Source organism: Anomaloglossus baeobatrachus, chromosome 2 (assembly GCF_048569485.1).
Source record: "Anomaloglossus baeobatrachus isolate aAnoBae1 chromosome 2, aAnoBae1.hap1, whole genome shotgun sequence".
Classification (NCBI taxonomy): domain Eukaryota; kingdom Metazoa; phylum Chordata; class Amphibia; order Anura; family Aromobatidae; genus Anomaloglossus; species Anomaloglossus baeobatrachus.
This window is the reverse complement of record NC_134354.1, coordinates 333,955,537-334,243,894: the sequence shown is the minus strand read 5'-3', so window position 1 is coordinate 334,243,894 and position 288,358 is coordinate 333,955,537. Positions and strand designations below refer to the sequence as shown.

Genomic DNA, 288,358 nt, shown 5'->3' with positions numbered 1-288,358 from the left:
GCGCAATCACCTGAAAAAGCGTTCACATGCGCAAATCTTCGGGAGGACAGTTACATGAGGAAGGCGTTCTTGTGTATGTAAATGAGCAATGGGGGACTGCGTAAAGCGGCAGGAGGGGGAATAACGGACGCCAGACAGCCCGCCCCCGTGACCATAAAAACACATTTGCATACAAAAAGGTAAGACTTCATAAAGTATTTTTGTAGGTCTCAAAGGGGGCACAATAACAACAGGAACCTTTCTAGAAGCAGCCCAGGAGCTGCAGAGGGGAATCTATTACTTTTATTGTGAAATTTCTGCTGACATGTTCCCTTTAACTGGTAGGGCAGCCAGGATAAAGCAGAGCTGAAGTTGTTGGGAAGCTAGGACCCAGCAGCTCTGCTCCACAGGCAGGAGACCACTGATCGGTAAGCTAATAGAAGCCTGCAGATGTCACTCTGCATAGGTTATTACTGGCCAGTGCTATCTGCAGGAGAGAGAAGTGCTGATTGCACGGTCTCCTCAGCGTCCTGACTCCCCGCGTGTCTGCAGCAGTGAGAAGCCGCACAGGGGGAGTCAGAGAACAGCTGCAGAGAAACGCAGGCTCCAGGACTGGGGGGGTCGGCTCTGGGGGAGGGGGGATCGCTCTGCTGCAGGGAGGGGTCGCTCTGCTGCAGGGGGTGATTCATACCTCAGCAGCAGTCACAGGAGTAGGTGCGCGGTCGGCTCTGTAATGCATAGAAGGGAGAAACAGCGAGGCGGGGCTACAGTGGGTGGGTGGAGCCCGGGATAAACAGCCTCACGGGCGGGACCCGGGATCAAAGGCTCAGAAGAGGGACTGTCCCGCTGTATCCGGGACGGTTGGGAGGTATGCTGTTAGATAACAGGCAGACAACTGGGAAGAAGAGACCAGACCTGGGGGAGGAGAAAGTGACCTGGGGAGTGTGGCTAGTCAGTCGGAGAAAGGAAGTGAAAGAGGAATGTTGTCAGAAGTTGAGTTTAGGAGGAGTAGTAAGAAAGATGTCAAGACAGACCACAGACTCTTGAGACACATAGAAAGCAGTAAAGAATCCACAAAGACCTGAGTAGAAAGATTAGCCACTCAGAGCAGAAAAGTAGCTGGAGAGCGAGAGAGCAAGCTCCAAGGACAGAGGGATCCTGTTGGGTGGACATCCAGGGCTCACAGTACTTTGCATGCATGGGTTGCAGATCCCAGAACAGACCAGGACTTTAAGCCATTTGTTAACTCTGCCAGGCGGGTGGGTTTCCAGGACTCATCTGCCACCACTAACGTCCAAGGCATCAGCAGAAAAGAGGGGACCGGGACATATTCCCTTAAACAGTCCAAGCTGCCTGCGGCAGGACCCAGACACCAGGAGGACCTTCAAGTGCTCCACGCCAGGGAGGACCCACATACACCACATGAGGTAGAGTGGCACCAGGTTGGCTGGCACAGCTATAAGAACACTGGCGCACCTGGGATCCAGCACGTCCCCAGGGCGCGAATCCAGTAAGTAAAGACAATCAAACTGCACTCTCTGTCTGGACTGCTTCATTTCGCTGCGCCTCCACGTTAACCCTTCACTTACCCCTGGGGAAAAGCCCTGTTCATGGAGGACTCCACCATCCATGCTGCACCCATCCATCATCCCCAGTGGGAACTCGCAGCGGCAGCCCTACTATACCTGGCCGCGAACCGCAAGTAGTGTACTTAATTTTTTTTTTCTTTTTTTATTTTTCATTTAAAATTGTTTGACGGTGCCTCCGGGTCCGTGACCCCTCGAGCAACGGATCGCCCCGATCCGAGTAGCTCGGCTGCCCTTTACCGCCCAAATTTAAACTAGCAGCCATTTTCTGGACTGTAAAAATGTTGCGCCATCAGTAAAAGGGCGTGAAACCTGAACTCCCCACCCCTTGGGAGTGTCCAGGATGTAAGAGGAGGGCCCAAGGCAGAGACACCGGAACGCAGCAAAAAAAAGTTAATGTATGCCGGAGGGGAAGGAAGCCAAGCGACCTGGAGCCAGGCACAGCCGCCTGGCTGGACTGGGAGCTGGCCCAGGTCTGTGACCAGGTGCCGGCGCAGTCACTCCGGCAACTGATCAAGTGGCATGCATAGCTGCGGGACTTAGCTGAGGTGGTGCGGGCCCATGAAAGCCGGGCCGCGCGACCAGTGCCAATCCGGGAGGTGGTCACCCAGACTCCCTTGCTGATGCCACTTGGGGAGCATTGGATGAAACCGACCATCAGCAGTGACCTGATGCCTGCCTCAGCTGCGGACCAGGCTGCAACCCCAGTTCCAACGACCAGACCAGGCCGCAACGCCTCCACAACCAGCTGAGAAGGACCAGGCTGCACCGCTGTTGTCACCAGCAGAGGACGCAGTAGCAACGCCTGATGCCCTGCCTGCGACGACCCTGCCTGTCAACATAGAGGAGAAGGATGTCACTGACCCCGCCTTGCAGGCTCTACCAGCTGCCATTGCCGGGGCACCGGCAACGGAATTCCCGGAGGTGAGCCAAATTGCCCCGTCCGGGATCCCTACTCGCTCCCTGTCTCGGATTGTCCTGGCCACAGGCTTGGGTGCTGACCCGTCACAGGAAGTGGAGGAGGCGTGCCAGGCCATGGCCTTAAAACTGTCCTGGGAGCGGGAGGAAAGGGAGACCTGGAGGGTCCAGACAAAGGCTCGTGATCTGCAAGAGAAGCAGACCCTCCGGATGGCCACTTGGAGAGCCCATGGGACCTGCTACCTGGTAGTAGTGGACCAGTTCAACCAGAAGAAAGGTTGAAGATTTATCTTTGAACCGGGCCTCAGTATGGGCGTGTTCATGTCTTATTGGGACATGAGGGCCCACCAGCCCAGGGGTCACCCTGGTCGGGACCTGAAAGTGGGCGACATGGTGTCCTATACCAGGCACCAGGGGAAGTGGTGCTTGTACGATCTAGATGTAGAGCCGCAGCCAGTCAGGGTTGTTGAAGAAGCACCCAGCCCTGCACAACCTTCAGCAACCCCACAATAAGGTAACTGTGCCCAGTTATACAGTTACTGCCAACCTGTTCCAGTTACCCCAGTTATCCAGTTAATACCCAAAATGTTTAATGCCTTGAATGTTTTGAAATGTTGCAAAAAGTGATGCTTTGAAAAAGTTAAACATGGACCTAAGTCACAGGACTGGAAGTAACACAAACTTTCAATGTAAATAGTTGCACTATTGTGTGCTAAACCTGGTTAAACCTGCAGCCTGCTGTACAGGACTGTTCCCAGGAGGGTGGCAGGCACAGGAAGGGTCCGTGGCGAACCCCGTCACCACAGGAACCGATGACACTCTCCCAGGATTTTATCACTTTGTTGCACATCCAGGAACAAATGGACACCAGGGACTTTGGGTGGGAAACCACTAAGCGGTAGAGTTGAGCGCGGTTCGCGGTTCGAGGTTCTCCAGTTCGCGGCTCGAGTGATTTTGGGGGCTGTTCTGGATAGAACTAGAACTCGAGCTTTTTGCTAAAGCTCGATAGTTCTAGATACGTTCGAGAACGGCTCTAGCAGCAAAAAGCAGGGCTTTTTACAGCTACAGTGTGCAGGAGCCATCGCTGGCAGCCTGCCAGAAGCTGGTAACCAAGATAAACATCAGGTATCCAAGCAAAGCGCTTCGGTTAATAACCCGATGTTTATCCTACTTACGTGCAGGAAGCCCACACTTCCCCGCTCAGCTCACTCCGCCCCCTCCTGCACGCGGCATGTATACACACACACACACACACACACACTCACACTCACCTGTCCCCAGCCATGCAGTCCACGACACTGACGTCCTCAGCGCCACATGACCCCGCTAGGCTCCACCCACGTCGCACTCCGCCACCAGCACACATGGCTCCGCCCACCTGTCACTCTGCACACATGGTCCCGCTAGGCTCCGCCCACCTGTCACTCTGCACGCACGGTCCCGCTAGGCTCCGCCCGCCTGTCACTCTGCACGCACGGTCCTGCTAGGCTCCGCCCACCTGCCACTCTGCACGCATGGTCCTGCTAGGCTCCGCCCGCCTATCACTCTGCACGCACGGTCCCGCTAGGCTCCGCCCACCTGGCACTCTGCACGCACGGTCCCGCTAGGCTCTGCCCGCCTGGCACTCTGCACGCACGGTCCCGCTAGGCTCCGCCCACCTGGCACTCTGCACGCACGGTCCCGCTAGACTCCGCCCGCCTGGCACTCTGCACGCACGGTCCCGTTAGGCTCCGCCCACCTGGCACTCTGCACGCACGGTCCCGCTAGGCTCCGCCCACCTGGCACTCTGCATGCACGGTCCCGCTAGGCTCCGCCCGCCTGTCACTCTGCACGCACGGTCCCGCTAGGCTCCGCCCACCTGGCACTCTGCACACACGGTCGCCCGCCTGGCACTCTGCACGCACGGTCCCGCTAGGCTCCGCCCACCTGGCACTCTGCACGCACGGTCCCGCTAGGCTCCGCCCACCTGGCACTCTGCACACATTATCCCGGTAGGCTCCGCCCACCTGGCACTCTGCACACATGGTCCCGCTCAGCTTACCTGCGGTGATGAAGTCCCGACCTCAGCGCTGTCACTGTCCTCCATGGCCGCCGCTTGTCACATCACCTTCCCTCGCTTCCGACCCGAAACTGACTGGCGGTGACGTCACGGGCCTCTCGCGATACTTGGCTGTGAAGGCGGTGGTCATTGAACTCAGTGACAGGTGCTGTCAGCATTGCAGGAGATCAGCGCAGGTAATGTACCTCGCTGACAGCAGCACTTGTCATCCCCTACAGTGACCTGGGCTGACCCATTGATGTTAGCTCAGGTCACTGCACTGCTCTCCCAGCCAATGGGGAACATCCTGCTCTTCATTGACTGGGACAGTGTGGATCGTCATGGCAACCCCTTGGATTACACCAGACCTGGATTTGTTTTTCTTTCTAATAAATTGGTTAAAGAGGGAATGTATTGGGGAGTGTTTTTTCAAATAAAAATGTGTTTGTCTATTTTTTTTTATTACTGACTGGGTTGGTGATGTCGGGTATCTGATAGACGCCTGACCTCACCAACCCCAGGGCTTGATGCCAGGTGACATTACACATCTGGTATTAACCCCATATATTACCCCGTTTGCCACCACACCAGGGCACGGGATGAGCTGGGGCGAAGCACCAGGATTGGCACATCTAATGGATGCGCCACTTCTGGGGCGGCTGCGGCCTGCTATTTTTAGGCTGGGGAGAGTCCAATAACCATGGACCTCCCTAGTCTGAGAATATCAGACCCCAGCTGTCTGCTTTACCTTGCCTGGTGATCCAATTTTGGGGGGACCCCTACGTGTTTTTTTTTAAAATTATTTATTTAATTTAAAATAACAGCGTGGGGTGCCCTCAGTTTTGGATTACCAACCAAGGTGAGGCTGCCAGCTGTGGTCTGCTTTACCCTAGCTGGCTACAAAAATAGGGGGAACCCTACGTCATTTTTTTTTTCATTTTTTTGGCTAAATACAAAACTAAGCACCCCTTAGTGCCACATGAAAGGCACCAAAGGGTGCAAAATTACAAAATGCAGGAGAGTGGGACATTATGTGTCTTTCTGCCATTATAATGACAGAAAAGACTGATATGAAGTGCACAAGCACTGTAAAATCACCAGAGCGCTCTACGCTGTGAAAAACAGTAGAAAATGGCACTGAAGTGAACATGTGACCGCCTCATGTAGGATGAAGCTATGGATCCTGGGTAAATTTATGTATTTTCCCTCCTTCAGTTTTTTTGCAGTACACAAAAAAACGGAAGGCACACGGATGACAAACAGATGACATACGGACCGTCTACAGAACGGAAACGGATGCCACACGGATGCACCCGTGAAAAAAAACGGACTGTTTTTTGCAGACCGCAAAAATGGATCGGTCGTGTTAATGTAGCCTTATTCTGATCTGCCGTTTATAAACAGCAGGCAGAAATAAGTGAATAACGCCCCCCCAGCATCAGAAAATCTCCAGGGTTTCAGGGCTAGCTGAGACCCTGGAGATCATGATTCAGGACGGTTTTTCTGGTCCCCGCTCACGTGATCACAGGTATACACCGTACACCGATGATCACGTTACAGTAAATGACAGCGCCGGTAAAAAATTATTTATCTCCCATCTGGCATGAACAAACATGATAAATCTCCTCCCCGGTCCCCTCCGGTTCCCCGGTGTCGCCAAAGTGCCCCCCTGATGCCCTCCCAGAAATCCAAGATGGCCGCGCGCACAGCAGAGCGCCGGCCGCATTCACCCTACTCCTCTGATTTCTGTCGCATGTGCCATGACACATGCGACAGAAAACTCCTTCCCCAGGCCCTGCCAGGTCACCCCCTATAACCCCACCGGTGTTCCCCGGTGTCCCACGGTACCTGTGCAGCGTTGATCCCCCCACGGCCCTCTCCTTCACAATAGACGCTGCCACATGCACAGAGCGGCTGTCAGCTCAGCTTCCTGTGTTCAGACACAGTGAGTGGTGGTTATGCATCTGTAAGCTAAATGGGCGGCATGGTGGCTCAGTGGTTAGCACTGCAGTCTTGCAGCGCTGAGGTCCTGGGTTCAGTTCTCACCAAGAGACACCATCTGCAAGGAGTTTGTATGTTCTCCCCGTGTTTGCGTGGGTTTCCTCCCACACTCCAAAGACATACAGTGCTATGGAATTAATAACGCTATATAAATGAATAAATTATTATTATTACTGCAATGCCCTGCTCATGAGTTAAGGAACATAATTGATCAGGAGAGCTATATACTACATTTCCAAATGGAGGGATTTGCTTTTATAGTTTCCCTGCTGAACGACTACCAAACATGAGAGTCCGTTATACGCCACAAGAAAACACATCTAAATAGTGAGCTCTGTTGTTAAGTATTCATTCAGCTGGATAACTGGACTTAAAGGGGTATTCCATCTCCAAGATCCTATCCCCAATATAGTATATAGTATATAGTATATAGTAGGTGGAATAGCAATAATATCAGCAAATACCAATATTTGGAAATGTAGAATAGTTCTCCTGATTAGGCATGCCCTTACCTCATGAGCAGGGCATTGCAGCTTTGGTAGCAACCATTACGACATGGACTCTGCTGCTGTGGACCCGGGGAGAGTGAGTGCAGATTCATTGCACCCACACTCCTCACATGAAGGGTCCGCACTCCTAGAAAATGGGGGATACGTTCCCTGAGTGTCTCCCCCCCATATTCTAGACGGTCCAGAGTCGTCGTGGGACCCCTTTATTTTTTTTCTTACAATAAATTGGTGAAAGAGGAAATGTTTTGGGGACTGTTATTTCAAATAAATTTCTTTTGTCGATTTTTTTTTTTGTTAGTACTGACATTTTATGATGTTGGTTATCTAATAGACGCCATGACATTTATTGTACTTAGCTCTGCGGTGACAATAGTGATATTTTGCTATTGTATACTCTCACTTAAGGCTACTTTACACACTGCGATATCGGTCCCGATATCGCTAGTGTGGGTACCCGCCCCCATCTGTTGCGCGACACGGGCATATCGCTGCCCGTGCCGCACAACATCGCCCACAGCCATCACACATACTTACCTGTCCGGCGACGTCGCTGTGACGGGCGAACCGCCTCCTTTCTAAGGGGGCGGTCCGTGCGGCGTCACAGCGACGTCACTGAAACGCCGCCCAATAGCAGCGGAGGGGCGGAGATGAGCGGGACGTAACATCCCGCCCACCTCCTTCCTTCCGCATAGCGGCCGGGAGGCAGGTAGGGAGAGCTTCCTCGCTCCTGCGGCGTCACACGCAGCGATGTGTGCTGCCGCAGGAACGAGGAACAATCTCGTTACTGCTGCAGTAACGAGATTTGAGAATGGACCCCCGTGTCGCCGATTAGCGATTTTGCACGTTTTTGCAACGATGCAAAATCGCTTATCGATGTCACACGCAACGGCATCGCTAATGCGGCCGGATGTGCGTCACGAATTCCGTGACCCCAACGACTCCGCATTAGCGATGTCGTAGCGTGTAAAGCCCGCTTTAGACTGGTTATTTGATTTTGATTTGTGCATATGTGTTCTATGTTTTTTACCTTTGTGCTCTAGTTTTCTTTTTTTTTGTTTTTTTGTCTTTAATACATTTTAAAAATATTGTTTTTGTTTTATATAGTGTTTTAGTAAATTGTTTTTTTTTTAAAACATTACTTATATATAAAAAAATATTTAAAACATATATGAAAATGAGTCACAGAGTAGGCACTTATATTTTTTTTACTTTCATGTTACCTTATAGGGTCAACATGCTTTCACCTGTGGAGCAAGATATAATTTCTGTGGGTGTGATTGACAGTGTCCTTGTTGGAGGAGTTAAACCAACGCTGTCATAATCCACGCCAAAAACGTCTGTGGTCACGTCAGTGGCTAATGAGAAGGCCTGAGATAACACACATGAGGCTTGTCCGTGATCTGCAGGAAAGAAATCTACAGGACTACCGTAATTACTTACACATGTCTGAGGATTCTTTTTCTTTACTCCTGAACCTTGTACTGCCTTACATCATGAGGTCCAATACTACAATGCGGACTGCAGTAACTGTTGAAGAGCGGTTTGGTGTAACCTTGCGTTACCTACCTAGCAACAGGACGCTCCCTGACTGATCTTCAATATTCTTCAGCTGTCTCCCGTTCCCTGCTGAGTACGTTGATACCTGAGAAATGTCAGGCTATAATTCACGCACTAAGTGATTTCATGCCTTTCCCTAAAACAGCTGGCGAATGGTCTAAAATTGCTAATGGTTTTTCCTCCCGTTGGCAGTTTCCAAATTGTGGTGGTGCTGTGGATGGAAAGCACATCCGTATTTCTAAACCACCCAACAGTGGATCTTTTTTTTTCAATTATAAGGGTTTTTTTTAGTATTATTTTAATGGCCCTTGTGAATTCAAAATACAAATTTTTAACTGTGGATGTTGGTATTAATGGCCGGGTATCTGATGGTGGCGTATTGGAGCATACCGTGTTTGGACAACACCTGTTAAAATCTCAGTTGCCATTGCCTCCTAATTCTGAAAATTTTAACAACATGAACTTTGTTTTCCTAGGAGATGAGGCCTTCCCTCTACAAAACCATCTTTTACGCCCATATCTACAGACGTCTTTGAATCCGTCACGCCGAGTTTTTAACTATCGACTCTCCAGGGCACGGCTGGTTGGGGAGAATGCTTTTGGTATCATGGCAAGCAGGTTCTGAGTTTTCTCCACTACCATAAATCTTAAACTTTCATCTATAGACAATGTGGTACTTGCCTGCTGTGTGCTCCACAATTTTTTGAGGAAAAGGGATGCACCGGCCTATATGCCACCTGGCTATGTTGACACTGTTGTTAGTGGAGTTTCTGATGTTGTCCCTGGAGCATGGCGTGAGCAGGATCTCCAGCTGCCATCTTTGAACACCCCCCCTCCAATCTGGCCGTACCCGTCATGAAGCACTCATTAATCGTGATAGGTATTGTGCTTATTTTAATGGGCTGGGGGCTGTGAGTTGTCAACATAATATTTAATTTCTGGGATTTTTCTTTTTTTTTTATATAAATATAAATGAATAAGAATATTTGGCAAACAATATTTTTGTAATTTCTGGATTAATGTGTTAAACATTTATTTGTGAAATGTATTTAATGCACAATTTCAAAAGTTTTTTAAAATATTTTGTTTTATTTGTGTATTAAAGTGGTAAGCAAAACACTGTTGTGACATTGTTGTTATGCACAAACAACAAAAAATACACTGTTGAATATCATGTTTTTGTTATTTACAATGTATTAAAATAAATTTTTTCGCCTATTTGAAATTTCAAGTGTACAAGGATCACAATGTTATAACATTTCTTGTAGAAAATTAAATTTATTTGGTGTTTTTGTATTGAATATTGTTTATTACACTATTACTTTAATGTTAATTTGACAAAATATTTCTGATTTTGTTGCTTTAAATTTTTAATTAAAGTTAAAAGAATATATTTGCGCAACATAAAAACATACACTCAACTATGTTGCGGAACATACATAGACGTTGCGGCATGTGTGATTGAAACAAGACTGATTTGCGTCTTTACTAGCGCATTATTCCATGACTCACCACACATTGTGGAAATACGCAGATACGTACATTTGAAAACACATACCGTATATTGCTTACAGTATGCCTATTCTCCCTGACGCTCTGACGTCACTTCCTGGTTCTTCCTGAACACTGTACAGTACAACTTTTATTTACCAGAAACAACAAGCAATATGGCAGCCCGCCAGTGTGCTTCAGTCTGGGGCAATGGAGAGGTGACATTCCTGGTTACCCAGCTTGATTTATTAGATTATGGATGCTTGCAAGAACATGAGCATCCCATGCAGTATAAAAGAAAAGTTATAAAGAAATACGCCGCGGCCTAGCCAGACATTATGGTGTCAGACGCACTTCAACACAGATTCGTAAAAAATGGGCAGATCTTCTGTATAGATCTTCTGTACGGATTGAGCACATCCGCGAATCTTTGAGAACGCAGCAAGGTAAGTTTCTATTGTGTTTACCTGATAGGGCAAATTACAGTGCGTGTGGGATTTTTTTTCCAATTTAAATTTTTATTTATTTAAAAGAAGTAAGAAAATACATGACAGTCAAAAAACAAATCAATGAGGTATTATACAACGAGCCCTCGCACTACATCAAAGCTGCGGGCTCAATCACAGTGCAATTGCAAGTATATATAAACATAGTTAACATGTTAAACCAAGAATTGTAGAACAAAAGGATAAAAGAGAGAAAGAAGGCAGGGCGTGATTAGAGGGGTACAAGAAGAGGTGACCAAAGAAAGAGAAAAGAAGAGGGGGGGAGAGAAACTTGTTGGCCAGGTCTGGTAAGTCCTTCAGTGGGCTGAAACTAAAGAAAAAAGAAAAGTAGAGTATATGGCTACTGTAGATAACATAATATATGCCAGGGGGTCAATTGTCCAGAAGATTAGGTTAGCGCACGGAACCCTGGGCCCGAAAGAAATTATTCCTACTGAAACCACTTAGTGGCTAACTCCGCAGATCGTCCTCGCGACTGGGCCATCACCGTCTCCATACGGTGAATCACGTTCACCTCTAACACCCATTCCTCCAGGGTTGGTGGATCCACTACTTTCCATTTCCGCGGGATTACTGTCTTGGCGGTCTGAAGGAGATACCCCAACAGAGATTTTTTGTAAATATTTTCCGATACGTTAAACATAAATAGTAAGGCTGCCTCGGAGCGTCTAGGGACTGTAATCCCCGTGACCTCCCAAACAGGCTCCAACACCCTCTCCCAGAAGGCCGCCAAGCTCGGGCAATGCCACCAAATATGGGACATGGTGCCCCCTTGTGCAAAGCAGCGCCAACATGAGTCATCTATTTCCGGGCACCATGCGTGAAGCGATGCCGGGACCCTATACCACCTAGAAAGAATTTTATAACTGGTCTCCTGCATCCTTGTGGCCACTACGGATTGGTGGGTAAGGCGGAAGCAGTGCTCCCATTGGTTCCCAGGAAACACCTGATTAAGCTCTGTCTCCCAAGCTGCACAGAAACAGGGGTGGGACCTCTCTGCCTCGCATGTCATAATCCCATAGATCTTCGAAATAGCATGTCTAGTAGTGTGTGCTGTGCTGCAAAGGTTTTCAAAGGGAGTTAGAAGAAAAGAATAGGCCGAGGCAAAGTCTTGTGAGGATAGGAAATGTTTTAATTGGGCATATTCAAAGTGAAACCGAGTTTTGAAATTGTGGTTCCCTACAATCTCCGAGAGTGATAGAAGAACCCCACCCGGAGCCACCTGCCCCAATTTCAGAGGACTCTGTTTTGAGCTTCCAAGAAAATTGTTGGACGACGCACCCGGAAGAAAGTCGGGATTATCTGTCAGAGGCATTAAAGAACCCGAGGGTTGAAGCATACGATTACACAATTTTATGGAGTGGACTGTTTTTAGTGTTTGTTTAGTGCTATAAGATATCCCAATCTTGTGTCTCATGAGCAGCGGCCACGTCCACGGCAGGGTTGGCACCGAGAGGGGGCACAAGTCATGAGCTAGATGGACCCATGATTTCGACCCTAAATTGTGCAGAAGATCTAGAATCCTGGCATGGGCAGCCGCTAGGTAATATCGCCGACAATCAGGCAGCCCCACACCCCCGGCTCCTTTGGTCCTGCTCAGGACGCTATTCCCAAGACGGGATCGCCCCTTAGACCATACAAACTGGTTGAATAAATGCTGCATCTTTATCCAGAAGGACGCCGGGACATGTACCGGAACCGTCTGCAAAAGGTACAGCAGTCTGGGCAATGCCGTCATTCTGAGGGCGCTAATCCTTCCAAACCACGAGAGGGTGCCCCGATGCGAGGAAGCCAGATCTTTCTCAAGTTTAGACAAAAAACTTTGGAGGTTTAATTGGAAAAGCCTGGATATATCGGATGGCATGGTGATGCCCAGGTATCCAATACTGCCATGGGGAGGCCACTTAAAGGGGAATTTTGATTTTATGGCGTTAACTATTGTCTGAGGAAGAGAGATGTTCAGGGCTTCTGATTTATCAAAATTAATTTTAAAATTCGACCATTTACTGAATCGGTTCAGTTCCTTTATCAAAGACGGGAGAGAGGTAAGTGGGCTTTGTATATATATGAGGAGGTCATCGGCAAAAGCGGCACATTTATATTCCCGGTTAGCGATTTTAATTCCCTGAATATCGGGGTTAGCGCTAATGGCCGATAGAAGATGTTCCATAATCAAGATATAGAGCAATGGGGACAGGGGACACCCCTGTTTGGTCCCATTACGAATAGAGAAGGGCCTCGACAGGGTGCCAATAATTTTAAGGCGGGCAGTCGGGGAGCGATATAGGGCCATAATTTTTCAGGAAAAGATGGGACCAAAACCAATGTGGGATAATGTCTGTGAAAGTGATTGCCAGGAGATTCTATCGAAGGCCTTTTCGGCGTCTAATGATAATAACATACAGGGGAGTTTTTGAGTGCGTGCATGGTGGATTAGATCTAGGGTCTTAAGGGTATTGTCCCTTGCCTCCCTACCAGGAACGAAGCCAACCTGATCTAAATGTAACAGATCAGGTAGCAGGGGGTTAATTCTGTTAGCGAGGAGTTAAGCGTAGATTTTTAGATCGACATTAAGTAGCGAGATCGGTCTAAAACTACTACACGCAGTGGGGTCCTTTCCAGGCTTACGGAGTAGAGCGATATGTGCCAATGTGGAGTGAGGTGGGAACGGGGTATCGTTCGATATAGAATTAAATGATAGGAGCATTAAGGGACCTAACTGCTCCGCAAAAGCTTTGTAAAATTTGGCAGGGAATCCGTCTGGGCCAGGACTTTTATTACCGGGCGTATCACGAATTACTGCTAGAATATCTTCTAATGAAAAAGGGGTCTCCAGTTCCGCTACCATAGATCCATTGATAGGTTCAAAAGGGGAAGGCATTGTATGGGTTGAACCATCCCTCTCAGGAGAATCGGGGGTCAGGTTGTAGAGTTTAGAATAAAAGGCATGGAACTCACTAGAGATGTCAGGAGTGGCATAGAGCAGCTCATTGCGTGGGTTCTTGATGCAGGGAATTAAAGTGTGGTCCCTCCCCTCCCGCAGAGCATTAGCCAGCAACCTGCCTGGCTTGTCTCCAAATTCGTAAAACTTCCCCCTCCCCACCTGCAACAAACGCTGATATGAAGAGTCCATTAACTTCTTAACCTTCAGTCTAGCCTGCAGAAGAGCTTGTAAAGTTGTGGCTGATAAGGCCCGCTTGTGGATGAGCTCAAGTTCAGAGACTTTGTTGAGAGCTACTATCCTGGGCTTTTTCTTTTTTGATACGAGATCCATGTTTTATGAAAATACCTCGCACAACACATTTTAGTGCTTCCCACTGATAAGTGGGAGCTGTGTCGTCGGTAGAGTGATCCTCCAAAAACTGAGAAATGGAGGTCTGTCATTAAGCCTCCATGACCCTGTGGGGACTGGTAGGGAGGGGATTGTGACCGTGCAATAGACCGGAGCGTGGTCCGACCACAATATGTTTCCGATCCCAATGTGCTGAACCCATGGGAGAGCATTATGTTGTATGAAAATATGATCTAGGCGACTATATGAGTCTTGTGAGTGGGAATAGAAGCTATAGTCTCTATCAGATGGGTGTTTCAGTCTCCATGTATCAAATAATTGTAGGCGCAGAAGGGTTTTCTTAATACGTTTGATGGTGGAGTAAGGAACGCTTGATTTCCCTTTGGAATTATCCAGCGTAGGATCAAGGGTGGCATTAAGGTCGCCACAAAGGATTGCTGTACCCCGGATAAGGGGAATCGCAGTATTAATGAGGTTGACAAAAAAGTTGTCTTGCCTCTGATTTGGGGCATATACATTTATAATTGTTAGGGTTTGATTCCCAGCAATTAATGAGAGAATAATAGACCTGCCCATATTGTCCGATGTACAGTTTAAAATTTGATGGGGGAAGCACTTATGAATAGCGATTGCCACTCCTTTAGAGCGGGAATCAAGGTTGTCTGAAAAGAACCAGGTCAGGTAGTATTTGTTTTTCAGGGAGGGGGCATGACCTTTTTTAAAATGGGTTTCCTGAAAGCACACTACCTTTACGTTTATGAAAATGGTAGAGTATCTGTGACCGCTTCTCCGGGACATTGAGCCCCTGGCATTAAAGGAGGCAATAGTCAGGTTAGCCATCTATAAGAGAATAAGAAATTAGTGAAACCTGAGATATAAGATCTGACTAAGCCAGCCCGGTCATTGTGAACAGGAGAGAGGGGGACCATAAAGTATAAACAACAGGGAGAGTACAGAAGCAAAGACAACAAAAACAGCAGGAATAGTATCCCTGCACAAAACTCTAATTCGGAACAATCGTTCCTGGGGAACATATCCGCTACATGTAGGCAAGACAGAGGGTCCCAACCTATTTGGGAGAGAAAGAGGTCAGACATAACCAGGTTTAGCGCTAATATACACGATAACCCTTAAAATTAACCACAATCACTGGCAACAATATTTGGAAAAAGCTTTGAATGATATGGGCAATTAGCAAAAAAAAAAAAAAATAGACAGTATTACAACACGTAAACGTCAATTGGCTTATTTAACTGGGGTCAATACACAATGTGCAGTCCAGCGCATCCACCGCACCTGTCTAGGTCAGTCACTGGATATGTCCAGATTTACGGCCACGTTCTCCTCTCGGGGGCAGACCCCGGAAGGGAGGACACTCCAGAGGAGACGTCACGTCCCCTTGGGGCCCACGGTTGCAGGAGGATGGTGGGCCATTGAGAGATGGAGCTTGAAGGTAAACCCAAATTTGAAGTGAATGAAGGGATGTCCTCCGGGGATCTCAAGACCCACCACCGTGAGTCCTTTTGCACTGCCAGGGAGAAAGGAAAACCCCATTGGAACGGGAGGCCTCTTTCTTTTAGGACATCCAACAAAGGCTTGAGGGTGGCCCGCTGGGCAAGCGTGTGTCTTGAGAGGTCGGGCATGATACGAATGGTAGAACCATTATATGATAGATTCTGTCTCCTCCGTGCTGCCTGGAGGATTGCTTCTTTTGCGGCAAAGAAATGTACCCTGCACACAACATCCATTGGGCGAGGATCCCCCGGGTCCAACGGACGCAATGCCCTATGAGCTCTATCAAGTTCAAGGGGGGCACCGGGTGGTCGTTTCAGCAAATTATTAAAGATTGAGGTAAGAACCGAGGGAATATCAGGTGCAGCAATTGACTCAGGCAGGCCTCTAATGCGTAAATTGTTTCGGTTTCTATTCTCCATGTCATCTACATGTTGTTGGAGGGCAAATAATTGCTTAGATTGACCATGCACTGTAGTTTGGATAGATTGAATGGTGACCTGAGACGCTAATGGTTGGTTTGCCAAGCCATCCACCCTATGGGTGAGGGAAGGTCCATTCGTAGCTGGGCAAATTCTTGTTTACATTCCGCCACCACCTGATTAGCCAAGGCTGCATTTTTAGTGGGTATTGCTTGTAAGAGGGACCGCAGGTCTGCCAGAGATGCTGGGCGGTCCTCGCCCATTGAAATAACCGAAAAAGACACTGTGGGGTGCATACGCAGAGATTCCTGCAGGACTGGGCCATATATTATTTGTGGACCATGAGGGGTAGTTGCGCCACCTCTGACATGTGGCACAGCGGTGATTCGTAATGGTGGACTCCCAAGCACCATGGTCCCCCCGACCGGAAAAATCCTGAGGAGATCCTCTTTGGCTGCCGCCCGGTCCCGTCGGGCTGTCCGCCCAGGAGGAGCCCGTGGACCATTTTGCTGAGGGGTTAGGGGAAGATTCTTTCATGGGGATCTCCCAGGGCTGATCAATGCACTCCATTGGGACACGGGGTCACTCCCCACCACAAGCACCCGGAGATGAGGGTAGTGTCATTGGCAGCAGGGGATTGAGGTTGGCATAGGGGTCAGGGGCAGATTGATTACTAACAAGCTCTATGTCGATTCCCCCCCCCAGGTCCCCCCGCGGTACCTGCAGAGCATGAGGGCATGCACGAAGTGGTGAAGGGACGTCTGCCTCTGACACCACCCTGCCGCTCGTAGTACCCGTGGAGGTATCCGTTGCCCGCTGCGCACTTGAGATCTTCACTTGTGAGGAGTGAGCCTGCAGGGGTGCAGTGATGACAGCAGCCTGCACCTGTGTCACTCTCCGTGGAGGTGCAGGGCCCACGGTTGCGCCTAGGCTTGCTGCAGGTGAGGCCAGTTGTTGAGGTATGTGGAGGGTCTCAGATCCAGACCGGTGCCCAGGCTTCACATTAGCAGGGAGCATAGCGGTCTGGGAATTACCGCGGGCAGCGCTCCTTTCAGGACTGAGGCAGGCGGCGTGCGGCGGCCATCTTGGAATGGCGTCTGGGGCTCGCAGTCCCGTCCTGTCTTCCCCACAGCTGTGGGCACAGGCCCTCCCGAGCCCTGGGGAGTTCCCACCGCCGCACCGATCCCCAGTGTGTCCCCCTCACTCACGGTCCGGATGCAGAAACGTTGGAACCCATCTTCCTCTCTGGGTCTGGATGCAGAGTCAGGCCTGGATCTCGAGAACGGGTGAGATATGCCCCGATGTCTTGCTGGGAGGTGGAGAGTCATGTTGGGGCACGGGGCCCAGTCTTTTTACGGGAGTTTTTGCCCATTTTGTAGACAAATGCCAGTGTTGTGGAGAGTTATAGAGAGGAGCTCAGGGAAGCAGCTTCCTCATCCAAGCATGTCCGGCTCCGCCCCCCGGGATTTTTTTTTTCTTTTGTTAGACCCAGTTACATAACGCATCAACAATCTGATGTATTCAGTGTACTTTTTTGTTTTTTTTTAAATATTTTTTTTTTAAGTTAATAAAATATTTAAAAAGTTGTTAAAAAAAAATAAAAAAATTTGATTTAACAAAAAAAACCCCCTTCGTTATAAAAAAATATACCATTAATCCATAGAACAAGACGAATCACCCAGCAATGTGCAAGAACGGACGCCTTCACCACCGACCTCGCAAACACATTCTGAAATGACATATAATTCCCCAAGCCAATCCATGCCAGTAACACCACCACCTCCTGCTTCACCACCAGGCTCACTAGTAGATTCCACAAGTCAAAACAGCATCACATCTCAACAATCACCACCTGCCAACATGTCACCCCATTTTTCACCAGACCCAATATCATCTCCGGCCTCGATAGAGAATGTTGGTCTGGGGTCACAAAGAAGTCAGATCACAGCATTTAACTTTGGCACAGGCAAGCATACTTTGCAAAATTTACATATACATTTTTTACTCTATGGTGCCAATAACTTGGTTTTATTAATATATTAGGCATGAGTGCAGTTGATGATGGATGGAACCTCAGTTCTGCATCTGGTTCTGAAGATGATCATGCTGAACAAAGCAATCGTAAGTTTGTTTTGTTGTTTTAATGTTTTTTTAAAGTTTTGTAAAAATTGTTTGCATACAATATATTAAATAGTTTTGTTTACATCTACAGGATACCCAACCATTCATGAAGTCTGTGCTTCTGCCAGGAGACTGAGGGCTGCCGCAAGAGCACATGTCAAACTATTAGGTCGTTATTTGGAGGGGCTTCATAGTGATCAAAATGAGTGAATTTTTCGAAAATAGTTATTTCATATTTGTAGGTTATATTGTTATATTTAAAAACGGTCTCTTACGTATTTTTGTATTTTTACCTTACATTAAAGTTATAATATTTACACAGATTTTTTAATCATTTAAAATTTAAAAAAATAAATAAAATTAAAAAAATATTGTTTATGTTTGAAAAAAATAATAAAACACAATTTTGTTTAACAAAAAATGGTTTATTCACATAGCACAACAGCAATATTTTTTAAGTAATTTTCTTAACAATACAACTTTGTAGAATCATATTTTCAAATTTTTAAAATCAAAATTTTCAGTCAGATTGACATAACATAAATGTTTAAAAAAAACAAAAAAAACCCCAACATGACTATTATCGAGCTATTTCCTTCGTTTTGCCCTGCACTTCTGGGGTGGAGAATGAACAGGTGATTCTATTTGCACAGAATCATCCTGACTTAAATTTGATGGACCAGCCTCATCCACTACTGGAAAACTAGATGTTGCCGTCAGTTTTTTGTTCTGTGCTGCCTGGAGGAGCTGACCAAAAAATCTTTCAACATGGATTAACTGGTCTTCATCCAGTCTTTTACACACATCATCTATGTAATGTAATAATCCACTTATAGGCGGCCTATTATGTTTCTCAAGGATAGATCGGCAAAGGTCAGCCAGTTCATTTCCTCTGGTTTTCTTGGTCTCCTTGGCAGCAGTCTGATTGGAGCACAAGATGGGCCAGGTGCATCAACATCAGCCACACTTGTTGATGATTGGGATGGAGTCGCAATGGGCTCTGCCTGAGTCAATGATGTAGTGCTTGTTTCCTAAGATTTTTAAAATACATAATTAGATAAATAAGTTAAGTTATTCTTTACAATGGTCATTTTTAAACAAAACAAAATATTCTTTTTGTGGCACAATTATTTTATTTTTTAAACTAATTTTTAACAAAAATATAATTACTTTATAAATATGTTAAAATATTAAGGAAAATATAATCCAATAAAGACAACCTTTAATCAAAATAGTGATTATGAATAGACCAATATAAATCATTAGGTAAACAAAATATATATTATTATCAGCTCACCAAGCCTGCTGCAGACCTATAGTCGTCCTGTGGGAGATGATCAGCGCACGGATGGTCAGAAGTCACCAGGTAGAAATAAAATGTAAATCCAGCGCAATCACATGAATTTTTAAAAAAAAGTTATCTTCTTTATTATTGATTTCCATAAAATCCAAGCAGGTACATGCAGCATAAAAATATAGATATGCCCAGGTTAGAGCGACGCGTTTCAACAAAATGTCTTAATCATGGTCTGAACCAAGACTGACCAAATCCTTCTTTAAGAAGGCAATCCACCCAAAGTTAATTGTTCACCTGTGAGGTTAACTATAAGGGGGCTGATACAAAGAGGTATACATACATAGTTAAAAACACATATACAAATATATAGAATACCATATTTAAACATTGTGAATAATATTAGGAATCATGGTGATTATACCCCAGATGGAGGGAATGAAACCTTATCAGTTATATAAATATAGACATCATAATTCATATTTTATCTTCCAATTTTATAGATGTCAAATTTCATCATAAAAGATTCCATAATGAAGAGTAAACCAGAAATTAGTTTAATAAAATAGATCAATAATGCAAAATTAAATCCTGTCTATTGTTTAAGCCATGGGGATATCTACTTTCCAGGGTGAAGATCCAGAAGGTTTCTCGGTTGAGAAGTTTCCTTCTGTGATCTCCACCCCGCAGCGGTTTTGTTACCTTTTCAATCCCCATGACTTCCATGCTATTTAAATTGCCTCCATGTATATCGCTGAAATGCTTTGAAACCGCAGATGCGGCTAATGCATTAGGATTCCCAGCATCTAGAATATGTCTCCTGATCCTCACCTTTAAAGGGCCACTTGTACATCCTATATATTGAGTAACACACAAAGTACAAACTATTGAATACACTACATACTCTGTGTTACAGTTAATATAGTTTTTAATCCAATATTCTTTTTTATTGTGGCTTGAGGTGAAATTTTTATCATTTTTAACATATCTGCAAGTTTTGCATCGGTTCGCACCGCATTTATAAAAGCGATCCGCATTCAACCAAGTTTTCTTTAACCTATTAGTACCCTCTCCCAGGTACAGACTTGGTGAAAGCAGATTGGCCAATGTAGGCGCTTTTTTTGCAATGCAGTGTGCACCGTTACTTAAAATTCTTTTCAGTTTCAGGTCCTCATTTAGAACCGGTAAATATTTCTTTATTATTTCAGCGATTTTATTATATTGCAGGCTATAGTTGGTGGTAAAAACTAAATTTCTATTATTAATGTTCTTACTTTTATTTTTATTTTTATTTTCATTTTTATCAGCGAACAGAAGTCTATTACGATCAGTTTCCCCCATTATAGATTTCGCTCTATTTAAGGACCAAGCTGGATAACCTCTATATGACAATCGTTCACATGTCATTTTTTCATGTTTTTTATAATCCTCAATGTCCGTACAATTACGTTTAATGCGAGTAAGTTCACCTACTGGGATATTTTTTATGGTATGTGGCATATGGCAGGAGGAGGCTTTTAGAATGGAGTTTGTCGCAGTGGATTTCCTAAATGGTGTAATATTAACTTTATCATTTTTTATTTTCAAGGAAATATCCAAAAAATTAATATCCCTAGAATTTGAATATGATGTAAATTTGAGATTAAAATCGTTATTGTTAATATAACATATGAAATCTGCAATCTCAGCCTCTGAGCCTACCCAGACGATCAAAAGGTCGTCCAGGTATCTCCCATACCATAATGGATTTTTACAAAAAGGATTTTCTTCATTATAAAGCATATCCTCCTCCCACCTGGCCATTACCAAATTTGCTAAAGACGGGGAGAAGCGAGCCCCCATACTCACTCCGCGTCTTTGCAAAAAAAATCTTCCATTAAAGTAAAAATAGTTATATTTCAGCAGAAATTCTACTGCTGAAATTAAAAAAGTTTTTAGATTGTTATCATATTGGCTATATTTATTAAGGTGGTCCGTGAGACAACGTAATGCTATATGGTGGGGGATGGAGGGGTAAAGTGAAACCACATCACAGCTAAGCCATTGGTACGTAGACTTCCATGGGAAATTATCAAGTGCTTTTACCACTTCCTTGGTGTCTTTTAAGAAACCAGGAATATCATAAACTAAAGGTTGTAGATGGTGATCCACCCACCCCCCAAGATTCTCCCCCAATGACCCGATTCCCGAAACAATCGGTCTCATTGGGGGAGGAAAAACATTCTTATGTATCTTAGGGAGTGAGTGGTAAATAGGCAGAACAGGGGTGGACACGTATAAATAATCCCTCATTTTATCATCCATTACTCCCATAACCAAACCTTCTTCCAAAAGCTTACTCAAAAGGGAGTTGAAATTATCAGTTGGATTATGATTAATCTCCAAATAGGTATCAACATTTTCTAGATCTTGGAGATTAATTTTCTCATACAGTCCAGCATTTAAAAGAACAATTGCTCCCCCCTTATCTGCCTTTCTAATTATTAGATCTTTATTATCCTGTAGCTGTTTTAAGGCAAGACGTTCTGCTTTTTTTAAATTATCATTAGTTTTTTTCACATTATTCTTTAAATCTATAAGATCACCAACAACCAATTCCTGATATACATTCAATATTTTAGGACGTGATTTGATGGGATAAAAACAAGGATTACTGGTATGGAATAAAGCAACTATTTTGTTAGTATCCTCTATATTATTGGATTCACTTTTTAATTGTCTGAGGCACTGTAGTGATTTCTGCTCATAGAACAATGGATAGTTCGTATTATCATTATACTTAAAAGAATCACACAGTGTCTCAGAATCATCAAAAACAATACCATCATTTTCAAAATGACACTTTAACGTAATATTGCGTGAAAATTTGTTTACATCGAGAATTGTTTGGAAAATATCAAAATCCACAGTTGGGCAAAAACCAAGTCCTCTAGAAAGAAGAGAAATTTGTGCTTCAGATAATATATAGCTGGATAAGTTCCATATAGGGAGATTCAAGTCCTCAGAATCAGGATTATGTACCGCTAACGCTGCTTTCTTATGCTTCCTCCCACCGCGCCTTCCACGTTTTTTGAGGGGGGTCCATTTTTATTCCTGTTTTTATTTTTATTATAAGTTTTCGATCTTGTAGAGAAGTTATTATACTCCTGGGCTGGGATGGAATTATCTGAGGTTCCCTCTGATGCAGCAAAGGAAGAATTATACACTGAAGAGCTGGAATCATCAAAACTCACTCTATTGCCATTATTATATTGATTTTTCTTGAGGATTGGGCGAGGTCTTTTTCCCCAATTATATACCTCATCACTTGCATAATCGTTGGTATCTCTGGTAAATTTTCTTTTTTTGAGATCCATGATATTGGTTTCTAATTTAGCCAGCTTCACTTGAATCTTATCATGTGCACTTCTATACTCCTCCTGCAATGTGTAGCTTGTAAGAGAGTCCCGAATTTTCTTTATATTATCTTTCAATATTATCAATTCAGTCTCTTCTTGCTTCACAATGAGGTTCATTAGTTTTAGGGAACAGTCACTCAATATTCCATTCCAGTTTTTAATAAATTCGCTATTATAAGGGCATGTAGGTAGTTTTTTAATCCGAAGTCCCCTCGGTATCATATCCTTTTCTATATAGGTCTTCAGTGAGGTTGCATCCCACCAGATTTTCATTTCTTTAGTAAGATTAATTTCTAAGTCCCAAAGGAGTTTATGCATAGAGTCCATTTCCGCAGGGATCAAATTACTGGTGCTATTAAAGATCTGTGCAATTTTTAAAAGTCTATCATTATACTCTTCACCCTCCAAAACGTGATTCCTTTGATTGTCAGTCATAATGTGGGCTTAATATTATCAAAAAATCAATGATGATAATAGCTGGGAGCACGAAAAACTTCCAAAGGTAAACAAAATATATATTATTATCAGCTCACCAAGCCTGCTGCAGACCTATAGTCGTCCTGTGGGAGATGATCAGCGCACGGATGGTCAGAAGTCACCAGGTAGAAATAGAATGTAAATCCAGCGCAATCACATGAATTTTTTAAAAAAAGTTATCTTCTTTATTATTGATTTCCATAAAATCCAAGCAGGTACATGCAGCATAAAAAATATAGATATGCCCAGGTTAGAGCGACGCGTTTCAACAAACTGTCTTAATCATGGTCTGAACCAAGACTGACCAAATCCTTCTATCCATAGAACAAGACGAATCACCCAGCAATGTGCAAGAACGGACGCCTTCACCACCGACCTCGCAAACACATTCTGAAATGACATATAATTCCCCAAGCCAATCCATGCCAGTAACACCACCACCTCCTGCTTCACCACCAGGCTCACTAGTAGATTCCACAAGTCAAAACAGCATCACATCTCAACAATCACCACCTGCCAACATGTCACCCCATTTTTCACCAGACCCAATATCATCTCCGGCCTCGATAGAGAATGTTGGTCTGGGGTCACAAAGAAGTCAGATCACAGCATTTAACTTTGGCACAGGCAAGCATACTTTGCAAAATTTACATATACATTTTTTACTCTATGGTGCCAATAACTTGGTTTTATTAATATATTAGGCATGAGTGCAGTTGATGATGGATGGAACCTCAGTTCTGCATCTGGTTCTGAAGATGATCATGCTGAACAAAGCAATCGTAAGTTTGTTTTGTTGTTTTAATGTTTTTTTAAAGTTTTGTAAAAATTGTTTGCATACAATATATTAAATAGTTTTGTTTACATCTACAGGATACCCAACCATTCATGAAGTCTGTGCTTCTGCCAGGAGACTGAGGGCTGCCGCAAGAGCACATGTCAAACTATTAGGTCGTTATTTGGAGGGGCTTCATAGTGATCAAAATGAGTGAATTTTTCGAAAATAGTTATTTCATATTTGTAGGTTATATTGTTATATTTAAAAACGGTCTCTTACGTATTTTTGTATTTTTACCTTACATTAAAGTTATAATATTTACACAGATTTTTTAATCATTTAAAATTTAAAAAAATAAATAAAATTAAAAAAATATTGTTTATGTTTGAAAAAAATAATAAAACACAATTTTGTTTAACAAAAAATGGTTTATTCACATAGCACAACAGCAATATTTTTTAAGTAATTTTCTTAACAATACAACTTTGTAGAATCATATTTTCAAATTTTTAAAATCAAAATTTTCAGTCAGATTGACATAACATAAATGTTTAAAAAAAACAAAAAAAACCCCAACATGACTATTATCGAGCTATTTCCTTCGTTTTGCCCTGCACTTCTGGGGTGGAGAATGAACAGGTGATTCTATTTGCACAGAATCATCCTGACTTAAATTTGATGGACCAGCCTCATCCACTACTGGAAAACTAGATGTTGCCGTCAGTTTTTTGTTCCGTGCTGCCTGGAGGAGCTGACCAAAAAATCTTTCAACATGGATTAACTGGTCTTCATCCAGTCTTTTACACACATCATCTATGTAATGTAATAATCCACTTATAGGCGGCCTATTATGTTTCTCAAGGATAGATCGGCAAAGGTCAGCCAGTTCATTTCCTCTGGTTTTCTTGGTCTCCTTGGCAGCAGTCTCATTGGAGCACAAGATGGGCCAGGTGCATCAACATCAGCCACACTTGTTGATGATTGGGATGGAGTCGCAATGGGCTCTGCCTGAGTCAATGATGTAGTGCTTGTTTCCTAAGATTTTTAAAATACATAATTAGATAAATAAGTTAAGTTATTCTTTACAATGGTCATTTTTAAACAAAACAAAATATTCTTTTTGTGGCACAATTATTTTATTTTTTAAACTAATTTTTAACAAAAATATAATTACTTTATAAATATGTTAAAATATTAATGAAAATATAATCCAATAAAGACAACCTTTAATCAAAATAGTGATTATGAATAGACCAATATAAATCATTAATATCAAACAAAAATTGAAATTTTTATTTTATTTTAATATATATTTTTATTTTTAAATATTTAAAAAACCTACTTCTTGAGGCATCTGCTCAGGGCAACTCTCAACAACTTCCTCTTCCTGTATGGTCAACATACTCGTTGATTCCCGTGGCAGCTCCTGATCCCGAGTAAATTGCAGCAGATCATAATACCAGAGCATTGGTAAATATATTTCGGCTGTTGCTGCCCCTGATATTTTTGACTCTTCTTCTTTATTCAGTTCTTTTTTATATACAGTACGAATAGCTTGTATCTTTTTTTTAACCCCTTCAGCCCCCAGCCTGTTTTCACCTTAAAATTATACAAGGATAAGGCTGCACATCAAACTTAGATAATGGTATAATGCCTCAAGCATATGGAAAAATATTGGAAAATACAATGAAAAATGCTACTTGCTAACTTGAACATGTGAATAATGAATTGCATACCTGCCATGAATATTAGGAAAAAGGAGATATTTAGCAATCGCATTGATCAATGTAACTGAGCCCCAAAACCTCGTCAAGGTATATCTCTATATTGGGGTCCCTAGCTCTGTGACCCTAACTGTGTGTCATCTCATTGCAATTAAAAACTGCTGTAGCCTTATCCTTGTATAGTATGTATTTTTTTGGCTTGCACTCAGAATATATATATTAGTGCTCACTTCAGTTATCCTATTCAGTTATCTGTAGTTTTTTTTCTGAATGTGAACACAGCTCCGTCCCTTTCGGCCATGATGGGGTCACTTGAGGGGGGTTCCTGCTGTTTAGGTACCTTAGGGGATCTGTAAAAGCAACATGGTGCCCGCAATCTGTTTCAGCCAACTTTGCTTTCCAAAATTCAAATATTGCTCCTTTCATTCCGAGCCCTCCCATTTGTCCAAACAAAGGTTTCTGACCACATGTGGGGTATCGGCGCGCTCATAAGAAAGTGGGTAACAAAGTGTGAGGTCCAATTTTTGGTGTTACCTCTTGAAAAAGTAAGAAAATTAGTGCTAAAGTAACATTTTTAGGTAAAATGTTAATTTTTATTTTTTTTCATTCCATATTACTTTAGTTCCTGTGAAGCACCTGAAGGGTTAATAAACTTCTTGAATGTGGTTTTGAGTACCTTGAGGGGTGCAGGTTTTAGAATGGTGTCACTTTTGGGTATTTTCTGTCACCCAGGCCTCTCAAAGTCACATCAAATGTGATGTGGTCCCTAAAAAAATGGTTTTGTAAATTTTGTTGAAAAAATGGGAAATTGCTGATGAACTTTGAACCCTTCTAACTTCCTAACCCCAAAAAATTTTGTTTCAAAAATTGCGCTGATCTAAAGTAGACAAGTGGGAAATGTTATTTATTAACTATTTTGTGTGACATAACTCTCCGGTTTATGGGCATAAAAATTAAAAGTTTGAAACTTGGAAAATTTTTAATTTTTTTGTCAAATTTCAGATTTTTTCACAAATAAAATAAAAAAATATCATCCTAAATTTACCTCTAACATGAAGCCCAATATGTCACGAAAAAACAATCTCAGAATCACCGGGATCCATTGAAGCGTTTCAGAGTTATAACACTGGTCAAAATTGCAAAAAATGGCCTGGGCATTAAGTACAAATCTGGCTTCGTCCTTAAGGGGTTAAAGACCCAGTCATTTTTTGCAATTTTGACCAGTGTCACTTTGACAGGTTATAACTTTGGAACACTTCAACGGATCCTGGCGATTCTGAGATTGTTTTTTCATGACATATTGTACTTCATGTCAGTGGTAAATTTAGGCCGATATGTTTTGCGTTTATTTGTGAAAATTTCGGAAATTTGGCGAAAATTTTGAAAATTTTGCAATTTTCAAAATTTGAAATTTTATGCCCATAAATCTAAAAGATATGTCACACAAAATAGTTACTAAATAACATTTCCCACTTGTCTACTTTACACCAGCGCAATTTTTGAAAAAAAAAAATTCCGTTAGGAAGTTAGAAGGGTTCAAAGTTCATCAGCAATTTCTCATTTTTCCAACAAAGTTTACAAAAAAAAATTTTTTAGGTACCACATCACATTTGGAGTGATTTGAGAAACCTAAACGACAGAAAATACCCAAAAGTGACCCCATTCTAAAATCTGCACCCCTCACTCTGCTCAAAACCACATCCAAGAAGTTTATTAACCCTTTAGGAGCTTCACAGCAACCAAAGCAATGTAGACGAAAAAATGAAAATGTTACTTTTTTAACACAAAAATGTTACTTTAGCCATAAAAATTAGTATTTTCACAAGGGTATCAGGAAAAATGCATCATAAAATGTATTGTGCATTTTCTCCTGAGTACGCAGATACCCCATATGTGGTGGAAATCAAATGTTTGGGCACACGGCAGGACTCGGAAGGCAAGAAGCGCCATTTGAATTTTTGAGTGCAAAATTAGCTGCACTCATTAGCGGACGCCATGTCGGGTTTGAAGACTCCCTGAGGTGCCTAAACAATGGAGCTCCCCCATAAGTGACCCCATTTTGGAAACTAGAGCCCTCAAATATTTTTTCTAGATGTTTGATGTGCACTTTGAACCCCTGGGGGCTTCACAGAAGTTTATAACGTTGAGCCGTGAAAAGAAAGATTTTTTTTTTTACCACAAAACTGTTGCTTCAACCAGGTAGCTTTTTTTATCACAAGGGTATCAGGAAAAAATGCACCATAAAATGTATTGTGCATTTTCTCCTGAGTACGCAGATACCCCATATGTGGTGGAAATCAAATGTTTGGGCACACGGCAGGACTCGGAAGGCAAGGAGCGCCATTTGAATTTTTGAGTGCAAAATTAGCTGCACTCATTAGCGGACGCCATGTCGGGTTTGAAGACTCCCTGAGGTGCCTAAACAATGGAGCTCCCCCATAAGTGACCCCATTTTGGAAACTAGAGCCCTCAAATATTTTTTCTAGATGTTTGATGTGCACTTTGAACCCCTGGGGGCTTCACAGAAGTTTATAACGTTGAGCCGTGAAAAGAAAAAATTTTTTTTTACCACAAAACTGTTGCTTCAACCAGGTAGCTTTTTTTATCACAAGGGTATCAGGAAAAAATGCACCATAAAATGTATTGTGCATTTTCTCCTAAGTACGCAGATACCCCATATGTGGTGGAAATCAAATGTTTGGGCACACGGCAGGACTCGGAAGGCAAGGAGCGCCATTTCACAGCAAAATTGGTTGGAATTATTAGCGGACGCCATGTTGCGTTTAGAGACCCCCCTGAAGTGCCTAAACAATGGAGCTCCCCCACAATTGACCCCATTTAGGAAACTAGACCCCTCATGGAATTTATCTAGCTGTTTAGTGAGCACTTTGAACCCCTGGAGGCTTCACAAACGTTTGTAATGTTCAGCCGTGAAAATATTTTATTCTTTTTTTACCACAAAATTGTTTTTTCAAACAGGTAGCTTTTTTTTCCACAAGAGTATCAGGAAAAAATGCACCATAAAATGTATTGTGCAATTTCTCCTGAGTACACAGGTACCTCATATGTGGTGGAAATCAATTGTTTGGGCGTACGGCGGGGCTCAGAAGAGAAGGAGCGCCATTTCACAGTAAAATTGATTGGAATTATTAGCAGACGCCATGTTTCAGACCCCCTGAGGTGCCTAAACAATGGAGCTCCCCCACATGTGATCCCATTTTGGAAACTAGACCCCCCAATACAAAAAAATTAGTTTGGCAAAATAAAAAATACAGACATCAGTAAAAAAAAAAAATATGAATAAAAAAAAAAAAATGAGCGCCTGCCACTAAGACCAGTGCCAAACATGAGAGCAGTGCACGAGTCTCGCATCGCATCATCCACTGCAGTCTGGAAGCGAGCAACTGCGCTGGATAATGCGATGCGAGAGGGTGGGGCGGCAGATGAGAAAGGGCGCAGCGGATGGAAAATGGGAAAGGGTGCAGCGGGTGGAGGAGCGGCAGAGGATGGGAAAGGGCGCAGCGGATGGATGATGGGAAATGGCGCAGCGGGTGGAGGAGCGGCAGAGGATGGGAAAGGGCGCAGCGGATGGATGATGGGAAATGGCGCAGCGGGTGGAGGAGCGGCAGAGGATGGGAAAGGGCGCAGCGGATGGATGATGGGAAATGGCGCAGCGGATGGAGGAGCGGCAGAGGATGGGGGGGAGGGAGGTCAGATGGGGATACCTACCTTACAGGATGGATCTAGGCAGCAGGATCACAGCAGACAGAAGAGGCAGCAGATGAAGGAGGCAACAGATTGAGGAGGGTGAGAGGGGGCAGTAGATGAAGAGGATGGGAGAGAGCAGGCAGCAGATCGGGGAGGGGGGCAGAGTCTGGTGGGAGAGAGAGATGGCACATGGAGGAGGGGGGGCCCCAGGGGGAGGGTGGCTTGCAGCACATGTGGGGGGAGGGTGGCTTGCAGCACATGTGGGGGGAGGGTGGCTTGCAGCAGTACATTTGGGGGGAGGGTGGCTTGCAGCACATGTGCTGCAAGCCCCCCGCCCCCCACATGTGCTGCAAGCCACCCTCCCCCCACATGTGCTGCAAGCCACCTGTCCCCCACATGTGCTGCAAGCCACCCTCCCCCCACATGTGCTGCAAGCCACCCGCCCCCCACATGTGCTGCAAGCCACCCTCCCCCCACATGTGGGGGGAGGGTGGCTTGCAGCACATGATGGGATAGGAGGTGTAGTGGCGATGGAGAAGGGGCAGCCGATGAAGGAGGCGGCGGCCGCCGATCGGGAACAGTGGGGGCCAATTCGGGGGCAGCAGCGGCTCAAAAAGGTGGGTGCGACGGCGGCGGGGACAGTGGCGAGCGTGGCGGCGGGGACAGTGGCGAGCGTGGCGGCGGGGACAGCGGTGGATCGGGAGCGGCGGCGGGGACAGTGGCGGCAGGGACAGCGGTGGATCGGGAGCAGCGGCAGGGACAGTGGCGAGCGTGGCAGCGGGGACAGTGGCGAGTGTGGCGGCGGGGACAGCGGTGGATCGGGAGCGGCGGCGGGGACAGTGGCGGCAGGGACAGCGGTGGATCGGGAGCAGCGGCAGGGACAGTGGCGAGCGTGGCGGCGGGGACAGTGGCGAGCGTGGCGACGGGGACAGCGGTGGATCGGGAGCGGCGGCGGGGACAGTGGCAAGCGTGGCGGCGGGGACAGCGGTGGATCCGGAGCGGCGGCGGGGACAGTGGCGAGCGTGGCGGCGGGGACAGCGGTGGATCCGGAGCAGCGGCGGGGACAGTGGCGAGCGTGGCGGCGGGGACAGCGGTGGATCCGGAGCAGCGGCGGGGACAGTGGCGAGCGTGGCGGCGGGGACAGCGGTGGATCCGGAGCAGCGGCGGGGACAGTGGCGAGAGTGGCGGCGGGGACAGCGGTGGATCGGGAGCAGCGGCGGGGACAGTGGCGAGCGTGGCGGCGGGGACAGCGGTGGATCGGGAGCAGCGGCGGGGCGATCGGGGACAGCGGCGGGGCTGGCGGTGGCGATCGGAGCCACGGCGGGGCTGGCGGTGGCGGGCGGGGCGATCGGAGACAGCGGCGGGGCTGGCAGGGCGATCGGGGCAGGGGCGGGTGATCGGGGACAGGGGCGGGCGGCAACTTACCGATGGGCACCCGCAGAGACCACTCTCCTCGGCTTCCAGGGACGGTCACAGGCCGCAGATCCACATTGATTGGAGAGAGCGGTCACAAGACCGGTCTCTCCAATCAGAGCTGGGGGCGGGTGAAGCACCGATCACCCAGCTCCAGCCAATGGCCAGTGCTACAGCAGCACTGATCAGGGCTGGATTTAAATGTTCCAGCCATTTTCAATGGCTGGAACATTACAGTGACTGTAATTGGCTGAGCGGCGTTTGTCAGCCAATCACAGCCTCTGTAGGTTCGGGGAGGAGGCACCACCCCTCCTGAGGTCAGGCAGAGGTCCCCTCCTTCCCGAATCTACCATTTAATCGAAGAAATTGGACTCCCCGGGGCTCCGGGACCGCGATTTCGCCATGACGTACTGGGTACGTCATGGGTCGTTTAGCACCATGTCACCGTGACGTACCCAGTACGTCAAAGGTCGTTAAGGGGTTAATAACCACTGGCTCACTTGGGTAATGATTTTTGAAGACTGACATTAACTCATCATATGCCTGTTTTTTTTTTTACATTTTTATTACTTTAATCGGCAGATTTGATCTTCCATAAGCAAGGCAAAGATTGATATTTATCTATAAATTCTCTCATAAATGCCTCACTTTAGTGGCCGGACATCCGTGAAAAATATAAAAAAATAAAAAATAAAAATCAAGCTAACAAATATATCAATACCAAGCTAAACTAAAAATGAAAGGTCAGGAGATAACATGGTACATGGCATGGTTTAGCTATTTAATTAGTTAGAAAACCAAAGATTATTAATTAAAATAAAAAAAAACAAAACAAAACAATTAAATACTCAGGATAAATTCATGACATTAAAAAATAAAATCAAATTACCATGCAGAAGACAGAAAACCGATTAGATTGCCAGAAAAACAAGGATCAAACAAGGCTGCCGCAAATGCGTCCTTTAATATCACAGACAACCAATCAAGGAACGTATTACGTACACACTATTGACAAGTTTAAACCTTTGGGCGTGTAGAGGGAGAGGCCAAGACACGGCGGGGTGTATGCAAAGAACAAAGATATGACTATGTTGCTGCCGAAATCGTTTAAAGGAATGCTGTGTGACGGGGTTCGCATGATCGGCCGGATCAAACAATATATCGCCCATCGCTGTTGTGTCGTTGGTGAGATGTATACGTGTGACGCCTAGTAAACAACCTATGTGCGATCTTGGCAAATCGTATCAACGATATGGGCGTGTCGCATCGTTTTAAAGATTGCACAATAGATCGTCTCGTGTGACGCCCGCATAAGTCCTAGCTTAGTGATGGCAGGCGTCTATGAGATACCCCTTCATCAGTAAGCTGTAAGTGAAAGTAAATAAACACAAACACCTAAAAATCCTTTATTTGAAATAAAAGACAAGAAAACACCCTCTTTCACTACTTTATTAACCCCTAAAACACCCAGAAGCGATGTAATCCACACGACGTCCCACAACGTATCCAGCTCTGCTACATCTGACAATCACAGAGAGCAGCCATAGAACATGACCGCTCTCTGTGAGGGTCAGGCCGCAAGTGAAGTGAGCCGCTGGGATCAGTGGTGACTCCATCTGTCACTACACATCACCTGACTGAAGTCACCGCAGACCTCGCGGTCACTTCAGCCGCGGACGGATTTGCGGTAACAGCTGGAGAACTCCCGCTGTATACTCACCTTCCCTCACTCCACGCAGTATCGCTCGCTTCCTGTCTGTGTGCCAGCTGACTCGTGTGGAGCCGTGTGTACAGCGATGACGCCATCACTGTGCTCACCGTTCTCTACACAGATCAGCTGGCACACAGACAGGAGGACACTGCGATGCTGCAGGGAAACGGTGAGTATACCGTACTTATTCACTGACCCCCGCGCTGATGATGGTGCATGGGGGGCAGTAAATATACTGGGTGATCACGCGCACCGGTTCTTTAGTATGCGCACATCCCCCGCCCATCATCCCGCACACCTGTCAGCGCCGCCTTCAGGGCTGAGAGATGATGGGCTGGATGATGGGCGTGCATATCAAATGAGCGGGCCCACGTGGTCAGGGTACCGCTGCTACAGCCTGCTCCTGCCTCTGATGACCCGCTCCACCACCACCGCACCCGCCTTTACTCGTTCCACCATCACCGCACCGCAGCCATCGGACTATAAGACGCACCCCCGACTTTCCTCCAAAATTTGGGGGAAAAAAGTGCGTCTTAATAGTCCAAAAAATATGGTATATTCCTCAAATTGTTGATTTTGGTTTTATAATCTATGTCTTGTATATACCTATATATTTGTTATCTCACATTTTGGAGTCCATTTTTTCTAGGATATATCTACAGTTGTATCTTTTTGGATATGTTTATCCTTTTCTAATATTTTTATAGGGGGGGGTTTGACCATGTTCTTGCCTTGGATATGGTGATGGGTCTGCCTATAGCTTCCCTGTCCTATTATTGTTTTATTATGACATATATTCCTAATATGGTCCATTGGACTACCAGGATGTGATTTGACTTATGTTAAGGTTATTGGGATTATGTATTATATCTGGGGTTGTCTATTTCTGATTGTATGATTCCCCTATATTATAATTTGTACCTCAGTTTCTGTATTGTATGTTGTCATCGCCTTGGAAACGCCTCCATTTAAAAAGGACCTTTGGACTTGGCGTTACTTGCCAGTTGAGAACGGGACACCTGAATGACTCCACCATATACTCTCATCACTATGGGAATATGTTCATCTGCAAGGACCTTGGACCTGACGCTGGTTGACCTCTATGAACGAGACGCCGGCGCATGCACAGGAGCGCTTACATGTTCATTGGACTGTTGTATCACTTGCTTTCCCTGAGATTGCGCAACTGGATGGCGGTTACCATGGTTGCGTGGGCGCTGCTGACCGGGATACAACTCATGGAAGATCCCTCTGTATACGATATTTGTGCTACTAATTGTATTTGATGTATAGGATAGGATATAAATGGAACATGTTTGCTATTATTTTTTTATTTAGCCAAAGAAAAAGTGGTATGACTCCATTTTAATAAAAACAATAATTTTTATTTCACGTTTTAAAACAATAGCACAGAAATAACAAAATTACATAATTCACAGCAGTAAATCCTCAGTAGTAGGTGAGCTGGTACCGTACAGCAATATATATATAAGTTTAGTTCATACAGAAACAGGTCAGCAACAGTTGGCAGTAAAGTTCTATATAAATAATTTAGACCATATTAGTAAAGTACAAAACATGTATCAATTGGGGCTTTGACAATCAATCTGCCACCTCCCAAAGTGATATGGTCACTATATAGCATGTAAAAGCCTAGGTATTGAACCTATACTGACCAGTGATGTAGGTACCGCAACACCTGCCTGTCCCAACGCACGTTTCACCTTCTTCATGTACGTCCCCTGACGAAGGTGAAACGCGTGTTGGGACAGGCAGGTGTTGCGGTACCTACATCACTGGTCAGTATAGGTTCAGTACCTAGGCTTTTACATGCTATATAGTGACCATATCACTTTGGGAGGTGGAGGATTGATTGTCAAAGCCCCAATTGATACATGTTTTGTACTTTACTAATATGGTCTAAATTATTTATATAGAACATTACTGCCAACTGTTGCTGACCTGTTTCTGTATGAACTAAACTTATATATATATTGCTGTACGGTACCAGCTTACCTACTACTGAGGATTTACTGCTGTGAATTATGTAATTTTGTTATTTCTGTGCTATTGTTTTAAAACGTGAAATAAAAATTATTGTTTTTATTAAAATGGAGTCATACCACTTTTTCTTTGGCTAAATATTAAAATAGTGGTATTCCAGCATATGTTTTTGGATTTGATCTAAATATTATTTTTTTATGCTGCAGTACAATTGGATATGTCAGTGTGATCATGTAATGTTGAATTGTTTATATATCACATTGGGAAATACTATTGTGATTAGTTGTATATACAGGGGGTGGGAATTCCCCGGATTGGTGCTTTTTTTTATAGACATGGTGTATATAAACTGGGTTGTGGGAGAGTTTTGTACATGCTTGATAATGCCCAAATGTAGGGTGAAATTTTGCTTGACTTGATGGAATAAAGAAAGTAGAAAATACTACTGTGACGCTGTCTATGCTTCTTCTGTGATATGGTAACCAAGAGGATCCCTTGGGCTTGGACCTGCGTCCCTTATCTTTGTGAAGAATTTCACCTGAGATGCTGCCAACAATTTGTCTTGTGCTTAGATGGAGACATTTTGTCCTCCGCCTGGCCTCTGTTCTGGCAATGTCCATCTTTTTTGTGCACAAAAATGTGGTCCGCCAATGTCCAAAGTGTCTGCAGTTGCCTTGTTTAGTGAATGGTTCCAGAGGGGTGCTCGTTCTGTTCGAGCCCTACAGTGTACCAAAGCAGTAGTTTTTTATTACATATGGGTTAATGCAATGTTCGAGAAAAATTGCATAATACTTTGTGGGTTACAGCTCATATTACCCTTTGTGAAAATTAAAAATTTAAGGCAAAAACTATATTAGTGTCAAATATGTGATTTTTTTTTTTTTTATAAAATTCGAAGTGTTGTCAAAATGTTCACCACCAGCCAAGATAGATTTATTGAGGGGTATGGTATCCAAAGAGAGCTCATTTGTGGGGAATCTTGCCATCTCAGGGAATCTGTGTGTCCAAATATTAGTTTTTCACCACAAATGGGGTATTGCTGTGTTGAAGAGAAATTGCATACAAATTCTGAGGTCCATTTTCGCTTATTCATTGTCGCAATGAAAAATATGGGGCTAAAGAAAAATTTAGTGGGAAAAAATATATTTTTAATTCCATTCGTTCCACTCTGAAGCACTTGAAAGGTTGACAAGCTTCCTAACTACAGTTTGTATAGATCTGAAAATAAGGAGCGCTGATAGTGTAACACCAAAATGATCAGTGGGGTATACCTGGAAAATATACACTCACCTGGATCAGTTGTGACAGTCACAACCACTAGTGCGCATGAGATAATGGCGTCTGCTGCAGCCCCACGTGGATGAGCATACAAGATAGGACAGAGAAGGGGTTAATGCTGCGCATCAGCCAAATGAAGACGTATAATGTTGATGAAGATAAGTATTCTTTTATTTCATAGGTCTACGCGTTTCGAGGTGAAACCTCTTCCTCAGGACCAGTGCATCAACAAGACTGGTCCTGAGGAAGAGGTTTCACCTCGAAATGCGTAGACCTATGAAATAAAAGAATACTCATCTTCATCAACATTATACGTCTTCATTTGGCTGATGCGCAGCATTAACCCCTTCTCTGTCCTATCGTGTAACTACAGTTTGTAATACACTGAGTAGTTTAGTTTTTAAAACGACATTTGGAGGTTTTCTATAAATGCCTCTCAAAGTCCCTTTAAAACTGGATAGTTAGCAGCAATTATTCATTTTTTCAAGAAAAGTTGCAAAGTTTTTAAAGGGAAACTGATAGGTCCCCATGCTCTCCAACCCACCTACACTTGTATATTGCTTCCTAGATACCCTTCCTACTCAGCCTTTTGTTTGACACTTAAAAACATCTTTAGGACGGAGTCACACACATGTACTTCTATGCAGCTGCACGCTCCAGCCAGTGGATGTGATTCAATTCTTGTGTGAGTCACACGCAAGTGTGACTCTGGCCTTAAACGCTTTTTCATATGCAAATTAGGCTTTTGACTTGTCGATGCGGTATTAGGGTACCGTCTCACTAAACGACATACCAGCGATTCCGACCACGATATGACCTGGTCAGGATCGCTGGTGCGTCGCTACATGGTCGCTGGTGAGCTGTCAATCAGGCAGATCTCACCAGCGACCAGCCACCAGCGAGCAGCGACTCGTGGAAACGATGCTGCGCTTGGTAACCAAGGTAAATATCGGGTAACTAAGCAAAATGCTTTGCTTGATTACCCGATATTTACCCTGGTTACCAGCGTACACCACTTAGCGCTGGCTCCCTGCACTCGTAGCCAGGGTACACATTGGGTTACTAAGCAAAGCGCTTTTCTTAGTTACCCGATGTGTACTCTGGCTACGAGTGCAGGGAGCAAGGAGCCAGCACTGGCAGCCTGAGAGCGGCGTACGCTAGTAACCAAGGTAAATATCGGGTAACCAAGCAAAACGCTTAGCTTAGTTACCCGATGTGAGCTGGCTCCCAAGTAACAGACGACGGCCGTTTCGCCTAATCAGGCTTCCACGGGTCCAACCCGTGGAAGCCTGATTAGGCGAAACGGCCGTCGTCTGTTACTTGGGAGCCAGCTCACAGTGCGTCCCCGGCTTGTTACCCTGCACGTTTAAATAAATCCTATTCCTGCACAGTGGACGGAGTGCGGTCCTTCATTCGTTTCTTCAGTTCATCTATACTTGGACTTTGTTTCTCTGGACGAGCACCCCCACCCAGGATATGGTAATTTACAGCCCTCCATGAGCACACGTGCGTTACTGCAAGGTGATATGCGGTGGTGCTGGATCACATCTATTTAGTTACCCGATGTGTACCTTGGTTACCAGCGTCCGCAGCTTCCAGACGCCGGCTCCCTGCACATTCAGATCGTTGCTCTCTCGCTGTCAAACACAGCGATGTGTGCTTCACAGCGGGAGAGCAACGAGCAAAAAATGAACCAGCACTGTGTGTAACGATCAGCGATTTCACAGCAGGGGCCAAGTCGCTGCTTAGTGTCACACGCAGCGAGATCGCTGATGAGGTCACTGGTACGTCACAAAACCTGTGACTCAGCAGCGATCTCGCTAGCGATCCCGCTATGTGAGAAGTACCCCTTAGTTCCACAGACCTCAGCATGTTATCATGCCCCTGTGGGCATGATAGACAGCTCTCTGCAAATTGCGCGCTAGAGCATGGTTTTCTTTACCTAGGTCATTGCGCCTCTAAAGCCGGGTGTACACTTACTGGTTTCAGAGGTGAACCGCAAATGTCCAGAAGTGAAGAAAAATGCTCACATCCACGGAGTAGCCAAAGAACAGTCACGGTAACAGATTTTCTATATAGGGCTGGTTAGGCAGGATATTTGGCAAGTGATATACAAGTGCTGCTGCTTTGGACGGAATGAGGGACCTTTCAGGTTCCCTATAAGCCTTTTATCATCCTAACAAAATAAAAGTACAGTTGCAAAATGAAGCACATGTAAATTAAACAGTGTACAGGGTGGGCCATTTATATGAATACACCTAAATAAAATGGGAATGGTTGGTGATATCAACTTCCTGTTTGTGGCTCATTTGTATATGGGAGGAAGGAAACTTTTCAAGATGGGTGGTGACCATGGCGGACATTTTGAAGTCTGCCACTTTGGAGCCAACTTTATTTTTTCCAATGGGAAGAGGGTCATATAACACATCACACTTATTGAGAATTTCACAAGAAAAACAATGGTCTGCTTGGTTTTAACATAACTTTATTCGTTCATTAGTTATTTACAATTTTATGACCACTTATAAAATGTGTTCAAAGTGCTGCCCGTTGTGTTGGATTGTCAATGCAACCCTCTTCTCCCATTCTTGACACACTGATAGCAACATCGCAGAAGAAATGCTAGCACAGGCTTCCAGTATCCGTTGTTTCAGATGCTGCACATCTTGTATCTTCACAGCATAGACAATTGCCTTCGGATGACCCCAAAGATAAACTTTCCAGGACACTGTTCATGTAGGAATGCTCGGACCTGACACCCATAATGTAATGGTGCACCACCACATTATGGGTGTCTGATCCGAGCATTCCTACATGAACAGTATCCTGGAAAGAGGATTAGTCATCGTGGGCCAGTTGAATGGACACCAAGGTCTCCCGATCTGACCCCCTTAGACTTTTATCTTTGGGGTCATCTGAAGGCAATTGTCTATGCTGTGGAGATAAATGGCCCACCCTGTATAGTAAAGTAGTAAATGTAATGTATTTATCTTTTCTTTGTGGTATTATTATCTGTTTTAAGGATATAAAAATGTACAAATTTTTCAACAGTTTCCAAATTTTCATAAATAAATGTAAAACATATCAATCTAAATTTATCACTCCCAAAGTACAATGTGTCACACAAAAAAATATTCTCAGGATCAATGGGATATGTAGTAGTATACCAAACTTATTGCCACACAAATTGACAAGTAAGATATGAAAAATTGAGTATGGTCACAAGGTCAAAAATGGCTCCATTATTAAGGGGTTAATGCAGTAATCACAAGTATATTTTATTTTTTATTTTGTTCTATAATAATCAGCACAAAATAGAGGTTACATGACAGAACACATATGTATGAAATTAACTTGAAGAAACCTATCTTTAAATAAGAATGTAAAATGTATCTTCATAGAAGAAAACTTTTGTGGTTCAGTAACAAATGGAGAAGATATGACTGATCTTTCCTCACAGTCAACTTACACAGACGTTTAATGCACCAAGAAAACATACAAGAAACTGCAATTAACTTATTACACATAAAATCATAATATAAAATCATTAGCAAAGTGTCATAAAAGTGATCAACATAACATACTACTCTACACCCTAACTATTTCATTGGCATTTGCTTGCTTTTTTTATTTCCAGTCTTGCTTGTCTTAACATCACATTATGCATCTGAGACATCTTGCCAAAATAAAGGAGAAAATTGGATTTCTTTTCTTTTTCACAAAACATTCAGATTCCAGCAAAACTGCTCCAAGTCTGCAATGAGTTCATTATGTACTGGGGTGTCTCATGATGACTGCTGAAGTCTTAAATTATGCACAGGCAGGAATGAGTCATCTTTGTGTATATCTGAACGTATTGCAGAGCCCAATGTAAATAAATATATAGATAGATAGATAGACAGACAGATATATTGTCATGGCCAAAAGTGTTGTCACCCTTGAAATTGTTCCAAAAAATGAATTATTTCTCCCTGAAAATATTTGCAATTACATATATTTGTTATATATTTCGTTATACACATTTTTATTTCATTAGTGTGTATTGAAACAACACAAAAAAAACCTGAGAAAAAAGGCAAATTGAATATACTTTTACTCAAAGCTCCAAAATTGGTCTGCACAACACTTATGGCACCCTCATCTTAATATTTGGTTGCACACCCTTTGGAATATATAACCTCAATAAATCACTTCCTATAACCATCTTCTTACACCTTTTAACTGGAATTTTTGACCATTTTTCTTTTACAAACTGCTCCCGGTCTCTCATATTAGAAGGCGCCTTCTCCCAACAGCAATTTTAAGATCTCTCCCCAAGTTTCAATGGGATTTAGATCTGGATTCATTGCTGACCACTTCAGAACTCTCCAGCACTTTGTTGCCATCCATTTCTGGGGCTTCTTGAAGTTTGTTTGGAGGTCATTGACCTGCTCGAAGACCCATGATCTAGGACGCAAAACCAGCTTTTTGACTCTGGGCACTATATTGCAATGCAAAATCCTTTGGTAATCTTCAGATTTCATGATGCTTTCCACACAGTCAAAGTCACCCAGTGCCAGAAGCAGCAAAACAACCCCAATACATCTTTTCACCTCCACTATATTTGACTGTACATCAGGTGTGCTTTTCTTTGCAGGTCTCATTCTGTTTCTGGTAGGCAGTAGAATTATGTGTTTTATTAAAAAGTTATATCTTGGTCTCATCTGTCCACAAGACACTTTCCCACAAGGCTTACTTACATACATATTTGGCAAACTGCAGTCTAGCTTTTTTATGTCAATGTGTCAGCAGTGGGGACCGCTTGGGTCTAATGCCATAGCATTTCATTGCATTCCAATGTTGACGGATTGTTCACGCTGATACTTACGTACCCTGAGCCTGCAGGACTAGAGATGAGCAGACCCGTGGAAGTTCGGTTTGGCGGGTGCAGCCAGACTTTATCAACAGGTCGGTTTGGAACCTGGACTTGACCTGAATCCCAATATTAAAGAATGTTTTTCTCTGAAACACTGCAGCGTTACACAGTCAAACATACAGCCACTGTCTGATAAATGCTGCCTGTGGATTGAGCAGCCTGCATCAGCTGTCAAGTTCTCTTTTACTGTTCATGAAAAGGTTTTATTTGTTCTTATTGGAATGTGCACATTGTCAATTCAGATAAAAAGTAGTAAAATATTAATGGAACACGTGCAAAAAAAAAAAGAGTAAATAAACAAGTGTGAAACAAAACAAGATATATGTTAAAGGGAACCTGTCTGCTGATTCTCGCTGCCCAAACCATGTGCAACATGGCTGGCTGCAGAATTACAGACAGGTATATTTTTCTCTGAAATTGTCCAACGCTTCAAAGAGAACATTTTAAGGTTCTGACAAGGGACCACAGCCAGAGACGAGACTACTCCAGTGCCTCTCCCAGCTGGCTGTTACGATCGCCCTTCTATGTGATTGACAGGTCTCTCCCATGTGCATATGGAGAGACCTACAAACATTTGCACCAGCGTTGTGAGCAGTTGCCCAGAGGCTGGAGCATCACTAATCTTGATAGTTAAAGTATAATTTATTTGAAACACTGGATCATGTCAGAAAAAGATACACCTGGCTACAATAATTCAGCCAGGATCTGATTTATGTTGCCTGCTGTTAATGTGGCACCCCTGAGGCCTCAGCCGCCACAGAGTATTTAGAACGCTGTACTGATCCAGGTAAGAGGGAGTTAATCGCTGGTGTCTGGAGCTTTAGGCTATGTGCCCACGTTGCGTATTTACATGCAGTTACGCTGCGTATTGCACTGCAGCGTAACTGAATGCGTCCTGCATCCCCAGCACAATCTATGAAGATTGTGCATAATCCATGCGCACGTTGCGTTTTAGAATGCAGCGTTTAGGCTGCTGCCAAGACGCTGCGTTCTAAAAAGCAATATGTCACTTCTTTTGTGCGTTTTGGTTGCAATGTCGGTCTCTCTCTCTGTCTGTCTGTCGGTCTCTCTGTCTCCCTGTCGGTCTCTCTCTCTCTCTGTCTGCCTATCCCTCTTCCCCCTCTCTCATGCTCACCGATCCCTGACCGAACACCGGCGCGGCGCTGCACAGCTGTCACACTGCGGCAGCTTCTCCTGCTTTTCAAAATGCCGGCCGCTCATTATTCAATCTGGTATTCCCTGCTTTCCTCGCCCACTGGCGCCTATGATTGGTTGCAGTCAGACGCGCCCCCATGCTGAGTGACAGCTGTCTCACTGCAACCAATCATAGCCGCCGGTGGGCGGGTCTATGTAGTGCAGTAAATTAAAATAAATAATTTAAAAAAAACGACGTGCGGTCCCCACAATTTTGATACCAGCCATGATAAAGCCACACGGCTGAAGGCTGGTAATCTCAGGATGGGTAGCCCCACATTATGGGGAGCCCCCCAGCCTAAAAATATCAGCCAGCAGCCGCCCGGAATTGCCGCATCTATTAGATGCGACAGTCCCGGGACTCTACCCGGCTCATCCAGAATTGCCCTGGTGCGGTGGCAATCTGGGTAATAAGGAGTTAATGGCAGCCCATAGCTGCCACTAAGTCCTACGTTAATCATTGCAGGCGCCTATCAGACACCCCCAATGATTAACCTGTAAGTGAAAGTAAATAAACACATACACCCAAAAAAATCCTTTATTTGAAATAAAAGACAAAAAAACACCCTCTTTCACCACTTTATTAAAATCCCCAAACACCCCTCCAGGTCCGGCGTAATCCTCACGAGGTCCCACGACGCATCCAGCTTTGCTACATGAAGCTGACAGGAGCGGCAGTAGAACACCGCCGCTCCAGTCAGCTCCACGGAGCAACTGAAGAGAGTCGCGCTGTCAGCGGAGACGTCACTCAGGTTACCCGCGGCCACAGGTCTCGGGTGGAGGACTCGAGCTGGCCGCGGGTAACCTAAGTGACGGCACCGGTGATCGCGCGGCTCACTGCAGTCACTCAGGGGATTTGCGATCTCCGGTGAGTCCTTCACCTGTGATCGCAAATCAAGCCGTGACACACGCACAGAGCCGTGTGATCACAATGAAGTTGGGTGAAGTTCATCCGAGTTCATTCTGATCGCACGGCAGTGTCTCGCAGCCAACCATGCTCTTTTTGACAGTGCGGTTCCACTCGGTTCTGCTGCAAGTCTATGGGGATGCAGCAGAGCCGAGTGGGACCGTACTGTCAAAAATGTGCGTTCTGGAAGCATCCAGAACGCATGAATTCAACAGGAATTCTGCAGTTCTGAGACGCACATGCAGTGACTTACACGCTGCGTAATAGAACGCAACGAGGGCACATAGCCTTACACAACATCCTGTGTTCATATCAAGTTACACAAACAGGAAACCAGGTGTATTCTACTGATGGGCAGTCCGGCTCTTTTTGGTGATCCGGTTCCCATGGCTCCGCTCACCAAAAAGAGCCGGCTCATTCGGATCGTTCTCGGCTCCTTATTAAATATGTGTTCACCCCAGGTGAACACATATTTAAGATTATAATGACGCCGCTGAAACCACGCCCACCCGCAGCTAAACCCCGACCACTTACAAAGGACCAATTAGTTCGCAGAGTGGGCGGGGATTTAGCCACGGGTGGGCGGGGTTTCAGCAGCGAAAAGAGCCGTTTAGCAATTTTAGTGGCTCACTTTGGTGATCCGGCTCCTGTCGGTGACTGCAGGGAGCCGGATCTTTGCATCGGATCGTTCCCGACCGACACATCACTAGTGTATTCACACTGAAATCAGGGCAAAGGTGGTTACCATGGCAGTGGGGAACTTTCCGGGGAGAGTGAGTCATCTAGAGGGAGGGGGCACTAGAAACAAAGAGTAAAAGGAGACAGCAAATCAGGGCAGAAAGACACAGACTTCAGCCTGAGGCAGAGCTCTAACAACAGCTCCTGGGGGGTCTGTGACCCAGTGCTCCCAGGAGGGGGGGATCAACGAAGCAGAACAGCCAGCCAGAGACACTAAAGGAGAGAGAGAGAGTACCAGGACATCATGGACTCATAGAAGCTGGCAGACTGGAGGGAACCAGACCCAGGTGGCCCGAGAGTAGCTGCAGACGGTCGGGTGAGCCAGTGAGACTGAGGAGGACATGACTGCCAAGTGGAAGCTTACTGAACCGCTCCCTTGGTAGCCGGCGCAGACAGGTTGCAGATCCCTAGGATGGACTATACTTCATGTTGCTTCATCAATTCAGCAGGGCCACGGGTGGATTAGCTAGTCCCCGGGCTAACCCCAACTGAATGGGATACAAGGTGGAACTGAGTCCCCAAGTCGCTTCATGCCCAGGGGACCCACACTACACTACGAGCGCAGAGGAGAAAGGTTTTACATGGTCATGGACATTGGTGGTTGTTCCTTGCTTACCCGGGATCGGCTGGGGCCCAGCACGGCAGGTGATCGGTACCCTGAGATCAGCCTTCTAAAGAACTGTGAGTAAAAGACATGGACCCGCATCCGCTGCCTCAGCCTGTTATTACAGTCGCCATCGCCCGGCGCTTCGGCCCCAACGGCCCACTCCCCCGGTCGCCACCGACCTCCCCGGGGCTCGCTCCACTTGTGGGGAGATGGACTATCTGGGCTGCGTTAACAACAGCCCTGGAGAAAGGTAACATCTCGCAGCGGCGGCTAATCCCTGACCGCGAACCACGATTGGCGATGCATCCCCATCCAACAACGCTCCTGGGAGAGGAAAAGTCGCAAGAGGGGTCGGCGGCCGAGACCCCCAGTCACCACCGCCACTGGTGACACTTCCCAGGGACCCTTCACCCTCCTTCCATCTCCCTCTACACCGGACAACCTAGCACCCGCCTGTTTCTTATCATGTAGCCGATGGGGCCACGGAGTCGGGTCAGGCCAATCACAGCAGCAACCCCAAATACCACTGGCCCGGTGACGAGTAAACCCCCTAGGCCCCGTGGGGTGCTACATTTACACAACTTGTAATAGGGTACACTTAACGCGTTTTTGGTGCTGCATATTTTTGAGGCATCAAAAACGCAGCTTTTTACAGTACAAGGAAAAGAAATCTCATGTCCACTGTGCTTCTCTTTTAAGCTGTGTAAACTCACCTGCAGTGTGTTTTTCCAATCCGCAGCATGTCAATTTAACTTGCGACTATGCTGAGTTTTCTCTGCAGAATTTCCCGATGGACTTGCATTAGATATGGAAAATCCGCACTTAAAAAAAATGCACGTTTGTAGTGCATTTACATGGCAGAAAAGCACCAAAAATGCAAATAATACTCACCTAATGATGTCAATACCAAGAATTTCAAAAAGAATGACACACCAAAACAGAGAAAAAAAAGTGCAGTGTAAAAAATGCGATAAAAACGCAGTGTTAAAAATGCACCCAAAAACACAATTAAGAAGACACAAGTAAGCTGAGGTGCGGAGATGGTGCAGAAATTCTGCAGCATCAAACACTGAGCAGTTACTGATCGTGAGAATGTAGCCTAAATTTTAAATTCCTCTAAGTACTGCCCTTTTGCTCTGATGACAGCTTCACACAGCCTCAGAAACTGCAAACTGACAGCGGCACTCATAAATGATGACAGAAATCAAGTGGAAGACACATCCCAACATCAAGTGTCCAAAGGAGACTATGAGATGAGGGTCTTTATGTTCAAAATGCTGCAAAGAAGCCACTAAAGGGGATTACAAACAAGAAGATTTATTGGGCCAAATAACTAAGAACTGAACGTTAGATTGGTGGAAACCTGTACTGTGGACTGATGAGTGAAAATTATAGATATTTAGTACTAACTTCCATTCAAAGCACACTTGGCCAGGATGGCTACCAGAGCATTCTGCAACTATATGTATCCCATCTGATTTGCCTTAGATGGGATTATTAGGCTGCTTTCACACTACGTTTTTTTAACATGCGTCATGAACGTTTTTTTAACGCAAAAACGGATCCAGTGCAAATGCGTTTTCATTTCAATACATTTGCAATGGACTCGCGTCAACATGCGTTCACCTGCTTTTGTGTGTGTTATAGTAAGGATCCAGCGACTTGCAGTTTTTTTACTTTTTTCAAAAACGCTACTTGTAGCGTTTTTGAGCTGCGTCCAAATACTGCAAATTGCTGGATCCTGACTATACTGCACGCAAACGTATGTGAACGCTGGCATGCTGATAGACAGGATCCTGCATCCTCTACTGAGCATGCCCAGAAACCAGCCTCGCGTGATCAGTCTCTCTATCCCCCTCCCTCTCTCCCCCTCCCCCTCTCTCCTCTCTCCCCGCCTGAGAGCAGAAGACGCTCATAACCAAGGTAAATATCGGGTAACCGCGGGCTTAGTTACCCGATGTTTACCTTGGTTACATGGGCAGGGAGCAGGCAGCCCTGCTCCTAGAAGCTGCAGATGCTCGTAACCAAGGTAAATATCGGGTATCCAAGCAAGTTACCCGATGTTTACCTTGGTTACGAGCCTCCGCAGCTGTCGGCTCCCAGTCTTTTACGCTCAGTTCCCCTCACTCCCGATCACATGACTCCAATGCCCGCCCATAAACTTAAAGTGACAGGATCCTGCAAAATAACACATGCGTTTGCATGCGTTTTTCTTTGCAAAAACAGGATCCGCTTTTGCAGCAAAAAAATGTTCATGACGCATGCTAAAAAAACATAGTGTGAAAGCAGCCTTAGTTGTATTGCAACACAACAGTGACCAAAACACACTTCCAGGCTATATAAAGGCTATGTGACAAAGAAAAGACAGGTATGGAGTACTGGATCAGATAACATCGCCTCCACAACCACCAGACCTTAACTCAATCAAGATGGTTTTGGATGAGTTGCACCACAGACTGAATTCAAAACAGCCAACAAGTGCATTTGAAAGCTTTCCAGGAGACTACTTGATTAAGTTGTGAGAGATATTGGCAAGGATATGTAAAGCTGTGATCACTGTAAAAAGGAGGTATTTTGAGGAATCTATGAGTTATCACATAATCTGGGTGGTTTCTCATATGTTTGTTTCCATATACGTTTCTTTGTGGTTTTGCTGCTTTCAGTGTGAATCTACAATGCGCACATTCCAACCCATTCCAATAGCAACAAAGAAAACCATTTCATGAACAGGTGTATACAGTAAATACACTGAAAAAAATATCAACACAACACTTTGGTTTTTGCTCTCAATTTTCATGAGCTGAACTCTAAGATTTAAGACTTTTTCTATGTACACAAATTTGTCAATATCTATGTTAGTGAGCATTTTTCCTATGTAGAGATAATCCATCCACCTCACAGGTGTAGCATATCACAATGCTGATTAGACAGCATGATTATTGCACTGGTGTGCCTTAGGCTGGCCACTATTAGGCTATGTGCGCACGCTGCGTTTGTCGCGGCGTTTTTGGTCAGAAAACTGCATGACTTTGCTTCCCCAGCAAAGTCTATGACTTTTCATTTTTGCTGTCCGCACTGTGCTTTTTTTTTTAGCTGCGTTTTTGAGGTAAAAAAAAAAAAAGCAACATGTCAATTATTTTCTGCGTTTTTCCACCCATGCAATGCATTGGAAAAACGCAGCAAAACGCAGGGAACAAAAACTCAGCAAAACGAAGCCAAAAACACGGTACAAACTCATGCATTTTTACCGCTGCATTTTTGCCGCGGGTGCGTTTTTGTGCGTTTTTTGCGGTCACAAAAAAAGGCAACGTGCGTACATAGCCTAAAAGGTCACTGTAAAATGTGCAGTTTTACAGTACTGGTGGTGTCTGGGGGTCAGAAAATTAGAAGTATCTAGTATGACCACCATCTACTGCGCTTAGGGTTGATCAAGTTGCTGATTGCGGCCTGTGGAATGTTTGTCCACTATATATATTTATTTATTAGAAAGTATATCACAAAAATGAGTACACCCCTCACATTTTTGTAAATATTTTACTATATCTTTTCATTGAACAATACTGAAGGTATGATACTTTGATACAATGTAAAGTAGTCAGTGTACAGCTTGCATAACAGCGTCAATTTAGTGTGCCTCTCAATAACTCAACACAGAAATGAATGTCATAATCACTGGTAAAAAAGTGAGTACAACCTTAAGTAAAAATGGAACAAAAAAATTGTGCCCAAAGTGTCCATATTTTGTGTGGCCACCATTGTTTTCAAGCACTGCCTTAACTCTCTTGGGCAATGAGTTCACTAGCGCGTCACATGAGCTACTAGAATCCTCTTCCACTCCTCCATGATGACATCACAGCTGATAGATGTTAAAGACCTTGCTCTCCTCCACCTTCTGTTTGAGGATGCCCCACAGATGCTCAATAGGGTTTAGGTCTAGCTCCTTTATCCTTAGTTTCTTTAGCAAGGTGGTGGTCATCTTGGAGGTGTGTTTGGGGTCGTTATCAAGTTGGAATACTGCCCTGCGGGCCAGTTTCTGGTGGGAGGCAGTCATGCTCTGCTTCAGTATGTCAGGCATTCATGGTTTTCTCAATGAACTGTAGCTTCCCCCAGTTGGCAGCACTTATGCAGCCTCAATCCATGACACTCCCATCATCATGCTTGACTACAGGCAAGACACACTTGTCTTTATACTCCTCACCTGGATGCTGCCACACACTTGACACCATCTGAACCAAATCATTTTACCTTGATTTCATGTGACTACAGGACATGGTTCCAGTAATCCATGTCCTTAGTATGCCTGACTTCAACAAACTGTTAGCGGGCTTTCTTTTGCATCATTTTTATAAAAGGCTTCCTTCTGGGATGACAGCCATGCAGACAAATTTGATGCAGTATGTGGCGTATGGTCTGAGCACTGACAAGCTCACCCCCCGCCCCCTATAACCTCTGCAGCAACACTAGCAGTACAAATACATCTATTTTGGAAAGTCAATTTTGGGGTATGATGCTGAGCAAGTGCACTCAACTTTCTTGGTTAACCATGGCAAGGCCTGTTTTGAGTGGAACCTGTCTTGTTAAACCGCTTTATAGTCTTGGCCATCCTGCTGCAGCTCAGTTTCAGGGTGTTGGCAATCTTCTTATAGCCTAGGCCATCTTTATGTTGAGCAACAATTTTTTTTTTCAGATTTGAGAATTTTTGAGGGGCCATGTTGAACTTCCAGTGACCAGTAAGAGTTTGTGAGCGATAACAGCAAATTTAACACATCTGCTCCCCATTCACACCTGAGACCTTGTAATACTAATGAGTCACATATCACCGGGGAGGGAAAATTGCTAATTGGGCACAATTTGTCCATTTTCACTTAGGAGTGTACTCACTTTTGTTGCCAGTGATGTTAACATTAATGGATGTGTGTTGGGTTATTTAGAAGTCACACCAAATTTACACTCTTATTTATGCATGACACTGACTACTGTATATTTTATCAAAGTGTCATATCTTCAGTGTTGTCCCATGGAAAGATATAATAAAATATTTACAAAAATGTGAGGGGTGTACTCACTTTTGTGGTATACTGTGCATATATCTATAATGTGTGTGTGGATGTATGTCAGCTGGTACTTTAAATCCACAGTTGAGACAAAATGTGAAAATGCAAGAATAAAAATAGCTTGTATGCTATTTTGTAGGATTTCTAGTCTGTAGCAAACATATTGTATGGATTAGGAGTGCATATACTCTTTTTATCCATTTGAATGTCTTAAATTTTAATGCTTTTTTTTTACAAAGTCTCCCGTTTTCGTTTCTGAGAAATGTCTGCAGCATATAAATAAAGGATAATATTAATTTTCCCAAGGTATTCCTATCTTATTCTCCACTCGAGCATAGTGTCTCTGTGGGGAAGAATTCAGAGTGATGAATCTGTGATAAGCTACCGTATTTTTCGGACCATAAGACGCACTTTTTTCCCCCCAAATGTTGGGGGAAAGTGGGGGGTGCGTCTTATGGTCTGAATGTGGCTGCGGGGAATGAGGGTGCTGCGGTACAGCGGGTCATCGGGGACACGAGCAGGCTGTAGCAGCCTGCCGTGACCACGTGGACCCGCTCATTTAATATGCACGCCCATCCCCCGCCCATCATCCCTCAGCGCTGAAGCAGGCACTGACAGGTGGGCGGGATGATGGGCGGGGGATAAACAGCCGGCCCGCATGATCACCCCTGGCAACTACGGCCTGGAGTGATCATGTGCGGCTGTATTCACTGCCCCCCGCGCATCATCATCAGCGCGTGGAGCAGTGAATCAGTGTACAGTACTCACCTTTCCCCTGCAGCATCGCTCGTTCTCCCGTCTGTGTCAGCGGCAGCGCCGCTGAGTGGAGCCATCCCCGTTACCTTGCTGTATCGCGATCATCTCCTGTGCCGTCGGCTGGGTGGAGACTAGTGGCGCGCACAGCGATGACGTCATCGCTGTGCGCACGTGTCCACACGCAGCCGCCACCGGCACAGACACAGGAGATGATCGCGATGCAGCAGGGTAACGGGGACGGCTCTTCTCAGTGGCGCTGCCGCTGACACAGACGGGAGAACAAGTGATGCTGCAGGAGAACGGGGACGGCTCCTCTCAGCGGCGCTGCCGCTGACACAGATGGGAGGACAAGTGATGCTGCAGGAGAACGGGGACGGCACCACTCAGCGGCGCTGCCGCTGACACAGACCGGAGGACGAGCGATGCTGCAGGGAGTGAGGTGAGCTGAGGTGAGTATGAACTTTTATTTTTTTTTATGTGCCACAGGATGCGGCAATACACCAGGATGGGGGTATAATATGAGCAGGATGGGGTCATCTGAGCAGGATGGGGTCATCTGAGCAGGATGGGGTCATCTGAGCAGGATGGGGTCATCTGAGCAGGATGGGGTCATACAAGCAGGATGGGGTCATCTGAGGAGGATGGGGTCATATCAGCAGGATGGGCGCATATGCCATGATGGGTTATATAGTAGGATGCGGCCATATGGCAGGATGACGGTATATAGCAGGATGAGGGACATATACTGTATATACAAGGCAGGAGGATCATTACCAGGATGCGGCACCTTAGTAGAGAATTTGGGGACATTACCCCCATAACAGTGTAGGCAGCAGATCCTCGACCCATAACAGTGTGTCATGACCACATTTTTTGCTTAAAATTTTATTTTCCTATTTTCCTCCTCTAAAACCAGGGTGCGTCTTATAGTCCGGTGCGTCTTATAGTCCGAAAAATACGGTACTTTCATGATGAAGGCTATCCTAAGGGGCTACAACTGAACACATAAAAAATAATCATATAATGCAGCAAAAGCAACATACAGAAGATATAAAAAGAACTACAGAAAAAATGCACATAGATGCTTTCAGATACTTATAATCCCTTTAGCCAGACTTATATTTTATGGGTACCAAATAAGTACCACTTTTGTCCATATTCTACAATTGCATAAATGGAAAATTCATCTTGAAGGAAATAGCTTCCTGTCAGTTTCTATACCAAACAGATATAGAACTGCATAAAAGTGTTCCATGTAACCATATATTGCACATAATTGTGTCTATCAGGTCCATTTTACATCCCATTACCAACCCCATTTTTGCAATGTCCCAGATACTGGAAATTTAGTTTATAGTAATGGAGGTTTTGCTTGTGCAGAATTTTCCAAATTCTGAGAACATCTCACTCTTCGATAAGACTTGACTCCATCCATGCTCAAACTAGAAACAAAAAAAGTGTGAAACTGACGACCAATAAAATTATGCAATAACTATAACAAGAGTATGAGTCTTACCTATTGTGTGTTTGGTTATGAGAATGTTCAGCTGTGAAACGTGCAGGCTCAGAAGACCTACGTTGTAATCCAACTTCTGAAACTCCTTCCCAATCATCTCCCGTAGGAGAGCAAGAGGAAATGCTCAGAGGGCGATCCAAATCTACAGGTGTGTGCATAGAAAATTCATGAACTTCTGGACAGGGTAGAAAAAGACATGGCACACGTCATAATGAGAATGTAGAACTAGTAGGTAATAATTATGATATTAAATATGAATATGCAATTCATTAGGATTTTCATTCTAGGTAATAACATTCAGATAATGTTCACATCCTTGTCATGTCCCACAACTTGTCCCACAACTTTGGCAACTTTGTCTTGCCAAAATCTGACCTTTCTGTGTTCATTAAATGATCAATATTTCAGCTTTTCAGCAACTTTATTTTCATAACCTAAACCAAATTTGGGAGGGTTTCAGCTTTCAAAAAAGTAATTTAGAAAACCAATGGATGAATTTAAAGTCCGGTTATAAACTTATATTTACATAACATGGATAAGCGACAGAACGTTTGTCAGGGAGTGTATTGAATTATCAATGTATTGTATTGTTATATTGTTATGCAATCAGGTTTACCCTCTTATAAACTTTGTCCTGTCTCTCTACATGTAGTCCAGATCTGATATAGCCTTCACTTCTTCCCCAGTTAGCATTTGTCAGTCATCATTCATGGTTCAGAATTGTCTTTTCACCTATTGCAGCTGTTGGAGCTACTGTTGTTACTATTATGCATAATATAAGAATTCTGTCTGAGTATAAACCTCTTTTAGTATCTTCATGCATTTCTCTGTGTCACGATGTGACTATAGGAAAGCGAGGGACAGGGGCGACTATGCTGTCCCTCATGCTAGGGGTCTAGTGCCTGGCTAAGCCCCTGACCATAACTAATCTTGTTTCTGCCTCTTCCCAGGAAAGGAAGGGGCAGGAGACATGGAAACACAGATAAAGACAGACAAAGGAAAGCCAAAACTCTGACACCGTGCAAACAGGCAGGAACCAACAATGAGACACTCAGGAGAAAAGCAAGGTCAGGAAGGTAGAGACAAGAAGGCAACATGGGTTCACTCCACAACCACATCCAACAACAAGTACTACAACCACCAGTTAGTCTAGATCTCAACACTTCAGCAGCAAACCAGCAAAGGCTGCTTTCACACTACGTTTTTTTAACATCCGTCATGAACGTTTTTTTAATGCAAAAACGGATCCAGTGCAAATGAGTTTTCATTTCAATGCATTTGCAATGGACTCGCGTCAACATGCGTTCACCTGCGTTATAGTAAGGATCCAGCGACTTGCAGTTTTTTAACTTTTTTCAAAAACGCTACTTGTAGCGTTTTTGAGCTGCGTCCAAATACTGCAAATTGCTGGATCCTGACTAAACAGCATGCAAACGTATGTGAACGCTGGCATGCTGATAGACAGGATCCTGCCTGCTCTACTGAGCATGCACAGAAATCAGCCTTGCGTGATCAGTCTCTCTCTCAACCTCCCTCCCTCCCCCTCCCTCTCTCTCCACTCTCCCCGCCTGAGAGCGGAGGACGCTCGTAACCAAGGTAAACATCGGGTAACCGCGGTCTTAGTTACCCAATGTTTATCTTGGTTACGTGTGCAGGGAACCAGCTCCTAGCAGCTGCAGACGCTCGTAACCAATGTAAATATCAGGTATCCAAGCAAGTTACCCGATGTTTACCTTGGTTACAAGCCTCCACAGCTGTCAGATGTCGGCTCCCAGTCTTTCACGTTCAGTCTCCCTCACTCCCGATCACATGACTCCAATGCCCGCCCATAAACTTAGCGACAGGATCCTGCAAAATAACACATGTGTTTGTGTTACACGTCGTGGCTCTCTTGTTGCAAGGAATGAGGTGGTCCCCTATTCCTTGTCTGCCACGAGCACTCCTACTCAGCAGCGCCAAAGGTCTGGGAGACTGCGCAGTCTGCAGGAGTTGCCTCCTCAGAGACACAGCAGAAGGGTGACACCTAGTAGTTCTCCCCTTGCAAGGAATGGAGCGGTTTCCCATCCCTTGCCTGCCATGAGCTCTCCTGCTCAGCATCACAGCGGCTCTGGGAGGTTGTGCAGTGTGCAAAGAATAGATGCTCAGGGAAGCAGCAAGACTTCCCATGTCTCTGCACATTGTGAAACCGAGGATCCCGCCTTTATGACCCAGAGGCAGGAGGATGAGCATGTGCTCTACGTGACGTCTTCTGATTCGCTCACTGATATCACACAGCCCCATGACGAGGCTGGTGATGTGCTGAATCCTGACTGGCTGGGCCAGGGCGTCACGAACCCTGATTGGGTCACGCCCGTCTCGCGCCCGCCCTTGGGTGGAGCTACACCTCCTTAAAAGCTCCCCCTGCCATCATGGCGGTGTGCGACCGTCCTTCTATGTTTGGATGTCTGGCAGCGTGCTGCCACGCCACTGCTCAGGCACTATTGTCTTTTGTGGGCTTTGCCCTTGCTGCTCAGGCAGCACCTAGTTTGCAGGTCTTGCCCCTGCCTTGCTGCTCCGGCAGTATCCTGTTTAGCAGGCTGTGTTCCTGTCCCAGGTGAGCTCCTCGAGTCTCTGTCGGACTCCCTTGGTTTCTGAAGCACACGTGCGTAGGCACCTCTGTGCTACCCCCGTGCCATATTCCTGTGACTCCCGCTGGCACACGTGTGTAGGTACCTCTGTGCGTCCCCGTGCAACAGGTACACCGTACGAGAAGCCCCGAGCCATACAACCCTCACGGGTTAGGGCGGACCGGTGTACATAGATCGTCTGTGACGTTCCAGACGATCACTAGCAGCAACCCGCTCACTCTTTCCTGACCATAGCAGCGGTCCCTTACACCGCACAGTGGACCTTGACCGGCGGAAGCTGTCCATTTCCCATCTTGGCACACTTCCCCGGGTCCCCCTCGTAACATTACGGTCGCGCCAAAGGTCTGGCTATGGCGGAAGAGCAGCAGCAGTTGCTGCGTTATGTGCAGCAGTTGGAGTCACGATTGGCAGCAGTGGAGCGGTCTTCCCCCGATAAGGCTGCTCTAGCGACAGTCGCCACCCAGGCGGCTACTCAGGCTGTGGAATTGTGCGGAAGGTCGCCTCGCCTTGCGCTCCCAGAGCGTTTCAGCGGGGAGGGCTCCGAGTGCCGTGGTTTCATAAACCAGGTTACCACCTATTTGGAGTTGTCCGCGACTGATTACGCTACTGAGAAGGCGAAGGTAGCCTTCGTCCAGTCCCTGCTCACAGGGAAAGCGCTAAAATGGTCCATGCTGTTGTGGGAGCGCGGAGATCGGGTGGTGAATCACCTTCCAGTTTATCTTGAGGCCATGAGAAAGGTGTTCCTCGGGCCTCAAGTCACCCACGACTCCACGCTGCGGCTCCTACGCCTTCGGCAGAGGTCCACTTCAGTCGGGGACTTTGCGGTGCAATTCAGGACACTCGCCGCAGAGCTGGACTGGTCAGATAAAGTCCTGGTCCCTGTGTTCTGGGAGGGTCTGGCAGGGTTCGTCAAAGACGCGCTGGCCACGCGTGACGTGCCGACCACCTTAGAGTCCTTGATTCGGCTTGCCTCTCGCATCGACATCCGCCACGCGGAGCGGAGGCTCGAGGTCTCTTCAGCACCCACGTCTACCTGGTCTACAGAGTCTATGACTTCCCTTCCCCACCAGACAGGCCTCCCAGCCAGCTCTATTGACTATTCTGTGGAGCCAATGGAAATCTCCACAGTGGTCTCCTCTACCACAGGTTATCGGCCGTCGGTCGATTGCTTTACCTGTGGGCAGAGGGGACATGTAGACACCCGATGTTCGAAACCATCGGAAGAAACACAGTGTCTTGTTCCACCTCCAGTCAGCGTGAGGAGGGTCACTTCCGTTTCCCTAGACCAGGTGCCACCTGGTAAGACCCTCATTCCCCCTGACCCACGGAATGATGTGCTGTCATGGGATCGTGCCTCCAAAGGCAGGGGTCACTTCAGGGTCGACAGGACCAGAGACCCTGCGGTCAGGCATTATTGGGGGCCGGAGGTAGCCCAGGATGTACAGGAGAATAGGCAAGTCTGTACGTCGTATGCGTATAATAAACCGTTCAGGCAGAGACCTGCGGGTCTTCTTCACTCTGCGCCATCTTTCGCACCTGGAGACCTAGTGTGGCTGTCTTCTAAACATATCTACCTTCCGGTACAGACAGCCGAGTTCGCTCCTAGGTACCTGGGTCCGTTTACAGTAATAGAGCGGGTAACCCCGGCGGTATATCGACTCCAGCTCCCTCCATGCTGGGCTATTTCTAATACTTTTCATGTATCTCTTCTGAAACCCGTACGACCTAAAACCTCGGGGTCTCTGCTGTCCCAGGTTGGCTTCTCGTCCGACGACCCTGAAGTAGCGAAGCTAGTAAGAACAAAAATTGTACAGGGCAAGAGGTACTTCCTCGTGGAGTGGGTCGGTCGTGGCCCGGAGCATAGGTCCTGGGAATTGGAGGAGCATGTCCACGCCCCGGGTTTGGTGGCAGCCTTCGAGCGCAGGCGGGGGGGGGGGGGGGTCCATGTTACACGTCGTGGCTCTCTTGTTGCAAGCTATGAGGTGGTCCCCCATTCCTTGTCTGCCACGAGCCCTCCTACTCAGCAGTGCCAAAGGTCTGGGAGACTGCGCAGTCTGCAGGAGTTGCCTCCTCAGAGACACAGCAGAAGGGTGACACCTAGTGGTTCTCCCCTTGCAAGGAATGGAGCGGTCTCCCGTCCCTTGCCTGCCATGAGCTCTCCTGCTCAGCATCACAGAGGCTCTGGGAGGTTGCGCAGTGTGCAAAGAATAGATGCTCAGGGAAGCAGCAAGACTTCCCATGTCTCTGCACATTGTGAAACCGAGGATCCTGCCTTTATGACCCAGAGGCAGGAGGATGAGCATGTGCTCTACGTGACGTCTTCTGATTCGCTCACTGATATCACACGGCCCCATGACGAGGCTGGTGATGTGCTGAATCCTGACTGGCTGGGCCAGGGCGTCACGAACCCTGATTGGGTCACGCCCGTCTCGCGCCCGCCCTTGGGTGGAGCTACACCTCCTTAAAAGCTCCCCCTGCCATCATGGCGGTGCGCGACCGTCCTTCTATGTTTGGATGTCTGGCAGCGTGCTGCCACGCCACTGCTCAGGCACTATTGTCTTTTGTGGGCTTTGCCCTTGCTGCTCAGGCAGCACCTAGTTTGCAGGTCTTGCCCCTGCCTTGCTGCTCCGGCAGTATCCCGTTTAGCAGGCTGTGTTCCTGTCCCAGGTGAGCTCCTCGAGTCTCTGTCGGACTCACTTGGTTTCTGAAGCACACATGCGTGGGCACCTCTGTGCTACCCCCGTGCCATATTCCTGTGACTCCTGCTGGCACACGTGTGTAGGCACCTCTGTGCGTCCCCGTGCAACAGGTACACCGTACGAGAAGCCCCGAGCCATACAACCCTCACGGGTTAGGGCGGACCGGTGTACATAGATCGTCTGTGACGTTCCAGACGATCACTAGCAGCAACCCGCTCACTCTTTCCTGACCATAGCAGCGGTCCCTTACACCGCACAGTGGACCTTGACCGGCGGAAGCTGTCCATTTCCCATCTTGGCACGCTTCCCCGGGTCCCCCTCGTAACATGTTTGCATACGTTTTTTTGCTGTAAAAGCAGGGATCCGCTTTTGTAGCAAAAAAAGTTCGTTACGCATGTTAAAAAAATGTAGTGTGAAAGCAGCCTAAGGTAAACTATAGCTGGCACTATTGGAAGTGTTCAGGCAGTATATATCGGAGGGGAGCAGATGTGATTGGCTCCTCCACAACATGTGATCAAAGATGACTCACAAGCAGACCAGCAGAGATTAACTCTTGCTAGCCTGCTTATGAACTAACAATCTGTTTGTCAACCCCCGAGTCAGTCTGCGCTGATTATATACTTCAGAGAAGTTATTAGGCAGTGTCAGAATCAGTAGTCTGAACAGATCCTGATGCCGTCATGACAGTTGGAAAAGTTGGTAAAAATCTCCATGTAACATCAAAAAACAAAAGTATATGTAGGGCACCAAGTGACCAACTACAGATATAAATATATGCGGGAATGATGGAATACAATGAGGTGCAATATCTATCATTTATTGGAATAATTACACTAAATTGTGCAAACACAAATAAAAACATTTAAAACCAGTATAACACTGGACACACAAAAGACCCACTTGCTCATGAAAAAGCTACAAAGTGTACCTCAAAAAAAACCCTATATACAGTGCCTTGTGAAAGTATTCAGCCCCTTGATTTTTTTCAACCTTTTCCCCATTTCAGGCTTCAAACATAAAGATAAAATTTAAATTTTATGGTGAAGAATCGACAACAAGTGGGACACAATTGTGAAGCTGAACGAAATTTATTGCTTATTTTAAACTTTTTTAAAAAATAAAAACTGAAAATTGGGGCGTGCAAGTTTTTTAAAAAATAAATAACAGAAAAGTGGGGCGTGCAGTCCCCTTTAAGTTAATACCTTGTTGCGCCACCTTGTGCTACGATTACAGCTGCAAGTCGCTTGGGGTATGTGTCTATCACTTTTGCACATCGAGAGACTGAAATTCTTGCCCATTCTTCCTTTGCAAACAGCTCGAGCTGAGTGAGGTTGGATGGAGAGCATTTTTGAACACCAGTTTTCAGCTCTTTCCACAGACTCTCGATTGGATTCAGGTCTGGACTTTACGGTGCTTTACACGCTGCGACATCGCTAACGATATATCGTCGGAGTCAGGTCGTTAGTGAAGCACATCCAGCGCCATTAGCGACATTTCAGCGTGTGACACCAAGGAGCGACGATCGAGTACAAAAACGTGAAAAATCGTTGCTCATTGACACGTCGCTCCTTTCCCAAATATCGTTGCTGCTGCAGGTACGATATTGTTCGTCGTTCCTGCGGCAGCACACATCGCTATGTGTGACACCGCAGGAACGACGAACATCTCCTTACCTGTGTCCACCGGCAGTGAGGAAGCAAGGAGGTGGGCGGCATGTTCCGGCCGCTCATCTCCGCCCCTCCTCTGCTATTGGACGGCTGCCTTGTAAAGTCACTGTGACGCCGCACAAACCGCCCCCTTAGAAAGAAGGCGGATTGCCGGCCAGAGCGACGTCGCAGGGAAGGTAAGTCCGTGTGACGGGTGTAAGCGATGTTGTGCGCCATGGGCAGCGATTTGCCCGTGATGCACAACTGACGGGGGCGGGTATGCTCGCTAGCGATATCGGTATCGATATCATAGCGTGTAAAGTACCCTTTTGACTTGGCCATTCTAAAACCTGGATACGTTTATTTGTGAACCATTCTATTGTAAATTTTGCTTTGTTTTGTATCATTGTCTTGTTGGAAGACAAATCTCCGTCCCAGTCTCAGGTCTTTTTCAGACTCCAACAGGTTTTCTTCAAGAACGGTCCTGTATTTGGCTCCATCCACCTTTCCATCAATTTTAACCATCTTCCCTGTCCCTCCTTAAGAAAAGCAGGCCCAAACCATGATGCTGCTACCACCACGTTTGACAGTGGGGATGGTGTGTTCAGAGTGATGAGCTGTGTTGCTTTTACACCAAACATATCATTTGTCATTGTGCCTAAAAAGTTTGATTTTGGTTTCATCTGACCAAAGCACCTTCTTCCACATGTTTAGTGTGTCTCCCAGGTCGCTTGTGGAAAACTTTAAACAACACTTTTTATGGATATCTTTGAGAAATGGTTTTCTTCTTGCCACTCTTCCATAAAGGCCAGATTTGTGCAGTGTACGACTAATTGTTGTCCTATGGACAGACTCTCCCACCTCATCTGTAGATCTCTGCAGTTCATCCAGAGTGACCATGGGCCTCTTGGCTGCATCTCTGATCAGTATTCTCCTTGTTTGAGATGAAAGTTTTGAGGGACGTCTGGGTCTTGGTAGATTTGCAGTGGTATGATACTCCTTCCATTTCAATATGATCGCTTGCACAGTGCTTCTTGGTATGTTTAAAGTTTTGGAAATCTTTTTGTAACCAAATCCGGCTTTAAACTTCTCCACAACAGTATCACGGTCCTGCCTGTTGTGTTCCTTGGTTTTCATGATGCTCTATGTGCTTTAAACAGAACACTGAGACTGTCACAGAGCAGGTGCATTTATACGGAGACTTGATTACACACAGGTGGATTATATTTATCATCATCAGTCATTTAGGACAACATTGGATCATTCAGAGATCCTCAATGAACTTCTGGAGTGAGTTTGCTGCACAGAAAGTAAAGGAGACGAATAATATTGCACGCCCCAATTTTCAGTGTTTTATTTTTTAAAAAAGTTTAAATTAAGCAATAAATTTTGTTCAACTTCACAATTGTGTCCCACTTGTTGATTCTTCAGCATAAAATTTAAATTTTTATCTTTATGTTTGAAGCCTGAAATGTGGGAAAAGGTTGAAAAAATCAAGGGTCCCGAATACTATTGTAAAGCACTGTATGATAAGAGTTTTACAGAACCAAAACCAAGGATTTTACAAAGCCAAAGACACTGACATTATAAATGTATATTTGTAATACATAGTAATACCTATCCCAATATGGACGTAGTCCTAAATAGGGAGAACAAGAAATAAAGCTCAAGAATAAATATTTCTTCTTTTCATTCTATATAATTCTCACTTCTTTGTGCATTTGTTATACCCCTGAGGAAGCCACAACACGTGGCGCAACGCGTGGGGCCATGCAGGCTTACGCCTACTATCTACCTCATCCCTAATCCCTTTTTCCCTGCCATCATCAGCTTTATTTCTTGGATTATATGCCTTGTTCCCCTTATTTAGTACTACGTCCATATTGGGTCAGGTTTTACTGTGAATTACATGTATACATCTACAATGTTAGTGTCTTTGTAAAATCCTTGTTTTTAGCTCTGTAAAAGATTTATCATATATGGGGTTAATGAAATTATTTTTTTTAAGTATACTTTGTAGTTTTATTATGAGCAAGTATAGGAGTGGGTCTTTTGTATGTCCAGTGTTTTACTGGTACTAAATGTTTTTATGTGTGTTTGCACAATTTAGTGAAATTGTTCCAATAAAGTTATGTGCGCACGTTGCGTTTTTTCCTGCGTTTTGGTTGCGTTTAAAACTGCACTGTGCCATTGTCAAAATGCATGCGTTGTGCTTCCCCAGCAAAGTCTATGAGAAGTCAGAAAATTCCATGCACACGTTGCTTTTTTTTAGGCAGAATTTTGGATGCCAAATATTTGACAAAATCGATGCCTAAAAAAAAGCAGCATGTCACTTCTTCAGTGCGTTTTGGTTGCATTTTCCACCCACACTCTCTCTGTCTCTCTGTCGGTTGGTCGGTTTCTCTCTCTCTGTCGGTGTAGGTCTCTCTCTCTCTGTTGGTTTCTCTGCCGGTCGGTCTCTCTGCCGGTCGGTCGGTCTCTCTGCCGGGTCGGTCGGTCTCTCTGCCGGTCGGTCTTTCTGCCGGCCGGCCGGTCTCTCTGCCAGTCTCTCTCTCTGTAGGTCGGTTTCTCTCTCTCTGTAGGTCGGTATCTCTTTCTGCCTCTCTCCCCCTCTCTTATACTCACCGATCACCGGCGCGGCACTGCACAGCTGTGACAAAGCTCCAGCGGCTTGTCCTCTTTTGAAAGTGGTGGCAGCTCATTAGGCCATCTCATATTCACTGCTTCCCCCGCCCACCGGCATCTATGATTGGTTGTAATCAGAAGAGCCCCCATGCTGAGTGACAGCTGTCTCAGTGCAACCAATCACAGCCGCCAGTGAGTGGGTCTATATAATGTGCAGTAAAATAAATAATTTAAAAAAACAGCGAGCAGTCCCCCCCAAATGATACCCAGCCAAGATAAAGCCACACAGCTGAGGGCTGGTATTCTCAGACTGGGGAGGCCTATCATTTTTAGGTTGCCCCCCAGCCTAAAAATATAAGCCAGTGGCCGCCCGAAATTGCCGCATCCATTAGATGCAACAGTCCCGGGACCTTACCCGGCTCTTTCCGAATTGCCCTGGTGCATTGGCAATCAGGGTAATAAGGAGTTAATGGCAGCCCATAGCTGCCACTAAGTCCTAGGTTAATCATGGCAGGAGTCTATGAGACACCTTCCATGATTAATCTGTAAGCTAAAGAAAATAAACACATACAAATAAAGGATTTTTGGGGGGTAATAGACAAAAAAACACCCTCTTTCACCACTTTATTAATCCCCAAACACCCCTCCAGGTCCAAAGTAATCCACACGAGGTCCCATGACGCTTTCAGCTCTGCTACATCGGAAGCTGACAGCTAGCGGCCTTAGAGCCCGACCCCTCCCTGTGAGCTCCACGCAGCAACTGAAGGGAGTCTTGCTATCAGCGATGACGTCACTCAGGTTACCCGCGGGCGTCCACAGCTGGATCCTTCCGGATCCGCTGTGTGGCTCGAGGGATTTTCCAGACCCGGAGGTCACGTGGACACGCCAAATGGAAAGGGGGGCATAGTTGTACGGGCTTGGCCGTAATCAGTTCGTGACGCTACCCACGGTGTGTGGTGAAGTGTGACACCACCGCTGCTGTTGCGGGATACCCGGGGGAGGTGTGATGGCAGCTGGATGTTAACCGTGGGTAGGGATGGTTGCCCCAGGACCCGGTGCAAGGGATGGTGATGGCAGGGGCCTGCGCGCCCAGACATACCAGGGGATGTTTGGTTACTCACAGTTGAATAAATCATATGAGTCTTTTGGTAAACCAAGGTGCTGGTGGCCAGCCGCCGCAGCCGGTTGTACTCTGGTCCCCCACCCAGGCTGGTGGTCGCCGTCTTTTCCCTCTGCACTGTTTTGTTTGTGTAGACTTCCTGGTGTGAAACGCAAGAGTCCGCTCCCAGTGTATTGTGTACCTGAGGAGCCGTGCCCGCTGACGCTGTCCCGTGGGATCTACCGGGCCCTGGCGGATGCCCTATCCCTCTCTGTGGGTGGTTGTCTGCTTTTGGGACTTTGGTTGGGACAGGACCTAAAATCCTGCCCTCAGTTGGTTAATTAGCTAGGCCGTTAGTTCCGGTCCTGGCTTCAGGGTCCAAGTACCCCCTCTGTGCACGGGTTCCGAGTCGGTACCGACGGGCTGCAACCCTGTCCCGGTCCACCTCGGATCTCCGGCTGCCGTCTTCCCGTCTCCTGCTGATGGAGACCACCGTCTGCCACCTAGCCAATGCACCAAGGCTCCAACCCTGGCGCCAGTCAACTTGAACTTCACCTCCGCTGGAGCTACAACTAGCCCCAGCTTCCACTCCTCTCAACTTGACCTCTAGACTTCATCTGTCTTTTTTCCCACCCCGGACTGTCTAGACCCTTAGGTGGGTGTTCTTCATCAGCCTGATCCCGCCCACTGGGGTGCCTGTCTTGCCCTGAGGGGAGTGGCTAGGGTTTCAGGTCGGCTGTGTGTAACCCTGTGAGGGAAGGTGTTATGCAGGGGCCTTTTGTGTGACTACCTGGTTCTACCAGGGCGTCACACTTACAAAGGCTCCGTCGCAGATCTAAACTGCTCCTGTGGCCTCTCCTTCACTTCCTCATCATTGTTCATGCATATGCATTTCTTTCCTCGCCCACCAGCCGGCCTGGAATCTGTGATTGGTTGTAGTCAGATGCGCCCCCAGCCTGTCTCCCTGCAACCAATCTCAGGGGTCTGCACCTCCCTGATATATTCTATAGAGTGCATTCACACGAGCTGTATGATTTGCAGGAGTATCGGATCGCATCACCCGATACGGCCGCACACTTTCTGGACAGGAGCGTCTCAGCTGCATAGAAATACATGTAGCCAACCCGCTCCTGTAAGGAGAGTGTACAGCCGTGCCGGGTGATGCAATGCGAGACTCGTGTGAGTTACACGGCTCGTGTGAGCGCATTCATATACTGAGTGTATAACTGCAGGAACTGGCGCCATTGATCTCTGGTGTCTGTACCTGCCAGATATGTTCTATATACTGAGTGTATAACTGCAGGTGCTGGTGCCAATGATCTCAAGAGTCTATACCTCCCTGATATGTTCTATATACTGAGTGTATAACCCCAGTGCATGAGCTGGCGCCGCTGATCTTGTGGGTCTGTACCTCGCTGATATGTTTTACAGGTATATACTGAGTGTTGTAATGACCTGGGCCCCGAACGTATTGCGGCACACGTCTGGCAGCGAGATCAAGACACATGAGCACTTTGTCACTTAACCAATCCAGGTGATTTATTCACATCCTCAAACAACGCAGTCTAATGGGCCACAGCCACTCTCCCGCAGGGCAACAATGTCTCACTGTCAGTTTAAACCACCGAATGTCCATACAGTTCATTCTCTGGCATTAGCCAGTCCACGTCCCCTTTTCTCAGGGTGTTACCTGTCAGTCGCTTTGTAGGTTTCTACGTCTGCCTTCATCCAGGCTCTACCTCCAGGGAGACTCTCTCACTGGGCTCACTAACCAGGTCCTCGGACCAGCTCCGTTTGACGACACTTGCTGTCAGTCCAGAGCCCCAGTACACTTTGCAGCTCTCTAGACTCTCAGAACCCTTTGCTGTCTCAGCATGCACATGAACTCCTGAGCATGTGCTTTCAGCAAGATGGCTCCCACCTACTCATAGGGATCATGTGATAAACGACAGCTCCATAAAATCTCATTAGATACACCTACGTATGGGAGGTATGTGGATGGTCAGTCCCGCCCATCACTTCTGACCATCCCATGAACCTAGCCCTGAATGTGTACAATAATCCTCATGGAACTAGAAGTCCCAGAGAAAGATTTTGAGTTCAGATCGCAGAGGATTTCCGCCTCTGTGACACATGTGTCACGGCCGGGCGGTCGGGCAGACCCAGGAGGTGGATCCACTGGACCGAACTCTAAGATGGAGGTAGGGAGTCCGGCAGCTGAAGCACTGAAGGGCAGCAGGATAGTCCGTGCAAGTGAAGACAGCGGAGGAGTCCCTGGGACCACGGAGTCACAGAAGGTAGTCTTGGTGACGTAGCTCAGGTTCGGAGGCCGAGATGATATCAGGCGGAGTCCGGAACCTCTGGAGCAAGATGACGGGTCACCGCAGGGATCCGAGATGGCAGGTGCTGTCGGATGGCAGACGGACAGCGTGCGGGGTTCGGGATACGGCAGACTGGATGGCGAGGCAGGTACGGCTCTACAAAGAGAGATAGGTGAGTACAGGCACATAAACACCAGGAGACCTGACTCCTAGCTCAGGGAACACGAAGATCAGGCCCCGCCCCCTTGGACAAGAACCCCCTTTATACCCTGAACCTGACTAACCTCATTTCCTGTTACTGGACGCTGGCCCTTTAAGAAAGGGTCAGTGACCGCGCGCGTGCCCTAATGCGCATGCGCGCGGCCCGGGTGCCAGAAGCCAGGGAAGGAGGCTGCGAGGAGGACGCAGGAGAGCCGGCCAGGGCCTGGGAAGATGTCGGACGCCGGGATCGGCGACCAGAGGACCTATGGAGGACGGGCACCGGAGGCTGGGACGAGGGGAGCGTGGCAGGTGAGCCGGGGAGCGGGGCTGAGGACCCGGGGAGGGGAGCCGAGGACCCGGGGAGGGGAGCCGAGGACCCGGGGAGCGTGACAGTACCCCCCCCCCCCACGCCCCCCTCCCCGCAACCGGGACAAGAAGGCACGGATAAGAGGAGTGCCTACGTTCTCCCTGGGCTCCCAGGACCTATCCTCAGGACCATACCCTTCCCAGTCCACCAGGAAGAACTGCCGACCTCGTACGGTCTTCATGGCCACGATATCCCTTACCGCATAGATGTCATCATCGGCAATAGGTGGAGGAGCTGGACTGGCAGCAGCGGAGAAGGGACCAAGGACCACCGGCTTGAGCAGGGAGACGTGGAACGAGTTGGGTATCCTCATCGTGGCCGGGAGCTGCAGCTTGTAGGAAACCTCATTGATCCTGGTGAGGACTTTAAACGGCCCAATGTAGCGAGGACCCAGCTTGTATGAAGGTATCTTCAGGCGGACGTACTGGGAAGAAAGCCAGACGAGGTCTCCAGGAGAGAAACACGGAGGATCCAGGCGTTTCTTGTCTGCGTGTCTCTTCATCCGCAGGGAAGCACGTCCTAGAGACACCTTGACAGAGTCCCAAATGGTGGCAAAGTCACGGGCTACTGTATCTGCAGCAGGGACATCCGAAGAGGGGGATACAGGCAATGGGATGGAAGGCTGAAGTCCGTAAACAACATGGAAGGGAGAGCTGGAGGACGACTCACTGATGTGGTGGTTGTGGGAGAATTCAGCCCAAGGTAGAAGAGCGGACCAGTCGTCGTGATGGGCGTTAACATAGTGACGTAGAAATGAGGTCAAGATTTGATTGACCCTCTCTACTTGGCCATTAGACTGAGGATGGTATGCAGATGAAAAGTCCAGAGTCACTCCCAGATGGTTACAGAGAGCCCTCCAGAAGCGGGAGGTGAACTGAGTTCCTCTGTCTGATACGATGTGTAATGGAAAGCCATGCAAGCGGAAGATGTGTTGTATAAAAGCGTCCGCGAGTTCCTGAGCAGAGGGCAGTCCAGCCATAGGAACGAAATGAGCCATTTTTGAGAACCGGTCCACCACGACCCATATGACTGTGTGCCCGGATGACAATGGCAAGTCCGTAATAAAGTCCATTGCTATGTGTTGCCACGGAATCGAAGGTATCGGCAGAGGCAGAAGGCGGCCATGTGGGAGGTGTTTGGGCGTCTTGTTTCTGGCACAAGAGGAGCAGGCAGAGACAAAGGCGGCGACGTCCGTGCGAAGAGATGGCCACCAGTAATGGCGTACAATTGCACCCCATGTTCTCTTCTGGCCTGCATGGCCGGCTGTTTTTGAGGTATGACCCCAGTGTAAGACCGTTAGCCTGTCGGTCTCCGAGACATAGGTCTTCCCAGGTGGTATCTGGGCCAGAGTGACAGGAGCCACCGGAACAATCTTGCTAGGAGAGATGATAGGCTGGATAGTCTCTTCCTCCTGTTCCATGGGCATGAGCGACCTAGACAAGGCATCAGCGCGTACATTCTTGTCCGCTGGTCGGAAGTGGAGCTGGAAGTCAAACCTGGCAAAGAATAAGGACCACCTGGCTTGCCGTGGGTTCAGTCGCTGAGCGGACCGCAGGTATTCCAGGTTTTTGTGGTCCGTGTAGATAATCACGGGGTACACTGCTCCTTCCAGGAGGTAGCGCCACTCCTCCAGAGCCAGTTTGACCGCCAGTAGTTCTCGGTCACCGATGGTGTAATTACGTTCGGGTGCTGAGAAGCTCTTAGAGAAGAAACCGCAGGTCACCATCTTCCCGGAGGAGGATTTTTGCATGAGCACTGCTCCGGCTCCTGAGGAGGAGGCATCCACCTCCAAGGTGAACTGGCGGTTTAACTCCGGTCGGTGGAGTACAGGGGCGGAGGCGAATGCTCGCTTCAAAGAACAAAATGCGGCGTCTGCCGCAGGTGACCAGTCCTTAGGATTAGCCTCCTTTTTGGTCAAAGCGGAGAGAGGAGCGGTCAAGGCAGAGAAGTGCGGGATAAACTGTCGGTAGTAGTTGGCGAATCCCAGGAAGCGTTGGATTGCCTTCAGTCCAGAAGGCGGAGGCCAGTTGATGATGGCGGAGACCTTCTTGGGGTCCATCTGCAGTCCAGTATCAGAGATGATGTACCCCAGAAAGGGGAGGGAAGACTGCTCAAAGACACACTTCTCATACTTTGCGTACAGGCGATTCTCTCTCAGTCTTTGTAAGACCAGCTGTACGTTTTCTCTGTGGGTTTGGAGGTCCGGAGAGAAGACAAGGATGTCATCTAGATAAACAACCACACAGATGTAGAGAAGGTCCCGAAACACGTCATTCACCAGTTCTTGGAAGACGGCAGGAGCGTTACACAGACCGAAGGGCATCACGCAGTACTCATAATGTCCATCGCGCGTATTAAACGCGGTTTTCCATTCGTCACCAGAGCGGATGCGTACCAGATTGTAAGCACCCCGAAGATCCAGCTTGGTGAACACACGAGCTCCTCTAAGCCGGTCAAATAATTCGGGAATGAGCGGCAGGGGGTATTTGTTTTTCACGGTGATTTGGTTGAGACCCCGGTAGTCTATGCATGGGCGTAAGTCGCCCTCTTTCTTCTTGACAAAGAAGAAACCTGCTCCAGCAGGAGAGGAGGATCTCCGAATGAACCCTCTTGCTAGGCTCTCTGAGATGTAATCTGACATGGCCCTGGTTTCGGCTGGAGATAAAGGATATATCCGTCCTCTAGGTGGGGTTGTCCCTGGAAGCAGGTCAATGGCACAATCGTATGGACGATGTGGCGGCAGTACCTCGGATTCCTTTTTGTCAAAGACATCGGCAAAGGACCAATAGGCCGAAGGCAGCCCCGTTAGGGTCTCAGGAACCGGAGGTCGTCGGAGGGGTGGTATGGACTTTAGGCACCTCTCATGACACGAAGAGCCCCAACGGGTGACTTCGCCAGTACCCCAGCTAACCGATGGTTCATGTGTCCGCAACCATGGGAGTCCCAACAGGATCTGGTGGGACATGTGTGGGAGAACATAGAGAGCGATGTTCTCGGTGTGAAGGGCACCGATGCGTAGTTCGACAGGCCTGGTGATCAAGGAGATGGTATCAGAGAGAGGCCTCCCATCCACCGAGGCAATCACTAGGGGTTTGTCGAGTGGCATGACAGGCACCCGGTACTTGTCCACCGTGGCCTGCTGGATGAAATTGCCTGCTGCCCCGGAATCGAGGTAGGCATCAGCCGTGAACCGCGTCTCTCCCGTGGTCACTTGCACTGTCCATGTAACTGGGTCAGAGAGGGTCCCAGCACCTAGGGTGGCCTCTCCTACCAACCCTAGGCTTTGGAGTTTCCCGGCCTCTCTGGACAGGAGCGTAGCAGGTGGGTGTCCTCACCACAGTAAAAGCAGAGGCCCTGGGCGAGCCGCTCTGCTCGACGTCGTTCAGACTGCCGCACTCGGTCGATCTGCATGGGCTCGTGGACGGGAATCCCAGCTGTTGATGACTGAGGAACGGAGGACTTCTGCGGCGGAGGAGAATGCCGTACCGGGCGTCTCTCCCGAGATAGCTCTTTGGAGCGCTCCTGAAAACGTATGTCCACACGAGTTGCTAGGGCGATCAGTGCATCTAGGGTGGAGGGCACGTCCCGACCCGCCAACTCATCCTTGATGCGACTCGAGAGTCCTTCCCAGAAGGCGGCTGTTAGGGCCTCATTATTCCACCCGAGTTCTGAAGCCAAAGTGCGGAAACGGATGGCGTATTGACCCACCGTCAGTGTCCCTTGACGTAGGCGGAGGAGTGATGAAGCAGAGGCAGAGGCGCGTCCTGGCTCGTCAAAGGTACTGCGGAAGGCCTGTAGGAACTGTTGAAGATCCTTGGTCATGGGGTCCTCCTTCTCCCACACGGGGTTCATCCACGCCAGCGCCTCGCCCTCTAGGTGGGACATTATAAAGGCGACCTTGGCTTGGTCGGAGGCGAACAGATGTGGCAGCTGCGTGAAGTGAAGGGAACATTGGTTTATGAAGCCCCTGCAGGTCTTGGGATCTCCAGCATACCGAGGAGGTGACGCCAAACGGAGTCGGGAAGCATCTGAAGAGGCTGCCACTGGTACGGGAGCCATGGCTTGCCTGGCGGGGGACCTGGGTGCCGCAGGCGTCATTGATGCTTGTAATGTGTACAGGCGGGTGTCCACGGAGGTCATGAATTGCAGCATGCGGGTCTGGACTTCACGCTGGCGTTGGAGTTCCTCTTGCAGGGCCATTAGTGCAGCAGCGGGATCCATGGCCTGATCTTACTGTCACGGCCGGGCGGTCGGGCAGACCCAGGAGGTGGATCCACTGGACCGAACTCTAAGATGGAGGTAGGGAGTCCGGCAGCTGAAGCACTGAAGGGCAGCAGGATAGTCCGTGCAAGTGAAGACAGCGGAGGAGTCCCTGGGACCACGGAGTCACAGAAGGTAGTCTTGGTGACGTAGCTCAGGTTCGGAGGCCGAGATGATATCAGGCGGAGTCCGGAACCTCTGGAGCAAGATGACGGGTCACCGCAGGGATCCGAGATGGCAGGTGCTGTCGGATGGCAGACGGACAGCGTGCGGGGTTCGGGATACGGCAGACTGGATGGCGAGGCAGGTACGGCTCTACAAAGAGAGATAGGTGAGTACAGGCACATAAACACCAGGAGACCTGACTCCTAGCTCAGGGAACACGAAGATCAGGCCCCGCCCCCTTGGACAAGAACCCCCTTTATACCCTGAACCTGACTAACCTCATTTCCTGTTACTGGACGCTGGCCCTTTAAGAAAGGGTCAGTGACCGCGCGCGTGCCCTAATGCGCATGCGCGCGGCCCGGGTGCCAGAAGCCAGGGAAGGAGGCTGCGAGGAGGACGCAGGAGAGCCGGCCAGGGCCTGGGAAGATGTCGGACGCCGGGATCGGCGACCAGAGGACCTATGGAGGACGGGCACCGGAGGCTGGGACGAGGGGAGCGTGGCAGGTGAGCCGGGGAGCGGGGCTGAGGACCCGGGGAGGGGAGCCGAGGACCCGGGGAGGGGAGCCGAGGACCCGGGGAGCGTGACAACATGCCGGCCATTTACCACATTGCCAGTTGTATCCTTACAGTTTATAACCTCAGGGCCGGAGCTGGCGGCGCTGATCTCAGGTTTCTGTACCTCCCTCATATATTCTATATACTTAGTGTATAACTGCAGGAACTGGCGCCGCTGATCTCGGGTGTCTGCACCTCCCTGATATGTACTATATATGTTCTATATATTTGCCGTGGTTTTGTGCCAGGAGTTGCACATTTGGTGCTGAAATGGTCTGCACCAGATTTCAGCACCAAATTTGCACCTCCTGCAAGAAAACTTTTTTTGCATTTTTGGGCCAAGAGATGCAAATCTGAATTTTTGACACTATATTCATACACTCAATCTACATCTCTGGCAAAAAAAAAAAAAAACGCATCATAATCGCATGAGGGAAGATGAGGTAGTGATGCATTTGCCAGGAGATGTAGAAAGGATGCAGGAATATGGTGTTAAAATTTCAGCACCAAATCTGCATCTCTTGGCAAAAAAACGTGGTTTTCTGCCAGGAGATGCAGGTGAGTTCACTGAGTTTAATCAGGTCATCAAAGGTCCTCTAAGATCAGGCTAACTGCAGTCACATGTGGGAACCTCCAGCTGTGACCACAAATAACCAGAATTACATCATCACTGATTGCTGCGGCTCATTCATTATCTGGAGCTCACAGCGGGCAGTCATGCTCTATGGTGTTTGCTGTGAGGTTCAAATGTATACATAGTTACATAGTTACTTAGGTTTAAAAACAGACCTAGGTCCATCTAGTTCAACCTTCCTCCACCAGTTCTACATTTGGTCACTAAGTCATTTATAACCAACAATGTTTTGTGTACTGAGGAAATCATCCAGCCCTTTTTTAAAAGCTGTTATAGTATCTGCCATTACTATCTTTTGTGGTAGGGCATTCCACAGTCTGACTGCTCTAAATGTAAAGAACCCTTTCCTATTTAGCTGTCGGAATCGCTTTTCTTCCACTTGCAGTGAGTGCCCCCTGGTCCTTAGTATTTATTTTGGAAGAAATAAGTCATGTGCCAGTCCTTTATAATGACCACACATGTGTTTATACATATAAATGAGATCTCCTCTGAGACGTCTTTTATCTAAGCTAAACATATCTAACTTTTTCAACCTGTCATCATATGGGAGGCCTTCCATTCCTTGTAGTAGTCTAGTTGCCCGCCTTTGAACTGACTCTAACTTCTGAATGTCCTTTTTAAAATGGATCCCATATTCTAGATGTGGCCTTACAAGTGATTTATAGAAGGGTAACAATACGTTGGGATCAAGGGATCTAATCTCTCTTTTTATACACCCTAAAATCTTGTTTGCTTTAGCAGCTGCTGCTTGACATTGAGTACTGCTGCTCAGCTTATTTGTAATAAGAATACCCAAGTCCTTCTCCTGTTCTGTAGTCCCGAGTTTACTTCCATTTAATGTATACGCAGTTATAGAATTACTCCGTCCTAGGTGCATTACTTTACATTTATCAACATTAAATCTCATTTGCCAAGTATCTGCCCATTCTGACATCTTATCCAGATCTTTTTGTAATATTGTACTATCAAGGTCAGTTTTTAATATCCTTCATAGTTTGGTGTCATCAGCAAAGACTGACACTTTACTATCAATCCCATCCACAAGGTCATTAATAAAGAGATTAAAAAGAATCGGTCCTAGCACAGATCCCTGCGGCACCCCACTGCTGACTATAGCCCATTTAGAGAATGTACCATTTATGACTACTCTTTGTTTCCTATCTTTTAACCAATTCCTTACCCAGTTGCATATAGTTTCCCCTAGTCCTTGCTTCTGGAGCTTTAGTATAAAGCTATTATGTGGTACAGTATCAAATGCCTTTGCAAAGTCCAAATAAATCACATCAGCTGCATTACCAATATCCAGGTTTGCACTTACCTCCTCATAGAACCCCAACAGGTTGGTTAGACACGACTTATCTTTCATGAATCCATGCTGTTTGTCAGTTATTATATTATTTTCTGCAATATATTTTTGCATGTCATCCCTTAAAATGCCCTCAAAAACTTTGCACACTACTGATGTCAGGCTTACTGGACGGTAGTTGCATGGATCTACCCTCTTACCTTTCTTGAATATCGGTAACACATCAGCAATCCTCCAATCCTGAGGCACCAACCCTGTTACAAGCAAGTCTTAAAAGATGAGATACAGCGGTCTGTCCATTACGGAGCTCAATTCCCTCAATATTCGTGGTTGAATGCCATCTGGCCATGGGGATTTGTCAATGTTTAATTTACTCAGACGCAGGCATACTTCATCTAGTGTTATATTAATTATATCGGGTGGTGAACTTTGATTTTCACTTGTTGAATGATCCCTGGTACAGTCAGTTCCTTGGTGAACACAGATGAGAAATGCCTATTTAATATCTCAGTCTTATGTTTGTCCTCTATAACTAACTTGCTATTATATTTTAAGGGGCGGACACTATCCTTTGTTTTCCTTTTGGCAAGAATGTATTTATAAAAGATTTTGGTATTTATTTTAATGTCCTTGGCGATTTTTGTTTCAGTAGCTAGTTTTGCTTGTTTGATTTCATTTTTACATTTCCTATTAATATCTTTATATTTCTGAAATGCTATTTCTGTATTCTCAGCCTTTAAGATTTTAAACGCCCTTTGTTTTTATTTTATTATACTTTGTAGTGTCTTATTTATCCATAGTGGTTTCTTTTTATTCCTTGACATTTTATTACCAGGCGGTATAAGTTTTTTACAGGACTTTAGCAGTATATCCTTAAACTTACCCCATTTATGTTCATTATCCCCAGTTACCATGACTTTGTCCCAATCTACACATTTAAGCTCTTCCTAAAATTCCAGGTTTTAGCATTTCCTCTTTGAAATGTTCTATTGAATATTACTTTGAAGCTTACCATATTATGATCGCCCGTGCCCAAGTGCTCCCGGACCTGTAGATCTGAAATTGTATTTGGCCTATTTGACAGGACCAGATCTAGCAAATAATCTCCCCTGGTCGGTTCATCTACCATCTGAGAGAGGAAATTGTCTTGAATAATAGATAAGAACTTACAGCTTTTAGCAGAACCAGAAGTGTAACGCCTGGTCCCACCAGACCCCGTGGGGGGCGCGCTCCCTCACATTTGCCCAGTCCCAGCATGGCTCCCACTTGCACTCCCAGTCATAGCCCCAGGCAGCCTTCCTCTTATTGGTCCCATGGCTCTGCAGGCGCTGCCCCTGCTCCGGGTCCTGTTGTACGTCCGCTCCCAGGCATGCTGCAGCCTCTACCTGTCTCCCGTCCTTACACAGAACTGCAGTAAGTGACTCTAGGCTGCGTGCGAGGCCACGCCCCCTTTCTTAAAGCGGTATGCCCCGTTTTCTGGAAGTGACCTCAGAGGTCACCTGTTACCTAATGGGTATTTAGGTTCACCTCCCCCAGCAGCAGGCGCCCGAGCAACGCCTCTATTAGTGCATTGCCAGTGTCCAGACCCGTTTGTGCTATTATTTGATATCCGTGCATTTGATACCTGGTTCTAATCCTTTGTCTCACCGTAGTGCCATCTATACCATTCCGACTGTGGACGTCACCACTTATACCTACCGTGGACGTCACCGTGCCATACCTGCCGTGGACACTATCTATACATACCCGCAGTGGACGTCACCGGCCATACCCGCAGTGAACGTCTTCGGCGCACCTGCTGTGATCATCTCCGGTGCAACACCCGTGTCCTGCCTGCTGTGGACATTGTACCCGAGCTACGCCTGGCCGTACAGAGACTCCTACCACCGGTTCCTGGCTGTCGTGCATTTAGGCCTTCTGGGGAGGCGCCGCACAGTCCCTGTAAATAGGTTCGCTGCTGGTTGCCTTCTCAGGGGAGTCCGGTGCACGGTCCAGTGGGTCCACCTCCGGACGCTCGCCGCTCCTCGGTGAGCGTAACAAGAAGATTCTATGTCCCACTGAATGTCTGGATAGTTGAAATCCCCCATAATAAGAACCCGATTATTATTATTAGTTGCCTTTTCAATTTGTTCCAGCATTTCCCCCTCTATTTGTTCAGGTATGTTAGGAGGCTTATAGCAAACTCCAATTAGCATTTTTCCATTATTCCCCTCCCCATGTACATTTACCCATACTGACTCTACATTGTTGCAGTTCCCCCCAATGTCATCATTCAACATACTATAACCCTGTATGTTTGTCACCCAGTCATCGCTTTCATCCAGCCAGGTTTCTGTAATGCCCACCACATCATAATCCATGGTTGACATAAAAGTCTCCAATTCATTCATTTTGTTTGCAAGACTTCTTGCATTTGCCAGTACACATTTAATACTTTTAACACGTTTATTACTCATAGCCTCCCTATGTTCCTTGCATGTCCCATCCCCCCCTTATCCTTCATTGACCCCTACCGTCTCACTATCTCTATCTGCTCTATCTATCCCCTTTTTTGCTCCACTACCCTCCCTCCCCCCAGATCCTAGTTTAAAAGCTCCTCCATCCGTCTGACCATATTCTCCCCCAGCACAGCTGCACCCTCCCCATTGAGGTGCAGCCCGACCCTACCGTAGAGCCAGTAGCCGACTGAGAAGTCAGCCCAGTTCTCCATGAACCCGAACCCTTCCTTCACCAATTTGTAAGCCACGTATTTATCTCCCTAAGCTCCCGCTGTCTTTCTAGTGACGCTCGTGGCACCAGTAGTATTTCTGAAAACACCACCTTGGAGGTCCTGGACTTCAGCTTCTAGCTCCTAGTTCCCTGTAATCATTTTTAAAGACCTTCCACCTGCCCCTAACTTTGTCATTATTACCAATGTGCACCATGACCGCTGGGTTTTCCCCAGCCCCACCCAGCAATCTGTCTATCCGATCCGCAATATGCCGAACCCGAGCACCCGGCAGACAACACACTGTTCGGCATTCACGGTCTCGGCGACAGATGACCCTGTCTGTCCGCCTAATTATAGAGTCCCCTACCACCAACATCTGTCTGGGCTTTGATGCACTCCTATTTCCCTCCTTCCTACAGCAGTTATTTTCCTGGTTGCTAGGAGCAACGTCCTGCTGTAGTGACCCTAGTCCTGGCCCTTCATTCCTAATATCAGCAAAACATGCATATTTACTAGGTTGTGCCAGGTCAGGACTAGGCTCCCTGACACTTTTCCCCCTACCTCTTCTTCTAACTGTTACCCAGCTACCTACCTCTGGGTCCTGATCTTCCCCACCTCCACCCTCCTCCATATCACTGGCCCCAGCTAGAGAAAGCTCAGTGAGCTCTCCTCTCCAGGTTTGCAATGCCTCTGAGTGTTGCAAGCTGCTTATTTAGATCAGTTACCTTGGCTTCCAAATACGCAACATGCTTGCATCTAGAGCAGACATATTCACCCTCGAATGGCTGCTCAAGGCATGCATACATCTGACAAGATACTCACCTGGTAGCATTGTCCATGGAGCACCTATTAAATGGGGATAAACAGTAAAGTAGAAAAACAAATAGAAAAAAAACAAATAAAAAAAAACCAATGGGAAACGTATAAGGATAAATTCAAACTATGTTCTTGTGTCAAACTATGAGAGTGTGTTTAAACTATGCCGCACCATATGAACTCCCCACACTTTGCTGAAGCACCTCGCATGCTCAGAACCTCGCTTGTTCTGGCTGGTTTATATAGTTCCACAAGGACTACCAGAAGCTTCTAGAAACAGATGTGGCTAATACCACTAATTAAATCACAAGACACACTTTTTTTTTTTTGCTTTTTCACAGTAACACAGACAAACAGACACACAATTCCCTAAAGAAATTAAACAATTACAGTTATCACCACTATGAGATTGTGTTTAAACTATGCCGCACTTATCTGAAATCCCCGCACTTTGCTGAAGCACCTCGCACGCTCAGCAGTGGGACCTCGTGTGGATTACGTCAGACCTCATGGGTGTTTTGGGGTTAATAAAGTGGTGAAAGAGGGGTTTTTTGTATTTTATTCCAAATAAAGGATTTTTTTGGTGTTTGTGTTTTTTTACTTTCACTTACAGATTAGTGATGGGGTGTCATAGACATGCCATCACTAATCCAGGACTTAGTGGCTGCTGTGTGCTGCCATTAACTTCATATTACCCCAATTGCCACTGCAGCAGGGCAATCGGGAAGAGCGGCGTAAAGCTATCTATTGGATGTGACAATTCCGAGTGGCTAGAGGCTGATATTTTTAGGTTGGACCTCCCCAGCCTCAGAATACCAGCCCTAGCTATCGGGCTTTATCTTGCATGGGTATCAAAATTGGGGGGAACCGCACGTCGGGTGTTATTTATTTATTTATTTAAATAATTTAACAAAATATTCAAATGTAGTTTCTTTTAGGCCAAAGTCAAACTTGCGAGGGACTCTCCCGAGTCTTGAATCACATCACTCGGCACAGCCACTGACAGGAGCGAGTTGGCTGCATGTATTTCTGTGCAGCTGCATGCTCGTGTCCGCAGAGCGTCAGGCCGTGCCAGGTGATGTGATGCGAGACTCGTGAGAGTCCCTCTCAAGAGTGCCTTATTTTGATACACAGCCAAGATAAAGCCCAACAGCTGGCGGCTGTAGCCTGTATCCGTGGGCTTTATCTATGCTGGTATCAGAATATGGGGGAGCCTACGCTGATTGTTTTATTTTTTCATTTATTTTTACACCATGATACTGACCCACAGACATTTGCATTGCTTTACCTGCCCGGCCGTCCTGGCGTCTGTAATAAGTTGCAGTCAGCTGACACGCTGACATTCAGGGTGGGGGAACGTCTAACTGCAACCAATTACACACGATTGTGAGTGGGGAAAGCAGTGAATATTTAATGAGGGTTAACTGTCGCTCCGGAAGTTCAGTAAATACGTGACCTAGAAGCAGCTTGCTGCCATGACATATCTTTGGTGAGTACACCTTGCACGCTCTTACCCCCACTATCTCTTTTACCAACATTTTTAATCTCTGGATTCTGGTCCCCATAGACTTATATGGGTACCGGATTCCATACCGGATGCAGATTTTTTTTTAAATTTAGCAGGGAGTCCGCCCATCTCTGATTAGCAGATTCAGGTAGCAACCTAACATGTATTGGGGTGTCTGACTTGCCCAGAGAAATGATGTCATGAGAGAGAAGGATCAGGCAGTTCAAACTGATAGAGTTGTTTAGGTGATGCTTGGCACTTCTGGTGTTTTTTGGGTGCACTGATAGGATCCAAAACTATAGTATGATCAATATAATCAGTCGCTAGACAGTGGTGGATACCGCTCTGCACCTAACGCCTACACTCCTGGCAGTTGCTCACTAAAGACTGTTGAACTGAGGAAAGTCTTGTGTCAGACCTAAACTTCTTTAAACTGGTCCTTGCTGCTTTCTTATTGAAGCTTTACTTATCAACTTGTGGGGTGCCTCATTATATTGATTCAAACTGATACAGTGTCTGCATTATCTTTTTCCCCTCTCTCGATTGAAAACTATATGGAGCATTTGGGAAAGATAGCTGTCAGCTAAACAAGTGCATGGACCACAGCTATCTAAGGTATATGGGTATTTTTATGTACTTGTGTCTGCTATAAAACCTTGTAATAATAAAAGGTACTCACTACGATGTGTCTTGACAGGTAGTGGTGGTGGTGGCATCTCCTCACTCCAGGATCTATGAGGGGGTGGGGGTTTGGAGGGAATAAGAAAAGTCTCATAAGTTCTGTTACTGATGTCCACTCCCATTGAAGTTTGTCGCTGGTAGGATCTCACTGTTGAAGGCAGCACAGGATACTGGGATAATGGGATCAGCTACAAGAAAACAGCAGAGATAACATTACTCCACTCTTTGGACACCCCACACATTCATACATAAAAAACATGCAGGAAGTCCCCATTCTCAAATGACTAAACAGAATAATTTTAATTTAAATTCCACTTATTAATCCCACCACTGTCACAAAGATTGACCATACTACTATCACACGTACTGTATACCATTGTCACCGGAAGGACTCATATCAACGTATCCTAAAAAAAAAAAGGTGATCTTACACTGCCTTCTGGTGGCATGTCTCAGACTTGGCTTGTAAATGATAAACATTCTGGCAAAATACACACAAACAATTTTTTCAATACCATGAAAACATTCACCAAGGACAATGTTATTGTTTTCTTAGTGTTAGGAAAGCCTTGAACTATGCAGTCATTAGCAGCAAACAGCCAATTCCATTATTAAAACAATATAAAACCAGTAACCACATACAACGTGACATAGTTGTCATTCAAGGGAACAATTATCAAGATTCTAAGCATGTTAGGTTTATGGAAATCTTTTCATTATTTTCATTACTAATACAAGCCAGGATCAATAGATCATACAGATTTTTTATATGGTGTTCTCTACATTACAAAATAAAAATCACTTAACCATCTTCCATGTATCAAATGTGTGTGAGGCCTCCTTAGGCACCTTAAATAGAAAAACATGGTTTTACCAGGTCAGAAGTGACGCTTGATAAAAAAAAAACCCAAAAAAATCTGCACTAAATACGGAAACGCATCTGAAACCATAACACGGATTTAAAAATGAAAAAAAAAAATATTCCCAGAGGCACCGCTGGAAAAAATAAGAGCAGAAGCTGGTCACTTGACCTGGTGACAGGTCCGCTTTATAAGCCCAATCTTTTTTTCTTCCAAAAGAACGCTTACGTGAGCCAAGAGTGCATGTGTATGGGACAGTCTAGAGCAGTAGTTCCCAAACTCCAGTCCTCACAACCCCCAACAGGTCATATTTTCAGGATTTTCTTAATATAGCACAGGTGATACCTTGATAATGATTCCATCACCTGTTCAATAGTAAGGAAATCCTGAAAACATGACTTGTTGGGGGCCATGAGGACTGGAGTTTGGGAAACACTGGTCTAGAGAGACAGCTGTCGCCTGAATGGGTGATTGACAGATGGCTAATTAAAGTGTTTGGATACTTGGGAGACTAAATGTAACAAAGGCAACATGAAGCACGTGAAGGATAAAGGTAATGAAATAGAAAAGACTGCATGATAACATAACATCTCATTTATTAAAGTTTTTACATTACAAAAAAGGCTAGGATTGCCAATAGCAACCAATTAGTACAGAGATTACATTTAACTTTTGAACATGTAGGGCACCATGGAATCAATGATGTTTTAAAATAATAATTATATTAAAGTGAACCTGTCAGGTGCAATATGCCCCTAGGACCACGAGCAGTTCTAGGTGCATATTGCTAATCCCACTGTCTCTGTATACACTAGCATAAACAAAGGGATCTTTAGAAAAAGGATTTTGTAAAGATCTTATATCGTATGCTAATGAGCAAGGGGACTAGTTCCCTGGCATTAGTTCCCCTGGCTTGTCGGCTCCATTAGCATGTTAGTACACCCCTGTGGGAATGCTAACATGCTAATGAATACGCAGCGTCCGAGGGTGATCTCACTCACCTCTCTGCTGCCATCGCTGCCCGACGCTGGATTTCGGCTCAGTGCGCATGACTCCGGAGTTTGGGTCATGTGCACTATAAAGCCGGGTGTACACGTCACGGCTTCAAACTCATGTAGTGCGCATAACCAGAAGTCCAGGATCATGCGCACTGAGCTAAGGTCCAGGAGTCAGACACGATGGTGGCGGAGAGGTGAGTGAGATCATCCTGTGACACTGCATATACATTAGCATGCCCACAGGGGTGTACTAACATGCTAATAGGTCCAACTAGCAACGGGAACTAACGCCCAGGGGACTAGTCCCCTCGCTCATTAGCATACGATATACGATCTTTGGAACCACTTTTTCTAAAGATCTGTTTATCTATGCTAGTGTATACAGGGACGGGTAGGCAGGGATTAGCAATATGCATCCAGAACTGCTCGTGGTCCTGGGTGCATATTACACCTGACAGGTTCCCTCTAAGTATTAAAACCTAGATTTAAATAACCTGGAATCAACTGAAATCTATTTTTGGATACCTAGAAACCTTTTCATTTTTTAAGAAGAGGGAAAGGGTTAAAATATATGGTTTGAACTCATCACCAACCCTGGATTATGTAACAGAATGTCAGTTGCAAAACAACAAAACGCAGATGCCCACTAGGTATGGAGGTCTCCTTTAGGCTATGTGTCCACAGTAAAAGGTCCCTGCGGATTTTTTTGCCTGAAAATCCGCAACTTTCGCGGCAAATCCGCACCCGCGGATTTGCCGCGGATTTACCGCGGATTTACCGCGGATTTGCCGCGGATTTTGATGCGGATTTTATTTTTTTTTTTTTCCCCATTCAAAACAGAAAATCCGCACCAAATCCGCACCAAACAATTGACATGCTGCAGTTTGTTCCGCATCAAAATCCGCGGCAAAATCCGCAGCGGAAAAATCCGCAGCATGGGCACAGCATTTCCAAAATGCCATTGAAATGGCTGGGGAGTAGCTGTGCTGCAGATTTTCGGCAAATCCGCGCTAAATCCGCGTCAAAATCCGCGTCAAATCCGCGATAAATCCTGTAGCGTGGGCACATAGCCTTATGGTTCTTATATGCTATGTGAAAGCTTTGAGAGATGTTTGACAAATATACAACAAATCTGTGAAACGCCACAAAGATGATGTGAGCGATGATATGTAAGCGAATGCTTATATTTTTTGACACAAGGTTAGAGGAGGTTGGGTTTTTATAACGTGTGAAATGTATTTATTATCTGGCCTTTCCTAACGATGATAGTAAACAAACCATAACCCTAACAGGCTAATTAAGGTCTGAAAACTTGGCCAAAGATATCCGAGCACACAAATCTCCAAGGGTTTCCAAACCTTTGCTTCGGCCCATCTTCATTTTTGTAATTTTTTTTAAATTTAAAAGATGAAAATAAATAAATAAAATAATTATATATATATATATATATATATATATATATATATATATATATATACAGTACAGGTTAGCAAAAGGTGGCTATTTTGAAGAGTCTAGAATATACCGGTAAAACATATTTTCAGTTGTTTCACACTTTTTTATTAAGTATTTCATTCCACATGTGTTAATTCATAGTTTTGATGCCTTCAATGTGAATCTACAATTTTCAGAGTAATGAAAATAAAGAAAACTCTGAATGAGAAGGTGTGACCAAACTTTTGGTCTGTACTATATATATATATTTATTATTTTTTTTTTTAGGCCTAAAATACAAAGGAAATCTGTCATCTTTAACTTTATGCCATTTCATCTTCAGCTTACTTAATGGTTCACAATAACAGTAATTTTTACCATGGGTGTCCAAACTTTTGCATGCCACTGTAATGTACAAAACAACATACATAGATCGCTTCCAAGATTAAAATAAACTACCCTCTTTGGAGGTATCAGTATTATTGAGGTCCATAGTTCCACAAAGTCAACTATCACTGCAGCCCTCCACCTGCTGGGCCTTTATGGCAGAGTGGCCCAACGGAAGCCTCTCCTCAGTGTAAGATATATGAAAGCCCGCATAGAGTTTGCAAAAAACACAAGGAGGACTCCCAGACTATGAGAAATAAGATTCTCTAGTCTGATGAGACGAAGACAGAACTTTTTGGTGATAATTCTAAGTGGTATGTGTGGAGAAAACAAGGAACTGCTCATCACCTGCCCAATACAATCCCAACAGTGAAACATGGTAGTGGCAGCATCAAGCTGTGGGTGTGTTTTTCAGCTGCATGGACAGGTCGACTGGTTGCAACTGAGGAAAAGATGAATTCGGTCAAGTACAGCGATATCCTGGAAGAAAACCTCTTCCAGAGTGCTCTGGACCTCAGACTTGGCCGAAGGTTCACCTTCCAACAAGACAATGACCCTAAGCACACAGCTAAAATAACAAAGGAGTGGACCTAAACCCAATTGAGCATCTCTGGAGAGAGATGAAAATGGCTGTCCATCAACGTTCATCATCCAACCTGATGGAACTGGAGAGGAAGAATGGCAGAGGATACCAAAATCCAGGTGTGAAAAACTTGTTACTTCATTCCCAAGAAGACTCATGGCTGTACTAGCTCAAAAGGGTGCTTCTACTCAATACTGAGCAAAGGGTCTGAATACTTATGACCATGTGATATTTCAGTTTTTCTTGTTTAATAAATTTGCAAAACATTCTACATTTCTGTTTTTTTTTCTGTCAAGATGGGGGGCAGAGTGTACGTTAATGAGAAAAAAATGTAACTTTCTTGAATTTACTAAATGGCTGCAATGAAACAAAGAGTGAAAAATTTAAAGGGGTCTGAATACTTTCTGTAGCCACTGTATATTACCTCAAAGATCCAAACAGTTTCTGTGTGTGTGTGTCTCTCTTTCTGTGTTTGTTTATGTGTCTCTTTCTGTCTGTGTGTCTTTTTGTCTTTCTGTGTGTGTCTTTCTGTCTTTGTGTGTCTTTTTCTATCTGTGTGACTCTGTGTGTGTCTTAGTGCTTCTTTCTGTCTGTGTATGTGTCTTTCTGTGTGCATGTGTTGCTTTTTGTTTGTGTCTCTTTCTGTGTGTGTCTGTCTGTGTGTATGTGTGTTTCTGTGTGTCTGTGTGTGTGTCTCTTTCTGTGTGTCTCTGTTTCTCTATGTCTCTTTCTGCGTGTGTGTCTTTCTGTGTGTGTCTCTTTCTAGTGTGTGTGTGTGTGTGTGTGTGTGTGTGTGGGAGGGTCTCTCTATATGTCTTTTTCTCGGTCCATAATAGGATTGTATAATAACAGGTCCGTTCCCAGCTCCACTGACATTAACATAAGGAGGTTTTTTGACGAATAACTGTAAAATGCGGAGTTAAATTTTCCCCTCAAAACATAGTCTATGAAGTTCCCTGAGTCAAATGAGGTGGTTGTGCAAAATTTTGTGATTGAAAATGCAACGGTGCAGATTCCTTTAGGGACATGCATACATATACACACATGCATACATACACTTAGCTTAATACATTAGACTAGCTGTAGGACCCAGCATTGCTCGGGATAGTAACTGTCTGTTACGAACCGGCGCCGCCATAGCCGCAAGCAGCCTGCTGCGGTTCCTGTTGCGCCCAGGCGCCGGCTGCCGTTCTTGGCCGTGCCTCGGGTCGTCCAGTTGGCTGTTCCTTCCACCACGTCTAAGTGTGGAGAGGCGGCTAGTGCGCATGCGTGCGCCGATTTACCCCAGCCAGAGTTTAAGCCCGGTGTTTTGCCTAGTGTCAGGTTTCCGGGTTTTCCAGTTCTCTTTTGACAAAAGCTTGCCCTCGGTTAACATGGAGTTTACTGTTCTGTTGCCCTACTTCCTGTCCAGCTGCTTAAAAGGCCGCCTCTAAGCCTAGTCCAGTGCCTGAGTATACTGCTTGCTGTGTGCTCCTGCCTTGCTGCTTCTAATTCCTGATTGCCTTTGGATCCTCCTGAAAGAATACCGACCGACTCTGGACCATACCCGGTTTTCTTCAAGCTGTGCCTGGACTCCGTCTGCCGTCTGTGTTCAGCACTTCTGCCCGGTTCCTTCCGGTTTGTAACCACTCTGGACTATCATCCCGTACGGACACTCCTGGACTTTACCACTTGCCCCTTGTGTCCCGGCTGCTGCGCATTTAGGCCTTCCGGGGTGATTGCCGGACAGTCCCTGTATAGGGGTTCGCTCTGGTGGTCTCCCTGGGGGAGTCCGGTGCGTGGCCCCGGGAATTCCCTTCGCTCCGTTTCGGGAAAGTATTTCGTATGTTTGTTCTGCTGTGTTTGTTCCGTTCTGTACCTACCGTGGTTACATATTATAAACATCTTGTACCAAGAACTCGTCTCTGGTTGTCATTGCCCTAACGCTATCGAAATCCTCAGAACATACAATAGTATTACATTATACTCAGGCCATAAGAGGATTTCGCTGGGGCAATGACTGAGACACGAGTAGATCAGCTCTTTTCCATGATTAACTCCTTACAGCAGGAGATGGAGGCGGTACAAACTAAACTTAGAGATGTGGAGGCACAGCTGGGCCATGATCACCAGGTACTGGGTCCGGCTATTCAGGATTTGCAAGTCAGAGTGGAGGCTCAGGAAGCCGTCCCCACTACATCTGTATCAGCTGCCGGTATGCCTAGGTTACCCCCATTCCGTTTCAATGGTGATCGTAGTCAGTTTCGTGGATTTGTTAACCAATGTATACTGTTTTTTGATGTACATGCTGATTATTACCGTTCTGACCGGTCAAAAGTGTTATGTATAATCATGTTATTAACCTCACGAGCACTGGCTTGGGCTAATCCTATGTTAGAGAATCGGGACATTCGTTTAAATCACCTGGATGACTTTCTGACCGCAATGGCGCAAATGTTTGATGATCTGAATCGCCGTGCTACCGCTGAATCGGCTCTCCTTTCCTTACGTCAGGGAAAGCGTTCTGTCGTTGAATACGCCACTGAGTTCAAGAGGTTAGTGGTAGACACCGACTGGGGAAACAATGCATTATTGTCTGTTTTCAGAAAAGGTTTGTCCGGTACCATCAAGGACGAGTTAGCTCGTTCCGAATCTCCAGGGGATTTTGAACTGTTTCTCCAGCACTGTGTGCGTATTGATACCCGCTTGACGGAACGTAGACAGGAAAAATGGGCAGCTGTAAACCGTGTAAACAACTTTGCGTTTCCTTCCAGAGAACCCGCTCTCAGGACGCCACGGGAGGCCGAGGACGTTCCTATGCAAGTGGACTCTCTGCAAAAGCGAGAGACCAACGAACGTCGTGAACACCGGCTCCGTGAGCGTTTGTGTTTCTATTGCGGTCAATCGGACCATTTCTTGATCGACTGCCCGAAACGTCCAAATCGCCCAAATAAGGTATTGGCAGCCATGGCAGAGTGTGACAACACGGACGCAGAGTCCGATATCTCTGAGGCAAGTGGACACTTGGATGCGGTATTTCCCTTGACTGTAATGTCAACCTCACCGAAGGACTCAGAAGGGAAATATACCCATTGCTCGCTTCCCATTCAGATCCGGTGGGAGGGACAGCTAATACCTACCTCTGCAATGATAGACTCTGGGGCAGGGGGAAATTTCATGGACTCTTCTTTTGCCAGGAAACACGGTATCCGGACTCAGCAAAGATCCTCACCGGTTACCATGGAGACGGTAGACGGATCTCCGTTAATCTCTGGACCAGTTGATCGGGAAACAGTACCGCTAGAATGCGTGATGAAGCCAGGTCAGCAGGAGACCCTTGTTTTCATGGTAATTTCTTCTCCTCATTTTCCGATTATTTTAGGTATTCCGTGGCTACGGTCTACAAATCCTGTCATCGATTGGGAGACTAAGGAAATATCCTTTCCACCGCAGAGTGGTCCGACCATTAGTCCAACTGTTCCGGTTCCAGTAACACCGAATGCGGAGGGCACTGTACAGGTACCTGTTTTACCCCCGGTTTATCATGACTTCGCTGATATATGCGACAAAAGAAAAGCCGATCAGCTTCCCCCGCATAGACCGTATGATTGCCCCATAGACTTACTCCCAGGGGCGGAGATCCCGTTTGGTCATGTCTACCCGTTGGCGGCACCTGAGCTAGAAGCACTAAAAGAGTACATTGATGAAAGTCTAGCCAAGGGATTTATTCGCCCGTCTACCTCACCAGCAGGGGCACCCATCTTTTTCGTGAAAAAGAAAGAGGGGACTCTGAGACCCTGTATTGACTACCGGGAACTGAATAAAATAACCATCCGGAACCGGTATCCGTTACCGTTGATTCCTGAGCTATTGGAGAGGGTCCAACAGGCAAAAATATTCACTAAATTGGATCTCCGTGGGGCATATAATCTACTTCGCATACGTCCCGGAGACGAGTGGAAGACCGCGTTCCGATGTCGGTATGGACATTTTGAGTACCTAGTGATGCCTTTTGGACTTTGTAACGCTCCCGCGGCTTTCCAACATCTAGTTAACGATATTTTTAGGGATATAATGGACCAATTCATGGTGATTTATCTGGACGATATCTTAATCTTTTCTGATTCCCTACAGGAACACCGGGAGCACGTCAAGACCGTACTTACCCGGCTGAGGGAAAACCACCTGTACATTAAGCTGGAGAAATGCGAATTCCATTGCTCACAAATACAATTCTTAGGTTATGTCATCTCTCCTCAGGGACTGAACATGGAGTCTGGCAAGATACAAGCAATTCTAGACTGGCCGGAACCGGGAAACATCAAAGAGGTACAACGCTTTGTCGGTTTTGCCAACTTTTACCGACGCTTTATCCGTAACTTTTCAGAGATCGTTCGTCCCATCACTCTGTTAACCAAGAAAGGACAGAAGTTTGTGTGGTCCACCCAGGCCCAGGAAGCTTTCCATCGTCTCAAGGTTTGTTTTACCTCAGCGCCAATATTAGTACATCCGAATCCCGCACTTCCCTTTATCGTGGAAGTCGACGCTTCCGACTATGCATTAGGGGCCATCCTTTCTCAAAGGACTGGGGACAAGAGTCTCTTGCATCCGTGTGCTTTCTTTTCCCGCCGGTTGTCCCCTGCAGAAAGGAACTATGACATTGCAGACAAGGAATTGTTGGCGATTATTTCAGCTTTTAAGGAATGGAGACACCACTTACAGGGAGCCGCGCAGCAAGTGATAGTACTCACAGATCATCGTAATCTGGAATTTCTTAAGTCTGCCAGGTGCCTGTCTCCACGGCAAGCCCGTTGGAGCCTATTCCTTAACCAGTTCAATTTTATCGTTACCTACCGTCCAGGTTCACGTAATGGGAAAGCCGATGCCTTGTCCCGAATCCACGCCGTGGACTCCGTGCCTGGAACCCCGTCTCAGACCGTGTTATCGGATGCCAATTTCGTTGGAGTAATCCAGGACCAGGACTTGTGGAAGGACATCAAGCTGGCCTATGATGGTGACGTATTTCTTGCTGCCCCCCCGAATGATGTAACTCTTGTTCTTCGGAATGGTGTGTGGTTGAGAGAGCGACGCATTTATGTCCCGGAGGCCGTAAGACTTCGGGTTCTCAAGTTAGTCCATGACTCCGTGTTGGCTGGTCATAGGGGGGTACAGAAGACGCAGGAATTTTTGAGCCGTTTTTTCTGGTGGCCTACCTGTTTAAAGGATGTAAAGGACTATGTCCACTCATGTGTGGTTTGTGCCTGGTGCAAGGTCCCTCGTGTGGCTCCTACGGGACTCCTCCAACCGTTACCCGTGCCATCTCGCCCTTGGGGGTCTATCTCAATGGATTTTATTGTGGAGTTGCCGGTCTCAGGCGGTCACAATACCATTTTAGTGGTGGTGGATCGGTTGACAAAAGCTGCTCACTTTATTCCGTGTACCGGTCTTCCTTCAGCCGCAGAGACAGTGGATTTGGTTATCCAGAACGTATTCCGATTGCATGGGGTACCAGACGAGATCATCTCTGACCGGGGCGTGCAGTTCACGTCTAGGCTCTGGAAGGGGTTTTGTACGGCACTCCAGATTGATGTCTGTTTGTCTTCTGCATACCATCCTCAGACAAATGGGCAAACCGAACGGACTAATCAAACCCTGGAACAATACCTTCGATGTTATGTCAGCCATCTGCAGGACGATTGGTTGAAGATGCTTCCGTTGGCGGAGTTCTCGTATAACAACACTCAGAGCAGCTCCACTAAGGTAACGCCCTTTTTTGCTAACTTGGGTTACCATCCGAATGTTTTGCCTAGGTCACCCGTAGCGGTTTCAGTGCCAGCGGTGGAGGACCGAGTGACAGAGCTACGACAAAATCTGGAGATTCTAAAGGACACTGTGGCTACGGCTCAGGAGCGTTACAAGAGGTCGGCAGACACTCACCGGAAACCGGCACCCATGTATAAGGTAGGGGACTCTGTATGGTTATCCACCAAAAACCTGAGGTTGGGTGTTCCTTCGCAGAAGCTGGGACAAAAATTCATCGGTCCGTTTAAGATCACCGGGATCGTGAGCCCTGTGGCCTGTCGGCTGCGGTTACCGCACCATCTGAAGGTACACCCGGTCTTTCATGTTTCTCTCCTCAAACCCGTTTCTCCTAATACGTTTCATGGTCGTGTCGTGCCTCCTCCTCCGCCTGTGATGGTCGACGGCGAGGAGCAGTTCGTGGTTGAGGACATTATTGACTCCCGGATCCATCGTCGTCGGCTTCAATATCTGGTACGTTGGCAGGGGTACGCCCCCGAGTACGATTCCTGGGAACCGGTGGGTAACATTCGGGCACCCCGGAAGATTGCTCAGTTTCATCGACGGTACCCGGACAAACCTGGCCCTGATCCGTCCTGAGGCCGTTTCTGGGGGGGGGTGTAATGTCAGGTTTCCGGGTTTTCCAGTTCTCTTTTGACAAAAGCTTGCCCTCGGTTAACATGGAGTTTACTGTTCTGTTGCCCTACTTCCTGTCCAGCTGCTTAAAAGGCCGCCTCTAAGCCTAGTCCAGTGCCTGAGTATACTGCTTGCTGTGTGCTCCTGCCTTGCTGCTTCTAATTCCTGATTGCCTTTGGATCCTCCTGAAAGAATACCGACCGACTCTGGACCATACCCGGTTTTCTTCAAGCTGTGCCTGGACTCCGTCTGCCGTCTGTGTTCAGCACTTCTGCCCGGTTCCTTCCGGTTTGTAACCACTCTGGACTATCATCCCGTACGGACACTCCTGGACTTTACCACTTGCCCCTTGTGTCCCGGCTGCTGCGCATTTAGGCCTTCCGGGGTGATTGCCGGACAGTCCCTGTATAGGGGTTCGCTCTGGTGGTCTCCCTGGGGGAGTCCGGTGCGTGGCCCCGGGAATTCCCTTCGCTCCGTTTCGGGAAAGTATTTCGTATGTTTGTTCTGCTGTGTTTGTTCCGTTCTGTACCTACCGTGGTTACATATTATAAACATCTTGTACCAAGAACTCGTCTCTGGTTGTCATTGCCCTAACGCTATCGAAATCCTCAGAACATACAATAGTATTACACCTAGTGAGCATGCTCAGCCTGATTGTGTTGTGTCTGAGACTAAGTCCTCAGTTCAGGCTACTGAGCATGCTCCCACAATTAACCCTAACAGCCTCTTTGCACAGGTACTTGGACTTCGTGCTGTGTCTAAGTGCTGGGATGTGCCTACTGAGCATGCTCAAACTGATAGTCTGCTTTCTGAGCCTGTTGCTCAGGCTACTGGGCATGCTCAGGCACTTAGTGCACCAGAGGCTAGGTCCGGTAAGGACCTCACTGAGCATGTCCGTGAGGTGGCAGGCCCTGATAGGGCAGAGGGTGTCAGGTGTCCTGATGACGTGGCAACTCCGGACTGGCTCGCAGAGGCCCGCCCCTATGATCTGGCACCTCAGTATTGGTCGTCAGACGATGACTGGTGAAGTGTTTGGGGCGTGGCTGCCATGAGGTCATCAATGATGTGGCGGTTCCGGATAGGTCGCATGTGACGTCACTGATGACATGGCACTCTGCTATTGGACCTTGGTGGTTCCACCCTGGGTTTGGGGCGGACCCAGGTTATAAAAGGGGCTGGAGACAACATGGAGGTGCGCAGTCTTCACTTTTGCTCAGTCAGAGCACACCTCCATGTTAGAGCCTCATTGCGGCATAAGCCTATGTTGGGAAGCAGTAGGTAGGGTTAGGCGAACGGTGCCTGTCACGCCAAGATTCGTGGCTCGGCACATCAGGGTCAGGCGCCGTGCTTCCCTCCTGTCGTTCCAGTCTTGCTATATCAGCCCAGTGGCGTTAACTGGGCTGCGGCTGCTGTGCTACCTGTCCGATTGTGCCCCCTACGCACACGGACAACGCACCTGCTGCGCCACCTGTCCGATTGTGCCCCCTACGCACACGGACAACGCACCTGCTGCGCCACCTGTCCGATTGTGCCCCCTACGCACACGGACAACGCACCTGCTGCGCCACCTGTCCGGTTGTGCCCCCTACGTGCACGGACAGCGTACCCCAGGACCCCTGTGGAGTTAACAGGGTGTTCCTTATCCTCCTCGGCTTCCCGGTCAACGCTACTGGTGTACCCATCTGGCCTGACGTGTCCTACACACACGTGGCCAGTCGAGAGGTGGCCAGAAACGCTAATCGGAGGACCGCTCGGCCTGACGTGTCCTACACACGTGGCCGACAGGGCGCTTTCGTGGCGGTCTTCCGGTCAACGCTACCTGGTTACCACCCGGCCTGACGTGTTTCCTGCACACGTGGTTGGTGTAGCGCTAGGTGCACCAAAACGCTAATCGGGTTGTCGTCCGGTCTGACGTGTCCCAACACACGTGACCGGTTCCCAGAGTTCCTGGGTTATCTCAGAGCCATCCAGCTCTATAGTCTCCGCCTAACCCTCAGGTGCCAGCAGCTCCTTTGTCATCTGGAGCACAGTGGGCCCCGACTGGCGATTAGGACATATACCCCCTGGTCCTAATCTGCCGGTCCCCCCGTAACAGTAAGACTGCGCCAGGGTCTGGCTGGCATGGCGGAGATGGAGCAGCTACGTCAGTTCATGCTGCAGCTTGATGCCAGAGTGAGGTCTCTGGAGAAGTCTGCTCTTGCTGCTGATATGGATGATGTGGTGGCTCAAGCGGCTGCAATGGTGTCAGTCACCAAGCCTACTCCAACCCTCCCTCACCTCTCGCTGCCCAACAAGTTTACGGGGAACAGCAAGGCATGTAGGGGATTCGTGAACCAGTGCTCAGTCCATCTAGAGCTGTTGGCTGCACGGTTTCCTACAGAGAGGTCGAAGGTGGGGTTTATCATCTCCTTGCTCTCTGATAGAGCACTGGAGTGGGCTACACCATTGTGGGGGAGGAATGACCCCGTAGTACAGGACTCTAAGGAGTTTTTGGAGTCCTTGCGACAAGTGTTCCTGGGTCCTCAGGTCACTCACGACTCGGCCCTACAGCTACTGACTTTGGAGCAGGGGCGTACCTCCTCAAGTCAATATGCTGTGAGTTTCAGGACACTTGCTGCAGAACTGGGGTGGTCAGAGAGGACTCTCATTCCACTGTTCTGGAGGGGATTAGCCTCGCACGTGAAGGAAGCATTAGCGTCGCGTGAGGTACCAACTACCCTTGAGGGCCTCATGGCTCTGGCTACCCGCATTGAGCTGCGGACCTCCGAACGTCAGCTAGAGCGCAGGTCAGAGGGTCGTTCAGCCACTGTAGTGGTCTCTCCTACTGCACCTCCAATAGAGGACATCTCTGTCCCTATGGACATCTCTAGGGTTGGTGTTGCTAGGTCTTCGAGTCGCAAGGGCATTTCCTGTTTCGCTTGTGGGCAGTATGGTCATTATGCCAACCGTTGCCCAAAGCGTCAGGATAAGCGACCACGATTGGTGACCATAGCTGGAGGTAGACTGGACTCTGCGTCATCCATTAGGGTGACGTTTCCCGCGTCCATTTCCTTTAAGGGGTCAACATGGTCCACAAGGGCAAGTGTGGACACAGGTGCTGGGGATAGTTTCATCTCCTCCTCTTTTGCCCGGCGGCATGCCATCCCACTGGTGCAAATGCCAAGGCCAGTGAGAGTCCGTGTATTGGATGGGTCCTTGTTGGCCAAGGTAATTCACCAGCGGACAGTGCCCATTACCCTTGCCATGTCATCTGGGCATAGGGAGACCATTTCATTTCTGGTTCTCCCTAAGGGTGCAGATGATATTCTGCTGGGTATTCCTTGGTTGAAGCAACATTCCCCACATATCGACTGGTCGTCTGGGGTGATTACACGGTGGAGCGAGTCTTGTAGCTCCCACTGCATGTCTCCATCTTCCGCCCGTCGCTCAGTGGTATCTGTGGCGACTATAGGCCATTCGAGTGGGAGGGCCGCTAGAGGGGGGGGTACTGTTACGAACCGGCGCCGCCATAGCCGCAAGCAGCCTGCTGCGGTTCCTGTTGCGCCCAGGCGCCGGCTGCCGTTCTTGGCCGTGCCTCGGGTCGTCCAGTTGGCTGTTCCTTCCACCACGTCTAAGTGTGGAGAGGCGGCTAGTGCGCATGCGTGCGCCGATTTACCCCAGCCAGAGTTTAAGCCTGGTGTTTTGCCTAGTGAGCATGCTCAGCCTGATTGTGTTGTGTCTGAGACTAAGTCCTCAGTTCAGGCTACTGAGCATGCTCCCACAATTAACCCTAACAGCCTCTTTGCACAGGTACTTGGACTTCGTGCTGTGTCTAAGTGCTGGGATGTGCCTACTGAGCATGCTCAAACTGATAGTCTGCTTTCTGAGCCTGTTGCTCAGGCTACTGGGCATGCTCAGGCACTTAGTGCACCAGAGGCTAGGTCCAGTAAGGACCTCACTGAGCATGTCCGTGAGGTGGCAGGCCCTGATAGGGCAGAGGGTGTCAGGTGTCCTGATGACGTGGCAACTCCGGACTGGCTCGCAGAGGCCCGCCCCTATGATCTGGCACCTCAGTATTGGTCGTCAGACGATGACTGGTGAAGTGTTTGGGGCGTGGCTGCCATGAGGTCATCAATGACGTGGCGGTTCCGGATAGGTCGCATGTGACGTCACTGATGACATGGCACTCTGCTATTGGACCTTGGTGGTTCCACCCTGGGTTTGGGGCGGATCCAGGTTATAAAAGGGGCTGGAGACAACATGGAGGTGCGCAGTCTTCACTTTTGCTCAGTCAGAGCACACCTCCATGTTAGAGCCTCATTGCGGCATAAGCCTATGTTGGGAAGCAGTAGGTAGGGTTAGGTGAACGGTGCCTGTCACGCCAAGATTCGTGGCTCGGCACATCAGGGTCAGGCGCCGTGCTTCCCTCCTGCCGTTCCAGTCTTGCTATATCAGCCCAGTGGCGTTAACTGGGCTGCGGCTGCTGTGCTACCTGTCCGATTGTGCCCCCTACGCACACGGACAACGCACCTGCTGCGCCACCTGTCCGATTGTGCCCCCTACGCACACGGACAACGCACCTGCTGTGCCACCTGTCTGATTGTGCCCCCTACGCACACGGACAACGCACCTGCTGCGCCACCTGTCCGGTTGTGCCCCCTACGTGCACGGACAGCGTACCCCAGGACCCCTGTGGAGTTAACAGGGTGTTCCTTATCCTCCTCGGCTTCCCGGTCAATGCTACTGGTGTACCCATCTGGCCTGACGTGTCCTACACACACGTGGCCAGTCGAGAGGTGGCCAGAAACGCTAATCGGAGGACCGCTCGGCCTGACGTGTCCTACACACGTGGCCGACAGGGCGCTTTCGTGGCGGTCTTCCGGTCAACGCTACCTGGTTACCACCCGGCCTGACGTGTTTCCTGCACACATGGTTGGTGTAGCGCTAGGTGCACCAAAACGCTAATCGGGTTGTCGTCCGGTCTGACGTGTCCCAACACACGTGACCAGTTCCCAGAGTTCCTGGGTTATCTCAGAGCCATCCAGCTCTGTAGTCTCCGCCTAACCCTCAGGTGCCAGCAGCTCCTTTGTCATCTGGAGCACGGTGGGCCCCGACTGGCGATTAGGATATATACCCCCTGGTCCTAATCTGCCGGTCCCCCCGTAACAGTGTCTCTCTGTTTCTCTCCCACTCTTTCTCTCTCTCTCTCTCTCATTTCCTCTCTGTCTGTCTCCCTCTCTGTCTCTCTCTCCCACTCTCTGTCTCACCACTAAAATCATATTACCTTACACATAAGCTGCCTTATACTGAGAATGTATTGCTTTGCCTATAGCAACCAGAGCTCTTTGTTCTGTAACAAAATAGAAGCATACCTGAGATTGGTTGTTATTGGCCACCTGATAAAAATCCAGGGTAACTGTCAAAACAGCCAATATATTACCTCAAACATCCAAACAGTTTGTGTGTGTGTGTCTCTTTCTGTGTCTCTGTGTGTCTCTTTCTGTCTGTGTGTCTCTTTCTGTCTGTGTGTCTCTGTGTGTCTCTGTATATGTCGCTTTCTGTCTGTGTGTCTGTGTCTCTTTCTATCTATGTATCTGTTTATGTGTGTCTCTGTATGTGTCTCTTTCTGTCTGTGTGTATGTGTCGCTTTCTGTCTTTGTGTCTGTCTCTTTCTGTGTGTGTGTGTGTGTGTGTATCTCTGTCTGTGTGTGTCTGTCTGTGAATGTGTCTCTTTCTGTGTGTGTGTGTATGTCTTTCTGTGTGTGTCTTTCGGTGTGTGTTTGTTTCTGTGTGTGTGTGGGGGGGTCTCTTTCTGTATGTGTCTCTCTTTTTGTGTGTTTGTGTGGGTCTCTTGTTGTGTCTCTTTCTCTGTCCTTAATAGGAATGTATAATAACAGATCCGTTCCCAGCTCCATTGACTTTAATGTAAGGAGGTTTTTTGATGAATAACTGTAAAGAGCGGGGTTAAATTTTCCCCTCAAAACATAGTCTATGAAGTTCCTTGAGTCAAATGAGGTGGGTGAGCAAAATTTCATGATTGTAAATGCGACGGTGCGTATTGCTTTAGCGGACATACACACACATACATAAACTCAGCTTTGTATATTAGACTAGCTGTAGGACCCAGCATTGCCCAGGATAGTAACTGTCTCTGCTTTTCTTTCACTCTCCCATTCTTTCTCTCTCACTCTCTCCCTCATTCCATCTCTGTCCGTCTCCCTCTCTCTCTCCCTCTCTCTTCCTCTCTCTCTGGCTCTATCTTTCTCTCTGTATCTTTGTCTGTCTGCATCTGTCTGTCTGTCTCTCTGTCTGTCTCTCTGTGTCTCTATCTCGCTCTCTCTCCGTCTCGCTCACTCTCCGTCTTGCTCACTCTCCGTCTCGCTCAATCTCCGTCTAGCTCACTCTCCGTCTCTCATTCTCTGTCTCTCTCTAAAAGAGAAAGAATGACAGTGTCCCACCAGGTGAAACTCAATCCATGTTTATTCCATCAGATGAAAAAAAGACAGCAAAGTTTCGACCGGTTTGGTCTTTATCAAGCTTAGTAAAAAATATCTAATGACGTTTGTTTTATACAAAAGTCAGTTATCCAACCACCAATTAAAACAAAGCCGCCCCTCATTTACATAGTAAATATACATTATATGTATCTCAACAAAGATCAATACACATTAGCGTAAATCGCATCCCCCGAAGGGGTTACAATTACATCAGCAAATCAAAAAATACACATATCAGATCATAAAAAACTGTTTGACAGTACCTATATATGAAAAAAGCGCCATTCGTCTCCATGCCTGTGCTGTCATGGTGACATAAAGCTAAACGTTCATTGGGTAATCTGTCTTTCTCTGACTTTCTCTGTCTGTCTCTCTTTCTCTGTCTGTCGCTCTGTCAGTGTCTCTCTCTCTATCCTTCTCTCCACTAAAATCATATTAACTCACACATAAGCTGTCTTATACTAAGAATATCCTTCATTGCCTATAGCAACCAATCAGAACTCCTATTATTGACCTCTAGCAAAATAGAAGCAAAGCTGTGATTAGTTGTCTGTGTGTCTCTGTGAGTGTGTCTTTGTGTGTGTTTGTGTGTCTCTGTATCAGTCTCTGAGTGTCTCTGTATGAGTCTCTGTATGTCTCTGTCTGTGTGTGTCTCTGTATCAGTCTCTGTTTGTGTATCTGTGTGTGTCTCTTTGTGTCTCTATCAGTCTCTGTGTGTGTCTCTGTGTGTGAGTCTCTATGTGTCTCTGTATCAGTCTGTGTTTTTCTGTGTGTGTATCAGTCTCTGAGTGTCTCTGTATCAGTCTCTGTATGTCTCTGTCTGTGTGTGTATCTTTGTATCAGTCTTTGTGTGTCTCTGTCTCTGTGTGTGTTTCTGTGTGTGTCTCTGCCTCTGTGTGTCTTTGTGTGTGTCTGTGTGTGAGGCTCTGTGTGTATATCTCTGTACCGGTGTCTGTGTCTCTGTGTGTGTGTGTGTTCTTATACTAAGAATGTTCTTCGTTGTCTCTGCATATGTCTCTGTCTCTATCAGTCTGTGTGTCTCAATGTCTCTGTGTCTGTGCCTCTGTCAGTGTCTCTGTGTGTGAGTCTCTGTGTGTGAGTCTCTGTGTGTGAGTCTCTGTATCAGTCTCTGTCTCTGTGTGTCTATATGGGTGTGTGTGTGTGTGTCTGTGTGTGTGTCTCTGTCTATTTCTGTTTGCCTCTGTCTCTACTAAAATCATATTACCTCACACATAAGCTTCTTATACTAAGAATGTCCTTTGTTGCCTATAGTAACCAATCACAGCTCCTATTAGTAATCTGTAGCTCCCAGCTCCATTGACTTTAATGCAAGCAGGTTTTTTGGTGAATAACTGTAAAGCGCGAGTTAAATTTTCCCCTCAAAACATAGTCTATGACAGTCCCTGAGTCGAATTAGGTGTCTGTGCAAAATTTCGTGATTGTAAATGTGACGGTGCGGATTCCTTTAATGAACATACACACGTACACACATATACACTCAGCTTTATATATTAGATTTAGCTTAAGTAGAATATTGATTTGCACTCTAAAAGCAAATTAAAGAATTAATTTCTCGAACAGTATATCCAACAAATCAAAGTAGAAGCAAAAAAAATATCAAAAGTGTTTAAATACATTCAGGAGAGTGTAGAAAGTCCCTAATATTAATATATTTAATTTATTAAATAGTATTAAAAGTTCACATAGACAATTCGCTATCACAAAAAAAGAGGTGATGAGACTGATATTGAAAAAAGACCCCAAGCTGAACTTGGAAAGGCTATGTGCGCACGTACATGCTGTAAAATCTGCAGTGATTTGACAGTGCATGTGCGATTCAAATTGCTGCAGAAACACTGCGTAATGGATGCAGTGTGTCTGCAGAATAGATGCCGAATTCATGCGCTCTGGATGCTGCCTCTGCCATAGACAGAGTGGGAGCAGCATCCATAGCGCACGAAAGAAGTGACATGCTGCATTTTTAAACGCAGTGATTTTGTCAAATTTTTGACACTCAAATTGCTGCGTTCAAAAAAGCAACGTGCGCACGGATTATGCACAATCTTCATAGATTGTGCTGGGGACACAGGACGCATGCACTTACGCTGCAGTGCTAGACACAACGTAACTGCATGAAATTACGCAACATGCGCACATAGCCTAAGGCAGACAATGGGAAAGGAGCAGCCAGAACAAAAAGAAAGGGTCGCAAAAATGAAATTAGTACTGACCCTAGACCACCCTAGATGGGCTAGGCTGGCTAGTCTACGCTGCTCTATACCTACCAGTGGAGGTCGGTGCCCTAATATTGCGCTCTCACTCAACATAGGCTGACTATCTACGTAGCCCTAATTACAACCCCACATAAGGTGCAACAGTAAAATAAATAAATAAACAGTTCAAATGTACATATAGGGAAAGGAAACCGGGGCAGAGGAGTAATATAGCAGGGAAAATATATCCACCTGAAAGGTTACAATTTAATATCGCCCGTATATTAATGTTTTCAAGGGGAAAAGGGCAGGAACAGGAGCATTTAAACAGGTATATGGAACAATGTCCATAACCCTAAGAAATCTGCAGAATTTCCATTTGCCATATTTAAATGTGCCAACACTTCTTTTGTAGATAAAACTGAGTGCACGCACTTTTTCGAGATGCTAGTGTAGTAGGAGTGGTCTTCTCACGTACTGGAGAATGTATGTACCCATGTTCACTGTTCTGTGGTCAATGGTGTGAAGTTATATAGATGAGCTTCAGCTCTCGACAACGGGCACGTCCAGACTCAATTAATTGTTTACAACAGGTTGCCCCGGAATTAATAATAGGCGTGCTGGTCAGATATTAATGACCTATGCTATGGAACAGGCATTAATATCATTAGCCTTTGCAAATGATTGGATATTAATGGTAAAATAACAAATAAAGATAGCCCAGTAAAAAACAAATTCAGATAGTACACACCCACCCTGGACTAGCTCCCTGCCGCTAATCTTATCTCTGTGTTTTGGCTGCAGCAGGCAGTGGTTTCATCACATCGCCAGTGAACATCACTGCTGCGGCCCATCACTGATGGAATCACCTTGCCTTTCACCACACATAGGAAACCACGTATACGATGATGAGCGCTGCCCATCTACGCTCTGTAGTGCAGCCAACAGACACAGCTGTGGAGCAGAACCTCTGCAGTGACAAGGCTATATTGCAGGGACAGTAAAAAGTGTATTGTCAGTGGGGAATGGGAACGATTCTTTTCAGATCCCACTTAACACAAATTAGTAGTAGTTTCAAAAAGTAAAAAGTAAATAGGAACAAAATAAGTTATGATACAGATATTTTTTATGTTATAAACACTGCAATTTTCTTTAAAACAGCCTTTCAGGACTTTTCTTATGAAGGATATGATATTGAATATCTCAGGCTACTTTCACACATCCGGTTTGAGCAGTGCGGCTCAATCCGGCTGTGAAACCTATGCAACGGATGCGGCGAAAACACCGCATCCTTTGCATACGTTTTTACATGCGGCCCGTCCGCTTTTTTCCGGTTGCGGCACGCTACTGAGCATGCGCAGTGGAAGAAACCGCATGCGGCGGCCGGATGCGTTTTTTTTTCCGCATCGCGCCGCATCCGGCGTCCATAGGCATGCATTGAAAAATGTGCCGCAGCGGACGGATGTGGCGCGATGCGTTTTTTTTGCCGGAGCAAACAGCTGTTTCGGGGTATTTGCCTCTCATCAGTTAGTAGGAAACTGGCTAGTGGGAGCAATGCCTAGTAAAAGACTGCATAAGCAAGGATGATTGACCTTAGGGAGATCAACATCCAGCACCACGGAGACACCATCACGTGTTTCTCAATGCAGTGATTCTAGAACAAGGCCCCCTGGGAAAATATGCAAAACACTGATGAGGGGCAAATACCCCGAAACAGCTGTCTATGGATGGATACCATGTTTTGACATAGGCGGTTTCCTTGACTGGAGACTGCCCTTCCCGTGGTTGTTTCTTCCCGGTGAAAGACCTGGCTAGTTTCCTGCCAGTGTTGAGACATGTGATGGTGTTTCCGCGGCAGTCCTGTTTTGCATATTTTCCCAGGGGGCCTTGTTCTAGAATCACTGCGTTGAGAAACACGAGATGGTGTCTCCGTGGTGCTGGATGTTGATCTCCCTAAGGTCAATCATCCTTGCTTATGTACCAATTTCCTTATAGACTGTAAGTTTCCATGCAGGGCCCTCACTCCTCGTGTAATTATTTGAATATCTAATATTGTTTGAAACGTAATAAAAAAAAAAAACCTTGAATCAGCTCACCTATATAGTGCATGGAAAAGAATCCAGCAAATAGCAATAGAAAAAAAAAGTCATTGACTAAGGACCTCGAAGGTAAGAAACATGTTGCTTTGATGCTAGCCTATGCTCTGTACTTTGGAAGTTTTTGGCTGTATTTTATCCATCGAATAAAGGTTTTATGCATTTTATTTGGGTACAAGTGCTGGGTTTTTTTTTCAATTTCTATCCAATATTGTTTGTGCATTCATTTTCTGCAGAATATGCTGGGGCTACATAAATAAATTGCAGTAACATCATCGAGTAGCTTGAATTGAAGCTGGGTTTGAAATTTTCATCTAATAGAATAAAATATCTATGAATGCTATAGTTGTGTGTCATCAGCATAAAGATGGTACTTTATTTTTTATGCAAAAAACCTTTATTCAACGGGTAAAATACAGCCAAAAAATACTTCCAAGGTACAGAGCATAGGGTAGGATCAAAGCAACATGTTTCTGACCTTTGACCATTGACAAACACTATTTTTTTATAAATGCATGTCCCCAGAAAGATCTTACGGCTTATTGGCAGGTGTCATTGAATATATATGGTTTTCTGGCACAGAAAATAATCCATCTAACAGAAGAAAGGAAGTTTTCTAGAAATGTTATTTTGTAGCTTACTTGTCTTGTACAATTGTGTGATTCAAGAAAATCTTTTTATTTAGTATAGCTTGTGCTTCTTACCTTTTCTCCTTCTTCCTCATCACTATTGCTAACATCCTCTTCAATATGGAACCAGTCAAAATCCAATTCAACATTAAAGCTCCCATCTCCTGCTCTTTTCAGCTGTAACCAATGAAAACAGAATGTAATATAAGACATATTTCAGAGAGAAATAACAAAATTACCTCCTATGGCAACTTACCAGATCTTCACATTCTAAGTGTTTAAGACTCTGTGCCAACATCAAAGGAGTTAATCCTGCACGATTGACTGCCAAAAACAAGGAGCATCTGAGATAAGCTATTTAGTAAGCATGTCTTCAAGATAACAATTACTACTTGATATTTGTATTTTCCACAAATATAGTAATTTACTCTTCTTTAACTCTACTCTATACCGCATTCATATTATTATCTAAATTGGATCTAAATGTCATATAGATTTAATTTTACTTGTTTTTTTTCAAATACAGTGGAACCTTGCTTAACGAGAACAATCCGTTCTGGAAGTGTGCTTGTTAATCAAGCTACTCGTTCAGCAGAGCAAGATTTCCCATAGGAAATCATTGCAATGCAGATAATTCGTTCCACAACTTGTTAAATGTCCCATCCTGGTCCCCTATTCTATCATTCCACACATGCACAAACGCACACAAACACGTACAAACACACACAAACTCACACAAACACACAAGCACGCATGCACACGCACATATTATATGCTCACCTTACCTTCCGTTCCATCGCCGGTCTCCTGGGACTTGCTGTTCTCCGATGCAGGCTGTGTATCGGGTAACCATAACGACGAGGGCATAACTTCCTCTGCCAGAGCGCTGACGTCAAAGGCAGAGCCGCTTGCCTCTGATTGGCCAGCGTGCTGCCTTTGAGTAGCGGTGACAGGAACCAGGAAGTTCCTGCTTCGTTGCTATGGATGCCGATGCCTGGAGTGGAGCGGAGCGGAGCAGCTCACTACAGGTCCCAGGAGACCGGCGATGAAACGGAAGGTACACATATTATATGCTCACTTTACCTTCCGTTCCACCGCCGGCCTCATGGTACTTGTAGTTCGCCGTGAGGACGTCGCAATGTTCCCGGGAACTACAAGAACCATGAGGCCGGCGGTGGAACGGAAGGGAAGGTGAGCATAATATTGTATGTGTGTGCATGTGTTTGTGCGTACATGTGTGTGTTTGTGTGGACTGCAAGTGCGGGTTAGAGCCCGGTGGATGTACGAAACCGGAAGTGTGTGCGGTGAGGATTTTGCTCGTCCAGCAAAGCTTTCTCGTAAAGCGGGTTACAAATTTACAAAAAGCTTTGCTTGTTAAGAGAAATTCTCGTTAAGTGGGTTACTCGTTAAGCGAGGTTCCACTGTAAACTCATGGATGGTCTTGTGTCTCAGAGTTCTTTGGATCACTGAGATCATATAATGCAGCCACTGGTATGGTATATAAAGTGAAAAACCCAAATACAGCAAATACCTAAAATATAACTTTTAATAGTTCCTCTAAAAATAGGGAAGGGTCACCTTGCCTATGAATAAAATAATTAGTCAGCTTCAGAGTCTTACAAATTGCAAAGTCCTCCAATGACAGAGAGGGGACTAGCACACCCTGTTGCGTGAAAATACACCAAAAAACAAATGGTGCTAGCAGGTGTTAAACTTAACCGGGATGGCAAAAGTTGGTTCATTCAGATAACTGTTCACTCCATATGATATCCACACTGTGGCAGTAATACCAATAACATGTGACACCACCCTCAAGTTGGTAACGAGGGGGTTAAATGACCATGACACTGACAAGTGTTTAAACAAAATCCAACTGATGCTCCAACACCCGGAATACAATCAGCAATGTCCAGGTATTATAGTGAATAACATTACCCTAGCATTGTCTTGAAAAGTGGAACAATCTCACCCAATTACTGGTGTATCTTGTGTTCCAGAGGTCAGTTTGTCCTCATAATCGGCGTTTCCACAGACCCTCACAGAATAGGTCTGGGACCCCCTTAGAATGGACTCACTGTCCTCTCCCAGAATCTCCTTCTCCCTTCTCCCGACGCGTTTCCTATATTAATTCATCAGGGAAGCATTAAATGAGGAGAAACCGCTACAGGGTTAATCTGGAAAAAATGAGAACATGGGATGAATAAGAGGGGTTCACAAAAACAGCCCCTAATACACCTCTCCCTAGATGGAGAAACGAGCGACTTACCAGACGGTGACAGGGCGAGTCTCATCAGCTGTGCACCGCTGACTACAGCCACCACATTTAAATAATCGCCGGTCTCCCGCCGGCGTCTGACGTCACATCCGCGATTGCGCTCACCGCTTCCACATCACGCGGTGGAACGCATCAATGGAACACAAGTCCCCCAGGAAGTGACGTCAGAAAACATCCGGCGCACTCAAAGTACTTCATAATGAGATACATGAGTAGGACGCAACAGCGCCCAGCGGTCCACCCCCTCACAGATTCAGGACAGTGCATCGCATAACACCTCATTGCGCATGCGCTCAGCCCAAAAAGCGGACAGTCCATACTATGATTTAAAAAAAAGTGTTTCTTTTAACAAATACTGTAGAAACAGGGCAAAACCTGCTTGTACCAGATAATATGTACAGGTTTACAGAATACAGTTAAACATCAAATATATACTGAATCACAGAAAGAGTGTAACATGATAAGTGTAACCGATAATATGAGAGGCCACTGTATTTTAAGGAACTAGGACATGGTATAGAGGAAAAAAGGCCCTAAGAGAGAAGTGCTGGAGGGCTACTATAACAGTTTTAACAGAACCGGCAAGACCAATGGGAATGGAGGATGGAGGGGGTGAAAGACCAACAGAGTTAGATCGGATCATAGCCTCAGGAAAAGAATAGAAACAGTGAAAAATAGAGCTAAACAACTCCACCACCCACTACGCTAAACTGAGAAAACTAGCCCTGCCTAGCTGCGGAGGTTGGCACCCTAAAGAGCGGTGGTTGGCGTCAAATTTGTCCCTGAAAAACCCCAGATCACTTTCAGACGAGCTAGGTCACTGCAAGATAGGTTGACACATAGTCATTTTGTTGACAACAGGGGTACAGGCTGTGACTGGCTCAGGAGCAGTCCCAAGGGATGCTTTCGCTGCAGTGGGTGCGTGGCATGCAGTGCATTGAGGGTAGGAAAGAAGTTCTGGAGTAACAATGCAGGGAAGGAGTATGACATCCGTTGTTTTGTCAATTGTCGCACGAAAGGTGTAATATACAAGGTTACTTGCTCGTGTGGACAGGAATATATAGGCAGAACTAGAAGGGAGTTTAGAAGGAGGGTGGGAGAGCATTTGAGAGACATCAGAGTAGGAAATGATACCCCACTGGCAAAACATCTGAATACAATTCATGGGGGGGATATAAATCAAATCACCTTTCAGGGCATTGATGTGGTTCCACCACTCAAGCGGGGAGGCGACTGGGATAGGAAAATTCTCCAGAAGGAATGTAGGTGGATTTTTTGGCTAAAGACAGTCCACCCTCATGGTCTTAATGAATCTTTATCCTATGCACCCTTTTTGTAGGTGGAGGCTCTAGTGATAGCTAGGAGGGAAAGCCACCGGACGAGCGGGGGCGCCAACCACCGCTCTTTAGGGTGCCAACCTCCGCAGCTAGGCAGGGCTAGTTTTCTCAGTTTAGCGTAGTGGGTGGTGGAGTTGTTTAGCTCTATTTTTCACTGTTTCTATTCTTTTCCTGAGGCTATGATCCGATCTAACTCTGTTGGTCTTTCACCCCCCCATCCTCCATCCCCATTGGTCTTGCCGGTTCTGTTAAAACTGTTATAATAGCCCTCCAGCACTTCTCTCTTAGGGCCTTTTTACCTCTATACCATGTCCTAGTACCTTAAAATACAGTGGCCTCTCATATTATCGGTTACACTTATCATGTTACACTCTTTCTGTGATTCAGTATATATTTGATGTTTAACTGTATTCTGTAAACCTGTACATATTATCTGGTACAAGCAGGTTTCGCCCTGTTTCTACAGTATTTGTTAAAAGAAACACTTTTTTTAAATCACAGTACGGACTGTCCGCTTTTTGGGCTGAGCGCATGCGCAGTGAGGTGTTATGCGATGCACTGTCCTGAATCTGTGAGGGGGTGGACCGCTGGGCGCTGTTGCGTCCTACTCATGTATCTCATTATGAAGTATTTTGAGTGCGCCGGATGTTTTCTGACGTCACTTACTGGGGGACTTGCGTTCCATTGATGGGTTCCACCGAGTGATGCGGAAGCGGTGAGCGCGATCGCGGATGTGACGTCAGACGCCGACGGGAGAGCGGCGATTATTTAAATGTGGTGGCTGTAGTCAGCGGTGCACAGCTGATGAGACTCGCGCTGTCACCGTCTGGTAAGTCGCTCGTTTCTCCATGTTTCTCCATCTAGGGAGAGGTGTATTAGGGGCTGTTTTTGTGAACCCCTCTTATTCATCCCATGTTCTCATTTTTTCCAGATTAACCCAGTAGCGGTTTCTCCTCATTTAATGCTCCCCTGATGAATTAATATAGGAAACGCGTCAGGAGAAGGGAGAAGGAGATTCTGGGAGAGGACAGTGAGTCCATTCTAAGGGGGTCCCAGACCTATTCTGTGAGGGTCTGTGGAAATGCCGATTATGAGGACAAACTGACCTCTGGAACACAAGATACACCAGTAATTGGGTGAGATTGTTCCACTTTTCAAGACAATGCTAGGGTAATGTTATTCACTATAATCCCTGGACATTGCTGATTGTATTCCGGGTGTTGGAGCATCAGTTGGATTTTGTTTAAACACTTGTCAGTGTCATGGTCATTTAACCCCCTCGTTACCAACTTGAGGGTGGTGTCACATGTTATTGGTATTACTGCCACAGTGTGGATATCATATGGAGTGAACAGTTAACTGAATGAACCAACTTTTGCCATCCCGGTTAAGTTTAACACCTGCTAGCACCATCTGTTTTTTGGTGTATTTTCACGCAACAGGGTGTGCTAGTCCCCTCTTTGTCATTGGAGGACTTTGCAATTTGTAAGACTCTGAAGCTGACTAATTATTTTATTCATAGGCAAGGTGACCCTTCCCTATTTTTAGAGGAACTATTAAAAGTTATATTTTAGGTATTTGCTGTATTTGGATCACTGAGATCAATCTCAAACACCTTTGAAAATAAGCTGGCCATAGGTTTCAAGCAATATCAGAAAGAGTCAAATAGTCCAATGCCTTGAACAACGTATGAAATTTGGATTGTGAGCCCCAATTGGGACAGTGATGCTAATGTATGTAAAGGACTGTGGAATTAATAGTGTTATATAACTGAATAAATATATTATTATTATATATTTCACAAAAACTTTAGCGTAATAATCGTAAAGTGAAAACATTTGTGGCTGATACATATCAGAGACGGGTTTGTGCAAATAAAGGTATAATGAGTAAGGTTTCTGCAAGACAAATTCATAGGAATAAGAGAGCACTTGATAAAATACCATGATGAAGCAGCAAACAGGTATTTGAACCTCAAGGTGTAGGATTCTCCAGAGGCTTGCAGTTGTGCATAAACCTACTGTTTCGCCATCCCTAAACAGTGCTCACAAGCAGAAATGGTTGCAGTCGGCATATACATACATGAAGACGAATTTTAAAACACTTTTCTTTACTGATGAGAATTCGAAAGCAAAATGCACTCCACTGTAGCGGTGGTGCATGAGAAGGGTAAATAGTGCAAGATTAGAGAAGTCACGGAACATATAACTGGTTATATTTTCCGTGAGCGCAGGGACTTCTCTGATTTTGCATTCTTTGCTGATAAGTGCCGTGCAACCCTGAATAGTTAAGATAGATGGAGTTGGTGGATGGCCACCATGTCCCAACAAAACTGCAACGTCAGAAAGGAGGTGGCGAGGTCATGTTTTGGCCAAAATCATGAGCAGAGAGCTGTTAGGCCCCTTTAGGATCCCTCAAGGTGTGAAAGTGACCTTGGCAAAGCATATAGAACTTCTGACTGACAGTGGCATCTGTACCAAACTCATCTCTCTACGCTCCAGTCAATCGGCCTCAAGGACACTGTGCTCTCCTGGTTATCTTCCTATCTTTCTGGCCACTCATTCAGCACATAATTTTCTGGCTCCACATCATTTCCTTTTCCTTTCACTGTTGGGGTCCCTCAAGGCTCAGTCCTTGGCCCTCTTCTTTTCTCCCTCTACACTGCCCTAATTGGACAGACCATTAGTAGATTTGGCTTCCAGTACCATCTTTATGCTGATGACACACAACTATACACTTCATCCCGTGACCTCACCCCCGCTGTACTACAGAACACCAGTGACTGTCTGACTGCAGTTTGCAACATTGTCTGCTCTCTATCTGAAACTTAACCTTTCCAAAACTGAACTTCTTCTTCTCCCTCCATCTTCTAACCTTCCTAAACCCGACATTATCCTTTCTGTGTGCGGCACCACGAGAACTCCTAGGCCGCAGGCTCGCTGTCTGGGTGTTATACTTGACACTGATCTCTCCTTCACCTCCTATATACAATCTCTTGCCCGCTCCTGCCGTTTGCACCTCAAGTACATCTCTAGAATCCGCCCCTTTCTCATAATGGAAATGACAAAAACCCTCATCAAGGCCCTAATCCACTCCTGCCTTGACTACTGTAAAGGTGGTGTCACACACAGCGACGACGACAACGACGTCGCTGCTACGTCACCATTTTCTGTGATGTAGCAGCGACGTCCCGTCGCTGTCGCTGTGTGTGACATCCAGCAACGAGCTCGCCCCTGCTGTGAGGTCGCCGGTCGTTGCTGAATGTCCAGCTTCATTTTTAGGTCGTCGCTCTCCCGCTGTGATGCACACATCGCTGTGTGTGACAGCGAGAGAGCGACGAAATGAAGCGAGCAGGGAGCCGGCGTCTGGCAGCTGCGGTAAGCTGTAACCAGGGTAAACATCGGGTAACCAAGGGAAGACCATTCCCTGGTTACCCGATATTTACCTTCGTTACCAGCGTCCACCGCTCTCGCTGCCAGTGCCGGCTCCCTGCTCTCTGCACATGTAGCTGTAGTACACATCGGGTAATTAACCTGATGTGTACTGTAGCTAGGAGTGCAGGGAGCCAGCGGTAAGCAGTGTGCGCGGCTCCCTGCTCTCTGCACATGTAGCACAGCGACGCATGTCGTTATGATCGCTGCTGCGTCTGCTGTGTTTGACAGCTAAGCAGCGATCATAACAGCGACTTACAAGTTCACTGTTGCGTCACAGAAAATGGTGACGTAACAGCGACGTCGTTGTCGCTGTCGCTATGTGTGAACCCAGCTTAACTCTCTATTAATTGGTCTCCCCCTAACTAAACTCTCTCCTCAACAGTACATTATAAATGCAGCAGCCAGGGTCACTAATCTGGCTAAGCGTTACCAGGATGCTTCTGCTCTGTGCCAGTCATTGCACTGGCTGCCCAAATATTACAGGATCCAATTCAAATTGCTTGTTCTCACCCACAAAGCTCTCCACAGTGCGGCACCCCCCTACATCTCCACCCTCATCTCTGTTTATCACCCTACCTGTTCTCTATGCTCTGCAAACGGCTTTCGACTAACATCCACACTAATCCGAACCTCCCACTCCCATATCCAAGACTTCTCCAGAGCTGCACCAATCCTCTGGAACGCTTTACGCCAAGAAGCTAGGACGAATTACAACTTACTCAGCTTTAGACCCTCCCTAAAAAAACATCGTTTTAGGGTGGCCTATCACACTCCCTAGCTGAATTAAATTCACACAGTCCCTCCACGACCTCTCAGAACATAACTCTCCATCAAACTCCACCGCATCTAAATGCATCTCAAAGTTTTGGCTGACTGATAAAGGCAGCCTTGATCTATCCCACATTTCCTTGAGATGGCTGGATTGTCACTGTAAATAAGTACCTGTACCTTGCCCCCCACCTCATTGTAGATTGTAAGCTCTCATGAGCAGGGTTGTCTTTTTTGCTCTAATTATTGAATTTTCTATACCTGTTACTTGTTTGTACATTAACCTGCTGAATTGTAAAGCGCTGTGGAATATGTTGGCACTATAGAAATAAAGATGTATTATAATTATTGTTATTATTATTGTTATTATTATTACTATTATTATGACAGTGCACCATCTCATGCTGCAAAGAATACTTCTGAGCCACTGACTGCAATGGGCAAAGAATGAAAGAAAATCTTATGTTAACATGTAACTTGGTCTGTTAAGATTTTTTGAATGGAAAAGCTTTTGACTTCAGTAAATGTGACCTCTTAAAGAGCACCTCTGATCAAGATTATCCCTGTTAAGGTAAAGGTATTGCCATAATGGTGCTATTATACTGATTCAGTAGGTACCTTCAGTGAAGAAATTTGCAGCCTGGGTATTGTTTAATCATCATTAGACCTTTGGGTTTCCTAAACTTTCAGTGCATTGGGGTGTTACTGTAAAGTAGAGTGGAACTGTGGGTAGGGTCTTTAGCTCTGACCAAGCCCCTCCACTGCCTCTGGTATCTGGAAATTCTTTCTGTTTTAACTCTTGTGCCGCCGCTTGCACAGATTGAGCTCCTGGCAGTCTTTAGAAAAATGGCACTGATGCACGCTCAGATTTAGATCTTGGCTTATTGACAAGCAGAGATCTCAATTATCACATGCGCCGTCACTGGCGCTGTTTTACTGAAGTCCACCAGGAAGTCAATTTGCGCATGCACTGCCACTGGCACCTTTTTCCTGGAGACTGCAAGGACATCATTCTGTGTAAGCACAGCCTGTAGGTAGGACAGTGCCGGTGTAAAATTTAAAACATGAAAAAGGCACAGGCATCAGAAGCAGTGGAGGAGCTGGGTCAAAACCGAAGACCCTGAGCAAATGAGACAAATGTCAAAGAACTATTTAAAATAAAAAATAATGGGAGGGAAAAATACAAAAACCTAAAGCTGCTGTGACACTGGTATTGGCAGCTTTTAAGATTAAATTAGTATGGAAACACATTAACTCCTCTGTGGCAAATCACAAATGAGAATCACCTGCCCATGTGACATGAATTAGCAAATGAATTATGAATTAAGTGTTTTAAGAAACTCTATTGGAGACCCTGTTCCTTTATCGCAATGGTGAAGACAAAGGAGCTGTCTGAGGACATCAAAACTGCTATTATTAGCAAGCACAGGACTTCGAAAGGGTATAAGGCCATCTCCAGTTTCAACAGTGCGCAATGTTATTAAGATGTTTGCCAACAAGTACCATACGCCGCACACTAAACCAAGCAGAGATTTATGGGCAAAGGCCAAGGAAGAATCTATTGCTGAAGGGAAGACAAAAAGGAACGACTGATTTTTGCCAAAGAGTACCTTGACAAATCACAAGTCTTCAGGGAAAATATTCTGTGGACAATGAAACAAATTTAGACCTTTTTGGCAATGCAAAGCAACAGTGTGTTTAGAGACAGCGCAATCAGCTTATAAGGAAAAGAACACTCTACCATCAGTTAAGGATGGTGGAAGATCCATAACCCTGTGGGGTTGTTTTGCTGCGTCTGGTACTGGAGGCCTTGACCACATCACAGAAATTATGAAATCAGAGAATTATCAGGAGATTTTAGAGCAAAATGTCCTACCCTGTGTAAGAAAACTTGGTTTGAGTCTAAGATCATGGGTCCTCCAGCAAGACCATGACTCAAAGCACGCATCCAAAGATACGCAGGAATGGTTGAAAAAGAAAAAATGGACTGTTGTAAAATGGCCATCAATGAGTCCTCCTGACCTCAATCCCATTGAAAATTTTTGGGGTCATCTGATATCTGCCATTGGGAAAAAGAACCCTGCAGACATTCAAGAGCCTGAACAAACTGCAAAGGAAGTGTGGGAGAAAATATCAGCTGAGAAGTTCAAGAAGCTTATAGACGGCTACAAGAAACGTTTGGAGGCTTTCATCAATGCCAACGGATGTGCAACCAAGTATTAGGGGTGCCTTTATTATTAAACAATGTTTATTCTGATTCTTCTTTGAAATTGCAACATGTAATTTGATAAACAATGTGGCTATGTGCCCACGGTGCTTTTTTTTTCAGCACAAAAAAAAGCTGCTTTTTTCTGTGCTTCTTTTCATGCTTTCATGCTTTTTTTCATGCTTCTTTTCATGCTTTCATGCTTTTTTTCTTGCTTCTTTTCATGCTTTTTTTCTTTCTTTTTTTCATGCTTCTTTTAATGCTTTCATGCTTTTTTTCCTGCTTTTTTTCATGCTTCTTTTAATGCTTTTTTTGTTACTATTGGATGCTTGTTTCAGCTCATTAAAGTTGAATATAAAAAAAAGGTGTTCTGATATCATTTCCTTCTTCAACCCATTTTCTTCAATCTCCATTTTGGAATAAAAGTGACAGGAAAATGATGATCCATTAGATCGTTTACCAGCGCCGGTATTCACCGGCTCATGCAGGTGAATAGCGGCGCCGGGAATCAGGTACTCAGAGATCACTGTTGCTATAGTAACTCGCTCATTAGGTTACTATGGCAACGGTGGCAGCGGTGATGTCACCGCTTACCAACCCGCAGTCTCTGCTCACTCACTGAGTGATTAGACAGCACGAGGAGCAGAGCTAGATCGGTGACAGAAGACCAGGATCGAGGAGGGGTGAGAGAGAGCAATAAAGATGGAGTCCCTAAGTGTGTCTGTGTATTTATTTCTAATAAAGTAATTTTTCTGTGTAGTGTCTTTTTTTAACCCTTTATTGGAGATTCTTAATGGCCGGGTCAAACTTGGCCTGACATTAAGAATCTCGAACCTAATACCAGCTGGTAAAAGAAAGCTGATATTAACCCCTTATTACCCAGCGTGCAACCCGGCACCAGGTCCGCTGGAAGAGTTGGATACAGTGCCAAAAGATGGCGCTTCTATGAAAGCACCATTTTCTGGGGCAGTTGCAGACTGCAATATGCAGCGGGGGGCCCAGAAAGCTTGGGCCACTATGCGCAGCGTTTCCAGTCCCTAGCTGTCTGGTTGTACCTGGCTGGACACAAAAATTGGGCGAAGCCCACGTCATTTTTTTTATATTTTTTGCAAATAAACTCAAGAAAAAGGGCTTCCTTGGATTTTCCATTGCCAGTGAAGGTGACACCAAAGAGTAGGGGTTAGCAGCCAGTAGCTGTTTGGGTTACCCTTAGCTAGCAATAGAAAATGCAGCGAGAGCCTACGCATTTTTTTTCTTTGCCCCTAACCCTTTTGGGTTGTTTTTTTTGGGGGGTTTTTTAATGAATTTAAAAAAAAATAAAAAAATAATCGACATGGGCTTCGCCATATTTTTGTATGCCAGCCAAGTACAGCAGGCAGGTACGGGCTGCTCCCAACACCCAGCTGCCTATTTGTACCCAGCTGGGAACCAAAAATATAGGGAAGCCCTTTTTTTTAATTATTTCATGAATTTCATAAAATAATTTAAAAAAAAAAAAAACGACGTGGCCTTCGCCTAATTAATGTGTCCAGCCAGGTACAACTAGACAGCTGGGGACTGGAATCCGCAGCACAGGGTGGCCCAAGCTTTCTGGCCCCCCCACTGTGAATTGCAGTCCGCAGCCACCCCAGAAAATGGCGCGTTCATAGGAAGCGCCATCTTCTGGCGCTGTATCCAACTCTTGCAGTGGCCCTGGTATCGGGTGGCTCGCTGGGTAATAATGGGGTTAGGGCCAGATTTGTATTGTCAGCTGGCCCTAAGCCTAAAATTCATGGTGTCATGCCAATATTAGACATAGCCACCATGAATTTCTAGTAAAGTTAAAAAAAAACACAACAGAGAGAAAAATATTTTTTTTTAGAAATAAAACACAACACAATTAGTGACTCCATCTTTATTGAACTAAAGAACCTCCTTCCGCTGTAGCCCTGGGTCGAGAGTCCCACGATGTCCAATCCGGATCCAATATCATCTGATCGGAAGGCAAACTGATCAGATGATGACACATCATCTGATCGATTTGCCTTCTTTTCAGATGATATTGGATTCGGGTCTTTGAACCTGACACAGGTTCAAGGACCTGAATCAGATTACACATCAGCTGATTGTTTAAAAGTCCCATGGGCTTCAGGACCCGCCGGTAAGCAGCTGATGCTGTCACCTGATTGCATCATCCGATCGTTTACGTCCAGCGAAGATCAGCTGATTCATCATCTAATTGTTAAAAAGCCGGCAGGCTTTTCACCGCTGGGTATAAACGATCAGCTGCTTACCAGTGGGTCCTGGAGCCCATCGGACGTGACCCAGGAGACTGCAGAGAGGTGAGTAAGGTAAAGAGTTCATCCCAGTGGCGGATGTCCAGGAAACCCCGGTGATCCTCCTACATGAACTGTATTCACCTTGTGACATCCCCGGACCTCCCTGTAGAGTGGTGTCACGGTAAAACACGCAAGAATACTGAATATCTGGTGCACGGCACAAGGTAAACACAGTTTATGCAGGAGGATCACAGGGGGTTTTCGGGGTTCATCCTGACGTCAGCGGGGGTTGCCTGCATTTATGTGGCATAGGCTGTGCACCTGGCATTCAGTATTGCAGTGTTTTACCGCAACATCTCTTTGCAGGGAAGTCCGGGGATGTCAGGAGGTGAATACAATTCATGCAGGAGAAATACCGGGTAGGTTTCCTGGAGATCCCCCGCTGGGATGAACTATTCACCTTGTGACGTCAGCGGGGGTCCCTGCATTGCTTACCGCGACATGTCACTGCAGAGAAGTTTGGGGATGTCACAAGGTGAATACAATTCATGCAGGGGGGATTACCGAGGAATGCCCCCAGCATTGCTGGAGATCCCCGCTGGGATGAACTCTTTACCTTGTGACATCAGCGGGGGTCCCTGCATTGTTTACCAGGACACCTCACTGTATAAGTTCGGGGATGTCACAAGGTGAATACAATTCATGCAGGAGGATTTCCTGGAGATCCCCCGCTGTGATGAACTCTTTACCTTGTGAAGTCAGCAGGCAGCATGGTGGCTCAAGTGCTTAGCACTGTAGTCTTGCAGCGCTGGGGTCCTGGGTTCAATTCCCACCAAGGACACCATCTGCAAGGAGTTTGTATGTTCTCCCCGTGTTTGCGTGGGTTTCCTCTGGGTACTCCAGTTTCCTCCCACACTCCCAAAACATACAGTTAGGGACCTTAGATTGTGAGCCCCAATGGGGACAGTGTTGCCAATGTATGTAAAGTGCTATGGAATTAATAGCGCTATATAAATGAATAAATTATTATTATTATTGTCTCCACAGAGGTGTCGCGGTAAACATTGGGAGATAAGGAAATAGCTGCCGATGCTGGCTATGTTGCTTTCTTCTATGAAGGAATCTACATAGCCATAGTTTTCTGTTCTACCTAAAAACGCCCAAACTCATAAAATATAAAGCAACGTGGGCATTACATATGCGTTTTTTCCTGCTTTTTTTCCTGACTCCATTGAAGTCAATTGGCGAAAAAAGCAGGAAAAAACGCTAAAACAATTGACATGTTGCTTCTTTTTTCAGCAAGAAAAAAAGTAACTGAAAAAGAAGCAACGTGGGCACAGCAAGTCCCGATTCTCATAGACTTTGCTGGGATGCTTTTTCCTTGCTTTTATTGATTAAAAAAAGCAATGAAAAATGCTAGAAAAAACACTGTAAAAACGCCCTGTGGGCACAAGGCCTTATTGTTGTATTACTCCGGACAACTAAGTAAAAAATTGTGAGGACAAAACTTTGGTACATTTCCATTTATTTCTGAAGATATTGTACAGTCTATGAAAAAAATTAAGGGGTGCCAATAATGGTGAGCAGCACTGTATGCCATTACAACCATACCTTTATTTTAACAAGGTGACGCAGGTGACACTGAAACGTGTGCGTCGGGGTTGGCGTCACATGTACACGCAAGTCCTTTTCTGCTCAGGTAAAAACCCCTTTTATGTTTATATCTAGTAGGCTTTCTCTTACATCTGTTTCTCTGGATATATTGCAAACAGCACATGTTGCCATTACAACCCTTGATATTCTCTTTGAACTATATCCTTTTTCCATATCTATCACCATATATTCTACCATGTATAATTCTAAATCATATTTGCATTACTAGCTCCGTTCATCAGCACAATAGTAGCATGCACTAAACCCACAATTGCTATATAAATTTATCTATCTACATCAGTACATGCATTATTGGCCGGGTCCTTGTCTGGCCCCCAACAACACTAATAGCTTGTCTTCATTACTATAATAATAGCATATATTGAAGCTACAGTTGCTATATGACTCCCTATCAATATATACACTATTGGCTGCACTTTGGCTGGACCCCCCTTTCCCTTTTTTCTTTTGGAAAATATATGACAATACCTTAGTCCCCTACAATTTCCACATGTAGTTTTTGTTGGTTTCATTTGATCCACTACATCAGTCTAAACCTCCTCTCTGAGATATATCCTTTTTTCACTTATATTACTCCATTTGACTTTTTTCTATTTGTCTGCTGTATATTACATATTATATACAATCATACAACAGACGAGCACTAATAGTGATTCCCTATTACAGTGACATATACTGAGACTACTGTTGTCATATCAAATTTTCTATCAAAAACTCTTTTTGTCACAATAAGGCTATGTGCGCATGTTGCGTAAATTCATGCAGTTACGCTGCGCTTTGTAGCGCAGCGTAACTGCATGCGTCCTGCGTCCCCTGCACAATCTATGGAGATTGTGCAGGGGCTGTGCGCACGTGGCATATTACAACGCAGCGCTTCGGCTACTGCCGAAGCGCTGCGTAAAAAGAAGTGACATGTCACTTCTTCCGTGCGCTTTGCCGGCAGCTCCTGCTCTGTCTATGGCAGGAGCTGCAGGCAGAGCGTACGTTCTCGCCGGCACCATGCGCCTCAGAACGGAGCTTTTCAGCACCTTTTACGGTGCTGGGCTAGTACGCAACGTGCGCACATACCCTTAATCTTATAACTTTTTGTATAGCTAATGGATATAATACAGCCGAGTACATTGACACCCATATCATATCCATGATCCACTTGTCCCTTTTTGAACTTTGTAGTGTTCTTTTTCTTCTTCCTGCTGTTTTGAATTTGTACTGACATTGGTCTTCTTGGCTATTTGTTCTCCCTCCTATATATAGCATTTTCTGTGCCTTACACTTTTGCAGAATACCTGTGCCATGTTTTAATGTATTTTTACATTTGATGTCTTTGCATTTAGTTATACTGCCAGTTGGCGGTCATTATTTTTAACCAATAATACAATTTGTTATACTGTATTTGACCCAATTGGTTTCTCTTAGAATTTCTTGTTCTAAAAGTTTGGTGCCTCCCATCAATATTAGTGTGCCTAACCTTTTGTAGCAGTACCAACTTCAAATTGAAAGTTTTGTACAACGAAGTTGTTCAACAAGTTGTCAAATGGCCAGCTGGCAGATCATTCTTTTAAAGCACCACTAGAGCCTTTTTTTTTTTATTTCACCGCTGAATTGGTGCTTTCAATCCACGTCTGCTGCCTATACTTTTATACTCACCCTCCGGCGTCTTCTTCTTTTTTTCGCTCCCATCGGTCTTCTGCAATTTGGGATCTGCAGGCTGCTTGCAGAGCCAGCTTCCCTAGTGCGCAGGTGCTCCGACGCGTCCATTCACCATGTTTCTGCCCACTCCACTTTCCAGTATGACCATTTTCATGCTACATGGTCCGCTGCTTACCTCCATGGCTGCCCACATGCTGCATAGTCCTTTGTACTCCTGCATGGCCTTCCTTGTGTTGCGTGGCCCTCGGCTCGTCCCCCCCATGGCCACTGATATGTCACTTGGTCCTCTGTGTCCCTTTATTGCTGTCCACATGTAGTGTGGTTCCCAGCTCATTCCCCCGCAGATGCCCACATGTGTGTCGGTCCTCAGCTTCTGCTTAGACCCCAGGCCGTGAGCATGCTGGGTGGGGTTTCCTCGTGCCGTGCCTGGTGATCCATGCATGATGACTTTTGACCCTAATGACCGGAGTTTCGTGCCAGATGACCTGGACCCTGATGACTGGAATTCCTCCAGATGTCCTCTCCCGGCTGCATATGTGTCCAATGTCCTGTGCATGAGGTACCATGCCTAGTGACCTGAGCCTGATCACCCGTAGTTCCTTACCAGCCCCGCCTGTCCAGCCATTCCCTCTTCAGACTATGCCTCGGGTTCTGCTCTGTTTGTTCTGCCAGTGTCATCCTGTCTATGACTGTGCCCACCTGTCCTGCTGTTTCCCTGCACTTCTACTACAGTCCCGGTTACTGCCCGGGGAGTGACACTTGGCGTACTTCCTCGTGATGGGTGCTAAGTTAAGCCCCTCCCACTAAAGGGTAAGCCTGGGTTTCCCCTGTGGTCCAGGGTGTCCACTCCCGCTCGCCACCTTCCCCAGCGGTGAGCGTTACACTGCTCCAGTGTTTCAACAAGTCAGAAGTTACAGTCACAAGATGATGCCTTGGGACAGGAGTAGCGCTGAAAATAACAGGTGGTGATGCCGGAAGGGGGAGTATAAGATTGGGGGCAGATTAGTGTAGATTAAAAGCCTCTCTGAAATTTCCAAACATTTTGACCTGAAAACTCCAATTGAAGTTCAGCCCTGGACATTGTAATTTTTGGAGGTAACTGATATAGCTTATTAAATTGGTTCAGACATGAAAACAGTTGAACTAAACTAATTTTGGGGTGCTGAAAACGAAAATTATGCATACATTTTGAAATTAGCTCTAGTTTTTATGATACAGGGGTGCATCGATATTTCTCACAGCCTTTGATACAACGCTAGGCAAGGAATACATCATCAGCCTTGCATCATCAGTTTTGCACCATCCAACTGACTAATGGATTGCTTCATCAATATTGCATCATCTCCAAATGACTAATGAATTGAGTCATCAGTATTTCATCATCTCTAAATGACCAATGGTACATGCCAAAGAAAGAAAGATGATGCAATTAAACTTGCATCACACAACTCTATAAAAAGGTGCATGTTCTCCCTCTATCAGTCACACAGTATTTTCAGCGGTCAACTGATATCATCATTCAGCTATTCAGTGATGTCTCGGACTTGCATTAATAATGCAAATAATTTCTGCTATACCTCTTGTGTTTGGGGTGAGGTGACTTTCACAAAAGCAAAACTTGGCTCATGTGGTTAAGAAAGTCTACAACCTGTATATTGGTTGCAAAATAGGAGATCAGTGCAAGGATCAGGATCAGTGTCTCTGTAGTGACTTAAAGGTGGTTGCCCTCGTGCTTGGTCTCCAGGTTGGTTACACAAAGTAAAGTTGTTTCCTATGTGAATGGGACAGTCGAGCAAGACATGAAAACTACAAGAAAAGAGACTGGCCACTCAGAAATGCACTGCATCTGGGGACTAAAAATGTTCTTCATCCAGGACTTGTCGAACCACAAAAGATTCTGTTACCTCCATTGCATATCAAGTTGGGTCTCATGAAGAACTTCGTAAAGGCAATGGACAAAAATGCATAAGCATTCAAGTATCTCATTTGTAAATTTCCAAGGTTTAGTGAAGCAAAGATAAAGAAAGGAGTCTTCAATGGTCCTTAGATTCGTGTGCTTCTGCAAGGTGAGTAGTTTCACCGTTTACTGCATGGCAAGGAAAAGGCTGCATGGGTAGCATTCCAGTTAGTGGTAACAAATTTCCTTGGAAAGACGAAGTCAGACGACTATAAAGAGCTGGTGGAAAATCTTCTTCAGGCTTATCATAATCTTGGCTGCAACATGTCATTAAAGATTCATCTCTTGAATTCGCATGTAGACTTCCTTGCACCAAACTGCGGAGCAGTGAGTGACGAGCACGGTGAGCGATTTCACCAGGAAATTGTGACTATGGAAAAAAGATATCAGGGTAATGAGAACCCTTCGATGCTTGTAGACTACTGTTGGACGATCACCAGAGATAATCCAATACTTGAATACAAGAGACAAGTAAAAAGGAGCCGAGTATCCAGTGACTAAGGACATATTTTGTACTGTGCAATAACGTATATTAATAGTTAAAATTATAATTGTTCAAAGTGCTTAGGCATGTGAATTAATCAATTATATAGTGGATTTAAATACACTTGAGTTTCCACTGAATTCATCTAATAAAATTTGTTTGACAATACATGTGCAGTTTTATATTTGTAGAAATTATAACGACATGTTCTAATTATTTATTAATTTACGTAACAGTAAAACGCAAACTCTTCAATTCCATGGAAACTAGAGCGAAATAACAGTTTTCCTTGTCATATTTGAATTCAGCACATCAAAATCATTAAGACCCGTAACACACATCCGTTTAATTTGTACGTGTGCGGTACGTATTTGCACGTACCGGAGACACGTACACACGGAGACCCATGTTATTCAATGGTAGATGGCACACACACGTAAAATCACATGGAACGTGTGACCGTGTGGTAAGTACGTGTGTGCGCTTTTCTACACGGACGACATGTCCGTTTTTGGCCGGCAGCATGCAGGCACAGACCCGCTTTAGTCTATGGGCCCGTGCCTGCACGTACCGCACACGGAGTATGTCCGTGTTCAGCACGTTTCGTGCGTGTGCGTTTTTACACTAGCGATCTTATTTTTTGTTTTTTTTAAATTAAATTCAGTATACTTACTTTTTTTTCTGCTGTTCTCAGTCATACTTACATTGGCGCTCGTTTTTTTTCTTCCCCCGGCTCATACCGCTCCCCGATCACCAGCACGGCGAGGAACAGCTGTGCAGAGAATACGCGGCAACAATTACTTTGAATATGCCGGCCGCTCATTAATCAATCTCGTATTCCCTGCTTTCCTCACCAACAGACGCCTGTGATTGGTTGCAGTCAGACACGCCCCCCACGCTGAGTGACAGTTGTCTCTATGCACCCAATCACAGCAGCCGGTGGGCGTGTCTATACTGTGCAGTAAAATAAATAATTAAAAAAAACGGCGTACGGTCCCCCCGAATTTTAATACCAGCCAGATAAAGCCATACGGCTGAAGGCTGGTATTCTCAGGATGGGGAGCCCCACGTTATGGGGAGCCCCCCAGCCTAACAATATCAGTTAGCAGCCGCCCAGAATTGCCGCATACATTATATGTGACAGTTCTGGGACTGTACCCGGCTCTTCCCGATTTGCCCTGGTGCGTTGGCAAATCGGGGTAATAAGGAGTTATTGGCAGCCCATAGCTGCCAATAAGTCCTAGATTAATCATGTCAGGCGTCTCCCCGAGATACCTTCCATGATTAATCTGTAAATTACAGTAAATAAACACACACACCCCAACAATCCTTTAATACAAAAAAAAGCACTAACAAATTGCCTTGTTCTCCAATTTAATAAGCCCGAAAAAGCCCTCCATGTCCGGCGTACTCCAGGATGGTCCAGCGTCGCTTCCAGCTGTGCTGCATGAAGGTGACCGGAGCTACAGAAGACACCGCCGCTCCTGTCACCTCCACACAGCTAATGAAGGGAATAGCGCGATCAGCTGAGCTGTCACTGAGGTTACTCGCGGCCAACGCTGAATACAGCTGATCACGCTATTCCCTTCATTAGCTGCGTGGAGATGACAGGAGCGGCTGTGTCTTCTGCAGCTCCGGTCACCTTCATGCAGCACAGCTGGAAGCGACGCTGGACCATCCTGGAGTACGCCGGACATGGAGGGCTTTTTCGGGCTTATTAAATTGGTGAACAAGGCAATTTGTTAGTGGTTTTTTTTCTAATAAAGGATTGTTCGGGGGTGTGTGTTTATTTACAGTAATTTACAGATTAATCATGGAAGGTATCTCGGGGAGACGCCTGACATGATTAATCTAGGACTTATTGGCAGCTATGGGCTTCCAATAACTCCTTATTACCCCGATTTGCCAACGCACCAGGGCAAATTGGGAGGAGCCGGGTACAGTCCCAGAACTGTCGCATATAATGTATGCGGCAATTCTGGGCAGCTGCTGACTGATATTGTTAGGCTGGGGGGCTCCCCATAACGTGGGGCTCTCCATCCTGAGAATACCAGCCTTCAGTCGTATGGCTTTATCTGGCTGGTATTAAAATTGGGGGGGACCGCACGCCGTTTTTTTTAATTATTTATTTATTTTACTGCACAGTATAGACACGCCCACCGGCTGCTGTGATTGGATGCAGTGAGACAGCTGTCACTCAGTGTGGGGGGCGTGTCTGACTACAACCAATCACAGGCGTCTGTGGGTGGGGAAAGCAGGGAATACGAGATTGATTGAGCGGCCGGCATATTCAAAGTAATTGTTGCCGCGTATTCTCTGCACAGCTGTTCCTCGCCGCGCTGGTGATCGGGGAGCGGTAAGTATGAGAGAGGGCTGCTCACTTCAGTCACTCGGGGGATTAGCGGTCACTGGTGAATTCTTCACAGGTGACCGCTAATCAGTACGCGGCACACAGACAGAGCCGTGGCATGACAATGAAGTCGGGTGAAGTTCACCCGAGTTCATTCTCATCGCGCAACTCTGTCTGCTGTCAGCCGACATGTATCAACGACATTGTGCAACACACAAACGGACATTCCACACGGACATTCCACGTACACATACACAGGCATTTTACACACAAACACGGACATTTTACACGAACACACGGCTCGCATACGCCATCATACGGATGACATACGTACCGGAGAAACGCCCCCAAAAAAACGGAACACGGACCCGAAAAACGGACCGTGTCACACGGACGTTTTTTTGCGGAAGTGTGTTTTAGGCCTCAGACATGGCTAATTTGACTTCTGAACCAGAAAACCTTTGAAATTTTGTTGCCTAGTGTTATATAACATTTTTTTTATAGCTGTATATACTACCTTTAAACAAGAAAATGTAGTGAAAATCTTCAATACAGAATAACTAGATGTCATTTAACTTGTGTTTTTTAAAGCAATTCTGTCATACTGTATAAAAAAAATAGTATTAATAGTATGGGGTTAATAGTGTTCTGAAGTTGTGCTGCTGACACACTGAGAGCCCCACTGCCATAAGTAAATGAACTTCATACACACCCTGGCACTGACTGACAGCGAGCTCAGCATTGGAGCTCGCTGTGAGTCAGCGCCGGGGTCATGGTTAGAGCCACTGAATACCATTAAGTTGTGACTTAAGCTGTGTCGCCGCACCTTTATGACTGAAAGCCCAAGGCTGTTGGGGGGTTTTCTTTTAAAATGTAGGTTCATAAATGGTTTTATGGCATACAATATTTAATAGATGGGTATTAAAGCGCTGCTATGGCATCTCCTGTAAGTATAACGTAATATTCCCTTTAAAACATTGCTGCCAGGAAAAAAAATTGTTTTATTTTTTAAATTGACAGTAAATGTTAAAGAAATATTTATAACTCCCAGAAATAAAAAATTCACAATTTTTTGTTTCCAGCTTCCACCCTCTTAGTAGGGGAACATAAGCTCTCTCCTTTCTCAGTCTTGATATAAGAGAATACAAATGAAATGACTTCAGGATTCATTGTCAATACTTAGAATGAATGAGGTGCCAGGTATAGCCAAAGTGCATTGTGGTTATGTGATAAGAATTTGGGGAGAAGTTTAGACATTTATTTACAGTAGTATTTTCCAACCAGAGTACGAATCAGGGGTTTGACAGAACCCTACTACATCAAGACCTGGCACTATTAAAATATAGAAAGCAGACAGATTACAACATGCCCAAAGATGGACAGCAAAACCAAATTAAAGAATTTATTTCAGAGGGTGAGAAGGAGAATAAACAGTATTAAGGCATTAGTGATGATTGACTTACACCTTTGCAATGGTTGGACTGGCTAGAATTTAGGAAACCTAGATGTTCCAGAACATAATGGGATATTATTTACTTTCATGCCCTCTGCTTCTGAACTAAATATGGTTGGTTACTTGGCAAAGCTCACATCTGTGTCTATTTAACAGATTCCGTCACATTTGACATTAAGAATAGTGCAGCATTCAGGGCTTCTTTTCCCAGCAAAATTATGCAAACCAGGATGGAGCCCAACGGGCACCATTATAAGTCAAATAGGGTCTGTCAAGTGCTAGTATTCCATCATTTTTCTTTTTATGTTCCTATGATGGCACAAAATCATAGAAATTACAACGCACATGTGAAATCAGCCTAAGGAAGAGCATATCAACTAGACTGTTAAACTAGACAGCTTAAGTGCCCAGTATTAAGAGCTCAGGGCTGTATTCAGTGGCTGTCAACTATAGTAATGTAAGGCCATTGATGTGTTACCATCTTTTACATTTCTGACAGGATGTCTTTTCCATTGGTTTGACAGATCTTTATATGATTCATTATACACTAGGTCAAATGGTAAATTATAGCTAAAAACATAATTCTCAAAATTGTTACAATTTCTATTTTTTTTTCCTCTCTGTAGTCAGCTCCAAGGAAAGCTATTCATTGTCATCTTGCAGCTAGTGAATCAAAACAGTCTGGATTACAATCAAAGGCAGAAAACCCAACCCATCTAATACTTTTTACATCTAAGAATCTGCTTCCTGCCCTATCTACAAGGGTTCCTTGAAAAGTAATCCAAGATGGGTGCTGTTACTTATTTAAGGCCGCCTTAAGAATCGCTGCTGTAGAGGAATGTATCTGAGATGCTGTATATTAGAGCCAGTTCCTGTCAGGATGAGGAGCATCGTGAAGGAGTACAACTGATCTGCTCATGTATCTTTACAAGTTTTCCATGGGGCATGGACCAGAAGGAAAAAAGCCCTCTCTGCTCAGTGAGTGAGTCTCCATGCTCTGGTGTAGATTGCAGCATGTAGGTGCAGATTGTCATCCTGACAGGAACTTACAATACAGTCACGCAAAAACATCTGTCTCGAGCAGGGTTTCTACAAGCTGCAACCTGTCCTACTGTGTTTCATGGAAAATAAAACAGGGTCTTATATTATTTTTGGCTCCAAAAGATGCGCCAGGCCATTGATGGCAAATCTATGACCACATGCCAGATAGAGCCCATAGAACCCTCTCAGTTGGCACGCGCTGTCGTCTTATCCAGCTGCTTTGAACTGCTGGCACAATTGCACTAGCACTTCAAAGTTGTGTCAGAGCGGAGGAGACATTACTCCTCACTCTAACACTCATTCACTCCTAAGCCTGTGGCCTTAGAGGGACCAGGAGCGTCACTGCACTACGGCTTATTTTCAAGGTATCTCTTATATTTTGTATTGGTATCAGTGATTCGGTCGCCTGTTAATTGAAAATTAATATTCACTCACTTCCCCCCGCCCACCCCTTTGTGGCACTGTGTTCTGTCCGAGAGCGGCAGTTTGGTAAGAGTTACGGTGCCAGCTGCGCGAAACACTGTGAGCAGGACCGTGAGAGAGCAGTGATCACTGTCGAGCGAGCATTGGACCGAGACATTCTTGAGGTCCCTGAAACCGAGGAAGAAGAAGAGTTCCCCCTCTGCCCTGCAAGGAGAACCCAACACCAATGAGCATCACAGCATCAAGCTCCCGGGGGTGGACTTGTCACCTCTCAACTGGACAATGAGTCTTTACTGGTGTGCACACTTAACAGGGCGTAGCAAGAGCGAGTTATCCACAATGCCCAAGTTGTAAAGGCCAGCTAGGTTACTAGGGTCATGCAGTTTGTGATTAGCTTGTGTCTGCCAATTTTATTGTTGTGGTGATCTTTGTAATAGAGCAACATACTGTTGGTGTGCTCTGACTAGGATTTACAGTGTATTAAAACGCTATTGTTGCCAGAATAATTACCCTTGTTCACTTGCATAAAAGCTTATTTCCTGGTTGTTAAAACCTACCCTTCATTCTGGAATCTCACCTTGTGTACCGTAATTGCATCCTGCACTGTGGTGATTCCTAGGTCACCGCTACAGCTGGTTAAGAACCAGGAGGGCAGTAAAAGTACAAAATCAGAAAGCAAAAGAACAGGAAACAAGCTGTGATCAGAAAATAGAAATACAAACAAACAAATCAGGTATTGAAAACACTAGACTGAACCAAAGTATATAAACTTTTATATGGCAGTGGGAAACCAAGGTTCAGGAGTTTAAATAGAAGACAGCCCCGCCCAAGGATCACAGACGTCTACACAGCCAGGAATTAACACCATGGCTCCCTGACTGAGTAGCTCCAAAAGTACAAGGAAATAAAAAGGACTGCTCCATAGATGCCCAGCATCCCCCATAGCAAAGATATGACACCATCCAGCGACCAAAGTGGAACCAGAGTGGATAGGCCTGGATGTTAAAACATCTTGTCAAATAGTAAAAGGAAAACTTTATTATGAAGTTGGTGAACTTATTTTTATTTTACTGAAAGAAAAACTGTCAGTTTGATCCAACCCCTAAACTGTTTATATGGCCATGTGCCACGCTCCCCGGCTCCCCTGCCACGCTCCCCGGCTCCCCTACCACGCTCCCCGGCTCCCCTGCCACAATCCCCAGCTCCCCTGCCACACTCCCCGGCTCCCCTGCCACGCTCCCCGGCTCCCCGGCCACGCTCCCCGGCTCCCGTGCCACGCTTCCCCGCTCCCGTGCCACGCTTCCCGGTCCCCCGCTCCACAGCCTCCAGGCTCCCTCACCTGCGTCCTCCAGGCAACCCGGTCCCCGCTCACGGCGCCCGTCTGCGATGCTGAGCCAGCACGGCACTCCTGCCTCCTGTGCACCGCTTCCTGCTCTGGCTTCTGGCACCCGGGCCTCGCGCATGCGCATTAGGGCGCGCGCGAGTTCATTGACCCTCTCTTAAAGGGCCAGCGTCCTCCAACAGGATATTGAAGAATCAGGTACAGGGTATATAGAGGGATCCTTTCCAAGTGGGCGGGGCCTGTTCTTCGTGTTTGCTAAGCTAGGAGTCAGGTCTCCCTGTGCCTTGTCCCATACTCACCTATCTCTCTTGTAGAGCCGCTCCTGTCTCGCCAACCGGTCCTGACGGTTCCAGAACCCCGAACGGTGCCTGTCCGCCATCTCGTCAGTCCTTACCATCTCTGATCCCTGGATCCGTGTGGTGACCGACGTCCTCGCTCAGCTGGTTCCGGACTCTGCCTGACATCATCTCGGCCTCCGAACCAGAGCTCCGTCACCCGGATTACCGTCAGAGACTCCGTGGTCCCAGGGACTTCTTCACTCCACTCCTCTGAACGGACTGTCCTGCTACCCGTAGTGCTCCGGCTACTGGGCACCTTGCCCTCGGTGGGGTGCTCAGTCCAGTGGATCCACCTCCTGGGCCTACCGGTCCTCCAGGTCCTAACACCATGCTGCTCTCTAAAAGATAATGGCATGCATAGCTTTACCAATATGTTGCTCCCTATCTGAAAAAAGAGTGTTAATATTCATATACAAATGAAGCTTAGAGGAAATCTGTCAGCAGGATTTCACATACCAAGGTATTTACTGTATAGTGATTGTGCATCTAGCTCATTTAAGGATAAGTCCAGCAATACGTTTACATGGCCAGTTCATTCCTCTGTTACTGAGAAATCAGCTTTTGAATTGAGATGCAAATAAAGTTGTAGATCTGAAGACCCTGTCACTACAGGTTTATTCTCAGCCCAGTGCCGCCTCCTCCTGATTGACTGGCAGCTCCTTTTTCTGAAGTCGCAAAGACACAGGCTGTCAGTTAAGCAGGAGGAGGTGGCACTGTGCAGGGAATAGAGCTGGAGTGACAGAGGCTTCAGATCTACAGCCTCAGTTGCATATCAATTCAAACACTGATTTCTCAGTAACAGGTGCGGACTGGCCATGACCGCTTACGTTTTCACTGAACTGCAGACCAGAAACAATTATAGACAAGGAATACTTTATTGGTCCATAACCAATGCATGAAGCAGTTCTAGCTGGACAAAGATACGTGGATTGGGAAGGATAAAGCAAGATTTTATTATCGTAGTGGATGTCTTTAAAAGAGCTACATGTACATATAATTAGATTGGGGTGGGGGTGAAATAATGCTAGCCGAACCTCTTTAAGTAGTCTGGGCATGTCACTGCACTTCCCAAGCCTCTGCCTAATTGGCTCAATTCCCCACCTAGACCCACTTTTCTTCTGCTTAAAGGGAACCTGTCACCACTTTTTTGGCGTATAAGCTGCGGCCACCACCACCGGGCTCTTATATACAGCATTCTAACATGCTGTATATAAGAGCCCAGGCCGGGGGTATAACATAAAAAACACTTTATAATACTTACCTAACGGTCGCTCGGTGGGCCTAATGGACGTCTCCATTCTCCGGTGCCGGCACTGCCTCTATCGGCCATCTTCGGCCTTCTTCTGAAGCCTGGGTGCACGATGAAGCTATGTCATACACACTTGCCGATCCTGCGCAGGCGCACTATAATACCTTGATCTGCCCTGCTGAGGGCAGATTAAAGTGCGCTTGCTCAGGACCTGAGTGTCGGCGAGTGTGGATGATGTCGGAAGCTGGCTTGTCTATACAGGTAGTGAAAAAATCATGTAAAAATTGTAAATGTGTTACAAATATAACTTACTGAGTATGCACCATATCTATAATGTGTCATTCTAATTTGCAGGACAAATATTTTCCATGACTCAGACGTCTTTATTTGCTTACTGTTTTAACACACAACCCACCCAACATAATATACTCAGCTAACCATACAGACTACACTTATTTACATAGGATTAATGCCAACTGCTTTGTCTTTACTCCCAGGTAAAAATACACACTGGTTATAGCATATGGTGAATCTAAAAAGAAATTGATATTGTATGCCTCTATAAAACTTTCACTGTAACTGTCAATTTCAGTATTTAAAGGGGTTGTCCAACAGTAAAATATTTTGGCATGGATTAAAATTAACAGACAGGAGACTACTCACCTTCCCGCACCCTCAGGGAACTAGCACATGCTGTTACGGGGGCTGTCTGATTATAAAAACCAAAGGGATATCAGACAGTCAGGGTCCACCGTGCAAAGTCTCTGCTGCAGACTATGGCAGAGGATAAGGGGTATCTTGTACTACGGAAGCAGTACTGACACTGATACGTCTCAGTGACACTAGAGCCAATCACGGTGTCTACTGTTAAAGTCACAGCGACTACCATATTTAGCATTAACGTAAAAGGGATAGGTTAATGAGTGAGGAAGAGTATATAAGTGTGCCGCTGTAAATAGTAGTAGCAAAAGTGCAGAGTGCAATACCTCTGTTAAACTCACAGAGGCATATAGTTAGAAAATAAAGCAATTCCTCCCTTACTCGGAGGGTGTGTGGTATGGTCTCTGTTAATGATCACAGAGACAAAAGCAGTGAGTGTGAAATGGCACCTACCTAGGTCCGTTCCTCTAGTGGTGCCAGGAGACGGACAGCAGCGTAAGCCGTACAAAGCTCCTACCTGCGTTCGGTTACGGGGGCTGTCGGATAATAAGGAATGGAATGCTATCCGACAGTCAGGGTCCACCGTGCAGAGCTCTGCTGCAGAGTATGGCAGAGGATAGGGAAAACCTGTACCACCAAAGCGGTACTGACGCTGTTGCGTCACAGTGTCACCAAGACCAATAGCGGCGTATACTGTTTAAGTCACAGCGACTACCTTATTAGAATAACATAGGAGTGGAAATGCAAAAGAGTAAAGCATACAACATAAAAGTGCATAGAAGTCTCACAGTCTGTGAGCGTGAAAGCACCTGTCTCAGTTAAGAGTCACAGAGACTAGGTGTAGTGTGTGCAATATGGAACCTACCTATGTCCGTTCCACTTGTGGTGCAAGGATATGGACAGCAGCAAGGCTGCTAGCTTGAAACTCCTGCCTATGACCACTCCCCTAGTGTGCGAGGATACGGACTGCTGCAGGAGGCAGCGTAGTGGAGCGTTACCCTAGAAGGCAACGACCACCTAACCTACCTATGTCCGCTCCACTAAGGTGCGAGGACACGGACAACAGTACGGCTGAAAGGTACTGGAGCGCTACCCTACCGATAGCGCTCACCTCAGAGTAGAACCACAAGGCCCAGTCAGACCATGTGCAGCAAGCACCTGCCTATGTCCGCTCCACTAAGGTGCGGGAAACGGACCACAGCATAAGCTGCAAGGTACAAGAGCGTTACCCTACCGATAACGCTCACCTAGATAGAATAGGTGCCGCAAGGGACATGCACAGAGCGTCTACTCCTATGCAGGAACCAAGAGGACTGAGCGCCGAGCAGCGTGCATCAGGGTCTTATATAGACTCTGTGCCTCATCCAAGATGGAGGACACCAGAGCCAATCCGCTGCCAGAATGACAGCAATGACATCATGCTGGCCTATCACCGAGTAAGGCATCACAAGCACATGACCAGCGACCAATCAGCTTAGAAGGTGTCAGAGACATGTGACCTCGTGTCACAAGCACATGACCAGCGGCCAATCAGCTTAGAAGGTGTCAGAGACATGTGACCTCGTGTCAGTGATGATGTCACTCGCACATGTGCAATGGCTCCAAGATAGGACTTAGTCTCCAGCGCTCGCACATGTGCAGTAGCAAGAAATCCGAACATAGTCTCCAGTGCCACAGCAAAGGGAAAGGAGACACGCAGATACCCAGAACGGGAACCATAACACGTTCGCTCCACTCGTGTGCGAGGACACAAACCACTAGATATGGCACCTGCCTAGGTCCGCTCCACTAGTGGTGCAAAAGAGACGGACAGCAGCACAAGCCGCACAAAGCTCCTACCTATGTTCGCTCCCCTAGTGTGCGAGGATACGAACAACTGCCAGACGCAGTATAAGGAACGTTACCCTAGCGGCAACGTCCACTTACGAGTAGAATCACAAGGCCCAGCCGGACCATGTGCCTCAGGCACCTGCCTATGTCCGCTCCACTAAGATGTAAGGATACGGACCGCAGCCAAAGCTGTAAGGTACAAGAACGCTACCCTGCCGATAGCGCTCACCTAGCATAGACAGAGAGATGCCTAGAGGGACGTGCACAGAGCGTCTACTCTCATGCATGAACCAAGAGGACTGAGCGCCAGGCGGCGTGCGTCAGGGTCTTATATAGACTCTGTGCCTCATCCAAGATGGAGGACACCAGAGCCAATCCGCTGCCAGAACAACAGCAATGACGTCATGCTGGCCTATCACCGAGCAAAGCGTTACAAGCACATGACCAGCGACCAATCGGCATAGAAGGTGTCAGAGACATGTGACCATGTGTCACAAGCACATGACCAGCGGCCAATCAGCTTAGAAGGTGTCAGAGACATGTGACCTCGTGTCAGCGATGATGTCACCCGCACATGTGCAATGGCTCCAAGATAGGACTTAGGCGGGCTTTGCACGCTGCGACATCGGTAACAATGTGTTACCGATGCTGCAGCGATAGTCCCGCCCCCGTCGCACGTTCGATATATAGTGAAAGTTGCCGTAGCGATTATTATCGCTACGGCAGCTTTACACGCACATACCTGCCGTGCGACGTCCCTCTGGCCGGCGACCCGCCTCCTTCCTTAGGGGGCGGGTCGTGCGGCGTCACAGTGACGTCACACGGCAGGCGGCCAATTGAAGCGGAGGGGCGGAGATGAGCAGGATGTAAACATCCCGCCCACCTCCGTCCTTCTCATTGCAGCCGGCGGCAGGTAAGGTGAAGTTCCTCGCTCCTGCGGCTTCATACACAGCGATGTGTGCTGCCGCAGGAGCGAGGAACAACATCGCACCTGTCGCTGCACCGGCATTATGGAAATGTCGGAGGCTGCAGCGATGATACGATAACGACGCTTTTGCGCTCGTTCATCGTATCAAAAAGGATTTGCACGTTGCGATATCGACTGCGACGCCGGATGTGCGTCACTTTCGATTTGACCCCGCCGACATCGCACGTGCAATGTCGCAACGTGCAAAGCCCGCCTTAGTCTCCAGCGCTTGCACATGTGCAATAGCAAGAAATCTGAACATAGTCTCCAGTGCTTGCATATGTGCAGTAGCAAGAAATCCGAACATAGTCTCAAGTGCCACAGCAACCATAACACATGCCAGTCATGACTTTGAAAATGGTGTCTGCTCCAAACCACCAATTACAGGCTGTAGTGGTCAGGTAACTAGAGGAGCAGCGACTTCTGAATGGGCAGACAACGCTTCTAAAGCCAGTGTTGACGTCAGGAGCGACCTGCTCTGCATCTACAGAAGTACGGGTAAGCCTCTATTTATTATTTGTAATCAATTTATGCCTAATAAATGATTGTACTGTCAAAGAACCTGTTAAGTTTCCACTTAGCTGCACTCCAGGAACAATTATAGCTCAGGGAAAGTTGAGTGGACTATAACCAATACATGAAGTAGTCCTAACTGGCCAGAGATACACGGATTTGAGATGGATAAAGTGAATTTTCATCATCGGAAATCTTTTACTAAAATAATAATGAATGAATAATCTTCGAATTTCTCTAAATTGTAACAAAATTCACAACAATTAAAGCAATCGGTACATTAGAACATGCTGTTATGTTCTAGAGTAGATGAGTAGTGATAAAGTCTTGTGGGAAAAGACACAGTCTAAAGCAGAGGTCTCAAACATGCGGCCCCTGAGGCTACTTGTTGCGGCCTACAGACCGCATGACAACCGCAGCCCTATGCCCGGCGCCGGCAGGACTTTACTACAATTGAATCATTTGCGGTGCAGAGGAGCTGTCCGCGTTATGCCAATGGCCGCTGCTGCCCGCCAATCAGATGCAAGGAAGTGACTTTCGCTGCATGACGTCACCTCCTTGCATCTGATTGGCGGGCAGCAGCCATCTCCTCTGAACTCATTCAATTGTAGTAAAGTCTTGTCAGGGCCGACGCCAGGCATAGAGCTGTGATCGTCACGTGCCGCAATAAGCAGGTACATGCTCACAATCAGGACAATCAGGACCTGCTGCGTTCTGGACATGGCGGGTCCTGACCTGCGGAGCCGCAAGTCTCCTTCAAAGGACACTGCAGCGTTCTGTGCCTGCGATCAGGGTACGGAGTGCTGCGGTCTCCACGCTGTGTGTGTGTGTGTATATGTATGTGTGCCGCCCTCGTGCCAGCAGCCATTCTGCTCGGATCCGGATCCACGGTGACTCGAGGGATCTCCGGACCCGGGGATCGTCCGGCCACTCAATGAAAGGGGGACTATGTACAGGGGGATTACAAGTTCATGACGCCACCCACGGTGTGTGGTAAGATGGTGTACCACCGCTGCTGTTGGTGGGGGAGCCCGGTGGCGGTGGTATAGCAGCAAGGTGTTTAACCCCTCTGTAGCTAGGGGGTTGTGCCCCGGGACCCGGTGATGGTGGTGAAGGGGAGCCGTGGGCTGTAGGCCTGGGAGACAGGGAGCACAGAAACTTACAGTGGTTATCGTGGTGCTGGATGAGGCTGTGCTGATTTGTGAGGTCAATGAACACACAGGCAGTGATTCAACCAAACGTCCTTCAGTACCGCTGCCGCTGAGGGGGAGCACGTCCAGATGACTGTTCCCAGTGATGTTACTAATGTGCTTTGGTCTAGTCCGACCCTCCGGGAGCCTCCACTTCCACAGCCCCTCACACTCTGAGGTTACTCTCTCACGCTGTCTGGGAGCTACAACTCACCAGCCTGCTCTCCTCCCTGAGATCTACTTGAGAGCCCTCTGCTCTCTTTGCTCCCCTGCCGACGACTGCCCAGTCACCTCCCACCCAGTCTGCCTGACTCCAAGGTGGGCGGCCCCTTCTCTCCTGGACCTCCCCACTGGTGTGTGTGTGTGTGACTGAGATCTGCATGCTGGTCCTAGCACATCCCTGGGTGGCACCAAAGAGATGGATGCTACATGGAAAGGAAAATTGTGCAACACCCTGTGACGACCTGATAGGCCAGGGCGTCACATATGTGCACAATACTACTAGGCACAATACTACAAGGATGGGTACAATACTACAAGGATGGGCACAAAGGTACTGGGCACAATACTACAAGAATGAGCACTAAAGTACTGGGCACAATACTACAAGGATGGGCACAATACTACAAGGATGAGCACAGGCACAATACTACAAGGATGATCACAAAGGTACTGGACACAATACTACAAGAATGAGCAAAAAAGTACTAGCCACAATACTACAAGGATGGGCACAAAGGCACTGGGCGCAATACTACAAGGAAGGGCACAATACTACAGGGCACAAGTATGGGCACAATATTACTGGGCACAATATGACAGGGCACAAAGATGGGCACAATACTACAGGGCACAAGGATGGGCACAATACTACAGGGCACAGTACTACAGGGCACAAAGATGGGCACAATACTACAGGGCACAAGGATGTGCACAATACCACTGGTCACAATACTACAGGGCACAAGGATGGGCACAATACTACAGGGCACAATACTACAGGGCACAAAGATGGGCACAATACTACAGGGCACAAGGATGTGCACAATACCACTGGTCACAATACTACAGGGCACACAGATGGGCACAATACTACAGGGCACAATACCACAAGGATTAGCACAATACTACAGGGCACAAGGATGGGCACAATACTACTGGGCACAATTGCACAAGGATGGGCACAATACCACAAGGATGAGCACCTTACTACAGGGCACATGGACGGGGGACATTGATGCAGCATGGGGACATTACTACAAGATGTTGGCTGAGATTACTATATGATGCTGCGAATTGTAAAACAATATTACAAAAAGGTGATAAAATGTAAAACAAATTCAAACTAAAGCATGAAAATTATTTTTTTTTGCCATTAAAAATGCTTTTTTTATATATATGTAAACTTAACTAAACAAAAAAAATGCAGGTTTGTTATAATAAACAAGCAAATAATTTTCAAAAAAGTGTTCCAGAGATATATAGAAAAACCATGGAATTAACAAAAATGTCCCTTTGTCCTGCAAAGAATGCGGCCCCTCTCAACTTTTTTTCTATATGTGGTCCATACACTCAGCTGAGTTTGAGACCCCTGGGCTAAAGCCTCAATTCATCAAACAGTTTTCATCATAAAACTGTTTGAAATGTTGCAATATTTTACGCAACTCTCAGTTGCACAAAAATCTTGTGACTAGAGTTGAGCGAGTACCTAAATATTCATACTCGCTATACTCATAACGAGAGCTGTGTAATACTTGCATATTCGTTCCGAATAGCATGTGCAATGCAAGTCAATGGGGAAAAACTCGCAAAGTAATGCGTAACCTGAATGCCGTACTATCGGAATGAATACGGGAGTATTAGACAGTTCTCGTTATGAGTATAGCGAGTATGAATAGTTAGGTACTCGCTCAAGTCTACTTTTTTTTACGGTAAGTCTGGTCAATGGAATGGGGGCGAAGTCAAGCACAGCCAAACAAATTGATCATTATTTCACTTGGAAATGTACTCTTTGGCTGGACTGTAATTCTTACACTGCCATACGACAGCTGATAGATGCTTGAAATTCATGAAGAGGTGCATATGTCATTCAATTTGGCACACACTCCAATGGATCTTTCATCATAACCAAATCAAGCCCTTCGAATCGAAGAATTGTGCATGATCCATACCACATAGATCTGAACTGCATAAAATTCATAGAATTCTTTGAGAATTACAGTTATTCTTTATGGTGCCACGTTAACTCCATCTACCTAATTATAGCCGTAAGCATCTGTGCACTATGGCCCCACGTTTTCCTTTTTTTTCTTCCACAAAAAGAAAAAAAATTAGTCACAGTACAATGACCAAATAAAGACCTTGTTTACCATCCTAAGCTACACTACATAACCGCTGCAGCCAGTCACTAGCCTAATGTCTATTATTTCTTATGATTACTGCACTCATCGTTTCTGGTAAATAAGAAAGGACATATTGTGCTTTTCTGTGACATAGCCCTATGGCAGCAATATTTTTTTTCCTGATTTTTGGATTTTAATGCTGGATTATTTGATTTGACACCCTTTATGATGATGACAGTGGATTGGATGGGAGAAGTGACATGTGCTTACCAGTATTCACAGATGTCTTTGCTCTCAGGAGAAGCCGTATACAATCTGGTTTATTATATCTGACCGCATAATGCAGAGCTGTTTGTCCATCTACTGTAGCTTTATCCAGAGCTCCCCTGTAAAAGCAGAGTCATCAGTCAGTAGGAGAGGAGAGCTGAATATATACTCTACTTATCTACATTACTATGCTAATGAAACGATAGACTTTAGGTCTGTGCTTACCCGTTTTGGATGAGGAAATCTACAATCGGGAGGGAATTTCTCTCACTCATATAAACAGCAAAATGAAGGGGAAACTCCACAAGATCCTTTAAAATACAAAATAATATTAGGAGGGACATGCCACAAGCTACTAAGGATATACAGTCATATGAAAAAGTTTGGGCACCCCTATTAATGCTAGCCTTTTTTCTTTATAACAATTAGGGTTTTTGCAACAGCTATTTCAGTTTCATATATCTAATAACTGATGGACTGAGTAATATTTCTGGATTGAAATGAGGTTTATTGTACTAACAGAAAATGTGCAATCCGCATTTAAACAAAATTTGACCGGTGTAAAAGTATGGGCACCCTTATCAATTTCTTGATTTGAACACTCCTAACTACTTTTTACTGACTTACTAAAGCACTAAATTGGTTTGTAACCTCATTGAGCTTTGAACTTCATAGGCAGGTGTATCCAATCATGAGAAAAGGTATTTAAGGTGGCCACTTGCAAGTTGTTCTCCTATTTGAATCTCCTATGAAGAGTGGCATCATGGGCTCCTCAAAACAACTCTCAAATGATATGAAAACGATTATTCAACATAGTTGTTCAGGGGAAGGATACAAAAAGTTGTCTCAGAGATTTAAACTGTTAGTTTCCACTGTGAGGAACATAGTAAGGAAATGGAAGAACACAGGTACAGTTCTTGTTAAGCCCAGAAGTGGCAGGCCAAGAAAAATATCAGAAAGGCAGAGAAGAAGAATGGTGAGAACAGTCAAGGACAATCCACAGACACCCTCCAAAGACCTGCAGCATCATCTTGCTGCAGATGATGTCAATGTGCATCGGTCAACAATACAGCGCACATTGCACAAGCAAAAGCTGTATGGGAGAGTGATGCGAAAGAAGATGTTTCTGCAAGCACGCCACAAACAGAGTCGCCTGAGGTATGCAAAAGCACATTTGGACAAGCCAGTTACATTTTGGAAGAAGGTCCTGTGGACTGATGAAACAAAGATTGAGTTGTTTGGTTATACAAAAAAGGCGTTATGCATGGAGGCAAAAAAACACGGCATTCCAAGAAAAGCACTTGCAACCCACAGTAAAATTTGGTGGAGGTTCCATCATGTTTTGAGGATGTGTGGCCAATGCCGACACCGGAAATCTTGTTAAAGTTAAGGGTCGCATGGATTCAACTTAGTATCAGCAGATTCTTGACAATAATGTGCAAGAATCAGTGACGAAGTTGAAGTTACGCAGGGGATGGATATTTCAGCAAGACAATGATCCAAAACACCGCTCCAAATCTACTCAGGCATTCATGCAGAGGAACAATTACAATGTTCTGGAATTGCCATCCCAGTTCCCAGACCTGAATATCATTGAAAATCTGTGGGATGATTTGAAGCGTGCTGTCCATGCTCGGCGACCATCAAACTTAACTGAACTGGAATTGTTTTGTAAACAGGAATGGTCAAATATACCTTCATCCAGGAACTCATTAAAAGCTACAGGAAGCGACTAGAGGCTGTGATTGTTGCAAAAGGAGGATCTACAAAATATTAATGTCACTTTTATGTTGAGGTGCCCATACTTTTGCACCAGTCAAATTTTGTTTAAATGCAGATTGCACATTTTCTGTTAGTACAATAAACCTGATTTCAATCCAGAAATATTACTGAGTCCATGATTTATTAGATATATGAAACTGAAATAGCTGTTGCAAAAACCCAAATTGTTATAAAGAAAAAAGGTTAACATTAATAGGGGTGCCCAAACTTTTTCATATGACTGTATGGCCTTGTGCGCACTAGGCGTTTTTGCCGCGTTTTTAGCGGCGTTTTTTACCGCGTTTTTGTGCTGAAAACGCAGTGACATTGCTTCCCCAGCAATGTCAATGGGTTTTCATAAGTGCTGTCCGCACACAGCGTTTTTTTTTAGCTGCGTTTTTGTGGTGACCACAAAAACGCAGCATGTCAATTATTTCTGCGTTTTTCACTGCGTTTTTCACCCATTGAATTCAATGAGATGTTAAAAACGCAATGAAAAATGCATATAGCCGCGTTTCTATGACTAAAAACGCAGCTATAAACGCAAGGGGTGGGCAGTATAGTGACATGTACAGGAAGAGGATTCCTTCTGATGGTAAACACAGAAGCGTGAATCCTCCCGGTACCGTCACCGCTGCTTCCACCTCCCGTCCTGTGCATGTCAGCTCCGTGCGGCGCCATGTCTGGGCGGGAGGTGGAGGCAGCGGCGAAAATCAAAGTGAACAGTAGAAAAAAAAAAAATGTCATATATACTCACCTGTCCGCAGGGTCCCGGTGCCATGCCCGCTCCCAGCTCCTCCCGGTCCCGCCGCTCTGGCTGTGTGCAGTCTCCCCGGCCGGCAGGATCTTGCTTGCAGGACCTGGCGGTGGATCACCTGATGCAGTCACCTGACGCATCAGCTGAGCGCGGTGACGCGGGCGCCCGGCCGGCTATCAGCTGATCCTGCCGTCAGGAGACTTCATCAGCTGATTACCGGCAGCTCTTGCAGCGATCGGACGGGATCAGACTCCTGTCCAATCGATCGCTCCAGGAGCTGTCGGTAATCAGCACAGCACATAAGTGAGTATTATTTTTTTTTTTTTTTTCTACTGATGCATCAGCTGATTGTATAATCGGCTTTTATACAATCAGCTGATGTGTGATGTGATTCACATCCTTGAACCTGACAGATCATCTGATCGGTATGCCTTCCAGCAAACCGATCAGATGATATTGGATCCTGATTGGACGGCGCGGGACCCTAACCCAGGATTACTGCGGAGGGGGGTTTATTTCAATAAAGATGGAGTCACTAATTGTGTTGTGTTTTATTTCTAATAAAAATATTTTTCTGTGTGTTGTGGTTTTTTTTTATCTGTACTAGAAATTCATGGTGGCCATGTCTAATATTGGCGTGACACCATGAATTTCGGGCTTAGGGCCAGCTGATAATATACAGCTAGCCCTAACTCCATTATTACCCGGCTAGCCACCCGGCTTCAGGGCAGCTGGAAGAGTTGGATACAGCGCCAGAAGATGGCGCTTCTATGAAAGCGCCATTTTCTGGGGTGGCTGCGGACTGCAATTCGCAGTGGGGGTGCCCAGAAAGCATGGGCACCCTGCACTGTGGATTCCAATCCCCAGCTGCCTAGTTGTACCCGGCTGGACTCAAAAATTAGGCGAAGCCCACGCCATTTTTTTTTTTTTAATTATTTCATGAAATAATTAAAAAAAAAGGGCTTCTCTATATTTTTGGTTCCGAGCCGGGTACAAATAGGCAGCTGGGGGTTGGGGGCAGCCCGTACCTGCCTGCTGTACCCGGCTAGCATACAAAAATATGGCGAAGCCCATGTCATTTTTTTTTCTTTTTGGGCAAAAAACTGCATCCAGTCCTGGATGGAGGATGCTGAGACTTGTAGTTCTGCAGCTGCTGTCTGCTCTCCTGCATACACTAGTGAATGGAGGATGCTGAGACTTGTAGTTCTGCAGCTGCTGTCTGCTCTCCTGCATACACTAGTGAATGGAGGATGCTGAGACTTGTAGTTCTGCAGCTGCTGTCTGCTCTCCTGCATACACTAGTGAATGGAGGATGCTGAGACTTGTAGTTCTGCAGCTGCTGTCTGCTCTCCTGCATACACTAGTGAATGGAGGATGCTGAGCCTTGTAGTTCTGCAGCTGCTGTCTGCTCTCCTGCATACACTAGTTCTGCAGCTGTCTGCTCTCCTGCATACAATGAACATTTTGAAGAAGGAAATGACATCAGACCTTTTTTTTTTTTTTTTTTCATCAACAATCTTTAATGGCATTGTGCACTGATTAAAAACGCAGTGAGCAAAAACGCAGCAAAAAACGCACCAAATCGCGGCAAAAACGCGTGCGTTTTTGCCGCGTTTTTTTAGCCGCGGGTGCGTTTTTTAGACAAAAACGCACATAAAAACGCAGCGTGAAAAAAACGCCTAGTGCGCACATACCCTATTGCTATTTTCATCCTAGGAGGCTCTATTTGATTATGTACATAGATATATAGTAATGGATCCCGCCAAGTAAGTAACATAAGCACACACAGAGGGTCATTGGATAACAATACAAATGGAAATCGTCCAAGTTTCCCGAATTAATCTCAGATGTTTTTTCATCAATTAGTGTAATCAATACCGGATTGTCCAGGGGATGAAGGGGTTTACTCAGATCTGTTCCATTCGCCATGCTCTGCAGTAATGCCATTAGGTCACGCCCTTGAATAGCCTCTCTGATTCCAAGTAAAGCATTGCGTCTTTCTCTGTCCACAAAACTGTGTTCAACATATTTGGCAGTGATGTAATCTTTTCTAGAAACCCTGTGGAGACATAGTGATAAGAACACAAATGATCCATATATACAGTTCTAAGAGAGAGCCTTTCACTGCATTTATAGACGCAGTGGAATATCTTTCACATTAGACGGTTTTTATTATCCTCCCTTTGCAACAGTAATGAAAATAAAAGCCTCTATATGTTACGAGGGGCTGCTGATAAGTCTTTGGCTTTGTGATCTTTTTTTGTTTCTATGGTAACGAATGTTACATCACATGAAAGCTTTATGTGTCTAATAAACAGTACACACCAAAAGTTTGGACACACCTTCTCATCTCTAGAACAACTGTTAAGAGGAGCTTTGTGCAGCAGGCCTTCATGGTAAAATAGCTGCTAGGAAACCACTGCTAAGGACAGGCAACAAGCAGAAGAGACTTGTTTGGGCTAAAGAACACAAGGAATGGACATTAGACCAGTGGAAATCTGTGCTTTGGTCTGATGAGTCCAAATTTGAGATCTTTGGATCCAACCACTGTGTCTTTGTAGAAAAGGTGAACAGTTGGACTCTACATGCCTGGTTCCCACCGTGAAGCATGGAGGAGGAGGTGTGATGGTGTGGGGGTGCTTTGCTGGTGACACTGTTGGGGATTTATTCAAAATTGAAGGCATACAGAACCAGCATGCTTACCACAGCATCTTGCAGCGGCGTGCTATTCCGTCCGGTTTGCGTTTAGTTGGACCATCATTTATTTTTCAACAGGACAATGACCCCAAACACACCTCCAGGCTATGTAAGGGCTATTTGACTAAGAAGGAGAGTGATGGGGTGCTACGCCAGATGACCTCGTCTCCACAGTCACCAGACCTGAATCCAATCGAGATGGTTCGGGGTGAGCTGTACCGCAGAGTGAAGCCAAAAGGACCAACAAGTGCTAAGCATCTCTGGGAACTCCTTCAAGATTGTTGGAAGACCATTTCCGGTGACTACCTCTTGAAGTTCATCAAGAGAATGCCAAGAGGTTGCAAAGCAGTAATCAAAGGAAAACGTGGCTACTTTGAAGAACCTAGAATATAAGACATATTTTCAGTTGTTTCACACTTTTTTAAGTATTTCATTCCACATGTGTTAATTCATAGTTTTGATGCCTTCAATGTGAATCTACGATTTTCAGAGTCATTAAAATAAAGAAAACTCATTGAATGAGAAGGTGTGTCCAAACTTTTGGTCTGTACTGTATGTTTTAAAAATTTTGTGTTTGTTACTTATATCAACAGTTTTCTACGCACATGGGAAAACAAAATGGTGGAGTTTAATGTGATATTCACAGCAACTGAGAGCAGAAGAGTGAAAAAATTATTGTTTCTACAAGGAAAGTCCGCAAATAAAATTCATGGTAATATGTCGCAGACATTGGGGGATCAATTCCCTTCATATTCCACAGTTAAGAACTGAAGGAAGGATAAATCCAGCGAGCCAGGCTTGTAATGAATAAAAAATCTTTTTCTTTATTTTAAACGTAGATTAAAAGTCTTTTTCCATATCAGCATAGTACAAATACAGGTAGAGATGAGAAAATTACTGCTGTAAAGCGCACGGCAAGTAAGACCTTTATCATCGCCATGATACACATTGCTATTTTACTGGGATATAAGAAGGAAAAACTCCTAAGGTAGGTAGTGCTATAATTGATTAGTCCGTAATTGATCACACTTGTGAGCATCCACCTATCCACCTATAACATTGACTATTTAAAAACAAGTATTAACCCTAAAAAAGGCTGATACGCTAGCAGTAATTTTTCTATGTGATTTACAATACATGATGTACGGTAACAGATTATATATAGAGATTACTTTCACCATATTAATATGTGCAAAGTGAAAAAAACAAAACAAAACCTCAAAAAGACAATGCACCTTCAATATAATTTTAGCTCAGGAAAATATTTATAAACTTGGAACAGAGCAGGTTATGGTTATTAACATTAGTATCATAATTTTTGGATTTTTAATAAATTCTGACTAGATCTTGTCTATTATTTAAAGGGGTTTTTCACCCATTTTTTTTATTTTCCCAATGAGTGTCACTTATAATTGTATGCATCTTCTCCATTGGCTTGTATTTCCAGTTCTGGCACTGAGCGGCGCTATCCTGCACGCTCAGTGCCTGTCACATGACCCCCTGGAGCTGTGGCCGCCAGCATCCTCTGACGTCACGGCATTTCCGGGCTCTCAAACTTGACGCTTACGTCAGAGGATGCCGGCGCCACTCACACTGATTGACTGGGCTGTGGGCGGTGACTACCGCACGTCACAGCCCAGCATCGAGGGGAGGATCCGGAGGACGCCAGTGTGGAGCGGTGAAGGCAGAGCGCGCCGCTTACCATCGGTCAGCTGTGGGAGGTACGGGCTCCAGTGTGGAGTACAGGAGGGGTTTCCTCCACTGAAATCCCCCCTGTCATGCAAGTATGTGATCACACTGTCCACCCGCCCGCTGTGCTCATTTGTCAGGAGAGCGGGCGGTGTCGGCAGTGTGATCATGTGCTCCTACCAGCAGCACAGGTGACCGGACGCTGCATGGGACCAATCTGCTCCACTCTGTCACCTGCACAACAAGTCCCAGAGTGGAGACAGATAGTGACATATAGCACACTATGTGTCAGAGCAGAGCATGTCACTGTCTCCACTCTGGGACTTGTTGTGCAGGTGACCGGATGCTACATGTCACTAACTGTCTCCACTCTGGGACTTGTTGTGCAGGTGAGAGTATATACAGTTGTTACTATGCAGCAGAAGTCACAGAGTGGAGCAAGTTAGTGACATGTATCATCCGGTCACCTGCACAACAAGTCCCAGAGTGGAGACAGATAGTGACATATAGCACACTATGTGTCAGAGCAGAGCATGTCACTGTCTCCACTCTGGGACTTGTTGTGCAGGTGACTGGATGCTACATGTCACTAACTGTCACCACTCTGTGACTTCTGCTGCATTGTACCAACTGTATACACTCTCACCTGAACAAGTCTCAGAGTGGGGCAGTTAGTGACATGTAGCATCCGGTCACCTGCACAACAAGTCCCAGAGTGGAGACAGTGACATGCTCTGCTCTGACACATAGTGTGCTATACAGTGCCTACAAGTAGTATTCAACCCCCTGCAGATTTAGCAGGTTTGATAAGATGCAAATAAGTTAGAGCCTGCAAACTTCAAACAAGAGCAGGATTTATTAACAGATGCATAAATCTTACAAACCAACAAGTTAGGTTGCTCAGTTAAATTTTAATAAATTTTCAACATAAAAGTGTGGGTCAATTATTATTATTAAACCCCTAGGTTTAATATTTTGTGGAATAACCCTTGTTTGCAATTACAGCTAATAATCGTCTTTTAAAAGACCTGATCAGGCCGGCACAGGTCTCTGGAGTTATCTTGGCCCACTCCTCCATGCAGATCTTCTCCAAGTTATCTAGGTTCTTTGGGTGTCTCATGTGGACTTTAATCTTGAGCTCCTTCCACAAGTTTTCAATTGGGTTAAGGTCAGGAGACTGACTAGGCCACTGCAACACCTTGATTTTTTCCCTCTTGAACCAGTCCTTGGTTTTCTTGGCTGTGTGCTTTGGGTCGTTGTCTTGTTGGAAGATGAAATGACGACCCATCTTAAGATCCTTGATGGAGGAGCGGAGGTTCTTGGCCAAAATCTCCAGGTAGGCCGTGCTATCCATCTTCCCATGGATGCGGACCAGATGGCCAGGCCCCTTGGCTGAGAAACAGCCCCACAGCATGATGCTGCCACCACCATGCTTGACTGTAGGGATGATATTCTTGGGGTCGTATGCAGTGCCATCCAGTCTCCAAACGTCACGTGTGTGGTTGGAACCAAAGATCTCGATCTTGGTCTCATCAGACCAGAGAACCTTGAACCAGTCTGTCTCAGAGTCCTCCAAGTGATCATGAGCAAACTGTAGACGAGCCTTGACATGACGCTTTGAAAGTAAAGATACCTTACGGGCTCGTCTGGAATGGAGACCATTGCGGTGGAGTACGTTACTTATGGTATTGACTGAAACCAATGTCCCCACTGCCATGAGATCTTCCCGGAGCTCCTTCCTTGTTGTCCTTGGGTTAGCCTTGACTCTTCGGACAAGCCTGGTCTCGGCACGGGTGGAAACTTTCAAAGGCTGTCCAGGCCATGGAAGGCTAACAGTAGTTCCATAAGCCTTCCACTTCCGGATGATGCTCCCAACAGTGGAGACAGGTAGGCCCAACTCCTTGGAAAGGGTTTTGTACCCCTTGCCAGTCTTGTGACCCTCCACGATCTTGTCTCTGATGGCCTTGGAATGCTCCTTTGTCTTTCCCATGTTGACCAAGTATGAGTGCTGTTAATGGGTCTTAATTAGTCAGAAAAGGCTGGAAAAAGAAATAATTAATCCAAACATGTGAAGCTCATTGTTCTTTGTGCCTGAAATACTTCTTAATACTTTAGGGGAACCAAACAGAATTCTGGTGGTTTGAGGGGTTGAATAATAAATGACCCTCTGAATAAACTTTTCACCATTTTAAAAAAAAAGACAAATAAAGAAATAACATTCTTTTTTGCTGCAGTGCATTTCACACTTCCAGGCTGATCTACAGTCCAAATGTCACAATGCCAAGTTAATTCCGAATGTGTAAACCTGCTAAATCTGCAGGGGGTTGAATACTACTTGTAGGCACTGTATGTCACTATCTGTATCCACTCTGGGACTTGTTGTGCAGGTGACCGGATGCTACATGTCACTAACTACCCCACTCTGAGACTTGTTCAGGTGAGAGTGTATACAGTTGGTACAATGCAGCAGAAGTCACAGAGTGGAGCAAGTTAGTGACATGTATCATCCGGTCACCTGCACAACAAGTCCCAGAGTGGATACAGTTAGTGACATGCAGCACACTATGTGTCAGAGCAGAGCATGTCACCAACTTGCTCTGCTCTGTCACCTGCGGTGCTGCATGTCACCAACTAAGGGTAAGTTCACACAGTGCGTTTTTCGCTGCGTTTTTGCTCAGAAAACTGCATGACTTTGCTTCCCCAGCAAAGTCTATGAGTTTTCATTTTTGCTGTCTGCACACAGCATTTTTTTCAGCTGCGTTTTTGTGGTGCCCACTCGCTCTCTTTTCCTCCCCCCTCGCTCTTCCCCCCCCCCCCTCGCTCTCTTTTCCTCCCCCCCCTCGTTCTCTTTTCCTCTTCCCCCCTCGCTCTCTTTTCCTCCCCCCCGCTCTCTCTCTCTTTTCCCTCGCTCTCTCCTGGCATGGTCAGTACAGAAATCTCTCCATCGTGGAGGGGTGAGAGGGAGTAATAAACATGGAGTCCCTACTGTGTCTGTGTATTTATTTCTAATAAAGTATTTTTCTCTGTGTGATGTCTTTTTTTTTTTTAAAACCCTTTATTGGAGATTCTTAATGGCCAGGTCAAACTTGGCCTGACATTAAGAATCTCGGGCTTTATACCAGCTAGTAAAACATAGCTGGTATTAACCCCTTATTACCCAGTGTGCTACCTGCCACCAGGGCCACTGGAAGAGTTGGACACAGCGCCAGAAGATGGCACTTCTATGAAAGCGTCATTTTCTGGGGTGGCTGTGGACTGCAATTCGCAGCGGGGGGCCCAGAAAGTTTGGGCACCCTGCACTGCGGATTCCAATCCCCAGCTGCCTAGTTGTACCTGGCTGGACTCAAAAATTCGGCGAAGCCCACTTTTTTTTTTTTTTTTTAATTATTTCATGAAATTCATGAAATAAAAAAAAAAAAGGGCTTCTCTATATTTTTGGTTCCCAACTGGGTACAATTAGGCAGCTGGGGGTTGGGGGCAGCCCGTAGCTGCCTGCTGTACCTGGCTAGCATACAAAAATATGGCGAAGCCCACGTAATTTTTTTAAAAAAGTTTTCAGGCAAAAACCTTTATAATAAAAAAAAAAAATGCTTCCCTGGATTTCTATTGCCAGTGAAAGTAACACCAAGCAGCGGGGGTTAGCAGCCAGTAGCTGCTTGGGTTACCCTTAGCAATAGAAAATGCAGCGGGAGCCCACAAACAATGTGATTTTTTTTTTTTTTTTATTTTTAATGAATTTTTTTTAAAAAAAAATAAATCGACATGGGCTTCGCCCATTGAGCACCAGAGCATTTTACTGCTCAATTCATCCCAAGTAATCAGATGACTCCAGTGTCGGCCGATTACTTGTTCTGTGTCCCCCTGCATCCAGTGCAGCGTGTACGGGCTGTGAGGTCAGCGGAGTTCAGTCCAGCACTGGAGTCAGCTGATCTGAACTCAGCTGAACTCCAGCCTGCACACGCTGCGATGGATGCAGGGGGACATAGAACAAGTAAGGTCTAAGCCACACGGCGAGAAACACAGTGGATAAAACATTGCATTCCACTCGGACCAATATTAGCCTGTGTGTCAGCACACATGAGCGATTATTTTCTCCGCCCTAATTGGACCGAGAAAACAATCGCAGCATGCTACAACTGTAATGCAAGACTCTCTCTTTTACCCATTCAAGTGTATGTGGTGAGAGAAAAATCGCACTGCACTTATGGTACATCGGTGGACTACGGAGGAGAGATGGAGAGAAATCCCTCCCACCACTCCTCAGTGCTGGCCCACCCCTCAAGTGGTGGACCGCCCCCTCGCAGCTGAGGTCTGCTCGCACAGTCGGACCTCAGTCGCAGGGACACACGCATGACACTCAGCTCTGCTGTACTGAGCGTGAGCCGAGTGTAATGCGAGGGGATCGCAGTAATCCCCGTGTGGCCCCAGCCTGATCGGCCGACACTTGAGTCAGCTGATCTGAACTCAGCTGAACTCCTGTACACACAGCCCGCACACACAGCCCGCACACGGTCACATGTGATCGGCAGCAGGCAGCGACTGCTGTTAAGGCTACATTCACATGACCGTTCCGTTTTTGCGGGCCACAAAAAACGGTCCTTTTTTTTCACGGATGCATCCAAGTGGCATCCGTGTGACATCTGCATGCCTTCCGTTTTTATTTGCGGACCGCAAAAAATGGAAGCAGCAAGAAAGATAAATAGATGAGTAGATATAGAGATGGATAGATAGATATAGAGACAGAGGGATAGAGGGATGAATGAATGAATGAATAGAGGGCTGGATAGATAGATAGATAGATAGATAAGAAAGACATATATAATGTCCTACCCCCCTGCATATTCTAAGCTGGCACCCTTTTGTGACTGTCATGTGGCACTAAGGTGCTTAGTCTTGTATTTAGCCAAAAAATAAATAATAAAAAAAAAATGACATGCGGTCCCCCTATCTTTTGTAGCCAGCTAGGGTAAAGCAAACGGCTGCAGCCTGCAAACCACAGCTGGCAGCTTCACCTTGGCTGGTAATCCAAAACAGAGGCTCCCCCACACTGTTATTTTAAATTAACTAAATAATTTAAAACAAAAAACACGGGGTCCCCCGAAATTGGATCACAATCCAAGGTAAAGCAGACAGCTGTGGTCTGGTATTCTCAGACTAGGGAGGTTCACCGTTATTGGACACTCCCCAGCCTAAAAATAGCAGGCTGCAGCCGCACCAGAAGTAGCGCATCCATTAGATGTGCCAGTCCTGGTGCTTCGCGCCAGCTCATCCCGTTGCCCTGGTGCGGTGGAAAACGGGGTAATATATGGGGTTAATATCAGATGTGTAATGTCACCTGGCATCAAGCCCTGGAGTTCGTGATGTCAGTCGTGTATCAGATACCCGACATCACCAACCCAGGCAGTAATAAAAAAAAAAAAAATAGACAACAAACACATTTTTATTTGAAAAAACACTCCCCAACACATTCCCTCTTTCACCAATTTATTAGAAAGAAAAACAAATCCAGGTCTGGTGTAATACAAGGGGGTCCCACGATGATCCATACCATAGTCAATGTCCCAGTCAATGAAGAACAGAATGTTCCCTATTTGCTGGGAGAGCCGTGCAGTGACCTGAGCTAACATCAATAGGTCAGCCCAGGTCACTGCAGGGCATGACGAGTGCTGCTATCAGGAGGTTAGCGAGGTATATTACCTGCGATGATCGCTGAACTCCTGACAGCAGCGCTGTCACCGAGTTCAATGACCGCCGACTTCACAAACAAAGTATCACGAGCAGCCCGTGACGTCACCACTAGTCACAGTCTCGGGTCGACAGCGAGAGGTGATGTGACAAGCGGTGGGCATAGAAGGCAGTGACGACCGCTGACGTCAGGAGGGCAGGACTTCTTCACCGTATGTAATGAACTTACTAACCTCCTGACGGTAGTGCTTGTCATCCCCGCGGCTGCTGACACTGCAGTGCGGGCCGCTGCTGACACTGCTGAGCGGGCAGCCGCGGGGCTGGGGCTGGAGCGGGACACTGACTGCACGGGCACCCAACGGAAGTCACAGGGAAGTGCTTCCGTGTTGCTTCCGGGAATTTTGCGGACCCATTGACTTGTATTGAGTTCATTATTACGGAACAGAATAGGACATGTTCCATAATAACGGAGCGGACATATGGCATCCGATGTGGTTTTTTTTTCTGTAGGATCGGATGCACATGGAAGTGCTACCGTGTACCATCCGATCCTACACAAAAGACATTGAAAAGATGGTCCTGTCTGTGGGGCCGCAAAAAAACAGGAACTGACCAGGACAAACGGAACGGTCATGTGAATGAGCCCACCTGCAGCCATTGCAGCGTGTGCGGGCTGTGAGATCAGGAGTCAGCTGACTCCAGTGCCGGCCGATAAATTCTGTGTCCCGCTGCAGAAGGATCCGGTAAAATAACGGTTGCATGCGCTGCACATTTAATCCACAGGATCCGGTCATATGCGGTTTGCGGATGATACGGACGACACACAGACTAGGCAAGAGGGAAAAAAGCAATCTCATCACCCCGTCACTTTTTTTTCCCCAATTATTTTTTTCACATGTTGCGCCGGCTAATAATCATAATTTCTGTACACACACACACACACACATACACTCATACTCACACACACTTTCTTCCCCTGGTTGTGTGCAGAGCTGGGAGCTGCTGCTGTCTCTGTGTGATTTCTCTCAGTGCATCCACACAGGGAAGAGGCAGGGAGGAGGCTTTGGGTGGAGAGCTGAGGGGGGTGTTACACACAGTGGGTGTGTTAGATAAGCTAGACACCGCCCTAGAGCCACAAAGAATTCTGGGACTTGTAGGAACTGAACACAGGAAGTCAGAGGAGAGATTAACCCCATCAGAGCTGGAGCCAGCAATGAGCATGTGCTGCTAGTGCCCAATAAAAGGTAATTTTGCTGAAAAAAGATAATAGATGTGTTGAGGGGTACATATTAGCAAGATTTATCAGAAAAAAAAAAATCAGTTTTGGTAATTGGACAACTTCTTTAAGCCTATTGGCATCCTAGTTTCCAGCGTAAAAATTCAAGCGGATTCTCTGTTAAAGGGGTTATCCGGCTTCTTTTGACTTTTTTTCATTATTACACTATTGGGCTACATTGGGGCAGGTAAGTATATAGAGACCACTTACCTGCCCTGCTGTCAGCCCCTCTTCCCCGGCTCAGAGTGGTCATGTGACCGCTCCTGCCGCGATTTTGCTGCTTCCAGTCATTTCATGTCTACATGGGCAGGGCTATGTTGACATGCAAATCTGGAACAGCATGTCGCATCCCTGCTGGGCTGTACAGTGCGTGGAGTAACCGCCCTGTTGCCAGCACCCTCCCACACATTGCCCAGCACCCCGTACCCTCACCGCAACCTCCCACACACTCTGTAGTCTCCCTCCCCCGCCTCCTGTGCCCAGCTACGTGCGCCCTCAATTCCAGCCGATTCACTTGCTGTCAGATACACGCCCTGGGAACTGTCTTCTCCCCCCCCTCCCTCCCCCTTGCGCACTGTCTGTGTCATCATGGGTCATTTGTGTATGTGCATCAGTCTGTGTCCCGCGCCAGCCCCGCGGATACCCACACTGCAGCGTGTCAGTGTTTGCCCCCCTCTGCAGTATCAGCAGCTTCTCACCCTGCAGAGCTGGCATCCGCGGGGATGACGAGCGCTGCTTGTCATCACTGCCCGTGCAGTCTGTGTCCCGCTCCCTGCCAGCCCCGCAGCTGCCCGCACTGCAATGTCAGTGTCTGCCCGCAGTATCAGCAGCTTCTCACGCCGGGGGGCTGGCAGGGAGCGGGACACTGCTGCTAAGGTTAGATGAGATAATTACCTGCTGTGACGATCTCCTGCCTCCTGACGTCACCGCGGTCACTGCCTTCTCTGCCCGTCTCGCGGGCGGCCCGAGACTGTCACTAGCAGTGACGTCACGGGCTCTCACAATACTGTGTATAACGCGGCGGGCATAGAAGTCAGTGACAGCGCTGACGTGAGCAGAGCAGGAGATCGTTACTGCAGGTAATGATCTCATCTAACCTCCTGACGGCAGCGCTCGGCATCCCCTGCAGTGACCTGGGCTGACCTATTGATGTTAGCTCAGGTCACTGCACGGCTCTCCCAGCCAATGGGGAACATTTTGTTCCTCATTGACTGGGAGTCTCATTGACTATGGTATGGATCGCTGTGCGACCTCCTTATTGGATTACGCCGGACCCGGATTTGATTGTTCTTGTCAATAAATTGTTGAAAGAGGGAATGTGGGGAGTGTTTTTTCAAATAAAACTTTTTTTGTTGTCTATTTCTTACTGACTGGGTTTGTGATGTCGGGTATCTGATAGACGCGTGACATCACTAACCCCAGGGCTTGATGCCAGGTGACATTACTCATCTAGCATCAACCCCATATATTACCCCATTTGCCACCGCACCAGGGCAATGGGATGAGTTGGGGCAAAGCGCCAGGATTGGCACATCCAATGGATGCGCCACTTCTGGGGCAGCTGTAGCCTGCTATTTTTAGGCTGGGGAGTGTCCAATAACGGTGGACCTCCCTAGTCTGAGAATACCAGACCACACCTGTCCGCTTTACCTTGGCTGGTGATGCAATTTGGGGGGGACCCCACGTTTTTTGTTTTAAATTATTTATTTAATTTTAAATAACAGCGTGGGGTGCCCTCTGTTTTGGATTACCAGCCAAGGTGAAGCTTCCAGCTGTGGTCTGCAGGCTGCAGCCGTCTGCTTTACCCTAGCTGGCTACAAAAGATAGGGGGGACCTCACGTCGTTTTTTTTTAAATTATTTATTTATTGACTAAATACAAGGCTAAGCACCCTTTAGTGCCAGATGAAAGGCACTAAAGGGTGCCAGCTTAGAATATGCGGGGGGGGAGGACATTATATTGGTCTTTCTCATCTATTATCTATCCCTCTATCTATCCCTTCATTCATTCATCCATCCCTCTATTTATCCCTCTAGCTATCTGTCTCTATCTATCCCTCTATCTAGATGCTTCCGCTTTTTTTGCAGTATGAAAAAAATAGGAAGGTACGCAGATGACACACGGACCATATACGGAACGGAACGGATGCCACACAGTTGCATCCGTGAAAAAACATGACCATTTTTTGCGGACCGCAAAAACGGGGCAGTCCTGTGAATGTAGCCTAATCAAGAGGCTTATGAGGGTGATGTATTTAATTACAAAAAACTGTTTTTTCTTGGTGTATGTGTTTATTTACTGTCACTTACAGATTACTAAGGGGAAGGGTGTCTCATAGACCCTGACGATTAATATCTGGCTTAGAGGCAGCTGTGGGCTGTGATTAACTTCATATTAGCCTGATTGCCACCGCCCCAGAGCAACCAGGAAGAGCCAGGTAAAGTGCTGGGATTGTCACATCTAATGGATGTGACAATCCTGAGTGGCTGCAGGCTGCTATTTTTAGGCACGGGGCAGCTCAATAAATAGGGGTCTCCCCAGCCTGACAATACCAGCCCCCAGCTTTTGTGGTTTATCATGCCTGGCTATCAAAATTCAGGCGGACTGAATTTCGTTTATTTTTAAATTATTTTTGTAAATCAAGAAAAAAGCCGCATGCAGTTCCTCTTATTTGGATACACAGCCAAGATAAGCGCACGGCTGGGGGCTGCATACTGTAGTCATATGCTTTTTCTGTTCTTGGTGTCATAATATGGGAGAAAAACACAGTGAAAAATGTTATGCGTTTTATACCACAATAATGATCTGCAGAGTTGAATTGCTTTCCCACTCATCGACCGTCTTGGCGCCCCTGATTGGTTGTAGGCAGATGCTGTCACATACGCTAAGGGTGCGTCTGACTGCAACCAATCACAGGAGACAGGACAGCCGGAGGACGGGGAAAGCAGTGCATATGAATTATATTAATTAATTATATTAATATGTACTGTTTACAGCATGATGTACAGTCAATCAAATATACAACATAGGTGAAATTACAGTTCAAAAAATTGTTAATAGGATATTCTTTGTTATTATGAAATGAGGAAAATGTATTAATTTTATGTACATATTGACAACAAGTACATCTCTTATTTCCACATTTAAAAAACCCTTTCAATTTCAACCAGGTATCGCTGGTCTCCAGCGAAGAACTCAGATACAGACTTGGCGATAATTTATCCTGCAATGTAGGTGCCTTTTTTGCTACATAAGAAATTTGGTTTTCTGCAATAATTTGTTTTAGTTTTGGATCCTGGCTCAATATTGGAATATATTTCTTTATAACAGAGACTATATTGTTATACTGAAGGCTATATGGAGTAGAAAAAAAGATTTTTTTCTTTGGAGGTTGTAGTTTTTTTGTTTTATTGCTTGTTGTTAAATCTTTCCTATCGATGTCATTGACTATTTTAGTTGCTCTCTGTAACATCCAATCTGGATAGCCTCTGTTTTTTAGTCTCTTATTAACTGATTCCTGTGCATTTTTGTATGTTTTTGGGTCAGTAGAATTACGTTTGTACCTTATGAGCTCTCCTATGGGAATGTTTTTTATTACATGTTGGGGATGGCAAGAATCCGCTGCCAGCAATGTGTTTTTGGCAGCATTTGCGGTAGGGGCTGATAGAGACTTTTTTGTCATTTTTATCTAGACCTGCTGTTAGTGTAACATCTAGAAAATTCACTGAATTTTTATTCTAAAAATAAGTAAAAGCTAGGTTGAAATCATTCTCATTAATGCTATTTATGAAACTGGAGGCTTCCTCCTGTGTTCCTTTCCATATAATGACTAGGTCATCTATATAACGCCCTATCCACAATAAGCTGTTAGAAAAAAGACTGGAGGCAGCATATAGGACCAATTCCTCCCATCTAGCCATAACTAGATTAGCCATAGACGGTGTTACGGTTGCTGTGGCTCTGGAGACTATGTCCGGATTTCTTGCTACTGCACATGTGCAAGCGTTGGAGACTAAGTCCTATCTTGGAGCCATTGCACATGTGTGGGTGACATCATCGCTGACACGAGGTCACATGTCTCTGACACCTTCTATGCCGATTGGTCGCTGGTCATGTGCTTGTGACGCTTTGCTCGGTGATAGGCCAGCGTGACGTCATTGCTGTCATTCTGGCAGCGGATTGGCTCTGGTGTCCTCCATCTTGGATGAGGCACAGAGTCTATATAAGACCCTGACGCACGCCGCCCGGCGCTCAGTCCTCTTGGTTCATGCATGAGGGTAGACGCCCTGTGCACATCCCTCTAGGCATCTCTCTGTCTATGTTAGGTGAGCGCTACCGGCAGGGTAGCGTTCTTATACCTTACAGCTTCGGCTGCAGTCCGTATCCTTACCTATTAGTGGAGCGGACATAGGCAGGTGCCTGAGGCACATGGTCCGGCTGGGCCTTGCGATTCTACTCGTAGGTGGACGTTGCCGCTAGGGTAACGTTCCTTATACTGCGTCTGGCAGTTGTTCGTATCCTCGCACACTAGGGGAGCGAACAGAGGTAGGAGCTTTGTGCGGCTTATGCTGCTGTCCGTCTCTTTTGCACCACTAGAAGAGCGGACCTAGGCAGGTGCCATATCTAATGGTTTGTGTCCTCGCACACTAGTGGAGCGAACGCAGGTAGGAGCTTTGTGCGGCTTACGCTGCTGTCCGTCTCTTTTGCACCACTAGAAGAGCGGACCTAGGCAGGTGCCATATCTAGTGGTTCGTGTCCTCGCACACTAGTGGAGCGAACGCAGGTAGGAGCTTTGTGCGGCTTACGCTGCTGTCTGTCTCCTGGCACCACTAGAGGAACGGACCTAGGTAGGTGCCATTTTCCACTCACTGCTTTTGTCTCTGTGATCTTTAACAGAGACCATTCCACACACCCTCCAAGTAAGGGAGGAATTGCTTTATTTTCTAATTATATTCCTCTGTGAGTTTAACAGAGGTATTGCACTCTGCACTTGTGCTATTATTTTTTACAGTGGCACACTTATATACCCCTTATCCTCTGCCATAGTCTGCAGCAGAGTCTTTGCACGGTGGACCCTGACTGTCTGACATTCCTTTAGGTTTTATTATCAGACAGCCCCCGTAACATTCGGGGAGAATTTGGCCCCCATGCTGACTCCAGTCTTCTGCAGAAAAAATCTGCTATTTAAAGAGAAATAGTTATGGCTGAGTAAAAACCTAACTGCCATTACCAAAAAATCCTTAATTTCTGTGGCATAATTACTGAATGTTTCTAGGTGATAGATTAGAGAATCCATGGCCACCCCATGAGGAATCGATGGATATAATGCAACTGAGTTGAGAACTGGGTTGCCAAATTTAAAATGGGCCACTTCAGCACCAATGATGAGGAACGTCCTGGAGGACCGAGAGTGGTTGTTGCTCCAGAGATCGTCGATGCTGTGCACAACCTCATACTGGAGAATCGATGAATTTCAGCTAAAGCAATAGCAGACATCATGGGGTTTTCCCATTAATGTGTTTGTGTCATTATCCATGAACATTTGGACATGAGGAGGCTATCTGCAAAGTGGGTCTCCAAATGTTTGACAACAGATCAGAGAAGCATGCGAGTGAAAACTTCCCAGTCCATTTGTTAGCGTTTCCGGACTGATAAAAACTTCCTGGATTGACTGGTCACTATGGATGAGACCTGGATTTATTTGTATGATCCTGAAAACAAGGAGCAGTCAAAAGAGTGCAGGCACAGTGGTTTTCCTCGTCCAAAGAAGTTCGGAGTGAAAAAATCAGCCACTAAGATGATGGCGTCTGTGTTCTGGAATAAGGAGGACATGCTGCTAGTGGACTACCTTCAAAGGGGTTCCACCATCAATGCAAGGTATTACATTGAACTTTTGGACCAATTGAAGGCAGCTCTGAAGGCAAAAAGGCGCGGCAAGCTGTCCAAAGGAATCTTGTTCCTGCAAAACAATGCCTCCGCTAACACTGCATAAGTGACCATGGAAGAACTGGCAGAGCTGGGCTTCCAGCTAGTTGACCACCCACCTTATTCACCAGATCAACAGTGCTGGCCAAAAGTATTGGCACCCCTGCAATTCTGTCAGATAGTACTCAGTTTCTTATTGAAAATGATTGCAATCACAAATTCTTTGGTATTATTATCTTCATTTATTTTGCTTGCAATGAAAAAACACAAAAGAGAATGAAACAAAAATCAAATCATTGATCATTTCCCACAAAACTCCAAAAATGGGCCAGACAAAAGTATTGGCACCCTTAGCCTAATACTTGGTTGCACAACCTTTAGCCAAAATAATTGCGAACAACCGCTTCCAGTAACCATCAATGAGTTTCTTACAATGCTCTGCTGGAATTTTAGACCTTTCTTCTTTGGCAAGCTGCTCCACGTCCCTGAGATTTGAAGGGTGCCTTATCCAAACTGCCATTTTTAGATCTCTCCACAGGTGTTCTATGGGATTCAGGTCTGAACTCATTGCTGGCCACTTTAGTAGTCTCCATGGTTGCTTTCTCTCAAACCATTTTCTAGTGCTTTTTGAAGTGTGTTTTGGGTCATTGTCCTGCTGGAAGACCCATGACCTCTGAGGAAGACCCAGCTTTGTCACACTGGGCCCTACATTATGCTGCAAAATTTGTGGGTAGTCTTCAGACTTCATAATGCCATGCACACGGTCAAGCAGTCCAGTGCCAAAGGCAGCAAAGCAACCCCAAAACATCAGGGAACTTCTGCCATGTTTGACTGTAGGGACCGTGTTCTTTTCTTTGAATGCCTCTTTTTTTTTCCTGCAAACTCTATGTTGATGGCTTTTCCCAAAAAGCTCTACTTTTGTCTCATCTGACCAGAGAACATTTTTCCAAAATGTTTTAGGCTTTCTCAGGTAAGTTTTGGCAAACTCCAGCCTAGCTTTTTTATGTCTCGGGGTAAGAAGTGGGGTCTTCCTGGGTATCCTACCATACAGTCCGTTTTCATTCAGACGCCGACGGATAGTACGGGTTGACACTGTTGTACCCTCGTACTGCAGGGCAGCTTGAACTTGTTTGGATGTTAGTCGAGGTTCTTTATCCACCATCCGCACAATCTTGCATTGAAATCTCTCGTCAATTTTTCTTTTCCTTCCACATCTAGGGAGGTTAGCCACAGTGCCATGGGCTTTAAACGTCTTGATGACACTGCGCACCGTAGACACAGGAACATTCAGGTCTTTGGAGATGGACTTGTAACCTTGAGATTGCTCATGCTTCCTCACAATTTGGATTCTCAAGTCCTCAGACAGTTCTTTTGTCTTCTTTCTTTTCTCCATGCTCAATGTGGTACACACAAGGACACAGGACAAAGGTTGAGTCAACTTTAATCCATGTCAACTGGCTGCAAGTGTGATTTAGTTATTGCCAACACCTGTTAGGTGCCACAGGTAAGTTGCAGGTGCTGTTAATTACACAAATTAGAGAAGCATCACATGATTTTTCAAACAGTGCCAATACTTTTGTCAACCCCCTTTTTTATGTTTGGTGTGGAATTATATCCAATTTGGCTTTATGACAATTTTTTTTTTTCATTGAAGACAAATTAAATGAAGATAATAATACCAAAGAATTTGTGATTGCAATCATTTTCAAGAAGAAACTGAGTACTATCTGACAGAATTGCAGGGGTGCCAATACTTTTGGCCAGCACTGTAGCTCCCTCCGACTACCATTTGTTCCCAAACCGGAAGACACACCTCAAGGGTACCAAATTTCACACCATTTCTGATTCCATGCCTGGTTTGGGCACAACCGAAATCCTTCTTTTTGCTAGGCTTACAGAACTTGGAATACCGATGTAAGAAGTGTAGAGTATGTGGAATAAATGTAAAGTTTCATCATCCTATCTCATTTCTTTCTGAGTAAAGCCAAAGACTTATCAGCAACCCCTCATATAAAAAAATGATCTATAAGCGAAAATCAGGACATAGTGCAAATTGTCACTATAAAACCTGCTCCTTTGGTGTGGCAGTAGTGGAGAGATGTCAAAATGTCAATACAGAATATGGTCTTCTGCAATAGTTCATGAGTAAGACACTCAGGAAATGGGTCCCCACTCATCCTGCAGTACATTAATCACGTGACCACTGCAGTCAATCACTGCCAAATTATAAAAAATCCTGATAATCCCTTTAATAATCAGTGACAAACATGTATAGTAATATTTTTTTTCCTGCTTTAGGGTTTTTACTGTCAGTTGTATAATATTTCTGTGAATCTTAAAAAACAGTAAAACAAAATATGGTATACTAGAAAAGATCAGACACTTACATGTCACTGCTGGGTTTGGGTTTAGGACTTGGTGTTGGCACTAATATTTCAAAAACGTCATTAAATTTATTATTCCCAACTGAAACGGCAATCTGGAAAAATAAACACATGGTAATAATGGTATATAGTGACATATATAGTGTATGATATATGTGATTAAACGGCTATTTTGAAATTTAAAGTAATGCCTACCAAGAGTTCAGAAGTGCTAAGTAAGTCAAGAGTGAGTGACTGGACTCGTGAGTAGCGCACTCCTAGATCTCGATGAATCCCAGAACACTCAATACAGATGAGAATTCCTAAATTTGTAGATACCCAGGAAGGTTCTGTAAAAGACCATAACAATAAAAAATAGGAACAATGAAAAAATTAGAAAATTATGTAAACTGGGAAATAGTAAGGATGAGAAGAGCAAGAGAGAGTGGAGAGATAACAGGACAGATTACCGGGAGCTCCACAGTCACAGCATAATTGGTTCCCAGGTAAGGACCTAATCTCATTGATAATCTGCTTTGTCAGTTGGTTGGAGTTGTCATTTGACCCAGTATCTCCCATGAAAGCTGCATTTAAAGACTCATCTTTGCTGTTCTGAAGCACCGATACCCATCTATGTATAAAGATAAGATGAACAAGGTGAATATAAATCTGTGTTCTGTTCGGCTGTCATCACAATTTATTCATTATGAATTAGGCTGGTTTCACACTACGTCTTTTTAACATCCGTTGAAAACGTTTTTTTAACGGAAGTACGGATCCTGTGCAAATCCGTTTTCACTTCAATGCATTTTCAATGGACTCGCGTCCACCTGCGTTTGCATGCGTTTGCGTCCGTTAGACGCAGGATCCGTCCTTTTGCGTTATTTTAACATGTTTCAAAAACGCAACATGTAGCGTTTTTTTGCTTTGTTAAAATAACGCATCTCACAGGATCCTTCACATTGCGCCGCGAGCTGCAATGCATTTCAATGAGTGCTGGATCCTGCCTAGCAGAATGCGTTCAGTTGCGTTGTAACAGGATCCTGCTTTTGTACTGAGCATGCCCAGAAAGTACTGAGCATGCCCAGAACCAGTCTCCAGTGATCTGTCTATCTCTCTACTCCCTCCCTCACCCCCTCTCTCTCTATCTCTGTCTTTCCCCCTTCCTCTCTCTCCCACCTGAGAGCTGCGGACACTCGTAACCAAGGTAAATATCGCGTAACCACTTCTCTTAGTTACCCGATGTTTACGTTGGTTACGCGTGCAGGCAGCCCTGCTCCTAGCAGCTGCAGACACTCGTAACCAAGATAAATATCGGGTATCCAAGGCCGATGTTTACCTTGGTTACCAGCGTCTGCAGCTGTCAGAAGCCTCCTCCCAGTCTAGTTCCCCTCACTCCCGATCACATGACTCCAATGCCCGCCCCTAAATATCCAGTGCAGGATCCTGCAAAATAACATATGCGTTTGCATACGTTATTTGCTGTAAAAGCAGGATCCGTACTTCCGCTAAAAAAACGTTTTCAGCGGATGTTAAAAAGACGTAGTGTGAAACTAGCCTTAGAAGGCTCATCATTCCAGTGTGCCTGCAATGTCCTCCTGTATGAGCCAGTCTAAGACCTTACTTTTTTTTTCAATAGTCTTCTATTAAACTGGTTATGAATTGTAATTACCATATTTTTTGGACTATAAGATGCACATTACCTTAAGACGCAACCAGAAAGTAGGAAAAACATTTTCCTTAATAATGAAAACTTCCCTGGCAATGTAATGTGGAGGCGTCATTAGCACTCATTTTAATGTACTAGGGTACAATAGGGAAATAATAAATCTATTGTGTCTCTATTCAGTGTGTCTTATATACACACAGCTCTGCATATGTACATTTAGGCCTAAGCCACACGGCGAGAAAATCGGTGCGAGTGGAGTGCGATAAAACATCGCATTCCACTCGGACCAATTCTAGCCTGTGTCTCAGCGCACATGAGCGATTATTTTCTCAGCCCTAATCGGACCGAGAAAACAATTGCAGCATGCTGCGATTGTAATGCTAGACTCTTTTCTCTCGCACCCATTCAAGTGAATGGGGCGAGAGAGAAATCGCACTGCAATCGCAATAGCCGGCAACGGAGGAGAGAGGGAGAGAAATCCCTCCCTCCCCTCCTCCGTGCCTGTCCACCCCTCCGCAGCGCTGGCCCGCCCCTCCTGAGAGCCGGCCCGCCCCCCACAGCTGAGGTCCGCTCGCACAGTCGGACCGCAGTCGCAGGGATACTAGCATGACACTCTGCTCCTGCTGTGCTGCCAGCGCGAGCCGAGTGTCATGCGAGCATCGCACTAGTGCCCCGTGTGGCCCCGGCCTTACTCACACACAAAAACTTACAACTCTACTATTTGCAGACTTGCACACCCACACAAAGAATTCTACTACATGCACATTTACACTTATACACACAGCTCTGCTACATGCACATTTACACTGACACACATACACTATACATTACCACATCTTGCAGTTCCTGATCGGAACCTGGACGGAGGCTGCACGACCTGAGCAACTGAAGGATCTTATACTTAATTAACTGAGGGACCTTTCAGATCATTAGTCACATGATCTGAAAGGTCCTTGAATTACTGATGTGGAAGGTTATTCAGCTACTCCATTTGTGCAGTCTCCAGGTCCTGGTAAGGTTCCTGCCCTGCTCTGCACCGATCACAGAGATCTGTGCAGAGCAGGTTGAGAGAGCAGTTCTCTCAGTAATCAGGAAGAATGCCATATCAGCATTCTCCTTCACCAAAGAAAGCAGTCTCTGGACTATGAAACGCACACATTTTTTAGCAGGAGTTTTTCTTGTTAAAAAGTGTGTCTTATAGTCCGAAAAATACGGTAATCAAAAAGTAAAGCACAAAACCCAAGTAGTTTATTAGCGCATCATCTGATGAACGGTCTGCAAAACAAATATACACAATGTACAATAGTTTTATTAATAGAATCTGAAATTTTTAAATAATTTAGAAAGCTACACCATAGAAAAAAAATACAAGTTTAGAATTTATTGGTAAAGCCCCTGTCCCCTAGTTGACCCGAGAGACAAAGTTGCAAAGATTTTTTTTTAAATGGAATCTGTCAGTAGAATTTCTCTCCCTAAACTATTTATATGTGCATGTAGTTCTTTCAAAGACAAGTCCAGCATTACCTTTACATGGCCAGTCCATTCCTCCATCACTGAGAAATCAGAATATCAATTAATATGCAAATAAGGCTGTAAAGCTATGGCAGATCTGAAGCCATTATTACTGCAGCTCTATTCCCCGCCTGACACCACCTCCTCCTGCTTGACTGACAGTCGACATTACTGATCACAGATATTTCTCTGTATTGGAGGAATTGACTGGCCATGTAAAGGTAATGCTGGACTTGTCTTTGGAAGAGCTACATGCACATATAAAGTTTTACGGTGAAATCCTGCTGACAGACTTCCCTTAATGATTTATACAAAATAAAAAGGGGTGTTACTAATTAGACTATGAGCTAACTTTAACAATAACTTGTAAATTAGGAAGAGGAGTGTGGGGGAAGTATGGCTTTCTGCTTTACTCCCCTTCCTAATCACACTGAAAATGCTCACAAATGTGGATACATCACAAACTCAAAAAGGTAAGCAAACCCTAAATTCAATATTTTCTTCATCTTTAATTTAAAAGTGCTGCCTACTTGTGATTATATAGAAGAGTTCCTATTCTGACAGATGTCAGCTATTCATATGTTAGATAAAGGTCACTCAGATGACAGACACAGCAGGGAAATGTCTGGCACAGGGATTGTTTGTTGGGAGCCGGACCAGAAGACATCAGCTGATCAATGCAGTTTCTCACATTTTAAGAGCGGTTGTTGGTAGTGAAGCAACCACTATAAATTTGCTACAGTCAACCTCACGTGATATGCTGAAATGAACAATAATCTTGCTTTTAGATACGAGGGATTCTCCAAATTCATACAGTGGCATGTAAACGTTTGGGCACCCCTGGTCAAACTTACTGTTATTGTGAAAAGTTTAGCAAATCGAATATGAAATTATCCTTAAAATTCATAAATTAAAGATGACACATTTCCTTTGTAATTTAGGAAAAAAACAAACAAAAATACAAAAATAGTTTTGTCTTTACATTTTAAAAATTACAAAAAGGAAAAAGGGGCAGATGAAAGTTTGGACACCCTTGGAGATTTCTGTGTTCTGATAACTTTGGCCAAGGTTTCATACTTTAATTAGCCTGCTAGGGTTATGGTTTGTTCACTAGCATCATTAAAGAAGGACCAGGTGATGTAAATTTCACAGCTTTATAAAAACCCTGCCTCCTCTAACCTTGTGCCAAAAAACATAATCCATGGGTTCTTCTAAGCAGCTGCCGAGCACTCTGAAAATAAATATGGTTGAGGCTCACAAAGCAGGAGAAAGCTATAAGAATATACAGTTAGGTCCAGAAATATTTGGACAGTGACACAAGTTTTGTTATTTTAGCTGTTTACAAAAACATGTTCAGAAATACAATTATATATATAATATGGGCTGAAAGTGCACACTCCCAGCTGCAATATGAGAGTTTTCACATCCAAATCGGAGAAAGGGTTTAGGAATCATAGCTCTGTAATGCATAGCCTCCTCTTTTTCAAGGGACCAAAAGTAATTGGACAAGGGACTCTAAGGGCTGCAATTAACTCTGAAGGCATCTCCCTCGTTAACCTGTAATCAATGAAGTAGTTAAAAGGTCTGGGGTTGATTACAGGTGTGTGGTTTTGCATTTGGAAGCTGTTGCTGTGACCAGACAACATGCGGTCTAAGGAACTCTCAATTGAGGTGAAGCAGAACATCCTGAGGCTGAAAAAAAAGAAAAAATCCATCAGAGATAGCAGACATGCTTGGAGTAGCAAAATCAACAGTCGGGTACATTCTGAGAAAAAAGGAATTGACTGGTGAGCTTGGGAACTCAAGAAGGCCTGGGCGTCCACGGATGACAACAGTGGTGGATGATCGCCGCATACTTTCTTTGGTGAAGAAGAACCCGTTCACAACATCAACTGAAGTCCAGAACACTCTCAGTGAAGTAGGTGTATCTGTCTCTAAGTCAACAGTAAAGAGAAGACTCCATGAAAGTAAATACAAAGGGTTCACATCTAGATGCAAACCATTCATCAATTCCAAAAATAGACAGGCCAGAGTTAAATTTGCTGAAAAACACCTCATGAAGCCAGCTCAGTTCTGGAAAAGTATTCTATGGACAGATGAGACCAAGATCAACCTGTACCAGAATGATGGGAAGAAAAAAGTTTGGAGAAGAAAGGGAACGGCACATGATCCAAGGCACACCACATCCTCTGTAAAACATGGTTGAGGCAACGTGATGGCATGGGCATGCATGGCTTTCAATGGCACTGGGTCACTTGTGTTTATTGATGACATAACAGCAGACAAGAGTAGCCGGATGAATTCTGAAGTGTACCGGGATATACTTTCAGCCCAGATTCAGCCAAATGCCGCAAAGTTGATCGGACGGCGCTTCATAGTACAGATGGACAATGACCCCAAGCATACAGCCAAAGCTACCCAGGAGTTCATGAGTGCAAAAAAGTGGAACATTCTTCAATGACCAAGTCAATCACCAGATCTTAACCCAATTGAGCATGCATTTCACTTGCTCAAATCCAGACTTAAGACGGAAAGACCCACAAACAAGCAAGACCTGAAGGCTGCGGCTGTAAAGGCCTGGCAAATCATTAAGAAGGAGGAAACCCAGCGTTTGGTGATGTCCATGGGTTCCAGACTTAAGGCAGTGATTGCTTCCAAAGGATTCGCAACAAAATATTGAAAATACAAATATTTTGTTTGGGTTTGGTTTATTTGTCCAATTACTTTTGACCTCCTAAAATGTGGAGTGTTTGTAAAGAAATGTGTACAATTCCTACAATTTCTATCAGATATTTTTGTTCAAACCTTCAAATTAAACGTTACAATCTGCACTTGAATTCTGTTGTAGAGGTTTCATTTCAAATCCAATGTGGTGGCATGCAGAGCCCAACTCGCGAAAATTGTGTCACTGTCCAAATATTTCTGGACCTAACTATAGCAAAGCATTTTCAAGTTGCCTTTTCCTCAGTTCGAAATGTAATTAAGAAATGGCAGTTAACAGAAACAGTGGAGGTCAAAATAATGTCTGAAAGACTAAGCAAAATTTCCATGAGACCTGCTAGGGAGGCAAATCAGAACCCCTGATATGGCTGCAAAAGACCTGCAAGAAGAATTAGCAGACTTTGGCGTTGTAGTAAATTTTTCCACTGTTCAGAGATGCATGCACAAATATGGCCATCATGGAAGAGTCATCAGAAGAAAAGCTCTCATGTGTCATTTTGGAAACAAGTCCTGTGGACCCATAAGGTTAAAATAGAACTCTTTGATCACAATGATCAAAGGTACATGTGGAGAAATAGGGGCACAGAATTTCAGGAAAAGAATATCTCGAAAACCATTAATCATGAGGGTGGATCAATCATGCTTTGGGGTTGTGTTGCAGCCAATGGCATGTGGAACATTTCACAGGTAGACGGAAGAATGGATTCACTGAAATTTCAATAAATTCTTGATGCAAACATAACACTATCTGTAAAAAAAAGCTGAAGTTGAACAGAGGATTGCTTCTACAAATGGATAATAATCCTAAACAGACGACAAAATCCACCACAGACTACCTCAAAAGGTGCAAGCTGAAAGTTTTACAATGGCCTTTACAGTCCCCTAATCTGAACATCATTGAAAATCTGTTGTGAGACCTCAAAAGAGCAGTGCATGCAAGACGCCCCAGGAATCTCAGAGAACTGGAAGACTATTCTAAGGATGAATGGATGAAAATTAGGGATGATCGAATACCTCAAATATTCGGCAATGCCCATATTCGACGAATAGGTCGCCACTATTCGACTATTTGCAAATATTTAAGGCACAATGTAAGTCTATGGGAAACCCGAATAGCTGCCGAATAGCAACTATTCGGGCTTCCCATAGACTTACATTACGTATCGAATATTCGCATAGCGGCGACCTATTTGTCGAATATTCGCAAAGCCGAATATTGCCGAATATTTGTCATATTCGATCATCCCTAATGAAAATCCCTCAAATAAGAATTCAATTGCTACAAAAAGCATTTACAATTTGTGATACTTGCCAAAGGGGGTGTTACTAAGTACTAACCATGCAGAGTGCCTAAACTTTTGCATCAGCCCATTTTTCTTTTTTGTTTATTTAAAAATGTAAAAGATGAAAATTTTTTTCTTTGCCCCAAACTACAAAGGAAATGTGTCATCTTTTTATTGCCTTTTAGAGATTATTTAATCTTCAACTTGCTTAACTGATCACAATGACAGTAATTTTCACAAGGGGTGCTTAAACTTTTGCATGCAACTGTAACTTTAATTAATGTATGTATGAGTTCAGAGCAAAGTCCTGTAATGGGCATGCACCGGAAGAGGCCAAAGAGGTAAAGGTGACACATGTGCATTACAGAACTTCGCTCCATAGGAGGGCAGAATAAAGTGCAACTGCCCAATTGTGGGGACAGAGGTGGCTCTGAGCATGACCAGCGACAGCGTGCCGTATGGGGTAAAAGGTATTTATGAGTGATTTACATAAGGGATTTTGGGACTTACATACAGATTGCTAGACTGTGATTTCCCCTAAATGCCGTCATTTCAGTGTACAAAAAAACCCCCCAAAACATGGTTGATGTCATACTGCCAGTGCTTTATTACTCACATAAACGCCTCAGCCTCATCCTCTGCCTGAAAATGATATGTTCTGTTGTCTGTAAGAGAAGTGGAAATTATGTTAAGGAATCATTTACTCTGCACGAAGATACAGAATTATAGCACAAATTCTCCTTGAGATACACTGTTGTGTTAACATGAATACATTTTAAACAAAACCACATGATCCTCAGGCCGCAAAGACAGTGACTAAGTTGAGAGCTGACCACATACAGTGGTAAAGTTTTCTTTATAACATTTTCTGAGGAAAAAAAGAAGCATTTGCCTTGTGAAGGAGACGGCACCGTAGCCACAATTTGTGAACACAGCCACAAGGCCTTATTCACACACAGGGCTGTATTTTGCCTTCGTGCTGCCCTAGGCACTTTAAGTGGTCACGCCCCTTAGTGACAACGTAACACTGAGTTTTCACACACGACATCTGTTTAAGGCAGATCTACTCTGTAAAACACTTGAAAAAGTATCAATGAGAAACGAAGGGCACTAACCCCCCCCCCCAATGGGGATCACCATGGGCACATCAAAACATAGCATGAGTATAAAATATTCCCACCACACCGTCCCCCCTTATATACTGTGACTGTCACACTGCCCCTAATAAACTACACACTGCCCCTAATAAACTACACACTGCCCTCCCTTATAAATTATACCAACCACACCTTCCTCAATTATGAAATATGATCTGCACATTGACCTCACATCATGCTGCCCCCTCCTCACAGAGTCCCATGCATGCTGCCCCCTCCTCACAGTGTCCCATGCATGCTGCCCCCTCCTCACAATGTCCCATGCATGCTGCCCCCTCCTCACAATGTCCCATGCATGCTGCTCCCTCCTCACAATGTCCCATGCTTGCTGCCCCCTCCTCACAATGTCCCATGCATGCTGCCCCCTCCTCACAATGTCCCATGCATTCTGCCCCCTCCTCACAATGTCCCATGCATGCTGCCCCCTTCACACAATGTCCCATGCATGCTGCCCCCTCCTCACAGTGTCCCATGCATGCTGCTCCCTCTTCCCAATGTCCCATGCATGCTGCCCCCCCCCTCACAATGTCCCATGCATGTTGCCCCTCCTCCCAATGTCCCATGCATGCTGCTCATTCCTCACAGTTTCCCATGCATGCTGCCCCCTCCTCACAATGTCCCATGCATGCTGCCCCCTCCTCACAATGTCCCATGCGTGCTGCCCCCTCCTCACAATGTCCCATGCGTGCTGCCCCCTCCTCACAATGTCCCATGCATGCTGCCCCCTCCTCACAATGTCCCATGCATGCTTCCCCCTCCTCACAATGTCCCATGCATGCTTCCCCGTCCTCACAATGTCCCATGCATGCTGCCCCCTCCTCACAATGTCCCATGCATGCTGCCTCCTCCTCACAATGTCCCATGCATGCTGCTCCCTCCTCACAGTTTCCCATGCATGCTGTTCCCTCCTCACAATGTCCCATGCATGCTGCCCCTCTCCATGAGCTCCTAATGCTGCCTTCCTCTTTTTCATAATGACACCTCCATGCTGCCCCACTCATCATACTAAGACCACCACACTAACGCTTATGCTGAGACACCCCTCCCACACACACACACACACACACACACACACTACCCCACTCTTGATATTGACTCCCCTACATTGCTCCACTCCATACTGAGCCCACACATGGTGCCCCTTCTCCATAATGAGCTCCCAATGCTGCCCCCCTCTCATTCTGAGTTCTTACACTCCCCCGCCATCGATTTTGTCATTGCACTATCCCTCAACCCTTGTCCTCTGTCTCTAGGATTGGCCCCTCTCTCCCATTCCCCCAGCAGCAGCCGCTCTCCCCCACCTTCACCAGCAGCCTCTCCCCCAGCATCAGCCTCTCTCCCCCCAGCCCCCCCCCAGCATCAACCTCTCTCCCCCCAGCGTCCCCCAGCTTCAGCCTCTCTACCCCAGCTTCCCTCAGCATCAGCCTCTCTGCCCCCAACATCAGCCTCTCTTCTCCCAGCCTCCCCCAGCATCAGCCTCACTCCTCCCAGCCTCCCCCAGCATTAGCCCCCCCAGCATCAGCCTCCACCTTCCCAGCCTCCCCCAGCATCAGCCTCCCCCCTCCCAGCCTCCCCCCTCACAGCCTCTCCCAGTATCAGCCTCCCCCAGCATCAGCCTCTCTCCTCCCAGCCTCCCCTAGCATCAGTCTCTCTCCTCCCAGTCTCCCCCAGCATCAGCCTTCCTCAGCATCAGCCTCTCTCCTCCGAGCCTCCGGAAGCATCAGCCTCTCCCAGCATCAGCCTCCCTCAGCATCAGCCTCTTTCCTCCCAGCCTCCCCCAGCATCAGCCTCTCTCCTCCCAGCCTCCCCCAGCATCAGCCTCCCTCAGCATCAGCCTCTCTCCTCCGAGCCTCCCGAAGCATCAGCCTCTCCCAGCATCAGCCTCCCTCAGCATCAGCCTCTTTCCTCCCAGCCTCCCCCAGCATCAGCCTCTCTCCTCCCAGACTCCCCCAGCATCAGCCTCCCTCCTCCCAGCCTCCCCCAGCATCAGCCTCCCTCCTCCCAGCCTCCCCCAGCACCAGCCTCCCCCATCATCAGCCTCTCTCCTCCCAGCCTCCCCCAGCATCAGCCTCCCTCAGCATCAGCCTCCCTCCTCCCAGCCTCCCCCAGCATCAGCCTCCCCCCTCCTAGCCGCCCCCAGCATCAGCCTCTCTCCTCCCAGCCTCCCCCAGCATCAGCCTCTCTCCTCCGAGCCTCCCGCAGCATCAGCATCTCTCCTCCCAGCCTCTCCCAGCATCAGCCTCTCTCCTCCCAGCCTCCCCCAGCATCAGCCTCCCTCAGCATCAGCCTCCCTCCTCCCAGCCTCCCCCAGCATCAGCCTCTCTCCTCCCAGCCTCCCCCCTCCCAGCCTCCCTCAGCATCAGCCTCTCTCCTCCCAGCCTCCCCCAGCATCAGCCGCCCCCAGCATCAGCCTCTCTCCTCCCAGCCTCCCCCAGCATCAGCCTCCCTCAGCATCAGCCTCTCTCCTCCGAGCCTCCTGCAGCATCAGCATCTCTCCTCCCAGCCTCTCCCAGCATCAGCCTCTCTCCTCCCAGCCTCCCCCAGCATCAGCCTCCCCCAGCATCAGCCTCCCTCCTCCCAGCCTCCCCCAGCATCAGCCTCCCTCCTCCCAGCCTCCCCCAGCACCAGCCTCCCCCAGCATCAGCCTCTCTCCTCCCAGCCTCCCCCAGCATCAGCCTCCCTCAGCATCAGCCTCCCTCCTCCCAGCCTCCCCCAGAATCAGCCTCCCCCCTCCTAGCCACCCCCAGCATCAGCCTCTCTCCTCCCAGCCTCCCCCAGCATCAGCCTCCCTCAGCATCAGCCTCTCTCCTCCGAGCCTCCCGCAGCATCAGCATCTCTCCTCCCAGCCTCTCCCAGCATCAGCCTCTCTCCTCCCAGCCTCCCCCAGCATCAGCCTCCCTCCTCCAAGCCTCCCCCAGCATCAGCCTCTCTCTTCCCAGCCTCCCCCCTCCCAGCCTCCCTCAGCATCAGCCTCCCTCCTCCCAGCCTCCCCCAGCATCAGCCTCCCTCCTCCCAGCCTCCCCCAGCATCAGCCTCCCCCAGCACCAGCCTCTCTCCTCCCAGCCTCCCCCAGCATCAGCCTCTCTCCTCCTAAACTCTCCCAGCATCAGCCTCCCCCAGCATCAGCCTCTCTCCTCCCAGCCTCCCCCTCTCTCCTCCCAGCCTCCCCCAGCATCAGCCTCCCCCAGCATCAGCCTCTCTCCTCCCAGCCTCCCCCAGCATCAGCCTCTCTCCTCCCAGCCTCCCCCAGCATCAGCCTCCCTCAGCATCAGCCTCCCTCCTCCTAGCCTCCCCCAGCGTCAGCCTCCACCCATCCCAGCCTTCCGCAACATCAGCCTCCCCCCTCCCAGCCTCCCCCAGCATCATACTCTCTCCTCCCAGCCTCCCCCACTATCAGCTTCTCTTCCCCCAAGTCTCCTCCAGTATCAGCCTCTCTCCTCCCACCCCATACGCAGATCTCCAGTCTGCATTAGAGACACCCCTACGCTGCATATGAATCTTCAGCTCTGCGAGCACTTACCTGCTCCAGGGCCCGCCGTCATCTTCCTGGCTCACGTGAGTATCCTCTTCTGACACCGGCTTCCATCGCGGCGTCCTCTGCGGCGTCCTGCTGTGAGCTCTGCATGTGAAATCCACACAGCATTGGACGCAGCACAGAGGAAGGAGCTGATTGGCGCGCCTGTGACCCCGGAAGTGCAGGCGCCGGCAGTTCCGGGGTCAATCAGCTCTCTGTGCCCGGCCGCCGCAGTTTGTCTGCATTCGCGTCTTAATTGACGCGGATACAAATAAATAAAGGTGCGCCTCTCCCCCCTCCCCCCTCCGAAAATACAGCGGATTTAATGAATGTGTAAAGGAAAAAACAATTTTTTTTTTTTTTTACTGCTAGAAGGTGCCGCCCCCTGCATCCTGCCGCCCTAGGCACGGGACCACGGGTGCCTAATGGTAAATACGGCACTGCTAATCACACAGCAGTTTTTCTTTAATATTTGTAAGCCAAAATTGGGACTGACTACAAAATACAGTATGGTTATGAATCTTTTTCATACAATTTCTCTGTAGTTTCAACTCCTGGTTTTGGCTTCCAAATACTAATGAAACACTAACCAAACACTGACGTGAGAATAAAGTCTTCGAGTACGTGCCTACGATCAGGACCCGTTGCATCCTGGAAGCCGCAGATCCTGACCTGCGGGGGCCACTACAGTCTCTCGATTGTGTACTCCCTACAGAGGATGCTTGCGTCTCCTCAGCAAAGAAGTGACATGCTTGCGGCTTAGAAAGGAGCACCACGGGACGCACACTCACTGTGGGCATGGGATTTTTACAAATTCCATCCACTTTGCTTGTACTGTACAATGCAGCATTTTGGACACAGTGAAAACACGCTAAATCCAAAACGCTGCAAACACTGATCGTGGGCACGTACCCTTATGGGGGAATTCATCAAGACGATTTTGTATATACCAGTCTTGATTCAGAGTTTGTTGAAGTAAGATAGCTCAAATTCTTTAACAGGCATGAACCTCTTAAAAGGAAACTGTCATCAGTAAAAAGGCAGAATTTACCTGCAGCCATACGGCAGGTAAATACCATTTCAATTATATTCAGCAAACTTATATAATGTTTGTCTGCAAGGCAAATTAAGTTATAGTTATAGTCTCCCTGCAGCCGCTCAGTTCCAATGACACTTGCCAGGGTTGTGATCAGTCAGCATGCTCTGTGGTCACCCTCCGCTCCATGACTGACATCCTGTCCTGCACACACATGCTAAAGACAGGTGATTGCTCACCGCCCCATCTTAATGGCTAGAAGCAAGAATATACCTTAATTTTCTCCTTTCAGCTAGAAATCACATTAGACTGCTGAACATTTTTGAAACTATATTTTCCAGCAGATTAGCACTATGGCTCATCCATTTTTTCTGATGACAGTATCCCTTACCTGACATTGGGACATCTTTTGGCTGCCTGTGGAGTGCATTTTTGTTTCTAGAAAATGTTGTGGTCTAAATTATAGTGAATCCATCAGGGTCTAGCAGACCATGCCCCTCTTGCTAATTTGTTCATCTTTTATAGCTATTGTAATGGCACCTAAAAATCACATTTTTTAAAAAACTACGCATTGCACAAAAATTTGCAGCTCTTCACCAATTTTCTCTGCAAAAGTTGCATATTAAATCCTTTGGGCCCGATTCATCATTTGCATATTTTTAGGTCACTTTTCTTCAAAATGGCACATTTAATTTCATGATTTTTGGGAAAAAAATCAAAATGCTCTTTTTTCTCTTTTATAATTTTTTAAACTTTGTTATTAGCAAGAAATTTTATGTTCTGCTAAAATGTTGCAAAATTTTCTTAAAAATCCAAGGTGTACATAAAATCACTACAGGAGGGTACACGTGTACATTTGTACAAAAAAAATGGAGACTTTTTAAAAAGTAGCAATTGATAAATGAGTCATAATCATCTGGAAAACCTAAACCTCACCCACAATGGCGAACATAAAAAAAAAAATGAGTTAACACAAAATAATTTTTAAAAAGGTGCAAAATAAAAGTAGACAAAACTAGACAAAGAAAAGGCGCAATGAATGTTGACCTTTATATTTCAATGTGTCTTTGTGCATTTGTCTGCATATGTCTGTGTGCTTGTCTGCATGCATTTGTCTGAGTATCTGCGTATGTCTGTGTGTACACTTATGTAAAGCCTGCTTTACACGAGACGACCGATTGTGCGATAGCACGATCGATCGTACCCGCCCCCGTCGTTTTTGCGGCACAGGCAATTAGTTGCCCGTGGTGCACAAACTCGTTTAACCCCCGTCACACGTACTTACCTTCCGGACGACCTCGCTGTGGGCGACGAACGTCCACCTCCTGGAGTGGGAGGGACGTTCGGTGTCACAGCGACGTCACACGGCAGCCGGCCAATAGAAGCGGAGGGGCAGAGATGAGCGGGATGTAAACATCCCGCCCACCTCCTTCCTTCCATTAAGCCGTCGGGTGCCGCGGGAGGCAGGTAAAGCTGCTGTTCATCATTCTCGTGGTGTCACACGTGTGATGCCACGGAAACGATGAACCGCCGCCATTTTAATTAAACAATTTTATGAAACCTAGCGAAGAGTACACGACTCACGATTTGTGAGCGATACTGCGTCGCTAGGAGGTATTACACGAGACAACGTCACGAAAACCATGACCCCGACGATGCATCGCACGATCAGTCGTCTCGTGTAAAGCCCGCTTTAGTGTGTTTGTGTGTGCATGTATGTGTGTCTACATACATGTGCATGTCAGTGCATCTGCACATGTGTGCTTGTCTGCGTGTATTTGTCAGCATGTGTCTGCATGTGTGTCTATGTCTGTGTGTCTACATCACATCTTTTAACATGACTGCTATACACCGCGCTCTGATGTTTGTGAGTGGCCTCGGATGGGTGGGGTAGACATTTGACCGCACCGGATATGAAGCCACAAGAGGATGCTGGGGGAGCACAGGAAGGTGAGAAGAATCTTGTATTTCCTCCCTCTGTGAATGGACAGGGTAGTGGATAAAGGAGCCCAGTATGGGGCAGTTTAGGGGCCTGGGACACAGGAACATAGGGGCCCAAGATGAGGGAACATAGGGGTCTAGGATAGGAGACATTATTAAATAAAGAAGGTCAGGAAGGGAGACATTAAATAAAGGGGGCCAGGATGGAAAAATTATTAAATACAAGGGGCCAGGAAGGGAGACATTATTAAATAAAGGGGGCTAGGATGGGAAACATTATCTGTCTCTTTCCCTGTCTGTCTCTTTCCAGGGCTCTCTCTTTCCAGGGCTGTCTCTTTGCCCGGCTCTTTCCAGGACTGTCTCTTTTCAGGGCTGTCTCTTTCCCAGTCTGTCTCTTTCCAGGTCTGTCTCTTTCCAGGTCTGTCTCTTTCCAGGTCTGTCTCTTTGCCCATCTGTCTCTTTCCAGGTCTGTCTCTTTCCAGGTCTGTCTCTTTCCTCGCCTGTCTCTTTCCCCGTCTGTCTCTTTCCCCGTCTGTCTCTTTCCCCGTCTGTCTCTTTCCTCGTCTGTCTCTTTCCCCGTCTGTCTCTTTACTCGTCTGTCTCTTTCCCCGTCTGTCTCTTTCCCCGTCTGTCTCTTTTCAGGGCTGTCTCTTTCCCCATCTGTCTCTTTCCCCATCTGTCTCTTTCCCCGTCTGTCTCTTTCCCCATCTGTCTCTTTCCAGGGCTGTCTCTTTGCCCGGCTGACTCTTTCCAGGACTGTCTCTTTTGAGGGCTGTCTCTTTCCCCGGCTGTCTCTTTCCAGGGCTGTCTCTTTGCAGGGCTGTCTCTTTCCCCGTCTGTCTCTTTCCAGGTCTGTCTCTTTGCCCATCTGTCTCTTTTCAGGTCCGTCTCTTTCCAGGTCTGTCTCTTTCCCCGCCTGTCTCTTTCCAGGGCTGTCTCTTTCCCCGTCTGTCACTTTCCAGGTCTGTCTCTTTGCCCATCTGTCTCTTTGACCGTCTGTCTCTTTCCAGGGCTGTCTCTTTCCCCATCTGTCTCTTTCCAGGTCTGTCTCTTTCTAGGACTGGCTCTTTCCAGGGCTGTCTTTTTCCAGGGCTGTCTCTTTCCCCGTCTGTCTCTTTCCAGGGCTCTCTCTTTCCAGGGCTGTCTCTTTGCCCGGCTGACTCTTTCCAGGACTGTCTCTTTTCAGGGCTGGCTCTTTCCAGGGCTGTCTCTTTGTAGGGCTGTCTCTTTCCAGGTCTGTCTCTTTCCAGGTCTGTCTCTTTCCCCGTCTGTCTCTTTACGGGGCTGTCTCCTTCCAGGACTGTCTCTTTCCCCGTCTGTCTCTTTCCCCGTCTGTCTTTTTCGAGGTCTGTCTCTTTGACCGTCTGTCTCTTTCCAGGTCTGTCTCTTTCCAGGTCTGTCTCTTTGCCCTCTCTTTGCCCGTCTGTCTCTTACAAGGGCTGTCTCTTTCCCCGTCTGTTTCTTTCCCCATCTGTCTCTTTCCTCGTCTGTCTCTTTCCCCGTCTGTCTCTTTGCCTGTCTGTCTCTTTCCAGGGCTGTCTCTTTCCCTGTCTGTCTCTTTCCCAGTCTGTCTCTTTGCCCGTCTGTCTCTTTCTAGGGCTGTCTCTTTCCAGGGCTGTCTTTTTCCAGGGCTGTCTCTTTCCCCGTCTGTCTCTTTCCAGGGCTCTCTCTTTCCAGGGCTGTCTCTTTGCCCAGCTGACTCTTTCCAGGACTGTCTCTTTTCTCGTCTGTCTCTTTCTCCGGCTGTCTCTTTCCAGGGCTGTCTCTTTCCAGGGCTGTCTCTTTCCCAGTCTGTCTCTTTCCAGGTCTGTCTCTTTCCAGGTCTGTCTCTTTGCCCATCTGTCTCTTTCCAGGTCTGTCTCTTTCCCCGCCTGTCTCTTTCCCAGTCTGTCTCTTTCCCCGTCTGTCTCTTTCCCCGTCTGTCTCTTTCCTCGTCTGTCTCTTTTGCCGTCTGTCTCTTTTCCCGTCTGTCTCTTTCCCCGTCTGTCTCTTTCCAGGGCTGTCTCTTTCCAGGGCTGATTCTTTCCAGGGCTGTCTCTTTGACCATCTGTCTCTTTCCAGGGCTGTCTCTTTCCAGGTCTGTCTCTTTCCAGGTCTGTTTCTTTGCCCATCTGTCTCTTTCCAGGTCTGTCTCTTTCCCCACCTGTCTCTTTCCCCGTCTGTCTCTTTCCCCATCTGTCTCTTTCCAGGGCTGTCTCTTTCCAGGGCTGTCTCTTTCCCCATCTGTCTCTTTCCTCGTCTGTCTCTTTCCAGGTCTGTCTCTTTGCCCGTCTGTCTCTTTCCAGGTCTGTCTCTTTGCCCGTCTGTCTCTTTGCCCGTCTGTCTCTTTCCCCATCTGTCTCTTTCCAGGGCTGTCTCTTTCCAGGGCTGTCTCTTTCCCCATCTGTCTCTTTCCTCGTCTGTCTCTTTCGCCCTCTGTCTCTTTGCCCGTCTGTCTCTTTGCCCGTCTGTCTCTTTGCCCATCTGTCTCTTTGCCAGTCTGTCTCTTTGCCCGTCTGTCTCTTTCCAGGGCTGTCTCTTTCCCCGTCTGTCTTTTTCCCTGTCTGTCTCTTACCAGGGCTGTCTATTTCCCTGTCTGTCTTTTTCCAGGTCTGTCTTTTTGCCCGTCTGTCTCTTTGACCATCTGTCTTTCCAGGGCTGTCTCTTTCCAGGTCTTTCTCTTTCCCCGTCTGTCTCTTTGCCTGTCTCTTTCCCCATCTGTCTCTACGTGTGTCTCTGTCTGTCTGTCTTTTTCTGTCTCTCCACCGACATCATATAACCTCACGCATAAGCTTCAACTAACAGTTTATTTTGTTCCAATAGAAACCACTGACAGTTGCTATTAATAACCTATAGCTCCCACCTCCATTCAGTTTAATGGTGGCAGGATTTTAGAGACTAACTGTAAAGCACGGGGTTACATTTTTCTGTAAAAACATAGTCTACGACGCTCCCTGGGTCACATGAGGCGTGCAAAATTTCGTGATTGTAAATGCGACGGTGCGGATTCCTTTAGCGGACATACATACACACACACACATACATACACTCAGCTTTATATATTAGATTAGTGTTATTAGCATTGTGGTTTTTATTCATATCATTATTCTAGTATTCAGTTACTATGTGGTCTGGTCATAGGGTTTTGGTTTTTAACCCTTGTATGTGGTTATATTCAGTCCCTATGTGGTGGTAATATGTGATCTGGTCACAGTATGGCGGTATTTCTCTCTTGCATGTGGTATTATTTGGTCAGTGTGGTCTGGTCACGCGGTGTGGCGGTATTTCTCCCTTGTATGTGGCATTATTGGTCTTGGTATAATGAATTGTGTTGTGTATGGAGGTGACTTTTTCTCTCTGATATCAATATGGGGAAGATTCTTTATTTCCAGTAAGAATTAAGTACTTGAATGTTTAACCCCTCCCTGTCTTGTGATTATTACAATGCAGCAAATATGCACTTATAGAGGTTCTCCGCTGAAAACAAGTAATCACCTTTGCTAAGGCCAAATGCACACGTTGAGTATTTGGTCAGTATTTTACAGCAGTATTTGTAGCCAAAACCAGGAGTGGTAAAATCAGAGGGAACATAATAGAAACACAGGCGACACTTCTGCATTTTTCACCCAGTCCTGGATTTGGCTACAAATACTGATCCAACACACAGACCAAATATTGAAAGTGTGAACATGGCCTAAGAATAAGTCATAACTTATTCATCATTGGGGGACGACTGCTGGGACCCACACTGATCGGCAAAATGTGCAACCTTTATCCACCTTACACTGGAGCTCATTTCTGACTCGTGATCCATTCATTCCCTCAGTGGCTGTGAGCGCTGTTCTTGGCATTTTCTGGCTGCCTCAAAGAGGATGAATGGAGCTGCGGTCACACATCCCACCTGGATTTTATAATGGGGATAAAAGTGTCCTGTCAGGAATAAAAGTTCCTCATTCTTCCCATCAGGGCGGTTTCCGCTGGTCTGATTCCATCGATCAATAAGTTATCATCTACCTAACCTATGGATCAGTGATAACTTGTTTTCACCAAAGAACCCTTTACTGCAAACTACTGTAATTGTACCTCAGTTATGGTGCGCAGAGTTGATGTGCAGGAGCCACCTGTATTTTACAGTCAATGCTCCACTATAACAGGGTCGGGGATAACAGGTATTTGCATATAGCTGTAGGGTGGGCCCCTAGAGTCAATTACCCCTGTGGGCCCCAGACACCCCAGTCCAACCCTGCACTTGCCTGTATGACCTCCATACAACGCCTGGGCATGCTCCTGATGAGGCAGCGGATGTTCTCCTGAGGGATCTCCTCTCAGACTTGGATTAAAGCATCAGTCAACTGAAGAATGTTGAACTAGAAGGACATAGGTCTTTCTTCAACTTATGTAACTATGTAACTAGGTACCTCCTGGACAGTCTGGGTGGAACATGGAGTTGAAGGATGAAACGAGACTTGATGTCCCAGATGTGCATGATTGGATTCAGGTCTGGGGAACAGGCTGGCCTGTACAAATCATCAATGCCTTCATCATGCAGGACCTGCTAACACACTTGAGCCACATGAGGTTTAACATTTTCATGCGCGAGCAGGGCCCACTGCATCTGCATATGGTCTCACAGCGGTTTTGAGGATCTCATCCAGGTACCTAATAACAGTCAGGGTACCTCTGGTTAGCACATGGAGGGCTGTGCGGCCATCCAAAGAAATGCCTCCCCACACCATTACTGTCCCACTGCCAAACCGGTCATCATGGAGGATGTTGCAGGCAGCAGAACATTCTCCAAGGTGTCTTCAGACTCTGTCATGTTTGTCACATGTGCTCAATATGAAGTTGCTTTCATCCGTGAAGATCACAGGGCACCAATGTCGAATCTGCCAATCTTCGTGTTCTCTGCTAAATGCCAATCGCCCTGCACGGTGTTGGGCTGTAAGCACAAAACCCATTTGTGGACGTCGGGCACACATACCACCCTCATAGAGTCTGTTTCTGACAGTTTGAGCAGACACTTAAATATTAGTGGCCTGCTGGAAATCAATTTGTAGGCTCTGGCACTGCTCTTCCTGTTGCTCCTTGCACAATGGAGAAGGTAGCGGTCCTGCTGCTGGATTGTTCCCCTCCTATGACCCCTTCTATTTCTCATGATGCATTTGCCTGTCTCCTGGTATCTACTCCATGCTCTAGACACTGCTGACAGACACAGCTAACCTTTCCACAGCTCGCATTCATGAGCTATCCTGGATGAGCTGCACTACCTGAACAACCTCTGTGGGCTGTAGACACCGCTTCATGCTACCTCTTGGGGTGAGAGCAATGGCAAAATGCAAAAGTTACCAAAACAACAGCCAAAAAGGATGAGAACAGAGAAATGGTCTGTGGTCACCACCTGCAGAACCACTCCTATATAGGGGTTGTCTTGCTAATTGCCTATTATTTCTACATGTTTTTATTCCACTTGCATAACACCAGGAAAAATTGGTTCACAATTAGTGTTGCTTCATAACTGGAGAGGTTGATTTCATAGACGTGTGACTGACTTGGAGTTACATTGTGTGGTTTAAGTGTTCCCTTCATTTTTTGTAGTGTGTATATTGACATTCATCTTGTATTTCTTCTATTTTCTAATAATTGTGTCAACAGTTTTTGCCTTCTCACCAAGCTATTTACCTATTGTCCTGTAGCCCATCCCAGCTTGAGTAGATCTACAATTTTCTCCCCAGTGTCCTTAAACAGCTCTTTGGTCTTGGCCATGCCAGAGAGGTTGAAGTGTGATTGATTGTGTGTGTGGACAGGTGTCTTATACAGGTAATGATTTCAAACAGTTGCAATTAATACAGGTAATGAGTGCAGAGTCGGAGGGGTCTTAATGAAAAAAATAACAGGTCTGTGAGAGCCAGAATTCTTGCTGGTTGGAAAGTGATCAAATACTTAATTAACTTACATTTTATTGCATGAAATATTTGAAAATCATACAATGTGATTTTCCGGATTTTTTTTTTAGATGATTCTGTATACATGCATACTACATACAGTAGCATGTAAAGGTTTGGACACCCTGGTAAAAATTACTGTTATTGTGAACAGAGAACAGATAAGCAAGTTGCAGATGAAATAGTTAAATATGATACATTTCCTTTGTATTTTATGCAAAAAACAAACATATTTTCATCTTTTACAATTTAAAATGAACAAAAAAGGAAAATGAACTGATGCACAAGTTTGGGCACTCTGCATGATTAGTACCTAGTAACACCTCTTTTGGCAAGTATCACAGAATACAAACGCTTTCTGTAGCAGCCAAGAGTCTTTTAATTCTTGCTTGAAGGATTTTCCTTCATTCTTCCTTGGAAAAGTCTTCCAGTTCAGCGAGATTCCTGGGTCGTCTTGCATGCACTGCTCTTTTGAGGTCTTGCCACAGATTTTCAATGATGTTCAGATTAGGGGACTGTGAGGGCCATTGTAAAACCTTCAGTTTTCACCTTTTGCGGTAGTCTATTGTGGATTTTGTCATGTGTTTAGAACCATTATCCATTTGTAGAAGCCATGCTCTTTTCAGCTTCAGCCTTTTTTTTTTTACAGATGCTGTTATGTTTGAGTGGCACCCTATGGTTAAGTAACCACAGTAACACCTGGTAGGAGCAGGAAGGGATTTCCACATTAGGCTGCTTTCACACATCCGATTTTTGCTGAGCGGCACAATACGGCGCTCTGCAGAAAAAACGCAACCTTTTTTTTTGCCGCCAGTTGCGTTTTTTCCCGCATAGACTTGCATTAGTGCCGTATTATGCCGCATGGCCTTATGTTGCGTCCGGTTTTTGCCGGATGCGGGATATTTAGCCCATACGGCAGCCGGATGGAACGTTGGGTGGCACGTTTTTTGGTGCGGCGAAAAAAACGCATCGCGCCGGATCTGACGCGATTTACAATGCAAGCCTATGGATGCCGGATGCGGCGTCCTGCGGCAAAAAACGCATCTAACCGCCTGATGCGGTTTTTTGTACTGCGCATGCTCAGTATCAAGCCACATCCGTCAAAAAAACGGACGGGCCGCATGGAAAAACGTATGCAACGGATCCGTTTTTTTTGCCACATCTGTTGCATAGGTTTTTGAGCCGGATTGTGCCGCAGACCAAAAACCGGATGTGTGAAAGCAGCCTTAGGAGTATTCACATGACACACGCACACATACTCATCACAACACTCAACTAAACCGTGGTTAGGGTCTAGTGCATCTGAACTTGTATAGTGGTGAACACTGTCCCTGAAACCAGCCTGGGGGTGGAGCTTAGTGGGTGAGGTGTCTCTGAGCTGAGTGGGCAGGAAGCTAGTTACTTCCAGTCAGAGCCAGTTAGCTCCAGTCAGAGCAAGTCAAAAGAGACAGTTGGCAAAAGTCGGTGGAGTCGAGTAACGTGTGAGAGATCCTGTGTGGGGGTCGGAGGTGAGGCGATACAGAAAAGGGGCAGAGGGACCAGTTCGGTTAACCCCAGAAGAAGCAACCCGGATACCAGAGTCCGAGTCTGCACGGGTTCAGTCAGGCCCAGCAGAAAAGACCGGTGAGCGAATAGACTTCAGTCTCCTGGTGCAGGAACACTTGTAGCATCGACATTAATAGAACCAGTGACCACAACGGAGTTAGTGGTACCCAGGAGATCGGTTCTCATCGCCTGCTATACAAGTGAGGGATAACAGAAAGGTCAGGGCTAGGTTTTAGACAGCCCAGGACTTAAACAAACATACAGTAACAAGGAGGCCTCATAACTAACAAATGTGGAAATCCTAAATGCCACCTGACCACCCGGATTGTACCCAGGACTTAACTTTGCCAACAACATCAGTAAACGTACAGAAAGAAAGACCCGGTGTGTGTGTGAGAGTTATCAAAGATACAGTTCTCACTATAGACTTCGTTTGCCTGAACATCGGGAGCCGCACATCAGTGGCCTTGAAGAAACCAGTATCAAGACTCGTGTGGTAAGCTGCCTCCCTGTGTGCAAAAGCTTGATCCTTCCCAAGGGCCCCGGGGACATCGCTCCACCTACGGGGAGCGTGACAAACTAGCTGCTTTATCATCACCCCGGTGGTCTGCAAGCAGTGACGGTAACATTACCGAGAACCGTAGGTGGCATCACAAGACACTTTTATTTTATTTATTTTTACTATTGTTTTTATCAGACTTCTTTTAACTGTCCCCAGGACCACGGGACCAGGCGCAGCCAGCTGTGACAATCCCCTGAGAACTAAAAGCCCGGGACCAGGTTCTCTACGGCCCAGGGTCAGGCATTTGAATCAAGAATTTATTGAAATTTCATTGAATCCATTTTTCTCTCTACCCATGAAATGTTACTCATGCCATTGGCTGCAACACAACCCCAAAGCATGATTGATCCACCCTCATACCTAATGGTTGGTGATAACTTCTTTTCCTGAAATTTTGTGCTCTTTTTTTTCCACTCATACCTTTAATCATTGTGGCGAAAGAGTTCTATTTTAACCTCATTGGTCCACAGGACTGGTTTCCAAATACATCAGGCTTGTTTAAATGTTCTTTTGCATATTTCTGATTCAGAATTTTATGGTGAGGATGCAGGAGAGATTTTTTTCTGATGACTCTTCCATGAAGGCCATATTTGTGCAGGTGTCTCTGATCAGTAGACCAATGTACAACAACTCCAGAGTCTGCTGAATCTTCCTGAAGGTCAAGTGGGGGTTCTGATTTGCCTCTCTAGCAATCCAACGAGCAGCTCTCACAGAAATTTTGCTTGGTCTTCCAGACTCTATCTTGACCTCCACTGTTCGTTAACTGCTATTTGTTAATTACATTTCGAACTGAGGAAAGGGCAACTTGAAAATGCTTTGCTATCTTCTTATAGCCTTCTCCTGCTCTGTGGGCCTCCACCATTTTCATTTTCAGAGTGCCAGCCAGCTGCTTAGAGGAACCTATGGCTGCTGTTTTTGGCACAAGGGTATAGGAGGCTGGGTTTTTAGAAAACTGAGAAATTTGCATCACATGGCCTTTCCTAACAATAAGTGAAGAAGCCATGACCCTAACAGGTTAATTAAGTTTGGTCAAAGTTATCTGAGCACATAAATCTCCAAGGATACCCAAACTTTTGCAACAGACAATTTTCATATTTGTAATTTTTAAAATGTTGAAATGATTTTTTTTCTATATATATATATATTATATATATATATATATATATATATATATATATATATATATATGTATATATATATATATATATATATATATATATATATATATATACACACACACACACACACACACACACACACACACAGACACATATACACAGCCTCTGGCAAAAATTAAGAGACCACTTCCAAATTTTTAGTTTTTCAGATTTTTCTCTTTATAGGTATATTTTTGAGTAAAATGTTCTTTTAGTCTATAAACTACTGACAACATGTCTCCGAATTCCCAAGCCAAAAATTTTGTATTTATTTTCTGAAAATGAGAAATGGTCAAAATAACAAAAAAAGCATTGCTTTCAGACCTCAAATAATACAAAGAAAACAAGTTCATAATCATTTAGAAACAAATAACAAATCTTCCCACAATCGCGTGCAAGATTTCTCCCGTGCATCCCCCATACTCTGGAACACTCTACCTCAGCACATCAGACTCTCCCTTACCGTGGAAAGCTTCAAGAGGAACCTAAAGACCCACCTCTGCCAACAAGCCTACAACCTACAATAGCCCTCAGTCCAGAAGACCACTGCGCAACCAGCTCTGTCCTCACCTATCGTACCATCACCCCTTCCCTGTAGACTGTGAGCCCTCGCGGGCAGGGTCCTCTCTCCTCCTATACCAGTCTGTTTTGTACTGTTAATGATTGTTGTACGTATACCCTCTTTCACTTGTAAAGCGCCATGGAATAAATGGCGCTATAATAATAAATAATAATAATAATAATAAATATACTAATGTTTTAACTCAGGAAGAGTTCAGAAATCAATATCTTATGGAATAACCATGATTTTTAATCACAGCTCTCATGCGTCTTGGCATGCTTTCCACCAGTCATTCGCACTGCTTTTGGGTGACCTTATGCCACTCCTAGTGCAAAAATCTAAGTAGTTCTTTTTTGTTTGATGGCTTGTGACTATCCATCTTCCTCTTGATTACATTCCAGAGGTTTTCAATGGGGTTCAGGTGTGGAGTTTGGGTTGGCCATGACAAGGTTTTGATGTGGTGGTCCTTAATCCAAACATTGATTGACCTAGCTGTGTGGCATGGCGCATTGTCCTGCTGGAAAAAAACAGTCCTCAGAGTTGGGGAACATTGCTTGAGTAGAAAGAAGCAACTGTTTTTCCAGGATAACCTTGTATGCGGCTTGATTCATACATCCTTTGAAAAGATTAACCTGCCCAATCCCAGCCTTACTGAAGCATCACCAGATCATCACCTATCCTCCACCAAATTTCACAGTGGGTGCAAAACACTGTGGCTTGTACGCTTCCGCGGGTCTCCGTCTAACCATTAGACGACCAGGTGTTGGGTAAAGCTATAAATTAGGTAAAGAAAATTCAACAAACATCTTTGCGAAGGACGTATGAATCAAGTCGCATACAAGGTTATCCTGGAAAAACAGTTGCTTCCTTCTGCTCAGGCAATATCCCCCAATCTGAGGACTGTTTTTTCCAGGAGGACAATGTGCCATGCCACACAGATAGGTCAATGTGTGGATGAAGTACCACCACATCAAACCCTATCATGGACAGCCCAATCTCCACACCTGACCCCCATTGAAAACCTCTGGAATGTAATCAAGAGGAAGATGCATAGTCATAGAACTGCTTACATTTTTGCAAAATCAGTGTGAAAGTCTAGTGGAAAGCATGCCAAGACGAATGAAAGCTGTGATTAAAATTCATGGTTATTCCACAAAATATTGATTTCTGAACTTAGTATTTTGGTTTTTTAATGATTAATTATAAACTTGTTTTCTTTGCATTATTTGAGGTGTCTGATAGCAATCCATTTTTTTGTAATTCTGACCATTTCTTATTTTCAGAAAATAAATACAAAATTTATTGCTTGGAAATTCGAAGACATGTTGTCATTAGTTTATAAAATAAAAGAACCATTTACATTTTACTCAAAAGTATAAAGAGAAAAATCAGAAAAACTTACTATAAATTTTGGAAGTGGTCTCTTAAATTTTGCCAGAGCTGTGCATATATATAATTTTTTGTTTGCCTCAAATACAAAGGGAATGTGTCATCTTTAACCCCTTCACGACCGCGGGCAGTAAAATTACGTCCTATTTTAACGTGACTTAACGACCAGGGACGTAATTTTACTGCCTAAACTTCATTTGATTGCCGTGGCCATAGCAACAGCTTTCAAATGATGTCCCCTGCTGTTTCTTACAGCAGGGGACCTTTGCTTGACCCCAGGGGGGTGGCATCGCCACCCCCCATAGGCGATCGATGTGATTGGCTGTTCAAATCGGAACCGCCAATCACATTGATCACGCTGTTTTCGGCAAAAAAAATGCCAAAAATAGTGTGATCTTGTAAAATCCAGCTAGGACCGGAGCTGCAGCAGCTCCGATCATTGGCTGGAAGCAAGCAGACACCGTGGCCCCCCCCTGCAGCACTGATTGGAGCGATCGTGCTATGACGCGCAATCGCTCCAATCAGTGTGCAGTGGGGCGGTCTGATCTGCCGGTGGCCGCCCTCCCCAGGCCTGTGCTGGTCTGGGGACCCTCCCCCAACATGTCTGTAGCGTGCAGCACTGGCTGGTACTAGTGGTACCACGCCACCGCTGCTGCTGCCGCTTCTGTCACGTCACGTCGCAGGAGCGGTGAGTATTGTGCTCACCTTGCAGCCCCTGCGTGCTTCCGTAATGGCCCCTGCTCGTGCCCCCACATCCCGATCTGCCCCCCCACATCCCGATCTGCCCCCCCACATCCCGATCTGCCCCCCCGACATCCCGATCTGCCCCCCCGACATCCCGATCTGCCCCCCGCCATCTCTATTCTGCAGCTCCTCCGGTATCCCTCCTCCCCTGCTCTCTTCCAGCCCCTGCGCGCTCTTGTGATTTGCTCCTGCGCGCTCCCGTAATGGCCCCTGCCCGTGCCCCCTGCGATCTGCCCCCCCGACATCCCGATCTGCCCCCCCGACATCCCGATCTGCCCCCCCACATCCCGATCTTCCCCCCCCGACATCCCGATCTGCCCCCAGACATCCCGATCTGCCCCCAGACATCCCGATCTGCCCCCAGACATCCAGGTCTGCCCCCAGACATCCCGGTCTGCCCCCCGACATCCCAATCTGAGGGCCTCCCCCGTGATCTCTATTCTGCAGCTCCTCCGGTATCTCCCTCCTCTGCTCTCCCCCTCTGCTCTCCCCCTCCCCCTCTGCTGTCCCCCTCCCCCTCTGCTGTCCCCCTCTGCTGTCCCCGTCCCCCTCTGCTGTCCCCGTCCCCCTCTGCTGTCCCCCCGACGTCCTCTTACCTGTCTTCACCGGCCGATCACATCTGCCTCCATCGCTGGGTCCTTCTTCCTGGGTCTTCTGCTGAGCTGTCCAACTTCCTGCCTGCTGGCTGCTGCTGTAAAGCTGTTTCTCCTGCTAAACCTCTGGGTACTGTGAGTATAACTTTTTTTTTTCTTTTTTTTTTCCTCTATCCCCTGTCCATTTTTACACCTCATGCGTCCGTGCGTCCCGCCGAGCGCTGATCAGGGATGCAGATAACGTATCTGCATCCGTGGTCAGTTTTCGGCGGGACTTTTTTTCCCGTATTCCCGACGCTTTTTGTATCGCATCTGTCCGTGCGTCCCGCCGAGCGCTGATCAGGGATGCACATGATGGATTGGCATCCCTGCTCAATTTTTGGCGTGACAAAAAGCATCGGGGATACGGAAAAAAAAGTCACGCCAAAAATTGAGCAGGGATGCCGATCCGTTATGTGCATCCCTGATCAGCGCTCGGCGGGACGCACAGACTGATGCAATACAAAAAGCGTCGGGGATACGGAAAAAAAAGTATCGCATCTGTCCGTGCGTCCCGCTGAGCGCGAATCAACATCCCTGCTCAATTTTTGGCATGACTTTTTTTTTTTTTCCCGTATTCCCAGCGCTTTTTGTATCTCATCCGACCGTGCCTCCTGCAGCGGCCGATCAGTGCACCGCGTCTGTGCGTTTGAAAAGTCAAATGGCGTTCCTTGTCTTCTGAGCCCCGCCATGCGCCCAAACAATTGATTTCCACCACATGTGAGGTATCTGCGTACTCGGGAAAAATTGCACAATACGTTTTATGGTGCATTTTTTCCTGATACCATTGTAAAAAGAGAAAAAAAAAAAACTACCTTGTTGCTGCAAAAATTTAAAAATTTTTTTTAAAAAAAAATAAATAATTTTCACGGTTCAACGTTATCAACTTTCAGTGGAGCCCCTGGGGGTACAAGGGGCTCACTAAACATCTAGATAAATTCCTTGAGGGGTCTAGTTCCAAAATGGGGTAATTTGTAGGGGAGCTCCACTGTTTAGGCACCATGGGGGGGGGTCTAAAAACGTGACATGGCGTCCGCTAATGATTCCAATCAATTTTGCTGTCAAATGGTGCCCTTCTCTTCTGAGCCCCGCCATGCGCCCAACAATTACTTTCCACCACATGTGAGGTATCTGCGTACTCAGGAGAAAATGGACAATACGTTTTATGGTGCATTTTTTCCTGATACCCTTGTGAAAAAAAAAGCTACCTAGTTGAAGCAACAGTTTTGTGGTAAAAAAATTTTTTTTTTATTTTCACGGCTCAACGTTATAAACTTCTGTGAAGCCCCCAGGTGTTCAAAGTGCTCACCAAACATCTAGAAAAATTATTTGAGGGCTCTAGTTTCCAAAATGGGGTCACTTGTGGGGGAGCTCCATTGTTTAGGCACCTCAGGGGGTCTTCAAACCTGACATGGCGTCCGCTAATGAGTGCAGCTAATTTTGCATTCAAATGGCGCTCCTTGCCTTCCGAGCACTGCCGTGTGTCCAAACATTTGATTTCCACCACATATGAGGTATCTGCGTACTCAGGAGAAAATGGACAATACATTTCATGTTGCATTTTTTCCCGATACCCTTGTGGAAAAAAAAGCTACCTAGTTGAAGCAACAGTTTTGTGGTAAAAAAAATTTTTTTTCTTTTCACGGCTCAACGTTATAAACTTCTGTGAAGCCCCCAGGTGTTCAAAGTGCTCACCAAACATCTAGAAAAAATATTTGAGGGCTCTAGTTTCCAAAATGGGGTCACTTGTGGGTGAGCTCCATTGTTTAGGCACCTCAGGGGGTCTTCAAACCCGACATGGCGTCCGCTAATTAGTGCAGCTAATTTTGCGTTCAAAAATTCAAATGGCGCTCCTTGCCTTCCGAGCACTGCCGTGTGTCCAAACATTTGATTTCCACCACATATGAGGTATCTGCGTACTCAGGAGAAAATGGACAATACATTTTATGTTGCATTTTTTCCCGATACCCTTGTGAAAAAAAAAGCTACCTAGTTGAAGCAACAGTTTTGTGGTAAAAAAAATTTTTTTCTTTTCACGGCTCAACGTTATAAACTTCTGTGAAGCCCCCAGGTGTTCAAAGTGCTCATCAAACATCTAGAAAAAATATTTGAGGGCTCTAGTTTCCAAAATGGGGTCACTTGTGGGGGAGCTCCATTGTTTAGGCACCTCAGGGGGTCTTCAAACCCGACATGGCGTCCGCTAATTAGTGCAGCTAATTTTGCGTTCAAAAATTCAAATGGCGCTCCTTGCCTTCCGAGCACTGCCGTGTGTCCAAACATTTGATTTCCACCACATATGAGGTATCTGCGTACTCAGGAGAAAATGGACAATACATTTTATGTTGCATTTTTTCCCAATACCCTTGTGAAAAAAAGCTACCTAGTTGAAGCAACAGTTTTGTGGTAAAAAATTTTTTTTTTCTTTTCACGGCTCAACGTTATAAACTTCTGTGAAGCCCCCAGGTGTTCAAAGTGCTCACCAAACATCTAGAAAAAATATTTGAGGGCTCTAGTTTCCAAAATGGGGTCACTTGTGGGGGAGCTCCATTGTTTAGGCACCTCAGGGGGTCTTCAAACCCGACATGGCGTCCGCTAATGAGTGCAGCTAATTTTGTGTTCAAAAATTCAAATGGCGCTCCTTGCCTTTCGACCTCTGCCGTGCACCCAAACAATTGATTTTGACCCCATATGGGGTATCAGCGTACTCAGGAGAAAATGCACAATAAATTGTAGGGTGCACTTTCTCTTTTCTCCCTTGTAAAAATGAAAATTTTATGGCTAAAGTAACATTTTTGTGTTAAAAAGTAAAATTTTCATTTTTTCCTTCCACATTGCTTTGGTTCCTGTGACGCACCTAAAGGGTTAATAAACTTCTTGGATGTGGTTTTGAGCAGTGTGAGGGGTGCAGTTTTTAGAATGGGGTCACTTTTGGGTATTTTCTGTCACCTCGGCCTCTCAAAGTCACTTCAAATGTGATGTGGTCCCTAAAAAAATATTTTGTAAATTTTGTTGGAAAAATTAGAAATTGCTGATGAACTTTGACCCCTTCTAACTTCCTAACGAAAAAAAAATTTCTTTCGAAAATTGCGCTGATGTAAAATTGACAAGTGGGAAATGTTATTTAGTAACTATTTTGTGTGACATATCTCTCAGATTTATGGGCATACATTTTCAAAGTTTGAAAATTGCGAAATTTTCCAAATTTTCGCACAATTTCCTAAATTTTCACAAATAAACGCAAAAAGTATCGGCCTAAATTTACCACTGACATGAAGTACAATATGTCACGAAAAAACAATGTCAGAATCGCCAGGATCCGTTGAAGCGTTCCAGAGTTATAACCTGTCAAAGTGACACTGGTCAGAATTGCAAAAAATGGCCCGGTCATTAGGGTGTTTTAGTGGCCGGGGGTGAAGGGGTTAACTGTAAGCTTTTTAGAGATCATTTCATCTTCAACTTGCTTAACTGTTCACAATAACAGTAATTTTGAACAGAGGTGCCCAAACTTTTATATGCCACTGTGTAGAGAGAGAGACAGCACAAAGTAACAGCCTAAAAAAATGGTCTAATTTTTTATTTGAGGTGTTGACTTGGTTTATACACCTTTTTTGCAGGTTCACAGTAGGGAAACAGGCAATGGAAGGCGGTAAATAAAGTAATTAGAAGCATCAGTAGCAGAGCAGGAATGATGTAATGTCACTGCTATTATCAAAGAAGGTGATGCATATAAGCGGTGAAATTGCTCTTAATACAGAGCGTGAGAAAGGTAGATTCACCCAAACTGGTTGAAATACTAAACCAAACAGTTATTTCAACAAACTAGAAATACTTCTAGATCATGCTGTCTTCTAGATCATATTGCCAAAACACAAAACATATTCTATACATATATAAAATGTAATACGTAATACTACTAAAGGCCACGTCACACTAAGCAACATCACTAGCAACATCGCTGCTGAGGCACGACTTTTGTGACGTAGCAGCGATGTTGCTAGCGATATTGCTGTGTGTTACATCCAGCAACAACCTGGCCCCTGCTGTGAGGTCGCTGGTTGTTGCTGAATGTCCTGGACCATATTTTAGTTGTTGCAGCGAGACAGCAACAACTAAATGTGCAGGCAGCAGGAGCCGGCTTCTGCGGACACTGGTAACCACGGTAAACATCGGGTAACCAAGAAGCCCTTACCTTGGTTACCCGATATTTACCTTCGTTACCAGCGTCCGCCGCTCTCACGCTGTCAGTGCCGGCTCCCTGCTGCCTGCACACATAGCCGGAGTACACATCGGGTAATTAACCCGATGTGTACTTTGGCTAGGTGTGAAGGGAGCCAGCGGTAAGTGGTGTGCGCTGGTAACCAAGGTAAATATCGGGTTGGTTACCCGATATTTACCTTAGTTACCAAACGCAGCATGCTTCCACGCGTCGCTGCTGGCTGGAGGCTGGTCACTGGTTGCTGGTGAGATCTGCCTGTGTGACAGCTCACCAGCAACCCGTGTAGTGATGCTCCAGCGATCCCTGCCAGGTCAGGTTACTGGTGGGGTCGCTGGAGCGTCACTTAGTGTGACGGTACCTTAAGAAGTTGTCAATTGTCTACTTTTATTTTTAACAACTTGAAAAGATTATCTCATTTGATTATGTTTCATTAATTAGATCAGTAGAATAGAAATAATAAAGCAAATTAACTATTTTGTTTGGTGTGTCTCAACTTTTAAGGTAAATGTGACAGACTTTGGTGCAATTTGATGCAAATTGTTGCAAACACGTACACATTGGGTGTGATTCTATGGACCTAGTGTCCATTCCATCTACTGCGAGTGCTGGCTGTGTTATACAGCCTGCTCCTGTCTATAGTAGCAGCAATCAGAGCTAGTTGTCAATATAATTAACAGTGGCACTTTAAGGGTATTTGTCAATCTAGACCACCAATCTGTCTCTATTGCACGCTGGTTTTACATTCTAGCAAGCTCCTTCTAACACATTAATAATTGCTCTATAAATGAAAAAAGGTTTTTGCTCAGGGTGCAAAAAAATAAGCCATCACAAAGCCCCACATCCCAAAAAGTAAAAACAGTACTGGTTTCGGAAAATAGAGGCAAATATTTTATATTTTATAAATTTCCCCCAAAATTTTCACCACTTAAATAAAAAAAAATACATATATTTGGTATCTACGTACTTGTACAGACCTGTCCACTACTTTTACATTGATCGCATATCCTTAGGTGGGTCATCAATGTCTGATCGGTTGGGGTCTGACATCCCGCACCCTCGCAGATCAGCTGCTCTGGGTCCTGGCGGCGGCAGCAGGTGGTCAGAAATGCTAAATTCCGGAGCTACGCCATCTTCTGATAGTGGCAATGACTAGGTACTGCACATCCCCCTGCTATTTAGATCAATAGGAGGGGGATGTGACATACCTGGCCATTGCGGCTATCAGAAGACGAAGCAGCTCCAGAACTAAACATTTCCGCCTGCCTGCTGCTGACACCGGGAACGAGAACAGCTACTCAGCAGGGGTGCGGGGTGTCGGACCCTGGCCGATCAGATATTGATGACCAGGGCCGGACCGGGACTAAAATTCAGCCCTGGCATTTGGGGGTACACAGGCCCACTTTTCGCGTGTTGAATGTGTAATATCTTTGTGCACTTGTAGGTTGTGTAACACGACCATATAACATGTAGTCACGGCTGCGTCCAGTATTACAGCTCAGGCCTATTTATTGCTTTTAGTAGGAGGATCTGGTGAAGCCGCTATTTTCCCTACAGAGCTGGGTCTCGCAGATAATTAAGAGGATGCTGCTCTCCACATAATGCTGCGGTCACATAGCTGATGGGCAGGGATACAAAATCAGATCCCCCTGAACTAATATTGATGACCTCTTCTATAGATAAGTGATCAGGGAAGCTGTTGTTGTCACTGGTGATCATTTTGGACACATACCACTTAGGGAATGTGCAATGACATTTTTTGGGGGCAGATCCCACCATGGAAACCACTATGAAAAATACTGGAATAACCATATGCATCTACTTGCTGTGCACAGGTTCAGGATTTTGAACATCTTTTACCCACTTCAGGTTTCTAAATCCACCAAGTGATTAAAAGTATTGACCGCTCCATTCTTCTGGTGTTTTCCACTCGAAAATGTTCTGTATTTTACAATGCAGATCAATGGGAAGGCTCGGAAGATGCCGGAATCTACAACTCCCAGCTTGTCCTTAACAATGGTAAGGAGATGCTGGGAGTTGTTATCAGACTGCGGACCATACAGGAACCACAATACTGATTAGACAAAGGCAATATCACAAATAATCATTTACATCCAGGTACCTTTATAGGTGACATCTTCTGAGTCGATCCCATCCCTTTTGTCTCCACGCAGTACAGACGCCATGATGAGGTTCCATGCCCAACGCTCGTCTCTGAAGCCCTCCCTCTTTTTTGTTCAGCAGCACTTCCCCACACAGCACCTTTAAAAATAAAAGTGTCATTATACTGCCCCATAAATATAAATATCTCCCATGCTGTGCCCATGAAGAAATAATTGCTGATATCCAAAATACCTCCCACACTGCCTCTCTCATTAATATGCCCCCACGCTGCCTCTTTCCATAATGTCCCCATACACAGCTTCTCCACACTGCTCTCTTTATAATATACCCCCATATTGCCCATTTATTATTATTATTATTATTTATTTATATATTCCCCCTAAACTGCTCTTTTGTAATCCCCCCCCCACACACACACACACCCACACACACACACACACACACAATACAATGCAGCCTCCGTGAGCCCTCCCCCCACACACACACATACACCCACACACAATACAATGCACCCCCATTACCCCCACACACACACACACAATGCACCCTCCATTACCCCTCACCCCCCCACACACACACACAAAGACAATCCACCCCCATTACCCCCACACACACACACAATACAATACAATGCACCCTCCATTACCCCTCCCCCCCACACACACACAATACAATGCACCCCATTACCCCTACACACGCACAGACACACAATACAATGCACCCTCCATTACCCTTCCCCCTCACACACAATACAATGCACCCCCATTACCCCTCCCCCCCACACACACACAATACAATGCACCCTCCCTTATCCCTCCCCCTCAAACACACACACACAATACAATGCACCCCCCATCACCCCCTACACACATACACACAAATACAATGCACCCCCCATTACCCCTCCCCTCACACACAATACAATGCACCCTCCATTACCCCCTCCCCAAACATAATACAACGCACCCTATCATCAACCCCTACACACCAACTCACAATACAATGCACCCCCATTACCCCTCACCCAACACACAATACAATGCACCCTCCATTATCCCCTCCCCAGACATAATACAATGCACCCCCCATCACCTCCTACACACACAAATTACACTACCCCATCACTACACACTCCTGCCTTCCCCCCTCCCTCAGAATACAGTACTCCCCCTTTGCCTGTCACAAAGCTGTGTTCCTTCACAAATGTTCCCTGTTATGTGTCCTCAGTCCATTAATAACACCTGTCTCTTCGGCTCCTCCATGGAGCGCTTACCGCTGCCTGATGCGTCCAGCGTGGCGCCCGCAGCATTGTGATGACGTCAGCAAGGTGCTGATCTCATGATGTTGCTGCACGTCGGGGGCGGGGCCCAGTCCCGGCGCACTATTCAAATGTATTTACGTCTGAAAGACGCAAATACATTTGAATAGGAAGGAGGAAGCTGCAGTCACCGGCACCACCACCGCCGCGCTCCTCAGCAGTGTGTGCATGCCGTGCACACTATCACACAGCAGGGCCGGCACAGTGCAGCGCGCTGCCTCCTGCTGCAGCTAGTGTGCCCGGCATGCACACACTGCTGAGGAGCACGGCGGTGACTGTAGATACAGCGGCCCAATACAGGCACCGGCCCACTACAGGGACCAGCCCATCTGGCATTTGCCAGAATTGCCCTATATCAGTCCGGACCTGTTGATGACCTATAATAAGGATAGGCCATCAATGTAAAAGTAGTGGACAACATCTTTGAATCTCCACTTCTTCCTGCACCACCAGCAGTTAATTTGAACCTCAGCTTTCACCCTGGACCACCAATAAAAGGGTCACTACTCTTCACCAGCGCGGATTCCCCTTGCTTTAACCATACCATTAATGTAGACAACCAATTAAAGTATGTACAATTTATTTTTAGTTTTTTGTTTGTATTCCAATCTTGAATGTGTCTTAACGTCATGAGCATTCTATAGCCTGAAAAATACAATGCCTACTTTTACAATTTGTGAAGCTTCATTGTTCCACAATGTAGGCATATAGCATGTGGTTGTAGAAAAGATTATATGGTTATTATGTGACAGAAGTCAGGGTATCCTCACACTATCACCCAGATTTATGAAGAACAGCGATTTTCACACCAGTCTTGAAGGGGAAGGTTGGAATCAGACACTTCTGATTCATTAAAAGGTGATTGTGACAAGTGACGTGCGCCTCACCATATCTTACTATAGTTAGTGACTGAAGTAAGATTTCTGGTATAAGAAACATTACAGCTTGTAATGTGGTGTCCATCCTGCCCCAGCTATGAACACTATAGCGACACTGAGAGAAAATGACATGAAAACTCTGAAGTGCGCCAAAATTTAGCGACTTTTCAATGCTTTTCACAACAGTTTTCTGGCATAAAAGCTTTAATAATTTGGGGCTTGTATTTTTTTGCGGCACTGCAAGATATGGCAGAAAATGACTTAACAAAAATGTTCAGAAGATTGAGTACATTCCATTTCTATGCAAAAACAATCTGCTTATCACAGACGCCACATGTTTAACAAATTACCTCTATATTCTTCATGCATTTTTCACTAATAAGATGCTCAATACTTTACAATACAAATCAATGGAAAGGCTATAAAACGCCCGGAAAAGGCATGTTTTCTGTGCATTTTTCCAGTTTTTCTGAGGCAAAAAAACTTGCTACCGTTTTATTCTCTTCATTCTTATATGGATATCGGAAAATGTATTTAAAGGGATCCTGTCACCAGATTTGGTGACTATAAGCTGCAGCCACCACCAGTGGGCTCTTATATACAGTATTCTAACATGCTGTGTATAAGAGCCCAGGCCGCTGTGTAGAACATAAAAATCACTTTATAATACTCACCTAAACAGAAGGTGCGGTGCAGATGGGTCAGATGAGTGTCTCCATTCTCCGGGTGCAGAGCCTCCTTTTTCGGCCATCTTTGTCCTCCTTCTGAAGCCTGGTTGCAACCTATGTCATGCACACAGGTGGGCATTGAGGTCCCACTCATGCGCAGTACAATACTTTAATCTGCCCTCCAGATCAAAGTGCGCTAGTGCAGGACCTCAATGCCCGCCTGTGTGCATGATGTAGGACGCGTCATGCACGCCGGCTTCAGAAGAAGAACAAAGATGGTCGAAAGAGGAGGCACCGCACCCGGAGAACGAAGACACCCATCTGACCCATCTTCACCGCACCGACCGTTTAGGTAAGTATTATAAAGTCATTTTTACACTCTACACAGCAGCCTGGCCTCTTATATACAGTACTAGAAGGTGGCCCGATTCTACGCATCGGGTATTCTAGAATTTACGTATTGTGTAGTTCATGTATGATTTTTGTTATATATATATATATAGATGTTGTTGTGTGTAGTTACCAAGTGTTTGTGTAGGGCGCTGTACATGTTCTGGGTGTGGCAGGGGGTGAGAGCGGTGTTGTATGTGTGTTGCGTGTGTTGCGTTGTTTGTGGAGCGCTGTGTGTCTGTAGCGTTGTGTGTGTGTGTGTGTGTGTGTGTTGTGCGGTTTGTGTGTGTGTGGTGTGTTTTGGGGGGAGGTATGTTTTGAGCAATGTGTATGTTGTGCGGTTTGTGCGTATATTTGTGTGTGCTGCGGTGTTTGTGTGTTGGGTGTTGTGTGTGTGCAGCGTTGTGTGTGTGTGTGTGTGGGTGTCTGTGTAGGGCGTTGTTTGTGGTTCCTATGCTGCGCATTCCCAAACGTGCTCCATCCGCCATGCTGCGCACTCCCAAACGTGGTCCATCCGCCATGCTGCGCACTCCCAAACGTGCTCCATCCGCCATACTGCGCACTCCCCATCGTGCTGCATCCCCCATGCTGCGCACTCCCAAACGTGCTCCATCCGCCATGCTGCGCACTCCCCATCGTGCTCTATCCGCCATGCTGCACACTCCCAAACGTGCTCCATCCGCCATGCTGCGCACTCCCAAACGTGCTCCATCCGCCATGCTGCGCACCCCCCATCATGCTCCATCCGCCATGCTGCACACTCCCAAACGTGCTCCACCTGCCATGCTGCGCACTCCCAAACGTGCTCCATCCGCCATGCTGCGCACTCCCAAACGTGCTCCATCCGCCATGCTGTGCACTCCCAAACGTGGTCCATCCGTCATGCTGCACACTCCCAAACGTGCTCCATCCGCCATGCTGCGCACTCCCAAACGTGCTCCATCCGCCATACTGCGCACTCCTAAACGTGCTCCATCCGCCATACTGCGCACTCCCCATCGTGCACAATCCGGCATGCTGCGCACTCCCAAACGTGCTCCATCCGCCATGCTGCGCACTCCCAAACGTGCTACATCCGTCATGCTGCGCACTCCCAAACGTGCTCCATCCGCCATGCTGCGCACTCCCAAACGTGGTCCATCCGCCATGCTGCGCACTCCCAAACGTGGTCCATCCGCTATGCTGCGCACTCCCAAACGTGGTCCATCCGCCATGCTGCGCACTCCCAAACGTGCTCCATCCGCCATGCTGCGCACTCCCAAACGTGCCCCATCCGCCATGCTGCGCACTCCCAAACGTGCTCCATCCGCCATGCTGCTCACTCCCAAACGTGGTCCATCCGCCATGCTGCGCACTGCCAAACGTGCTCCATCCTCCATGCTGCGCACTCCCAAACGTGGTCCATCCGCCATGCTGCGCACTCCCAAACGTGCTCCATCCCCCATGCTGCGCACTCCCCATCGTGCTCCATCCCCCATGCTGCGCACCCCCCATCGTGCTCCATTCCCCATGCTGCACCAGCATCAGCCTCTCTGCCCGCAGCATCAGCCTCTCTGCCCGCAGCATCAGCCTCTCTGCACACAGCATCAGCCTCTCTGCACACAGCATCAGCCTCTCTCCTCCCAGCATCAGCCTCTCTCCTCCCAGCATCAGCCTCTCTCCTCACAGCATCAGCCTTTTCTGTCCCTAGCATCAGCCTCTCTCCTCCCAGCCTACCCCAGCCTCAGCCTCCCTCAGCATCAGCCTCTCTTCTCTCAGCCTTCCCCTCCCAGCCTTCCCCAGGATCAGCCTCTCTCATCCCAGCATCAGCCTCTCTCCTCCCAGCATCAGCCTCTCCTCTCTGTCCCCAGCATCAGCCTCTCTCCTCCCAGCCTTCCCCAGCATCAGCCTCTCTCTTCCCAGCCTTCCCAGCATCAGCCTCTTCCCAGCCTTCCCCAGCATCAGCCTCTCTCCTCCCAGCCTCCCCCAGCATCAGCCTCCCTCAGCATCAGCCTCTCTCCTTCTAGCCTCCCCCAGCATCAGCCTCTCTCCTTCCAGCCTCCTCCAGCATCAGCCTCCCTCTCCCAGCCTTCCCCAGGATCAGCCTCTCTCCTCCCAGCCTCCGTCTTCCCAGCCTCCCCCAGCATCAGCCTCCCCCAGCATCAGCCTCTCTCCTTCCAGCCTCCCTCAGCATCACCCTCTCTCCTTCCAGCCTCCCCCAGCATCAGCCTCCCTCTCCCAGCCTTCCCCATGATCAGCCTCTCTCCTCCCAGCCTCCGTCCTCCCAGCCTTCCCCAGCATCAGCTTTCCCCTCCCAGCCTCCCTCAGCATCAGCCTTCCACAGCATCAGCCTCTCTCCTCCCAGCCTCAGCCTCTCTCCTTCCAGCCTTCCCCAGCATCAGCCTCTCTCCTCCCAGCCTCAGCCTCTCTCCTTCCAGCCTCCCTCAGCATCAGCCTCCCCTTCCCAGCCTTCCCCAGGATCAGCCTCTCTCCTCCCAGCCTCCTTCAGCATCAGCCTTCCCCTCCCAGTCTCCCCTAGCATCAGCCTCCCCCTCCCAGCCTTCCCCAAGATCAGCCTCTCTGCTCCCAGCCTCCTCCAGCACGCCGTGCTCCTCTGCCGACACTCACACACACCCGATCGCATACACTCACCCACACAACCGATCGCATACACTCACCCACACAACCGATCGCATACACTCACCCACACAACCGATCGCATACACTCACCCACACCCGATCGCATATGTGTCGCCCTGGGCAAGCCAGGGGACACAGATAACAACACACACGCACCCCACATTCCCTGCAGGTACACCAGCTAACCCACAAATCCTTGTTGCCTTCCTCCAGGAGTCTGATGATGCACACCAGGGGGTGGGCCAGGCGGTTGGCTCCGCCCATCGAGGAGCTCACAGCTCTGGAGGCAGGAAGTTACAGGCAGATAGGAAGAGGAGATAGCTCAGGGAGGAGCAGGAGTGAGGAGCTAAGAGAGAGATTAGCCCAGGCAGGGCTTGTGTGAGAAGGAAACAACAGAGTGTGGCTCAGGAGGGAGCTAGAGTGAAACAGCAGTGGAAGTGACAGAAAGCCTGAAGTTGGTCTGTGGCTGTGTGCCCAGATGGAGTCAGCAAGGTCAGCAGACAGTGGTGAAGATCTGCAGTGGGACTGTCTGGAGGTTGCTGGAAGGGCCACGGAGGCTGTGTGTATCCAGGGGTCTGGAGCAGTATACAAAGGGCAGTCAGCACCAGAACAGGGGCTTTCGGATCCCAGCAAGGCTTGGAGTCGCTGTAAATTGCTAAATCCGTTAGTGAAGGGGACGTAGATCCCCCAACAAGCAAGTCCTGATTGACGGCAAAGGTCCAACCACAACGGGGAAACACCGCCACCGCCAAGGCACCAGTTTCCCAGGGCCGGCGCCTGCGGGCAAAGTGTGGAGCTCCTCCGGCCCAGATTGCAGTCGGGGAGCGGGTAACCGGTGGGAATCCACCGCTACCAAACAGACATTTCAAAGGTGCAGGGAAGAGACCGTCACCGCTAACTGCAGGGAACCGCAGCACCGTGAACCGTCCGAGGGACCCGTCCAACCAGCCGTTTGTTTACCGAGAACTGTGTCGTGTTTACTGGCTGAGTGAGTACCTCAGTGCCGCAAGGCACAGCGCTGCCCCTGCGCCCCTGCACCCCACTGGGCCCCGGGATCACCAACCCCTACCCACGGAGGGGCAACACAACAACTGGCTGCTCCACATCACCATCCCCGGGATCCCCACATTGAGCAGCGGTGGTGAAATCACCACAACCGTGGGTGGCGTCACGAACTATAACAATCCCTACACCCAAACCACAAAACCCCCTTTCACTCACGGGCGAGGAGTGTCGCTCGAGAAACCCCGGGATCCGGCCCACAGCTCGAGCCACCACTGAGCAGCTGCCGGACCCGAGCAGAAGGGGTGAGCGCGGTGTGCTGACACCCTCCTCCCCGCCCGCGACAACTTGGCGTCACGAACAGGATCCTACCGCTCTGCCGTCAGGTAGAGGTGCGCCTTGTTACCGCCGGAGGCATCCGGCAGGGAAATTTCAGAAGCCGCCATCTTTGGCGCGAAAAGTTCCCGCTCGAGCGTCTTCTCGAGCAGTAGAAGTGCGAAGGCCAAAACTCCGCCCCGAGAGAGGAGGGGCCGGAGAGAGCTAAGGGGGACGCGATGGCGGCTGGACGCATGTAAATGTGGCGTCGCAACAAACCCACTGAGACCCCCGATCCATCGACCCTAACGGAAAATGTCCGCCCCGCCGAGCTATGCGGAGGCGGCCGAGCCGGTGGCCGGGACAGCGGCATGGCTGAGGGCCCGAACGGTGGAGATTTGGCGTCATTATCAGAGGCAGATCGGCGGGCTGATGGAGCAATGGGCCGCAGAGGTGGAGGCGCTAGTTGCCGTAGCGCGAGTGTATGGAATGGAGGAACCGGAGAGTGACCCACGCCCCTGTGTCCCGGAGGGACCGGCCGCTGCGGCTGAGGGACCCGGTCTGACCCTGGCTCCTAGGTTGCCTCCGTCCTACTTGCTCGCATGCTGCACAGCACCTGGCCCGTTGGGCGTACCCCCCCCCCCCCCCCCGTGATTGCAGCCCAGGGAGTAGCAAGCCTAGAAGCTACGGCGGTTGGAAGCTACCCGTCTGGTGTGGAAGCTGTTGATGGTGACTCCGGGCCTGACACCGAGCCCATGTCGGAGGAAGATGGGTCCGCCGCAGCCGAAGAATCTGAGTAGGGCAGCGGATGCCCGTTGCATCGTCCCCGTTGGGACCACCACTGCAGTTGTTGTTTATTTGAAAAGTTGAGAATGATAAGAAAATGAAAATTACCGAACAAGTTACCTGATTTGCTTTGTGATTTGAACCGGCAGGAGCCGGCACCGTTGTCCCCGTGGGGACCGTTTAAAGTTTATTTGCATGGGAACTATCCATGGACAAGCCCGTGAACTTGCAGGGCACCACAAACGTTAAGTGGCTTGTAAATATGTTGGTTACCGTTACCGTTTCCGCAATACCGTCTCCGGAGAGGCAGGTTGGAGGGAGGGCCCTGAGCGGAGCAGGCCAGGGCGCAGCCACCAAAGGAACCGGTGGCCACCCTCTGGAGGGCAAGGACAGATCCCGCTCGGGTGACTTGTGCTGGACTGTGGGTCAAGGGGTGCTGCCTGGGTTTTAGGGGCAGCATCAGGGCCAGGTTGCTTGGGTGGGAGAGAGCGGAAACCGTGACCGTATACCGTTGTAACGTTAAAAGTAAATGTGCCTCCCGTCTTGGGAAGAGTTGTGATTAAAAATGTACATAATTTACCGTTTATAATGTTATACCTTTTTACATTTACAGAAAAACAAAAAGGAAAATAAAACCGGTGTTGGACGGGCAGCCCGAGGACGGTCTGCGTTTTGCTAAGGGGGAATGTGTCGCCCTGGGCAAGCCAGGGGACACAGATAACAACACACACGCACCCCACATTCCCTGCAGGTACACCAGCTAACCCACAAATCCTTGTTGCCTTCCTCCAGGAGTCTGATGATGCACACCAGGGGGTGGGCCAGGCGGTTGGCTCCGCCCATCGAGGAGCTCACAGCTCTGGAGGCAGGAAGTTACAGGCAGATAGGAAGAGGAGATAGCTCAGGGAGGAGCAGGAGTGAGGAGCTAAGAGAGAGATTAGCCCAGGCAGGGCTTGTGTGAGAAGGAAACAACAGAGTGTGGCTCAGGAGGGAGCTAGAGTGAAACAGCAGTGGAAGTGACAGAAAGCCTGAAGTTGGTCTGTGGCTGTGTGCCCAGACGGAGTCAGCAAGGTCAGCAGACAGTGGTGAAGATCTGCAGTGGGACTGTCTGGAGGTTGCTGGAAGGGCCACGGAGGCTGTGTGTATCCGGGGGTCTGGAGCAGTATACAAAGGGCAGTCAGCACCAGAACAGGGGCTTTCGGATCCCAGCAAGGCTTGGAGTCGCTGTAAATTGCTAAATCCGTTAGTGAAGGGGACGTAGATCCCCCAACAAGCAAGTCCTGATTGACGGCAAAGGTCCAACCACAACGGGGAAACACCGCCACCGCCAAGGCACCAGTTTCCCAGGGCCGGCGCCTGCGGGCAAAGTGTGGAGGTCCTCCGGCCTAGATTGCAGTCGGGGAGCGGGTAACCGGTGGGAATCCACCGCTACCAAACAGACATTTCAAAGGTGCAGGGAAGAGACCGTCACCGCTAACTGCATTGAACCGCAGCACCGTGAACCGTCCGAGGGACCCGTCCAACCAGCCGTTTGTTTACCGAGAACTGTGTCGTGTTTACTGGCTGAGTGAGTACCTCAGTGCCGCAAGGCACAGCGCTGCCCCTGCGCCCCTGCACCCCACTGGGCCCCGGGATCACCAACCCCTACCCACGTGTCACGCTCCCCGGGTCCTCGGCTCCCCTCCCCGGGTCCTCAGCCCCGCTCCCCGGCTCACCTGCCACGCTCCCCGCTCTCCAGCCTCCGGTGCCCGTCCTTCCCAGGCCCCCTGGTCTCCGATCCCGGCGCCCGACGGCTTCCCAGGCCCTGGCCGGCTCCCCTGCGTCCTCCTCTCAGCTTCCTTCCCTGGCTTCTGGCACCCGGGCCGCGCGCATGCGCATTAGGGCGCGCGCGCGGTCACTGACCCTTTCTTAAAGGGCCAGCGTCCATTAACAGGAAATGAGGCTAAACAGGTACAGGGTATAAAGGGGTTTATTGTCCAAGGGGGCGGGGCCTGATCTTCGTGTTTCCTAAGCTAGGAGTCAGGTCTCCTGGTGTCGCTGTGCATATACTCACCTATCTCTCTTGTAGAGCCGTGCCTGCCTCGCCATCCAGTCCTGCCGTATCCTGAACCCCGAACGCTGTCCATCTGCCATCCTGACAGTCCGCACCATCTCGGATCCCTGCGGTGACCCGTCATCTCGCTCCAAAGGTTCCGGACCCCGCCTGACATCATCTCGGCTTCCGAACCTGAGCTGCGTCACCCGGACTACCACCCGTGACTCCGTGGTCCCAGGGACTTCTCCGCTATACTCGTGTGCACGGACTGTTCTGCTGTTTATAGTGTTCCAGCTACCGGACTCTTTACTACCATCTTGGAGTTCGGCCCAGTGGATCCACCTCCTGGGTCTGCCCGTCCACCTGGCCGTGACACCACGGAGGGGCAACACAACAACTGGCTGCTCCACATCACCATCCCCGGGATCCCCACATTGAGCAGCGGTGGTGAAATCACCACAACCGTGGGTGGCGTCACGAACTATAACAATCCCTACACCCAAACCACAAAACCCCCTTTCACTCACGGGTGAGGAGTGTCGCTCGAGAAACCCCGGGATCCGGCCCACAGCTCGAGCCACCACTGAGCAGCTGCCGGACCCGAGCAGAAGGGGTGAGCGCGGTGTGCTGACACCCTCCTCCCCGCCCGCGACACATACACTCACCCACACCCGATCGCATACACTCACACACACCCGATCGCATACACTCACACACACCCGATCGCATACACTCACACACACCCGATCGCATACACTCACCCACACCCGATCGCATACACTCACACACACCCGATCGCATACACTCACACACACCCGATCGCATACACTCACCCACACCCGATCGCATACACTCACACACACCCGATCGCATACACTCACACACACAGACACTGACGAAATCGCACATACGCGCTGATACTCACAACATCCGGAGATATTACATGCTTCTGGCCATGTGATCCCCCGGCAGGTCCTGGAAGCTCACAGCACAGTATCGCCGCCGAGAAGCAAGCGATATCCCAGGATGTTGTGAGTATGTGGATGCGATGTGATGTGTGTGTGAGGGTGAGTGTGATCTGATGTGTGTATGTGTGTGTGTGTGCTGTTATGTGTGTGTGTGCGTGTGTGTATGTTCCGCCGCTGCAGGACCTTGATGTGTGGATGCGATGTGATGTGTGTGTGAGGTGTGTGTGAGAGTGAGTGTGAGCCGGTGTACGCTGGTAACTATGATACACATCGGGTAACTAAGGGACCTTAGTTACCCGATGTGTATAATGGTTACCAGCTTTCACGGCCTCCGTCAAGATCCCAGCATCGCAAGGTTATGTCTGGCGCTGCTGGGATCCTGACGGAGCCGGTGTAGAAGCAAGCGATCTCCCAGGATGTTGTGATGTGTGAGGTGTGTGTGAGAGTGAGTGTGATCTGATGTGTGTGTGTGTACTCACCTGGGAATCGGAGCTCCGTGTCAGTTGGGCCAGAGCGAGCGTGCATTGCGTGAGGGGGGCGGGGCCTGCAGAGAGCCGGGGCGAGAGGCCAATCCGTGTGGGGGGGCGGGGCCATGGCGAGCCCAGCGGCCAATCAGCTTTGTGTCACCGTAAGGACACAATTTCGGAGCATGACAGACAGACAGACAGACAGACAGACAGACAGACAGACAGAATAAGGCAATTATATATATAGATGTTAGAATGCTTTATACAAGAGCCCTCTGGTGGTGGCTGCAGCTGACAGTCACCAAATCTGGTGACAGGTTCCCTTTAAAATGAGCAAAAAAACACCCAGGAAATGCCTAAAAAAAGTTAACAAAAGACACTTTTGCAAAATACTCCAGAGAAAAGGAGAGTTTACTAAAGTCTTTTCTGCTTGACCACCAGAAAAAGAGAGGCTGAATATACCCTAAGACTACAACTCGGAAGACAATTACTGTGCTTCTTCAATGCCTAACAGTTCAAAGATGAAGGTTGGAAACCACATAATTACACATTCTTTGTGCTGCGCTTACATCACAGTAATGAAGACAAAACATGTTCTCTCTTCCTACTACTACCCTATCGTGTCTAAAGTTCAGTGCACAGCGTCATACACATCCATACAAGATGAAATGAATTATCTGAGTTCCATAACTCACGTGTGATTAGGTAGAAGCTTCTTTTGTCGTCAACATTTGGCCGAACTTGACATGTCAGCAATTTAATTTTAGTAGGAGGTCGATTAATCTGCAATTAAAAAGCAGGACAATACAATGATGAGAAAACTAAATGTGAACGCATGAAAAGCTCCGGTGAATTAACTGTTCGGAAACGCCATGTATATGTTACTGCAGGCCAACCCCAAGAAAAAGTATAGGGCTTGAATATTAGAGCAAATATATATATAAGTCAAAGTCTTTATTGCTGCCTTGTGGAGCCATCAGTGGATTACAAGCATCCATCAACTCACTGTTTCAGTCCTCCTCCTCTCTTCATTCAGAGGATAGGGGTAAACTCAACAGTATACAATGTAAGTGGAACCATGAAGGCTTTATTCACATGTGCGTGCCAGATTTTTGCAACTGTAACTGAGATCCATACATCTGAATGAGGGTGTGTTTTTTAGCACATGAAAAGGTATCTGCGAGTTACATCCAGATAAATGGGACATATGTGGACATTTTTGCAACAACTCTGCCATATTTTTATAACAAATAAAACAGATTTTAACAGATAAGTCAACACATCTTTTCACCAGCACTCCGAAGATCCTTGGCATCATCAGTATACTCTACTTCAAATACAGTGTTTGTTTGTTTTTTTAATAGATGCTGAAAACCCTAAGGCGAGTCTCGCTAATCATATGACCTCTTAGCTCATTTGTGCCAAATGTGCTCATGCTATCTAGAGCCTTTCTCTTATTTTTTTATAGCATGTTGTAACATCATCTATGGCCTCAAGCTTTGCATATTTGTTGCATGTCATGAACAATGCATTTGTGAAAATAAGCACTCAACTGCTAATGAATGATGGCACTGGAAGCATACACCCATATTTTACCCCTGGCCATAGCATATAAATAGAATCTAAGTATTCTGCTTAGAAAACGATGATGAAGATACAAGACAAGAGAAGAATCAACGCCTTCGAAATGTGGCGCTAGAGAAGGATGATATCAATACATTGGATGGCAAAAAGAGCAAACAAATCAATTTTGGTACATATCAAGCCAGACATGTCACTCTAAAGGGGGCTTTACACGCAGCGACATCACTAGCGATGTCGCTGGTGAAAGCAACCGCCCTCGCCGGTTGTGCGTCACGGGAAAATCGCTGCCCGTGGTGCACAATATTGTTAGGAGCCGTCACACGGACTTACCTGCCTAGCGACGTCGCTGTGGCCCAGCGAACCGCCTCCTTTCTAAGGGGGCAGTTTGTGCGGCGTCACAGCGACGTCACTAAGCGGCCGCCCAATAGAAGCGGAGGGGCGGAGATGAGCGGCTGTAACATCCCGCCCACCTCCTTCCTTCCTCATTGCCGGCGGCCGCAGGTAAGCTGTAGTTCGTCGTTCATGAGGTGTCACACATAACGATGTGTGCTGCCTCGGGAATGACGAACAACCTGCGTCCTCATCAATCAACAATTTTTTGAAAATGAACGACGTGTCAACGATGGACGATTTGGTATTTCCATCTTTAACGGCCGCTCGTTGGTGTCACACGCAAAGACGCCGCTAACGATGCTGGATGTGCGTCACGGAATCCGTGACCCCGGCGATATATCGTTAGATACATCGCTGCGTGTAACGGGGCCTTAAGCAAGGATCAAGCTACGACTTGCTTACTTTGGACTCATCATATGAACAGAGCAATCACTGGAGGAGAAGGACATCATGGTTGTAAAAATAGAAGGAACAAGGCAAAGTGGAAGACCAGCAACCTGATGGCTTAATACAATCAAGATAACGATGTTGAAGACCCTGGTGGGCCTATCTAGACTTCCACAAGATCGATCTTCCTACAAACTGTTTATCCATCAAGTCAACATGGCTCAAGATCGAGCTGAAGTCTATTAAATAATAATACTGTAATAATAATGAAAGTATTCTGTATATAATGACAAACTAAGCATATTGTGCCCAGTATTATACATCAGTATTTGTAAGGCTGCGTTCACATGTATCCATTGCATCATGCTCAGTTATTTAAATGGTTGTTCTCACAGTCACATTATTTTTCACAAAGCACAGTAAATACCTGCTTATTGTTAACATAAAAGCCAAACCCAACATAAAGTTTCTTTCTTATACCTTTGTGTCTTTTTTCCATCTCATCTGACCTCTCTCTGCACATCCTGCGTCACCCAGCCCGAAGGGCGGTCCTAGTCTTACACTGATAAAACTACATTTCCCTGCCAGACCGCTTCTGTGCTACAAAGCCTTCCCTCTCTCATGTGCTCGTACCTGGAATAGATGTAGAACAGTGCGTAAGACAGTGCATATGACACGCGCAGTTCACACGCTGCAACTCTCTTCTGCCACCACTGTCATGTCATTCGTAAACAAATGACATGACACTGCTAGGAGAGCTGCAGAGTGCAGGCAGTGTTTATCACATACACTATTCTGCATCTATTTAAGGTACCAGGCCATTATTCCGTAATACCTTGGAAATATCCAGTGTGGTGTTTGTAGTAACATTACAGCATAGGTCTCCTCTCTGTTGAAATCTCAGTGTATTAAGACACATCAGTTTCACCAAACCACAGTGAATAAGCCTGTTCTGACATTCTAAGTGGGGGTCTGTTCTATTTTTCCCTGTATTACACTGCCTTCTTATGGTTGGGAAATGTCATGCAAAATAAAAAGTAAATGCTCACAGAGAATAATTGCTGCTAATGGCCTGTTCGCTAAAGGGAACAACAGCATATTACTGTCATGGGGAGATCAGGGATCGGGGCTCCTAGACTGGCACTCAGACTAGGGGGACCCTGGCTATCCCTTATCTCCGAGTTACCTCTGATAGTGAGGATGTCTGAGACATCTGCCTGACCCTGATCCTGAGAGGCCCTGATCTAATACCCCCTCCCTCCTTACCCCAGGGGGAGGGGCCAGGGCAGGAGCGTGTTAACACCAACAGTGATAGACAAACAGTGGAAACCAAAACTCTATCACACAGCACGTTCACACAGAGGTATCAGACAACAAATGATAAGGAGGAAAACAAATAGCAGGGAGGAAATAACCAGACCACAGGAGGAATTCCACAGCACACCAAACAACATGTAGAAAATCACCAGTTACTGGAACACAACAGCACACAGACCGCTTTAGCAAAAAGCTATAGTTGGCATGGGAAGACAAATACCTCCATCTTAAAAAGGAAGAAAGTAACTGTCATAGGTCTCCCACAATATGTGATCCAAAAGGTAACCAGCAAGATAACAAAAATGTACTCCTGCTAGTCTGATCACTAATGAGCACTCAGCTGGTCGACACCCGAGCCTGCCGATGCAACTCAGGAGCACCAGAGAAAGTAAGTATAGTGAGAGGCTGTAGTCTGAACAGCATCTGATGCTGCCATGACACTTGGCGAGTTTAGAGCCAAACATGGTGTGAAAATTAGGCATCCTACAGTCAATATCACTGATAGGAAAAATAAAAACTTTTCAGCTTTTCCACCCCTTTATCATAAAATAGTTTAAGGCCCTATGCCCACGCTGCATATTTTGATGCGGATTTTGACGCAGATTTTCAGAAATCTGCCGCAAAATCTGCATGTCCATTGTGAAGTCAGCAAAGACTGAGAATTCAGAAGTGCTGTGCCCACGTTGAGTATTTTTCCCTTGCGTATTTGGTGCAGATTTCTTTTTTTCTGCACCAAATCTGCGTATTTGCTGCAGATTTCTGAAAATACACGTCAAAACTGCACAGCGTGGGCACTGGGCCTAAACATACCAAAAGTGTTGGAAGGTTGTCTTTAAAGGGAACCTGTCAAATGTAAAAACACTATTAACCTGCAGATAGGGAGCTATCTGTAGGTTAGTAGCATTTCAATCATTCCCAGTGCTTGAACATTGAAGCCCGCTGCCAGGAGGAAATTAACTTTATCACTAATAACCTGGAGTTAATCTGCAAGTTAATAGCTTTTGAATCCTGCCTGTTGACTAAACATTGAACCCCGCTCCTGGGAGGAAAGGAACTTTAACGATATTAACGCGCCGCTATGGGGTTAATCTGCATATCCTGCCTGGTGCCTGAACATTGAACCCGCTGCTGGGAGGAAATTAACTTTGATCTTCCTGGCAGTCTTCCTTCCAGTTTCAGTCACGGAGACGCCACTTGCGCGGCTTCAGTGACCACTCTTTGTATCTGCTGGAATCGCGCCCCCACACTGACAGCTGGGTCTAATACAGTTGCCATCAACTTGTTTTTGCCATTTCCTCCTACCTCCAAGAAGTAGTCCAAACTGGATCCCAATCTTACATGAAACGTCATGATCAGGCAACTGGACCAATGCAAAAAAGTAAAGTGTTGGAAAATATATCCCATCCATCTCAATATGGTTGTTTCCACATCTTGAGCATGTATTTCTTGGGATGCAGATTTTGACGTACAGTGGTGACCAAACGTTTTGCTTTTTTATCTTAAAAGTGTGATTACTTTTGTCTGGTTGTTGTGATGCCATTTTCCTGGTGATTTTCGTAAACCAGAAGCAAAAGGTTGTCCGCTATAAGGATGAAAATTATGTTTAACATTGCTTTATCCCTTTATGTGTTAGTTTTCCACATTTCCTGGGCCAAATGTTTTGCATATTTTGTCATGGGTAGTTTAATTTTTCCTAAAATAAAAATTTTGGGTGTTTCTTATAAAGCATGGCAAAAACAAAGCCAAATTTATCACCAGATATCAGGAAACTTATTATTCTGAGAGTAAAGTCGGCAAAAGCCAAAAAGATGTAGCTATGGAATTCAACTCTCATACAATAAAGGAAGAGAAAAAGAAAAAGAAGGTTATGGAACACGTGATAAACCAAGAAGTGAACTTCCTCCAAAATTGTTCACATTATTAAGAAAAAGTGGGTATCTGATGTTAATAAAAGTGCTGTACAGATTGTGCACAAAATTAATATAGAATATGGGGTCAAAGTGAGTCGCCAAAATGTGGTGTGACCGCTAAGAGCAGTAGGTTTGAATGCACAAGTTCCAATTAAGAAACATAATGATGTAAGCTACCAAACACCTACAGTGAAACATAGTGGTGGCAATGTCATGGTTTTTGGCTGCTTTTCTGCATCTGCCATTGACCTGCCTCATAGAATTGGTGGAAATATAAATGGTATCATGTACAAGGATATACTTGAAAATGTAATGCTGCCACATGGTAAAACAAAAGTAGGCAGGGGCTAGAAATTCCAGCAAGACAATGATCTTATGCACACATCCAATTTAGTCAAAAATTTGTTATCAAAGAAAAATGTTCACCTATTGCTAATTGCCAAGTCAATCACCTGATTTACACCCTATAGAGCATCTTTGGGATGAGTTACGGTGACGAGTTGGGGCCTGTATCTATAGCAATAAAGATGAATTGTTTGCAGATTTGCAAATGGAATGGCACAAGATCCCTCAAGATGTCTTCTATACCCTAAAGGCTTCAATGTCCTGTCGGTGTGGTGCAGTAATTAAAGCAAGAGGTTACGCTACAAAATACTACATTATGGCATTATAATGTAATGAATTACTCTCTATGTTGTGATCAATATGGCAGTCAGTTTTCTTTAATGGAATGACCATACTTTTATTCAAAGGCATTTTGGTTAAAATTAAGGTCTTACATGAAGACAACTTCATGCACTTTCACTTCATCAAAAGAAAAATGCCGTCACAATAACCAGACAGAAGAAATCACACTTTAAAAAAATGCTAAACTTTTGGTCGCCGCTGTAGGTTTGTCTGTAGGCTTGACCCTGCAAATTAGGTAAAATAAAATGAAAACCACTATACTCCCCACCTCTGTTCCCTATGCTGCTGCCAAACACATGGATATTTTTTTGCAGAATTTGCTATTGACTTCCAGAGCATGTAAAGTAATAAAATATAAATGTACACATCATCCTGCAGCATCCCATGCCTGGTCCCCTATCCATCTCTGTACAAACCATACTCCTGCAATGTCATCTAATCCATTGTGAATAGCTGAGGCAGTCACATAGGACAAGGGATCACGGCAAGACGTCTATGTCTTTTTTGAGCAGAGATAGGTTATCCTTTCTTTTCTATCACGGATAGCCCAAAGACACATTATAGTTTATGTGTCTATTCACATGTCTGTTAAAATTCTCAATGTATGGATAAAATATGTATCCAGTGAAGACAGATTTTAACATTACTGAAATAGGAAATTGAAGTTGTTACAGATAAGATTCAATGTAGACTGGAAGGAGGAGGGCAGAGCTCTGCCTCTAGCTCCTCCCTCTACATATGCAGGTGTAATAATGATATTAGCAAATGCCTCCAATTAGAAATGTAGTATAGTTCTTCTGATTCACTATGTCACTTACCTCATGTGCAGGGCATTGCAGGACCTTAGGTATTTATGGTTACAACCATGTATATAGTTACAGTTAGTTAGTTGCTAGTAGTTGTAACCATGGATACCTAAGATCCTGCAATGCCCTGAACATGAGGTAAGTGACAGTGAATCAGAAGAACTATACTACATTCCTAATTGGCGATAATTGCTAATATAATTATTATTACAACTACTACATATTAGGACAGGATCTTGGAGATGGGAATACCCCTTTAATGATCAGTTCTGGCGGTGAAAGATACAATATTTTACAAAAGCTTCTTATTTTCATGTGTATTACTAATTCCACACTAAAAATTAAAATGACAGTTAAGGTACTGTCACACATATCGAGATCACTAGCGAGATCGCAGCTGAGTCACGGTTTCCGTGACGCAGTAGCGATCCCGTTGGCGATCTTGTTATGTGTGACACCTACCAGCGATCAGGCCTCTGCTGTGAGATCGCTAGTCGTTGCAGAATGGTCCAGGCCATTTTCTTCAAAGGTGATGTCCTGCTGGGCAGGACACATCGCTGTGTTTGACACTGTGTGACAGGGTCACAGTGACTGCTGAGATCGTTATACAGGTCACTACTGCGACCTGTATCGTTCCTGCATCGCTGGTAAGATCTGACTGTGTGACATCTCACCAGCGACCTCCCAGCGACTTACCTGCGATCCCTATCAGGTCGCATCGTTTTAAGGATCGCTGGTAAGTCGTGTGTGACTGGGCCTTTACTCTTTAAGGCTATGTGCGCACTAGAGCTTTTTACCTGCGAATTTACCCGCGGATTTGCCCCGGAAATTTCTTGAGAAATGTCTGCAATCTTTGTGCAGACATTTCCCATGAAATTCAATGAGAAAAAAAAATAGCTGTGTGCACTGTGCGGATTTTTCTCAAGAAAATTTCTTGAGAAGATTTTCTCGAGAAACTTTCTTGAGAAAATGTGCATGTCCATTAATTTCCGCAGGTACCTGCGGTATTCCGGGGGTATTCCGCAGGTAGCAATGATGTGCGGTATACCACCGGAATAGCCGCGAATTACCTGCGGGAATGCACATCGCTGCCTGCGGTTTTGCAGGAAGCGATGTCATTATGCCAGGAAGAGGAAGCGGAGCAGAGTAAACACAGGCGTCACACTCCCTGGACGCTGCACAGAAGCGCTTCCGTGCGACCTCCAGGTGCCCGTGCAGTCTGTGTCCTGCTCCGGCCTCGCGGCTGCCTGCACTGCAGGGTGTCAGTGTCTGCCCACAGTGTCAGCAGCCTGTCACGCTGCAGCGCAGGCAGACACTGACACAGGCAGACACTGACACTGCACTGCAGGGTGTCAGTGTCTGCCCGCAGTGTCAGCAGCCTGTCACGCAGCAGCGCAGGCAGACACTGACACCCTGCAGTGCTGGGAGCCGCGAGGATGACGAGCGCTGCTGTCAGGAGGTGAGATCATTACCTGCTGTGACGATCTCCTGCCTCCTGACGTCAGCGCTGTCACTGCTGTCTATGCCCGTCTCGCGAGCGGCCCGAGACTGTCACTAGTGGTGACGTCACGGGCTCTCGCGAGACTTCTGACAACGCGGCGGGCATAGAAGTCAGTGACAGCGCTGACGTCAGCAGTACAGGAGATGATCACAGAAGGTAATGATCTCATCTATGCTCCTGATGGCAGCGCTCGTCATCCCCTGCAGTGACCTGAGCTGACCTATTGATGTTAGCTCAGGTCACTGCATTGCTCTCCCAGCCAATGGGGAACATTCTGTTCTTCATTGACTGGGACAGCGACTATGGTATGGATCGCCGTGCCCCCCCCCTTATTGGAATACGCCGGACGTGGAATTGATTGTGCTCTTTTCAATAAATTGGTTAAAGAGGGAATGTTTTGGGGAGTGTTTTTTCAAATAAAACTTTTTTTGTTGTCTATTTTTTAATTATTACTGACTGGGTTGGTGATGTCGGGTATCTGATAGACGCCTGACCTCACCAACCCCAGGGCTTGATGCCAGGTGACATTACACATCTGGCATCAACCCCATATATTACCCCGTTTGCCAACGCACCAGGGCGCGGGATGAGCTGGGGCAATGCGCCAGGATTGGCACGTCTAATGGATGCGCCACTTCTGGGGCGGCTGCGGCCTGCTATTTTTAGGCTGGGGAGTGTCCAATAACAGTGGACCTCCCTAGTCTGAGAATATCAGACCCCAGCTGTCCGCTTTACCTTGGCTGGTGATCCAATATGGGGGGGACCGCACGTTTTTTGTTTTAAATTATTTATATAATTTAAAATAACAGCGTGGGGTGCCCACTGTTTTGGATTATCAGCCAAGGTGAAGCTGCCAGCGGTGGTCTGCAGGCTGCAGCCGTCTGCTTTACCCTAGCTGGCTACAAAAAATGGGGGGACCTCACGTCGTTTTTTTTTTAATTATTTATTTATTTTATGGCTAAATACAAGGCTAAGCACCCTTTAGTGCCACATGAAAGTCACTAAAGGGTGCCAGCTTAGAAAATGCAGGGAGGTGGAACATTATATAGGTTTTTCTCATCTATCTATCTATCCATCTATCCCTCTATCTATCTATTCATCTATCTATCTATCCCTCTATCTATCTATCTATTCATCTATTCATCTATCTATCTATCCCTCTATCTATCTATTCATCTATTCATCTATCCATCTTTCCCTCTATCCATTATCTGTCTATCGATTATCTTTATTATTTATTGCAGGGACAAACCTGCGGTAAATCCGCGGTAAATCCGCGGTAAATCCGCGACAAATCCGCGGCAAATCCGCGGCAAAACCGCATGCGGATTTGGTGCGGATTTTTTCCGCAGGTCCGGAAATCTTTCACTGGCAGAAGTTTCTCAAGAAATTTTCTTGAGAAACTTCACATTTCTAGTGCGCACATAGCCTAAAGTCTGTTTACATGAACCAAATGGCAGAGTTAAACAACCACCAATGGGTAAATATTTACTGCTCGGCGGTTGTTTAATAGTCTGTTTACACAGGTCACATATAGTGATATGCACTGGACAATTGGAAATAGATTGCACAGTGCACAGAGGCTGCCATTGTTCTCGATAGGGCAACTCCTGTTTTGGTCGTTTATTGGATGATTAGCAGCCTCTTCAGATTGCCGTGAAATTAGTTTTTCTAGGATTGCTCATTTTGCATGTCAAGCGGACCATTAGACTAGATATTCAAATGCAACACAATGGTTTTACAAAATATAGGCACAATTTTGGTGCACTCACATTTCTGGCCATGCTCCCTTTCCAGTCAAGCCACACCTCCTTTATGGTAGGCCACACTCCTTGTCAAGCAAGTTGGACAAAGTGTGCAAAAATGACATAACTGCGGTGCACAGCACGGTGTACATTTTTCTGGAGAACAAGACTCGCTCCAATGCTTCCCTTCCTTTTGCTATGAATCATAGGCATGTATGTATAAAATCACTGGAATAAATATCTGTGAACTTTAAACACAGCTGTTCTAATTTCAACATAACCCATACATATCGCCATAGTCAATACATTCACATATACAGCTGTCTGCAAATATAAACCATATGTTTCACTCTAGTAGTATACCGAAAGGCACAAACTGTACGAGCTGCAAAAAGTAGGATCTGGGGGGAAGTCTTTAAATGGGCTATTTAAAGTCACTTTCCTTCTGGCTGCATTGCTGTTACTTGCAGCAAATTTATCAATTTGAAGCAAAAAATTCATTAAATTTGGCTCATCTTAAGATGTAACACTTCTGTCTATAAATATTACTCTACTTTTTATGCCATCTACTACTGAACTGTAAGATGAGAGGTGTTTGAAATCACACAAAGTTGCACATATTTGTGAAAATAATGCATGGACCAAAGTTTGAGACTTTTAAAGGCAAAATAATTGGCATTAAAACCTTGATACAGTTGAAACCAGAAGTTTCCCTCCACTATCTATAAAGACACATCTGCAGGTTTTTCTCACTATCTGACATGAAATCAGAATAAACCTTTCACGTTTTACGTCAATTAGGAACCAAAATTATTTATATTTGCCAAATGCCAGAATAATGAGAGAATGTTTTATGCATTTTTATTACTTTCTGCAAAGTCAAAAGTTTACACACACGAAGATTACTATGTCTTTAAACAATATGGGACAGTCCATATGATGACGTCATGTCTTCGGAAGCTTCTGATTGGTTTATTGGCAACATTTGAGTTAATTAGAGACACACCTGTGGATGTATTTTAATGCACACCTGAAACACACTGATTTTCTGTGTAGTATCATGGGAAAATCAAAAGAAATTAGCCAAGATCTCAAGAAGAGAATTGTGGACTCGCACAAGTCAGGTTCATCCTAGGGTGCAATTTCCAGATACCTGAAGGTGCCTCGTTCATCTGTACAAACAATTATGTGCAAGTACAAACAAGATGGGAATGTCCAGCCACTATACCGCTCAAGAAGGAGATGGGTTCTGTGTACCAAAGATGAACGTGCTTTGGTCAGATGTGCATATCAACCCAAGAACAGAAGGAAAAGACCTTATGAAGATGCTGGTGGAATCTGGTAAGATTGTGTCAATATCCCCAGTGAAACGAATAATGTATCACAATGGGCTGAAAGGTCACTCTGCCAGGAAGAAGCTATTATTCCAATACAAACATAAAAAAGCCAAATTAATGTTTGCAAATGCACACGGGAAGACCTTAATTTTTAGAGATATATCCTGTGGTCTGACAAAACTAACATTGAACTTTTTGGCCATAATTACCATCGTTGCGTTTGGAGGAAAAAGGGAGAAGCTTTGAAGCCTAAGAACACCATCAAAACTGTGAAACATGGGGGTGGCAGCATGATGTTGTGGGGTTGTTTTGCCACAGGGGGACTGGTGCACTTCACAAACTAGACGGCATCATGAGGAAAGAAGATTATGTGGCAATACTGAAGTAACATCTCAAGACATCAGCCACGGACTTAAAGCTTGGGTGGAAATGGGTCTTCCAAATGGACAATGACACGAAGCATACTGCCAAACGGGTTACAAAGTGACTTAAGGATAACAAAGTCAATGTTTTGGAGTGGCCATCACAAATCCCTGATCTCAATCCTATTGAAAATTTATGGGCAAAGCTGAAAAGGCCGGTGCGAACAAGGCGACCTACAAACATGGCTCAGTTACATCAGTTCTCTCAGCAGGAATGGGACCAAATTCCTACCAACTATGGTGAGAAACTTGTGGAAGGATATCCAGAATGTTTAACTCAAGGCATACAGTTTAAGGTTAAGTTTAAGGTAAATTTTTACAGTATCAAATACTAATGAAACTTTTGACTTTGCAGAATGTAATTAGAATGCCTTAAAACATTATCTCTCATTATTCTGGCATTCAGCAAATATAAATAATTTTGGTTCCTAATTGGGAACCTAAAATGGGAAAGGTTTATTCTGATTTCATGTCAGATAGAGAGAAAAACCTGCAGATGTGTCTTTTTAGACAGTGGATGGAAACTTCTGGCTTCAACTGTATGACCCCATAATTTTTCTGAGGATCATTCCAAATGTACATGCAGCTCCTTGTGGTGTCCCTGATGTAGAATACTTTGAGGTTACCTTATCAAATGTTTTTATAAAGCTTTTATCTTCAAGAAGAAACATCTTGTATATCTACATTAGTACATGTCCTGGATCCTAACTATAGACCACTGAAAAATTACCATTGACCTTAGAAATTCTGCAAATAACATGATGTTTAGTTTTTAACAAAATAAACTGTGAAAGGCATCTAAGCAAATTAGCATGAAAGAAAAATCCAAATAAAATTACAAAATGTTACAAAAAAACCCCTGGACAACCATATAGTAGCCCCATAAAAATAGTACAATGGGTATGGGATGTACAGAAATGATAAACTGATGGTAGGGTGAGGGGAAAAAAAAGTGTTAATAAGCAAGGAATAACTGCTGCAGCAAAAAAGCCTAGGTAATCGTGCAATAAGCCTATAATCATATCCTACCTATCAGCAGAGGGAAAAAAAAGGGATCAGCTCACCATATGAAACAATTCCAAGGAGAGGAAATTTCTGGACGGTGCTCGAATAAAGGGCGGCTAATAGGTAACCAAAAAAGGGTGGGTGTATCCAGCAGCAAGAAAACATCCAATAATATATAAAATCATCAAAATTGATTTCCAAGCTATAAAAAACATGTACAAAACTCCATAAAAAAAGTCCTGTGGTAACTACACGTTTCGAACCAAACACATAATTACGGAGGGTATTACACCCTTATGTAAATTGGTGGCTTCTCACTCTGATGTACACACGGTGCAATGTCCCTAATTTAAAGCACAATAAGCACTCTACAGTACGAATATGCAAATATCGACTATAATGAGTCAATATTAAGGATATCAACTACAATAAGCCAATATAACATGCAGCTAATGATGAAGTAGAATTTACAAACACGAGATAAATGTAAGACATGGAGCAAACAAAAATAATATATATATATATATATATATATATATATATATAAAAATGTATATATACAGTACAGACCAAAAGTTTGGACACAACTTAAGAGGAGACTTTGTGCAGCAGGCCTTCATGGTAAAATAGCTGCTAGGAAACCACCGCTAAGGACAGGCAACAAGCAGAAGAGACTTGTTTGGGCTAAAGAACACAAGGAATGGACATTAGACCAGTGGAAATCTGTGCTTTCGTATGAGTCCAAATTTGAGATCTTTGGATCCAACCACCGTGTCTTTGTAGAAAAGGTGAACGGATGGACTCTACATGCCTGGTTCCCACCGTGAAGCATGGAGGAGGAGGTGTGATGGTTTGGCGGTGCTATGCTGGTGACACAGTTGGGGATTTATTCAAAATTGAAGGCATACTAAACCAGCATGGCTACCACAGCATCTTGCAGCAGCATGCTATTCCATCCGGTTTGCCTTTAGTTGGACCATCGTTTATTTGTCAACAGGACAATGACCCCAAACACACTTCCAGGCTGTGTAAGGGCTATTTGACTAAGAAGGAGAGTGATGGGGTGCTATGCCAGCTGACTTGGCCTCCACAGTCACCAGACCTGAACCCAATCGAGATGGTTTGGGGTGAGCTGGACCACAGAGTGAAGGCAAAAGGGCGAATAAGTGCTAAGCATCTCTGGGAACTCCTTCAAGACTGTTGGAAGACCATTTCCGGTGACTACTACTTGAAGCTCATCAAGAGAATGCCAAGAATGTGCAAAGCAGTAATCAAAGCAAAAGGTGGCTACTTTGAAGAACCTAGAATATAAGACATATTTTCAGTTGTTTCACACTGTTTTAAGTATTTCATTCCACATGTTTTAATTCATAGTTTTGATGCCTTCAATGTGAATCTACAATTTTTAGAGTCATGAAAATAAAGAAAACTCTTTGAATGAGAATGTGTGTCCAAACGTTTGGTCTGTACTGTATATACACAGTGTATATACAGTTAGGTCCAGAAATATTTGGACAGTGACACAATTTTCGCGAGTTGGGCTCTGCATGCCACCACATTGGATTTGAAATGAAACCTCTACAACAGAATTCAAGTGCAGATTGTAACGTTTAATTTGAAGGTTTGAACAAAAATATCTGATAGAAATTGTAGGAATTGTACACATTTCTTTAGAAACACTCCACATTTTAGGAGGTCAAAAGTAATTGGACAAATAAACCAAACCCAAACAAAATATTTTTATTTTCAATATTTTGTTGCGAATCCTTTGGAGGCAATCACTGCCTTAAGTCTGGAACCCATGGACATCACCAAACGCTGGGTTTCCTCCTTCTTAATGCTTTGCCAGGCCTTTACAGCCGCAGCCTTCAGGTCTTGCTTGTTTGTGGGTCTTTCCGTCTTAAGTCTGGATTTGAGCAAGTGAAATGCATGCTCAATTGGGTTAAGATCTGGTGATTGACTTGGCCATTACAGAATGTTCCACTTTTTTGCACTCATGAACTTCTGAGTAGCTTTGGCTGTATGCTTGGGGTCATTGTCCATCTGTATTATGAAGCGTCGTCCGATCAACTTTGCGGCATTTGGCTGAATCTGGGCTGAAAGTATATCCCTGTACACTTCAGAATTCATCCGGCTACTCTTGTCTGCTGTTATGTCATCAATAAACACAAGTGACCCAGTGCCATTGAAAGCCATGCATGCCCATGCCATCACGTTGCCTCCACCATGTTTTACAGAGGATGTGGTGTGCCTTGGATCATGAGCCGTTCCCTTTCTTCTCCAAACTTTTTTCTTCCCATCATTCTGGTACAGGTTGATCTTTGTCTCATCTGTCCATAGAATACTTTTCCAGAACTGAGCTGGCTTCATGAGGTGTTTTTCAGCAAATTTAACTGTGGCCTGTCTATTTTTGGAATTGATGAATGGTTTGCATCTAGATGTGAACCCTTTGTATTTACTTTCATGGAGTCTTTTCTTTACTGTTGACTTAGAGACAGATACACCTACTTCACTGAGAGTGTTCTGGACTTCAGTTGATGTTGTGAACGGGTTCTTCTTCACCAAAGAAAGCATGCGGCGATCATCCACCACTGTTGTCATCCGTGGACGCCCAGGCCTTTTTGAGTTCCCAAGCTCACCAGTCAATTCCTTTTTTCTCAGAATGTACCCGACTGTTGATTTTGCTACTCCAAGCATGTCTGCTATCTCTCTGATGGATTTTTTCTTTTTTTTCAGCCTCAGGATGTTCTGCGTCACCTCAATTGAGAGTTCCATAGATCGCATGTTGTCTGGTCACAGCAACAGCTTCCAAATGCAAAACCACACACCTGTAATCAACCCCAGACCTTTTAACTACTTCATTGATTACAGGTTAACGAGGGAGACGCCTTCAGCGTTAATTGCAGCCCTTAGAGTCCCTTGTCCAATTACTTTTGGTCCCTTTAAAAAGAGGAGGCTATGCATTACAGAGCTATGATTCCTAAACCCTTTCTCCGATTTGGATGTGAAAACTCTCATATTGCAGCTGGGAGTGTGCACTTTCAGCCCATATTATATATATAATTGTATTTCTGAACATGTTTTTGTAAACAGCTAAAATAACAAAACTTGTGTCCCTGTCCAAATATTTCTGGACCTAACTGTATATGTAGCTGGTGTAAATGACTATAAACCACCAGCTATTGGGTCCTGCTCCCATTTGAGCCCATTGTGGTCAGAGATCACAAGTTGTATACAAAAGGTGTGGGGTCTTGAAGTTTGGCTATCACCTGGGTTCGCTCTTTTTCACCATTTGGAGGAGGAGAGCGATATTAAAGGGAAGAAGACTAACCCACCCAGACTTATACATGTGATACTTCTGGCAGCCAAGAGTGTGTTTCTTAATAAATGGTTGGAGTCTGGGGTCCCTACGTTTGAGGAGATCTTGGGTCAGCTCATGCATCTTCTTGAAATAGAAGGACTGGATGCAGAAAGGAGGGCAGATAGAATACGACAACGTTTTAACAAATGGAAGAAATTCATATTGGCCTATTGTACTCGGGAGGAGATAGTCAGGATTATGTTACCTTTCAAGGACACAGTCTGGTATCATACCGAAAAATTGAAGATTACATTGGATGGCTTGGAGGTGGGGGAGGAAAGGCCGAAAGGTGACTAAAAGGAACCAAGTTGGGCGAGGAGGAAATAACCGATATTGAGTGGGACTTCTTTATTCTATATCATTACCATGTTCATAAGGGTTAAATAAGGGGTAAATGATAAATATGTTGGGTTAAGCGGTGGCTGCCTTCCTTTGCTTTACCTTGCCATGTACGGTTATTGAATCTAAAAATTGTTATGGAATTTGTGATGACCAAACAGGATAATGTAATGTTTTTGAATTGAATTTTCAATGCTGAATTCGTTTATGCCAGTGTTATATGTTATTGAAAAATTTGAATAAAAATATAGTTAAAAAAAAAACACCAGCTACAGTATATTAATCTGTATCCCATATGCTAATCACATACACCAAAATATTGGTAAAAGTAAAAATACAATAGTTTCCATGTGGAGCCTGGGTGAAAGAAAGTTAAATTACTTCCCTGTATTCGTGGTCTCAACGTGTTTCCTCTCCCTAAGGCTACGTGTGCTAGTTCGTTTTTTGGTGCGTTTTTGGTGCAGTTTTGTTGTCAGAAAGTTCTGACTTTTGGCTTCCCACAGCAAAGTCTATGAGAATTTTTTTTTGTCTGCAGCTTACTTGTCATAAACATCTGACAAACTGCAGCATGTTCATTCTTTTTGTGTTTTATCCCTGCATTTCTCACTAGTGATCGGAGGACTCGCAAATCAATCTCTCGCCAACTCAGGGTCGGCGGGGGATTGATCCCTGGTATCTGGCCAGATGCCGGTCCCCATATAATCTATGGGAACCAGAATCTGGCGCCAAGCGGTAGGAAGGAGCAAGCGCTTCATACTTACCAAGTTACCGGCACGGCTGTACACTGCTCCCACGGCCTCTCATTCTTCTTCTCGGGCTGCTCAGTAGGCTCATGCATATTTACTGCTTCCCCCACCTACCGGCGTCTGTGACTGGTTGCAGTCAGATGCACCCCCATGCTGAGTGACAGCGTCTGATGCTTTCAGTCACAGATCCGGTCTGCAGTCTACAGCAGACAGCAAAAATAAATAAACAAATAAACTGGAGTAGGGTCCCCCCATATGATGATACCCAGCACAGATAAAGCCATGGCTACAGCACTCAGCCATCCCCCCAATTTTGATACTCAGCCGTGATAAAGCAAGACAGCTGTGTTGCTATTCTCAAACTAGGGAGATGCATGTTTATTGGGCCCCCCAGCCTAAAAATATCAGCCTGCAGCCACTCAGGATTGTCGCATCCATGTCACACTTTACTCAGCTCTTCCCAACTGCCCTGCTGTGGTGGCAATAGGGGTAAAAAGGGGTTAATATCAGCTCACAGCTGACACTAAGCCCTAGATTAGTAATAGGAGGAGTCTATGAGACCCCCCATTACTAATCTGTAGGTGAAAAGAAATAAACACAAACACCAAAAAATCCATTATTTGAAATAAAAAAACACCGTCTTTCAATATTTTATTAACCCCCAAAACACTACTGCAGGCCCAATGTAATCCACATGAGGACCACGACAATTACCGCTCTATTACATCTGAATCACAGCACGTAATGATGGCACAAGACTGCATGCTGTAAATTCGGGCAGAGACTGAGCAGCGATGAGCGGTGAAGTTATTATCCGGGATTTAATTGTCATATTTTGTTGGTGTCTTATATTTCCGGGCAGAGCATAAAGAAAACTGTCACTGTTCTAAATCTCAAAAGTTGGCAAGATTGTCCTAAAGCTGTCTAAGAAAAATGAGTAGACTGCTGGATTGTGCACAATAATTACAGTTTCACTGCTTTTATCTATGCAGTATAAGACTCAGATTTCTGCTTGACCTTCTAGTTATTTGTCTTCAGTATGGGAGCTACTGCTGTGGAATCAAATTACAGTACATTATATCCTACATCACCAGCCCCTATACTGAAGAAGGGTGTCTAGCAATGACGCGCAAACTGCTTGGTGCTCAGCAAGTGTTTTGATGCTCAGGTGTGCTGTATTCGTTTCCAGAGTATACTGTAATGGAAGTCAATGAGGAACTTGAGCATTATTCTGCAAGATGTTGGGGAAAAATGGTAGAGTTCCCCATTGACTTCTATTATGCTCTGTAAACGAGTAGCAAGAACCCGAGCATCAAAATGCTCCTTATACTTGCCGAGCACACAAGCACCGAGCAGTTTGCTCATCACTAGTGTCTAGGAAGCAAAGTTGAAGCTCTGACTACTGCATAGTATTCAGTAGTCACAGTATGGATTAAAGCAGATCCATGTTGGTGTTTAAAATTTAAACACTGTAGTTAAAGGATTTAAAACAATTATTTTGCAAATTCTTAAAAGTCAAAGTAGCAGTCTGTTGATTTATTTACCGAATTTTCCAGATTGTAAGACTTTTTTTCCCCAAAACTGGGGGTAAAATGGGGTGTGTTTTACAATGCAGATATGGCTTACTGGGGCGGCGGTGGTGGAGTCATTGGAGGAAGGGTCGGCGATACTGAGGGTATCACCGCAGTGTTGCGGCGACAACCTGACGACCTGATCTAACTGCGGGCTCCATTGAATCGCCCGCGGTTGACGCAATGAACTTCAAGAAAATGGCTGCGGAGGTGGCGTGTGTGCGGACGACACAATGCACTTTAAGAAAATGTCTGTGAGGGCCTTTCTGCGCACGCGCTGCCTCCACGGCCATTTTCTTGAAGTTGGTTGCATCAACCATTGGCAATTCAATGGAATCCGCAGTGAGATCAGGCACCTGTCGCTGCAGAAACACCTCGACACCCCCTCCTGTGACCTTCCCGAGTTGCTCCACTGCAGTGACACCCCCTCAACAGGCTGGCAGATCAATTGCGCCCGCCGCCGTGAAACCCCTTAGGCCACAGTATCGCCGACCCTCTGTCCACTGACCTTCCTGAGACGCAACACGCCCTCCTCTGAGCCCGCAGCATTGCTGACCCTGCCTCCTGTGACGCTCCACCAACGCCGTTCCCCCCTGGTGAGCATTAGGATTAAGACACACTAGAATTATAAGACAGACCCTCATTTTAACATTAAAAAGTATTTTTTCCTATTTTCCTCCTCTAAATTTGGGGTGCATCTTATAATCTGGGGTGCGTTATAAACCGAAAATACGGTATTTATTTTTAATCTTTTTTTTAACTATTCCCAAGGTACATATAATTCAGGTAAAATTACCTAACTTAACTGTTCTTCTCTATCTGAATATTCATGCATTACTTCTACTCAGTTAGATCATGTGATCTATTGATGACCTTCTGGGAATTGCATGGCTTTATATATACCTTTTCCACAGGGGGAGAGAGACACTCCTATTGCAGCTCCTGATGATAAACACAGCTCCTGTCAAATAATTATAATGCAGAAGATGACAGTTCAGCCTTCTGATTGAATATTTACACTGACGAGCACAATGGTAACAATGTTTTGAACTTTTCATTTTCAGGCTCCATATCTCACCATTTACTGCAGCTTCGGACATGATACCATCCCTTTATAGACATAAATTTGACATGCAACTATTAAGCATATGATTAGCTATGTAGGTTCTTGTCATGTCACTGCATTGCTACTGTTTTGCTCCTAAAAATCGATTTATTTTTTTTTATTATTTTGTTAGTGTTTTGTAAATCCCCCTTAGGCTTTCAGTGCTACCTGACTCCTTCTAGGCATGCACTCAACCAGATTCAAGCATGTCTCAGATGAAATTTGATCCCAGGTCTCCTCACCTTTTTTCAGGCTTCCATTCCAGACTTGTGTAACGTGAGTTCAACAGTGCTTGTATTGACATCTGTGATCTCACTATTATGAAGCATACGAGCCGCCTCCACAGCTATGTTTGTTGTGCCAGAACTGATAGACCTTGTGATGAGCCAACTTGTTGACTCTGATATTTTGCCTGGACGTCCACCTCTTGGCTTTTAAATGGATGGATGGATTAAATTTCGTATTCTTCCTACTGTCATGGCACACACATGATGCAGTTTGGCAATTTTCCTGGCCAAGTCACTGCTATCGATGAGCTGGATAATTCTGTTTCTCTTTTCTTAGGAAATCTTCCTCTTGGCTGCTCCTCGATTTGAACCAGTGACATTTTGCTTGATAATCAACTTAATAACGCACTGTTAGGAAATGTGAGGGCAGGTTGTAATTTGTATTATACAGGAAGAAAAAGATCTTTCCACTACCAGAAGCAAAACAGTAACAATACAATGACATGAATAGAATCTGCATAACTGATCATTTGCTAAATGGTTGGAAGTCAAATTTATGCACAAAATATCCAAGATGATTGTCTATAAAATTATGGATGTCTCATGTTCGAAGCTCTAGTGGATGATGAGATATGGAGCCCGAGAGGTAAAGGTTCAAAATATTGTTACCCTTTTGCTCATGAGTATATATTAGCCTATCTAGAAGAATTTTGAGAGGATAACTACAGTGTTATTACAGCAGGGAGAGATGGTGCTTGACATATCCTGCTATGCTAATATATCTCTCACGATTCTCTGTGTAGAGCATCTCACAGACCTAGAGATGATCTGCGGTGCTTACAGATCTGACAGTGTGTCCATTCCTTGTGCAGAGCATCTTGTTCTTGGAAATGTTCTGCGGCGCCGTCCTTGATAATGAACTAGCAGCTTTGTCACTATACTGGAGTCCAAGTAGTTCTGGGAGGTGCTGGGAGGTTCCGTCGAATTTTGAAAAAAAAAAACAGATCCGGTGACTGACGCCGCTGGATCAATTTTTTTCTCTTTGACAGCTTTTAGCGACGGATTGCGACGGATGGTCTCACGTTTCATCCGTCAAGCGACGGATCCGTTGAAAAATGTGTGTCCGTCGGACGGAGACGACGTCCACATTAACATTTTATGTGTACGTAAAAAAAACCGGACAGCGACGGATCCGTCGTCGTCCGTCGTTTGGTAGAATGAAAGCCTATGGTTGCAGGATCTGTCGTCAACCGTCAAATGAAGGAATCCGGTGACAGATTCCATTTTTTTAACTGAGCATACTCCAATTATTATTTAGCCCCCAGCTAGTCGGATCCATCGAAAAACAGATCCATTGCATCAGTTTAGCCACAATCTGTGACGGATCCATCGAGAAAACGGATTGTGACTGATGGCAAAAAACTGATGTGTGGAAGGGGCCTTACTCAGCTGTTCCATCTTCCGGATAATTGCTCTGGCTTCTTTACCGAGCACGCTCCCCAGAACTCTGCCAGTTGTATTCTCTGGTCTGCTGTGTTGCCGTAGCTTGTGTATCTTCTTGTATTATGATCTTGGTATTCTAACCCTGGACTGTTATTGGACTTCCCTATACCCGCTCCCTATTCCTGTCATGTATTCCTGTCTTGGACCCCGGACCGTTATCTGACTACATCTTTACTTGCTCCCTTTTACTACTATGTGCTCTTCTGCTATTGTGACCCTCAGATTGTCACCTGACTACATGTCTGTTTACCCCTTAGGCCAGAGGTTCCCAACTCCAGTCCTCAAGGCACACCAACAGTGCATGTTTTCAGGATTTCTTTAGCATTGCATGGGTGTTGGATTCAGCACCTTTGCAGGAGATTAAAATTATCACCTGTGCAATACTAAGGAAATCCTGAAAACATGCACTGTTGGTGTGCCTTGAGGACTGGAGTTGGGAACCTCTGCCTTAGGCTATGTGCGCACTGAGCGTTTTTCGGGTGCGTTTTTGGGCTCAAAACTGCATGGCTTTGCTTCTCCACCAAAGTCTATGACTTTTCCTTTTTGCTGTCCGCACACTACTTTTTTTTAGCTGCGTTTTTGAGCTTAAAACAAAAAAAGGGGAAATGTCAATTCTTTCCTGCATTTTTCACCCATGGAATGCATTGGGAAAATGAAGCAAAACGCAGTGATCAAAAACACAGCAAAACGCAGCCAAAAACGCACCGAAACAAGGTAAAAACACATGCGGTTTTTACCAGTGCGTTTCTGCCACAGGTGCGGGGTTTTTTGCGTTTTTGAGTCCAAAAACGCATGAAAACGCAGCATAAAAAAAACGCTGTGTGCGCACATAGCCTTATCATTATATGTGACCTCCTGTTACCAGACACCGGCTCTCCTGACTACCCTTCCGTCCATGTGACCTCGTAAGGTAGTGACAAGCGTTGCAACATCATGGGCTTTACAGCAGACCATAAAGGAATACATAAATAAGAAAGTGAAAAAAATCTCTAGAACAAGGTTAAGAGGTTTATGTAGCATGTATTTAAACTTAATTTTATTTCAATATTCTATATCTTTACTATATATATTTACAAAAGAAAAAAATATTGTTATTTTCACACTGGCAACAAATCTTAAGAATAGACTCACATATCCTTTTGTTTACTTTTACAGAAGACTTATCAACGGTCTCATTATCATCACAGTTAGGAGACAATACATAACGCAATATCCACAATTAACAATGCATGATGGTGTCAGCTCACCTTTCTCACACCCTCTTGGTCACTCAATGCTGACTGACCTTTCCGTCCCACATTGCAATTTTATTTGACCAAATTATTTAATCTGCATCCGCTCAAAGCATTCAAGGTCATTTCCAGTGCTTGCAAAAAAATCTTGAAGTCTGGTATTAGTAGTTTTTTTTATTATTTTCAGGATTGTTTTCGTTTTACTGTTACATGTAATATGTTTATACTTACTTTTTAAATATGAGAAATACAACATTACAGCATCATAATTACTTGGAAAAAACTGTTAGAACTCACCGTACTGTGAGATATTGTCAGATATCCATATTTAACTCCACATTTCCTTTTCTGCCACACTTTTCGGATTCTAAATATAGGTAAAGTTGGATAAATAAATGGATCACACAATAATATAATCTATAATAATACATTATAGAGTTATCAGCAGTCTTTAAGAAGAAATAGGAAACTGTTAAAAAGTAAACATACTCAAAGAAGCCCACTCAGAGAATTTAAAGCAAATGTGTCATGTATTTAATTCTAGGTTCATTAATTGCATCTGTAGAAGAAAATAAATGTATCTGTTCTGTTTAAAAATGTTGTATCTATTTATTTTCTATTTCTAAAAACTTTCCAGGTTGCAGCTATATTAATGGTAAACACTTCCTTTCTCCATTGCTTGCTTAGTAAATAAAGCAGGATGTGTGTACTTTGTGCCAAGTGAAATTTTAATTTCTAAATTTCAGAAGGAGTGTAATATTTAAGTAGATTAATTCATCCAAATTGCACCCAGAGTATATAAAGACATTGAGCTCCATCCAGGAGCTTAAGCTGGGTTCACACTAAGCGACAGCGACAACGATGTTGCTGTTACGTCACCATTTTCTGTGACGTAACAGCGACCTTGTAAGTCGCTGTTATGATCGCTGCTTAGCTGTCAAACACAGCGACGCAGCAGCGATCATAACGTCGCTGTGCTACATGTGCAGAGAGCAGGGAGCCGCGCTTAGCGCTGGCTCCTTGCTCTCCTAGGTACAGTACACATCGGGTTAATTACCCGATGTGTACTGCAGCTACATGTGCACAGAGCAGGAGCCGGCGCTGGCAGCAAGGGCGGAGGCTGGTAACGAAGGTAAATATCGGGTAACCAGGGAAAGGTCTTCCCTTGGTTACCCGATGTTTACAGTGGTTACAGCTTACCGCAGCTGCCAGACGCCGGCTCCTGCTCCCTGCTCGCTTCATTTCGTCGCTCTCTCGCTGTCACACACAGCGATGTGTGTGTCACAGCGGGAGAGTGACGACCAAAAAATGGAGCTGGACATTCAGCAACGACCGGCAACCTCACAGCAGGGGCCAGGTCGTTGCTGGATGTCACACACAGCGACAGCGACGGAACATCGCTGCAACGTCACAGAAAATGGTGACGTAGCAGCGACGTCGTTGTCGCTGTGTGTGACACCAGCTTTATTTACATCTTATCTCCTGGGTTAAAAACTTGGCTCACATATTGTAAAAGCCCTAGGAGAATGCACCTGACATACAGTACAGAACAAAAGTTTGGGCACACCTTCCCATCTCTAGAACAACTATTAAGAGGAGACGTTGTACAGCAGGCCTTCATGGTAAAATAGCTGCTAGGAAACCACTGCTAAGGACAGGCAACAAGCAGAAGAGACTTGTTTAGGCTAAAGAACACAAGGAATGGACATTAGACCAGTGGAAATCTTTGCTTTAGTCTGATGACTGCAAATTTGAGATCTTTGGATCCAACCACTGTGTCTTTGTGCGATGCAGAAAAGGTGAACGGATGGACTCTACATGCCTGGTTCCCACCGTGAAGCATGGATGAGGAGGTGTGATGGTGTGGGGGTGCTTTGCTGGTGACACTGTTGGGGATTTATTCAAAATTGAAGGCATACTGAACCAGCATGGCTACCACAGCATCTTGCAGTGGCGTGCTATTCCATCCAATTTGCGTTTATTTGGACCATCATTTATTTTTCAACAGGACAATGACCCTAAACACACCTCCAGGCTGTGTAAGGGCTATTTGACCAAGAAGGAGAGTGATGGGGTGCTACGCCAAATGACTTGGTCTCAACAGTCACCAGACCTGAACCCATTCGAGATGGTTTGGGGTGAGCTGGACCGCAGAGTGAAGGCAAAAGGGCCAACAAGCGGTAAGCATCTCTGGGAACTCCTTCAAGACTGTTGGAAAACCATTTCCGGTGACTACCTCTTGAAGCTCATCAAGAGAATGCCAAGAGTGTGCAAAGTAGTAATGAAAGCAAAAGGTGGCTACTTTGAAGAACCTAGAATATAAGACATATTTTCAGTTGTTTCACACTTTTTTAAGTATTTCATTCCACATGTTTTAATTCATGGTTTTGATGCCTTCAATGTGAATCTACAATTTTCAGAGTCCTGAAAATAAAGAAAACTGTTTGAATGAGGTGTGTCCAAACTTTTGGTCTGTACTGTACTTCTATGTCTTCTTATAATTAAACCTATAAGCATATAAAACAATCATTCCAATACTGAGGGACATGAATGTTTAAGTGTTTGGGTGATTCCCTAAATGACAATTTAACATGCTCCATTTGTGGCTATATGACACATGTAATGACACACACCCTCTTCTCCGTGATCTCTGCACCTACTATGTACAGTACAGCAGTGCTGAGTGTCATTACAAACATCAACAGCTTTCTTCTTACTGTAGTCAGTGTAGGAAAAAAGGAATATAGAAGAATATTGTTATTAATGCCAAACAGTTCTCTTAGCTGTCCTCTCTCGGCACTGTCAACTCTGTTTTACACCACTTACCCCTCACTCTGAGATGAAGACTTGAGGTGTTTGTAATGTAACATGATCTGCTGTATTCCTATTCCCACACTAACTGCCCTGAAATGAAAGCTGCTATGTGTTTGTATTGACACTCAGCTCTCCTCTATACATTAGGTGCAGAAATTACAGTGGAGAGCAAGACTGAGTATCATTACACATCTAACAGAAGAAAGCCTGTTCTAAGCTTTTCCAGGAGTGTTTTCTATTTTTTCTCCAGCATGATGCCATCTGCTTATCATTGGTCAACCCCATGCAAGGTAAATACTACATGCCCCGCAGAGTTGAATCTTTGGGAATGCTCACTTGCGCTTAGTATATATTATAACCTATACTTTACAATCTATTATAAACAGAATGGAGAGGAGAAATTAAAAATTAAAAACAATGTTTTATTCAGCTTTCCAGCCACTACTCCATTATGTGGAAAGTTTAACATGTTCAAATTGGTAAAATGTCTTCTTTAATTTCATATAAGGACATCTTTTACACACGATTAGGCAAGTGTACTTTAGTGAATTCATTTTCACAGTAAAAACCTACTAGTAGATGAATACAGGAGTGTAAGAAAGCAAACATTGCAGCTAAGGCTATATTCACATTTCCAGCAGTTATCTCTGTTTTTGGATTGAGAAGAATAAAATGATCCATTACAGGATCCACTCATTTAAATGGTGATGGAAATGTACTAAGAAATTTTTCAATAGCAACAGGATCCATTAAATCTATGGGAAACTGACCATTGTTGATGGCCATTTGTCATCCATTAGCAGATCTGTTTTTAAAGGGAAGGTGCCGCGTTTTTTTATTTTTGTATTAATAATAATGATCATGAAATCAAGTATTTTTAATATAAAATTAAATTCACTGTTTATTTAGTTTTCATTTAATTCTAGTTTTACTGAAGCACTGAGGGCTGCCATCTTGGATTCCCTCTTAGTAACGACAGTTACTCACCTCCTATATGTCAGCGCCTGTGCATAGAAGATAGTTGGTGGGCTCCCACCTCTATACTTAACACAGAAACAGCATCTCCTGTCATCTAGACGTACCCCCTGGGCTGTCCAGATCACAGCAGAGGGAGGAGATCAACGCCATCTTTATGGAGCTCACAGCGTATGCGGTGTGCTGCACTTTCCCCCTGTCACCTGCTAGGATGGATTGGTGGGCAGCGGTGATTGCACCGTAACTGATCCTTGTGTGCTGCTCCCCACTCTGCCGCTCACCCCCTCCCCCTATGCAGCTCACCCCCCTCCCACTCTGCCGCTCACCCCCCCTTTTCGCGTGTGCTCACCTTGGGCCTCCACTCTTTACTGCTATGTACTGTGATCGCTGACAGGACTGGCTGCCATGGGCGCAGGTCTGAGGTGAGTGCATGCAGCTGGGAGCGGTGATCTGCAGCCTGAGTGGCACTGCACTACGGATCACCCCTCCTTGCCGTATGTCACCTTGGACTTCCGATCCCAGCAGGTAGCACAGTATATGGGGGTGCAGGATACAGTCAGTGGGGCATTGAGAAACAGTCAGTGGGGCATTGGGATACAGTGGAGCACTATGCAGTTGGCCTTAGTGACACTTTAGACATATTAGGATCACTTTGTGGTCACCATCAAAATGGCTCCGCACTGTGATCCTAAACTTCATCTTCCTTATCCTGTTAGAAACACCAAGAACGGGAGAGGGAGCTATGACATCACACACAGGAGAGCAGATTCCATCCACTTTTACTGCAGTTGTAATGTGAGCTAGTTCTACAGCAGGATTTCAGCAGCTGCTCCCCCTAGTGTTTAAGAGTGGAAAATATCAAACTTTTATTTTTGTTTCATATTTTTCTCAATTAAAAACTAATAATATTATTTAAGCATAACATTAAAACATTAATACTTTATATTTTTTCAGTTATTGAAAAAAAAAAATTTGATGACACCTTTCCTTTAAGCACTGTACATGACCAGAACACTAGAGGTGTTCAGAGTCACCACTAATGAAACATGAATAGTTACAAAGGGAACAAAAATAAATGCAAAACACAAATCAAGGTATGCATCTGTTTTTGCTTCGTCTATAACGACTAGAGTTTTCTTTAAAACTGGCTCCGTTACAAACGGTTGACAACTGGACATGTGAACAAAGCCTAAAGCCAATAGCAAACTGTGGCTGACACCTAAAGTGCATAATGACACTAACACCTAAAAAGCAAACTGGCTAATACCTATGCCAAAAATAAAAGAAGGGAATAAACTCAAGGACATATTACTGTAAGCTGGTTCAAAGCCCAAACTTACTTGCTTGAATACTTTATAGAAGAAATGAAAAATCCTATGAAGTATCGATTAAAAACATGCAAGTGATAGAGAAATGTTACTATATTTAAAGAATAAGGAAAATAGATGAGTTAGTTGCTTGGCTGAGGATGAGGCCAAAGCAGCTGTAAAGGGAGCTGTTGATTTTGTCATAGAGATAGAAATGGATAGATAAGCTAGAAATGGAAAGTGTCCCTGCAGTTTTGGTTCCGTTTATTATCCTCACCAAAAATGCAATGGCTGCTGTGTGTGGAAACAATCTTACTCATACTAGTTATGATCGCTTAGGAAAATAATACAAATGTGAAGCGCAGGGACAGAGCAGGAGAGATTGACAAAGGTAGAACGAGTTCATCTAGGTGAAGAAATAATGATTCCCACCCTTCACTCTTTTTATACAGAAATCCAGATTTTTCTGTTCCATGCTGCTTATCCCCTTGATGTTGGTGTAAACTATATCCAGCATCCTTCCTGCTTGGCGAATCCTGAGACAACAAAGGTAAATCACACTCAGAATAGCATTGCATTGTAACATTATGTGATCAGCAGGTTACACCTTTTCTTGAAGCTAAGATGCCTCAACAGACAGAGAGGGAAGCGAGAATTCCAGAGAAAGGGAAAAAAAAGAAATGAAAAAAACAGCACGCGGATGAGTTGCATGAGCATGCTGTCCATTTTTCACTGACTAATGCTAGGAGAAGCGCCATCCATTTCTTTCTCATATGAGAAAAACAGGAGATGGATAGATGGTAAAAATGGAGACAGGGACCAAAAACTGTGGAAAATTGTATCCAGCACAATTATGATAACTATTTTATACATACAAGAAAAAAAGTCAAGAATGACACCAAACTAGAAATGTACTTATTTAACTCTCTGTTCCTTCTGTGCCAAGGAGTCAAGTGGATGGTCGTACTCCGTGACAGTCGTGTCCTCCTTGTGTGCGTGTACACGCAGGGATAACTGGAAATCGCTCACTGGACTTTTTTGTCCCAAATGAGCAGAGTGAGTAAAGTAAATTTCACTTCATAAAGATTTTTTTTTTTTTTTAACTACGGAACCCGCTTACTATACATACAGTAATAAATAAAAATAGACAAAGCTGTTGTACAAAAAAAGCATCATAAAAGATGTAAGAAAAAAAAAAGTTAAATTCAGGAAAAACATATTTCCTGAAGCATCTTCTGCTGTAAATACTCACTTGGGTAAGTCGCTATCTAAAAGACATCATGTGAACATACCCGTTGTCCTCTTGTGAGGCTCAGCATGTAGATGTGTTTGATAGAACGTAATTTGACTGCATACTGCTATAGAGCAGTATTCCAGTGTATAGAACAAGCGGCCAAATAATCACAGCTTCAAGTCTACTAAAACTAAATAATGAAACAAAAAAATAAATAAAATACAAAGAATAATTAAAAATTATAAAAATTTGAATCACCAATTTAACAATAAAGATACATATACAGTACAGACCAAAAGTTTGGATATACCTTCTCATTCAAAGAGTTTTCTTTATTTTCATGACTCTGAAAATTGTAGATTCACATTGAAGGCATCAAAACTATGATTTAACACATGTGGAATGAAATACTTAACAAAACAGTGTGAAATAACTGAAAATATGTCTTATATTCTAGGTTCTTGAAAGTAGCCACCTTTTGGTTTGATTACTGCTTTGCACACTCTTGGCATTCTCTTGATGAGCTTCAAGAGGTAGTCACCGGAAATTGTCTTCCAACAGTGTTGAAGGAGTTCCCAGAGATGCTTAGCACTTGTTGGTGCTTTTGCCTTCACTCTGCGGTCCAGCTCACCCCAAACCATCGATTGGGTTCAGGTCTGGTGACTTTGGAGGCCAGGTCATCTGGCGTAGCACCCCATCACTCTCCTTCTTAGTCAAATAGCCCTTACACAGCCTGGAGGTGTGTTTGGGGTCATTGTCCTGTTGAAAAATAGATGATGGTCCAACTAAACGCAAATCGGATGGAATAGCAGGCCGCTGCAAGATGCTGTGGTAGCCATGCTGATTCAGTATGCCTTCAATTTTGAATAAATCCCCAACAGTGTCACCAGCAAAGCACCCCCACACCATCACACCTCCTCATCCATGCTTCACGGTGGGAACCAGGCATGTAGAGTCCATCCGTTCACCTTTTCTGCATCGCACAAAGACACAGTGGTTGGATCCAAAGATCTCAAATTTGGAGTCATCAGACTAAAGCACATATTTCCACTGTTCTAATGTCCATTCCTTGTGTTCTTTAGCCCAAACAAGTCTCTTCTGCTTGTTGCCTGTCCTTAGCAGTGGTTTCCTAGCAGCTATTTTACCATGAAGGCCTGCTGCACAAAGTCTCTTCTTAACTGTTGATCTAGAGATGTGTCTGCTGCTAGAACTCTATGTGGCATTGAGCTGGTCTCTAATCTGAGCTGCTGTTAACCTGCGCTTTCTGAGGCTGGTGACTCGGATAAACTTATCCTCCGCAGCAGAGGTGACTCTTGGTCTTCCTTTCCTGCGGCGGTCCTCATGTGAGCCAGTTTCTTTGTAGCATATGGTTTTTGCCACTGCACTAGGGGACACTTTCAATGTTTTACCAATTTTTCGGACTGATTGACCTTCATTTATTAAAGTAATGATGGCCACTCATTTTTCTTTACTTACATGCTTTTTTCTTGCCATAATGCCAATTCAGTAAGACTATCAGCTGTGTATCCACCAGACTTCTGCACAACACAACACTGATGGTCCCAACCACATTTATAAGGCAAGAAATCCCACTTATTAATCCTGACAGGGCACACCTGTGAAGTGAAAACCATTTCCAGTGACTACCTCTTGAAGCTCATTAAGAGAATGCCAAGAGTGTGTAAACCAGTAATCAAAGCAAAAGGTGGCTACTTTAAAGAACATTGAACATAAGACATATTTTCAGTTGTTTCACACTTTTTTGTTAAGTATTTCATTCCACATGTGTTAATTCATAGTTTTGATGCCTTCAATGTGAATCTACAATTTTCAGTCATGAAAATAAAAAAAACTCTTTGAATGAGAAGGTGTGTCCAAACGTTTGGTCTGTACTGTGTGTGTGTGTGTGTGTGTGTGTGTATATACTGCTCAAAGAAGAAAAAAATCTGCTCTGCCCCGTGCTTGTACTGCTTTCTGCAGGCTCTGTTCTGTGAGTGGGGCGGCGAAGCAAGGGTTATTCTGAAGATGTGCTTCAAACAAATGGCGCCCAGAGGCAGCGGGGGCGCAGATGGAGCTCTTGAGCCTTATGAGCCAAGAGCTCCATCTGCGTACACGCGGATTCAAGGCGCCATTATTTGAAGTCCTTACCTGTACCTTGCCGGCAGCCGCCGCCACACTTCAGCTGCGCCGCCCGCCGCCGCACAGAGCAGCTCCGCCAGGCGCCGCCACACACATCAGCTGCGTCATCTGCCGCCGCACAAAGCAGCTCTGCCGGCCGCCGCACACATCAGCTCCGTCGGCCACCGCCGCACATACCAGCTCCGCCGCCGCCACACACATCAGCTCCGCCAGCCGCCACTGCTGCACACAGCAGCTCCGCTGCCGCACACATCAGCTCTGCCGGCCGCCGCCAACCACAGCAGCTCCGCCACCGAACACGGCCCCTGCACAGAGCCCCTGCCTTCGGTGACCCCTCTCAAACACCACCCGGTAAGCTACATTTTGATTTTAAGACGCACCCCTCATTTTCCTTCGAAATTTTTGGGAGGAAAAGTGCGTCTTATAATCCGAAAAATACGGTATTACTGTGCAGAATTATTAGGCAACTTAATAAAAACCAAATATATTCCCATCTCACTTGTTTATTTTCAGCAGGTAAACCAATATAACTGCACAAAATTTAGAAATAAACATTTCTGACATGCAAAAACAAAAGCCCAAAAAATTAGTGACCAATATAGCCACCTTTCTTTCTGATGACACTCAACAGCCTACCATCCATAGATTCTGTCAGTTGCTTGATCTGTTTACGATCAACATTGCATGCAGCAGCCACCACAGCCTCCCAGACACTGTTCCAAGAGCTGTACTGTTTTCCCTCTCCGTAGATCCCACATTTTATGATGGACAAAAGTTTCTCTATGGGGTTCAGATCAGGTGAACAAGGGGGCCATGTCATTATTTTTTCATCTTTTAGACCTTTACTGGCCAGCCACGCTGTGGAGTAGTTGGATGCATGTGATGGAGCATTGTCCTGCATGAAAATCATGTTATTCTTGAACAATACCGACTTCTTCCTGTACCACTGCTTGAAGAAGTTGTCTTACAGAAACTGGCAGTAGGTCTGGGAGTTGAGCTTCACTCCATCCTCAACCCGAAAAGGTCCCACAAGTTCATCTTTGATGCCAGCCCATATTAGTACCCCACCTCCACCTTGCTAGCGTCTGAGTCGGAGTGGAGCTCTCTGCCCTTTACTTTACTGCCCTCTGGCCCATCCATCTGGCCCATCAAGAGTCACTCTTATTTCATCAGTCCATAAAACCTTTGAAAAATCAGTGTTAAGATATTTCTTGGCCTAGTCTTGACATTTTATCTTATGTTTCTTGTTCAAAGGTGGTCGTTTTTAGCCTTCCTGACCTTGGCCATGTCCCTGAGTATGGCACACCTTGTGTTTTTTGATACTCCAGTAACGTTGCAGCTCTGAAATATGGCCAAACTAGTGTTAAATGGCATCTTGGCAGCTTCACGCTTGATTTTCCTCAATTCATGGGCAGTTATTTTGCGCCTTTTTGCCCAACACGCTTCTTGCAACCCTGTTGGCTATTTGCCATGAAACGCTTGATTGTTCGGTGATCACGCTTCAAAAGTTTGTAAATTTCAATACTGCTGCATCCCTCTGCAAGACATCTCATAATTTTGGACTTTTCAGAGGCCGTCAAATCTCTCACACGTGTCAGGATCCGTCCCATGCTCCAGTATTGGTGTACCCTTGGTATTTGACAGTAGGTATGGACTCCAGGTGCCTATTCACTATTAATGTTTTTGTACACATGCTTTTTGTATCTGATACTCTTTGTAAGTGAATGGCCCTGATGTGACCTCCTCTGTCTACTATTGTTAAAATGAGGTTTTGGGGTTTTTTTTGGTTTTTTTTTTTAACTTGGACTGTGATCCTTACTATTTTGTATTTATAACCCTATTTATTATACAAGTTACCATTGTCAATATACAGTATAAGGGTCTCATATTTATTAGGACTATGTTCCTTACTACTTTGTATATGTAACCCTTTATGCTGTACATGTGGGTATACCTCTCCTGTATGGGATTCTGTTTCCCCCTAACCTCCTATTCTGATTTTTGTATATCTTTTCACTTTTATGGATTTTTAATCCACTAGCCATCTTTGTCAGGCTGTACTTATGTGCACTTTATAATAAAAGCAGCTTAAAAGACTACATGGCACGCTATGTATGTGTTATTACTTTCTTCATGTATGCCATCTGGCTCCCCATTTCTTCATTGTTTATATTCTGAATCCTGAGTAACTCGGACAAGGGCAGTGCCACAGTAGAGCTTGCTGAAGGTAAAACTCTACTCCAAATAAAGACTGCATTGGTGCCCAAGGTGCCCGAGATGCCTAAGATAAGGCAGTACTTCTCATCACACACCTCCAAGAGGTCAGGTTACACCAAGCAATGTCGACCAAAATCTCATCTCAATCTTCCAGATCATGGCACTCCAGGAAGTCAACCTTATCTGACAAGCTACTGTAGATCCATGCAAATGTAGAGGAGGGCCAGAGTTAAGGTGGTGTCACACACAGCGACGACGACAACGACGTCACTGCTACGTCACCATTTTCTGTGACGTTGCAGCGACGTCCCGTCGCTGTCGCTGTGTGTGACATCCAGCAACGAGCTGGCCCCTGCAGTGAGGTCGTTGCTCGTTGCTGAATGTCCTGCTTCATTTTTTCGTCGACACTCTCCCGCTGTGAAGCACACATCGCTGTGTGTGACAGCGAGAGAGCGACGAAATGAAGCGAGCAGGGAGCAGGAGCCGGCGTCTGGCAGCTGCGGAAAGCTGTAACCACTGTAAACATCGGGTAACCAAGGGAAGACCTTTCCCTGGTTACCCGATATTTACCTTCGTTACCAGCCTCCGCCGCTCTTGCTGGTAGTGCCGGCTCCTGCTCTCTGCACATGTTGCTGCAGGACACATCGGGTTAATTAACCCGATGTGTACTGTAGCTAGGAGAGCAAGGAGCCAGCGCTAAGCAGTGTGCGCGGCTCCCTGCTCTCTGCACTGTGACATGAAGCTGCAGTACACATCGGGTTAATTAACCCGATGTGTACTGTAGCTAGGAGAGCAAGGAGCCAGCGCTAAGCAGTGTGCGCGGCTCCCTGCTCTCTGCACTGTGACATGTAGCTGCAGTACACATCGGGTTAATTAACCCGATGTGTATTGTAGCTAGGAGAGCAAGGAGCCAGGCCTAAGCAGTGTGCGCGGCTCCCTGCTCTCTGCACATGTAGCGACGTTATGATCGCTGCTGCGTCGCTGTGTTTGACACCTAAGCAGCGATCATAACAGCGACTTACAAGGTCGATGTTACGTCACAGAAAATGGTGACGTAACAGCGATGTCGTTGTCGCTATGTGTGAACCCAGCTTTAGAGGCTCCTTTGCTAAGAAGGAAGCAGACATAGAAACCCAGTTTAAAAGGCAGGAAGCAGAGATGGAATTGTCGCGGGTGGAGGGGTTGGGAACGCCGCTCGCCTGGGAATCGCTGGCGCTCGGGTCCGGTGCTGCTGTGCCTCGGTGGCTTGAGCACGGGGCCGGACCCGGGGGCTCGAGCAGCGCCTCCTCGCCCATGAGTGAAAAGGGGAGGTTTGTGGTGGGATGTCGGTCGTGACGTCACCCACGAGGTTGTGGTGATGGTTGGGCACCACCGCTGCTGGTGACGGGGGTTCCCGGGAGCGATGGCGGACAGCAGCTGAGGTGTTGGCCCCTCCGTGGGTAGGGGCTGTTGGTCCCGGGGCCCCGGTTGGGGAGGGAAGGTATAGGTGCAGGTGCAGGGGCCGGATGCGGGGAGGCAGCGTGGGCGCGGGTGCAAGGTTGCGATGCAGCGCGGTGCCGGATGGCACTGTTGTACTTACTCAGACACAGAAGGACAGAGTCTCTGGTAAACCAAACGGCTGGATGGACGGGGCCCACAGTCGGCTGCGGTGTTTTCACTCTCCCCGGACGGGTTGATGGTGGCTGTCGTTTCCCTGCACCTGTGTGTATGTGTTTGACTCCTATGGCTTCCCACGGGTAGTCCGCTCCCCGGCGTGTACGTGTCGGGAGAGCCCGTTTTGACCGCAGGCGCTGGCCCTTGGATCTCTGGCCCTTGGCGATGGCTCTTATCCAGACGGGTTGGGCTGTTGCCTTTTGACGGAACTTGTTTGGGAATGAACCCCAGAGGTCCAGACCGCAATCAGTGAATTTGACCTTTACGGCGGCTCCTAGCCTAGTCGGGGTCTGAGTACCCTGCCTTGGTGCTTGGCTTCAATCTGCTCCCAGGTTCGGTAGCGGCGGGCCACCGCCCGACCCCAGTCCTACGGTTCTGCTGACCTCCACCAACTCCTGCAGACGGCCACCACCGTCTGCCGACCTTGCTGATCGTGCCTGGGCTCCAACCCAGACATGCACAGTTTTTGCTCCTCTCACTTCCACCTCTCAACTTCAACTCCAACTTCAACTAACTGACTTTTTCCCGCCTCCAGGCCTGTGAACTCCTCGGTGGGTGGGGCCAACCGCCTGGCTCCACCCCACCTGGTGTGGACATCAGACCCTGGAGGGAGGCAACAAGGATTTTGTTTGACTGATGTACCTGGCCGGGGGAGGGAGCGTGTGTGTGTGTTGTTAGTGTACTGTGACCCCTGGGGTCCAGGGCGTCACAGAATCTCAATGAAAGATTCTCCACAATGAAAGGGAAGAAGCAGCATCCCTTGCTAAACTAAAGGTTCTTGAGCAAGCACTAGGTCAAGATGCTGATCTGCACTGCCTCATTCCAGGAGAAGTGGAAGACCCAGCTGATTGCCCCACTTACTAAGTACTAAGGCAATTACCATCCATACAAGTGCCACCTCCAATCTACCACATTGATATGACAGCAAGCCAAAGGATATCGCCACCTACTACTGACAAGGTAACTTCCAGCATAAACCAACTATTTAGGCTACAATCAGCAGACTTTCTAGAGGCTTAACCGAAGTTTAACCCTCATGCCACATCATTTCGTCTTGACACGTCACAGTCATATAAACTAAAGAATTTATATTCCCCAGGGATACCCCAAGTTAATCCTGCAACTATGACCAGGCGATTAGACATGTCTGACTTTGCCAGATACATGATTCGCAGAGAGTTAATAGATATCAGTCTCTTGAAGTTTGATGATCGTGCTGAGAATTATTGAGCATGAACGTCAACCTTTGAAGCAGTAATCCAAGACCTTAATCTCACTGCCAAGGAACAACTGGATTTGATTAACTAGTTAGGCCAAGAATCAGCAGAACGCATTAAGACTATAATAGCAATTCATGTGGACTATTCAGATGCAGGTCTTATTGCAGCATGGGAGAGACTGGAACAAACCTACAGCAGCTCTGAAGCCATAGAATGTGTCCTATTTAAGAGACTGCAATCCTTCCTAAGCATAACTAACAAAGACAACTGGAAACTTCAGGATCTGAGTAACCTGCTATAGGAAATAGAATTTACAAAAATAGACCCACGTCTTCTAGGACGGAGTTACATTGAAACTGCTCATGGCGTGAACCCCGTGGTGTCTAAAGGCCGCTTTACAAGCTGCGATCTCGCTAGCAAGATCGCTAGCGTGCGTGCCCGCCCCCATCGTTTGTGCGTCACGGGCAAATCGCGCGGATCCGTCACACTACTTACCTGCCTAGCGACGTCGCTGTGACCTGAGAACCGCCTCCTTTCTAAGGGGGCGGTTTGTTCGGCATCAGAGCAACATCACTAACCGGCCACCCAATCAAAGCGGAGGCGCGGAGATGAGCAGGACGAACATCCTGCCCACTTCCTTCCTTCTTCATTGCGGGCGGCCGCAGGTAAGGTGAGGTTCCTCGTTCCTGCGGTGTCACACATAGCGATGTGTGCTGCCGCAGGAACGACAAACAACATCGTACCGGCAGCAGCAACGATAATTGGGAATAGGGGGGCATGTCACCGATTAGCGATTTTGCACATTTTTGCGACGATTCAAAATCGCTCATAGATGTCACACGCAATGACATCGCTAACGTGGCCGGATGTGCGTCACAAATTCCGTGACCCCAACGACATCACTTTAGAGATGTCGTAGCATGGAAAGCAACCTTTAGTTGCCATACAACATGCAAGAAAAATGGGCAGAACACAGCTCAAGATACAAAAAAGAGCTAATGTGTCTTTTCCCACTTTTCATATTTTTTCAGGTTCATCAGTGATCAAGCTTGTAAGAATGATCCCAGCTTCGACTTCACTGAATCTACTCACCTAGCTTCTTCAACATCATCCACAAGGTATGACAACACTACCACCAAACGCAGAGAGTTAAGGGGCACAGTATCTGCGAGGAAGACTGACGTCTCACTCACTCCACCCTCTATCACTAAATTCAGTGCTGTTGCTCCTAAATTTATGGACATCAACCGTACATGCGCTATCCACAAAATGCCTCACCAACTTAAGGAATGTCATGAGCTCAGGGCAAAGACTTTGCAGGAACATAGAGATAATCTCAAGGAGCTGGGGATATGTTATAAGTGTGGCACCTCCTCAGACCACATTGCTAAGGACTGTAAGGTTGTCATCAAATGCATTGAATGCACTAGTGACAAACACGTTATGGTTATGCTTCCCACACCAGCGCCACACAATTCACAACCTTCTGCAGCATCCAACCCTGCTCCAAGGCATGACTGAGAGCCACAAGCTCCGGATCCAACTCTTACCGCTGTTTCTTCTTCATGTATTGAAGTATGCTGAGAAGGAACTGGTCCTAAATGCTGTGCCAAAGTAAGTCTGGTCAAAGTCTATCCAGAAGAACAATCTGAGAAGGGCTCCAGAGTGTATGCCATAATAGATGAGCAGAGCAACAGGTCTCTAGCAAACCCCAAATTATTTGGACTCTGCAATATAAGGGAATAAGCATTTCCGTACACCCTCAATACCTGCTCTGGTCATATCGAGACCTCTGGCAGGAGAGCCTCTGGATACATAATCTCTTCAATCAAGGGGAATTTGCACATACCTTTGCCGACTTTATTCGAGTGTGACCAGATACCTGATAATAGGGAAGAATTTTCCACTCCGGAAGTTGTGTTTCATCATCCCCACTTGAGGCATCTAACAAAATTCCTCATCTGGACACATATATGATATTCTAATCTCCATGCATTAGAAAGGAACCCCCAGTTAAACGCCAATGTCAGCTGTCAGCTCTGGGGGAGAAGTGAATATTCATTTTCTGTAATAGCGGACACATGTGAGTGGCCCAGTTGCTGCAGGTAATTGGCGGTTGGAGCGATCATTGTGTCCGCTATTAAAAAAAAAATGAATATTCACTGCTCCACATAATCTTGCCCAACTCTCGGCACCGGCTTCAGTGCAGAGAAGTGGGCGGGATTATGGGCATGGGGAACAGTGAATATTCATTTTCTTTAAAAGCGGATACACTAATCACCCCAACCGCCAGTTTACTTCAGCGTGTGGGATGATCACATGTGTCCGCTATTATAAAAAATTAATATTCCTTGCTCCCCACACTCATAATGCTGCCCACTTCTCTGTACTGATGCCGATGCCGAAAGGTGAGTAAGTTAATGGGGAGCAGTGAATATTTCTTTTCTTTATTAGCGGGCACTTGTGTTCGCCCCAGCCACTGGCTTCCTGCTGCAGCAGCCTTGCTCGTGCCTCCTGTGATCTGCACCACCGACGCCCCCCCCCTAGTGAGACAGGCACATCCGGATTATAAGACGCATCCCACACTTTCCTCCCAAATTTGAGGGAAAAAAAAGTAGGTCTTATAGTCCCAAAAATACAGTATATTACAAAGTATCTTATATTCGCTTGTACTGCTGACGTATGCACAGTTTGTTCAAAGTACAGTTCTCAATTAAACTAGTAAAAATGTTGCTGAGTTCTTCTCACCTCTTTATTTTCTATATGTAATTGTTTTTGAAGATTATCCCGAGCTTCTGAAAGTTGTTTAAGGTCGTCATCTTGAGTCTGATGAATCTAAACCGTATAGAAAAGAAATAATTCTGCAGCCCTGTATATATAGAAAGCATGTCAGGATTTTTCTGATAAGCAGTATGATATAGGAGGTGATGCTCACAGTATGCAGAGATGAAGACAGCTTCTCAATGAAAGGAAGGAGACTTTGGGTAGCATTTAACCCATCCTGAAAAAAACTATATCACAATTATTAGCAGTTCATCTTATAAAACTATTAGTATTAGTCTAATATTAATCTATAAAAGCTGATATATGTCAGAAACAGAGAGAGGTGGATGTATGATATACTTTATTGGAAACCTGTCATCTCATTCATTGCTGCCCAGGCTTGCGATATTGCAGCTGTGTATTTTTTTACTATAAAACGCCATGCAATTCCAGAGAAAACATACTTTGAGAAAACTGTTGGGGACTATATGTCCCCTATGACTAGTCAGGAAGGTCCTCAGCGGCTTCTCCAGATCCCAATGACTGAGACGTCTCTCCATATGAGTGTATATACTGTATATGAAAAAAAATTGTTTAAAAGAACAGAGAGTCCTCAGTGGTTGATACCTTTTAATGGCTAACTGAAAAGATGGTAATAATTGCAAGCTTTCGAGACTACTCAGGTCTCTTCACCATGCCTGATGAAGAGACCTGAGTAGTCTCGAAAGCTTGCAATTATTACCATCTTTTCAGTTAGCCATTAAAAGGTATCAACCACTGAGGACTCTCTGTTCTTTTAAACAATTTTTTTATCTCTACTGGCTAACACGGTACAAAGATATATTTTACTTGTATACTGTATATGAACAGACCTGTCAGTTATGTGGATCGAAGAGAAGCCATGTGGGACCTGCCTTGGTCTACTCAACCCAGATGTCACTGGCCTACTTTTCAAAGTATGCAGCATTTCAGAGTAACACATACCTGGGTGCAATAACACAACGTGTGTCTGAATCACACTGAGCATGGTTAGGCAGCATGAATCAGCTCACTGATTTTAAATACATTTTTGCAAGAACAAAGAATATTTTAGTTCATTTCAATTTTCTTAAAATGGATGCATTCCTATGTAACCCAAATCCGGCACCTTTTTTCAGGCCAGACTTGCAGTGTAAGGGTCAGCACACACGGCGAATAATTGCATTCGCGCAATCATTAAAAAATCGCATTACACTCTGACCAATGTTACTCTATGAAAAACTAATAAAGTTTTTTTTCTCCGACGATGCACCATGGACTTGAGGATTATTTCAAAATTGCGCTTTTATTAAATTACAATCATTCCATCGGACAACAGTAAAAAACTCACTCCACGCAGGGAGGGGGACGCGTGCCCTAATCGGACCAAGAAAACAGTCGCAGCATGCTGCAGGTGTTATGCGATCTTGTTCCACTCGCACCCATACAAGTGTATTGGGTGAGAGAATCATCGCACTGCTCTCGCGTTGCATTGATGTAACATGAGTGCAGTGTTATTCTAGCATCAGCCGGCAACGGAGGAGATAGGGAGATAAATCCCTCCCCTCCTCAGCGCCCGCCCTCCCCTCCGCAGCTGTGGTCTGATCGCACGATCGGACCACAGTCGTAAGACACTCGGCTCCCGCTGTGCTGCGAGCGTGAGCCGAGTGTCATGCGAGGACTCGCACTAATCCCCGTGTGGCCTCAGCCTAAGGTAATGTTCATGCTGTATCTTTCTCCAGTTTTTTTTAGCACGACTGCTCAAATAAATATTTGAAATAGTATAACAAAATGATCAAAAGAACATCCCTATAAATTTGTATGGAAAAATATTCTGTAAAATGCTTCAAGCTTTCAATAACGCCAAGTGTTTAAAGCGAATCTGTCACAAGGTTTTTTGCCCAATCAGAGGACAACATGATGTAGAGTTTTACCAGCAGGAGGTTATCACTAGAGGACTAGTAAACCTGCTGCCATGTAGTCCTCCATATGCCCCCATCACTGATTGGCAGCTTTCTGTGTACACTGTGCATAGGCAGAACTCTGTTATATCATGTCCACTATATAATGCTGTTCTCAGATAAAGTAGCAAAAACCTGATGACAGATTCTCTTTAAAAGAAGTGACGTGTCCATTCATCTGGCATTTTCAGCTGGAAAGAAACTCAATAATTTGCAATAGAAGTCAATGGGAAAGCTAAAAGGACGCTTGTAAGGTGACAAGGTGTCTTTTTGTGAGTTTTGTTTGTGTGTTTGCTTCAAAGACCTCTAATGTTTATTTTTATTATTTCATGGATTTAAAAAAAATGTCAGGAAATTCTCAATAAAAATACGTCTAAAAAACGCAGAAAAATACACACAAACAAGCAGGCAGAAAAAAATAAGAAAAAGAGCTCAGGAGTGATAAAAAAAAATCCCTTCAGATTTACAAAATTCCAGAAAAAAAAAGGACGATTCCTATAACATCCTCAGCTTGAAAAATAGACATTTTCAAGGAGCAGAAAAAAACACAGCGTGGATATAGCCTTATACAATCACATTTTTGTGTCTGTATTGCTGAGGAAAATCCTGGTTTTAATGTAGATCTAGTGAGATTTGTAGAGAAGTCTTATTAGGCATAAAATAGTATTATTTATGCGCATAGCTATAAATAATAGCTTTTCCTCGGAACTACATATGTATGCTGTATCTGGTAAGTGCACTTCATATGGAAGCATATTTCACTATTTTTATGGCTATCATGTTTAGAAAAGGTCAGAAGATAAGTTTCCAAATAATAATAATAATAATAATAATAATAATAATAAGCCACAAATAATAATAATAATGTAAATACGGTGTATCACAAGACTAAAATTACATAGAAATTCTTTACATTTCAAAGTGATAATAAAAAAGCATAAATACATACTTGTGCTGAGCATGGAACGCTTTGATGAGACACTCCAGGAAATCCGGGCCTTGCTTTACTTGCATTTCTCCTAATTTGATTAGGTACTGATGAAGGAATCATAAAAGAAGAACGTAAAAAAAATCTAAAGTTTATATGCATATTTGTTATCCATGATCATTAGTCTTATGTTTCTGTATATTTGTACCTCACATAAGTTAAGCTGAAACTGTTTTTTTTCTCTGTCAGCATCCTCCGTACTGTCAGATTCTGCTCGGGTCCCAGATCGAGCCTTCTTTACCCTACAGGGAAGAAAAAACGCACAGGTAATCATCATTTCTAGCACATTAGACGGTAGTAATTATACCACAAAGTCATACGGTCTTTTATCGCTGGAGTGAGGGTTCTCATCTAAGGTCCCTGATCTAAAGGCCGCTTTACACGCTGCGACATCGCTAGCGATAGCACCCGCCCCCCGTCGTTTGTGCGTCATGGGCAAATCGCTGCCCGTGGCGAACAATATCGCTAAGACGCATCACACTTCCAAGCGACGTCGCTGTGGCCGCCGAACAACCTCTTTTTAAGGGGGCGGATCCTGCAGCGTCACAGCGACGTCAATCAGCGGGCCACCAATAGAAGCGGAAGGGCGGAGAGCAGCCGCATTCACGTCACTCCCACCTCGTTGCCAGAGGATGCAGGTACGGTGTTGTTAGTCGTTCCTGGGGTGTCACACGTAGCGATGTGTGCTGCCTCAGGAACGACGAACAATCTGCGTGCAAAATGAGCAACGATATTTGGGAAATGAACGATGGTGTCAACGATCAACGATTTGGTGAGTATTTTGGATCGTTAGCGGTCGCTCGTAAGTGTCACACGCAACAACGTCGCTAACGAGGCCGGATGTGCGTCATGAATTCCGTGACCCTAGCGACATCTCGTTAGCAATGTCGTTGCGTGTAAAGCAGCCTTTACTCTTATCCTCCCCTTATGACATCTTCATACCCTCTACAGCTGACGAGTTTGCTAGTTTGTGACCTGCCAGCTGCTCCAATGTTTCATGGAGCCAGAGATCACACCTCAATACAAGTCGAGTGCCGCCTTCTGCTCTCATAGACTTGTGTTCAGCACTTGTGAAGTAACTTATTATTTATGGGCAGGCAGAAGTTGCACGCACAAGGTGGTACCACAGGAAAAAAAAAAAAGGTGAAAATGCTGCAGACTGAGTATAAGGATACAATCACATGAGCGTATGACTCGTACGAGTGCAATACGAGAAAATTTCACATTGCACCCGGTCCCATGTAAGATATGCTGCAGCTCACATCTGTGAGTTTTTTGTTAGCCCTAATCAGACTGAGGAAAAAAAATCGCAGCATGCTGCAATTGTCAGCGAGAGACGTGTCACTCGCACCCATACAAGTCTATGGGTGCGAGTGAAAGATCGGACTGCACTCGGATGTCATCCAAGTGCAGTGCAATAATCGCATCAGCTGACAATGGAGTAGATGTAGAAATTAATCCCTCCCTCTCCTCCGCAGCTGCCATCAGATCACAAGATTGGAGCACAGTTGCATGACACACTGTTCATGCTGGCAGCACAGCGGGAGGCGAGGGTCATTAGAATATACGCTAGTGTGACTCCAGCCTAAAGGCCCCGTCACACTAAAGGTCCAGTCACACTAAACATCTTACCAACGATCCCAACAACGATAGGGATCGCTGGTAAGTTGCTAGGAGGTTGCTGGTGAGATGTCACACTGCGACGCTCCAGCGATCCCACCAGCAACCTGACCTGGCAGGGATCGCTGGAGCGTCGCTACACGAGTTGCTGGTGAGCTCACCAGCAACCAGTGACCAGCCCCCAGCGCCGCGTGGAAGATGCTGCGCTTGGTAACTAAGGTAAATATCGGGTAACCAACCCGATATTTACCTTGGTTACCAGCGCACGCAGCTACACGTGCAGAGAGCAGGGAGCAGCGCACACTGAGCGCTGGCTCCCTGCTCTCCTAGTTACAGCACACATCGGGTTAAGTACCCGATGTGTGCTGCAGCTAAATGTGCACAGAGCAGGGAGCAGCGCACACCGGGTGCAGCTGCACAGGGTACATATATAGGGTATAGAGTAGAGGGTGCAGCTGCACAGAGCAGGGAACAGCGCACACCGCTTAGCGCTGGCTCCTTGCTCTCCTAGTTACAGCACACATCGGGTTAATTACCCGATGTGTACTGCAGCTAAATGTGCACAGAGCAGGGAGCAGCGCACAATGCTTAGCGCTGGCTCCCTGCTCTCCTAGCTACAGCACACATCGGGTTAATTAACCCGATGTGTCCTGCAGCTACATGTGCACACAGCAGGAGCCGGCACTGACAGTGAGATGTTGCTAGCGATGTTGCTTATTGTGGCGGGGCCTTAAGCAACATCGCTAGCAACATCGCTGCTAACGAACAACTTTTGTGACGTAGCAGCGATGTTGCTAGGGATGTCGCTGTGTGTGACATCCAGCAACAACCTGGCCCCTGCTGTGAGGTCGTTGGTTGTTGCTGAATGTCCTGGGCCATTTTTTAGTTGTTGCTCTCCCGCTGTGAAACACAGATCGCTGTGTGTGACAGCGAGACAGCAACAACTAAATGTGCAGGCAGCAGGAGCCGGCTTCTGCGGAGGCTGGTAACCACAGTAAACATCGGGTAACCAAGAAGCCCTGTCCTTGGTTACCCGATATTTACCTTAGTTACCAAGCGCAGCATCTTCCACGCGGCGCTGGGGGCTGGTCACTGGTTGCTGGTGAGCTCACCAGCAACTCGTGTAGCGACGCTCCAGCGATCCCTGCCAGGTCAGGTTGGTGGTGGGATCGCTGGAGCGTCGCAGTGTGACATCTCACCAGCAACCTCCTAGCAACTTATCAGCGATCCCTATCATTGTTGGGATCGCTGGTAAGTTGTTTAGTGTGACTGGACCTTAGGGCGGCTTTGCACACTACGACATCGCAGGTGCGATGTCGGTGGGGTCAAATTGAAAGTGACGCACATCCGGCATCGCATGCGATATCGTAGTGTGTAAAGCCTTGATGATACGATTAACGAACGCAAAATCGTCGTAATCGTATCATCGTTGCAGCGTCGGCGTAATTCATAATTACGCTGACGCGACGGTCCGATGTTGTTCCTCGCTCCTGCGGCAGCACACATCGCTGTGTGTGAAGCCGCAGGAGCGAGGAACATCTTTTACCGGCGTCACTGCGGCTTCCGTAGGATATGCGGAAGGAAGGAGCTGGGCAGGATGTTTACATCCTGCTCATCTCCGCCCCTCCGCTCCTATTGGCCGCCTGCCGTGTGACGTCGCTGTGACGCCGCACGACCCGCCCCCTTAGGAAGGAGGCGGGTCGCCGGCCAGAGCGACGGTCGCAGGGCAGGTGAGTGCGTGTGAAGCTGGCGTAGCGATAGTTTTCGCTACGCCAACTATCACACGATATCTTACCTGCGACGGGGGCGGGCACTATCGCGTGCGACATCGCATTATCGGCCTGCGATGTCGCAACGTGCAAAGCCCGCTTAAGACAGTGGCAGAGACCTTGGGTTAAAAGTACCACTCCAGTGGTGAAAAAAGCAAAATGCTGGAGTGGTGCATTAATGTTATAAAAAAAGAGCTAGCACCCACATATTGGTGAAATCTTAATGATAAATGTACCCGGATGGGTATTAACTACTAAACGTATTGACCAGTGCTATAGATTAGAAATGAACAATGTGTCAATTTATGCTGCAGATAATCATCATTGATTTCATCTTTTGCAACACAAAAGGAAGAGATCAGTGGTAAAGGTGAATGAACCATGTATGTACTAGGAAACGCAGCAATATCTGCACAATATTTGCATGGAAGTTACTGCTGTTATTTGCTGTGGGATTTCCATTGTAGAAATTCAGCAGCAAATACATTATGTGAATGTGCAGACTATATGTACTAATGGTGGTGGGGACCGTAAATCAGTTATATATGACATTGGAATGATATCGAAAGAGAGCTTTCCATCACATCTCCCATACACTTTACGGAAATCTCTCTATTACCTATAAGGCCAGAACGTTTTATGAAAAGCCTCATTTTGTTAGTGGTGGGTGAAGAAAACTAAAGTCAGTCAGAGGTGATACAGTGGGAGGGGACGCAGTCAGTCAGGGGTGATAGAGGGAGAGGGAACCCGTGTTAGTCAGGGGTGATATAGGGGAATGGAGCACAGTCAGTCAGGGGTGATAGAGGGGGAGGGAACGCAGTCAGTCAGGGGTGATACAACAGGATGAGACGCAGTCAGTCTGGGGTGATACAGGGGAATGGGGTTCAGTCAGTTAGAGGTGATACAAGGGGAGAAGGAGCCCAGTCAGGGGTGACACAGGGGGAGGGAGTGTAGTCAGTCAGGGGTTATACAGGGTAAGGGAGTGCAGTCAGGCAGGGGTGATATAGAGGAGAGGCTCAGTCAGGCAGAGGTCATACAGGGGAGAGAGGCTCAGTCAGTCTGGACTGATACAGGGAGAAGGGACATAGTCACTAGTCAGAGGTAATTTGGGGAGAGGGGCTCAGTCAGGCAGGGGTGATACAGGGGGAGGGGACTCAGTCAGTCAGGGGTGAAAAAGGGGGAAGGGCTCAGTCAGTCATCCTGGGCCCCTCCTGGTACATATCTCCCCCTCCTGGCCTCTTCCTGGTATATACATAACACCCTCTTGGTATACAGTCAGGGCCAGAAATATTTGGACAGTGACACAAGTTTTGTTATTTTAGCTGTTTACAAAAACATGTTCAGAAATACAATTATATATATAATATGGGCTGAAAGTGCACACTCCCAGCTGCAATATGAGAGTTTTCACATCCAAATCGGAGAAAGGGTTTAGGAATCATAGCTCTGTAATGCATAGCCTCCTCTTTTTCAAGGGACCAAAAGTAATTGGACAAGGGACTCTAAGGGCTGCAATTAACTCTGAAGGCGTCTCCCTCGTTAACCTGTAATCAATTAAGTAGTTAAAAGGTCTGGGGTTGATTACAGGTGTGTGGTTTTGCATTTGGAAGTTGTTGCTGTGACCAGACAACATGCGGTCTAAGGAACTCTCAATTGAGGTGAAGCAGAACATCCTGAGGCTGAAAAAAAAGAAAAAATCCATCAGAGAGATAGCAGACATGCTTGGAGTAGCAAAATCAACAGTCGGGTACATTCTGAGAAAAAAGGAATTGACTGGTGAGCTTGGGAACTCAAAAAGGCCTGGGTGTCCACGGATGACAACAGTGGTGGATGATCGCCGCATACTTTCTTTGGTGAAGAAGAACCCGTTCACAACATCAACTGAAGTCCAGAACACTCTCAGTGAAGTAGGTGTATCTGTCTCTAAGTCAACAGTAAAGAGAAGACTCCATGAAAGTAAATACAAAGGGTTCACATCTAGATGCAAACCATTCATCAATTCCAAAAATAGACAGGCCAGAGTTAAATTTGCTGAAAAACACCTCATGAAGCCAGCTCAGTTCTGGAAAAGTATTCTATGGACAGATGAGACAAAGATCAACCTGTACCAGAATGATGGAAAGAAAAACGTTTGGAGAAGAAAGGGAACGGCACATGATCCAAGGCACACCACATCCTCTGTAAAACATGGTGGAGGCAACGTGATGGCATGGGCATGCATGGCTTTCAATGGCACTGGGTCACTTGTGTTTATTGATGACATAACAGCAGACAAGAGTAGCCAGATGAATTCTGAAGTGTACCGGGATATACTTTCAGCCCAGATTCAGCCAAATGCCGCAAAGTTGATCGGACGGCGCTTCATAGTACAGATGGACAATGACCCCAAGCATACAGCCAAAGCTACCCAGGAGTTCATGAGTGCAAAAAAGTGGAACATTCTTCAATGGCCAAGTCAATCACCAGATCTTAACCCAATTGAGCATGCATTTCACTTGCTCAAATCCAGACTTAAGACGGAAAGACCCACAAACAAGCAAGACCTGAAGGCTGCGGCTGTAAAGGCCTGGCAAAGCATTAAGAAGGAGGAAACCCAGTGTTTGGTGATGTCCATGGGTTCCAGACTTAAGGCAGTGATTGCCTCCAAAGGATTCGCAACAAAATATTGAAAATAAAAATATTTTGTTTGGGTTTGGTTTATTTGTCCAATTACTTTTGACCTCCTAAAATGTGGAGTGTTTGTAAAGAAATGTGTACAATTCCTACAATTTCTATCAGATATTTTTGTTCAAACCTTCAAATTAAACGTTACAATCTGCACTTGAATTCTGTTGTAGAGATTTCATTTCAAATCCATGTGGTGGCATGCAGAGCCCAACTCGCGAAAATTGTGTCACTGTCCAAATATTTCTGGACCTAACTGTATATGTTCCCCTAATGGGCCCCTCCTGGTATATATGTCCCGCTCCTGGTATACTGGTATATATGTTTCCTCCTGGGCTGTTCCTTGTATATACAAGGATGTGCCCCTCCTGGTATGTATGTCATCCTCCTGGGCCCCTCCTGGTACATACTGTATGTCCCCGCTCCTAGTATATATTTCCCATCCTCTGTTCTTTTTGGTATATATGTGCCCCTCCTGTTATGTCCCTGTTATGGGCCCCTCCTGGTATATATATCCCCTCCTGGACTCTTCCTATTATGTATGTCACCCTCATGGGCCCCTCCTAGAACATATGTCCGGTCCTGGTATATATGTGCCCTCCTGGGCTCTTCCTCTTATATACATTCCCCTCCTGGTATGTATGTCACCCTCATAGGCCCCTCCTGGTACATATGTCAGGCTCCTGGTATATATGTCCCCTCCTGGGCTCTTCCTGTTATATACGAGCCCCTCCTGGTATGTATGTCCCCCTCATGGGCGTCTTCTGGTACATATGTCAGGCTCCTTGTATATATATCTAAAACCAAATATTTTTTACTCACCCTCCCTGGTTCCCATGTCACATAGCATCCTTTCTGCACCGAAATGCATTTCAGCTGGATGTGCGCCTCTGGACACACATTCAGCTGAAGCAAAGTAGGGACTGGGGTCGGTGGGCCCACACCACCCCCCACAATTGTCCGACTCCTGTCTTCACCTCATGGAGTGCTTACCTTTCCACGCCCACTATGGCATCCTCGCCACCTCCACGGCTCTACCTACAGCAGTATGATGAGGTTGCAGTATGATAACCTCATCACGCTGCTGTATGCTGGGCTGCAGGATGACGCTCCCGGACCCTGCTCTGCCCTACTGACCCTTGCACCATCGTCCACATAGCTAATTTGCATGTGAGGTGCCTGAAGCACATCATATGCAAATTAGCCTTGCATAGTGTGGCTGTGACTGGGGCCCAGTGAAGAGGGCAGCTCAGCCTTGGGCTTGATAAAGCGACGTAAGTACTCCGGCCGGGCCACGCTCTTTACCGAGACCCATCAGTAAGGGCACTAAGGATGATAGCCCTGCCAGCAAGTGCCAGAGCCTGGGCCCACCGAAGGATCCTCCGATTCCCCAGTGGGCCAGTCCGACCCTGGTCGGCAGCAAAAAAAAAAAAAAAACATTAACACAACATAGTACAGTGTAGACAAGGGGTTCTCTGTTGATAACATGATGCTGTATATTGGCAATCAATATGTTATCTTTTCTTCCTCTGTAATTCTACCTCTTGTATTTTCTGTTCATTTCTTTTGTTTCAGTGGCCATTTTCATCATTCTACACTACACTTAGTTTTATCTACCATAATAATATTCTTACGTTTGTGCTACCTATACTTTTTCCCATTAGCGGGCAGCAATTAATGTCTTGGTAACATATTCCCCCTTTTTTCTCTCTTTGTTCTTTTCCTGCTGCTATACTTTAAATATCTTTATTGATTTACAGTCATGGCCGAAAGTGATAGCATCCTTGAACTTGTTTGCGGAACATTAACATTTCTCCCAGAAAATTATTGCAATTACATGTTTTGATATATACATTTATATTTCCTTTGTCTGTATTAGAACAACACAAAAAAAAGGCAAATTAGACATAAATTTACACACAGCCTGAAAAATTGGCCAGGAAAAATTGTTGGCACATTTCTAAAATTATGGGTAAATAACATTGCTTCAAGCATGTGATGCTCGTTCAAAGTCACCTGTGGCGAATAACATGACAATATGAAAATGCCACCTGAAACCAGATAAAAAGGGGAGAAGTTCTTTCAATCTTTGCATTATGTGTCTGTGTGTGACATAAAAAAGCATGGAGAACAAAAAGAGAAAAAAACCATCTAAGTACTTGAAAAATTGCTGAAAAATATGAAGAATCTCAAAGTTACAAGTTCATCTCTAAAGAGCTTGGCATTTCGTTATCCACGGTGCCTAACATAGTCAAGAAATTTACAATGCATGGCACTGTAGCTAATCTCCCTGGACGTGGATGTTAGAGAAATATTGATGAAAGGCTGAAATGCAGGATAGTCCAGATAGTGCATAAGGAGGCCCAATAAAGTTCCAAAGAAATTCAAGCTGTCCTATAGGATCACGTGCATCAGTATCAGCGTGAACTATCCGTCAACATTTGAATTAAATGAAACGCTAAGGCAGGAGACCCAGGAGGACCACACTGCTGACATGGTGACATAAAAAAGCTAGACTGCAGCTTGCCAAACTATATATGAGTAAGCTCAAATCCTTCTGGGAAAGCATCTTGTGTACAGATGAGACAAAGATAGAGCTTTTGGGTGAAACACATCATTCTACTGTTTATCGAAAGAAGAATGAGGCCTACGAAGATAAGAATACAGTACATACAGTCAAATATGGTGGAGGTTCAAAGATGTTTTGGGGTTGTTTTGCCTTGACTGGGTGCCTTGATTGGTCAAAACACCAAACATACTTCAAAAAGCACCCAGAAATAGATGGAAACAAAGCGCTGGAGAGTTCTTAAGATGTTAGCAATGTGTCTGTCACCAACTGGGGTACGGGGACTCCTCGTTTGCCTTCTAGAGCAGTTCCTCCCCGTACCCAAAGTCTTAACTTATTTACCTGGTCCCTATATGGGACTTTAACTTTTCCTAGTCTGATCGCTGGTATAATGCATTGCCATGCAGCAGAAGCACAGCAATGCATTATACTGGCAATGTCAGACTGCAGATCACCTATCAGACCCTGCTGCAGCCTGAATCTGACAGGCCATAGTACATGGCAGACCAGGAAGTCATCATGTGACCTCCTGTTGCCATGACAACCCTCAGGTCCTCCGTGATCGTGACGCAGGAAACCCTTCTATATGCTGTGATCACTATTGATCACAGCACATAGACGATTGCAAAGGGTTAACATCACCAGAACCTGATCTAATTAGGTCCTGGTGATGGCTCCGGGCAGAACTACTGTTCTGCACTTGAAATCCATTGATGGCAGCATGCAGGGGGTCGCTATCCCTTCCTGACCATAGGCCGTTGATAAACGTCGTCTCTGCACAAAGACGTTTATATACCGTCAGTGGTCCTAAAGCGGTTAAAATTGCTATTGGGAGAAGGTACCTTTCATATATGAGACCTGGAGCAGTTTGCAGAAAAAAACTGGTCCAAAATTCAAGTTAAGTGAAGCTTGTTGATGGTTATAGGAAGTGATTGATTACAGTTATTTATTTCAAAGGGCGTGCAACCAAATATTAAGTTGAGGGTGCCAACAATTTTGTCCAGCCCATTATTGGAGTTTTGTGTGAAATTATGTCCAATTTGCCTTTTTTTCCTCTGTTTTTTTGTATTACTCCAAGACACACAAAGGAAGTAAACGTGTGTATAACAAAACACGTGTAATTGCAATAATTTTCTAGGAGAAATACTTTTCTGGTACAATTTCAAGGGTGCCAACACTTTCATCCATGACTGTATATTTATCTTTAGATGACTGCCATGTATCTATTATTATTCTTGTTTCAGTACCCCTGACTTGTTCACCCATATATGCAGTTGCATACTTTTGCTCTTAAAGTTTCATTTCTGCTATACAAGAGTACTGCTGTGAGCACTGGCGATGCATTTCCAGAACATCACTTCCGATCACTTTCCTCCTATGGGAGGTGTGACCCAGTGACGTCAGATGCCGAACCCGGTGACACTGGATAGCACGGACATGAGAGAGGTGCTGCCATCAGCTGCTGCTTCTTAAGGTATTTATTGCCTATGATGTATAAAAGATACTCTCTTTTCTCACTGAATGTAACTCCTCTAACAAATCTGACGCGTAACGTGTGTTAGAAGCGGTCTGTGTCTTTCTCTAGGTAACCATTGTCTACTTTACCTGTTGTGCATATTTCTGTATGTATACTTACCTTTTATAGATGGAAATGTAATGAGAGGTTTCCCTCCAGTATGAGGGCATCATCTATCTGCTGTTATGCACTGGCGTCTTATTATTTATTAACTTTTATTATAGCCTCTATACTATTACCACCTTATACTTATGTTTTTCAATTATTTATTACAAGCTGCACAATTATCTTTGCACTGGCACTTTATTATATACTGATACATTTGAGCAGATATATTGTTATTCCTTCATAACCCATGAAATAAATGACGGCTTCCCACTGTGTCTATATATCTTTTTTATGCATATTATGCTATCATTATGCTATGACTGAAATATGTATTGCATTATTCCAAAAGTATATGATTGAGCACTATATGAACTTTGTTTCTCTGTACACTGTCCCCAAATACACTTTGTAATGCTTTTAATTATGTGTATTCAATAAAATGTGTTATTAGGTTTATACATTTGTTTTGGGAACCAATCCTTTTTCTGGGCATATTTTGTAGGTTTACTGCGTGGTGACAATACAAGCATTTTTGGCAATCATTCTGTCCTATTAGTGCCCCTCAACCTGTGTGAACAGTCCAGTAAATGTGGGCCAAATGACTTGTGTGTAGGCAGTATAGGGTGTCTTCCCGGGAATCTTGATTGCTTCCTCCTTCTGCCAAGTCCAGGTAGTGTAGCCAGTGATCCTTTAACTTGCGAAACATTCTACCAACTGAATTTCCAGGAGCATTTCGTGCCTTTGCTGTCTTTTTCTTTTCCTTGTTTGTGCAAGGCAATAGTTTTTTTTTTACTTCTTGGACCACTGTCCTGTCAAACCAAGAATATTATTTAATCAGAAGACACCGTCCTTGAGGAATGCACTAAGATCCCTCAGGAACACTGCCAGCAGTTAATGTCTGGCTACGCGTCATGTTTGCAGCAGGTCATAACAGCCAGAGGGGCTCTGCTATGTACTATAGATGCTTGCTATGAAGGCGTAAATAATTCTGAAACTGCAGTAGCCATTAAAAGTGGCATTTTGTGTTGAATTTGGAGACACCGATTGTTATATTTGTTTTGTTGAGGTATTTAAATTGTTTTTGCTTCATTGGTTTATTGCAAACAACAGAACGTTTGTGATAATATAACCCTAAATTCCAAGGGGGAATAATATTTATTGTAACTGTATACTCCTAACCAGAACAATGGCTAGAACCATTATGCTTCAAGGAAAGAAAGTTACAGTATACAATGTATGTTTACTGCGCAGTGTGAAGACGATACAATTCCTTTAGTGACAGACATAATAAGTTGTCAGTAGTAGATTGGTAAGATAGCTACGGTCTAGCAATTTGTATTTATATGTATCCTCCTGCAATGGAGTCATGAAGCAATGTCCGATCGCTAATATGAAGTAATGGACAGTTCGCTTATAAATGAACACTGTATGATAATTGTTGGAACTTGTCATTTAGATTTCTTTTTTAATGAAAAAGAGATACATTTTTTAAACATAGTTCCTTTGGTATAACCATAGTATTAAAGGGGTTGTCCACTACTAGGACAGCCTCTTCTGTTTCCCCATGTTTGGCTCCATTAAAATAAAAAAGCTGATACCTCCAGTGCCAGCGCTCGCGTTCCCGGGTCTCAGATGATGTAGTTACGTCACACAAGGCCCACGCCAAACAACATCACGTTGGCCCCAGGAACAGGAGCCCCGCACGGGAGGTGAGGTTAAACTGGAAAACCCCTTTAAGATGAGGTCACCTCTATTTAAATGACAATAGCCAGTTTTCTTTGACATTGGTCTTTATAATTACTCTACATTTGGTAACAGTCCAGACCATTGAATGGAACAATATAATGGGATTTCTCTCTAGAAGTTTAGCTGATTCTGGCAATTTTAATGGCAACTTTGTATATATTTGTACATAATTACTCCAAGGTTTGTCTTTTTTCATAACACAATAACTTCAAGTTTTATAACCTTTCCTTTACCTCACAGGGGTTGTCCACTTTAGGGGGCAATTTAAATGTATATGCATGTAATTGATTTTTAAAATCAATTTTGCAGTTGGGTTTAATTGACAATTTTGCACTGCTTGCCATCCATAACTTCCGCGTTGTGCTATTACTGGCTGAAAAATTAGTTAAAGGGAATCTGTCCACAGCTTTTTGTATAGTGACAGCAAGTTGCTTATAGTGCCAGGGGCATGGTCCTACCAGGTCTCACACAAGACCCAGTCCAGGCAGTGATCACCTCTTGTCAATAAAACACTCATTGTATGGAAACAACAGCTCAGCCTGATAAGTGACACATCCATGAAATCGTCTCTCAGCCTCTACCTCATGCTGTCCTCAGATTACATAGAAAAAACCTGCTGACAGATTCTTTTTAAAGGAGTTGTTCACTTTCAGTAAATGAATGTCCTTTGCTAATGGTTATTATACAGAAACAAAGCTGGCTGTAATCACATTCCCTGTATCCCAAATCTCTGCCGATTCGAGTGGTTTCTGCCATTGACTGGGTGCTGATGTTAAGTCGACAGCAAATCATTGTGCTCAGGGGCTCTGAAAAGGTTGTTATTTCTACACAGGCACAGCTGCTGAGCACACTAACTGGCTGCCACGCTGTTGATGTGATGTCAGTGCCACAGCCAATGCCAAACATTGGGGGCAATAATGGAGATTCGCCAGTGGATCCAGGGAAAGTAAGTACAGCGTGATTTTAAAGGAGAAAGAGGAAAGAAACAGCATATCCATCGAAAAGTAAAATAGGAAAAACTTTTATTGAAAATCTATTAAAAACAAGAAGATCAAACAAAAATGTTAAAAATGCCAAGTTTCTAGTGCAACAACCACCCTTAATCATAGGATAGAAAGGGAATCACAAGAATCTTGTTTTAAACATATAAAGGCTAGAGATGAGCCGACCCGTGGAAGTTCGATTCGACAGATGCAGCCAAACTTTAGATAAAGTTCAGTTTGGGACTGGGACTTCACCTGAACCCCAATGGAAATCACTAATTGGGCAGCTCGGGTCTCCGTCCACATACTGCCATCCATAAACAGATAACTTCTGGGGTAGAGTTGACAGGTTTTTTTCATTTTTATTTTTTGTTACCCTCAGTAGAGAACATACAAACACTGCAAGCGGCTCGCACTGGGCTCAGCACTGAGCGTACCTGAGCACAGCAATGCTCCCACGAGTGGTTTGCATACCAATTCCAAAATCGAACTTTGTTTTTTGTGTAAAGTCTGTGTTTGGTACAAATACCAAACCGCGAACCTCAGATTCACGCTAATAAAGACCAATCACCAATCAAAATATGAATAGCCTATCAGGAATTCATTTCTACTGCACAATTTACTTCTCTATAATAACCTTTAGCAGGGGACGCAAAATAGGGACTCTGCACTGACCCTTACCCCACAGGTACCCTTGATGGACGCTAGGTCTGGGCTACCAGCATGACCCTAACTCCTGTTTAAGCCCTGATCTTACACCCCCTCTCCCCCCCCCAGGAGAGGGCCAGGACCGAGGAAGCAAACCCCACAAACAACACAGACAGATAAGGACCGATATCACAAAAGCAACATTGAGCTATATTCGACGACAAGCAACCAGATCCAGAACCTTATAAAGGGTGAAGGCGGCTGTGAACGGTCAATAGCAGCCTAAACTCCTGTACAACTAAGAGACCTCAGGCTACTTGTCAAACCTTGAGGTGTGAACATAGTCCGACACCAACATGACACCCAGCGAGTGCAAAGCCAAACACCACATGACAGTTCCCTTCCTTTTACAAGGGGCCTCAGGATGGCGGCGATGAAAAGCCCTTACAAGGCACTCTTCATGGATACCTGATGCTGGCACCCAAGTCCTCTCCTCCGGACCATAACCCCAAAAGTGCACTAGATACTCTAGAGAACGACAAACCAACCGGGAGACAATGACTCTAGACACCTCAAACTCCAAGGAACCGTTAACCAAAACCGGAGGTCCAGAGGCGGCAAGAGAGGTTCTCAAACCTACTAATCTCTTTAAAAAAGATTTGTGGAACACATTATGGATTATGTATACTGAAGGTAACGCCGACCAGAAGGCCAGCGGATTGATGATGGCAGAAATCTGGAATGGACTGCGGTCCCAATTTAAGAGATGGTAACTTAAGCTTGATGTTTTTAGTGGATAGCCACACCCAATCACCAACACACAGATCCAGACCTAGCACATGTCCACAGTCAACCTCACACTTAGACCTAAGACACACGGCATGAAAATCGGAACGAGTGGAATGCGATAAAACATTGCATTCCACTCGGACCAATATTACCTTTGGAGGTTCAGTTTTCAGGGCCCATTCAAACCTTAGATAAGGTAGTCAATAATTGTGCAGTTTGTGTATCTGCCCACATGCAGCCATTCATAACCAGAACATTTCCAGGGGTGGGTGAGGTTTTTCAATTTTTTTTTTTATGTGTGTGCACATCACATCAGATTATGCTGATTTTAACTCCAGAGCGAGCTGTTCAAACACTGCACGTGGCTTGCACAGGGCTGAGCATCAATCCTACTCAAGCACAGTGCTGCTCACCTGAGTAGTTTGCACTCTAGACTCACACAAACTTCCAAACGAACTTTGTTCATTTGGAAGTCGGTTTAAGAACCTGAGCCTCAGGTTCGCTTATCTCTACTCCCTATTACCTATGTTGTAGTTATGTTCGGCTGGTGACAACTTCCTAGAAAAGAAGGCACATGGGCGAGGCTTACCAAGAGACAGACACTGAGACAATACAGCCCCTACACCTATCTCAGATGTGTCCACCTCCACTGTAAAAGGAAGAGACACTTCGGGTTGTATAAGTACCGGAGCTGACACAAAGCACCTTTTTATACAATTAAAAGTGCGTAAAGCACTTTCAGACCAGTCAGAGAAGTCTGCCCCTTTTTCAGTTTTCAGTCATTTCAGTCAGCAGTCTTGCAATAGTCAAAAAATTCTTAATCAATTTTCTATAATAAATGGCGAAATCTATGAACCACTATAGCGCTTTCAGGTTCTCAGAACGGTCCTAATTTAAAATAGCCTGCACCTTAGAGGGATCCAACCTGAACCGATTTGCGGAAATGAACTCAAAAAAGTTAACATCTGAAAAGCCAATAAAATACTTTACAAGCTTAGCGAAAAGCTAGGTTGCCCTGAGTAACTGCAATACTTGTCTAATGTGTTCCATATGTGACCTTCAAACATGAGAGTAAATTAGTATGTCATCCAGGTATACGATAACAAATTTACCCAAAAGGTGAGCAAACACATCATTCACAAAATGTTAGAATACAGCAGGTACATTAGTTAAACCCAAGGGCATTATCTGATTTTCATAGTGACCCTCTGGAGTATTAAACATCATCTTCTACTCATCCCTTTCATGGACCCTGATAAGATGATAGGTTTCCTGAAAATCCTGACATAGGTGTAATCCACCATCCTTTTTTAACAAAGAAAAAACTTGCCGCAATCGGAGAAGATGAAGGCCTAATGATACCATTGGCCAACCTCTCAGCGATATACTCCTTGAGAGCTAGTCTCTCTGGACTGGATAGATTGTACAATTTGCACTTGGGCAACCTTGCCCTAGGCTTGAACCTAATTGTGCAGTTGTAAGGTCTGTGCAGCAGCAACTCCTGGCAACCTTTTTCCCAGGATACATCCATAAACTCAGACAACGACTCAGGAATACTGGGAGTAACGGTCGAGACACAGGTCCCCAGACAGTGTTCCTTACAGTATGGGCTTCACTGAATGATGTCCTGAGTCGTCCAATAAACTACTGGGTTTTATAAGGAGAGCCAAGGTAACCCCAACACAACGGGTGCAAGTAGTTTTTTGAGCACCTGACAGGTGACACGCTTAGAATGCAGGAGTCCAATGCAGAGTTCCAAATCATCTGTGCATTCTTTGAAAACCCCCTGGGACAGAGGTGACAAGTCGATGACAACAATCCAGACAGGACTGGGGAAGTCGTCTACCCTTAACCCAGATGAGCGGACAAAGTGCTCGTCAATGATATTGGTCCTGGCACCACTATGCAAAAACATCTTAATGGCCACCTCATGGCCTCATTTTTACCTTGGCAGGTAACAGGCACTGATTGACCACCATGGAGGAGATGCGTAGACCCAGGCAGGAAACCCTCAATCCTCCTGGGCCTAGTAGTTTTTCGACAGTCGCCTTTCTTAGGCACCAAAGGACACACACTAATGAAATGGTCCCTTTTGCTGCAGTAAAAAAATAGAACCCTCCTGCTCTAGGAGCATAAGACTCTCTCATAGCCTGAGTCGTCCCACCAAGCTGCATGAGCTCGACCGAGGTCTCCGAGGAAGGTACTGGAGCTGCTGCCCCAATTCAGAAAGATGTAGCATTGTGAGAGTTTTGATGAAAATGGTGGTCGATATGGATTACCAGCGCCATAGAAGACTCCAGAGAGGAAGAGGCCTCATACATCACCAGCGCCTCCTCTCTGAAACATCCTAAAAAAACTGGCTATTGAGAGTAGGGTTGTTCTACAGCGTGTCTACCGACCAGTGCCGGAATTCTGTGCAGTAATCCTGCGTCGGTTGATTCCCCTGTTTAAGTGAATGGATTTTGGACTTGGCCAAAGACACCTTATCGGGGTCGTCATAATTAAGTCCAAGCACAGAAAAAAAACAGAACTGTCCACCGTCCACAACACAGGGGAATCGGAAGGCAAGGAAAAGGCCCATGCTTGTGGGTCACCAATAAGTAGGGAAACACAACGATACCTACACGCTGAGACTCACCCCCAAAAGATAGGGGACACAGGTGGAAGTACAGCTTGCACACCTCCCGGAAGGAGACAAACCTAACCGACTGCGATCCCCTGAAAATCACTTAGGAAGCGGCAGTTTTGGTTCAGGTGCACTGACAACTACTGTGCCCTGTGTCACAGTAGATGACTGAACTTGAAGCTGCACCGCCCCCTTGAGTTCTGCTAACTGGAGTGTCAGCACCTGCATTTGTTTTGCGAGGCCGGTAATAGGATCCATTAAAAAAATATGAGGAGGCCGAATATAATGTCACAGGGAATCAGGGTAACAGAATTAGGTCCTTAAAGCTGACCCTCAAACCAGGGACCCTGCGCTGTCCCTTATCCCAGAGGTAAGCTTCATGGTAGCTAGGTCTGAGTCGCCAGCGTGACCCTAACTCCTGTTTAAGTCCTGATCTTACACCCGCTCTCCCCTACCCCAGAAGAGGGCTGAGACCGGAGAAGCAAACCCCACAAATAACACAGACAGGGGAAAGAACCAAAACTCATGCACACTGTATCAGACATGAGAGAGAGACAATACGAACCCTAGAGTAAATAAAATACAGGGAGGAAATAAACTAACAACTGGCATATTTCCACACCACTCAGGAAAGCATACAACAGATCACCAGGTTCTAGATCAGTACAATAAGGACCAATATCGCAGGTGCAATGCTGAGCTATATTTGGCGACAAGCAACTAGATCCAGAACCTTATAAAGAGTGAAGGCGGCTGTGAATGGTCATTAGGAGCCTGACCTCCTAGCAACATTTCACAAGCCAGCAGGAATTAACTCTTGCTGGACTGTACAGTAGTGAAGCAAAACACAGCCGACTCCCGAGTGAGGCAGCACAACTAAGAGACCTCAGGCTGCTTGTCAGAGTCGGTGTGAACAGTGTTCGACACTGCCATGACACCCAGCGACTGCAAAGCCGAAGACTGCATGACAGGGACATTCATTACTGAAAGTTAACTCCTTTAATTGAGATACTGTCAGTCTATGATGATCTGAAAGGGAGTTTGTGATGCTCTAATCTGTCTGTTCCACTCAGCTGATTTATGACCACATATCACATCAATGTTAAATGTGCAGGGAAACAGAGCCTGTAAAAGCAAAACATTGCAATTTCTTTCATGAAACCCAATTGTAAAAATTATTTTTTTGTCTCCATATGTATGCATTTAAGTAATAAAAAAAACCTCTTTAACTATTAATTACTTTGGTAGCCTACCTTTGTGTCTGCGGACCTTCAGATATGTTTTTCGAATACAAAAGTCTACAGTGTACGTAATATTCCATTTGCACTCTGACTCAAAAACATATAGCCTCTTAAGTACCCCACATAGTCAGAAAGCGGGTTACATAATTAGCACTGCAGTCAGTAACACAAGGAACATTCTTTGGCTTCTGCCTAAATATTTCCCTTATGCTTCATAGCATAAATCTTCCAAGAAGTTCATAGAGACTAAAATGTTTCATCTATAACAGTCATGGCGAACCTTTCACAGGCCGAGTGCCCAAACTATAGCCCTAAACCCATTTTTTTTTCCGAAGTGCCAACCAATCCTATTATGTAAAGAATTGATTGTAACCTTACCTTTGCAGTCTTCTCTTCAGCAGGGGGCATCACGCTCATGCATGCTTACCACACATTGAAGCTGAGCCCCTGGATTGATCTTTCTGGAAAAAAATTGCAGCATATTAGACAGAGATTTTAGCCTGGAATGCAATCAGATGTCACCCTGTAATCCACATCTACATTTCAAAGTCTGAACATCTTGAAATCTCATAAAGACGTACGAGTTGCTCCCCTGCCCCTTCATTGTGTAGTTATGTCCCCTTCCTGGGCCACTTCCTGGTAAACATGTCCCCCATCCTGATATATATTTCCTACATTCTGGTATATTTGTCCCCATCATGGCCCCATCCTGGTAAATGTACCCCATCCCGGCATATTCCCCATCCTGGTAAATGTACCCCATCCCGGCATGTACCCCATTCCTGGTAAATGTCCTCCATTCTGGTAAATGTACCCCATCATTGTAAATGTATCCCATCCTGGCATGTTCCCCATGCTGTTAAATGACCCCATCCTGGTAAATGTACTCCATCCAGGCATGTTCCCGTATCCTAGTAAATGTCCCCTTTCCTGGTAAACGTACCCCATCCTGGTAAATGTCACCCTTCCTGCTAAATGTTCCCCATCCTGGCATGTTTCCTCATCCTGGCATGTTCATGTACCCCCATCCTGACATGTTTCCCCCCCATCCTGGTAAATGTATCCCCCATCCTGGTAAATGTACCCCTTCCTGGCATGTTCCCCTTCCTGCTAAATGTACCCCATCCTGGCATGTTTCCCCCCATCCTTGCAGCCATGTTCCCCCCCATCCTTGTAGCCATGTTTCCCCCCATCCTTGCATGTTGTCCCCATCCTTGCAGTCATGTTTCCCCCCATCCTTGCAGTCATGTTTCCCCCATCTTTGCATGTTTCCCCCACCTTTGCAGCCATGTTTCCCCCATCCTTGCAGCCATGTTTCCCCCATCCTTGCAGCCATGTTTCCTCCATCCTTGCATGTTTCCACCCATCCTTGCAGCCATGTTTCCCCCATCCTTGCATGTTTCCCCCATCCTTGCAGCCATGTTTCCCCCATCCTTGCACGTTTCCCCCATCTTTGCACGTTTCTCTCCATCTTTGCATGTTTCCCCCATCTTTGCAGCCATGTTTCCCCCCCATCTTTGCAGCCATGTTTCCCCCCCATCCTTGCAGCCAGGTTTCCCCCATCCTTGCAGCCATGTTTCCCCCCATCCTTGCAGCCATGTTTGCCCCGTGCTCTGTTTTCCCCGTGCTCTGTTTGTTTTCCATGTGCTCTGTTTGTTTGCCCTGTGCACTGTTTGTTTGCCCCGTGCTCTGTTTGCCCCGTGCTCTGATTGTTTGCCCCGTGCACTGTTTGTTTGCCCCGTGCTCTGTTTGCCCCGTGCTCTGATTGTTTGCCCCGTGCTCTGTTTGTTTGCCCCGTGCTCTGTTTGCTTTCCCCATGCTCTGTTTGTTTGCCCCATGCTCTGTTTGTTTGCCCCGTGCTCTGTTTGTTTGCCCCGTGCTCTGTTTGCCCCGTGCTCTGATTGTTTGCCCCGTGCTCTGTTTGTTTGCCCCGTGCTCTGTTTGTTTGCCCCGTGCTCTGTTTGCTTGCCCCATGCTCTGTTTGTTTGCCCCATGCTCTGTTTGTTTGCCCCGTGCTCTGTTTGTTTGCCCCGTGCTCTGTTTGCCCCGTGCTCTGATTGTTTGCCCCGTGCTCTGGTTGTTTGCCCCGTGCTCTGTTTGCTTGCCCCGTGCTCTGTTTGCTTGCCCCGTGCTCTGTTTGTTTGCTTCGTGTTCTGTTTGCCCCATGCTCTGTTTGTTTTGCCCCGTGCTCTGTTTGTCCCATGCCCTCCATGTTTGCCCCATGCTCTGTTTGCCCCGTGAGGGCACTGTACCTTGGCACAGCCGCACACAGCTTAAAAATAAAAAAAAAAAAGTAAAAAAAACTCTCCTTCTAGCACTCGCTCCTCCACTGCGCGCCGCTGGGTACTCAAGAAGTTCCCGCGCGGCCACAAGACGCAGGTGCCCCTTTCTGGCACTCCTCCATCTCCTAGGCAACAGGCCTGCGGCCCAGGAGAGGGGGGGTGTCAGAGGGAGGAGAAATGTCTCTGCTCAAACACCACTTTGAACTGCCGGCGCGATAACACCGACAGTTCAAAGTGGTTGAATATGGTGACAGCGCGCATGCCAGCAGAAAAGGCTCAGCGTGCCCAGTCTGGCACGCGTGCCATAGGTTCGCCATCACTGATCTATAAGATCACCTAAACAAGTTAGATTCTCACTAAGCAACTAAAGCTAGAAATACTAAAATGTCTTGAGGTTATTTTAAAATATAAAAGAGAACCTGTCACCAGGTTTTCCCTATGAAAACTGCAGAAACCACCAGTAAGCTCTTATATACAGTATTCTAGAATGCTGTATATATGTCCCCAATCCACTCTGCATAATGTAAAAAATAGCTTTTATTTTACTCACCTAGGAGGCAGTCCGTTTCAATGGGCGCTGTTGATCTTGTTCTGGGGTGTACTCTCTTCTTGCTTTGTGTGGATGATGCATCTTACGTCATCTACACAGTCTCCCCTGTCGTGCTCCTGCGCAGGGACACTTCTATTTGCCCTGCTAAAGGCACAGCAAAGTGTTGTAGTGAGCATGAGTGGGTGCTCTTTGACCTTTCTCTGCACATGTACATTACAATTCTTCTGACGAGAGCAGAGCACAGCAATGTAGTGTAGTGCACATGCACGAGGGCTCTTTGACCTATCCACGCGCATACGTATTACAGTACTTTGCTCTGCCCTTGGCAATGCAAAGAGAAGTATGCCTGCACAGGAGCACGATGGGCAGACTGTGTATGACGTAGGACGCATCATCCACACAAAGTAGGAAGACAGAAGAAGAAAGGAGGTCACCAGATTAAGACCATTGACGCCCATCGGACCGGACTGCCCATAGATGAGTGGCCACAGCTTACAAGGGAAAAACCTGGTGACAAGTTCCCTTCAATAGTTTTAGGCCCTGTGCGCACTTGCCGTTTTTTGCCGCGGATTTCCTGCGGATTTGCTGCATGTTTCGCTGCAGAAAATGTTCATAACATCTCTGCAGTGATTCACCAGCAAATCCTATGGGAAAAAAAATGCTGTGCGCACTATGCGGATTTTGACAGCTGCTTGTTTTGCTGCGGGATTCCTGCAACAAAAACAATTGCATGTCATTTCTTTTCCGCAGGTCCCTGCGGTTTCGAGGGCTGGCAGATTAATCACCCGCTGACTCTGGGTCGGCGGAGGATTGATCCCCGGTATCTGGCCAGATGCTGCTACCCATATAAAGTTTATGGGGAACAGAATCTTGCCCAAAGGGGTAGGAGCAAGCGCTTCATACTCACCGATGACCGGGCGGCTGTCACACTGCTCCCGTGGCAGCTCTTTCATCTTCCAGAACCGGCTCATTATCCAATCTCGTATTCACTCCTTCCCTGCTCACCGGTGGCTGTGATTGGTTGCAGGCAGACACACCCCCACACTGAGTGACAGCTGTCTCAATGCAACCAATCACAGCCGCCGGTGGGTGGGTCTATAGCGTACAGTAAATTAAATAAATAATTTAAAAAAAACGGCGTGCGGTCCCCCTCACTTTCGATAACCAGCCTGGATAAACCCTCACAGCTGAGGGCTAGTATTCTCAGGATGGGGAGCCCCACGTTATGGGAGCCCCCGGCCTAAAAATATCAGCCAGCAGCCGTTCGGAATTGCCGCACCCATTAGATGCGACAGGCCCGGACTTTTCCCGGCACTTCCCGTTGCCGCGATGCGGTGACAATCGGAGTAATGATGGAGTTAATGGCAGCAGCCCATAGCTGCCACTAAATCCTAGTTTAGTGATGGCAGGCGTCTATATGACACCCCCTCATCACTAAACTGCAAGTGAAAGTAAATAAGCACAAACACCCCAAAAATCCTTTATTTGAAATAAAAGACAAAAAAGCCCCCTCTTTCACCACTTTATTAACCCCTAATAACAGCCCTCCAGGTCCGACGTAATCCACAAGATGTCCCACGACGCTTCCAGCTCTGCTACACCTGGCACTCACAGTGAGCGCCATAGACCATGACTGCTTGCTGTGAGGGTCAGGACGCAAGTGAAGTGAGCCGCCCGGATCAGCGGTGACTTCACTGATGTGCTTTGCAGGGACAGGTGGAGGACTCCAGGTGGAGGACTCCAGCGGTCACTGCACATCAGCTGACTGAAGTCACCGCTGATCTTATACTCACCTTCTCCTGCTAGGCTGCCTCCGGACACTGCTCTCCTGCTTCCAGGCTGGCTCATGCATATGCAGTTATGCAGTGCACAGCTGACCCGTAAACAGCAGAGCGCCGGAAGCAGCCACGCGGGACAAAAGCACCACGGACAGCAGGAGCGGGGAGAACTGTGAAATCCCGCAGGGAACAACTTGCGGCAATTCCGCACCAAATCCGCAACAATACACAACATACCGCATGTGGATTTCGGTGAGGATTTTTTGCGTTTTTTCCCGCAGGTGCGGAAATCTTTAAGAGCTTGCGGAATTTTCTTAAGAAAATTTAATTTTCTAGTGCGCACAGGGCATTAATCTCATAAAACGTTTTTGTCAGAATCTCCAATTTATTCTCATATTGGCCATCACCTTCAACCCAAATCACCTTCAAAGCACCATCACCCTTGAGATCAAAAGACACTTCAACTAGCATTTACAAACAAACAATACGATTTGGAAAGTTTGTTTCTTTCCACACCTGTATTTTACCAGCAATAAAGATAGAAACAAGTAATTGATAGCTACACTGCTTTGGAGTTAAGCAGATGGTATTCTAGAACAAACCCATACAAGTAATGAAAAAAAAAAGATTTTTGACTACATTTTTTTAAGTGTTTTCATATCTTTTCACCAATATTTAAGTTTGTATAAAACCTGGCCTCCATCAATGATTAAATAACACTGTACTGATACTAATAAAAGTCCAAAAATATGGATATCAGACATAGTTGAGGATTTTGAGCATGAAAACCCCACAGTTCTCCCCCAATCCGCAGTAATCTTACATTCTTATCTCACATTCCTTCCAGCTCCTGTCTGCCTGTTTCCTCTGCTCCTGTAGTGACATATACCGAGGTGTTAGGCAGATAAACACTAGGACTATATAATTCAACAAGGAAAATGACTCAACTCACCATTCGTCCATCTTTTAAATCTCCACGTAGTAAAGAGTCCACAGGAAAAGAGAGGATGCTGTTCAGGTTGTGTATCTAGCAAAACACATTAAATGGTTAAAGGAATGTACTTTTTTTTTTAGAAACAAACTTTCTTACTGAAAAGCTTGTACTGCATTTTTGCTAAAGATATGTAATTGAACAGTTAACCATTGTGCATACTGTCCCCATCTGGAGCCTTACGCTAATACTCTCACATCTGCTGATATCAGCAAATTGTGCTTTGAGGCTTTGCATAAGTATGACATACTGTATATAGCCAAGAGTTGTGGTTCGCTTGGCAACTAAAGAAAACCATTACAGCTAGAGAATCAGAGGGAGAATAAAGCTGAAAAATCGACTATTTCATTAATAGACACAATATTCTCCGAAAGAGCAGTTGCACGTAATATAAAAAAATCTCTGTATTAACCTCTTGCATAGTTTATTGCATTGCCCTTTGCTTTCATCTTTGTAATACTTCCCTTTTCCCCCTCTGACACTTTAGTCTGTATACTCCCACAAGTTCTATGGGTGTTTCTCTTTAATTGGAGCCATATGAAGAGGAAAATGTGCTGTCAGCACCACAGTAACATACAGGGGTGGGGAGCTAATGTTGAAAATTCATGAAGTGGGAACTTATGAGAGTTGTGTCATAAAAATACACTCACCATGTTACTGAAAAGTGCACCCAGCTCCCTCGAAAGGACAGACAAGTTCAGGAAGCCTGTGGTTAGTTCATGGTTGGTGGTTGAGAGCTGGTTGGACCCCAAAGCCTGCAGAGCTTCCACAAAACTTTCCTGAGCTTCCACAAAAGCTGGAAGTTCATAAGAGAGATTACCTGAGATTCATACAAACAGAAGAGGGAAACCAGCCTCGAAACGTGTCAATACATTGTAGGCAGTTCTACTGTCAGGCAAAGCATGCCCCACATAACCATGAAAGCTCGACTGAGCCAAACGTTCATGTGTTTTCAATGGGAACAGCAGAGTAAGCTGGTGCCAGACTCCTATAGCAGTGGAGCAAAAGGATCAGGCACTAAAGACAATCTACCCGATCCTTCTCTCCCCCGAATCATTGATTGGGTAAGAGTTAAAAGACCCTTGTATACATTAGATAGTTAACTAGGCCTGCCAAAATCATAGAATCATTACTTCTATAACATGTGATTGAATGCCTTTAATAGGATTCAGGTAGTCTCTTTAATCTGGGATGTGCCAGCAATGTCTAACCTGTTTTCCCATCTATCAAATATTATTGCTTCAAAATCTGTGGTGGGAAAAAACATTTTAAGTAAATTACTATTTTAGTAATGTTCTGATGGGATGGCCCTGACCATTAGCCTGAAAAGACTGAACATTGGTAGCTACAACTCTGGCAGCGTAAGATCCCTGAAATAATATGTGGACAGCCAGTCATCTGAGCAGCTGCAACTTTATCACAATGGCTTCAATTCAGAAGGGTTGCATGGTAAATAACTCGTTTAAGCCCAGCTTTTCACTCTTCAGATTTCTGTGTGACGTTAAAGACCCAGGGTCCTTATTTTTTATTTCCTTGGAATCATGAACCTTAAGAGCCAATATAATATGTTTCTCTTGAGGCTCTGCATTTCCTATGTGGGTATACAGTCCCTGACAGAAGTTCTGTTGCTTATCCATGTTATGTAAATAAAAGCTTATAACCTGACTTTAAATTCATCCATTGGTTTCATAAATTACTATTTTGAAAGCTGAAACCCTCCCAAATTTGGTTTAGGTTATGAAAATAAAGTTGCTGCAAAGCTGAAATATTGATCATTTAATGAACACAGAAATGTCAGATTTTGGCAAGACAAAAGTTTTGTCGCCTTGTCATTTAATGCACCCATTCCTAGTTTACATCCTCACCTGTGCTCACTAAATGATCGGTTAATTAGTGGTTGTGTAAAAAGAAACCCAGCACCGCTGACCTTCACTTGAACAGCAACTTGACCTCTGACAACATGCCAAAAATCCACCCTGCGACCAAAGCCTTGATTATCAAGAGGCTGAAGACCAGATCCACTGGAGAGGTGGCTGGCACCTTTAATGTGTTTCAGCGTCAAGTACAAAGAATTAAAAAAAGATTTGAAGAGACTGGAGATGTTTTTTACAAGTCCAGGTCCGGCAGACCCCGCAAGACAACTGTTCAGGAGGAACATTTATTGGTTAGAAAATCCAAAGCCAACCCCTCTTCCACTGCAGCAGAGCTCCAAAATGCCTGGTCACCTCAAGTCCCTGTGTCAACTAGAACAGTTTGCAGGATTCTGTCTCAAAATGGCCTCGATGGTCGAATCAGTGCCCAGAAGCCAACACTCAACAAAAAGCAATTAAAAAACCGTGTGGCATTTGCCAAGTCCCACAGCCTGCTAAACAGATAGATGCTGAAAAAGTGGCAGAAGGTGGATTTCTCTGATGAATCTTCAGTTGAATTACACCACAGCCACCGCAAATACTGCAGGAGACCTACTGGAGCCTGTATGGATCCAGAAAACAGTTAAGTCTGGTGGTGGAAAGATCATAGTCTGGGGTTACATTCAGTATGGAGGTGTGCGAAACATTTGCAAGGTGGAAGGCAATATCAATAGCCTAAAATATCTAGACGTATTAGCTACCTTTTACATTCCCAATCATAAAAGGGGTCAAATTCTGCAGCAGGATGGTGCTCCATCTCATAAATCCATCTCTACAACAAAGTTCCTCCTGGGAATGAAGATCAAGGTGCTCAAAGACTGGCCAGCCCAGTCACCAGACATGAATATCTTTGAGCATGTTTGGGGTAGGATGAAAGAGGAAGCTTGGAAGACAAAACCAAAGAATCTAGATGAACTCTGGGAGGTATGTAAGACTGCATTCTTTGCTATTCCTGATTACTTCATCAATAAATTGTATGAATCATTGTTGTACCGCATGGATGCAATCCTTCAAGCTCATGGAGGTCACACAAAATAATGCTCTAATAGCACCACGTCATTCACCAATGTTATGCAACATATCTTTGTATTAGAAGTTCATTATTTGTTTGAATTTCACATTACTTTCTGTGGGCGACAAAACTTTTGTCTTGCCAAAATCTGACCTTTCTGTGTACTGTACATTAAATGATCAATATTTCAGCTTTGCAGCAACTTTATTTTCATAACCTAAACCAAATTTGGGAGGGTTTCAGCTTACAAAAGAGTAATTTATGAAACCAATGGATGAATTTAAAGTCAGGTTATAAGCTTTTATTTACAGAACATGGATAAGAGACAGAACTTTTGTCAGGGAGTGTATATTCCTTTATAGTTTATATAATGATCATGACATTATTGACATCGACGTTCCAGTAATGTGTGTGCCAGGGCTCGCGTGACATTGTTATGCCACATGAGCTGTGCAGCCAGTCATCGGTCACTTCACTTCATGTCCTTTGGACCAAACTGACAACGAGAAGTTTGTGCTGAAGCTGCTCACTGACTTCCTCTGAATGTCAGATACGTCAGAAGAAAATGATAATAAAGCAGCCACTGATTAGCCACGAGACCTAACAATGTCACACAAGGCCTGGGACACACATTGCTGGAACAGCACTAGCAATGGAGGGGAGTATGTTTTTATTTTACAAGGAGAAATAAAGTAATTGAGAAGGGGTTGTCTGAGTAGTGGACTATCCCTTTAAGCTGGCAGTAAACATTAAGGCTGGTGCCACACGGGTACTAATGCGATCTTCGCATGACACTCGGCTCACGCTGGCAGCACAGCAGGAGCCTAGTGTCATGCGAGTGTCACTGCGACTGAGGTCCGATCATGCGATCGGACCTCAGCTGCGGGGGGCGGACCGGCCGGCACTGAGGAGGGGCGGGCCAGTACGGAGGAGAGGGAGGGATTTATCTCCCTCTCTCCTCCGTAGCCGGCTTTTGCCATTTTCCCTGCACTCGCGGTACACCGGTGTACTGTGAGTGCAGTGCGATCTTTGTCTCGCCCCATAGACTTGAATAGGTTGCGAGAGAAAGAATAATCGCATTACAATCGCAGCATGCAGCGATTATTTTCTCGGTTCGATTGGGGCCGAAAAAATAATCGCTCATGGGTGCTTTGACATAGGTTAATATTGGTCGGAGTGGAGTGCGATGTTTTATCGCATTCCACTCAGTCCGATTTTCATGCCCTGTGTCTTAGGCCTAATGTGAATTTAAAGGCTCAGATTTTTATTCACATTTTAAATACAAGTCATCAGCTTTAGTTTTTTGCTCATTCACAAGAGGAATCAAACTTAATGATTATTTTCTCACCATAAATTGTCTTGTCCCACATACAGCATTCATATTGTCTGCAGCATGTTCCCTGTTACATGAGGCGATATGCTGTCATCAATAATTTAATGGCTCAGCAATCGAACGGGCTCAATCATAGACTAATCCGAAAATTGTTAAAAGGAGCCTATGATGAACGTTTGCCAATTTTCAGCCCATCTACAGTAATTGGTCTTCAGATTAACGGGATTGTCTCAAATTCCTAGGCTGCTTTCACACTTGCGTTATTTTGCATCAGTCACAATCCGTCGCCTTGAGGAAATACGGTACCCTGCAAAATAATATGCAGGATTCCGTTTTTTTCCCCATAGACTTGTATTAATAAGCAATGCACAATGCAACGTTTTTTCTGTGCGTCGAAAAAACGGACAACGACGGATCTGTCGGCATCCGTCGGTAGTTCCCAAGAGAAAAATATAGTACAGCGGATCAGTTTTTTCACTGCATCCGTCGCATCATTTTTACCACTATCTGCGACGGATCAGTCGCATCAGTCACAAAACGGATTATGACTGGGGGTAAAAGACAGAAATGTGAAAGTAGCCTTAGGGGCACTTTGCACACTACGACATCGCAGGTGCGATGTCGGTGGGGTCAAATCGAAAGTGACGCACATCCGGCGTCGCAGTCGATATCGTAGTGTGTAAATCATTTATGATACGATTAACGAGCGCAAAAGCGCCGTAATCGTATCATTGGTGTAGCGTCGGTCATTTCCATGAATTGGGAAATACCGATGTTACGATGTTGTTCCTCGTTCCTGCGGCAGCACACATCACTGTGTGTGAAGCCGCAGGAGCGAGGAACATCAGCTTACCTGCGTCACCGCGGCTCACGCCGGCTATGCGGAAGGAAGGAGGTGGGCGGGATGTTTACGTCCCGCTCATCTCCGCCCCTCCGCTTCTATGACTATCTTCTACGCTATGACGCCGCACGACCCGCCCCCTTAATAAGGAGGCCAGAGCGACGTCGCAGGGCAGGTGAGTGCATGTGAAGCTGCCGTAGCGATAATGTTCGCTACGGCAGCTATCACCATGATATCGCAGCTGCGACGGGGGCGGGGACTATCGCGCACGGCATTGCAGCATCGGCTTGCGATGTCGTAGCGTGCAAAGTGCCCCTTAGGTAAAATTGCAAAGTACTTGGAAAAACAAGCAACATTGGACGTTACCTCCCATTAAAAATTTTCTCCATTCTCAAGAACAGATAGATTTTTATAATATTACAGCTTGTGGCCATTTACCTAGGTAAGGAGCATGAAGGCAAGCTTTATGCTGAAGAGCCTGCTCACAGCACTCTGAGGATGTCCTGATTGCTGGATTCAGCCAGCGTCAGTGCCTCTGCACTTTTCCCAACTGCAGAGGCAAAGTTGTCTCTGTTAGGAGAATGGCAGAACGTTCGGACCAGTGATGCAAACCATGTCACTAGTTGGAACTGCCTTTTAATGTCAACCAGAGCGTCTGCTCCAGGTAAGATAATAACCACTATAGGTGTCTGGCAGCTGCTTGTCAGAATCACAGTGGTCAAAGGCTGGACCTTAGTACATATAGAAAAGGGAAACCATCTTCTGCAGTCACACAAATACTTATATGCTCCAATATACTCACAGAGCCCTGAAGTATAGACGGATCTAACGCTCTTCCGGATCAAGCCCAGAACCTGTAGGTCTGTCTCCAAACTCTATTAGTAAAAAATCAACCATGAGAAAATAATATTAAGAGTAAATCAAGATATTCAGGGGCAGAGCAATTTTGAGAAATTTGAAGAACATTGGGTTGCACTAATGTAAACGTAAAGGCAAAAAAGTCACACAAAAAATGTCATATTTCTCCTCACCACAAGCTGGACTATGGGGGGGGGACGACTTCAACCTACCCCTCCATCCATGTTTTATGATTAGTAGTAAGGTAGTGGCAGAAAGTCTTCTGTAGCATAATTACACCAAACACAAAATCTCACCCCAAGAGAATCTGTAACCAGGGTTCTGCTCCCCCATCTTAGAGCAGCATAATGTAGAGACAGAGACCCTGATTCCAGCGATGTGTCACTTACTGAGCTGTTTGCTGTCATTTTGATAAAATCAATGTTTTCTCTGCTGCAGATCTAGCAGTTATATAGAGCTCATGAATATGCTGGGCTATCTGGCAACAGATAATCTACTGCTGATTAATCAGTGATTTTATCAAAACTACAAAAAGCAGCCCAGTAAGTGACACCGCTGGAATCAGGATCTCTGCCCCTACGTTATACTGCTCCCAGATTAGATGGCAAAAACCTGGTGACTGAGTCCTTTTATTAGCATATTTCCAGTACAGTGTGGACATTAAAAGTTTTACACTAATTGTTATGAGTAACTAGAACAATCATGATTTCCAAATACTGATCAGAAGGGAATATATGGGGCAACAAGCGTGATATTGTGGAAGATAACTATATATCAGTAAGGCCATAGCTGAATAACTGCAGGATTCTGGGCATTTTGGGTCGTGGCGCTATCTTTTTCCTTCCATAGAAGCCCATGCAGGCTGTTTTGTAGCCATTGTCTGTGTGTAGCTGTTGGGGACCAGGCTGGATACATACTTTTGATGGCTCTTCCATCCCAATGACATTAATGTGACTGTGTGGAAGTTCCACGTTGCTATCTGACAGTGCAGTAAGAAAGGAGAGGTATGTAAGGAGTTATATCAGGGAGGTGCGGGAATTCCATACTTTATGACCACTGACATGCGGAAATATAGCCCCTTTCATTTGGGTGACATCATCTTCACTAGGGCTCACCCTGACCGAACACACCCTCCTGTCCCAAAGGTGTGACATAATGACACAAGGGGAGACCACAACCAAAACAAAGAAGGGCAATAAACAAAGAAATGTATTGAAAATGGTGATAAGCATGCCATGCATAAGCTGTGAAACACCCGGATACATATACAGATAACTGGCATTGCACCCACCTCTTCCAGGGCACTCACTCCCTGCCTGCACGTCTGGACTCTGCCCAGGATACTGGCCAATGGTCCTTGGAGATGTTCTGAGGAGACCTCCTGGAATAGTGACATTGGAGTAGAATCCAGCATAGTGCCCAACTTCTTCAGGAGCCTGAGTAGATGTGTGGTGCCCCCAGCACTGGGCACAGTGCTGCCAACTCTAAGGACTAGTCTCACACAGCTGCAGGACACTTCCCATACACTGTGCAGTGCCTTTCTGCATTACAGGGCAGTGACTTCTGATGGCAGGGATCCGATGGGCTCCTCTTTGGCTAGACAGCCAGAGAAGTTGGCACCATAACACAATGATCTGTACCTCTGCCGCCTGGTAGATTTCACTTTCTGTTATTTGAGTGGCTTTTTCCTATAATCCAGATCATGTGTTGATACTCTGCCTGGGTCGGAATAGCAGTGCACCCATCAAAAGGATTGTCTTCAAGAGTCACTTCACAGGGGAGGGGGCTCTTGTGTCTCCCTCCTTACTTCTCCCCCTCCTTCTTCCCTCCTCTCCAGGCCTATCCCAGTCACATGAGCAGTTGGTCTAAGGAGCAGAGTCTGAGCATGTTTTCTGCAGAAGTATGTGACCTGTGGTGTGTGCTTACCTGGCTTCTTCCCCTATGCTGTACAGGAGGGAGCGAGCTCCTCTAGGGGCCTTATTACATGTATCACGTTTATTATATGATCTAAAGAAATCCACCTTTGTTGTCTTTCCTCACAGATTGCACACGATACCCTGAATAAGGGGCTCTACCCTAACCCACATACACCCTTAAGGTCCCATTACACACAACGACATCGCTAACGAGATGTCGTTGGGGTCACAGAATTTGTGACACACATCCGGCCTTATTAGCGACGTTGTTGCGTGTGACAGGTACAAGCGACCACTAACGATGCAAAATACTCACCAAATCGTTGATTGTTGACACGTCATCTATTTCCCAAATGTCATTGCTTGTTCTGGACGCAGGTTGTTCGTCGTTCCTGAGGCAGCACACATAGCGTGTGACACCCCGGGAACGACAAACAGCACCATACCTGCGTCCTCCGGCAACGAGGTGAGCGTGACTTCCATGCGGCTGCTCTCCGCCCCTCCGCTTCTATTGGATGCCTGCCGTGTGACGTCGCTCTGACGCCGCACAAACCGCCCCCTTAGAAAAGAGGCTGTTCGCCGGCCACAGCGACGACGCTAGGAAGGTAAGTATGTGTGATGGCTCCTAGCGATATTATACGCCACGGGCAGCAATTTGCCCGTCACGCACAAATGACGGGGGCGGGTGCTTTCACGAGCGACATCAATAGCGATGTCGCTGCTTGTAAAGCCCCCTTAAGGCTACTTTCACACTTGCGTCGTTTGGCATCCGTCGCAATGCGTTGTGTGATGCATGTGACGGATGCATTGTAAATAGTGTGGATATAAAGGCAACAGATTCCTGTGAAATAACGTGTTGCGTTAAGCCGAGAGAGAGAGCGAGCCCTCATCATCACCGCACACACACCGGCACTACCGCACTCATCATCACTGCACACACGCAGGTACTACCGCACTCATTGTCACCGCACACACATCGGCACTACCGCACCCATCATCACCGCACACACGCAGGCACTACCGCACTCATCATCACCGCCCACACACAGGCACTATCGCACCCATGATCATCACTGCACACACTGCCACTACCGCCCCCATCATCATTACTGCACACATGCAAGCACTAGCGCACTCATTATCACCGCACACACACTGGCACTAGCGCACTCATCATCACTGCACACACCCCGGCACTACTGCTCCCATCATCACCGCACACACACCGGCACTACAGCACTCATCATCACCTCACACACACCGGCACTACCGCACTCATCATCACCGCACATACTACCTCAGTGACGCCCCTGCTGACAGCACGACTCACTTCAGTTGCTGCCTGGAGCTGACAGAGAGCGGCAGTGTTCTATGGCCGTTCCTGTCAGCTTCATGTGAGGGATTTGATTTGATGTTGTTTCTATGGTCCTGAGGAAGGGAGCAGAGCTCCTGAAACGCGTAGACCGATGCTACAATAAAGCCACATCAATCCGACTTCCAGACTTGTGATCATTGGCGCGGTATAGAAACCCTTTTTCTACAATTGTTCTCTGTTGTCAGCTTCATGTAGCAGAGCTGAAAGTGTCGTGGGACCTCGTTTGGATTACGTCAGACCTTGAGGGCTATTTGGGGATTAATAAACTGGTGAAAAGGGTGTTTTTTTTTCTTTTATTCCAAATAAAGTATTTTTTCGGGTGTATGTGTTTATTTACTTTCACTTACAGGTTAATCATTAGGGGTGTCTCATAGACACCTGCCATGATTAACCTAGGACTTAGTGGCTGCTATGGGCTGCCATTAACTCCTTATTACCTCGATTGCTACCGCACCAGGGCAATTCGGGATGAGCCGGGTAGAGTCCCGGGACTGTCACATCTAATGGATGCGGCAATTCCGGGCGGCTGCTGGCTGATATTTTTAGGCTGGGGGGCTCCCCATAATGTGGGGCTCACCATCCTGAGAATACCAGCCTTCAGCCATGTGGCTTTACCTTGGCTGGTATCAAAATTGGGGGGAACCGCACGCCATTTTTTTAAAATTATTTATTGTACTGCATGATATAGACCCGCCCACCGGCAGCTGTGATTGGTTGCAGTGAGACAGCTGTCATTCAGTGTGGGGGCGGGTCTGAATGCAACCAATCATAGGTTCTGGTGGGCGGGGGAAGCAGGGAATACGAGATGGAATAATGAGCGGCCGGCATTTTAAAAAGAGAAGCCCCCAGAGCAGTGTGACAGCTGTGCAGCGCCGCTCCTGTGATCGGTGAATATGAGAGAGGGGGTGAGAGGGAGAGACCGACAGAGAGAGATAAAGAGACCAGGAGTGATTTTAAACAATTTAGATCGTTCTACTGGACATGCTGAGCATGCGCAGTAGAACGTGACGGAATCTGTCAGCGGATTCCGCCGCTTAGCGCATAGTGGCGAAATCCGCCACCATAGACAATCATTAGACACCTTGTCGGATTCCAACGGAATCCGCCAAGGTGCATTGTTTTAACAACACCAAAAACGCTACATGCAGCGTTCCATCTGCCCGGCGCTGCGTCAAAATAACGACTCAGCGTCGGCCTGCGGATGCAACGCAGACACTTGCGTCACAGTGCGCCGCCAATACAAGTCTATGGAGAAGAGCGCAGTCCGTTAACGGACTGCGCTATTTTCCATAGCGGCGGATTGCGCTGAACACAAGGTTGAAAGTGCCCTTACATTCACATGCCCTAACATAACATGTTAACAATTTTCTCCTTCAAAAAGAAATCTGCCTGTTCTAGATTGCTTTTGTAACATGGTTCTTATGCAGTTGTCTTTGCTGCGGTGTGCACTATTCTCAATTCTCCGGCTGCTGCAGATCATCATAATACAGATGTCAAATGGTGAAGAACATAATAGCACCAAGCCGAGGGTTTCTGCCGAATCCCTGAAAAATAGTATTGGGACGAGAAGTCCAGCCATTCTCATGACCAGGGCCGGATTATAGGCGGGGCAGGCGGGGCTTCAGCCCCGGGGCCCCCATCAAAAGAGCTTCCAAGGGGGCCTCTACCACCAGGGCCATACTTGCGACGCATTTTTTTTTTTTCTTCACACCCTCTCCCCCCCCTAAAGACAGTCTAATAAATCAGCTGTGTTTTCGGGGGAAAGGGGGGGTGTTGGCGCACCGCCATTTATTTGTATCTGCATCTTTAAGACGCAAAAACAAACTGCGGGCACAGGACTGTTTGACCCCGGACCCGGAAGTACCAGTGCTTGCCCTTACGGGGTCAGAGGTGTGCACTGCCAATGAGCTCCCTGCTATGTGCTGCGGCCATACCAAGCGAGTGGGGGGTTGGGCATGGTGTAGTGGCCGCTGTATCTGCTGTCCCCGCCGCACTCCTCTGCACTGTGTACATGCCAGGCACACTAGCAGGAGTCAGCGCATTGTGCTGTGCCGGCTCTGCTGTGTGCCGGGCATGTACACACTGCGGAGGAGCACAGCAGAGCCAGTGGCGGTGACCGCAGCTTCCTTCTTCCTATTCAAATGTATTTGCGTCTTTCAGACGTAAATACATTTGAACAGCGCGCCGGGACTGGGCCCCGCCCCCGACGTGCAGAAACGTGATGAGATCAGCACCTTGCTGACGTCATCACAGTGCTGCGGGCGCCACACACAGGAGACATAAGGAAGCGAGTGCTCCATGAAGGAGCTGAAGAGACAGGTTTAATTAATGGGGATGAGTGGAGAGGGGCTGAGGACACAACGGGGAACATTTGTGAAAGAGCACAGCTTTGTGAGAGGCAATGGAGGAGTACTGTATTCCGAGGGATGGGGCAGTGTAATTTGTTTGTGTAGGGGGTGATGAGGGTTGCATTGTATTGTGTGTGTGGGGAGGGGTAATGGGGGGTGCATTATATTGTGTGTGAGGGGAGGGGTAATGGGAGGTGCATTGTATTGTGTGTGGGGGGAGGGGTAATGGAGGGTGCATTGTATTGTGTGTGGGGGGAGGGGTAATGGAGGGTGCATTGTATTGTGTGTATGTGGGGGGGAGGGGTAATGGAGGGTGCATTGTATTGTGTGTGTGTGTGGGAGGAGGGGTAACAGAGGGTGTATTGTATTGTGTGTGTGTGTGTGTGTGTGTGTATATATATAGGGGGTGATGGGTGGGTGCATTGTGTGTGTGTGTTTGTGTGTGTGTGTGTAATGTGGTCGAGCCCCCGTGAGAAGAAACCCCCCAGAAGACATAACATGGTTGTAAAACGTGTTTATTAATCTTTATAGTATTTTATAAGGATGTATTAGAGTTTTATGCACATTGTAATGTATAAGATGTAGCAAAGTACAGAATGTTACTATGTAGAGGTGTAGCAGTATTGAAGATGTAATGTACAGTATGTGTATTGGTATAAGGTGTAATGTTATGTAGTGTATAATGAATAATGCTGAATAAGGTATTATTAGTGTTATAGGTGCAGGTGAAAAGTTAAATCTGTCCGGTGACAAACAGATGACAGCTGGGATTCTAGGATTAGCCAATAGGGAGAAAAACGGTTGCTGTGGAAACGTCAGTTAGGGCCTAGCCTGTGACAGGAACAGACGTCAGGTCTGAGGAGAAGCAGAGCCGCATGATATGGGTGACAAGAAAAGAGGGAGACCATGACATTGAATAGTGTGACCGAGGAAAAGAAGGAATGACTGACAGAGAATGACAAGTCTAGTGCAAGACAGAGCGGGACAAGGAACGACGTGAGTGTCTTAAGCAGGTGTCCCTGAGGCGTCTTGAGGAGCTTATAGCTCGGTCCAGCCATATTGGCAAAATCTCTCTAAGAGGGAAAAGCGTGGAACTGCTTGAGGAGGAGAAAGTCTTCCAAGGACTGTGATGTGATACTAGGCTGGGTAGTGAAGGCAAGAAAAGGACTTATGGAGGTTGGAACAACTGAACGGAAGGTTGTATGCTCCTCTGTGACCCTGAAACATGTAAGAAGACTTATGTCCACTATCTAATGTACATTGGTGTTGACAAGTTTATGTTCAGTAAAATGACATTTTTTATGAACTTGTGGTCTCCCTCAATGAGCTGTGTACCATCTGGTCCTGGCCAGCCCAAACCATCGGCAACATGCGGCCTGCAAAGGCGTATCGCCTCCAGAATGCAACACCACCCAGCCAGGACTTCCATTTTCATGTAGCGTGCCGGGGTGCAGCAGACAAATACCTCGCCCACGACTACCACCCCGTGCCACGTTACATGTGTGTGTGTGTGTGTAGGGGGTGGTGGGTGGGTGCATTGTATTTGTGTGTGTGTGTCAGAGCTGTGTGTGTAAGAAGCAGTACTGTGTGTGTGTGTGTGTGTGTGTGTGTGTGTATATGAATTAGAGCAGTCTGTGTGGCCCCCCCAGAACTATATGGGTCCCCCAGAGCGCTATGTCACCCATCCCAGTAATGAGTACACCACCAGAGCTGTTTACTACTCCAGTAACGTCTATGCCCCCTGCCCCTCCTGTAATGTATATATTGTAGCCCCCAGCCCCTCCTGTGATGTATATACAGCAGTGCTGTCAGTGTGCAGTCATGTCTGTTAGTGACAGCCATCGTGAAACACAGCCACATGTCCTGAAGAAGCTGGACGGAAACAAGCGGGAGAGGTGAGTGAGGCTGCTGGCGACTTCCCCATATTAATACCTGTAAGGGCTCATGCGCACGTAACTGCTGAATATTCTGTAGCGATTTGACAGCACATGTGCGCGTGAAATCGCTGCAGAAACACTGCAGAATAGATGCAGTTTTTCTGTACAAAAAAAGCCGATTTCATGCGCTCTGGCTGCTGCCCCCACCATAGACAGAGTGGGAGCTGCATCCATAGCGCACGGAATAATTGACATGCTCATTGTTTGAACGCACAGATTTGGGTCAACATTTTAGCACCCAAATCGCTGCGTTCATAAAAGCAACGTGCGCACGTATCATGCACAATCTACATAGATTGTGCAGGGGACGCAGGATGCATGCATTTACACTGCGATGCTATACGCAGCGTAAATGCATGGAATTAAGCAACGTGCGCACTAGCCCTAATGTGTCTGTGTCTGCATGTATGTCAGTGTATATGACTGTGCATATATTTGTCTGTTTATATGTATTTTTCTGAATTTGTCTTCAAATATGTATATGTACGTATGCCTGTATGTGTATGTGCGTGCCTATGTGTGGATGGGGTCCACTGAGACTCTTTCACCCGGAGGCCACAAAAACCTGGAGCTGGCCCTGGCTGCCTTAACATTGGGATCAATAAAAAATATGTGAGTAAAGCGGGCTTTACACGCTACAATATATCTAACGATATGTCGGCGGGGTCACGTCGTAAGTGACGCACATCCGGCATCGTTAGTGATATTGTAGTGTGTGACAGCTACGTGCGACCCTGATTGTGCGTTAAAACGTTGATCGCATACACGTCGTTCAATTTCTAAAAATTGAACATCCGGTTGTTCAATGTTCCTGAGGTAGCACACATCGCTCCGTGTGACACCCCGGGAATGATGAACACAGCTTACCTGCGTCCCGCGGCTCCCGCCGGCAATGCGGAAGGAAGGAGGTGGGCGGGATGTTTACGTCCCGCTCATCTCCGCCCCTCCGCTTCTATTGGCCGGTCGCTGTGTGACGTCGCTGTGACGCCGAACGTCCCTCCCCTTTCAGGAAGTAGATGTTCGCCGCCCACAGCGAGGTCGTTTTGAAGTTAAGTACGTGTGACGGGGGTTATTCGTTTCTGCGACACGGGCAACAAATTGCCCATTCCGCACATACGATGGGGGCGGGTGCGATCGCATACGAGATCGCATATGTAATTGAAACGTGTAAAGCAGCCTTAACTCTACTTTCTGTGTATAAGTGATGGCTGTGAGTTATCCTGGACTGTGTCTGTATTGTACTGTGTGTATAAGTGACGGCTGTGAGTGATCCTGGACTGTATCTGTATTGTACTGTGTATAGGTGACTGCTGTGAGTTATCCTGGACTGTATCTGTATTGTACTGTGTATAGGTGACTGCTGTGAGTTATCCTGGACTGTGTCTGTATTGTACTGTGTGTATAAGTGACGGCTGTGAGTTATCCTGGACTGTATCTGTATTGTACTGTGTATAGGTGACTGCTGTGAGTTATCCTGGACTGTATCTGTATTGTACTGTGTATAGGTGACTGCTGTGAGTTATCCTGGACTGTGTCTGTATTGTACTGTGTGTATAAGTGACGGCTGTGAGTTATCCTGGACTGTGTCTGTATTGTACTGTGTGTATAAGTGATGGCTGTGAGTGATCCTGGACTGTATCTGTATTGTACTGTGTGTATAAGTGATGGCTGTGAGTGATCCTGGACTGTATCTGTATTGTACTGTGTGTATAAGTGACGGCTGTGAGTTATCCTGGACTGTGTCTGTATTGTACTGTGTGTATAAGGGACGGCTGTGAGTTTTCCTGGACTGTATCTGTATTGTAGTACTGTAAATCTGAATGTGGCAAATCAGGATTGTTAAGGTGAACTCTTAACCAGAGATCACTAGTTGCCTACTGCCTTCCCTAATTGGTGTGGGTCGAGTGCATGCTTGAAAAATGAGATCAGACACAGTCGGATATTCATCTTTCCTCGACAGAAGTCAGCCCATGCTCTGCCTTTATTACAACTGAGCTTGCTCTGATATAACCTTGCAAAGGGGCATGTCCGGATGTGTTCATTGGTCAGTAGGTCGAACAATGTGTTAGTCCATGAGCTGATTGGTGGGCGTCATTGTAGGCGGGTCTATGACATCATTGGATGGATCCATGGTGATGGTGATGGGAGGGACGTCATCTGGTGGATCCATGCTGATGGTTTGGTCTGTGATGTCTTCTAGCTTGACCAGGGGTCTTCCTTATATGGTATCTTCTTACACCTGGACATTCCTTGCATTCCAGGCAAGGTGTGGAGAAACAGGCAATGACAGCCACCTTTATATCTGTGTCATGTATATGATCTGAAACCTGAATTACTTAAGGCAAATCGACATATTTCCCACAATCCCTTGTCAAGAAGTTAATTAAGTATTTCATCTTATGGCTCTCCTCAACAGGATAAGATAAATGTTCATTGGATTTATATCTAAATGCTACAGTTCGCGCTCTACTGTTATGGCTAAAAATGTTAACGTTATGGGGCCCCCACCAGATTTTCTGCCCGGGGCCCCCACCAACCTTAATCTAGCCCTGCTCATGACTGTAATTGATGGAGTTGCTGTGAACACAGTATGGCCTCCGTCCTAGCAGTATTCGCCTTTTTCAAACATGCACAAATACATGGTCTGTTTTTTATGACACTAACAGAAACCTCAATGTAGTACTTAGTGGAGAGCAATGTGTTAATGTGAACCTAGCTTAAAGCACCACTCCAGTTATTTATTATTGCAACGCAGGAGTGGTGCTTTAAATGTAAGTCCCCTGACCCCTGTCTTATACTCACCTGCCGTTGTCTTCATCTTTTTCCACCGTTGCTTCCATCGGTCTCCTGTGATTTGTGACTTGCCGGCAGCTCCAGTATTCCATGGAGCTCGCCGGAGGTGACAAATCAATGTAACTCTATGGGAGCCGCGTTCTGGCCTCGTTCTGGTGTTGAGGAGAGCCTTTCCATTAAATACTTAATTAACCTCTTGACAAGGGATTGTGGGAAATATGTCGATTTGCCTTACATAATTCAGGTTTCAGATCATACACAAAACACAGATTTGAAGATGACCACCTTCTCCTGTTCTCCACACCTTGTGATATGGTGCGGGAGAGGTGAGTGAGGCTGCTGGCGACTTCCCCATATTAATACCTGTAAGGGCTTATGCGCACGTAACTGCTGAATATTCTGTAGCGATTTTACAGCATATGTGCGCGTGAAATCGCTGCAGAAACACTGCAGAATGGATGCAGTTTTTCTGTACAAAAAAAGCCGATTTCATGCGCTCTGGCTGCTGCCCCCACCATAGACAGAGTGGGAGCTGCATCCATAGCGCACGGAATAATTGACATGCTCATTTTTTGAACGCACAGATTTGGGTCAACATTTTAGCACCCAAATCGCTGCGTTCATAAAAGCAACGTGCGCACGTATCATGCACAATCTACATAGATTGTGCAGGGGACGCAGGATGCATGCATTTACACTGCAATGCTATACGCAGCGTAAATGCATGGAATTACGCAACGTGCGCACTAGCCCTAATGTGTCTGAGTCTGCATGTATGTCAGTGTATATGACTGTGCATATATTTGTCTGTTTATATGTATTTTTCTGAATTTGTCTTCAAATATGTATATGTACGTATGCCTGTATGTGTATGTGCGTGCCTATGTGTGGATGGGGTCCACTGAGACTCTTTCACCCGGAGGCCACAAAAACCTGGAGCCTTAACCCTGGCAGCCCTGGCTGCCTTAACATTGGAATCAATAAAAAATATGTGAGTAAAGCGGGCTTTACACGCTACAATATATCTAACGATATGTCGGCGGGGTCACGTCGTAAGTGACGCACATCCGGCATCGTTAGTGATATTGTACTGTGTGACAGCTACGTGCGACCCTGATTGTGCGTTAAAACGTTGATCGCATACACGTCGTTCAATTTCTAAAAATTGAACATCCGGTTGTTCAATGTTCCTGAGGTAGCACACATCGCTCCGTGTGACACCCCGGGAATGATGAACACAGCTTACCTGCGTCCCGCGGCTCCCGCCGGCAATGCGGAAGGAAGGAGGTGGGCGGGATGTTTACGTCCCGCTCATCTCCGCCCCTCCGCTTCTATTGGCCGGTCGCTCTGTGACGTCGCTGTGACGCCGAACGTCCCTCCCCTTTCAGGAAGTAGATGTTCGCCGCCCACAGCGAGGTCGTTTTGAAGTTAAGTACGTGTGACGGGGGTTATTCGTTTCTGCGACACGGGCAACAAATTGCCCATTCCGCACATGCGATGGGGGCGGGTGCGATCGCATACGAGATCGCATATGTAATTGAAACGTGTAAAGCAGCCTTAACTCTACTTTCTGTGTATAAGTGATGGCTGTGAGTTATCCTGGACTGTGTCTGTATTGTACTGTGTGTATAAGTGACGGCTGTGAGTTATCCTGGACTGTATCTGTATTGTACTGTGTATAGGTGACTGCTGTGAGTTATCCTGGACTGTATCTGTATTGTACTGTGTATAGGTGACTGCTGTGAGTTATCCTGGACTGTATCTGTATTGTACTGTGTATAGGTGACTGCTGTGAGTTATCCTGGACTGTGTCTGTATTGTACTGTGTGTATAAGTGACGGCTGTGAGTTATCCTGGACTGTATCTGTATTGTACTGTGTATAGGTGACTGCTGTGAGTTATCCTGGACTGTATCTGTATTGTACTGTGTATAGGTGACTGCTGTGAGTTATCCTGGACTGTGTCTGTATTGTACTGTGTGTATAAGTGACGGCTGTGAGTTATCCTGGACTGTGTCTGTATTGTACTGTGTGTATAAGTGATGGCTGTGAGTGATCCTGGACTGTATCTGTATTGTACTGTGTGTATAAGTGATGGCTGTGAGTGATCCTGGACTGTATCTGTATTGTACTGTGTGTATAAGTGACGGCTGTGAGTTATCCTGGACTGTGTCTGTATTGTACTGTGTGTATAAGGGACGGCTGTGAGTTATCCTGGACTGTATCTGTATTGTAGTACTGTAAATCTGAATGTGGCAGATCAGGATTGTTAAGGTGAACTCTTAACCAGAGATCACTAGTTGCCTACTGCCTTCCCTAATTGGTGTGGGTCGAGTGCATGCTTGAAAAATGAGATCAGACACAGTCGGATATTCATCTTTCCTCGACAGAAGTCAGCCCATGCTCTGCCTTTATTACAACTGAGCTTGCTCTGATATAACCTTGCAAAGGGGCATGTCCGGATGTGTTCATTGGTCAGTAGGTCGAACAATGTGTTAGTCCATGAGCTGATTGGTGGGCGTCATTGTAGGCGGGTCTATGACATCATTGGATGGATCCATGGTGATGGTGATGGGAGGGACGTCATCTGGTGGATCCATGCTGATGGTTTGGTCTGTGATGTCTTCTAGCTTGACCAGGGGTCTTCCTTATATGGTATCTTCTTACACCTGGACATTCCTTGCATTCCAGGCAAGGTGTGGAGAAACAGGCAATGACAGCCACCTTTATATCTGTGTCATGTATATGATCTGAAACCTGAATTACTTAAGGCAAATCGACATATTTCCCACAATCCCTTGTCAAGAAGTTAATTAAGTATTTCATCTTATGGCTCTCCTCAACAGGATAAGATAAATGTTCATTGGATTTATATCTAAATGCTACAGTTCGCGCTCTACTGTTATGGCTAAAAATGTTAACGTTATGGGGCCCCCACCAGATTTTCTGCCCGGGGCCCCCACCAACCTTAATCTAGCCCTGCTCATGACTGTAATTGATGGAGTTGCTGTGAACACAGTATGGCCTCCGTCCTAGCAGTATTCGCCTTTTTCAAACATGCACAAATACATGGTCTGTTTTTTATGACACTAACAGAAACCTCAATGTAGTACTTAGTGGAGAGCAATGTGTTAATGTGAACCTAGCTTAAAGCAACAAAAAGATAAGGGAGGGTCCAGCTCAGCAGGGACTGACCTGCTGGTTATAATCAGGAGTCCTGCGCACGGAGTAAGGCTCGGCAACCATCCAGATTAAAAGTAGAAAGAGAGATTTCCAGCGCCAGGAATAAATTAAAAGTCCTTTTTATTGAAAATAAGGCAGTAAAAATCCAGCAGATACCATGATAGATGTCAGAAAGATGGCAGAACAACGCGTTTCGATGCTTCAGGTCTTAGTCATGTTCTGACTTAACCCCTTCACCCCCGGCCACTAAAACACCCTAATGACCGGGCCATATTTTGCAATTCTGACCAGTGTCACTTTGACAGGTTATAACTCTGGAACGCTTCAACGGATCCTGGCGATTCTAAGATTGTTTTTTTTCGTGACATATTGTACTTCATGTCAGTGGTAAATTTAGGCCGATATTTTTTGCGTTTATTTGTGAAAATTTAGGAAATTTGGCGAAAATTTTGAAAATTTCGCAATTTTCAAACTTTGAAAATTTATGCCCATAAATCTGAGAGATATGTCACACAAAATAGTTACTAAATAACATTTCCCACTTGTGTACTTTACATCAGCGCAATTTTCGAAACAAATTTTTTTTCCGTTAGGAAGTTAGAAGGGGTCAAAGGTCATCAGCAAATTCTCATTTTTCCAACAAAATTTACAAAATAATTTTTTTTAGGGACCACATTACATTTGAGGTGACTTTGAGAGGCCTAGGTGACAGAAAATACCCAAAAGTGACCCCATTCTAAAAACTACACCCCTCACACTGCTCAAAACCACATCCAATAAGTTTATTAACCCTTTAGGTGCTTCACAGGAACCAAAGCAATGTGGAAGGAAAAAATGAAAATTTTACTTTTTAACACAAAAATGTTACTTTAGCCATAAAATTTTCATTTTTACAAGGGAGAAAAGAGAAAGTACACAATACAATTTATTGTGCATGTTCTCCTGAGTACGCTGATACCCCATATGTGGTAAAAATCAATTGTTTGGGCGCACGGCAGAGCTCGGAAGGGAAGGAGCGCCATTTGAATTTTTGAACGCAAAATTAGCTGCACTCATTAGCGGACGCCATGTCGGGTTTGAAGACCCCCTGAGGTGCCTAACCAATGGAGCTCCCCCACAAGTGACCCCATTTTGGAAACTAGAGCCCTCAAATATTTTTTCTAGATGTTTGGTGAGCACTTTGAACCCCTGGGGGCTTCACAGAAGTTTATAGCGTTGAGCCGTGAAAAGAAAAAAAAATTTTTTTTACCACAAAACGGTTGCTTCAACTAGGTAGCTTTTTTTTTCACAAGGGTAACAGGAAAAAATGCACCATAAAATGTATTGTGCATTTTCTCCTGAGTACGCAGATACCTCATATGTGGTGGAAATCAAATGTTTGGACACACGGCAGTGCTCGGAAGGCAAGGAGCGCCATTTGAATTTTTGAGTGCAAAATTAGCTGCACTCATTAGCGGACGCCATGTGGGGTATGAAGACCCCCTGAGGTGCCTAAACAATGGAGCTCC

At 45.9% G+C, this 288,358-nt stretch overlaps 1 protein-coding gene across 5 annotated transcripts; it reads right to left on the bottom strand.

Annotated features, from left to right (window-relative positions):
- Nucleotides 1-50,613: 50,613 nt before the first annotated feature.
- LOC142289985 (arf-GAP with SH3 domain, ANK repeat and PH domain-containing protein 3-like) lies at nucleotides 50,614-275,058 on the bottom strand. Of its 5 annotated transcripts, none has more exons than XM_075333929.1 (24): nucleotides 274,591-275,058; nucleotides 273,244-273,316; nucleotides 267,996-268,165; nucleotides 267,307-267,381; nucleotides 267,178-267,227; nucleotides 243,617-243,710; nucleotides 243,430-243,515; nucleotides 240,674-240,749; nucleotides 240,487-240,573; nucleotides 229,708-229,811; nucleotides 224,477-224,546; nucleotides 201,697-201,784; nucleotides 163,675-163,723; nucleotides 156,344-156,504; nucleotides 156,090-156,223; nucleotides 155,898-155,989; nucleotides 138,118-138,298; nucleotides 133,947-134,032; nucleotides 133,725-133,840; nucleotides 99,970-100,037; nucleotides 99,789-99,890; nucleotides 77,622-77,811; nucleotides 51,405-51,579; nucleotides 50,614-51,330 (listed from the first exon to the last, which is right to left on the bottom strand). In XM_075333929.1, the coding sequence occupies exons 1-24, from the start codon at nucleotides 274,711-274,713 to the stop codon at nucleotides 51,240-51,242; spliced, it is 2,541 nt and encodes an 846-aa protein (XP_075190044.1). In that variant the 5' UTR covers nucleotides 274,714-275,058; the 3' UTR covers nucleotides 50,614-51,239. The 5 variants fall into 5 exon arrangements, with proteins under 5 accessions (XP_075190044.1, XP_075190045.1, XP_075190046.1 ...); XM_075333930.1 differs by having other exon boundaries at nucleotides 267,996-268,141; XM_075333931.1 differs by lacking the exons at nucleotides 267,996-268,165; nucleotides 274,591-275,058 and having other exon boundaries at nucleotides 273,244-273,297.
- Nucleotides 275,059-288,358: the final 13,300 nt, after the last annotated feature.

Bases quoted from the DNA above. Each gene is read 5' to 3' on its own strand.
- LOC142289985 (XM_075333929.1), bottom strand. From the start codon at position 274,713: ATGCTGGATTCTACTCCAATGTCACTATTCCAGGAGGTCTCCTCAGAA. The intron at 156,505-163,674 runs GTGAGTAATAAA...CTTTATACATAG, and splicing joins GATGAGGCTGAGGCGTTTAT to ATGGGTATCGGTGCTTCAGA. The intron at 51,580-77,621 runs GTGAGTACCTTT...TACCCTGTCCAG, and splicing joins ACCTGTCAAGACACATCGTA to AAGTTCATGAATTTTCTATG.